This window comes from Mugil cephalus, chromosome 8 (assembly GCF_022458985.1).
Source record: "Mugil cephalus isolate CIBA_MC_2020 chromosome 8, CIBA_Mcephalus_1.1, whole genome shotgun sequence".
Classification (NCBI taxonomy): Eukaryota; Metazoa; Chordata; class Actinopteri; order Mugiliformes; family Mugilidae; genus Mugil; species Mugil cephalus.
Window position 1 is genome coordinate 15,680,435 of NC_061777.1, and position 285,005 is coordinate 15,965,439.

The following is a 285,005-nucleotide window of genomic DNA, read 5'->3' on the forward strand; positions in this document are numbered from 1 at the left end:
GCTTTAGCACAGTCACTAAACTATGAGAGAACATTATGTCCTAATCAGACCAGCACTAGCCAGACTACTAGCCAGTCCACATACGCTGCGGTTTGTAGGGATGGATGTCATTACTGTGTATTTCTTTGAATTTTTCAAAAAAAACAAAACATTTTTTTATTCTATTTTATTATTTCTATTTTTTTTTTCAATTAAAGTTATGTCCACCACACAGTAAAAACAAAAGTCACATAATATTCCATATTTGTTCCTTGTATCATGTTTGATGATCTCACTATCCACAGGTTAAGATTTGAATATATGCTGTTGATTAATACCAGGAAACAAAACATATCCAGCCACATCTAACCAATCACAATGGAATTAGACAATTTAAGGACTAGTTACTTATGTTGATTCCACATCGTCACACATTTAATTCATGAAATAGCAGTTCAGACAGTTCAAACTTAAATGTCTGGTCTGAGAAATCATTTTCTCCAGTGATTTTACTGCCACTTAATCAAACGGTCTAGTAAAACTATTAGTTTCCATTGCTGCTGATTTCAGTCTAAAAATGTTTTGTCTTCACGCATGTGCGTGTAATTATGGCAGTCACTCATCAGCGAGGGTGTGGCCGTGTTCCTCTGCTGTGGCGCACAACACTGTGGGCCATGCCAGTGGAGAAACACAAAGTGTTCTGTCAGCTGAAAGGTGACAAGCACTCAACAGGAAACGTGGCGTGGCGCCTCTTCTGAAAAACCGCTCTCACTCCATTTTATTTTCACTCCTTTTTTTTTTTTCTCCCCCAGTTGCTTTATCATTAAATCATCAACAGAAAATTAAAATAATTATTGTAATGAACTCACTGACAGGTTTATGTAACTCTGGGTGGATTTATGAGTGCTTGTTTAACAACTCTACAGTAGTCTGGGGCAAGTCGACGTTCTGGCTCGGAGCTGATGACTGTGAGAATATATGTGTGTGTTGGTCGTCTAAATTACTTTTTAGCTAATAAAAACGCAGAATACAACATGCTAAAACCAACACTGGTGTTTATTAGTGTGTGTGTGTGTGTTTCCCCCATAGTGTAAATTATTCAGATTTAGCATTAAGACCTTTTCTTTCTTTTAAAGTTGAGTTCAAGGTAAAGATTAGGTAAGTAGTAGTTACGGTTAGGCCACTGTAAGTCTCCAGAGAGTGAATAAAAGTGGAAACAATGTCCTCTGAAGTTATGGAAACACAATTGTGTGTGTGTGTGTGTGTGTGCGTGCGTGTGTTCCAGAAGAACCATTATGTCTTTTGCCAGCAGTGCACTGCACGGAGTGATCTGTGTGTCTGCCCACCCCTCTGCTCCACACAAGGTCGCTCTGTGTGTGTTCGGCTTCAGAGAATGAGGGGAGGCCACGGCACACAATCACCACTAAGCACATACCTTTCTGCCCCACAGCACCACCAGTCCAGACACAAACCTATGGGCTGTATGTTTATCAAGCGTCTCAGAGTGAGTCTGCTGATTTAGGACCGCTGCTCAGGTGCCTTTTAACCATAGTTTTCATCGCAAATCACTCTCAGTGGAAAAACAGATCCGAGGTGCTGACTTTAAATCGGTCCTTCAAATCTGGTGTTTTTGATCAGTATCAGCCGAGGCCCTAACCCAACCAGGACCCTCGCAGCTTAGCAAGGGTCGACCAAACCGGTCCTCTGGACCTCTGTCCCGATGAGCTGTGTTGGTTTTATAAGAGGTCCCCCTTATGACGGGATCTGATAAAGCGCAGCAGGAGGAGGGTCTGAGAGAGGGCTGGAGAGTACAAGAGAGAACGCCGGCGAGAGACAAGGACATAGAGAGATTGAGAGAGTGCTAGAGTGAGAGAGCGAGAGTGCACACCTCAATCCAAAAACAATATTGTGACTGAAACCTTAGCCTTTCCATCTGGCTCTTTTGAAGGGTGGATTATGACTAGTGCCATGGCTAACTCTTTATCCCACACTGTTCCTTCTGTAAGTCCAGTTTGACATTTTTCCAAAAGCCTAGTTGTACAGGAAATAAATGTGAGTCCTGTTACTACTGTAGGGAATTCAAACTATATATCACACACACACTATGTATGATCTCCAATGTATCGGCTGGAATAAAGACGGCTGAAGTATAAGATTCACGGCAGAAGGTAGCAAAAAAACCCTACAGGAGACATTAAAATATTCTTATGCATAATCCGTGCCGTCTTGAATGAAATTACCTAATGTTCAAATCTGTTAAAAATACATATATTTTCTGTCTGCTTCTGTTCATCCTCTCTTGTGCAGGAGAAAAAGAAGACAGCATTTCCAGGTGACCATGGTAACAAAGCAAAGCAATTTCCCTTTCATTTACTGCTCTGTGTTTGCTGTAACTTCCATATTAATCTCGCCCAGTTTTATAAGTGTAGCGAATATACAGTATATATATATATTTTTTAAATAGATATTTAGTCTGCTTAGTCAGTTAAACAAGCATGTTCAGTGTGGTGCTCTCAGAGCTCGTAAGATGATGGCAAGTGGCAGCAGAAGATCTCCTCTCCTCCTTCCTTCCCGTACTGTGGTGTGGAATAAGCCTAGGGCACCATCTTTAAAGTGACAAGCAGTCCCATTGAATCGTCAGCCCTGTATCTTCAATTTAGGGGAATCGTCTAAGGCATTAGCAAACGAGTTAGAAGGGGCAAAAATAGGATGGCTTCTTGATTAGCCTCATCTCGTAAGCTTTTGCAAAGTAAATTGGACCGAACTCGCAGTATCATAAATGAGCACTTGATTAATATTCATGCTTAAAATTTTAATTATTGACATTGGCAACAGTGCAGCCACATCATTAAATTAAATCTGAATGCTTTAACTCTCATTTTCCCCTCATATTGCACTTTGAGTGTTTTCACCCCTGAGTGAATCTCTGTGGGAGATGTTTTGACTTGAAAACCAATAGGAAGTGAGACGGTGATGAACTTGTGACGCCAGATGAACCTGTGTTAACTACATACCGCACTGCATTAAATAATACCATATTTACTCACTATATGATCTAGACTTGCTTTGATAACACGCCAAGCAAGAAATTGCCTATTAGCGTATTTTTCAAAGTTAGGCTATATTTAGCATCAGTGCACAAAGAGTCGATCCTTAGCTTGTTGAATCAGACCTGCTATAGCACGATGTTTGATATGTTTACTATTTGTGTGTATATTTCCCATCCTTACATTACACAACCTCTTGGTTTCCTCAAAATGTGCATGCTTTATGATTAGCATGCATTCCATAAGGTGAATAAACATATTTGCTAGGTAATACAGGTAGCACACAAAAAAACCTGAAATATACGAAACATCTCATTCTCTCACTTCTCTCGTGTGTTTATATTTAAGTAGGATGGGGTGTCACATGCAATTAGACATTTTTTTTCACATTTACCAACAAAGACAAAGCACAATATTTCACATCTTTATGTACCTGACAAAACTATCAAGTCTTTCCCCTGTATGTCAACACTTCATCACCCCTCCTCAATGGAGAATCAGAATTATTATTATTTTATTATTTAGTTTCTTTCCTTGTTTTTCTTTTACCCAGAAAGCTTTGGGGAGTTTTAGCATTTGTGGAAATGGATAATAGAATTTTGTTTTGTGGATAAGTTGAAAGAAAAACATAATTTACCAAATCAGCATGCGCTTGCAGCTCATTTTCTTTCATGGGAAATTATTTGTTCTATTCACTTCGCCTTATTACACAACTTTCAAGAAATTAACACGCTTTCAAGTTACCCGACCTGTTATTTCCTGTTCCTGTGATGCATCCCTTTGATAGTTCGTTTTTCAGTTTGAGTTCAGTTATCGCCATCAACAGCCAAAGTCTGCCTGTTTATTCGTGTGCACGGTACTCGCTGCTTTCATTTGCAAATGTCACATCTCAGACTGTTCCTGAAGCATAAATGTTATGTATGGGTGAGGACGTTTCAGTTGACCATAGTTCAATTTGAGCTAATGGAAACCCAGAATAACGTGTTACCAGTCTGCACCTCAGTCTGACAAAGAATTTCAAAGATTTTGTTGACTTTTTAAACGTGTCAGTTTGGGTCTCATTTGTACAGCGTGCCTCAATGGGGTCTACAAACGGGACGAAGGCATTTAAAGTTTCATCTTCATCATGTTTAATGGGATTTGAGTGGCACATTTGATGGTTATATGACCTCCCAAGTAGCTGACTTTGGTATTTGAGTGTCAATAAATCAAAATGAGATGTGGTAACATTTCTGTTTTTGTCTTCCTGCACTGATATTGTGCATGCCACGTCTATGCGTCTATGCAAAGCTCTTCATGTGTCATTTTTACAGCAATGAGAAGGTTGGGGTAAGGGCTAAGGTCAGCAGTAGGTGTTTCTTCTTTGACGTGACAATACATAGAACATGCATAGTGATAACGCACGCTGGTGTGGTACTAATACACCAACTCATGACACCAGGCTGGACTCAAAACCTCCTTACACACATTACAGGAAGCTTTGTCAGTACTTGTAGTTAGCTGAGGTAGGTATAGGTCTATACATTGCCTCGCCCTTTGAGGTTATGTCAAATGTATGGCACGAGAGAGTTAAACAGCCACAGTCTGCAGCTCACAGACCAAAGCCTGAGGGAGTTCAGTGCTTTGGTGCCCAGGGAAAACAAAGTCTCAGGCCAGAGGTTTAGGGTGTTGCCTGGCTCTTCTGTCAACGCCATTTAACATGACAGAACACAACTCTGACTCAGACCACATAGATAGAAAATGTCTGACTATGTCAGGGGAAAAAGTGATATGTCAGTTGTTTCATTGTGGCATATATTGTATGACTGCCACGCACGCAGCGGAGTGGAAGTCGTAACTTGAGGCTGCGGAAATACAGAGAAGAATTGTTTTAATTGTTGATTGTTGAAGTTTCCTGCACGAGATGCGCACTTACAACAATGGCAACAAAGGATCTAGATGATGCAAGATTCTATATTTTCTCCTCATACTGTATGGGATCTGCTCGAGAGAAAAAAAAAAGAACTGTACAAAACTGTATTGACTGACTGAAAATGACAATTTTCTAATGCACAGTCGGCAAAGCTACCAGGTGATTACTGTAAATAGACTAAAGGACTGTTCACAAACCTAAAGATAAATTCCATGAACAAAGTGCTGGTGTCTACGCTACCACAAGTCTATTGCACTTGTTTGGCAATATGTAAAGTACATTAGACTTGCTATACTAATTAAAAAAAAATAATTGTTCAACATTATTAGACACAATCTGACCCTAAATAAAGTGGAACACCCCCGCATCAGGCCATGCTTTCCACCCACCGTCGCGTCCTTGTCTGATTTATATTTCAGAGAGTAGTGTGATATTTCTTAAATTAGCGTCTTCATTAAACGGCGTGTTGCTTCTTCCGTTAGATGCTGTCATTGCAGCAATGCTGTAACCCGTCTGATGTAAATCCTCTCTGCTTTTTCGGTGGCTCTGAGTAAGAAACTCCGCAGGGCTTATATGCACGCCTGCCAGCCATATCACACGGAAGTTCAGATGTCCCGATGAGGAAAAACCTGCATAGACATTTATAAAACACACACAAAATAAGCACACGAGCACAAGCGTGCATATATATATATATATGGTCCATGTATATGTACACACTGGTACTCCTTACATAGGTTCAGAGAAGGAGAGGGGGACTTGTCATCCACCTGTCAGGAGCAGTAATAATTTCAAAGTGTTTCTGTCTGTGGCCTCTGCCACACGCCCTCATGTTGAACACTCAAGAATAATCATTTAAATGTCTCCCAATCAGCCCTTTTGCCATCTTCAATTACACCTTTCCAACCTTACATTTGTATAATTTTCTAATCTAGCTGAGGCGTGGGGCTGTCAAATGTGCCAGAGAAAGCAGCAAAGCACCAGCAAAGACTGACAGATGGATCCACCAAGACAGAGAGAGGCATGTCTCCGGATCCTCCATATGCCCTGGCACTGCTGGTGGATTATGGTCACATCCGGCTGGATTTCTGCTATCATTACGGGAGGCGCTTGCGGTTGTTTTTTGTGTGTTAACTACCAAGGGTTTTATAATGAAAAGCATACATTTACGGTACAACCGGGCTAGTAAAATAGTGAAATGGAATACTGCCAATCTGCACCATAAATGGCTTACTGCTAATTTGTTTCTGGGTTTAATATCATTTTACAGCAGTTGACTAGTTATTCTGATCTACTTTATTATTTGTGTTTTGCTGCAGGAGCACTGACTCTACTCAGTATTGATTTTCTGTCATTTCACAAGTCCAGAACTTACTACCTTTGTGCAAAACCACCAGGGGTAAAAGCATTTTGAAAGGGCAGCTCTTGGTTGGGCTTCGTTTCTGGTAGTGCTGTTCTGAGTAGATGGATGTGGAGTGCAAGTGTAACCCTGATAACCCATTACAGTGTTTTAGGTTAAAGTGCCCAACTGCCCACCACTCTCCTAACAGAAAAAAAAACACCTAAAAGGACAGTGAATGGTGGAGGGCAGCCCTTGCCTTCTTTCGTTTTCTTCTCTTATTTCTAGAGCTGAAATTATGGAATTATGGAACATGTAAAAAATATAGACTGCATGAAGAGGTGGTTCATGTCCAGGTTTTCATATAATGGTATCTAATTTTGCAGATACGGTATGTCCTGCATAGTAGTTCACATATTCCATATTAAAACTACTACTATATTTCTTGTGATTATATATATTACCTATTTACTACCTATTATTTACTACCTATTACCTATTAAAGGCATTTCCAGGAGAAAAGAAAACATAATCAATCTAATATTCTGGTAAAATGTAAATAACATTTTTTTTTTAATGCTTCTGCAAGGACTGAAATAAGATATCACTGGCAATCACTGTCAGTAATTTTCAAATTGGTAAAACCCACACACACGCTCTGATTAGTCAATACAGCTTTTTTTTTTTTTTATGAACAAATTAGATGCTTCTTCCTCTGTTGGCAAATCAAACAGTGTTGGCCTGTGGTCTCGGACTCATTAAAAAAAAATATCTGAGAACTGCTAAAGTGGAACGCGTGTCCTCGGTTTCGAGTCAAATACCTGAACTGGTCTGTCGGCTCACGGCGAGTCAGAGCCCGAGCGTGGACAGCATGACACGCTTATCAGCTCTAAAGGTGCGGATAGGGGAAAATATACCTGAGGTTTGTTTTCAGTGTGGGGAACAAAAAGAATGCTTTCTATCAAACACGTATCTGCATGTGACACACATATTACCATATTGCATCGCAATGTATGTGCAACAAGGAGCTCTAAGGACCTTTAATACGGCTATTTAAAACCTTAAGGCATTGAAAGTATGATTGCAGTTGCAAATCTGTGTTGTAGCTCAAGATTATTTGCCAAGACTTCAAGATTCTCTCTAGAATGTGCAATTACATGTGTCTGCAGAATCACTGATATGAGTGAAGGAGGAGGGCAGAGGGCTTTTTATAACGCGCCCAGTCCAGGATTGAGATGCCTGTAACTGCTGCTCAGTGCTGCCAATATCATTTCCATTGGGAATTGGAATTTCTTACATTACTACTTAAATTACATGCAGTGTCAAGGAAAAAAAAAAGAAGAAGAAGAAGAAGAAGAAGAGCAAGCAGACATACGGTGATGTGTTAAAAAAAATATATATAGCAAATCTAAAAGTCAACAAATTACTCATACTTTCGTACCTTGATGATGAGCCTTCAGCGAAACTGAGCGAACGCCTTACGTGTAAACATTTACAACTGTGATTTAAATCACAGTCACATCAAATGGAAATAATAAAAAGCAAATGAACAAATTGTTATACTTTATTTTATTTTATTGTACACACACACACACACACACACACACACACACACACACACACACACACACACACATATAGTAATATCAGAAAGCCACAGTGCAAGTGACTTCCTACACTATAATGACTGTTTCTATTATTTTTCATCCTTGTATTTAGTGTGGTTTGTGCATCTCTCTGAGACATCCACTCATATTGTTACATCTTTGCTTTTTCCCCCTTTCAACTCCATTTCCTCGTGAGTCTGATTAAATTCCAAGGGGCAGGGTTGGCGGCAGCCTTACAGCATGTCATGTTTACTGTCATTTTTTTCTAATTTCTCACAGATATTGGTGAGTGACGAGTAATTTCTTTCAACGCCTGGGCTTTTGGTGAAAAGCAAACAACCAACTCGGGGCGTCTTGATGTTTTTCTTTTTTAGAAATAAAACACAATATATGAAAGATTAATAAGTAGAATGTGTTATTAGCAGATTACCAGCAGCTGCGCAGTTTAAAATGCGTCCAGCAGAGACAGCGAGAAGGAGAAACGCGGCCCGTGCGGCGATTTTGCACGAGTGCAACAACTCAGATTATCCCATGATCATCAAGACATTTCTCTCACATTACTCCTGTTCTCAGATCATCGTATGCATGAAAGCGTGCGTTATCTGATAAATAATGTTTCCTGTCATGAGCCCCGCGTGCTGAAAAGCTTTCTGTTTGAGGACAAGCGGAGCTGTTCAGACTTTCCCAACTGGACATCTGACAGACACTTACACAAACAGAAATGCAACACCCCTGCATCAGATTCCTCACCGAAGCTGAAGGAAGGAGTGCGAGAGAAACTGAGCGAGAGAGTGAAAACAGACACAGTGTGCGTGCACACACACACACATATACGTATATGTAAATGTAAAAAAAAATATAACACAGCCCACGTGGGGGTGTCTTTTTATCGAGGCCTGGGAGTCTGGGGGTTCAGTATTTTAGCATAAGAGTTGTTACCTCTCTTGTCACTGATGAACATTTTGTCCTCAACCTGTTTAAAACAAGACACCCTCAACCGGCTCTGAATAAGAGTCATCTGTCAACACTATTTTCAGAATCTCTCTTTCCTTTGAGTATCCAAACTAAACTGGGCTTCCCTCTTAGAAACCAGGAAAGAAACTCGTCACAAATCACACAATATAATCTTTATGTCTGCAGACAGCTGTACTAAATCCTTAATTGAAAATGTACCATGAATGATCTGCTTTACAAGTTTAAGGGAGCACACAGAAATGTGAAGTAATCCACTGGAGCTGTTTTATGTTTTGGAGGCACAGCGAGGCACTTTTATGCTTTTCCAATAATGTAAAATGACACTAAAACAGCAAAACCAATGTAGAACACTGACATGTGGAGGCTGAATATTGTTCTTTACATGAATTTTACATTGCAGGGTAGTCATAGTGACTCATCAAGCAACTCGGCCTCCCGCTGTTGAGCACAAAACCCGTCAAATGGAGAGTTGTTTTTAATCCATGGATATTTAAGCAGTCTGCAGAGAAATGATGCTCTAGTTCCCAATTAAAACAGAACTTTTGAATTTCGCACAGCCTCAGTCAACTCTCGACACGGCGCCCCAACTGCGATAACTCTTTCGCTTAGTTAGGGCCCCCGGTTTTCTTCTAGCTAACACGTCATTGTATGTTAACAACCAAATAAGTTGCACAAAAAAAGTTGCTATTTTCGTAGCATGTTTTGACTTACTAAAGAATTACATTACAGGTAGAATGTAAGAGAGGGGAGGTGACGCATCTTCTGTTAGCGCTTCGCTAGTCCTTGCTTATAAGAAAAGAGAAGGCGCGAGATAAGAATTAGTACAAATTACTCTGTGAGATGGGTTCGGAGACTGGCATCAGTGGTGCTGACTGAAAAGTAACAGTCTAATGCAACACTGCCGCAGAGTATATTAAATTATTCCAGGATTTATATGCAGCATTATTTGGAATAAAAAAGGTCACTCTATATAGGGCGGTCACTAGTCATGAATCAACCACTGTATTTTGGTAAGTTCTGGATCATAATTTTCAGTGAATATATGATATTTGTGCAAAAATTTACAAAACATTTACACGAAACATTAAAAAAAAAGGGGACTAAATGCAAAGCATCCTCACATATACAGACGTGCTTTGATATTGCTTTCACCAAAGATGAAACATGCTGCAAAAAGAAGCATGCAAACAAATGAATATACTGCGAGTTCAAAAAGCTACAAGAGCGAAGGATTTAGTAATTGTCTCAGAAAACTTCCTTCTTGAGCTGAGAAGCAAGGGTTTGGACCTCCACTGCTGCTGATAAGGCTTTGTGTGGAGTTAGTTATTTATTTTTTTTTATTTTTGTGGGGGGGTGGGGGTACAACCCGACTAAGAGACTTTATTGATTCAAATTAATTAATCCACTTATAGAGGGAAGGGGATTCTGTAGCTCGGGAGCGACTTAAATAGTCCACACAAATTAAACTGTAAATTTGTTGCCTTTAATGATATTCCCAAGTAATTGAATTGCGGGAATATTTTCAAAATATGTGGCATTAGCATGCAAAAAACATGTGTTTTAGCAATGGATAACCCAAATAAATTTGATATTAATTAATTTTTGATACGGTTCAAGCCTATTTAGTGTGATTGTAATTACCATCTCCGCAGTGAAGTAAAAGCATGTGGATTTTTAGTGAGCAACCGAAGATAAAGCTAATACATATTTATGCTTCAGATGTTAGTAAATAACATACAGAAAATGTATGTAAAAAAAAAAAAAAGGCTACTGGTGTATTTATCTTAGTGGCACATAATGTTAATTTATATAATAAGAATTATCAATGCAATGCTCTAAGATGTATTTTTGTTTGATATTTTATGCTGCACTACAATGAAGCTGCAAACCTGTATTTAAGGTGGTGTTATGTGTCTATTTACTTTTTTTTTTATATCTCCAGAATTTGGCCCAGCAGGAAAGTTGTAGGTGTCCCATATTGCTCCTATTCCGCTTTTTTCCTCCCTAATACTTTGTGACAGCCATACCACAGCATCCCTGGCTAATCCCAACAGGAAAAGCATAGATTAGGCATTTTGTACCTGCACAGATGATTTCACATGCACTCCATGACAACTGCCACTACGCATGCCAAAACCAAAAAAAAATAAATAAAAAAAATAAAAAACGAGTGAAAAAGATAGACACGGTAGAAAAATAAGTACGACATAATTATCCCTTTCTAATTTACTGAGCGAAGTTGGTGGGATAATTGATGCAGCGTTGTTCCTCGCACATCTGTTTTCCGTGACACGTGCCACCCCGTGTCTATGCATCTGCGTGCATGCGTTCGTGTGAGCGAGTGTTGCGCAGCTTTGGCATGCTTCCAGCTTGAGACAGGTGAGAGTGCCTTCGCACCTTTGTTGTGATTGTTTTTGTCACTCAAAAAGCACACACTAACAAACGCACGCACAGAGCACGAGCATGCGAAGGATTTCGTATATTTTTATATATTGACAAGTGCCCGATGTCGCTCAACTCTGCCCTCGGAAAATGAGTATGGATATGTAACGTGTTTGCAGTTCTCTCTGTGACATCATCTTGTTAACAGACTTCAAAATGTTTTCACGGTTGCAGAAAGCAGCTGCCGGAAAAAAAAAAAGAAAAAAAAGAAAAGGGGAGAGGGATCGCGTTCAGATGCCGACACAGCGCCTCAAGCCAAATACTGTACCTGCGTTAAACGTTTTTCTCAAAAGGGCATCATTAGTGTGCCGTAGAACTGTTTGTGTTCTTATTTTAAATAGAAGTTTGACCAAATAGAGGTATTACATCCTAGCGCACATTCCTCATAGAGGTATAGAGTTCCAAAATCCAGTCGTAATATGCATTCGGTTTGGCAGCCAATAATTTCTACGCTGGCAAAGAAGTTGACACTTAACGAAACTGACATCTTTTCGAACAGATTTTTAATGTTTACTCAGTCATGACTTTTAAGATTCAAGCGTGCACGTGTGAAATAAAAAGCACGCTTTATAGCCGTCTCCGTAACGTATTGGTGAAATGTTCTTTGAGGTGTCGTAGCTGACGTATTTCTCAGCGACAATGCTGCACCACAATCGCATTACAGCCGACGCAACAGGATGACCTCCCCCAGTCAAAGCTTAACCACCACACCCCCGCAACCACCCCGTCTCCTTTCTCCTTTAAAGGACCCTATGGTGAGGGCTAATGAAATACAACTCCTTTCCAGCTCCCCAGTGAGTGAAAGAGGATTTTTCTGATTGAAAACTTCCTGGAGATGTCTTGCTTGGTTTGTGAAACGTTGTAATTACTGCTGGGGGTCTCCTCCCGCTCTGTTTGCAGGGGGGCTGAGCAGCGTTTGCTTGCGCTCCAGGGTTCTCCCTCAGTTCAGCACACTTAGGCCCCTCTAATTAGAGTCTCTGCCACATCTCCTTACTGCTGTCTCTACGCACAGCTGGGGACAACCCCCAAATCAAGCTGAGGCGCACAAGCGCTCACCGACCGATGTTCCGCGAGCAGCAGCGTGCATCCCTCTCAGCGCGATGTGAACATTAGCTCCTTCCCTCTCTTTCCCATCCATCCCCTCCCTTCTTCACCTCACCAACGCCATTTCGGTTTCTCTCTTCTCCATCCTCCTTTTTTCCCTCGCTTTGTTCTCCCCGTTCTCCTCACCAAGCTCAAGCACGGCAGCTACAAAGAGCCCCACATAGGAAGATGAGAAGGAGCAGAGTGTGAGGAGGGTTCAGATGTTGCGCAGGGCTTGTGTGTTCCTGCGTGTGTTTGTGTTTCCGTGTTTTGCGAAACTCCGAGAGTGTGAGGCGGCAGGAGATCGCCAGGGTAGTGAGAGTCGGTAGTACACCCAGAGGCGCTGAGAAAGAACAGAGAGAACACTTGCCCCCCCATCAAGAGCAGTTGTTCAACCCCCCGAGGCAAGGTGATGCAGGGATGGGGGGGTGGGGGTGGGGGTGCAACGAAGGGCGGAAAGGTGGCAGGCAAAGCTGCACTCCTCTGCTTTTCTCTTTCACCTGTTCACCTTTACAGTCTCTTCAAACTCTCCCCCACCCGTTCTTTATACCCAGTGGGTTCACGGAGGCTGCTGGTGCAGATTCTTTTCCGCACTCCCTCTCAGATAAAGTTGAGAAAACACCAGCTGTCTGTATACTTGCAAATCTATAGCACACGCAGATGCGCTGTTATCCCGTGCAGGTGAAACTCCCATGGATGCACAATTCCGTCCGCGTGCCTTTGTGTGCGTGTTCGCATGAACTGGCAGTTCAGCTTGCGCATACGTCTCCGCTGCGACGTCCACCCTTGTTGTGCGTTGACTTAAACGTGGTCTTTGATAATAAGTGGAGAGTGAGCTTTGTAGCTACTTTTGTCAAACCTCACCTTCTGAACCCAGGGAGGGGAGGATGCTGTCCTCCGCTAAGGCTCTGTGTTCATTACGCGTGTTTCTATGCATGTATGCATGTGTGTGTGTATGTGTGTGTGTGGATGTGTGTGTGTGTGTGTGTGGATGTGTTTGTATCTAATGAGGCTGTGTTTGTTTCAATCAAGAGGGAGGAAACTGTAGTCTTTGAGTCATATACAATGAGGGATGAAACAGTGTGTAACACAGAGCATGATGTCCCCTTTGGGACTTATTCTACATACTACACACACACACGAATGCAGAAAGATAGAAAAAATGAAAAAGAAAAAACAGCACATATGGGCTGTGCATCCAAGCATCCTAATCAATATGGGAAAATAAACACAAAGAACAGAAATCTTTTGAAGAGGCCCTTGTTCTGATCAGTTTGAACAATGCACGCAGTATATTAACGTATTTATCTCTTATATGCTTATACGTATACTTACTGTATATAAAGGAAAAAAATGAAAGACGACTGGGAGCCTCAATGTCTCTCAAAAATATGATCCTGCACCTGGAGAGTTGAGGGAAGTAACCAAGACTACCGAAAACGTTCTCAGTTCTGCTCTGGTTTTCCTTCCATTCCTCTCGCCCTCTGTCTCTCGTGTTGACAACGCACACCTGCAGTCAGCCTCTAACCACGCGCCATGCTTCAGTAATCCGCTGACTCCCTCTGATTTACAGCTTTATGTCTGGTGAGTAGCCAAAGAACTCTGACGGCCTGTAACTTTACACTGAACACTATTTATTAGACCCGTTCGCCTACACTGTATGGCGTACCGAGAGGATGGCAACAAACAGCTTGTGTCATGACTGGCCCTTCTGACTGAAACGCTATCTTTATGTGTGCAGCGTATGAATGTGTGATTTAGTGACAGAAAAGTAAACACACCTCACAAACAGACGCAGTATTTAGACTCTTAATTCAGTTCTTAGAAGGCTTATTCTTGGTTAAGTGCATACAGGCTGTGCAAGGGCAGGTTATGCCCTTTTCTCCTGGCAGATCCTGTCGCGATTGGATAGGAGGGGTCTGTGAACTGTTATCTTCAAGTCCCACCACAGATGTTCTGTGGAGTTTGAGCCTGGGTTTTGGCTGGGCCACTCAAGGACAGTCAGTGACCTGTCCTGAAGCCACTCCAGCATTGTTTTGGCTGTACGCCTTGGGTCAATGTCTTGCTAAAAGGTAACCTGTTCCCTCAGTCTCTGACTATCAGACCTGGTGGTACCTCCAGTCCTGAAACATACCATTGCATGTACTGACAACCATCTCTGAAACAGAAATAGTTTTTATTTCTATGTGCACCTATGCATTTTTGAGTTTTGTCTTTGATCACAGCTATAGACGGTTTGCTAACGATCAAGACATCCATGTAAACTCAGGACTGGCCATGCTTTAAATGGAGAGGGAAACAATCAGGTCTGATTTCTCTCAAAGAAAGTCTAAGTAAGTGAGTGGGTTCATTTAAATAGAGAGCTATTCCACTAAATTTCTTCTGTGTGTAACTGTTTTTGTAATTTGTGTCACCCCCAGTGCTACTGCTCTTTATTCTTTATATTTGATTCACCTGAAATGAAACGTGATGCGCTGCGAACCAGATGGCTGTGAGGAGTCAGTTTATTTGTCATTAGGTGCTGCAACCAATAGCTCCAAGCTGTGTGAAAATGTCCAAATATCCTGCTGTTAATTTACCCACTGTATTGTTACAGCATACATACCTTATGTTCCCTTCATCTCACGCAGTGTTGCACCCTCGCCCAACGTACAGGCGGCAAATGTATAAACGTACCTTTTTTTTTCTTCCAAAATTATATTATCCCTTGCCAAATTAAAAAAAATAGTCACGTTGGGAAGAAAAATATGTAAAGTACCTGGAAATTAGAACAGATGCAGGAGATATAAAATACAAGTAAGGCATTTTATCAAAAACACATGTAATTAAAATTCAATTTAAAAGAGTAGAATTAATTTTTTTATATATGTTTCCATTAAAAATGGATGAATTCGTTTCTCCTTCTTATGAGTTAGTTTTTATTCCCAATTTGGATTTTGTTAGTGTGAACAAGAGCATCTAACAGGAAATGTAGATTTTTTTTGTATATTTTTTTTGTTTTGTTTTGTTTTTTTTTTGCTGCTGCTGCTGTTGTTGTTGTTGTCTCGTCTTTGACCCAATCACGGCTCCTCCTCTGCTAACATAGCATAACTGAGAACATAACTGTCAAGAGAGCAGCTCTTAAAAACTAAGCATGTCTTTCTTTTTCCCACCACGGTGTAGGCTCTGCGGATGGAGTTGTCATCATTTTAGTCCTCGCCCTTGTTTTAACACATCCCCTGGGGATCACTGCTTCTTGAGCAGACATTTACATTTACTCTTTTACACCGATTTTTTTTTCTCCCCCCTCCCTCTTTAAACTTGTTTCTTGGCAGGTTGACCTGTCGAGAGGAAGCCCAAGGTGCCTCACAGCCAGTTGAGCTGTGTTCAAAAGCTGTTAGAACTGTGCTCAAAAATGGTTTCTCTGGTTTCAACCTCTGGGGAGCACAGAATACTCGAGAGAGAGAGCGGCTTTTCTGTCTGTGCCAAACAGGAGAACACAAAATATAACAATAAAAACATATTTTTTTTTGTGGAGAAAGTTTGGAAAAAGCCCAGAATGCCCTTGAGAATGTGCGCAAGTAAATATTATCAATAAAATCATGATGAGGCTATTTACAACTGAAACATGTTCTTTCTTTGAAGGATGTACGGGAGTGGGCAAATGTAAATAATGTATGTATGAGGTGGAGACAGACAGAAAACAAGTTTGTGAATTCAAGGCAGAAAAAAATTGGTCATGGTTTAGTGGGAGCACCCCGACTGCTACATCCTCAAAAGCAAAGACATATTCATGAAGATGATCACGTGACTGCTGTTTAAAAGATGTATGTGCAGTATGTATAACGCCATATATCATATACCCACAAGTATAAATGTGCAAATGCACGTAGCAAAGTAATGAAATATTTGTTATGTATTTGGCGCGCGTGTGACTAAAAGTGAGAGTGAGAGAAACACGCGGACAAAGACCGAGCTGCATGGCCTCCCATCTCAAGGAGGGAGAGTGATATAACTGCGAAAGCAAGAGGACGTGGGAGGCGAGCGGGTGGGTGAGGGGTGAAAGCGAGCCCGTCTAAACTAATTTCGAAAATCAGAACTTCTTTTCTAAAGTCAGCATTTCAAATCAGAGCGTGTCCCCTCTCATTTAATGCATCATTTTGCAAAGTGATAAATTTGTGAATTAGACATACATCCTTTTTGCTTTTAAGATACTGGGCCTCATAAGGGAGGGAGTAGTGTGGAGGATTTAAGAGCGTTTCGCCGTGTCAAACATTAAAACCCACAGGGAGAGCATCAGCACAATTAGACTAGGGTGAAGGAAGGAGAGGAAAAAAAAAATTCACAGACAAAATCAGGATCTTAAGAGCAGCGGCGTTATTCGTCTGTACAGTAACGTGGTTATCTGTCGCGGGTGATCCTTTTAAACGCTTCGTTTGCAGGGATAAAAGCAGAGCAGAGGAAATAAACTTAGTTCTGCCTCCAATCTGCAAATCCTTGGTGGTCATGGAAGATGATCCCAATTTGCTTCCGAGCAGCACTGTCAGATCTCACAATAATAAATAATTTAAGACTTTAAGCAGCAATTATGCTTGATAAATGTGGAAAGCCTGTAGACCACTGCTTGCCACAGCCAGACGATACAGAGGTTCCCGCAAAAATACACCAGCCACTACTTATGTCATAGCCAATAAGCCATGCAGAAAGGTTAATGAGAACATTTGGTTCAATATCAAGTGCGATCCCATAACGTCCTGTACGTTTGTAAGTTTATATACAAAGTCTAGAGATTAATTGATGCTTGTAGGCTCTGGTAATTCAAGACCTATTCAAACAAATATAATGAGTCTTATCCTCGCCAGTTCCCCGTCAACTTTCTTTAATTCTCCAAATGAAGAAACTTGACATTGTTTTACAAGCTTTAATGATTTTTCCATAAGCGGTCAAACGGAGACCGCACCAGTTCACCAAAAACACTGTGTTAAACAAGTGGCATGACATTATATGCACACATTATATGCACACATCATATCACATGCCCATACATACAACATGAAAACATATACAATACGTTTACGTATACAACATAAGATGTTTTTTACGTGGTGTAATACCAATGTTGATGTAATACCAACAATGATAATTTTTCAAATCTTCTTCATCTTCGTCAGATATTGAAGGCCAACAGCAATGATTAACTAATGAACTCGTTTTCATATATATATATATATATTAACCATTTTAATAAACTCAGCAAAGTGGATAAATTATTCAAAGGAAAATATTTTTTACCAGCAGGATACAGTAGGATAATATTTTTTAGTAGTAGTTGTACAATAGTATTTTATCTTTATTTTATTATACTTGAATCACTATTAAATAAGTCAAGTCTGACACTGCTGATATTCTTACTAGTGGCGTCGTTCAAGTCTCAGCTGATGAATCCAGCTGGTTTGCATTGTAATTAAAGGTGTTTGCCCCCCTGAGGACTCATGAGTGTGCCTGCTAGAAATGAATTAATAATGCAAAATAAATGTACACAGACGCTGCATTAAAACAAACTTTCAAGCACTGACAGAGTAAACTGTAACATGTTATCACAGATCACAGAGTCTGCTTGGTTGCTGGTGAACCAATCAGTCAAGCCACAAGTGAACAACAAATACGCGTTCTGAGATGGGAGATAGGGCTGAGTGATTTGAGAAAGTTGAGCTTTTGGTTTGATTTCTCTCTGTGGTGTGGTTTGTTCTCCCATGAACTGCTCGCCGTCTCTGTAGACTCATGTTTGCCTTTTGTTTCTACCAGGAGTACGCCAAGTCTCCTCCAGCTTCCACCACTGCTGAGGAGAGGCACTAAATGTAGAACAATAATTACAGAATTTAACAATAAAGGATGAGGAATGACTCTCTGTTGGTTAAAGCGTTTCTCTTTTTTTTGCAACCTAATGTCATTTGATCATTTTAGAAATGTAGATAATTAGTAAACCTCCCCCCAAATCTCCATTAGTTCTTTTTCTAGAAAGGAAAAAGCGCCGATGCAGCATTTGTATTTATTACTGACTGGGAGCATTTCATTTCAAAACGTGAGTTGCGAGGTCTGTTAAACAGCATGCTCATTTTCATTTGAAGGATTATTAAGGCTGCAAAGGGGAACAAAGACAGACAGAAGTAAAAATAGAGAGAAATAAGAGGCCATAGGGTGTGTAATTTGGGTCCGGGCTCTATTTGTCTAGAAGAGTCAGTGTGTCCGTTTGGGTTAGATGTTTTGGTGGCCACTGGAATCCAGTTTGTGAATACCTGCATTGAGCCTGAGGCATGGCTGTGAGGCCACGGACAGGCAGGAGCCACTGGTCACCACAGTTTGAAAATTGTGCCCTCGTGCTGTTTGCTCCTCTGCCGCCGCCTCTTCTGTACGACCACGGGTGTGTTTTCACTTGCCTGACTGTGAAACAGCAGTAAATATGATGTGATGTGTGGACTGAATGCAATCTTGTTGTTTTTCCAGTCCTGTGTGACAAATCCAATTTTAAAGAATAAAGTATACATTATTTAAAGGTTTTTGGGTAACAAGACAATGTACGGTAGTTGACTTTTAATTTGATTAATTTCCATGTCATGTCAGTGGTGTCATGAATAACCTTCGATCGTCTTACGTCTTACAACAGATACAACAGAAAATCATCAAATCAAACTACAGAACAGAAAAACGGGATAACTTTAAATACAGCGACCGAAGCCAGATAACACTGACTGCGTCGCCCACCGAAATTCCACCATTACCTAGCAATACAGGCGGATAGGAACAGTCATTGAGCCTGGCTATTCCTGGATGAGGATGGATGATGGATAAAAAGAAATGAGGTGACAAAGAGAGAAGTGTAGGGGTTGAAAAGACTTGGAATCATCCAAGAAAGCTAAAATGACATTATATGATATACGGCATACTGACACCTTGCACTGTTGACAGGATCAAGTCAAGGCCATTTAATTCATCCACTAAAATATCAGCCCCCTTCCCATAAGCTTGGGGTTAGTCATGGTAAACTGGAAGGACTGTTTGCTGTGGCGTGCTCTGTTGGGGGCTGAAATAAGCTCATTATCAAAAATGACTCTGAAACTGCTTCATTTCTTGGATGCATGAAATGCCCCATCTCTTCTGTGAGGGTGGCTGGTAATGCTGAGTGGCAGGTACTCCAGAACAGTGCCAGGGTCCGGTCTGTCGCCAAGGTGGTGACGTTATGGCAACCATAGCTGTCAAGAGGCTGGATATAACCGCCGTCGTAGACAAAGACGCTCGCCAGAGCCAGATGCTGCTAGCATTTCCACCAATTAAGAGTCAGGAGCTGGGTGCCTGTCGGAGGAGGCCAACAGAGAACGGTGGAACAACACCATCACTGTCAGACATAGGCCTATGGCCACTGAGAAACAGCAGAGCAGCAGCAAAGGGAAAAAAAAAGAGAAGAAAGAAAATACCAGTAAAAGTGAAAGAGAAAATGAATTTCAGCAAATTTAATTAATTAGGGAACTTCATCAGCTTGTTCCATGAAACAAAGGGGAAATACAGAAATATCTGCATGCTGGCGTTTGATGAGGCATGCAGAACTTGAACTATCAAGATAGATAGATAGATAGATAGATAGATAGATAGATAGATAGATAGATAGATAGATAGATAGATAGATAGATAGATAGATAGATAGATAGATGTGGTGCTGGAGAACGCTGAAGTAATAACAGAGCACAACAGGAAGAAGAGACTTGTAGTCTGGCCTTTGCACAGCATCGTTACAGCAGGATAAATGTCCCCTGAACATGAAGAGCACTGTTGTCTAGTCAAGTACATTCTGAATGGAGAGTTATTTCGTGTCCTTGTGTAAAAGTATACCCTATTGTTTGAGAATTAAGCACAGCGTATGGGCCTGTAATTATACCTCCACAATAGTGGGTTTTCAGAAAAGGGCTGGAAATAGCATTGGAGGGTTCCGGTCTGAGCTTCAAACTACAGAGCTACCAACAGGCTGACAGACTGTAAAATGGCAGAGAGCAGAGAATAGAATCAGAGACTGCTATCGTTTTACTGCCTGTGGATTGGAGGGGGGCCACCGCCATTGTCCAGTGACTTCCTGATTTGCAGTGTGGTGCACGGTTTATAAATGTGGGTACAGTACTATGAAAGCTATTGTTAAAGGCAAGACTATTGTAAAGAGCGTTTAGAGGCGAGAAGCGAAAGAGAGAAAAGTAAACAAGATAAAAGAGGACTGAAAGGGAGACAATTAAAAGAGGAACAGAAACAAAATGCAGGGAGTCCAAATAAGACACCCAGTCCCACTCCATGGCTCTGTGTTTTGTATCCTGAAATAACATCGCGCTTGTACCCCAATTTCATAAGCGAGCCGCTTGGCGTGGTGCCTAACTATCCAGCAAATAGAGGGAATAATATCATTATATCATATATAATACAGGGAAATCCCAGTGGTGAGCCGACTGCATGAGCAGCTGTCTGGTGGAGACAGTAGGCGTGTGCGTGTCTGTGTGTCTGTGTGTGTGTCTGTGTGTGTGTGCGTATGTGCGTGTGCTGTAAAACATCATAGGGAGAGGTGTACAGTAGTGGTGCGTGTGCTTGAGAGCACCGTCATTGACTTTGGCTTTATAGCAAGCTCCCGGGCAGTGCTTTACCTAGGACCTAATCAGTCAGTGAGCCTCACTACCTCCTGGGACCTCCCAGCTGGAGGGCTGTGAGAGTGTGTGTCTGTGTGTGTGTGTGTGTAAGAGAGAATCAGAGAGAGAGAGAGAGGAAAAGATGGAAAGAGAGACAGAGGGAGAGTCTAAAGGGGAGCTGCAGACGGTTGTGCTGAACAGGACGGCCTTCTGGGAGCCAGTTCAACCCCGCCTTCTCACTTTCAGTGCCCACGGCTCTCTCTGACTGGCCACAGTCAAGGTGATCTTCTGTTCTACAGCGCACACCTCCACAGGTACATACACATGCACAGACAATGTCGCTGCGCAGACATATTACAACATCGCACGGAAAGATTGAAATGTCACTGTTGTACCGATGAATAGGAGGTAAATGAAGCCGTCGTGCACGTTCACACCCAAACACAGACAGGCCGTAACTGCTGAATGGTCCCAAATAAGGTAATTTAATTTCTTTCCAAATTTTCAGGGAAATAGCTTGCACAACTTAATCAGCCACCACTGTAAATCCTAACTGCTTCTGACAGTATTTACAGGACATGGCCGTCTTTGTCTGGAGCTGGGAGCGTTAAGTGTAGCCAGGCGGCAGTCCTTCTCGATGAGGAGACGCTGGACGTCAGCCATGCTGAGCTTCAAGAGCCCCCTGGGCTTTAGTCCCCAGGGGTGAGCATGGGTTTAAGGGAGAAACCGCGCACCAGTCAATGCCAGTCCACAAGTCTGCGAATGGCTGACCTCCACCTGGAGAATCACTTTGCGCAGCGAAAAAGAGGTGACGAGGTGGAGAAAAGGCGACCGAGGAGAAGAAGGATGGTGAGGACGAGAGGAAACATAGGAGGTTGCCATGACGAGGAAGCGAGGGAATAAAACACAAACAGTGGCGGGTGGCACCGGAGTTGTCAGCAGCGAGAGCAGCGACAGCTTCCCTGGCACGCCTGGCAGAAGTCTGGTGGACATAGAAACTCGGTCTCGTCTCTTCTCTTCTCTTCTACAATAGAGCCTCACATCACACCACCGCTCTCTCTTGTTTTCACTGAAACTTAAGCCTCTCAGTCTCCCGTCTAATATAAAGTGACTCTTGTGGTACTGTACATCCTGAACTAATCCTCCACAGTCATGGTCCACTGGTTGTGACAGGAAGACCACCTGTGGCCAGGCAGACTGTGACCTAAATGAAGCTTATGGCAGGTCAGTGTGTGTGCGTGTGTGTTCTTTGTATTAATTATGTTGTGAGGACATACAGCAAATCTGTCTTTGCAGTCCCATCGTGGGTCCTTACCTTGGTTTTTGGGAGCAGAAAGTAGCCCCCTATAATGTAAACCCTAACTATTAGCTTGAAGTCTATGTTTGTGTAATGTTGGGTTTGGGTTAAGGTTCAGGTAAGGTTGACCTTAGATGAGCAGCAGTTACACAGGTTTCGAGGAACTGAAGTCCTCTGAAATGATGGAAACACAACCTTGTATACGGATTCCGTGCGAGGTGTCCAACGTGTGTGTGTGTCTGCGCAGCCTTATATTGTTTCAAAGCATTCCTGTAGGTTTGCATGCGTAATGTGCGTATGTAAATTTGATTTCCTTTGTAGATCACATGCTTCCATCGAATCTGCTCGCCCAGCTCACAGATGGGCTGCCGGATAATGCTGGAAAGACAATAACTGCTCAGGATGAGCAGACATACTGTGGAGGACCTGGCAAAGGAGAGCTGGTTATTTGTAATGGGGGGGAAAACAAAGATGATATAAGATTTATTGAACCAACACGGCAGAGCAAATGAACAACAAATGAACAGAGCTCAGTGAAGGATAAAATAACACAGTGGAGAGGAGGCGTCCACAAACAGCAGTAAAAGCAGTCCTGTATCGATCTGGAGCAGTGAGCCTGCCAGCTACTGCTACCTTCCTCTTTCCAGGAAGACTGTGCACATACAGGATGGACCTTAAGGCATCTCACTGTACCTTGCCTGTGAGTGCGTGCGTGCAGCTTAAGGAATGCACATACAGACATATGTACAGTACATACAGACATATATGTCTAACAGCCACGTTCTACATAAGTTAAAGTCTGCACCATGAGTGATATGAATGTAATAGGAGGCACTTGGAAGCATTTATTGTCCACAATGAATGTCCATCACTGGGCGGGCCTGCGCATGCATTGGCTGACACATAGTATAATCCTGATTGCATATGAATTAAGTGGAAGTGGGTTGAAATGTCACAGTGCACACAGTGACTCAGTTAAGCACCTGGAATATATGACACCACGTCTCCTCTGGTGAAGACAGGACATCCCTTGCATGGGGGAACTGGGTCAAGGCTGAAATATTCATGGTGTAGGCTCTATCACACGTACACACACAGAGACACACACAATCACACATAATCACAGTGGGGCAGAACTGGGAGCTGCTAGCCTGTTGCTTGGGTTGGGCTGCACAGCAGCTAAGCGTCCTGGTTTCCTGGTGTGTCTGTGCACGAGCGCGTGTGTGTGGGTGCGTGCGTGAGTGTGTAATTTAATTTGTTGTCAGGACATAAGGTGACAGCAACTGGCAATACAGCCATGCCCATTTTGAGTCTGCTTGCTAATGCATGCTCACAAACTCAGCCTAAACCCACAGACCCCGGGGTTATTTATATGTCCATGCCAGATCAGGTCCATTTTCATGTGTATAGCCAGGGTCTGGGTCAGCTTTATGGCTTAAACATAAATATTTTTACGAAACATGAAATATTACCATTAAAGTAACTACTGTGGTTTTACTATTTTTGAAATATTAAAGGAGAAGTTAATACTGTACATGTCAAAATATTAATAACATTGTGGATGGCATAGGATGTTTCTTTTTCTGTTAAGTGGAACATTACCTTCACTAGATTTCCTCTTGTTAATAAGTTCCATATCATTCATTCGTCATTATTTCTCTCTTGAAGTAGTCGGCTTTTTCGGCACGTGCTCCCATGTCCCGGCCTGTGAGAGTGACGCCATGAGACAGAAATACTTCCCGTCGTCACTGAGAGGTATTTTCACTGAGAGAGGCTGTACGCTGGGTACTTTAAAAACACTTCCCATCATGGAGGAATAGGGGACAATTTTAAAAAATATATTTTAATACAGATAAATTTAATTGTGATCTAAAGTATCTAAAGTGAAAGGCATGTTCAAGAGACATACTCTTGGAAATATGTAAGAATACATATTCTCTGTAACACATTTTTAATGAGGCTGCCATTGATTCTCCCACACATTTTACAGCCTGCTGCTGTACCCCTTACAGTATGCCAATCAGTAGTAATTAAAATGCATTTATGTTCAAGATACCTATTGTCTTAATACAATATGGGGGACACTGTAACCATCACTTATTGCTAGTAGCTGAGATGTTCCATTCTGACCCACTATTTTAAAAAATAAATAAAAATAGGATGAATAAATAACAAAATAAAAACTAAAAAAGAGAGTTTTTTTTTTTTTTTTTTTTTTTTTTTACAAATAATATTGTTTGTTTTTGTTTTTAATTATAACCATGCCACCCCTCAGTGTTCATATCATCACAACGGCAATGCCTATAAAAAGAACGTGGGTTTACAACTAAGTTTGAATCAACACCATCTACTGTACCATCACATGCTTACATTATGCAGTACGATTTTTTAACATCTTGTTGTTTCACCTCGCCCGGCGCTCAGTATGTTCAACACTGTAAACAGATGTTATTGTTATACGGGAATAAAGTTTCTACTTCCCAAACGCCACAGTGGAACAGAAAGAATCAGACTCAGCACTGTTCCTAGGCCCGCTCATACCCACCACGCACACATGCCACACACACGTACGCACACAAGCTCACACACACACACACACACACACACACACACACACACACACACACGGTGAACCGAGAACACAGCCTCGACACAGCGGCACAAACAAACACACTAAAAATACAAACTACGCATATCCAAACACTCTCACTCCTTAATGAGCTAGCACTTTTAAGAAAAGACTCCGCCACAACTCTATACCACACAGCGATACCTTGAGGAGAACTTGCGATCGGAAGAGACGCGCAGAAGAAAAGAGGCACTCTGGGATATGAAAGAGGGAGAGAAAAAGAGGAGGTGAGAGGAGAAATCAAAAAGCGCCTGGAGAGAGGGAGGAGAGCAGGAAGAGGAAAGTGTTGCACCTCGCTCCTCATATCTCTAAGGAAGATGATAGAGGGGATAGGAAGAAGTGGGGGGAGGGTGGGGTGGGGGAGCTGGAGCTCAGGGTGTCTGGGTTGGCGGTGTTGGTGGAGGAGGGGTGGTACGCTGTCGCTCTCGGCAAACAAACGGGTGAGTAAATAGACTCATGGGCTTAAAGAGTGGTGAAGGTAGGTGAGGCAAGGGGTGGGGTACGGGGTTTTGGCGGAGGGGGGGTGCACAGACGCTGTTGTGCTGGGGGAAACTCAGCTGTTAGGGCTCCATCTAGAGACCCTGTATGTTGATGAGACTGCCGTGTCTGTATTGTCTCATACCCCTTGCACCGCTCCCCCCCACCCCACCGCTGCCTTCAAACATCCATAACAACCGTCTTCTCCATCCACCATCCACCTACCCTCTCTCACCCACTCCTGTCCTCCCCAGCCCTGCAGGCCCTTAACCTAGCTAGCATCTCTCCATTCCTTAAACCATCCCCCTCCTCCACTGCCTCATCCACCCTCCCATCCCTCTCTCTCTCTCTCTCTCTGTGTCTCTCCCTCTTTTCACTCCCATCCGCCGATCATATCCCTTGGGTATGTGCACTGCTGCTCGGCTGATGAGGGGGAGGATATCGCTGCCAGTGCTTTGATCCTATGAAAGCTGATATCCAGAACAGAGCTACAGATCCCGCCACTGGGCACCCTGGCATTTGAATGACATGGCTCTGCGCAAAGCCTCAGCGAGAAGGCCATTCCCCTATAGCCTGCCAGCTGGAAACTTTAAGTCTAGACAGGTGCAGCTGACTGGTACAGAGCTCATCGTGCGCCAAAGGTTGCGTGGGGAACACAGCACAGTAACCTGGGCAACATGCAGTTGGCTGACACCAGATGAGGTGGTTACACTTCATCGATATCAGCGGTGACACTGTTCACAAATAAAATAGTAAAATCTCACAGAACGCACATTAAGCTTCACCACGCTCTTGACATCAACGATAAAATAAAAGACGCATCATATATTTAGTAAGAATAGCTTCAAGGGAGACTTTGCGAACAGACAACTGGGTTATATCTAATTACTCTCAAGTTGTCCAGTAGGTATTTACTGTGATTCAAAAAAAGCATCGCCGGGATAGATTCTACTACTCCCCTAGCTACGCTATAGCCCAACTCCAGGGCATCATATGGACGCAAAAGATTGGCATGGCGTGCATAAACATCCTCTTTTTTTCCGTTTTACGTTATCTAACCTAATCTAATTTACCTAATCTAATTATAGGCTCCAATTCTTTCTCTTTTTTTAGTAGTAGTTTAATCAGGTTTTATGACTGTTTGATTTCTTCTGCAGCTTGGGCGTCTACTCCCACCCTAAAGAATGCTGATCAGGCAGCCCGGGGCGCGACGTTAACCGAGGAATGTTCAGCCTCCTTAATTACAGAAACCCCAGCAAAGAACATAGCACCTTCTGCCCAGCTCACTCAAAAAGCAGCTTCGGTTATTTCACTCGGTGCCAGACAAGTGATTTCCCCATTTTGTTTTACAAGCGCAGTCAAAGGAGGTATTTGGTGCGGATAAAATATAACGCTGCCCAGCGGTGCTAGTGAAAAGAAAACTAGAAATCCTTGTCAAGGGAAATAACAATCTCCAAACCGTGGTGGCACATTTTGGAGCAGGACACAGACAATATCTTTTTAATTTGCTCAAATTCACATGTGGGAAACACTGAACTAAAATAAACTTTAGTGGAATGACACACAATAATTATATATTAAAAGAGTGTAATGGAAAATATTCAGCTTTCAACAGACTTCTATAAGTGTCTAGCTGGTTACATCAAAGCAATTGTGAAGAAAATAAACAATTAGCCATGGACTGGGAATATGTTCATAAATAATGGATTACTTTTTTCTCTTAGAAAATAAGTTCTGCAACGAGTAACCTTATATAGATCTAAAAGTTCCATGCTGTGAATTGACACACAAGATATTAGCCTTTCCCCCACAGGCCACCGCGAGGGGAGAATAAAGGAATGCCAATGACATTGCGTATAACCAAACAGCCACTGAAAACTTGTGCTTCAAGTTGTGAGAAGTTGTGATATAATTGCGAAGGAAAGAAAAACTGCAATTACAAAGTAAAAAGAAAGGAATAAAAGGAAAAGTCTAATCCTCATTTCTTATTAAAGGTTCTTTGTGTTATGTATGGTCGTTTTTTTTTTTTTTTTTTTGTTATAGCTCATTTGAGTTTCATGGAGACTGGTTTGTTCGTTCCAGTCATAAAAGCAAATGCACACAGCGCACACACACACACGCGCACGCACACACCTCTGAGCTACATTTACAGCAGGTTGTCATAGTGTTCAATGGGGGATGGGGAAGGGAGGGCAAAAGGAAAAAAAAGTTTCCCGGCTGTCCATCACTGAGCTATCAGAGTGTTATCTGTGCCAGACGCCCACCATCCTCAGCAGCGATACCGAGACAGCATCCAGGACCTCAGGACGCCGCGGGAAACACAGCAGGACACCAAGAGAGGTGTGACAACGTCACTGGATACAACAGGCATAGAACACTGAACACACATGTGTGCGTACACACAGACACACAACTACTTTCAGTACGCACATGGCCACACAATGGATGCATGCGCACATATCCATGCGCACAAAGAGACACACTCCGAAGGCAGACACAAAGACGAGCACTGACACCATCTGATATTGTAAAACTGTCACGCCCACGCAAAACAGACAGAAAAACACTGTAAGACACATATCTGTGATCCCATATCATATATGGGCATTAATTAAAGTAAGTTGGAAAAACAATGCTTCCAATTGCCTTTTTTCTACATTTTCTGACAGCAAGTAATCCCCAGCAGTGTAGTTTCTGCGCAAATACATTTAACACCAGTAAAAACAAACTGAAAAAAGTAAAAAAAAAAAAAACGAGTGAATAACGTGAAAAGAAAGTTACTTTTATTAACAGTTTGTTGTACAGCGACACGAAGCTGGAAGGAGGGAGGACAGACAGTAATAAATAACAAGAAGAGACTCATTCAAGCTGCGCGTAGCCAATGTTGCACCACAAGAAGAAGAAAGCTGAGACAGCGAGTCCAAAAAACACTTGGAAAAAAACAGATATTTCATGTTGTTCAATATTTGGAAGACTTGCTGACTGTCTGCTCAAATATTGCCCCATGGCTGTTGGGCTTGAGACAGGAACAGAGTGGCAGTGAGACTGACAGTGAGATCTCTGTCCGAAGCCAACACTCTGTTTATCCGTCTGTCTGTCTGTCTGTTTATCTGACTGTCAAATTATCCCTCTCAGCAAACAGCTCACCATGAGCTGAATGTAAATAACATCGTCAGCGTGGGTCACGTGAGGCGGCTGGTTGGCCTCCCCTCTGGTCAGCTGGGCCAGGCCACTTTCAAAGGAAACACGCTTGGTTAGAGTTGAAGTGGTGAGCGGATTTTCTGAGCAATGTTTGGGATATCTCTTTTTTAAATGTTGTTGATAATGCGTTTCTTGCATCTTTATTGGGTTGCGGGGGCCTTGCTTGGAGTGTACTGTATATATGCTTTCAAATTTTTAAATACATTTATCTCAGTGTTTGGGATACAGGTTGGGGCTCTAAGGTTTATGTCAGCGTGCGTCCTCACAAAGATAGAAGAGCAGGTGCGCATGTTTGTTTGCGCGTACGTCCGCGCACATATGCAAATACGTTTCCTTTCCTCTCGATGGTCTCACCTGAACATTATGGGCTTGTTCGCCTGCCATTTTCCCTCAAGACACAGTGTATGCAGTGAATTACACAGGTTAGCACTGTGAGTGACAGAAGCTTTCATTAAAATCAGATCATCCCGGATGGAAATATCCCGTGTTGAAAATCTGATTCCATGCGGATTATACAGCAAATATACAGCAAGCCGACATAAACAGAGACATATCAGTGCACTGAATACTCTCATCATTGTCAAAAGGATCTCTCTTCACATAAAAAAAAACAAAAAAAAACAGCACCAATGTCTCTCTCGTCAGCCTTCGACATGAATGTTTTCAATTCGCAGCAGTGTGAATGCCTTTACAAGTGACAGACGTGGATTAAAATTTATTTGTACTTGAAAAAAATCCGTGGTTTCCTGCGAGATGTTTTTTGTGTATATGTACTAGAACATGAAATGCACATTCATTTAGCGTCAGGAATAGTTGCTGAGGAGCTTGTGCTCTAAATTGACCACATGTCTTGTTAGATCATCTCTGTTTGTCTGTCTCACTGTCCCCAAAGTGTTCAGCAGGAAAGGGTTTTGACGTGTGTAAATAAATGCGCTTTCCAGTCACTTTAAAAACCAAGAGGAGTTTCCATCTATGGCCGTTGCGAACACCTTGGTTTAACTAGTTGTAACAGCCAAACCTCTCAAGGTTTGACTTACACCACGCGGCAAGAAGAAAACACTGTGCACATGTCATTCTCTGACATCGATTACATTAATAAAGCTGCTCTTTAAACGTTAAATACATGGAAAAGTGTTTCACGAATTTAGATTTAGACGGATTTGAGTGTTTCAAGACAATACGGTTTTTCACCAGTCAGTCGAGTGCCAGCATCCAACCGAGATGATAACTGAGATATCACTTGTGGAAAACTCTTGGTAATATCACAGAACAATAACTTTTGGAACTGTGATTTGAACAGTACAAAGCGCGCCTTTGTGTATGCAAAATATGGTGCTATAACACGCTTGTCACAATGACAAAAGACAAAAGTCAGCACTGTAACAGAAGGGAAAAGGCATTTCTCTGTAGATTTCCATGCAAACCGCAGAAGATGACACATTCGCTTCCTTTTTGGCATTATTGCCTCTCGCAGGATCCTCTGAAAAAGAAAAAAACATTATGCAGTCTGCACGACTCCGCTCCGAGATTCCAAGCGGCAGACAGAGAGATGGTCAGAGAGGGGGGGAAAGGAGAGAGCGAAAGGACCAGCACGAGCCAAGGAGACAGCACTTTGACTGAGGCCTGAGACCTGATGCCACCCAGAATGTGTGCCAGGAGGCTGAAAAAGGGGCAGAGAGAGAGGGACCGGCATCCGACCACTTCATAGGAACGAGCAGGATGTTTGGACACAGCTCTGTACTTAACAAACACCACTGGAGCCGAAATCCTTCACTGCCACCATGTCAAGGCTGACCTGCAGTATTGGCCCAGACAAAATATATGGATGTCTGTGTGCTGGACCCTCTGTATGTACATCAACAGACTCTATTTACCAGTGAGACTAATGGCAGGACTTGTCTGTCAGTGTCTGCACATGATTATGTTTGATTATGCGTCTCGAAGTATATATATATATATATTAATAAAATATAGATTTTGATTTGGAATGTGTCGGTATGTCCACGTATGGGTTTCAGTATACGTTTATTTATGTGTATGTGTGTAAATGACTGAGGAGGAGAAAGGTGGCGTGTGGAAAACTAGTCTTGCTCAGAGCTTCTGCAGCCCGAACCTGTGCGGCTGCCAAAGAAAACTGTGGTCGGAAGAGTCTGCTAATAGAGCATGAGGCATGTCACCTGAAACTAGAATCATCTGAAACCCAGAAACCACAGCAGGCAGGCATCTCTGCGGTCCTCTATTAAAGGGCCGCCAGAGGCCCTGGGTGTGTGCCACCCTCCCACCGTGGTCCTCCCATTAGCTAGGCCTCTTCCGTTCGCGTGCCCAGCTGCACCATGGGACATCTAGTCGTGTTAGATGCGTTATTAACGCCTGTTCCAATGTCTGAGCTCACCTTACCGCAGTTTCCCCGGGAACAGTCGCCATGTGGAGAGGAAGACCTGGTAAGATCCTCTCTAAGTTACACATCATCGCGCTCATGCTACAGATTTACAGAGCTGCAGCACATCTCTTCTAACACAATTTTAATGACGTGGCGCGTTTAACTCGCGCTTAACACGTGCTTGCTCAACCAGCCACTGTCATATCATTGCTTAACGTATCTACGTATCTATGTTACGATACACTCACCTTCCACTTCATTAGCTGCACAAGTGAAAGCGAATGCATTGTCATATAACGGGGCTGCACTGAATCTCCTTTCATGACAGGAAAGTGGTAATTCTACTGTTCTATCATTTTGAAGGATTTGGTTTGTGGTCCTGTTTAACTGGATTGTCCAGTATTAAACATAAGTGATTCTGTTATTAAGCCTTAGCCCGCAGGCAAAAATGGGGTTGTCAGAATTTTAGAAAGTAGTACAACAAAATGCAATTCAATAGAACGACAAGCACATCCTTCAAAACAAACAAACCTTCATGGAGGTTCAGGGCACGGCTGATGTAGCACAATGAATTCATTTTAACTAATGTACCTAATGAAGTGGTAGAGTAGTCTGTCTCTGCTTGGGCGTGGAGTGAGATCTGTGTTAAGTGAGATCTCAGTCTTTGTGAAATAAAAGGCCAGATAACGTATCAATAGGCTCACAGACCATCTTCGCATCACGGTCGGTCAGATTTATTTCAACAATCATAGACAAAAAACTTTACGTTTCACTTCAAGGGCTCTTTCTTAGTCGTTAAATAATATTTCAGATAAAAAGGACAAGCACGTTCAGTGTCAGTGGGCTGTAAAATCAAAAGCCGTCACTTTGAAGTGTCACCCCCCCCCCATAGTAGCTGTTTATTGAATCAAGTATCTCTACCAGGCTCTATCTCGCAGAGCGAATGGAACTTCAAATACATTTTTCCATGTCACACATTGAGTCGATCGGTTGAGGAATGCCTCCGTTTTGACAACGGAAATTACCGCTTTCTTTACCTTCTATCAACGCGCAGAAATCACACGTTTCCGGGCAAGAAAAAAAAAGAAAAAAAAAACATCTTAGAGGCAAGAATGCACACATCTCATCTTTGCACAGGTGCAATAAAATGTATCCCCGCTGCAACAGTAGCAATTTGGTGACAGCCTGTGGGTGGCGGGGAAGACGAATCATGTCAATGGCAACCATTAAAAAGGACCACACACTCTCCAGTCACTGGCGAGACATGATGGATGATTATCTCAAGGTGTGACAGGTGCTGCGATGGTGGGGGAGCTCTCGCTATCCTTCCCATTCTTGCCCCCCGCCCCCCCCTCCCGCTTGTCTTTCTGTGCCTATCTCAGCGTATCTTGGTCAATGCTTTAACACCCCACTAACATGACTCTATTGACACACTCCAGATAGCGCCTGGTGGCTAATGAGTGTCTGAGTGCCCCTCTCTCTTTCCCTCTCTGTTTCTTTCTCTCTCTCTGCTCCTCATCTCCCTGTTATCCTCTTTTCACTGTCAGAGCAGTAGAGTCAAACCTATCTCACACACACACCCATTAGAGTTAGTTGGTCTCTCTCTCTCTCTCTCTCTCTCTCTCTCTCTCTCACACACACAGACAAACACAGAAAAAAAAAACATGAAAAAAACGTACACACAGATGTTTCGAAACAAAGCTCATGAATAAATATCATCACCATATACTGTAATTTAAGGATTGTAATAGTATGCATAATTAATTCTTTTACTTCTCAGGAGTGTCTTTTCATTCAAGACTGTGGAGGCAACAAGTTTGTCAGCTGTTTTTTTTTTTTTTTTTTTTTTTCTGCATCACTCAGAAACCAGGAAGTTTGTGCAGTCTTTAACATCTGACCCCAGACAAGAATAAATCACTATGTACTATATCTTCCCCAGTCACAGAGAGTCACGGGAGTTTCCCCGAATGGAAAATTTAAATTTTTTTAGGAAGTACAAGGGCAACAACTTCCAGTTAAAAAAAAAGAAAAAAAAAGAAAAAAAAAGAAGTCTGATGGCGATTTCTTTCTTGTTTTTTTATGACACTTCCGATTGCATGATAATATTTGTACAGTGATAACTCTATCGGGAGGCTAAGTAACAAGAGACAGCTGTGGCTTATCATGTGCCGTGTAGGATGGAAGAGATTTAGGTTGACAAAACCAGTCCTCCACTTTCAGTCGTTGCGGTCGGAAAAGTAGAGTAAAGGGCATTTGCTCGGATTAGAGGCCTTGTCGGAGGAAACAAAACTTTCAACGCAGCTTTCATCCGAGTGTCTTCTTCAGAAGAGTTTCCTGTAATCTGCAATGACCACTTGCTTCTGTTTTTGCAATGTTTTTACATGTACCATGAGCTGGATGATTGTATCTGCAATTGCCTGTATTCCTGAGTGTTCTGTAATGAGTCCATCCAACACTTTGAAATGTCCACTATATAATATAACAAAATATGACCCAGTGAAATTTCAGCTGGTGTCTATGAGGGCAAGAGATCAATGTCAAAAGAAAATGGTGTTTTGCAGCGCATCTCTGAATCACAGAGCAAAGGACCATTTGAAAAAGATTCACTAAATTGTTGAATATTCATCTTATGCCATGCCTTTAAATCTGATGCAATTATCATTAAAGAGCTGCTTTTCAAATTCAGATTCACATTTCTTAACTCAAATTGCTTAAAGAATTCCGAGCCACTCAGCCCTCAGTGTCGACTGGAAGGTAGCCATCCCCCTCAAGGCTGCCAACAGTGGGCTCACAGTCTTCGGCCATGTGGCGCCATGCCTTGCTCATTTTCTCTGCCAATGATCAAGACACATTCTCCTCGCTTGGTGAAAGATTTGCAAATCATGTCATTTGTGTAAAACTACCAAACATCCAATTTAACACATTCAGCTCGAACAGCAGAGGTCCGGAGAAATTTAAACTGGTCAAATTTTGCCAGGGCACTGTTGGCATCTTGGCTTTTTTTTTTTTTTTTTTCAAACACTGCTCTTAACTCTTAGTCATTTTCAATTTGATCTTAAAACTTTCATGTTGATAATGTGCAAAGTTGTAGCAAGTTTTACTTCTTTAAAGAAAATGAAAGAACTTTCAGGGACTTAGAGGTTTCTTGTTGTCTGTCACTTAAAATGTCAAATGGAGATATTACAATTGTCCCCAATGTTTGTTGCTGTTTTATTTTCCCCTTTTACTACTCTATCAGTATTACCCTTGAGTTAACAGGTGACACAGTTATTCAATATGTAATTTCTGGTGTGGTGGAAACTTGCTGTATGTGAAAGTAAAGGTTTTTCCCTCTCTGCATTATGTGTATTTTTAAATTTTTTAAAATTATTTTCCAAGGGGAAACCTTGCATTATGTAGAGTCCATTAAGTTTAGGTCTAAAAAATATCTTTTAATATTACATTCCTTTTTTTTCTTCTTAATATTGCCATTTGCTGCCTGTTTGAGATCCATGTTACGTTTCTCTTTTTATATTTTTACGTCTGAAAATGTCATGTCAATAAACCGCCAATGTCTTTTTGAGTCAGTTGTTGTCAGTCTCAAGTTTGAAGTTGCATTGAAATTAACAAATAATTCAAACCTCTAATTATACAGCAAAAAAATGTGAGGTAATTGCTATGCCCTATTTTGAAAAAAAGAAATAAAAAAAAAACAAAAAGCAGAAATATGAAAACAGCCAATTAACATGAAGAAAAGACCAAAAATAACACAAATAAATACAATACGTTCATTAGTCAATGTTGAATAATGGCTTTTAAGAAAAAGAAAGTGTTAATCCCCAGACAATAAGATCCTTCTGATACCTTCATTAAAGACTTCTTCCCGGCACTGTATGCTAATGAGATGTCTTAGTCATGTTATTATTTGGAAAGAGAATATTTTAATTTCTATCTCCTGAGTATCACAAGGAAAAACTGGAGGTATCTCAGACTAGGGCCTGTCAACCACAGGCCGCCACTTAAGTGTGATATACGGCTGGAGTATATGTGACCCACGATGCGCTCAGATGACCCCCCCTCTTTATGTGTAAGATGATCATGCACGTCAGAGAAGATGTGTTTTATTTTAATGTCACATGCAACACCTGCGCAGTGATAAAAAGAATCATTCACTGTGCTGTGATTTATCGCTGTAAAAATGTACAGTATGTTAAAAAAAAAAAAATGATAGTAACGATTCCTCCATGACTACTGGTTGGATTTAAGCCATGAGGACAGACTGTGAAATAAGCAGGGCCCCCCGCTCCCCACCCGACCCTTCCCCCTGGGCTGATGGTATCTTCCGCACTATATCAATTTCACTGTTACTGCCCAAATTTCCAGGCTCTGTGAAATGGTCCAAATAGCGTTACAAATGGCGAGAGATAAAAGGGTTAAACTAATTGCAGTTAGATAGTAATAAAAGTGATTCGTTTTATTCTATGTCTACTATGCAAGACTGTCTGTGCTATATTCTCAATAATACCCAGGCTGATTAAACTTTTTCCCTTGTCTGTTTCATTATTAAATAAAACATAGCCCTATAAGACACAGCGTTGCTTCCTATCTCAGTAGACGGGGAATTCGACATGCTAATTTTGAATTATCACACTTACAGTAGTGCCATATACTCAAAAGATACATGCCTATAACTATCTTTCTCATTCTCTAGTTAACAAATCCTATTGTGTTCTTGGGTTTTTAAATCAGTTCCACTAACAAGACGTGACCAATCTCGAGCCACATATGTACATATATCCGTTTGAGCCACGCGATATGCTGACACGGCATTGATTTTTCTTGGATGAAGACGTTTCATTGCGTTTTATCTTAGGTCTTTGTTCAAAGGAGTCTGTTTAATGTCTAAGACGATATTGGAAATGATAGCTGTCATCAGACTCAAACTAAAAAGAAAAGGAAACAGAGGAGCTGGCTGTGTGGCTCACACAGCTCATGCATTACCTTGTAACAACTCATTTTCTGCACATATGCTTTTAATACATGCTATAGCAACAAATGGCAGTAAATGGAATTTACAGCGCTGATTTTTTTAAACATTTATTTTATTTATTTTTTTAAGTCATTTCGTCCACATGCGTAATTGCCAAAAACCCGTTCACCTCCCTGTCAGGCAAATATTTTGTTTGTAATAAATGTTTGAAGGAGAAAAAAAAAACAAAACACAAGACTGTATCTAGATTATTTAGAATCATTTGTGAGTGACAGGAGGGCCTGTAGGTCTTTGGGCAAACAAAGCCTTAGCAACCTGTGCCGCACACTGTGCCAGTGCTGTCAGTGTTTATGTAAGCTGGGCAAAAATCCATTATGTCAAAACTCATTTCCTGCACAAGAAAACTAAACAGGACCCGTATAAAGAGGGAAGAGAAAATGGTGAATATTGCACTTTGAAAAATTGATTCAGCTTCCCAGACCACTGCTGAGTAATGAGCCTGAGAGACACGACTGGGTGCTGTTTAGATAACATCCAGGTAGTACACTGTGTCTGTGCAGCACTCATTAGTGCTGGTGAGGACAAAATGTGGGGAAAACAACACATTACATATGATCACTAAGTTATTAACGGTATTGCAACAGGAGGGAAAAAACGAGAACTTCTCCCTCCTTTTATCGGGTTTAGTATGACCGCTCTAGATTGAACTTTTTTTCTAATTACTATATTTTAGCTAAGCCTTGTTCTTACAATTAATGAAGTTAAAGTTTGCCTCTAATCCCCGGCCCCACAACAAAGGAGCTGTCACATCGCAAGCATTTCAAGAACTTACCCACCTCAAATAAACTTTTCGATAGTTCCCCAAACAGAACTAATGACCTTGAAAGGAGAGCAAATTAGCAAACATACAGAGCCATCTGTGTGCCCCGCAGGCAGGCGAATTATTCCGTCTTTGCCAAGGTAGTGTAATGAAGCTCGTACATTTTACATGCAAATCTCTGCCTAATCTTACTCTTCTCCCTGCCAATGTCTCCACCAAATAAATATATAAAACCCAATTATGATTTAATTAATAGAAATCTACCGTTCCGTGGAATTGCTACTTTGGCTGGGTCGACTCCGCGAATTGGGCATATTAGTTGCACCGTTAAACCACTATGTGGCTTCACAGTGAAGCCTCATCAGCTCTTGCTCTTCAAACAGGCCCCCCGGGCAGCATAGAAGGCATCCTGAGGTCTGAGCACCATAAACTCACCGACCCTTACAGTGAAAGCAAGAAAAACTGCCGGGGTACTGCTGTCATTCATGCGCGAGTCCCCCTCTCCTGCTCTTGCTCTCCATTGTTGATGTGCAAAAAGTTACTCACACTATGGTGACCTCCAGAGAGCTCCGAATCTGCGTCGCTATGTGTGTGTTTGTGCGCTTATGTGTCCGCCCTCTCATTCTCTGTCAAGATGAAGAAAGCGGACATGCTTCATTAGCCTCCCAATGGCAAGGTGTTATTAGAGCAGCCAAAATCCCAGACGCTGTTTTGTTGTCTCCTGTCCTACCACACGGAGGACATCAGACTCACAGCCGCACACAAAACCAATATGCACACGCAGCAATTTAAAACTTTGTTTTTACGTCCAGACTCAGTGAGCTCGGGTGAAGTCCGCTCGAGCTGAGACTGCCTATTTCAATCTGCATGACTCATTCACTCAATCAGATGCCAGATAGGCAGCTCCTCCAGACCTCTTTGGTTTCGACCTTAAATGAGTCAATCAGTCATTTGTTCCTGTTCCAACTTCTTGACGACATAAATGTGAGTCAAATATCCCCCCTCCTTAACACACACACACACACACAGGTGCAGTTGACGTACTGACAGCACACACACGCACATGCTGAAGACGCACAGCACATTGGCATACACTGCGCATGCACAGCTCTGACACCTGCAAAGGCACACGTATGAGTTTTTGCACTCCGCGCTATCACACACACGCGCAAAGTTTTTCCTCTGGAAGTCATCCACTAGGTACTTTAGATTTGGCTGCTCCTGCGTCCCCACTGATAGGGGGTCATACACCAGCTCAGCACCACTAAACTGACTTCTGTCATGCTAGTCAAGTGTCTGCCCATTAAAGGACATGCCTTTGTACCCTGTTCCCCTGTCCCGTCCTCCGTCCTTTTCTGATCTGACCTCCAGACCCCCTGCCCTGCGGCCTAAATGACTGGATTTCCCCACAGGCAGAGACGGGTAGGAGATAATGGCCAATGTGGCAGGAGCCTAAAAAGGACTACGCTGCAAGAAAGGACGCTGTTGCCTGCATCGGAAATCTTTAGCGTCACTGCGAGATGCATAAAACCGTGATATTTTTTGTTGGAGGGCAGAACTCATCGCCGTCTGACGGTATGAGCTTTGACTTCCGAAAGGCTCGTGTGCCGTTCCTGATATCTGCTACTGTCTCTCCTGGTAAACAGCATGTAGACAGTAAGACAAAGACACATGCATCCCTTCTCTCTGAATTGTTCTCCCTCTTCGACAGTCTCCGTCATTCCCTCTCAGCTTTCTCTTCATCGCCATTTCCCTCTTTAACTCTCACCAGGTGTGTAACTTGCCTTTCATTCTCCTTTTTTTTTTTTTTCCTCTGCCTCCTTCCCTCACTTCCCTCTGTCTCAAGAAAAGGATCCAATGACTGATACGGAGCGATTTTCCTGGGACTGTGAGGATTGCGGAGCAGCTATCTGGGCCTTTCAATCTCTTCACTGTGGAGGACGATAGCAGGATCCTAATGGGCCTGTTCTATCAGCGAACGGCTGGTTCCTGCTCTGGAAGGAGACAAGGAGAAAGAGAGGGAGACATATACAGAGAGAGGGAGCGTGTGTGTGTGAGTGTGTGTGTGTGTGAGACTGATCGTTCTGACGCCTCCATCTGATAGCACTCGAGAGGTCCCTTGTCAAATGATACAGCACAGGCTCCCGTCGTTCTCGTTCCTCTGTTTCTCTTTCCTCTTTTTATTCTCTTCTTTCTTCTCTTGTCTCCTTTGAGTTCGTATGCTTGCCATCCTGAAATGTGTGTTTTCTTTCGTGTGGGCACAGTGATTGTTGTTCCTCTTTCTTTCTTTCCACGTATCTCTTAAAAAAAAAAAAAGAAATCCCATCAATTAAGGATTATTTTACAGGACCTACATATCTTTTTCACATTAAATCCTTTTAATTAACGGTTGCAATGTTTTTCCGAGGGTGTGAACACTCAACAGCAACAAATTAATAAATAAATCGGTACCCATCATACTGTTAAATTCACCATTACACCTTTCCCATTTTAAGTGTAATGCTGTAAATTTTAAATATCCTATCTGTATCCCCACTGCAGCACAGAGACAGCTACTTATCCCCCATAAACACCTTCCACCCACTCTTTCTGTTCTCACTTTGCAGCAATTATTAGGAGCTAATAGATTTGCAGTGTTGCCATTCGGTGATCCAATTACTAGGATCTCCATTAGCAATTAACTTCTAGCTAAAAATAACAATAATGCCAATTACATGCACACTTAATCACATAATCAGCATATTCTGTCACTACACAGTTATTGTGATTACCTCTATGTTTCATGAATTGCCTTGCCAGAGGGACGAGAGCACACATCAATGACAATTTTGATTACATGAGAATTACAAATGCAACATCGTATGCCGGGATAATGAGTGGGCCAGAGAGGCCATTCTCTGGTTCCTAAATTGATTTCTGGGGATGACAAAAGGAGATGGGGCTTGGTTTTTGTAAGTGGATGGACTGTAAATTAATTGTGAGCACTAAGCTGACAAATGTTCATAGATAATCAAGCAGTATTTTCATATTTCTCTGATTTTGTTTAGCTACTCACATTGCCAGTCTGTTCATAAAATGTGCTTTCATTCTTGCCAGAATTTGGGACACAAGATGGCTGGAAGAACAGCATCCAAAATATACAAGGAAAGTTAAGAAGCTCCTCTTCTTATAGAGGCGGGCGTCTATTATCTTACTGTGTGTATGATAGAAATACGAATGCCAGATCCAGACATTTTCCAGCAGAACATTGTCTTGTGAGAAGATGGTCAATGTCTTTTACTGAACTTCTCCTGTCAGTGGTTTTAATGTTATGCCTGATTGGTGTATGTCTTCACCAAATAAATACAAATAAAATAAAAATATATAAACCCCAAATACGATTTAGATCTGTTAATCTGTTGATTCAACCACAAACGATGATGTAAACAGCTGAATCTAAAATGCTAGGTAGTGCAGTTGCATAATTCTGAAAGTAAACTTGCACTTTTGTGAAATAGACACATGTAATTTTGCTTTCTTCATAGATCCGTAGTCGTATCCATCTGTGATAAACAGGAAGTATTTTGTAAGCTACCTCACACAATCTGCACAATGTGCAGACTTACAACATTTTCCCGTATCTGGGCCTATGACGTATTTGCAGTTCTTGCTGATTTACGTCTACGTTATTGCAGTTAAAATTAAAGGCTGTCGCTGATTTGCTACCGGATTGAAATTCTCTGGTGTGATGTCCTGTCCTATATTGCATATTGTTTTTCAACGATTAATAAACGCACATATTTACTTTCATTTAAAAGTAGTCTAACTTGTGTTTTCGTTCCGTTTAATTTCAACGCAGGATTAAATAAAGTTTTAAAACCCATACATGCTTTTGGTATCCGTACAGTATTGCACAGAGGGTTACTTTTTTCCATTTTCTAACCCTCTTCGCTGGATACCCCTCAGAGACTGTTTTGATGCTAATCTGGTCCACCATGGGACATTCCCTGTCCACTTCCCAACAGTTTTCATTCTGACCACGTGGTGCGCTGCATTGACCTGGTGCTGTAGCTAAGAAAGGCATGAGAAGATTAGGAATGTTGGTGGTCTATACAGAAAAACACCAGGGAAAGCTCTCAATAACCAGTTGTCGCGGGGGTCTCGTGCACTGATGGTGTTCTTGTTCTTTCTGATTTTTCTTGAAACTTTCTGGTGACCTTCAGACCTTTTTTTTGGGCCATTTATTAAACATGTAGATGCTAGTGCTAAGTGCATGTAGAGAATATAATGTCAGTTTCCTGCTCTTCATTAAAAGGCTTGCGTCACACACACACACACACACACACACACACACACACACACACACACACACACGGGACAACAATTTACGATGCCTTTTATGGGTATAGACAGAAAGACTAGGGACTAAATAGCTCCAGGATTCACAAACACAAAGTGCCCATCTTTCTGTTGTTCTGTTGTGTAGATATGGGTGATAATGTATGAGTGAAGCTGTGTGTACATATGTCCAGAAAGAGTCTCTCTCCAAAAGCCACTGCGTGTGTCAGCTGCAGCCATGTGGGGATTCTTGGAGTGAGCCTGGTGTGTCTACGCAGTGTCTGGTGTCTCTGCAGTAATGACCAACAGGTGTGTTCTATTGTTAGTGCCTGCAGTGCAATGTACTGATGGTAGAACTGTGCCCAACCATATTCGGATGCGAGCATTTGTGCAAAGAGGCGCGTGGGTGCATTAGCCGCCATCGCAACCTCCAACACTTTTCTTGCCTTCTTCTTGTGGTCTCATCAAAGGCGCGCGATCGTGGCACGCAAAGCAGATGCCATGTCGGCAATGGTTTTGACCTCTTGGTCATCCTTACCCTGGGATCAAAACACACTTAACCAGCACCAAATACTTTTTCTCCCTAAAAGCATGGCTTGCTGTTTAAGGTTTAGCTTTGAACACCGTGTGAGAGGTGGTTACAAGCCAGATACAAGCCGGGAAGAAGCCACCAGGGAATGTGTATCATCTGCTTTTGGAATGTGGAGATACTGGGAAAAGCATTCCTGGTGGCAGGGTTTGAATTCCTCCACCCAGACTTGTGTACAGCCAGACCAGTCAACGGTTCCATCTGTCCTAGAGGTCAAACTGTTTGTAGGACATGCTAGAATGCAAACCTGCGTTCACATAATCACAGAGGACCAAACCACGCTCAGTGATTTAATGTAATGTTGTTTATTTAAAGAATATATCTTCAGATGAACACATTCTTTAAACAAACAAGCATCGCCCGTGTATTTTGTAAAATCTGCACATAAAACTGTCACATTCAATTTATGTTTTTCTTTTTTGTGTGCTATTACCCTGTTATACCACATTATTATGCAAATATACCATATATTTGTATTTTATGAGCATTTCCTTCTCCCTTCTTTTTAATGCGTCATATGCCATCAGATCCAAGGTGGGTCCACTGTGGTTAGGGCCAGTGAAGCAGGACAGGGAAGTGGGTTCTCAGACCATTGAGGAAGCCGACAGTGAGTAAACAAGGGGGGCATCGAGGGGGAAGTCGCTGTGAGAGGAACAACGGAGGCAGAGTCTGCAGCAGGGCACGGTGGCTTCAAGACGGTGTGGTGATTTGGCACCAGAAAGAGAGAGAGAAAGACACTCTCAGAACACAGAACAAGCAGACTGGACCCTGTAAATAGTAAAAGGCTGTGGTAGACTGCCTCTCTGGTACAGTCAACTTTCCTCTCTGTCTGTGTCTCTCTCCTGCCGCTGACATGTGTTGTCTGCTCAGGACACACTCTGTCATTCAAACCGGAGTTTATTAATAGGGCCTGAGCAAACACAGTCAAGTCTAAAAGTTTCCAAAGGGCTGTGCCGTGGGCTCGAATTTCATAATGGGATAATTACATATATGCATTATTACACATCCTCTTTATTTATCTGTGTTAATATTAGGCTCAGCTAAGAGATGCCACTCATTATGATTGGCAGTCTGTAAAAATGTTTTAGTGTGTCAGTTTGAAAATATTTGATTTGTTTAAAAATGAGAAGCCGAGGCCTAAACTCTGCGATTGTGGTGATTCAGTGTTGTTGCCCCTCCAAAGGGAGAAGAATGAAGGTATTTGGTAATGACTCTAATACGGTTGCGGCAATTCATGTGGTTATTAAATCTCAGCCGCCTTATCCATCTACTCCGAAATCACCACTTGTATTTAGTTGATGCAGTTTATTTAAGGAAGGGGAAACCTTCAAAAGCATCCACAAGAATCAAAAGAATTTCCCATTTTTAAGAAAGCAGTAGGTTTTTTTTTTGTACCTCATATAGCACAGGGTTTTGGCCTGAAAATCATTTACCAGCTCCTGTTTCAAATGATGAAAAACCTTCTCATGCACGCATTTCATGCTGGGCGCATGGCCGTATTAAGTAATAGCGGTTATTTGGTCCGCATCATTTAAAAGTCTAGGTATTCAGAGTATGCATTATTATAAGATATGAACAAAGTAACTTAATAAGATGCCTGCTACTAAAATGTCTGCAACACCCGGGGGAGAGTTCCAGCTGAACTCCATGGTCTTGTTAACTGAAATTATATGGTGTGATGTCTAAGATTGTGAATGAGAGGGAGAAGGACATTGAAAAGAAAAGAAAAATAAAGGTATGGCACAGTAGTTTCCACATGCTGCTGACAATGAGACGCTCCGTCCCCTCAAACCCACAGTCAAAAACGCAGCAAACATCAAAGCCTCTCTGTTTGCATTTGAAGAAAGGGAGCTGTATTGTTACATCCCTTCCTTTGACCCGGAATACGATCGTTGCCGCAAAATGAAGGTTGCAGACCATTGTGTTGCCAGCCACCACAGGACTGACCACTGCCCCCACCCAGACAAACTAGACAATTCCATAAAAGCCGGCTGGATGACTGAGCGAAAGAATGAAGCCAAAGTTCCCTGGTGATCCTGGACTGACCCCCAGTGACCGACATGATTGTGGATCCTGTCTAGACTAGAAGAGCTCTTTGTGAAGACTGAAGTCCAAACACTCGGATACACGATGCTTCAACTGTTACCACAACGACTGGTACCTTGGACCTGGATTAAAGCCACTTATTACAGATGGAGACGGATTCTGCAATACTCTCACCATTTCACTACATTGAAATGCTGTACAGACAATCCAATTTCAATATAAAAGCCATGGCTATAGAAACACAGGCTCCATTGTGCACTTGGCTTTATATTTCCTGAAGACTTGCGTGTAATAACCTGCAATTATTGCTTTCACATGATCTTGAAAGGTATTAGCAAAATGATACAATACCAACAACTTAAAGGTTAGTTTTGGCACAGTTGTGCTGTAGTCTGTGGTCTACAGTCAGGTTGCAGACAGGGTTGGTTATTAATATAAATAGAGACGCAATTCAACCCATATTGATGTTCATTCAGAGAGAAAAAAAAAGTACTTTGGTCTTTTTTATTCTGTTGTCCATGTGTCCATATCAAAACTCTGTCTTTCATGGATGACTTTGTGCGAGGCTAAAGAAAATATGTTAAACTAGTCAGGCAATCAGAAGGCAAGCTGAATTTTCTTTCAGTTGAGAGTATATTGTTGACTGCAGGCCAGCAAACATGAGTGAGGTTTCACTTTTTTTTTTTTTTTTTTCTGAAACAGGGGCAAGAAGCTCTGTCGTTGTCTGACCACAGGAATCTGGCCATCCAGGCCGGTCTCTCTCATGTGGCCCGCCACCACAACCTCATGCATTCCAGAGCGCACAAACATGTTGACCAAACGGGACTCATCAATCCAGATTATTCCAGCACCCAGCTCTTAAACATCCACTCTGTTTTTCACTTGTTTCAGCAAACCACCTGCCCATCGGGCCAATATGGTTCTCATTAAGCTGACATCATTCTCAATTTCCTTTAAGCCACGGTTCATTATTTTCCAGTAAATGTTCCCTCTGATAGGTCTGCGATTTTGGACCTAAACAAAAATAAAAAACAAACTCCAATTGCGAAAAGCAACAGTGATTTGTTTTTCCCTTAATTATGCCAGATTTTATTAATAATAGCGTGCACTGCAGATCACCGTGTACTTTTCTTTTCTTGACTGTGCACTGATGTAGCTGAGCAGTGAAATTCTCCACAAAGAAACCAGCAGCGATCTCAGGCATTGTCAGAACAATTATATCGTGAGTGCAGATGATAGTTTGCACTACAACTAATATAAATATGTCATATATGATGCTGATTAAGGTTGCTGGTTAGGGTCAGCCTTCTTCTATCAGTGAGCATCAAGACCCTGTGATGACTCTCACATCAGGGTGTCTGAGTTCCACCATTCCCATTCTTCTTTCATTTTGATAGCTAATCAATGAGAGGCCTGGAGGAGGACCAGCTGAGTTCAGACGAAAGGATCCTAATTGAATCTGACAATAATTTTCACATATTTCTCTTGCCCTGTCTCAGATGCCATTAGCGACATCACTGTGATAATAGTTGCCATGACAGCATGAGCAATGCTCATTAATGACCCGGCTGGTGGTAATGTTCTGGGCCATATTTCCCTTTCCTCCTTCTCTTTCTTTCTTTTAAACCTCCTATTAAACCTTTCACCACAAAACACTATGGTTGAAATTATCTGTAATATCTTTCCATTATTTTCCTAAAAAGGAGGAGGCGAGAGAGATCTTTCATTTGATTTATTCCTCTGCTGAGACATTTTCTGAAACGTGAAATAATTAAAATCAATAAAGTTTAATGAAAATTTCTTAAAAGAAGTGGTTTTGGGGGTAATGCTTGCTGTTGACGTAATTCGCACAGCACATCCTCCGCGGCAAAGTGTCGCATGTGGACAACAGTCTTCATAAGGATTCTATTCTTGTGCTCCGAGCGCAACAGAGCAAAGTCAACGCAAAACAAACATCTGCTGTGGACAGGCCTGGGTTTTCAGTGTGGTCTGGAGCCACTTAACGAGAACTGTGGACAATTTCCCAAGAGGCTCGGAAGGACAAACACCTCCTCTTCTGCTAAGGACAAACGTTTCTGGAGGGGGCTGTGTCGTCTGCACTTGCTGTAAACATGAGGGTGTCAGGAACCAATGTCACATGCGACTGGTGGGGGACTTCCGGCATTTAGGGCCAAGTAGGCAACCACAGAAACACTCTGTGGAAAGAAGCAAACAGCTGTACTCAAGACACACACGTACACGTGCACACTTGCACGTATAGTACATGCTCGCAGACACATGTGAGGACAAGCACACTGAGACACATGCAATCTGCTGTAAGTCAAATCAACAACACTGTATTAAATGGAAACGCATGAAACTTAATGTTGTCTTTGTGGTGGATGTGTGGACTTAAAGTAATCTTGCGCAAAGCAGTTACATTATTAGTGTGCATAATGGTGGGCTGCCAGTAAAAACCAATTACATGTGCAGAATTGGGGAAGTGAGAATGTCTGTTTGTCGGTCTGTCTGTGCATCACGACAAGATAGTATTAGGAAACAAATACCTTAGAACAAGACGAGCAACAAATGCACAAATTATACACTGAACAGGCATAACATTATAACCATTTTGTATTATGTAATATTGTGTAGGTTTCCCTTGTGTTTCTAAAAGAAAATTAGAGAATGGACACAGGCCTCCTTAAGGTGTATGTGTGTACATATATGTAAATGTAGAGTATGCATGTAAATATATCAATATGATGAAAACAAATAATAATAAGAATCATTCATGATGCTGAAAGATGTGAGAAAGGGTTGGCATTTAATAAGCAAAAGCTTCAGCCATTCCCCTTTGGTTGCTCCTGTGGGACCCATATTATTATCATAACTGGAAATGTCTGCGAAGTAACTGTACCCACTTTGAGAATCACCAAATAAAAACCATTCATTCATTCAAGGTGTCCTGTGGTGACTGGCAACAGATTGTTGTTAGTAGGTCCTATTTTGTGAGGGGAGAGGCCTCCGTGGATCAGGCTTGTTCCAGTGCATCCCACAGATCAGTTTGGGATCTGGCGAACTTGGAGGCCAGGTCAACACCTTGTGCAGTTTTTCATGTTGTTTTGAGTTGTTTCTAAACTGTTTTTGTGTGTGTGTCTGTGTCCAGCTGCATCCTGCTGGGGATGGCTGCTGCCATCAAGGAGTGTCATCACTATTGGCTGCTGGTCCGGTCTAGGTGGGTGGCACATGTGTAAGTAACATCCACACGGATGCTTCAAAAATGTCATTGCATGTAACATGTGACAAAGAAAAGTTTAGACAAAGCTCATGTCTTACACTACACACTCAGCAAGATGGTGAGTGGACAATCTTGTGAGCATGCTGGATATAAGCGTGGCTTAATGTCATTAATGCAAAAGGATTTCTCAAGTAACCATAATAATCTGGTTTATAAAGTTTTGATGTTTTTGGAACAGTTTGGCAAACATTTGAAAAATGCCTTTAACCACATTTGAAACTAGAATATCAACACTTCAATGAAAGCTTGATAAAGAAGACATGCAAACAACAGAGGAGAGGAGATTTCTTCCTGCTTGAGTGGATGCACGTCTCAACTCTGCTTTGTTACAGCAGAGGAAGAAAAAAAAAAAAAAAAAAAACATTTTGAAGTTGGCTGACAGATTCCAGTGGTCCTGAGGCTGTTTGACATGCCGCATCCTGGCAAATTAAGGTTAAGGCAAGGTAGATGAAATCTATCAGAGCTTGACTCTGCCTCATCAGATGGAACAAGCAGCCCCAGGGCATCCCTTGTCTCGGTCTTGTCGTTACACACGCGCATGCTTGTATGTGTGGAGCCACAAAGTCATCCACGTATGCACGCGCGTGGCACGTGCACGCTCCACGACTTGTATGCATAGATTTTGTTTGCATTTGCTCTCGTCCTTGCTCCGCAGACACATACCTACAGTGTAATTCACATTACTCATGGTAGTGCCATGCCAACAGAATTTAAAAAAAAAACAAAAAACACCAATTCTATATGTCGAGAGTGAGAAAAATACGACACTAATTAATATCACTACACCCAACAGCACAGTTCACTAAAAATATTGCAACCACAACCTACATTTATTTTAAGATGTAATCTCAGATCCCTATTCTATGACAAGTATGTTTGTAGAAGTGTTTCATCTCTCCGGTGCACTATATCCTCATTTGCAGCTGCCGCACGCTCCGTACACATAATGGAAATATAATGATAAAAGATACAATGAGACGGTCCCTGTTTAAGAAGTGATACAGGAAATGCACGTGTAAGTGAAGTTACTGCAGACGTACCCAGCATGCTCGCCTTTCCTGTGTAGTAAATATGAGTCACGAAATGCTGTATGACTAAGAAAATAATAAAGGGTAAAACATAATTATATGAAGAAAACAAAATAACAATAATGATGTGTGTGAACACATCATTATTGTTATTACTTGTATTATCTCACACACACACACACACACACACACACCAAATTCATACTTGAACGCTCAGTATGCACAAGTTCACTGAACGCACACAACACAAGAACCAAAGTGCATATCCCTGATGTCTGCAGCATCTCAGGAAGTATTTCGACACTTCTGCCTCGCTGCAGAGCAGCTGGACAGGCTGCCGGGCAGAGAGGGGGATTCCAACACGATCGAACCATTTGAAACACGTTGTGGGTCGAAAACGAGACAGACATAGAGGAGAAAAAAGAAGCCAATCACACTCTAAACCTAGCACACCACAACCTCCAGTATGACAAATAGCACACTTCCCCTTACTGTAAGGTTCTTGTGCCATTAATACCTAATACACCACCAACAACCCTCACAGATAAGCCACTAATACCACCCCCTGAAAAAAAAAGGGAACAAATATTCTTTTGTTTAATGGTACATTTTATTTTAAGATTAATCAGCTTCCCAAAAGGTTCTTCTTCGTCTTTTTTTTCTTTTTTTTTTTCTTGAGTTGCACGCTAGTCTGATGTAAAGTAATTGTTTAAGCTTAGCTCAAGGGTCTTTTGTCTTGACTGGTTACAGTGAATAAACCACTCCTACAACTGTGCGGGATGACAGAATGAGGACGAGAGTGGAGTAAAGGTTTGCTCTGGTGCAATTACATAATTTTGTGTTTGTGAATGAGGATCTGCCCATTCGCGCACTGCAAGCATAACATGGTAGAAGCCTAAATTTGTTGGTGTTAAAAGTAAACAAACATTTGTAGGTGCACTAACAGCGGCGCTCAGGGAGAAATAGCAGAAGCCCTGTTAAAGAGGCCGTGTTAGTTGGATTACTTAATCTTTGCCTCCCGCTGTCCTCCTTGGTTTTGCAATATATGACTGTACCACAAACAAAAATAATCCTTTTTAAATATTTGAATTTTTCAATATTTTAATGCCAATTTCAAGGACAAGGATTAGGTATACTGCACTCTATATATTTTTAATGCATATCCTCTTTGAACACATCTCAATGCTTCACAGGGCTCCATCAGAAAAACCTCGCAATTCATCACTTCAGTCTCACGACATGTGCTGCGTAAACCATTTACATATTATTCAGCCTGACTTTTAAACTTATTAAGCCCGCGATGTGACATCAACATTATTCTGTCTTTACAACTTTGAGCCTTATTGAAAGAGAAAATGTTTTTTTTTTGTTGTTGTTGTTGTTGTTGTTGTTTAAATCTCGTCGTAAAATTCTGTGTTACTATTATGCTGCCAACACAATCAGTGCCATCCCTCCGGTGTCTCATTGGTAGCATTTATATGCGCGGCCACATGGATTTCAAATTTGTAACCACCATTTGTAAACTTCATTAAATCCGACATAGTCGGGGATGAAGAAAAGTCTAACAAAAGGCATTCACAGAGAATACAGTGCGCGCATCCCATTTGACTGTCTTTTGTTTAAGTGAGCAAATTAAATATCGGGGCTAAGACAGGAGCAGCACAGTCAGTTAATTATGTCTAATAAATCTTGGTCCAAATTGCCCTCCAGGGGTGGAAACGGTTGCCGGGGGATGGAGGAACCGAAGTGGCACTTTGGTATTTGTTATTCTACCTTTAACAGATTACGCACGCTGACTTGTCATCCCTCATCCGGTTGAGCAAGTGAAGTGAAGGGAGAACATCAACACGCCGTCGGTCACTGCTTCTGTTTGGCTGTAGCCTGGGGGTAGCGCGCACTAATCAGCATCCAGCAAAATGCTCTGTAATTGGCCGTGTTTACTCTGTTTTAGCATGATTGCATGCCTGATTGGATTGTCGTATCCCATTTGAGGAATAAGGGTCTCCCGCTTATTGTGTACGAGTTTGTGTGCATGAGGGCCTGCGTGCATTTTTATGAGTGTGCGCGTGTGTAAGCGTGGATTGAGGTCCCCACGGTACAGGATTTCAGCTGAGGTAGTGAAAAAAAGCTCATGTGGTTATTGTTTTTTTTGTTTTTTTACGTTTTTTTTTGTTTTGTTTTTTTAACGTGGTGATTTTGACCACCGAGTCTCAGCAGACGACACAGAAAATCTGCTTCCTCTTTTCGCCTTCCTTAAAATCCCTACCTCAGTTACGCTCAATGCAAAATATGTCACACTGACCACAGAAATGTATCTAAAATATAAGGAAGAAATAACCCCACATAAATATGGAGGGGTTTTAGGCGCACATATGCAGATCGTGTGGGCTCGGAGGCCTGTCCCCTACAGTAGGCTCCCAGAACACTCAGCTCTTTGTGCAGCAGTATGTAAAATGAAACTTGATAAATGTTCACCACATACAGTGGCTCATTGGTGTTCAGGTTTGGGGTTAAAATTCTGTTGAGAGATAGGTATGCGCCGTATCCAACTATGTTTTTGTTGAAGTAAAAATGCCAAGCTGTGCTTTATTTCAGATTATTATTATTTTTTTTTTAAAGAGTTCGGTGGACCTAACAGTAAGTAGTCATTGTGACAGCTCCACGGAGTTGCAACAAAAAATAGTAAATGAATTCAAAAAACTTTCTGTTTCAGCTTTTGTCCGTAAAAGCTGGCCTTGGCATTCGGAACAGTGTGTTGACCATAAACTTTCTGCTGCCATAAATTTCTAAATAAGCTAATTGCTGGTCTCAGAAAACAAATAGAAGGCAGAAGCAAAGCGTCTCTGGAGAGATCCAAACATATTGGTTCACAAGGGGCTCTGAATGTTTTACTCATAACACCCTGTTTTTAGCCAAAACTGATATGTGTCTTCAGGGTATTTTTTTATACCGTCTGTTAACGCTGCATTTGAGAGACTTCTCAGTGAAAACAACTTGAACTGCACCTTTCCAGAGGCTGTCGATGTTTGAATTGGGGGCTATGAAGGGGGATAGGTTGGGGTATAACTCAGATGGGATTTTGCCATGAGGTAAATTGGCAACAAACCAATGATGGAGAGGTGTCGTAGCTATGATTTAGAGGTTGGTTTTAGGGGTGCAGTGAGTAACCTAGAAAAATTCTAAGAGATCCTGAGAGGGACATAACTGCAGTGGTCTGAACCAAGAGAGCTCAGAATCAGATCAATGAGTAACTTGAGGCCTACAATATAGACGGAAATAGACTGTTGGTATCATCTCTGTTGTAAAAGTTGCAGTTACTTTTGGTGATGGTTGCACTGTTTCCATTTAATCTACACATCTATAAAAACATAATTAACTCATGTGTGAATCACTTCTTTCACTGAAGTATGACTTCAGTCAAAAATGTAGAACGGCTAATTAAGAACCATCATCTTACGTGCCGTAAAATTAAGGTGTTTAAGCCAATGAAAATGACTGCACAATAAATCCATAAATGTACAGTGGAGAAACTTAAGTAATCACTTAAACAGAAACATGTGGAGTGGGCAATGAAGAGGATTGTTACTGAGTAGGCCAGGGAGAGTATTTACACTCATTATTCAAATTAACCTCATCCAAATATCTCTCTGGGTCTGCTGCATGGCTGTGCTGCAGTCGGATTGTGTAAAACTAAAATTATTTCCGCTGCTTCCTTTCTGTTGTTTTTTATTGTCTCCCACGGCAGCAAAGGTGCTTGCAGGGGTGATTTGCAAAATTACCCAATTTCCCCGGTCACTAACTCTACCTGAGCTGGTGGCTAGCTCTGCTTTCCTATAATTTTAAAGGCCGCGATCAGAGAGCACTTCCTAATTATAACAATTAAATTTGTTTCATAGCACAGGAGTAATATCCGAGGTCTGGTGCTGACCCGAGCCCTGTCCCAGTTATGCTGGCGTGGGTTGGGGAAAACCAGTAAGCCACAATGACCAGACTTCTCCAAACATGTCATTCTGAATCCCCTTCATGAGCTGTACTGAGCCCTACCCAGGGCCCTGTTAACACTCCAAACATTCAGAGTCATAGACCCGTGTCCCCAGCCATGCTTTTTAAACACTTGTTAAAACTTACAGTTTTGCAATGTCAACAGCCTGAGAACGACCCTTCTGGGACTGCTACTGCACTGTATGCACAGTGGAACCTCAATGGAGAGAAGGGGAGAATGAGAGGCAGAGAAAGACAGTGTGTGTGTGTGAGAGAGAGAGAGGAAAGTGATGGAGGGAGGAATAACTTCATACAGTTAGCGTAGCACCTCTGCTCTCCTCCTCCTGTCGGCTTCATGAAGGATCTGATTGAGAGACAGACCAACCCAACTCAGAGCCATTCAACCAAACCGCTCCTACGCCCCTGACCTGCTGTCTAAACCCCCTAAATTAGACTACTGAGACCCCAGGAGCAAGGCTTAAATTACCAGTACCTGTGAAACCTTGGCAGGCCCCGTCACCCTGAATGGAAATGCTGCGCAAATAAAAGCAGGCTGGCCTGTCTACACTCTCTCTCTGCCCACAGATGGATGGTGAAAGGCAACATGAGACTCCATAGCGGAGACTGGAGGAATAGTTAGCGGGTTTCCCTTCTGGCCCCTATAGGTTCCAGCGTCTAGTTTAGTGCACCCCATGGAAAGTCTAGTCCGTCTGAGGAGTTTCCATTGTTTGCTGTTGCAGGCTCAGTCAGAAAGAACAAAGAGGGCCGAGAAAGGAAGAAGGTACAGTAAGGGAAGAGCAAGAATGAGGATGTGAAAGAAATCAAAATTAGGCAAGAGGAGAAACAGGGGCCACCAACTTTCCATTTTCCATTGCATTAAAAAATAACAGATGAGTCCCAGGGCTGCTATTTGATCCGTGGGTCAGGTCCTGCTTAGTGGAATTATCCATGTCATCCCACACCTGGGTGACATCAGGATAGTTTGTCACAACGCTGGCGAGACCTAGACATGCTCTAAGCCAAATCATTTTACGCTTAAAGCCATGTGATGCTACTCCATTGCGTCATAGCAACTGAAACAAATCCTAAATGTGCACAGAAGCACGTGCATGCCTACACACACACACACACACACACACACACACACACACACACACACACACACACACACACACACACACACACACACACATGCTCAAACTGGTTATTGTCTTTTGTGCATAACAAGGTTGGAGGGAGCTCGTAGAGAGTCAGATCCTGAGCAGGTGAGATCCTTAGACAGTGTGTGTGCCTGTGTATGTTTTTAGGCACTGCCCATGTATATGGAACCTGAGAGGAAGAGCACTGGCAGGGGGTAGATTAGCACATACCCCACAGTGTGATCAACAAGAAAAAAATCATTTATTGGGGACTTAATAGAGCAGACTCAAAATTGCCCCTATACTGGGCAGCGAGAAATGGCCACCACTTACATGAAATCTAGTACTTTCTGTAACTTTTCTTTCTTATTAATATTTTTTTTTTCCATCTTGAATGTGATGAAGGAGAAATGTAATTCATCTGTGGATGTGTGAAGACGAGCTTCCTCTCCCTTCCCAACATAAGGTGTCGGAAATAAGAGAAATGATTATGGAAGGAGAGGGGAGAGGAAACTTAATGGGAGGAAATCATTTAGACTTTTCAGTCATTTTAATGTCCTCATGTCTGTTTCAAATCATCTCGAAGGGGGCACGCGCACCAGTCTGTGTCAGGAAAGGCTTTGATTTAATTGCAAATCTGATCAATACATGATGCCTGGTGCTGTGTTTAACACAATATTTTCTGATTAAAAATGTGAGGAGCCGAATTAAAAAAAAGGTGACGCATGAGTCTGAGTGTGGAAACTGAAGCTATGGTTTGATGCACAGGTGTGCAGATCCGATGCCACTGGAAGAACACTTGGTGCTACACTGTCTCACATATAAAAACGACATTATGCTTTGTTTTAGAAAACAATGTACTGTAAAAAAAAAAAAAATACACACATTTCTTTACAATACTTTTCACAGATGCCCTCAAACCTTCCTTTTAGACATTAAGTAAGACACCCTGGAGCCGAAGTCTGAACTGCTGCCTGTGCCGGTTCACCCTGCCTGAGGCCCTGTGTCTTCTAAAGACCTGTTTGTTCACAAGTAGAGCACAGCAGGTGTTTGAGCGAAGTGCAAAGTGGAATTGTGGCTTTCATTGCTGCTGCGAGACTCATTTATTGAAATGCTCTCGGTTTCTTTACAAAACAGACAAAGCTTGCAGACTGGGATGTGCAACTTGTCATCAAGGCTGAGTAAAACATGCCACCGGTGGAGAGAAACGGGACTATGGCTGTGCATAGAAAATGTTTTTTCAAGCTTATTAAGATTATTCAGCTGCAGACATGTTTTTTTACTGGTCAATACCATTTTCATTGCGTGGCATTGTGCATTTACAGTGCATCTGCTCCTTGGCCCCGTCGCTACCAGATCTGCAGATCTGTGCTCTGTATCAACACAGCCTCAAACAGAGTGGAAACCGATCAAATTAAACAGACCAGTAGATCTTTACATAGTAATTGGGGATCTGTGTAATCGTTAACCTTGGCTCAGCGAGGAAGTTAATGAATCAAATCAATACCTCTCTCTACTGATCCATAATTATTTGAAAAGAGATGAAAAATTAAACAGGCCGAGCCTATGAGGTTATCATGCCATGCAATTAGTCCGCCGGAGGGAGATTATGTTACCTAGATACCATTGGGGAAGTGTAATTTCTCTTGCAGATGGAGTTTTTTTTAATGAAGAGTGCAATTACCTAAATAGGTCAGCCAAAGACACACTGCTGCTGTTGCTGCTGTTGTTGCTGCAGCATGCCACTTCTCGGGTGTACCTGTGAGAAAGCTCCTGCAGAAGAAGAGACGGGGAGAAGCAGAGAGAGAGAGAGAGCACTCTCTGCAACTGTTGCTATCACCACCACCCCCCTCATCTCTTTTTCTCCTTCTGACGTTCCCTGGATGGTACAGGCTCTGTTTTTCCTAATTAAAGAGTGCATACATTTAAGTCTTTGTTGTGCGGGGGTAACACTTTCCTCCAAATGTTTCCTCCACATCAGGCTTAGGTGATTTGTTTTGGTTGAGACATGCGAAAATGTGCTGTTTTCTGGAAATCAGAAAGAGACTGATTTATTTATTTATTTCACTTGTTCTATGCCGTACACACATGCATTGCATGCAAATGTTGATGGCAGTCATTATGTTTGATTATGATTTGACATTTCTTACCTTTAACGTAACATTAGTGGCTGCATATTAATGCTCGTTTTACAATTTAAGATATTTCTTTCTCTTTTTTTTTTATTGCTACTGAATCCCAGATCATTAAATAGTGCCTTTATAAGAAAGGGGAAGATTCATATGTTCTTGAAATTTAGAATTTTTCTCAAGGACTGAAGAAAAGGAGAAATGAATGACATGTGAAGAGGTTCTCCCGAGGCCAATTCTTTGTGTGATTTCTTGCAATTTACTTAAAAGGTGGTCGAGCTATAAATAATAACATTAGAATAAGTCACTTATTGGAAAATGTGCTGTTGTGATAGTGTGAAATTGCCGTAACTGCTTCCATTTTCTGTTTATGTTTTGCTATGCACCTGCAATTAGGGAAAACATATAATATACACTGAACTCAGCAGGCCACTAATGCTGAAAAGTAGGTAACAGAGAGTGGGTACTTAATGAAACACGGCTCAGAGTACGAGGCGGTGAACTCCTAACGAGAACGGTGTGGTGTATAAAGGAAGGGAATTAAAGAGCAGCCCCGAAAGGGTGCCACCAATAAAGTTTTTTTTTTTTTTTTTTGTTACATCTGATCCAAATCCAGGCCTGTAAAAGTAGGTGGTATTCTCCGCGAGCGCAGTATGATTGAAAGGCAAATTTGGCACATGCCATCTCTCCTCAACACAGAACGAGTGAACTTGTGAACCACCAAATGGTGACTGTTTCAGGTTCTGAATGTGGCAGGTGCCTTGATCACGATTCAACCAATTTGTCAACAAGCGCTGTTTTCCTGAAACTTGGCAGAGACTCCACAACAGATTCCAAGTTGAAACTTGGACGATCACATTCCAAAGCTGGAGGAGTTTTTTTATTTATTTATTTTTTATTTTTTACTTTTATCTTGAATATACCCCTTTATTGTTGCGCTGACCTGCACTTTACCAATGCTGGGGAGGGGGGCGCTGGGGGAGGCGTCAGATGATACTTCAGGTATCTCAACAGACAGTAATTTGATCCAAAGTGATAAGAGCTGCAAATGATAGAGTCCGTATATTCATCCTGCATGTTTTGATGGACAGGTTCTGCCCAACCCTCCTACACACTGACACATAGGAAATATGTTTCAGGGAATGACACTAGCATACCCTCTTACACTTAATCATTGTCAATCACTCTGCGCACTTGGCTCGTTGGGTAATAGGAACAGATCCAACATCACATCCCCTCCAATCTGTTTGGCTCTCACACGGGAGGTGCATGCTGTTTTCATGCCTGTGTGGGATGGCTTCAAGCTGTTTTCTTATCAAAAGGCCCATTCAGACATTCTCTTTGAGAGGCATCGCAAACCTCAGATCTCACAGCCTCCGTTCAACCACATGTCTTGATTTAAGAGGCCAGAATCAGATTTGCTGCCACGAAGAGCTGTCACTGTTAAAGAATAGGATGTGATTTATCATCCTAAACCACACACAGGACCGATAACCAGAGAGGTAGCGTCTGTACGCGTTTCCGCACACACACCAGCTTCCCACCCCTTCACCCTTAAACCTCACATAAATGCCCAAAAAACAGAACAATGCATGTTCTCAAGCTCACTCATCCCTTGGCTCAATCACTCCTATGCGCTTTCACGCGAAAACCACAATTTCGCACAGAGGCTGTCTTGCCCCTCACTCTGCTGCAGTGTGGAGTTGGATCACATGCTTTTTACAAACTGCAACTACATCACCTTCCACCCAGGGATGCTCTCTAAACGTTTTCTTTTAAACCTCCACTAACAGTCTCATCATTGATTTTATGTCTGTGTGTGTTTTTTTTTCCCCTCCTCGGGTTGTAAGCAAGCAAACACAGCTGAACCCTAACACCCTGTGTCCCACTGTGTCTCCCTCAGGGTGTTCTCATCACAAAACAGCTCCACAACATCTCAGAGTGAAACACCCTCAGCAACACGGGCCATAGAAAGGCAAAGGTGACAAGAGCAAGTTTTTCTTTCACCGTTTCAAACATACAGAGCCATCAAATAAACTTCTCTCTCAGTGTCTCTCAACATTTGGAGGTTGAGCATAGTTACTTCTCCAAAGAAGTATCTCCTGTTAAGTCTCTCTATCCATCACTCACTTCTTACCCTCCGATTTTTTCTTTCTCTCGCAATTTCTCTCCCGCTCACTCCAGTTGCTGCTTATTATTTCTTTGTGGAAGAGTATGTGATTGCCAGGATTGCTTGGTGGCTGTCTCCTCTGAAGTTGCTAGTTTCAGTGGAAAGGCAGAGAGACTCACATTCTCCACTTCAGATCTCACTGCCTCTTTCTTCTCCCTGCCCTTTGGTGCTCTGTCTGGCTCTTTTTTTTTTTTTTTTTTTGTCAACTGTTGCAGCGCATAGTGGTGTCACTGGGGTAAATATTCCTGATAAGGTGCGCCGCGAGGACGGCGAGGTGACTTAACTTGCCGAGGGCTGCTGGTGGAAGCCTCGCCTGCTCTCCTGTCCTTGTTAGCTCAGCCATTTTTGAGCGGTCAGGCTGTCTTGCCACAATCACACGCTGGCGCCACAATTGCCTAGCCCCAACTGCAACCCTTTCACTGTGTAATGAATACATCCAGAAATAAACTTTAACCGCTCATGCCCCGCTGCTTGCCCCCTGTGCGTATATGTACAGAAACAAGACTGGAGAGATGTTTGTGTTGTGCCCTGGATGGTGGCACGCTCACCTGGGCCCAGGACGCCGTGTGGTAATGGTGTGGTTATGGTTCAACACAGGACAGTCAGTGAGTGAGAGGTGACCACTGCCCGCTGTCACCCTCTGGTGGGACCATACAAACCCCTTGTCCAGGGAATGTTGGGAAGAGAAGTAGAGTGGTGTTTTTGTCCACTTTAAAATTGTGCTGAACTCCCTGTTTTCTTGCGTTCACATTTGAATGTCATGTGTGTGCTCACGGGTGCGCGCAAAAGATGAACGCACACTGAACATATTTATGTTTACAAAACACATGTGCATGAAAATGCTTTTGCGGTGTTCAATTCTGTCTACATGTCTACAAATGTAAAGTTTGTTACCACAAGAGATAAATATACCTGCACCGAACCCACAGACTTGAGTCTTGATTGTGCAAGGGGTGGTCGGATCAGAGCAGTAATTTTCCACATCTACACTCAGCCCTCTTGAGCCCCTTTCCGCGAGCACAAGTGCTGTATGGTTCCATGTGTGTGTGTGTGTGTGTGTGTGTGTGTTGTGTGCGTTCCCCGTATGTAAACGTGCGCTTGCCTGCGTGCATCCGTGTGTTTTTTGTGTTGCTGCTGCTTTGTTTGTGTCCGCGAGCGCTTGCGCACCAGCGGCAGCTTCCCTTCATCCAAACTGCAGTCGCAATTTCTGATTCATTTATTTCCGTCCCGCATCTCTCCGAGCAAACAAGGAGACACCTATGAAAATCAGATACCACAACATTTATTTTGCGTTTCCATCTGTAATAAATGAAACCAATTAAGCCCTACTTTTAAATTAGGGAGGAGGCAATCCTAATTTTCTCCTTAAGTGCGGTTTCCACGGCAATCAGAGGCCTCTGCAGGGGGTCGGGAATGGAGGCGTTGGGTGGGAGCGCACACAGCAGGGACAAACTGAGTGCAGGAGCCTACTGCACTTGCGGCTGAATCTTCTGCTGGCTTACACTTTCTCTTCCACGTACACACACATATGTTACAGCGAATACACACACAAATTCACAGAGCGACACTCAATGTCAAACATTTGCACATATTCTCTCCATTAATTCGTCTACAGGCTTTTATGTCAGGCTAAACATAATAAAAGCATCCATGTTACTATTCATCTTGTTGTTGTCAATTTGATGAAGTGATGATCCGTCAGTGATTCATTCAGTGTCTCGCTAATATGTCGTACTGTATGTCTGACACTGAGAGACATCATCTTACGTGTGCGGGCCTATTCTTCTTTTTTTTTTTTTTTTTCCTAAGAATGAATTTGTCCCCGGGCAAATGTGGATCTGACAGCTTCCTCAATCTGTTAACAGGGGAAGTATTTACGGTTCCAGTCAGAATATTAGGGAACTTGGCCCTGTGTCATCGTTTCTTGTCATGTCTGACTGGATTCTCCCTTTTCCTCTAATGAGTGTGGACTGTGATTTGAAGGAGAACGATCCTGTTCACAATAAACCTACAGCAGATTAAATAAACCCTCATTTGTACGTGTGTCAGATTTTTAGAGAAAGTCTGCTTCACCTTAGACTAAAGCAGGGATAAAAAAATAAAAATGAAACTGCACTTAGAAAATAGAAAATTTGTCTGTGTGTGTTGAATGACATGCGACACCAGACCGTTTCATTTCACACAACCGCTGCAAAATTAATAAACAAACTAAATGAATAAACGGGAGCTGTACTGAAATGTTGACCAAGTAAACAGGCGTACAAGCAGACTGGGTTGTTGTGTGTATTTATAGCTTCAGTTTGGCAGCGCTTTCAGGAAGCTCTGAGCTTTTAATTGAACATTTTCTATAGTGTGGAACAACACTGCTCCGAGATGCACTTTTTGTCATTTTCTGTTTAGCATCACTTTATAACTCCAACTTACATTTCCAGGCTTTTTTTTATTTTATGTATAAAACTGATGTTTACACAAATTAGCACGAGTGGTCGAAAAGTGACTGCATGCATTGCATTTATTAGAGTAAACTTATTTTGGATGTGTGAAAAAATGCAACATTTTGTTAAAAAGGCACAACTGGCGTCGATAAACAGCCTTTTTAGTGATTTTTTTTTATTATAAAAAGATCATGGATTAAACAAAATGCGCCAATACCACTGCAATATATTAATGGTAAATATGGAAAATGCAAATAATTGTGAAGTCTTAATCTTTTTTTTGAATAGAGTTGTTAGACCATTTTAGGAGTAAGGAGCATCAATTATAATGTAAATACTCATGATAATGATATTTTTTGTTCCACACATACAAAGATTTTTTAATGGAAGCCTATGATTCCAACTTCACTTTTTGCAACTCACTCGAACTTTTCCTGTAAACAATTAAAACTTTCCTCTTGTACATTGCTGTGATACCTACAATTCTTCTCGTCTAGCAGGTAGTTTTCTCTTTTGTTTAAAAGAAAAAAGGACAGAAGTACAGGAAAGTGTGGAATTCAATCCCTCGCACTGGATCTAACGTAGCCGCCTCATAGTTTGAAAGAGCAGAGAAAAAGACGCTGGAGCTCAGACACAACAGTTGTTAGTCAAACACAGAAGAATTCCAGAGGCACAGGGATGGAGAGGCGGAGGAAAGGAACGAGAGAGAGAGGGAGAAAGGCAGAGAGAAAGAGAGGGATGAAAAGAAAAAGACCGCGCACAGGCCTTCCTCACGACGGTATTCATAGAGTCTGGCTGTTTCAGGTTCATCTCTCATTACTCCTGGGTGCTCTCTCAAGCTTAGCAGAAATGGATTATGCTACACAAAGAAAGGAATAATCACCCTATTCTCCTCCTCCTTCTCTGATAAACACACACGGCGCACGCACGCACACACTCACGGACACATCCACACACACACATGCAGACGCATGCACGCACAAACAACCACACACTCCTCCAGTTTGTTGTTTTGCCGTACACACTGACGCGCGCGCACCGAGGGAGCCAAGGTTTATGCGGCTCTGAGTCTCCGAGTGTGGTGCTCGTTCACTCACTGCATGCCAGGGGACTCGTCAATTATCTCCCCAAACGCACCCAGTCCTCGGGGGGAAAAGGCGGTGAGGGAGACGTCCCTGTTTTTGAGGGAACCTGGAGTTTGCAACATTCAGTTGAGTGACAATACATTCACGCTCTAATTCTAGGCTAGCAGATGTAATGTTTTTCTTTCCTCCCTCTTTCTCTCTCCGTCTCTCTCCCTCTTTCTGTCTCTTCTTCTTTTTTCCTTTGTCTCACTCTCTTCTGCTCTCCTTGTTCTTCTTATCATTCCAACTTTGAGAAGTTGGAGCTCCTAAAGGCTTTAGTCAATGTGTGCGTTTTGGCTGGTTTTGAGCGGCTTCTCAGTGTGTGTTTATTCTCGCTTGCCTGTGTGTGTGTGCGTGTGTGTTCGTGTGAATGTGTGTGTTTTGCATTAAAGGGTGTATGCTTACAGTTTGATCTTTTTTATCTAATGCAGGCAAGGTGGTACTCCCTAAAGGTTTAGTTTTTTTTTCCCAAAGCAAATTTAAGAAATGTCTGCAAAGAAAAAAAAACACACTAACAAACAAAAGAAAAACAACAATCTTATCATATTCATGTAATTAATGCTGCAATGATTAGCATTTTTTTCTTTTCTAGCATGAAACACTTCGCATCACTATAAACAATCACATGAAGCCTTTCATGAATTCAAAGTTAGAACCAACAATAATCTCGTAAAAAATGTTCTGATGGCTTTGTGCCATCTTTAGACAACATTTTTAACAGATGGAGCTCATACATGTATCATTACATTTGAAGTCTTGAAACTTGAGTAAAACATATAATTGCTATGTGTTCCTGACAGCCAGCAAGCAGCCTGGCTCACTGAGAATGGCTTCAAAAAAAAAAAAAAAAAAAAATCCTTGTCCATGTTTGTCTTGCTGGGGTGAGTCACTATATCTGTGAGTGCTGGGCTGCGCGGCTACTTCTACCTGGTTAAATTAAAGGGAATATGAATAATAGATGGAGAGAATGACACTTCCGTCGCCAGGGGTAATGAAAGACCGACTCCCAGCTCTCTCTTGTCATTCCTCTGACTCACCGAGAGCGCTAATAAAGATGACACTTGACAGCTAACGAGACCCATCACGGGTGGGGACATGCACACATACACGGAGAAAGACAGAGAGAAAGAGAATGGGGGAGAGAGTAAAATAGAGAGAAAACAGAAAATAAGAGGAGGGCAAGTGTCATCAGGACATCTAACCTTGGACTGACCAAACACCTCGGTGTACTGTCAGGAAGCAGCTAAAGCTTTAGCCTGTTTCTTCTAAACCTGGTTTATAGGAGTCAACAACTGACCATCACTCAGGGATTTGAACAATAACGGGGGGGAGATGCTGAAGGTAGAAAATGGAAAGAAAAATGTGTATATTGTGAAGAAGCAAGAGAAAGACGAATTAAATTTTGACTCCGTCCATGAAGGCCCAGTGGTGTGCTGGAACAGGAAAGGTTGGGAACCTCAACTCCAGCCTCTGCCACAGCGCCCAAATAGTGGGTGTGCCATTGTTTACTGTCCGCTATGTGGGTAAACAATAAACAATGAAAAGACTGAGAGGTTGCCAGCTACTCACCCTAATGTTGCCAATTTGGGAACTCAAACACACCCCCATGCTCCCAACACCCCCGTCCTCACCACCCACTCCCTCTATCCCCCTCGCCGCCTCCCCCACTCAGATCCATCCACAACTCCAGAAACCCCAGAGGGGCGGCCGCCCAGCCAGCCCACGCTGCCCTCCAAGAAACCACGAGAGGGTGTGGTTCCGCCTGGAACAGGGAAGCCATTTATTTTGGGCGCATCTCTGCTGACTGACTCATGTGTTGACTGGAAAGTTGGCTGCATGCTCCACGGGCCGAGGCTCCACCAGCCCTGTGGGCTATCAGTCCCTGACCTGCCGTCCCTCCTTTTGGGCCCCCTGCACCTCAGCCCACCACAAGTTCAAATGCACCAATGGCCTCCCACTCCCATCCTACCGCCCACTCTAACCAAACCTCATCACTGCTCTATTTTTGTCTTTATGGCGGCCCTGCCACCTAGTCCTCTTCTCTTGGTCTCGAATGGAAGGACTGCCATTGTTTTAGGGAGACTTTCAGCCGGAGTTGTGTCGGAGATGATCTTTTTTTTTTTTTTTTTTTATGATGCACACGTGCCACATACTTTGTTTGGATATAAAAATATCCAAAGAGACAGACAGAGGCAGGCAGAGAGACAGCAGAACTGTACAGAGGCTGAATCTGACTTATGCGTATCCATACAGAAAAAAATAAAAAGCATTCAGCCTTGGGGTTACTTAAGTTGACTTGAACTCAGAATCCATCTTCACAGAGGAACACATGCAGGTGTTATGGCTACAAACACACACTCCCTAAATACATCCCAGTAACCCAAAAATATATTTAATATCTTAAATGAATATTTGATTCAGTCAGTTTCCGAATGAAAAAAAACATTATCCCATAATCCCATAAAGTACCCATTAAATGTCAGGAATACAGCACCATTGAGAGCTTATAAAACTCCAGGTTTATCAACCCTTCGACACAATAAACACCATGTTTGTTGTTCTCAGGGGAGAAATGGGTGACCTGCACAGAAATTGCATTTATTTGGTTTAATTTATGAGTGTACTTGCTATACACTGTATGTGCCTCTGTGTGTTGAGATGGACTGAGTAGTCGAGAAAAGAGAGGATAAGGGCCCATTAGAAAACGTAGAAAATGCCTTAGATGTCAATGAATGTAGAGTATTTTATATGATCTGGACTCTTCTTCCAATGTACATAATATTACTTTAAGAAGACTTAGCTTAATACCACAATATTCTCCTTAATGTAAAGGCTTGCACTCTTCTTCGCTGTGGTAGTGAGGGGATTTTAACGACGCTAGTCTTATTGATGAAAATCAGTAGGCCATTTGAATATAATACTGAACCACTGCACATCACCTTATTTCTTTACCTACATTTTTATTATACAGTGGTCAAAGGAAGCTGCGATGTAAGGTGCTCTTTATCTTCTCTGTTCCTCCCCAGGGTTCCCATATTGCTCTTGAGATGTCTGTGGGTTCCTTGCTATGGCGTGGCGCGCTGACATTCCCTCCACACCCACACTGGCAGCCAATGTGCCAATTAGTGGCCTTCTCCGCAGGGGTGTATGGGAGGTGGAGAACACATAAGAACGAGAGGCAGAGGAGAAAGAGCAAGGGAGAGTGTGTGTATATGAGAGTTTCTGGACGTGTGTGTTTGTGTGCAACAAGGCCTCAGACCTCAGACATTCCTTTCGCTATGACCTAGGGTACAATTAAAGGGATGTCCCTCCCCTGCCTCCCCTCTTCGGTGGACCACATCAACGGAAGTCCTGGCCCAGCTGGAGGCTCTAATGACGGGAGGGAGGCCAGGTCGCGACCCTGGTGTGCCACTTCAGCGCCACACCCTTCCTGTTTAGGTCCAGACAGGGTCTAAGCCAGGAAAAGAGGAGAGGAAAGGGGACAGGGGAGACGGAGTCAGAGAGCGTTTCGTGTTTGCGAAGATCTGGATAGCTAGTTAAAACACAGATGTAGTCGCTACGTTAAAAGAGACTTATTTTACATCAGCAGTGTGGCTGTCCAACTTAATCATGAACATGCAGAGGTGACTTCATAACTATCCTTGTGGAAAATAACTTGTTGTCACTTTCTTTTCCTGTTTCTTTGACAAAAATATCCCAACTTTGCGTTCGATGATGAATTAGACACATTATAACTAGAATAAAGGCTGAGTTGAAAGGCCCAGATGGGCTCCACAGAATGTGTGGGTATCTGTATGTATGCAGAGAGTTGTGTTAGAATATCATGGGGCTGTGGTCCTCATCTCTGCTATCATCAGACAACCCACCCTGATGGAGAGGCTTGGATAATGATATGTCTGTCTGTCTGTCATGCCTCTGGATTTGCTTGCTCCGTTCCTGTGAGTGAGGAACAGCATGGGACATGTGGGGGTGGTAAAGTGTGTGTGTGTGCAAGTGTGTGCTCTATCTAGCTTTGTATGTGGATGGAGTACAAGCAGAATGGCTGTGTGTGTGTATGTGTGTGTGTGTGTGTGTGTGTGTGTGTGTGTGTGTGTGTGTGTGTGTGTGTGTGTGACAGGGGTCCCCGCAGATTATAGCTGTTGATGAGCGTCTCCTCTCAGCTTGGAAACCCTGTAATTGTCACCTTGCTCAAGTAGGGGAGATGGGCGAGATGCACATTGAATAACCTCACTGAAAACCAGCAATCAAAAAAAAAGGAAAAGGTAGAGAGATAGAAACAAGATGAAGAATGGGAAACAAAAAATAAATAAATAAATAAATAAAACAAAAGAAGCACGGACCTCATCAGTTACGCGATGGACATTTCAGTGACCACCTGAAACAAATGCCATTCTGCTTTGATTTATTCAGTGTGGTACTACGATATGTGCAGCAGCATGTGTGAGCTCATGTGTGGTGTGCATTCAACCAAGTCTGCCTGTGTATGTGTGCATCTGTGTGTGTGTGTGTATGTGTGGGAGAAGCCATAACAACCTGAGTGAGTGACAATCAATGCTTGTCCAGTGATCACAGTCATTACATTATTAGTGCCTGAGTGACCAATAACACAGATAGTGTTTCCACTTTGTCACTGAGCAAACCAGACCAACATGTTTAGGGTGAGTTACGATACACTTCATTAAGCCATGGATGTAACTAAATGCTGTACTTGAGCTGTATGTGTAAAAGCCTTTACAATAAATAGGTGTACACATACAGAATATATGAGTACCGCAGCAGATTACAGTTTGACTTGTGACATTATGATTGTTTTGTTCATTAGTTGATTCCATGCTTTAACCACTGACTGTGTGTAAAGATGACGGATGGCACCTTCATGACGACATCTCCATCTATGCCTGATGGCTCCTAATCCTGGGATAGTTAAAAAAAATGGGCAAAGACGTGGGGCTGAGTGGAGCTGAGGTGTGCAAGTAATCAAGTAATGCTGAGACGGCTACCACCCGTCACTTAAAGTCCCAAATTATACAAAACTTTGGGCCTTGATATAGTTTAAATGTGTGAATTATACATGATTTCACCATCATATAGACCAAAACCGTATTTTGTACCAGACTGCAAACCTCATAATGCTCAACATTTTAACATGGGGGATTCACAAATTTTTGTCGACAGCCTCAAGTGTGCCCTTTCAAGGAAGTACACTGTTTTTAGCACTTCCGTGTTGGTGATGATTCAGTCACAGAGGTTGCCACTTGGGTTTAACACCATCTGTCCATTTTTTTTTTCATCACAGTGTACTTCTTCATCTTGTTCAGGGGTACACTGTGATGTGAAATCCCCCAACATGCACCCAGTGTTCATGCTGAAGCATGCATGAAAAAACACATTTCCTACAGGTAATTTATGGTTCACTTTGCCAACAACATGTCTTTGGAATGAGGGCTTTTATTGGTAAAAAGAAAATAAAAAAAGTGTTTGCATCCATCCTTTTTTTTCTTATTTTTTTGCATGTTTGTGCTAAATATCTATCTACACCCATTCCTGATTACTGCCACAGATGTTCTCAATCAAGAAATCACTTAAAAAGGACCTGCCTGAAGTGAAGTAGGCCAAAAGATCCTCAAAAGCTTGACATCATGTCGAGATCCAAAGAAATTCAGGAACAAATGTCTGTCCGGAAAAGTCGGTAAGCCTTGGTACTCCAGTGAACCACAGGGAAAGCCATCATCCACAAATAGTAAAAACATGGAACAGTGATGAACCTTACCAGGAGTGGCAGGCTGACCAAAATTACCCCAAGAACGCAGCGACGACTCATCCAAGAGATGATAAAAAAAACCCACAACAACTTCCTAAGAACTGCAGGCCTCATCTACCTCTGTTAAGGTCAGTGTTCATGACTCCATCATAAGAAAATGGGCAGCATGGCGGAGTTCCAAGACAACAAAAACACAGCTAAGCAAAAAGAACATACAGACTCATCTCAGTTCTGCTGGAAAACATCTTGATGATCCCCAAGACTTTTGGGAAAATACTCTGAGGACTGACAAGTAAAGTAAATCTGGTAAAATCTGGTGGTGGTAGTGTGGTGGTCTAAGCCTGTTTTGCTGCTTCAGGACCTGGAAGACTTGCTGTGATAAATGGAACCAACAATTCTACCATCTACCAAAAAATCCTAAAGGAGAATGTTTGGCTACGTGACCTCAAAATGAAGAGAACTTGGGTTCTGCAGCAGGACAATGATCCAAAACACACCAGCAAGTACTTTTGAGCAGCCTAATCAAAGTCCTGACCTGATTCCTACTGAGATGCTAGGCATGAGCTTAAAAAGGCAGTTCATGCTCGAAAACCCTGAGGCTGAATTACAACAATTCTGCAAAGATGAGTGGGCCAAAATTCCTCCACAGTGCTGTAAAAAAAAACTCATTGCAAGTTATCGCAAACGCTTGAGTGCAGTTGTTGCTGCTAATGGTGGCCCAACCAGTTATTAGGCTTAGGGAGCAATCGATTTCTCACACAGGGCCATGTAGGCTTGGATTTGGTTTTCCCTTAATCAAAAAATCCTTCATTTAAAAACTGCATTTTGCGTTTACTTGTGTCGTATTATTTAATTTTGTCTGATCTGAAACATTTAAGTGTGACACACATGCAAAAATAAGAAATCGAGAAGGGTACAAAACTCTTTCACACCACTGTAGAAATATAGGAACATATGCGGATTAACAGTTAAACTGGTCAAACAGTGCCATACTGAGTTCTTTCAATGTCTTACACCACTGAAGCTGTAAACATAAAGACAAACACTAATTTCTCTGGATTCACCATCGTGCCGCTCTGTCTCTCATTAACTACTATTAATCCGTTTACCCTTCACAATGCCCTGACACCTTCCCCAGAACCGCAGCCTTTGCCAAAGCTAAAGTGACACTGGCTCCGCTGGCGAAGTTGGGAGGCCATGAGGTCATACCGACGATGGCACTAGCTGTCGACCGGTGAGATGTGGGGCCCGTAGGCGGTGGGGTGCTAGGTGCCTGCAGGGGGCGAGTGAAGGGAGTGTGCCGGGGGAAGTGAGACATTCATTAGGAGAGCCAAGCTGACGCTGTCACCCTTGCCTGCTTCTAAGGAGCCTACTCAGACACACGGCAGCCTCAGCTGCTACCAGACCATGGTTGTGCTCTGCGCCTGCATGCCTTTGACATTCAAGTCACAGTTTGTGTGTGCATAACTATATGTGTGCAATTGAATGTTAAACTGGTGTTTTATGCTGTGAAACCCTGTCACACCAGCACTATTTCATTCATGGAGGCTGATGATAGAGTGAGAAAATAAAGATACAGAGAGAGAGATAGACACTGTCTGTGAGTCTATTACAAAATGCTAGTTCAAGTTCATGGTTGATCTGGCGAGGGCCCCGTACGTATTGCAGGCGGTTCTGATGACAAATGAGACAAGCATGTTACCTCCGTCATCCTGCGCGCCTGTGATTGCAGAGCCCATTTTATTTGGTCTCTAATGTGATGAGAGAGGCCACGAGTCAATTACTGTGTATTTATTCTCCCTCTGCCTGAACAGAGACTTGTTAACGCTTTCTAATAATGAGCTACAAGAGGGTAACACCAGATGCTTTTGACTCATAAAAAAGGAAAACATTTTCCATTCTTGCTGTGCCTTTGTGTCCAACCCTATCACTGAGGCCTGATGATAAATGAATAGAGAGGTGAGTGACACAAGGAATGTGTACCTTAAAAGTGTAGTGATGTTTTATCCTGTTGTTGTTAATACGGTGGCAGAAGTGGCAAGGCTTCACAAAAGGGTGAGTTAAATACCACCATTATTCTTTTATAATATATTCTTTTATGATAATTATTCTTTTATAATATGTACGTACAAAAGCAGTACACTGACACGAGCAAGATTAAAGGTTTATTCACAGGGCTCTCAAGTTTTGAATTTAGCTTAGAGTAAGATTTTTTTTACTGTGGTGGGGCTGTTGAATAATAACCTACCATGATTCATAAGCAAATATCCTACGTAGTTCCTAGACTGTAATAAGCAACTATTGTAAAAATAAAAATAATTAAAAGGATGATGATAATAATAATAATAATAATAATAATAATTAATTGATGAAATTAATCACAGACCTCCATTTTTAGTACACATTTTCCCGCATTTGTGGAAGGTGTAGTTAAGGCACTCCACCAGGCAAAGACAAATACTATTTTCTGATTTCGCCTTAGTCTATTCACAGATTACAAATCTCTTTTAAAGTCTATGTGCAGTGAGTTTTATCATTTTTCGGCGTGAGAAATGTCATGTGTGGAGTGAGAACGCATGAAATTATTGCGCGTGTCTCTTGAGATCCTGTTTATTCACATTATGTTTACGAGGTAATATATAAGAATGTTTGTGAACTGAATCAAGTATACACAGAATGCCCCGTGAAAAAAGACTTGAATTGACATTTTAAAATTAACCAGATTTCTCACACCAGCTAGCTGATGCTAAAAAGGAGTCATTGTGAACTCCCTATCCGCATCATTATGCAGCTACACTACCTGAGTAAACTCACCTACAGTTCCTTCGCTAAGAATACATTTGTGGTTTATCCTATTTTTTGCACATGCCATTGTTAGCTAATTTACAGGTGTGGTGCGTGTTGGTGTCGGCTAGTTACTCTTCTCTTCTGTAGAGTCTGTTAGCTTTTGTGTGTAGAGGAGATGAAATGGGGGTTTGGGTGTCTGGAGCAGGTAGAGACTTGAGGATGAGGTAAGATTCATTTAAAGTCAGGTGAGAAAGTGTTTCTTTACAATCAACAACTAACACATCTCTATATATCCACTGATGGAACCCCACTGTGTGCTTCGTTGCTTTATAGAAAGTTTCCATATTATCTAGTTTCACAGGAATAGTTGTGTTTAATGGCTGTAGTATGGTTCAGGTGTGTCAAATGTGCCTATGTGAATGTCTGTCGCAAGCCGCAGTTTTCTTCACAAAATTCAGATGTGCGTCCATCCACCACCTGATCCGATTCTATCGTCCCATGTTTAATGTAATTCACAGGGCTAATAGTGCTTATTATAGTGCAGGAGTGGAATTTGTGTAAATTATGACACCACTACTTCTCCAATCAACCCACCACTATTACCATAGCCAAAATACATATAGTCTGTATGGCTTAAGTGACAGCTGTAGTTAACCGCTATTAACGAGACAAGAAGAAGCTTCCACAAACCAAAAGCAGAAGCTTTTTCTTTCACATTCTCCACCACTTTTTGCGGTCTTAAGACAACTAAATTACTCTTGATATAATGACATTCTCTCCAGTTGTGGCAAATTAGAACCGCAACAAATTAAAGTTGCAACTCCTTCCTAAAACGAGGTATTTCGCTAGCAGTCATAAATGCTTAGGAGAATGCCGTCTTCACACATTTTGTTTGGAGAATTACACAGTTCGTAAATTATTTGGAGTATTCAGACAATCGCTGCTTAACGGTGTGACTTTCTTTTTATGAAAGAAGCAATTCCACATGCTTTTGTCTATAGTCTAACGTGACTTTGAGAATACACAGTGGAAATGAGATAATGAATTCCACAGCATTACGTTTTAATTCACTCCAAATGAGGTTGATCTTTGCCAAATCAGGTTATGAGAACCTCTGGCTTTGTTCATTTGTTTTAATTAACCAGAAGAGGAGAGGTGAGAGAAAGAAACATTCGTTCGTTGTTACTGTAATTAAAGATTCATTCCAGAATCATATGTGTGTGATAATGTCTGTAACATTGGCCACATTTAACACGAAATACACTGTCGTTAAAGTGTGAAAAGTACCACGTATACTTCTGTTCATTTAAGCATTAAGCATTTAAGCAACCCTTTCTGCGTTGAGTTACTGTAGAAGTGTAGACAGTGTTGACACAACGGCACCCAAAAGTAAACATCAGAAGATCTGAATAGGTACCACTATATATATATATATATATATATATATATATATATATATATATATATATATATAATATATATATATATATACTATATAAACATATACTATATAAATTATATATATTATAATATATATATATATATAATATATATATATTATATATATAATATGATATAATATATAATATGATATGATATAATAATTATACATAAAGGCTGCTCCACCATGGATCTCAAAACATCTGACTTTTTAAATTTATGGATGTGTTGACTCAATCTCAATGCAACACATTGTCAGCAAGCTTAGCAGAGGTCAGCCTATTGTACAGTGTGTTCTCATTTCAAGCCTCTGACTCATTTAATGTAGCCGGCATGAGCGTATTGCATTTATGTAACACATGTTACAAAGGTAACAAAGGTAAAAGGTACATTTGTTTCATGGTAAATATGTGTTCATCTGTCCAATAGGAAGTTTAAGATGTAACGATGTATCTTAATAAAGTACAGGTATAATATAGTTTCTGTTGGTGGTGGTTTGTTTTTGCAGATAAAGTTGGCTAACTAAACTAAAGATTTCTTCTAGTAGATGAAATTATGAGAAATTTTAACAATCCAACAGCAATATTGTCATTTGTGCGATTGAAAAATGCAATTAGGTGCCTCAAACATCCTCAGGCATGTTCAGTGAAGTTTTAATTCATTCCACCTGAATGCTTAATTACCTAATTGAACTCATTATGTATTTCGCTGAACTAATTCAACTCTTCATCCAAGGTCAAGTCTGACAGAGATTTAAAGTGACCACTCTACAGGCCTGGGAGACGAGGAACAGGGCCGAGTGCCAAGGAAAAGAAATGTGGAATATGAGACAGAGACGGGAGACAGACACGGCAGTAAAATACTTAAGTTCACAGGCATGTTGGCTCATTTGATTGAGCGGACGACACCATGAACTGAGGCTACAGTCCTTAAAATCCAACCTGCGCCATTTGCGGCATGTAAAACCAACTTTCTCACTCCATGATATACTTGAGTGCTATCAAAATAAAGGCCGGAAAAAAAAAAAAAATTAATTAAAGAAAAAATTCTTCCTGCAGCGTTATCTCGTTGCCTGTAGGATGCATAAATCCACTCAATCATTGTGCCACAATACGTTGAAGGTGATGAAGTTAACCAGAGATGGGAAGAGCTGATGTTGCTGAAAACTTTTTTTGTGGGTTGCCAATCTGTCATCCACCATCATGGCAGCACATCACAATAACACACCAGTGGCTGCCAAGATCTGGTGCACTAAAAAACATCACCATCATCAAAATGTTGTACATCACTAAAATAAAGGACAGGTAAACTACGAGTTTATTCTAGTCCGTGTCTTGCTTTTATTACATTATTTAAAAAAGAAAAAAGAAAAAAAGATGTTTTGCACTCGTTTTAGGATTCATTAAAAAATATGTCTGCTAGCAATGCATTGTCTTATTATGTCTTAATGGGTGCCACCTCCTGCAGAATGTGAAGCAGGACAAATGCAGTGTGAGTCTTCAAACAAGCATCTTGGGACTGAACCGTGTCACGGCATTGTTTTGTTTGTTTTTCTCTGCTCTTCCTCCCTTTTTGGCCTGAATTCTGCTTTATAGGCAACAACACTGTTGGGTTTTGTCCGTGGCTGCATTACAAAAGAGTTGTAAATCATAAATGAGAGTTATTTTGCATTTTGTCATGTCGCTTTGGGCAGGATGAGTGTGATGGATAAGCCTACAGTGTAGGGGGCAAACGAGTGAAACAACATGGAGAGAGTGAAAGGTCCCACTAACTGTTACACCTGAACATCAATAGTGGATTTGAACTCAGGAGTAGTTGCTGTCTAATAGTAAAGTCTTCACTTTTATATATCTGCTATTGTTTGCTAATTAAATGAATGTTCATGTTTTGCAAGCAACTTGGGCCCTCTGCTCTCCTCCTCTTTTATCTGGCTCTGCTCGACTCCTGTTCCCGGGGACCATGGGGAAGGACAAGTCCTGGCTGTCCTGGCTCTTGACAGAGGAGATAAATCACTCAGCACACCGGAGGATAGCCTTCCAGTCGGCAAGCTGGGAACTTCATTATCCCGCCCCTGCCACACATTACCATGCAGATCGTCACTGATTGGGCTGGCGCTGTGGCGTGCGCAGCCTACTTCTGTCACCGCCAGAGGAGTCTCAGATGTGTCTCAGCGTTGAGGAGAGGAGATTTTTACAAAGGAAGCATGCGGATATAAAGAGAGGCGGAAGCGAGAGGTCTTAAGTTAAAAACAGAAAATTTAAGAGGAAGTGGGAAAATGTCATTAATATCACCTCAGCACAGATATTTAGCGTAAAAACACTGCCGCGCAAGTTAGTTTCTGTTGACGTCTGCAGTACTCTGCATTCAGTATTTTCTGTGTAAATTCCACTATGATGTCGTTTCCTCAAGTAAAGGGAGGCCCAGGAAAACCACAGTTTCTACTTTCTTTGCTCGCACTATTCTGCCTCACTTTGACTTGCTCTAACACCTTGTATGTTTTGAAAGAGTAAGTCATTTCCCTCACCACGAACCACCCATCTTGAGAGCTCATGAGGACACTGAGATTTATTTATAGGCATCGAACTTGCACGTTTACGAAACACAAAAAAAATATTGAGTTACGACTGCTTTCTTAGTGTTTCTATATCACACAATGACATTAAATATCTGTATAACTCGACTCTGTTAATAATCTTTGTGTGTGTGCGTGTGTGCGTGTGTGTGGTCCTGAGGCGCAGAGTAATATGATCCATGCTTGTCTTTGGAGTCAGCATGTGGGGGATTGGTACTCTCTTGCAAAGTGAGCACACACGCGCACACACACTCGAACACACAACGCATCCACAGTACCAGGGTGGCAGAGTTTCCTGGCAGAGATCAGCAATAGATCGACAAAATGTTTGAATGTCAGCTTCAATTCATTTGAATGAATGCCTGCATGTGTGTGTCTGCCTCTGCAGGCAGACACACACACACACACACACAGACCGGTGTGCGTGTGTGTGATTTTGCCTTGTTGTGACTTGCTACGCGGGCGTCAGTGTGGTGAATGGGAAAGTGAGTGTGACAGAAGGAAAAAAAAGGCATATGAAACTGTAGACTTCCATCCTCAAAAGTGGAACCAGAGAGCACTAGTGTCTTATTCTTCTGTACCCCACAACCATGAAAGCAACAATGATGGTCATAGGATTAAGAAACTAGCAAAAAGACTACTTGTTCCTGCTTAAACAAAAAAAAAAAAAAAAAAAAGCTGTTTTGAACTCGGGCAACTTGTTGTTGCCTACATACATACCACTGGTGTGCATTATGATTCATGGAAACATGAACTGTGATATAACTTGTGCGTTCTGCTTGTGAGTTCATTGGGTGCAGCCCGACCATGTAATAGGTCTACATTTCTCTCCCTTTCTCTCCCTGGATCTTTTCCATCCTCTGGGCATCGAGCTGGATCAATGCATTGGTGAGCGGTAACTTGATCACATTGATTGTCTTCTTTCATTCATTGGCTGCCCACCAGTGAAAAACAACACAGAGAGAACACGATGTCAAGTAAACAGGTTGACCGTAGAAAACACACAAAACTAAATCCGTCATTCGGAAACATCCACGTTAGATATGGGGGTCTCAAAGCGTTCCAAGTCACCGCACGTGTTCCGGCATGAGTTTATTGCCAAGACACCTCGGTTAAAGGGATGTACTGTCAAGGCTGCGGTTGTTAGGGACAACACTGAGGAATTGTGTTATCGCCGGGAGTGGGAGGTGGGCAGGGGTTCCAGGTGTTTGTAACGAGAGCAAAAGTGACATCTGAAATTATCAAACATTTCATTCCACACTTCTGAAGCGTGGCGTGAGTGCAAATGAAACAGAGGAGAGCGTGACTCCTCCACCTCTCAGCCTCCAGTTCTCACCACTGTCAGTAGATGTCAGTTAACTTCCGCCTGTACCGCTGCCTCTCTCTTTCCCTCCCTCTCTCTCTCTCTGTCTGACGTGGATTCATAACAATATTTTAATCAGACACTGGCAGAAGTGGAATAACGACAAGATCCCATTCTCTCGACCTCCGTCTACGTTTTATTTTTTCCCCCCACCTCTTCCTCAACTTTTATATGCCCTCCTCTCCCTCTCTCTTTCTCTCTCTAACCCTCCCCTTCCCACCTCCAGTCCAGGTCTTATGTGTCAGAGGATCCCCAGGGTGTGTGTGGGCTAATTAGGGTGAGGCAGATCGGAGGGAAACACAGGTGTTAGCCAGACCGTACTCGCTGTACAGAGTAATGACTGTACAGAAGCCCCCCCACCCCACCACCCTCCCCCCAGGGTAATTTGTCGCTACTCTGTATAACGATGCATCTCTCTGCTCCACTTCTGTTTGCTTTTCATTAATTCTTTTTATGTGGTTATTTGTTAGCATTATTTATGGCCCACACAAATATTAGCACCATTAGCTGGAGATGCAACAATGACTTTGCCACTGCGGCCCTTTCTTGCGCCGCCAGGGCCAGAACTATTGATGTGTCTTTATCAGGTCAAGGTGGTCCGTTAATGCGTGTGCACACGTTTGTCTCTGTGCCTGCTGCCATGTTAGCAGAAGCTTTGTGCTGCGCAAGCGGGACTCACTTCATTACTCAGTTGCCTCGTTGTTTATTGGTTCTGACAGATGCTTATGTATCGCATTTCAAATGTGAAATAAGACAAATATCCCTTTAGACTTGCTCAAATGCCTCCCTTAATCTGACAGGGCACGTCCGTGTAAATCTCAAGAAAAATAAATAAATAAGTAAAAATGAGCGGGAGGACCTTCTTCTGCTGCTTGCTTCTGATTATTAAATTATGACCAGGGAGCTGAGTAAAGAATTTATGAGCACAAATCGACAAAGAGTCGGAGTAACAGACGGTAAAAAGAGAAAGCAGAAAGGGTGAGTGATGGAAGGAGTGTGAGATGCCAAAGGAAATTGTTAGGATAACTGCAAGTATGACGGAGAGAGAGGGAGAAAAAGGGGGGAAAGGAAGAGCACGCTACAGTTAAGTGCATAAGTGGCACTATGCATCCAGTGAGGTGGAACTGGACCTGGTGAGAGAATACTGTCCCAGATCAAGCCGAGTCAGAATCACTTGGATGACTGTTGCTCACTAGAGCAGAATCCAGCTGAGGTGGAGAAAGCAGGTACAAACCCGAGTCTAGTGCCATTTTATTACCTGCTTTGTGAAACCAACCAAACAATCATGGTATTGAGTGATTCACTTCAATTTTACACTCTTCTTCTTCTCTTCATTGGATGCATCAGAGGGACACACACACACTAGAATGTATTGTACAACATCTAATAATACAAACATGTTCTGACATTTGTGTTGCAATACCAATGGTTTTCCCATCTTGATTCCATCGACGAAATGGGGGTCAGAGGTCAAGAGACAGGCCGGAGACTGTGATAGTTGAAAGTGATCAATCACTAACAGGAGAGACCTCAGTCACTGTCTCTGCTTCCAAAGTCTCAAAGTCAATTTGAGTATTGAGCAGTTGCGGGCGCTCAAGTAGGATGATATCCACGTCTAGTGTTCTAGTGCTCAGGTATCGCCCGCATCAGGTTTTAATGCGCGTGGGTTTTGAGACTAGAACTCTTCTGTCCTGGTTGATTTGGACACCTATAGCTACCAGTGTTAACACGAAATGCAGTGTAATGTGACAGGTCACTCAATTCAACAAACTATCATTGTTTTAACAAAGAAATATGTATGCAGCCTGCAGCAGATCCTCATCCAGTAACTTACCGAGGGTACTCCCTTTTTTTCTCATTTCTGCCAGCAATATTTCAAACACTGTGTCACATGTCAAAAAAAATGAAAAGGGACTGTCTTGTTTTGTAAAACATATACAAAGCTCAGTGACAAACACACCGGAGTTGCTACTTCATAATAAACATAAAATAATATATATTTTTTCTAGTTTAATGCTTCTAATGTGAAGCATAAATGTTCCATTTGCAGCGTCAGCAATTAAACACCACGTTGGCTATTGTCAGATGACAATTTTGCATTCTGTATTTATAGCCAAATGTCACTTATATTTACTTAAGTGTTTTTTTTTGTTTTTTTGTCATCCAGTCAATTCTGTGGTTTACTAATGTTTTATTTAAATGAAACTTATACATGTATATCTATCTATCTAGAAAGAGTTATTTTTCACTCGAACCACTGAACTGTTGTTGCCATCAGTATGTTTCCTTTTATCAATGCAGTAGTCTGTAATGATTGAATGCCATAAAATGCATCAGGTCTGTTGATTGATTGAGCAGATGTTGCTGTCTATTTGAAACTATTTGAAACCCATGTGAAAATCCACTCACATCGACACGTGTACTAGAATGAAGAAAACTGAAATGAATCACTCTGAAGGTTTGATAAAAAAATAAAAAAATAAATAAATTGTTTCCATGTGAATGTTGTACATCAGATTAGGCACGTGCACAGACTAGGTCATACAGTGCAACTGACAAGCCAGGTCATATAATAACTAACTAATCTGGTAAAGGCCAACAAATAACCAACTTATAAGAATTTGGTCATTATTTAAAAGGTAGTTGGTGTCTAATTTTGATCACTGAGCTGATTCTGTACGTTCTGGCAATCCAAGCTGATTTTAAGGGGATTTTTGGTAGAGGACTGTCATCAGAATGTTTTTAAGTTTTCAGTTAAAGTCAGTCCTTTCTTCTTCTTCTTCTTCTTCTTCTTCTTCTTCTTCTTCTTCTTCTTCTTCTTCTTCTTCTGTGCATAGATGTGATGCTGCTTGGCACATTTTTTTATTCAGTATTTTATTTGCCTTGATCACAAACACTGGTGCATGTCTTTTCATGCACTTTAACGTTATTATGTTGGGGGCAAGAGGCATCGTTTATCTGTGACACTTTTTGCACACAAAATAAGTTTTTCCTATGAGTTGTGGTTTGAAATATATATAAAAAAAGAGAAAATGTCAAAATTGCATTTAAAAGGAAACTCTCGCGCTCCCTCACCTTGCTCACTATAATTGGCTTAACTGATATGTTTTATTAAGTGTCAAAAGCACCTGCGGGGATTACATTGTACAACCTGTCACATAGGGTGCCTTGGCATAAAATGGATAATGGAGGAACAGAACACTCGCTGCCTGACATTTTGAAAAAGCCTTTGCTGCTGACACAGGTGAGTGCCAACAAGGGAAGTTACATTACACAGATGATTGGATAGTGAGCTAACTGATCACTCGTTCATTTGCACTCTTTCACCCTGGGGTCGGAAGTGTGACACGAGGCGTTTGTTCATTTTTCCACTGCTGATGTAGGTTGTTTTTTTAATCAGCACCGCCGGTCTGTAAGTAGTGCAGGTGTGGCTCAGAGGAATGGTAATGCTGAGGATGTGTGAAATTGCACTCATTATGGGGTTAAGATGAGCAGCACCAGAGAAGCATTGTTAAACTTTGGGTTGTCAACTGACTGTGAGGTTTTCTGTTTCCATGTTCTTTTTTTTTAACATTTAGAACATTAATTAATACCAATTAATTGAAGGTAGAAGGTCCAGCTTGTTCTTCTATTTCATGTTCAATTTATGTTTTAAGTCAGTCAATTTTCTAAAATCTGGAAACTAAAAACTTAAATGAATTTTATGTTATCTTTGCTATCTTGAAGGAACCCTAGAGGCTAAACCTACCACAGTCTAATTTGTTCTGAGAGTTGCATTTGATGTTGGGATTTATGAAAAGAATAAAATAGAACAGAGTCAAGAATCTATTTTTTATAACCATTTTTGCTTTTATTAGATAGCAAAGAGGTAGAGAAGAACTAGAGGGCATTAGGCAACTATCCTAAGGTGTCCATTTGTACCGAGAACAAAGTTCAACTCTGTACGTTACTGCATCAATGTCTAGTTTACGGCTCAGTTAAAATTTCAAAGAAACATTAATAAATAGAATCTATGTATTTTAACAGTGTTAAAATTTGATGTTGAGGGTGATCAACACCATCCGCACAGGTTTCTTAGAACCACTGATTAAAATTAGGTGGTATTGCCAACGCCAAACGAGGCTGAGGCTTGAGATAAAAGGTGAGAGTTTGGTGCCTTTCGTGCTCTCTCCCAGTGGTCTGACTGAAGGTGAGAAATGAAGGTGACATTCCTGTGTATCGTATGTCACGAACAATCACATATACATATGGCATTGTCTTAGCAGTGTTGTTCTTGATAAGTGAAAATGATATGGTGACTGACAGAGTTTTCACATGTCTTGTGGAGATACCAGAAGCTGGAAATGGTTGGATTGGCAAGCATTTGGTACCGAGTGCACTTTTATCTGCATCTAACTTTTCTTTACTATTCACTACACAATGCTGACACCACATCTATGAAATAAAATACAATTATGTAGTGAGAAGAATTATTATAGATTCCTCTGCTTGCCTTTTTACCATCTTTGCAGTCCATGTACAATTTCATATTGTGTCATCTGCCGTGGTGTTACCCTTTAAATGTGTAGGCTACAGTAGTAGTCCGTATTGTGGCAAGATTCACTCAAGTAATGAGAGACAACAGACCATCATCAACCCGGAGACACAAAGATCAGGAAGACTGGAAATTACCTGCAAAGGATCAATCCATTAGCCTTTCCATCCTCACCCATTCTTAATTAATGGCATCTTAGATCAGTAATGGACAAATGGACTATTCCATTGCATGTCCTCACGTCACTTACCCTGAACCCAATGGAGATGGTTTGTGTTGATAGTGAGCCAACCATTGCTCAGCGTATGTGATAAGTCCTTTGGAAACTTTTGGCAAAGTCTTCCAGGTTACAACTTCATAAATCTGGTTAAGAGGATACAAAAAAGTTCCACATTGTAGAAATGAGCTACAGCATATTCTAGAAAATCGTAGCCATGTTGAAATTTTTTGACTGGTGTTGTGTATATACAGAACACTGACCAATGACTATGTCCAAATATGGAATTTTAGTGAATGACACTTGTATCACTAATGACACATAATCATATCTGCTCTGCTAGTCCATTACAGTGGTGGTCAGTATGAAGTAGCTTTTCTACACAGGCCCTTAGGCCACTCAACCACCAAGAGACCTTGCTTTATTCCCCCAGAGAGCCCCTGTTATCCCATTAGCAGCATGTATGCACTGACACTCTTTCTTTTACGAGTTTGATGACGGCAAAAGCTTTGGACATTTGGATGCCCCACTGCTTTAACAGTGGGTCGTCGCACTTTGAAAAATTTTTTTTTGAGAGAGATGACAGTTTAACCTTTAGATGCAATTGTACAAATGTAATATTGTTACTTTGGGCTTTCTTCACTGGTGAGTTGCAGAAATAGGGAAGAATTCATTTTAGGTTTTTCCATTTCATAATCCACAGTTCAACGTAAAGAGGCCTCATTTCAAAGCCTTTTTAGGGGCCTCATTCATTTTTATGAGTGTTTTGCTTGTCAAGTCCAATTCTTGTCTCTGCAGCTCCTCTGAAACTATCAAAAAGTCTTTATTTTCCTTTTTAAATTAGAATCAAAGAACCTTTAGGTGAGGCCTCAAAGACACCCATACAAAATATTCCTTTGGCGGGTTATGCCTAATGTTTACTTGGCACGAGCCTGTGCCCGGAGGCAGCTGCTCTTATTCCCTCTCTGACACCAGTGTTGTCTTGTGCTACAAGAGGAACCCTCTATGCCCACAATTAATTTCCGCCAGAGCCATAATATTGCTCTAGCGTCTGCATGAGACTGGCAGTGACACTGAGGGCCATGGTCTCTGAGCCTGATCTTCAATAGAGAACTATTCTAGACTCTCCTCCTGCCCACCTAACAATTTACATGTGAAGAGATCGTTCCCTCCCGCCTTTAAAGAGTTTTTGGACCTTTCCTCACATACGCAGAGAGATAGTTTCTTCCACTTAATGTCAGAAATCAGTCACTAATGATTATAATTTTAGTCTGATTCTTAATCCTTTCAGTGTCATTTAAACCTATTATTTTCCTCAAATAGTAGGCGGAGCACAATGTGCCTTTTTTTGTGGCAATTCAACTTTAAAATCACTAGATGAAAGCTTCTGGGGCCTCTCTCTAAAATAAACTGATGTGTAAATTAGTTTAAATTGGACGTTGACCAGTTAAATAATAGCTTCTCGTATTAAAATCTGTCACAGAATCCCCCCTTTTTTTTAATCAAGACTGAGTGCAGATGTGTGCAGAAGTGTAAGACTCCTTTACCTTTGATTCCTTAATGACCTTTATGTGCAAGCTATGGAATATGTGAATGTTAACCATTGCTCATTTGAGTCTCTTGTGTGCTTTGGACAGCAGACAATGTGTCATGGATTTCGAAATCTCTCCCAAGTGGGGTGGCTGGGTGCGAATTCAGAAATACCAAGAAATAACACAGCGAGTGAGAGGCTGCCATTCATATTTTCTAGCATGGTGAGATCAGTCTTGACTTGTATCATGGATCATGACTTGCTACAGTTTCTTCTGGTGCTGACAAGGCTTCAGCTGTCCAGACACGGGAAATGCATTTTAAGGTTTGTAGCATGCGCAAGTCAGTCACTGCTCGGCGCTGCAATCACAGCCTTCTGATCAACCATTTACCATATATTTAAAACACTGGTATATTTTTTCAGGCTGGTGGGGAAATTAGACTTTTTTGTGGTTATGGCAACTCTATGCATAAAAAAAATCACTAATAATTATAATTGGATTCCGGTTTTAAAAGTTTAATAGTTGTGGTTAAGCGGAGAAGCAGGAAAATTCCGTATATGTGATGTTTTCTTAAGCCCATACAGGACAGATTCCTTGACAGCGCTTGGTAAGGTAAAGTACAGTGTTTGTTTAGGCGTACAGACAACTTGTCTGTAGCTTCACACACATCCAACAGGCCAATATGGGAGACAGTCTGGCTGCCCCAAACTCAACAAACATTGTCACAGCAAACAAATCTGTTCCCAATTTTAATGTGATCAAATAAATTACAGAGGCATTTTTTTACGGGCTATACTCTTTAACTGAGACATCCAGCAGGCTGGTGCCAGGAAGAGAAACATACAGCCAAGATATTTCTCCTTCAGGAAAAGCTCTGTGAAGTCATCCTTTCTATCTCTGTGACAGTGAGGGACTGAGAAGTTTAGCTGTCTCTTGAAGCTCCCCAAACAAATTTCGATACAGTTAGGGCAAAGGCAACATGATTATTTGTGCTGTTTCCTTCACAGTAAATGTGCTCTGCTTCAGGGAATGGGTGTAAAACCATGACATGCTTGTAAAATCCATGACGTGCTTGGGATTCTTTGGCCTTATCACCATGTGGGCCCTTTTTTTTTTTTTTTTTTATTTTAATTCAGGTCCTGTTTCTGAGGCGTAATGCCCACCCACTTTTGCCTTAATCGTGCACTCTGCTTGTGCGAGCCTGGACCTCACAACTAGCTAAACCTGGTGAAGTGGATAGTGTAGCGGAGAAGAAGAAGAAGAAGAAGAAGAAGAAGAAGCTTGGGCTGATGCCAGGGATCAATCATAGGAAATAAAAAGATCAGAACAGTTATGATTTTATTGCATGTTTGATTGTTGCGCGACATAATCAGTGTCATCTGTTGTTTACATGTGTAAAATACTTACTCAAGTTCGGGCTGGTAGTTTGACTGTGTACGGTTGTATCATTTGTGATTTTACACTCCCCTGTCCTCACTGTTGCCTCCCACTGTGCCCTTTAAAGAGCAAGGGTTCATGGGAATGACCAATGGGAAGCATTGCTCAGCTACTTCCCACAGCCAAGAGACAGCTGTAATCCTTTAACCCTTTCCCCCCGTATGAGTTTTAAAACACACACAAACTTTCTTAAACACAATGGAATTTGTAGGTACACACATTTGCGCACATATACAAAGGCACATTCCACGGTACAGTTCGTCCCAGTCCTGCTGTGATGCAGCCGTTGAATTGATGGTGCTTCTGCTGCAGTGTCCTAGATTGCCTGTGAACATTCATCACTGGACCCTCCATAGCAAGCTGTGGCCACTGGCCTTCACTCAAACCTCATCCCATAGCGCCAGTGGGGCACTGATAAAACAAACAACACACTGCTGCCTACACAGTGACCCTCTGAGTCTGCATATTAAGGCTCACTCTCTACCCCCCCCCCCCCCCGAAATTACTTTTTTCCCATTCACTCCACTCTCCCTATCGCCCCTCCAACCCCGCGAGAACCCCACCCACCCCCACCTCCACCTCTTCACATTTTCGCTCACCTCCTTCAGTGTCACGGCTAGCCCCCTCCTCTTTCCACTCTTCTTTATCTGTTTCTGTTTCTTTGTGCCGTGTGATGAAAGGGATTTGGGTAGCTACAGTAGCTGAGGGGGCTGGAAAAGGAAGAGAAGGAAGAGGAGGAAAGGGAATGAGTAGGAAAAAAGAAAGGCAGGAAGGTGGATGTGAAGGGGTGGGAGGGATGGGGGCTCTGACTGTACAGCCTTCAGAGGAGCTAAGTGTAAGCCAAGAGTGTTCTTCTCAGGAAGCGAATTCAAGATGGATCTGTTCTATTCCAGCACAGTCATCACTCTGCTTTTCCTCTCACTCATGTACAGTGTGTATATATGCAAACAAACTGGTTTACTGCAATGTATAGCAATGAAGGCAATATCATATAATAACACTGGTTTCCAGTGATTGATTGATTTAGAGTGAAAAAAAAAAATGAAAAAAAAACAGATCCTGCTCTGCTTGTATATCTCACTTTGGCTTTGTAGTTTACTTTTTATTTTATGTTTGCACTTATTCCTTGTCATTGCTAGACTAAAAATGAGCCCAGTCATTAAAAGAGAATACGCAGAAGACGGAAGAGTAGTCAAGGGCAATGAACAAAGGTGAAGTGTTCTCACATTGAAGTGACCCATTCTCTGTGCTCTAGAATAATTACATCGCTGTGGTCTTTACAGATGATGTGGATGCAGATGAATAGCTTATGCACAGCGACACCACAATAAGTTTGCAATAGGATGAAATAAGTCTACTGACATTTAAAATGACGACGACAGTAATAATTATTACACATTTGTCCACAAGCATCCTTGAAAGATACCGTCATCTTTTCTGACTTTCCAGAAACTACTGAGGTTAAGTTTTCAGACTATAGATGCACATTCTGCATGTAATGGAGGCTTAATGTTTAAGAAGAATTATCATTTAAACAACAAAGATACATGTGCTTATGCGTATATGGGTATTTTTATATTAAAACTTCACAACAGTTTTGACTAACATGATTATTACATGAGGCCCGATCCTTCGATTTTAATTGACCTGTTCCTCCAAAAAACTTATCAGGAAGAGTAAACTTTCTTTTTCTCTTATACAAACAGCCCGAGTCTCCGTTGAGGACGAGAGAAAGAGAGCATGAGAGAGTTGTTCTATAGCAAGCCTGTTACTGCGTCTGCCTGGTTGAGCATGGAGGCGTTAATGTCTCACTAATCACATTAACGCACCACACTCACCCAGTCATGGGGATGGAACAACATGCATTCTCTCCATGGCTTAGGCATCTACCGGCTTTTTGCTCAGACAGAAGCATTACAGCGCAAGCAGTTAACAACAAAGATTCCATGATGGGATCAGGCGGAGCTATTGAGAAGTACTCGTCTCACAGTTAGCTGAAAAGATCTGCTCATCTGTTTAGTGCTGGAGGAAATTATAGGAAATGAACAGACAATACAAGGAGATAGAATACGAAAAGAGCAAGCGACTGCTTTTGCTGACAGCCAAGGCCTGACTTAAAGTGAGATAGGATCAATTTTGAGAATTGAGGAGCTCAGTGTGTAGAGAAGCTTAGTGGTGGATAGCTCTTCAGAGCTGTGGCTGTTATAGCCAAAGGAGAAAGGAGTTGATGTATTCAAAAATGATGATTTTTTTCCCCTTTTTTTTTCTTTTTTTGAGGGAACGAGCAGGCAGAAAGGGGGTGGAAGGGGACTGTACTAGTGTTTACATTCAGTTTTCTGTCATAAGCCCTTGAAATATAGCAAAGGAGGGAAGTACTTGATCACAAAAACTTGGAGGGGGAAAAAAGATAAAGCAAAAAATACCCTGTATTAATTTTAATCACCTCTTCCCTGTGATATCCACAATGAGAAGAAGATGAATTAATTGTCATTCAAGTAAAAAAAAAAAAAAAAAAACATTCCTAAGTCACAGTCTTGACTTGGAACATTGCTGACATACGGTAAATCTCTAAAATATGCAGAAGAGACGGCATCTCAATAGAATTAGTGTCCGCCGAGGGAAGCGTAACTGTCACTCCTGTCATTTCTGTACAATCCTCTTCCCTGTGTTTAACGGGTTTCTCCCATTCTTTGCCGGCATCTGTGCCATCTAAGAAGCAGGACCTGACGCTTCTGCCTGCCCACCTCCTAATGTTATTTGGCAGAACAAAAGCTTCAGGGCTCATGCCAACAATCCCGCCAAAGGAAGTTCTGGGGAATATGAGTGGAGTTGTGCTGGAGGTAATATTGTCGCTCTCAACAGTGGCTGCCTGTGTGTCAGGCTGTGGACGTAGAGAAGAGGATGTTTGTCATGTTTCTTTTGTTTGCTGTGCATTCTCCTCTCTATATGCTCGCTCCTCTGGTGTCTGGCCTGTCTGTCCTGCTCCTTCTTGGCTTTTTTATTTCACTTTCTGTCTATGGATCCTCACCTCCCCCTCATATTCTCATATTCTTTGTTTGACACCTCGTTTTGAGTGGTTGTTTCTCTCCCTCTCTCTCTCTCCCTCTCCCTCTTCTCTCTCTCACTCTCCGTCTCTCTATTTCTTCTTGTGTGTCTTTGATGCCCTCATGGTTGGTTGAATGACTGAAGCCATAAGGCTGTTCCACCCACACAAGTACACTGAGCAGAGCTGTCCTGTGCTGCGCTGTTGATTTTCCTGCTCAGCCCATCTGAAAGAGAAAGCAGAGTGTGACTCAGATGCTAAGGTGGGTGGTATGGGCCCAGGTGGGTGGTTAAATAGGCTAACTGTAGCTTCTCCACTCACTTTTACACGGGAGATATTCTGATAAGTAGCTGAAACAGGGAAAATTGGAGAAGCGAACAGCTTTCAAATGTGATTTACAGTTCAAAGATTGTCGCTGTTATATCTCTAGGTTGTTTTGGAGACAAACCAAAGCTCTTGATTTGATTTGCCGGGATGACTGTTACTTGCTACGATAGCTCCCTGAGCCTCAGAGTCAAAATGACATTAGCAGATCAGCATTATCATAATCATCCAAACCATGCAGCTTTTTGAGTTATTTTCATATTTGCCGCATCACAAGAAAGTGTTTTGAAACGGATAAGTATAAATTAAATATTTGATTTTATTAGATGTTGTGAATCAGTGTGGAGGCTTTAAAGCGACTTCACAAGATTGAGACTGTTTAAAATTAAATCAAACCAATTGGATGGAGAGACTTATTTTTTTGTTGTTGTATCTAGGTTGCAATGAGATTTAAATCTAAACTTTTTTTTTTTTTTTTTTTTTTTTAAAGATAAGGGTTAAAGATCATCTTGAAATATATGAAATACACATCATACATATGATAACCTTTAGCCTTTAGCTGTAGGCCTACAAATCAAACGCCCTTTCCTCCAAGTGGTGAGGTTTTAAATGTTGAGTTATAGATTTAGACCTTTACTTCTACCATGGGTAATTCTCCCTGACAGGCTAAAGTGACGAAGTAACATTGTGTAACTGGGGAAACTTATCTTTATATTATTTTGACTGTCTGTAAAGCAGAATGAGTCACTATCTGAGGGCCGTGTTTTCTTCTTTTTTTCTGGGCCACACAACACACAAAGCATTGGACGGGCGTTTTCACATTGGGCTGAAGATGTGCTACGCACTTTTCCATAAAACGGTACCAAACGTTTCACTTGTGCCGTGCTGGATCAGTCGATCAGTTTTAATGACTCACCGGTTACTTTTGCCCGGTTTACTGTAATACTTACTTACACAAAAAAGCTGTGTGTGCTTTGGAAAAAGCATCCCCTCCCACTGCGTCATTAATTTCATTAGAGTTAGATTTTGTTTGCCTCTCAAGCTGAAATCGGTATTATTTTATCATTTTTTCGTCGTTTCACAAGACCTCCCTTGTCTTCTCTTCTTGTCTGCTTTTATATCAGTCTAGAAGTTCATGGCATCATAAAATTAATATTATGAGATATTCAATTCTTTCTGATTTAATGCCACATTTTCACGTCCCTGTTGGATACAGAGCAGTCTTATTAAATTCAATAAAGAGAAGTTTGTCGAGATTAAATTGAATAAAAGTGAAGATTTTGATCTTCTTTTCATGAGAAAACCTTTAAATCAAATTAGATCATTCTTGCTTATTTCAGTACATGCATTCACATTGAATATTTGTTTTTGACAGAGAGCATGCATTACTTTGCATTACAATATCCCATGCAATTATTTCAATTTGATTTATTTTATAATGATTCTGAAAGTTTCAAATGATTTGGGGATTTTGGACCATTCAGCTGAATCTATTTGTGATTTCTTGTCCACAGAAATACTATTTCTTTGATCACAAGCGCTATAATACCTTATATAACGCCTTGCAAATCGACAGTAAAACTGGTGGTGAAACACGAATTTTAATTTACTGAGATAAATAAATAAGTAAAACCTAGAAAAAGACTTAATATGAAAATAAACACATCTGATGAATGTGGAGGTGGTTATTCATAAAGGTCAAGCATATGATACTGCACAGATGATTGATTTAAAAGACCGCTGCGTTACAAGTGATACATTTCAGCTGTTCAAATCACTCACAGCGTTTCTATCAACTTGTTTTGGTGTCAATATGTTCCTCTTTTTTTTTTTTACAAAACAGCACCTAGTCTGATGAAGGCATCACCAGTCCTGTCTATCTGACACCCGCAACCATCTGTTGGGAGCCTGTGGTGGAGCCTTGATGGCTGTGCATTTGAGTGGTAATTGAGCTTGAAATATGCTTAATAACGATTGTCCTGCCTAATATGCCACATCAGGAGCTCAGAGCACCGTGACAACCCCGAGCAGCCTGAGACAGGCGGGCAAGCAGATAGGAGAGATGGGTAGAAACCACATTTCTCCTCCTCATTAGCCTCCAATAACTGGGAGCAGCGCACATAAATGCATCACTGGGAATGAGCTAAGGAAAAGACAGTGGAGTAAGATTTCCTATTAAGGACTATGATATATATCAGTCTTGTTATGTTGCAGGAATTTTTGGATTTTGTTCAAATGTTAATGTTACAGAAGCGTTCATGAACACAATGGATTCAATTCTTTCTCAGTATGTCAGTATGAGTGTGGACAATAACTAGGAGACCTGAAACTAAAGGTCGGATTCATTTCTCCCGCCCAGATGTCTCAAGTCCAAGCAAATGACCACGCTTATAATGCAGCCAAAACAACAGAGATGTGCCCCACTTTTCTAATTGGTCACATAATGAACTTCCATTTGAATTTATTTGTCATGTTCAAATTGATCTTGGCTGTGAACACATCCTCTGGGATCGAGTTCCCCTCGTGTTATTAATGGGTATAAAATGAGTTGTAGGTATTAATACAGTGTAGCCTGTGATGGCGGCTCTGTTCACCATGACAGCTGCCCCCAGGAGACCACGTGGCAGTAAGAGGTACTTGTCAACAGCAGGTTAGAGACAAAAGGCAGACGTCTTCCCGGTCGGCAGGGGACAGTGTTTGGGATCAGAGGGCGTGCTATCCTGTCCAATGCCCCTGCTGAGGATCCAGAAAACCCCAACTCCCTGCACCTGTCAGGCACCGCAGGGAGGTGGTTTGACGGTGTCACACTTGTACCACAAAAAAACGCCTCTCTCCTGAGGTGTACATGTACAGTAATCATCATGGTTTCCGTTTCAGATCTATAATCAGTCGTTCAGCCTGACAGAAGCACTGTGTTTTTGGCTGTATGCTGTGTTGTGTTAAAGCTGAAGAGATTGGGTGCTTGGGGTTTGAAAGTGTAATTGCCTCACAAAGTGAACTGAGTCATGAGGAAATGAGCATCCTCAGAGAAAAATCTGTCTTACAAAGTAACTCATACACACAACAACCAGATTCTGCTGGTGAGGCATTACTTATTCCCTCTCAACTTCCTCTGCTATTCATTTTCCAGTCTGTTCAACTTAGAGTGTGTGGGTGCCGCTAACTCACCCAGCCTGCATGTGTAACCTGCTCAGCAGTAGCTAAATGTTACTCTGGGGATATAGCTTTACAAGAGCAATACCATGCATCACAGAGACCACATTTAAATACCAAATATTGCCCATTCATTTCTCCCTCTCCAATCGTGAAAGAGTGCACAGCACTGAGTTTAGCACAGGCCAGGGGGATTTGAGCAGGCAAACAGATGGGACCTGTGAAAAGGTATGGATAAGGTACAAATGCAGGAATGGGAATCCCCCTGAGAACATCCTCCCCATTCTGGCACCCACTTTCATGGTGTGTTTAGTGCCCTACTCCATATGAATTATGAACAGATCCAGGGACTGATTGTGTAAAGCTCTGAATACAGAGTGTGTTACGTTCTATGTGTTAATACTGAGACAGGGTTAACATTTTTGTGCACATCAGCGTATTTTAGTGTACGTTGCAAAAGAAAGTTGGACTGCAACGCCGTTCCTTTGAACTGACTGTAACTCAAACGGTACCTGAAGTTATACAGCTGTCCTTTATTTTAAAAACGCAATTTGATCCCGAAACATTAAAGAAACTGTTCTACATGCACATCTCTTGAGAAATATACACTACGGCGGCGTATAGCTGCGCGGCAATCACGGCAATCAGCACTCTTATTTCAGGATTTCTTCAGACTGCGCGGCACTGACAAAACACACGTAGGAGCAGAGCCGACAAATCTGGATAAAAGATGGGCACTCTGACCTTCCCCTGGCACGCCGCCCACAGCCTGCAAACCCACTCAACATGACGGGTATCTGTGCGTCTCTGCTGAAATCGTGGCAGGCATAATTGCGCCTCCTGTCCAAGTGCGAGGAAGATATTCTTAAGGACCTTTTCTCTGTGCATCTCTGTAAGACACGACAGAACAAGAGTACTCGTCCTCATCTATGGATCAGACCCCAAAGGTCCCTTGCTTTAGTTGAAAATGTAATGAGACATTGTTAACTCAATTTTCACAATTTTCAGAGGAAATGAGAAAGGCTTTTTCTGCGCGACTGCAGAACATCACTAGCCTTTAATTCTCTTGTGTGGAGTCAGATGTGGGTGAATAAATATGACTTTGACACTTAGAATGTCAAATTCATAATAAGATGTGGTAGTGTTCTTGCAGCTTGGTAGCATCTTTGTTTTAAAAACACAAAACACACTGTAGCTAAAATGTGTGATTAGGTTCCTACGAATGCATGCATGTTTTGCGTGTGCGTCTAAGTCCGTAAGTCACATAAGTCACCCTACTCGTCTGATTTCTATGCCTTCTAGGTGTTAAATGGGCGATTACTACAATCACAGGCACTCCACAGATCTGACATTTAACGATCTTTCTGTGAATGCAAACACCGTCGCACACATACACTCACAAAATGTTAATCTGTGTCACAATGCCCTCTGAAAAGATTGGGCACCCTTCAAAAACAACCATGCTACAAAGGACAGTTTGCAGTACCAGCACAAGTTGTCAAGACTGAGGTCACAGTGAACTGTGTCACTGTAAGCCCGGGAAACAAATGAGGTGGGCCTATTATGCCAAATCCCGGTTACATGGACACATTTATTGACATGTCTGTTTGACATGATTCAATGCACCCTGGTTGGCTGGGGCAGAGAATGGGAGAGAGACTAAAGGTGCTGGGCTTGTCCTCCTTTTACTCCACTTCTAGCTGAACACACGTCCATAAACCACCACAAGATCCCCATTTAGTTGTAAAATGAGTATTTCACTCACAAGTGCACACAAGCAGTAAGAGTGACCCTTGCAACAGACATCAAAACCCACTAGCTAGAATCTCGCCCACTACACCCTGACTCTTTTACACACGAGAGACTGACCAATGAGGAATTTGAAACTGATGAAGAGATGAGGGGAAATTTGTTGGATATAAACAGTTTCTTTACGTGTGTTTGTTAGATTTTTTTTCTTTTCTTTTTTTTTTTTCTTGGTTTTTGTTTTTCCACTTGGTGTATGCATGTGAACTCTTAAGAATGCATCAGCCACCTGCTGTCAATCTCTTTGGCACATGATGTCTGGACTGTGATGTTAAGCTGCAGGCTTGGGGCCATAAGAGAAACACACCATTGTTCGTATCTGTTATTACTTTCACTTCTGCTGCTGCTGTGTTTAAAATCTGAAGACTTTTGCATCTGTATGTTGCTCCTTTGTTTACAGAGTGCATCGGCCCACGCAGACCAAGTGCGCACGCCCGGTGGGACCTATGAAGGCATGGGATGCAAGGGAATGTAATTTTCTTCTTAGAGACAGGCATACTGCCACCATTTAGGGAAGGGATTTAAAAGTCTCAGTCTCCTTGGTAACAACATGCTTACACCAAAGGCCGATTTCATCTGTTTAATGGCTTTAATCAGTAACATTATCAACACAATTACATCATCACAGGAAACATGTGAATAAGCAGTTTTATTCCTGCCAGAATGGAAAGTTGTGTGTTTGTAGAAAATTAACATTGATGAAAGACAGAGAGTCATACATGGTTGTGGCATATTAATCAAATTGTTAGCAGTTGCAGATTTCAGTAATAGCTTGAGTCCTCACTGTTAACTTCTTCTTCTCACTTTTTGGAAAGTTAAATAAAAGAACTAAAATAAATAAATAAATAAAAAAACTTGGACACAGTAAAGAACTCCTTTCTCAGTTTTCATTGCACAATAATTATAATTGTAATTTGTTTAGTTTAATTCCATTGTGTGTCTCTATAAAAACTATATTCTACATCCATATCAATTGTACATCAAAATATATATATTTATATTTACTTCTGAATTTAAAAAGTCACCATTAAAATAAAGAAAATGAAACACTTGGCAGGTGGACAGACAACCCAATCTCTAAAGTGTATTTCTAAGTTGAGCTATAACACATCATTACAATCATCTATCCACCCCCTATGCTTCCTCATGACTAAATAACTAAATTGATACCACCAGAAAGCATGTACTTCACCACTGACACTGTGAGGGGGATTTGGTCCTGTGGGGATATAAATACCTTCCAAATCATGAAATGCCTACCACTGAGAGATGGAGGAGAGGCCAATCAGGTGTATAATGGCCACAGTTTTTACACTGTAGTTGCAAGTACTGGTTGCCATCAGGAGTAATGTCCACCTTGAAAAGCCCTAAGTGTGCTGTTTGATCAATGCTGCCTGATGGGAAGAGAAAATCAAGCCCATAAATGGGCCCTTGGATGCTAAAAGGGGAGTGAGACCTGAGGGACTGAGCATTGAAATGTATGGTGAAAGGTATATTGGTGGCTGAGTTCCGAGAAATACAAGTGTGCCTAACACTTTCCCCTATTGTTAAATGCATGTGCGGTACACCTGTGCATGTATGTTTTTGCGCTGGCAAAAATATGAACACAAATGTGGCACTTTATACATATTATTAAGATATCCAGCGGTAGCGTGGTGCTGAGGGACAGTCGTGACCTTCGCGCATGTCTCCGAGATCATGTTTCCGTGGTTGAAAAGTTCATCTCCTCAAATGTAGGAAAAGACTCTTAGAGAAGGCACCAAGATGAGAAGAAAGGCGAAGATTGGGAAAACAATAAAAGGGGAAAGAAAGAAGATGCAGAAAAGTTTCTGTTCACAGCAAAGAAGAAGGCATGTTTCTCTGTCACTGTTTTCCCTTTTCATGGCAAAGGGAGGAGAGCCAAGGTCGAGCGTGTCAGTGTGAGTCAAGCCTGAAAGTGTGAAGACTCCAATTAGACATAGCCTCGGGTCTGACTCCAAAAGACAAGGATAACACACACCCCTCCGTGAAAATGTGCCAAACAACGCATAGTGCAAACACATACACAAACACACGCACACACGCGAACACACACTCGAAAAACACACTCAAACACACACACCACATGTCTTCATGTCCCTGTTTTACATGAAATGCATGTTGATACCACAGCTGTTTGCACCCCATCCATCATCTCTAGCAGGCAACAGGCAGAATTATTAACAAGCAAAATCTGTCATGCCCTATTAGCGCAATAAGGAACCTGCTAAGGCAAGTAAACAATTTATTATATATGTATGGCTGATGTACCTAATTATCGTGCGTTTGAGAAAGACCAAATATTTATGATTTCACAGCCTATTTGCACTTAATCGAACATACTGCCGGTAAAATGTCACAGCATTGATTATTTAATTTAATTTATAAAGTTTACAGCAGTTCCGTTTCTGAACTTCTTTGTAATGACATGACATCATTATTGATTTATTTTTGGTGGTGAGAAAGAAAGAAACTGTGACAGTTTTACACAGTGTACTGAGTCAACACTGCAGGTATTGCAATCTATTTATCACACAGGGTTTTGTAGGCCTTGATCAAATTTAGTATGGGCCTGAAATGTACTGTGTACCGTAGTGAATAAGATGCCAGTAAGTGCAGTGTATGTATAAGTATCTTAATACTTATAAACAAAAATTACATTGATGCCTTTAGGTTTATGTTCCATTTAGTTATAGCTCTCGTCTTTTTGTTGTTTTGTTGTGACATGTTTTTGTTGCATTTTATGAATGGTTTCGTCACCCTAATGCAAACTTTGGTCACCAGGAAACCGCATGAAATGAGATTATTGGATGTTCATCTTTATCTTTATTGATTTTTTCAAGCATTCCCACTGAATGTCTGCATGGTCAACAGGCAAAAACATTTAGTTCGCACAGGTAACTCTTACAAGGGCCACATCTGCAAATATCAACAGAGAATCTTCTCCAAATCATTCTTGTTTAAAACATGAGTCATTAAAACCCATGCACATATAGGTTTAATTATCCTACCTCCTTATTTGGTCAATAACATTTTATCTTCTTTTTTTTTTTGCAGTGACACCCGACTGATGCAATTCAAGAATGAAAATGCAATAAGAATAATATTTTTTTATGTTTGTGTTTGCTGGAGAGAAAAAGACAATAGATAAAAAACAGTATGCTCTATACAATACAATGCATCAGTATGAAAATTCCTAACAGAGATAGCATGCTCACACAAATGCAGAGCAGATGCTCAGAGTACAGTGTGGACTTAATGAGCCATGAATGATATGAGAGGCAAGTGGAGATGCCTGTCCCTATCTGTACAGTGATAGGCTGTGGTTGGGACACATCTGGCACCTGCCCCCCTTCCTACTGCACCTGTGTTTTAGATACTCAGGGACAGTTGTGAGGCAAACTGCAGTAATGACCTCAGCCTTGGCATTTGTACAAGCCTGACATCCATCTATTGCACTATTGAAGACACAACTGTATCTACTGTAAATCGGTATAAACATACTCTTTTGTTAATAAAATTCTTAGAGTGCTACATTGGCATACATTCATTACTCCTCCCTCCATACTAGTCTTCATGCCAGGCTAATAGCTTCTTGGCTCTTGCTCTCATACATCTGTAAACATGAGAATGGTACTGATCCTTTTATCTAAGTCTCAGCGAGAGAAAATTAGTGTATTTCCAAAAACTAATGTTTTAACGCATGCCCGTTAGCCATTTAGTGTATATTTATTTTCCAAATATTGTACTTTTCATACACTGTTAACTACAGTATTTCAGCCAGAGACTCATCTCAAGGTATCGGAGCCGGGTTCTGCTGAGAGAACTAATTTCTCATTTTAAGCACATGAACATCAATCTTGGGGTGTCTTGGCAGAGCCGTGGCAGAGCAGTAGTGTTGGCATTTGTGTAATCAGCAGTCTAACAGTGTTAGGTGACAGCTTATTGTGTCTACACAATACATTTGTATTGGACATTGCTAACCACAGCTGTGAATACGCCAGCAAAGCATATTGCTAACAGCTGTTGCCAATCAGCCACTAGTGTAGAAGATGACCGCACAAAGACCTCAGTGCTGTCTCTGAGCTAACACTATGATGCCTTTCTACGGTAATTTTCCGGCCATCCATCCATCCATCTATCCATCCATCCTTCTTTTTTTTTTTTTTTTTACCAAATATCCAGAGTAAGGTCACAGGAAGCTGGATAAACAAGGTAGTCCCAACACCCCTATCCTCAGCAACATCTTTCAACTGGCCCTAGGATTTCCTGAGTATCCATTCCAGGCTATCTTAGCAGTTAAACATGCCCAGAAAACCTCCAATGGAAGGCAAAGCGAGATACAATGATGAAATGCTCCAGCCACCCCAACAGTTTTTTACAACAGTGGCTGGATTGCACACTCCCCACAGATGTCTAAGCTCTTCACACCATCTCTAAGGGCAAGCCAGACGACCCTACCGAGGAATTTCACTTGGGCCACTTGTATTCACTCTAGCTTTTGGTCACTACCCAAAGTTTTGGGCTGGAGCTTAAATCAAAGCCTACCACTGAGCCCATTCTTCTATACGTTGACATGGTACTAACCAAACACTTCTCACTCACGAACAAAAAGCTGAGAAATATAAGGTCTTTCACTTGGAGCAACAGCTCACTCAAACCTCAAGGGAGCAATCAACTGTTTTCCCACATAAAACTATGACCTCATACTTGGTGGTGCTGACTCTCATCCCGGCCACTTCACACTTGACTGAAAACCATGCCAGTGCATGAAGAAGGTCATGGTCTGATCAAGCCAACAGAACCACATCGTCTGCAAAGAACACAGATGCACTCTCAACTTACCCAGCTGAGCTTTAAAAGCTTATTTATGAAAATCACCAACACAATTGGTGACAAAGAACAATTCCAACAGGAACATGTTTAACTTCCTGTCATGAAAGTTTGGTTTTATTCGGCATCACTCTACCAGTCTCCCTTAGAAATACTGTAAAACCTCTCCAATTCCAGATGGACTGCCAAACTCCTATTACCCTTATAACCCTACAGCTCCCTACAACCTTGAAAGGATATGTCAGCGAAGAGAGCTCAAAAATTTCCAGAACAGTAATCAACTGTCCATACCTTGCCTCAGAGGAGGAGACTGAACGAATGGGGCTTTGCCAAAATCAGACACTGCACAGAGGACAGGTTGCCCAGGTTTAAGAGATCATAAAAAAATGCTCATTCCACTGCAGGGATGCTAATCAAGTTGATAAGTGAGAGCATTATGTCTGTGTTGCAAACCTGTATGACTACAATGATGCATTCCTGGCCTCAGCTCTGAGTTAGCTAGTAATTGTAAAGCACACAGCAAACAGCTGAAACCAATCAGCCAATTTAATGACGACTTCAGTGCTCTGCCAGAACACTGCTTCTTTTCTGCTCCTGCATCTATTTGTAAGACCAGTATTTCGAATGAAACTTAACTTGGGGTAAAAATAAAAAGTTAACTGAACAATGGATTACATCAACCGTTGAAAGCTGTCGCGAGGCAGATGTTGAATTTATTAACAAAACATGACCACTAGTCTGAGGGCTTTCTGAAAGAAGGCAAAGCTTTTGCATCAACATTTGTGGGCAGTCAGTACCAAACAGAGATTTTTTGCCACATCTTCAGGCTTAGTACATTTCATTTCACAAGACAAACCATGGCTACGCAAATGACTCGTTCAGACGAGTTTGTGCATATGAATGTCTGCATATGAATCCTAAAAAAATGTTCTTAATGTTTTAAAAAAGAAATGACAGGCCACGTATGTGAACCTATGCAAGATGTTATATACTGCACACTCAAAGTGGTTGGCTGGCTACTTCATTACTTCAGTTGTCCTATTGATGTTACACATGCAAAAAATAGCCCTTTAAGGTATGTAGTTCTTGGGGGAGGTCCCCAGTGGCTTACCTTCAGGGAGTCCCAGAACAGTTTTGTCCAAAAGTGCCTAATAGCTACCATGGGAAATGCCCCAAGTGAGGCTTGGAATCATCAGAGAATCAGAGAATTTAACTTCTCTAGCTATATGCTCTTTTGCACTATGCTGTTGTGGGCACCCACTCTTTAAGATTATGAAAACCTGAGCATCTCCTATGAGGAGCTGAGAGTGTACATGAGACGAACATTTAGAATCACCCACCATGACTAGAATCTTGACATATGCCTGAAATGGATAAAATTTATGCTTTTTTTTTTTTAAATTTATCCAATTCATTGTTCCAACAAGGGACAAAGGAGGTTTAATGGCTTTACTGGATAGTGATTAAAATATGGAGCGAGGATCATAATAGGGCAGAAATGAGAAAAGGAAGTGAGCGACACCATGAATGGATGAACACTGATGATGATGCACTGGAGCGCAGCTCTATAAAAGAGAGCCGGAGAGGCAAATCTCAGGAAGCATGGAAAAGGATGATGGTCAGTTGTTTCCCCACTGATTTTCAACTAGCTCTGTCAGGGGCAAAGATGACCCAAAACCAGAAACTCTCCCTGTCGTCTACCTCCCAAGACCTCCACAGCACTGACCTAATTTCCACTGACTGATCTTCTTCCAAGCCTCAAAACCTAACCTCTCGGCCACTTTTCTCTACTAAATAACTGTAATTTTTAACTGGAAACTTTATTTTTGGGGTTGTTGATGATTTTAATTGATCTCTAATGCCTATTATAAATGAACACAAATGTAAGTTGCATAGATGGTTAAATGTACATCCATCCAACAAGGAAGTCTATCTGACTGCTGTCTCTTTGTTGTATTATTGCTCTTTCATGGTGCTTTTTTATGACCGTGAAAAAGCAGCTTAATAGCGAAAGAGTAGGAAGATTCAACTGCGTATGCTTTGTAAGATAAGGCAGTGTTACTGTTTAACAAGGTTAAATGTTCTGAAAAGAGGCACTCCATCTCACAACCTGCTGTTATAGCTTTCTTCTGAAAGGAAAATATTGTATTTACTTCCTGAATGATTTGGGCCACAGAATGTGTAGGAGTCAATGGCATGCATTAAAAGTGAGACTGATGATGATTGTTTTCTCTCTCTTGCACAAACTCTAGTTTAAATAAATGAATAAAATAAAATAATACTGTATTACTGTATTGATCCCACATGGGAAATTCAATCCTGCTATTTGATCCATAAATTCTTTCACACAGTGTTGTGTGTGGCTGGGGTAGCGGACTGCACTCTCTTCGGTCCAAAGCTGCATCTCTAAGCACTACTCCACAGCTCCAGCTATTAATATATGATAGAATGTGGTGTATTATTTATTACAGAGTATTATACTTATACTATTCTTTAGTTTGTATTATTCATTAATAAATAGTTAAATAATCATGTCACAGTTTAATATCATACATTTCTTAATTTTCTACTTTTTCTGCTTCCTCCATGTGATAGCCTGGTTACTCAACAAAGATTATTTTTCAAATCATTTAACACATAACATATAGTCTGTACAACATGTAGCACTGAATTTGCCCCATTCCTAATCAATGACAACGATAGTAAAAGCTGGAGTGTGATATCCAGTTGAATCAAAGACACAGCTCTTCAGTGAGCAAGACTTATTTAGTAGCCACCTAAAGTAATATGTGGCGCACAAATACATTTCTCCATTCTTCCGCAGTAATATCCTCAAACCAGGTGTTGTGCATCTTCCGCTCTTCCATTCAGTCTTGTATCCAGTCCTATGGATGGGTCACTCACACTGCCCCTCAACTTAGGCTATTGGCAGCAAAAGAGTTTCTTCTTTGACATTGTGAGCTCATATTACCTTTGGGAGAATGTGTTAGCTTACATAATTAGCAGCATGATGAGTGATAATGCAGCACAGTTGGCGCCACGTTTCCAACCTATTGGCAAAATGTGATAAGTAGCATTTATGTTCACATGAAATAAACTTTCATGTGCATATACTACATATAGAAGAAAATTATACACATATTTGAGACCCTCTAAAATTTTGTTGTGAGATTTTTATGGTGTTTCATCTGTCCGAGACTACGACCAAGTTCAGGACGTTATTTTTAGCTTTATTTGACTGTCATTAATATGATCATCATTGCCATCATTGCAGCAGCAACCTCAGCATCACCCGCATTGCTTATGACTTCATCATTGTCACTGTCAGAAAGTAAAGAACTGTGATTGCTTGGCCCCACCCACCATATATTCTGTGACTAGATCAGAAACATTAACAGAATGAACTTGCGCCGTCCATCCATCCATTTGTCCATCTTGAAAGGAAAAGGCAAAGAAGAATTTACACACCAGAGGAAATAATCTGAGGCCTCAGACCAACCTTTGTAGCCTCACACTACCCTCTTCTGCCCAGGCAGCATCTCAGTGAGTTAGACTGAGTGGCCTTGCTCCAGCATGTTGAATAATGAATTAGAGGCTGATATCCTGTGACGGAGACTAGGAGAGAGCACTTCCTCTCTGGGCCAGAGTGGGGCTTGAATACCCGTGAATAATACATGGCCAAAAGTGGGTCTGTTGAAATGACTCAATACTGGGAGTCAAGTGCGAGATTATCTTTCCATGGTTATGAAAATATTGCAGCCTTCGAACAACAGGAGAGGTGAGACGATGATCGTATGAAACAAGCCCGCTGTTACCATTCTGTGTGAAGAATTTGATAGTAAATGGTTCTGACTACTTGAGTTACTCTCAAATACTCGTCCAAAAGCTTGTAGGGTTTGATCATTGTGCTGTAGAGAGATCCAACCTAAAACCTGGGTCTGGTGTAATGCTACATGAAAGAGAAAAAAAATTATTTATATTTCTTTTTTGCCAAAAGTAGAATTAAAAGAGAGCCTATGTTCTGCAGGGCATAGTGAATCAGTTTCAAACCAAGGACTCTGGTTACACGAATGTGGAAATGTAATCATCACAGCACCTGTCATTTTAAAGAATAAAAAGAAAAATCCTCACAGACGGAATTATGATATATTTACTTATCTTTATGCAGTTGTTAATTTACACATTTAGACAGGGATTTTGGCCTCCCACAAGACTAACCAGGGCCCCCTGTTTCTCACTACGCCAAGTCTGACCCTCCAAGAAAGCTAGAAACCGCAGGCTCTCAAACAGCCCTAGCTCTCCCAGCTAACCACTAATCCATGTGTTTGATATATTAGACGCTCTGCTTGGCTTTGTTCTGCAGGGATGTGCTGTCCCTTCCTCTGCCAAGTCTCCCTCTTTCCCTCAACTATCTCTTTTGCTTGTGCTCCCTCTTGCTCCTGCTGCAGTCCAGAGGATTAGGCCAGAGTCCATGGGATTAATCTAATTGTGTTTAATTAGGGCTGGGTCAGACCCGAGTCAGAAAGCTCAGTCTGTTGGATTCGAGGAAGCTGATACTGTGGAGTAAAGCCTCCACATCTGAGGCCGGCAGGTGGGCTACAGTGAGGTGAGCAAAAAAGTCAAACGAGAAAGGAAGGAGTGTATAAATAAACAGATTGAGAGTGATGAGAAAGAGAGAAAGATAGAGGGCAGTGAGAGGTGGAAAAGAGGAATCAGTGAGGTGGCGACAGTGTCTGTGTTGGATTCCCCTAAGGAGAAATCGATTGCCACGCGCCTCGCTGTTCCCCAGACCTCTGCTTCCCCATGCTCTGTGACACTATGCGGTGACACTATGCGGTGGGGAGCCGTAACTCACTGTGCCCTTGGTCGGAGCTTAAGCGGATTGTGGGTCAGGAAGTCTTCCCTTTGGCATGATGCACTGCATCCCTGCTAAAATAAATTCTCCACTGAAGAGCATTAACAGCAAGTGGCCTCTTGCTCTTGTCTGCTGAGGACTACCAAGGGCTTAGAAGAAGACAAAAGCACAGAGGGGGTGCAAAAGGAAAGCGCAGGTTTCTTTGATTTTCCTCGACTGAGGTCCGCCAAGTCTACTGAGAGCATTTAACACTCACTATATCTGGGTTAGTTGGATTCTGTGTTGTCACATTTGACCCATCGTAAGTCACCTACCACGCAGACATACACTCACTGGCCACTTTATTAGGTACACCTGTTCAACTGCTTGTTAACACAAATGGCTAATCAGCCAATAATGTGGTTGCAATTCAATGCATTTAGACATGTAGAGGTGATCAAGACAATTTGCTGAAGTTCTTACTGAGCACCAGAATGGGAAGAAAGGTAATTTAAGTGACTTTGAACATGACACAGTTGTTGGTGCCAGACGGGCTGGTCTGAGTATTACAGAAACTGCTGATCTACTGGGATTTACATGTACAACCATCTCTACGGTTCAGAGAGAATGGTCCGAGAAAAAGAGAAACTATCCCTGATGATGAAAATGCCTTGTCGATGTGAGAGGTCAGAGGAGAAGCTTGAAGAAGACGGGCTACAACAACAGAAGACCACACCGGGTGCCACTCCTGTCAGCTAAGAACAGGAAACAGGGACTACAGCAAGGTGTACCTAATAAAGTGACCGGCGAGTGTATATCAGCTATAGAAGGTATATGTCAGCATTTACGTGGTCGAGTACATCACACAGTGTAAGACGAGTCTAAGGTGTAACCATAGGAACTGAACCAAGTGCCTAATGACTCTCATCTTTCATCAAAGGTGAAGCATATACTGCACATGCATTATTTTCCATCAAGTAATTCAGTGAAAAGCTATTGAGTAGAGAACATACCGCTTACATGAATTCAGCAATGCATCAAAGAAAAATGTGTATCCTTGTGAAGGAGCTGTCACATTAAATCTCTCATGCATTTTCTCCTGTTACAGACCAAGTGAATCTGGTTGCCTCATAATGAGCCCTTAATATGGCATTGTGTTTATGTTAGGTGAAACAAATTGTTATTCCTGTGGGGAGAACTGGAAAAATGCATATGTAATTTGTGTACGACAACATTGTCATCAGGAGTTACTGTAAAAGCTGGCAGCCTGTGAAATGCGAGCTGTTGACACATACCCATGCTCAAAAGTATGAAATGGTAAAGCCACAAAAAGGGAGTTCTGGGGCTCGTAAAGTCGGGTTGATGGAGCAGCAGTTGTAAATGAAATGTAATGAAATGCTGCTGCTTGCTGTTGTCTTGATTTACTTCATCACATTAGGATCTGAGACGCACTGCGCTGACACATCTACATAGTGTGTTTTTGACTACCAGAGATGTTTGTGCAAGAGGGGGACTGAGTCTGAGTGCGTGAGTTAATACTAACCCTGGTTTTTAAGTTTAGAGTTTTGAAATCTATCTGGTGTGCAAGACATGATGTCAACAGGTTAAGTTGCTCAGTCTAAAAATGTGCCACAGACTTACCGTGCCATATAACTCTCATGTCCATCATAAGTGTTGGTTCAGCGAGAGAGGCAGATGGCCAGTGACAGCCAATGCTATCAACCCCAATTGACTCCAAAAGCTCCCTCAATTACTCACTACCTCTTAATCACAATGACCCATAACAGTATCCAAGGCACTCCACTAGGCTCAGAAATGGTTCACTGTACAATTATTCAAATCACTGCTGAACAAGAGCAATGGACGGAAGTGCTGGAATTGAGTAATTATAGGGGCAGCTAGCTGTGGCTCCAAATGCCACAAGCTGAGTGATTAAGTAATAGCCTTGTATCCACGGTAACCTTTCTAAAGGAAAGTAATATCTGTATAATATGGCCACATTTGATCAGAAAGAGAGAGAGCAGAGAAAATTCCAGCATCTCTGTGACCAGGACAATATCAAGAGATATATATATATATATATATATATATTTTTTTTTTTTTTTTGGACCAAGGCTACTACTACTGTTTGTTTTCAACACAATTGGTTAATAAATGTGTGAATTTGTCTTAAATGATTATAATCCAGAGCAACGTTTCCAAGTTGCTGGGATATCCTCCAGCATGGTTTCTGACTATCTGAGAGAACCCTTAAATCTGCTTCATGTGCTCTGCTCTGATATTCAATGCTAGTTCTATGCATCTTCCATTAGTGTTGTTGATACCCAGGAAACAGCCATCACTGCTTCGAACAGCCCCCTCTAACTCAACTTTCTTGACACCTGCATGTATACTACCATCACAGAGAGCGGGGAAAGGCCCAAGATTTCATCACGTGGAACCAGAGATGGAAAAAATGAATAAAACTTTATTATTCATCAGAAGGTTGGCAGGGCAAACTACTGAACACAATATATCCATTTGCATCACTCTGACAACTAAGTCCTCTGTCATCTCCAGCATTAACAATTGAGCTCTGTGTATCAGCTTTGGTCAGCACCTTTCACATCTTTGCTTTTCACTGGATTTGTATGAAATAAAGAGGGTTACATTTGTATGGGGAACTGTTATATATTTAACTTTATTCTTTTTAAAAAGTAAGAATATATTTATTTTTCATAATTAACGGTGCAATGCTGGATTTATTCATATATTACTCCTATTCAGGTGTCAGTTATTTGGGGGAGAAAAAAAAACAGAAAAAACAGATTGGATTAGAAACATAGAAAAAACATAGAAAATAGTCAGTTGGATAAAGTGCACATTTGAAAACCATTGCACTACACTGAAAGTATTAAAGCTACTACATATAAATGACTGTCAGATTCAAGATCACTCTGTATTTGGAAGTATTTGTTGTGTTTTGTGGCAACACTAGAGCTGAACAGAGAAACCACCACAGTAACAGAGAGAAACTGTACACATGGTAGAGCCTATTGGGAGACATGACAGTTAATAATGCCTCATCAATTCAACATCTCTTCAACATCGCAGACAAGAAGAGGGAAATAGTACCTGGGAGAAGTCCAAGAAAAGTTTCTGAAGGTCCAGATTAAAAAAAGAAACTAAGCATTCAAGAGGGAGGATTGCAGTCTTAAAAAAGAAAGTGGTCAGCTGAGTGGCCAAACAGTGGCTTTTCCCTCGTTGAAAATCACTGGAAGAGGAGAAGGAACTGGAACTGTTGACTGCCCGAATATATCACGTAAATATATCAGCACTGTTTGTGTAATTAGTCTAACTGTCATGTACTGAAATTTGAAGTTTCATGTTTTTGTAGTTTGGACTTTTTCTATGAGAGTTTTGGACTTTTTATTCAGCTGGGTTTTCTTAAAGTTTTTTTTTTCTTATTTTGTGAATTGATTACTTGTTGCCCGTTGTCCGTGGAATTATCAGTGTTTGTGTTATTCCTCTTGGATTATTTACTTTCTGCTCTGTGGACTTTTTATTTTGAACTGTCTTTTGTTGGAATTCCTCTGGGCCCTACTTGAATTTCCCCTGCCTATAGTGACTGTACCCTTTGTTCCTGTTGTTTTATTAAACAGACTTTATTATTTCATCCTGCCTCATCCCCATGTGTGTCCTGCATTTTGGTCCTTCCCCTTTTCTTGTGAGAAATCTTACAACACTTACGGAAGGGGGAGACAAATGTCCTGCACTGTAGCTCGGAGGCGAACTGAGGACATAATTAGTGACGGACGTGGATAAGACACGGACGTGGACTTAATTAAATTTCCACAAACATGGGCATGGGGTGACTTTACTGAATGCTGAAACTAATGCTATTTATTTAAAATATGTTCTTCATCTGCCTTTTGTTTGATCATTACAAAATGCAAAACCCAGATATCATGGTTAATAGGGAAAAGAGAAATTGAACTGGTTTCATATATCAGTGAAGCGGATAAAAAAAAAGGGAGTGAAACTGGATGTTTTCTTAGCACATGTTACCTTACCCTACTGAATGAAGTATAGCTGTGTTATCCTGACTGCATGAGGCAAAAGTGGGACACAGCCAGACTTAAATTAGAGAGAGGCACAGCAGTTGCATGCATGCACATAACACTGAGGCTGGTTGCCTAGTCACAGAACACAGTGCTGCATCCTGGTCCCAGAGAGTGAATTGGAGATGCTGACTCAGCCAAATCCCTCAGCTGCAGGCTGAAATTGGCCCCCAGGAGCACAATGTCTGACCCATATAACTCAACACTAGGTACTATATGGTACCAGCGTACAATACATTAAGTTTCATAGAAGTTTACTTGTGGTCGAATGAGCACTTCTGGCGACATTAAGCCTTAACACATGTCTGAAACAAAAAACGTTTCGAATTGTCTAAGGAGGGAGTAATTGAAGGACATGCTTGAATAAGCTGCCCTCACATGACCCATGAACCTGATAGGACGTTAAAGGCAGGAATAATCACATTGTAGTGACTGCAGTATTATTCGTCTCTTTGTCCTCAAATCTCACACTGGTCATGTAACAGACAATTACACATACTAAGTCAGACACACAAAGGGCAGTCAAATGCGTGGAAGCCTGAGGCTAACTTGCCTGTGGCAACAAACAGCATGACCATCACTTCCCATTAACCTTCTCCAAACAGGGAGGAGAAAAGTGCAAACAGACGAGACCCGAGGACTTTATATTTAGAGGTGTGCAGCTGAGGCTCTGCTACCTATCTGTTCTGTCTTTGTTCCACCTTGAGAGGCAACGCTTCCAGGCTGGCAGTAACCTGGCAACAGGTTAGGTATTCTTCACTTATTGTGTGCTTTTATGAAAAAATAAAAAATAAAAAAAAAGAGGAATATTTGCCTGTGTAACACAGTTGAGAAAGTCAGATAAGCTCGCTCACTCCTCTGGCAGAACTACTGTTAAAATACAATTTGATCGGTTTAAAAAGTTGGAGGCGGGTTACTGGAGGTTAAACATCTGGATCAGCATCAAAGCAGAGGAAAGTAAAGGCAATAGGAAAGTGGAAACTTTGTGGGAAGCAATGTGGCCTTTAATTTTGGAAACACGGTCGTTCTGTGCGCCGTTCTACTGGTCCTCACCATTATTCAAGCTCAACGTTTGTTTAACAACAGTTCTTTTGTCTGGGATTGAAAAGTTACAGTGTCTTTTATCATGCAGGTAAAAACTACAAGCATGACCTCTTTTTTCTCCAGTTGGAGGTTTGAGACTGGTATTTTTCTTTTTTTTCAGTTTTTCAGTTTATTTTTCACTAACTATATCTACTTATTAATATAATATTCATCAATGTAAAAAAAAAAAGTGACTAATTTCATCTTTCATTTGTGTGAATTGACGTGTTTAATATCTTACTTTCACAGAGAGGCTACATAAATAATATCGTTGTGCATTTGCCCATACAGTCTCTTAAGTGTTATTTGGCTAATATTGTTCTGAAGGACTCCTGCCATTCTTCCAATCAATAATTCAAGGTGTTGTTTGTGCAGTGAGTAAACAGGACAGGATCCTATCTATTCAGATAACATGACCTCCATTACATTATCATGAAGACATAAAGGTCATTGATTGGTAGAGAATCATTAGCCTCTGTCAAACTGATTCATCTGTGTCAAGGTAGTAAATGGAGAGGTAAGAAGATCAACTAACCCCTACAGTTTCTAATCAATATGTGCCGCTGCAACAAAAGCTCGGGAGAACATGAAATTGCTAATCACTGATTTTGCTAACAATTGCTACTTTTCACAACTAACTAAGACATTAAAAGAAAGTGTACTGGCACTTAACAGGTATTGTAGAAAACGTCTATGGTTATGCGACTAACGCTGTTTAATTTCTTCGAAGCATGAAAGCTTGGGTGCAGTTTTCCACGCCACCTTTGATCAGAGTCTTTGAGAAAATGGTCATCTGGACTGTGTAAAGGAAACTTTGTCCTAATTGTTAAAACTAACACTGTGCAACCTGCACTGTGTTCTTCTGTGGGTTTCGGTGGGTCCAGCGGCGGCTGGCTCTATTTTGTTGTCAAATACAGGAAGGCAGGGAGGAGAAAAACACCATGAACTTGTATCAGTAGAGAGAGGGAGAGGACACTTGGTATTATTAATAGTAACGGACCCATGACAGTGAACAGAGAAGAGCCTGTGTGAGCTGCCTTTTATTTCAGCCACCCATCTGTATACCCCGCAACCTCCAACTTCTCTCCACCCAAGCATCTTATGAAATATGTACAAGGCAAACAGAGGTGGGGTTGATGCGCAGACCTTCCTCCTCTATGACTAACCGCTACACGTCCAGTACCATTACTTATTTATAAGGCATGCCGTGTAAGTGCCAGAGTGGCCTCGCTCGCTTCCCCCCACGCCATAAGGGCACTTTCATAACACCCTGTTTACATTTCAACCACCAAGAGAGGAGTGATAACAAAAAAGGATCTCCAATTAGTTACAGTGTCCAGAGCATGGCGAGACACAGGCGTCTGCGACCCTCCTGATAAATATTTGTAATATGTCATAAAGACCATTGGCTTTTGCTGGGCATCATCCAAAGTTATTGGAGGAGATGAGCTGAATACCTTGCTATAGAATCTCATCTGGATTTCAAATTACAGTGGGGGGAAAGTGTAAAAAAAACAACAAAGATTTGTTCTCCTGTACTTTTGAAATCATCTTTAGGCCTTCTTTGCTGGCTAACGCAGGAATAGATCATACACACCAATTTAAAAGTGAATGCTGCAAGACAGAATTATCAGGAGAATTCAATATAATGCATGTATGGCTTAAAATCATTTTGTAACGCCATCCATTTCAGTCCATTTAATGATTTCAAAAAGATGTGCCACACATTGAAAGGAATTCAATAGCTGGATTAGATTCTCTTGATACACGTGGCCTGAATTATAATTAAAAATCAATTCCGACAACATTATTATGGGGAAATCTGTGAATACAGTGATTTTCACAGGAACCTCTACAGTGTGGGAGCTTTGAAATTTGGCTTCTTGGGGGAAAAAACAGAAAGAAAGAAAAAGGAAACCCTCATTGCCACATTGCATAGAAATAAGTGGGAGGATTTATTGTCAGCAAGTAAACAAAGCAGTGTGACAAGCCAGTACCCCTCCCCACTGTTTCTCTTTTAACACAATAAAGCATCAGATCAAATCTGGATTAAGAAAAAAATGCCTACAGCATTGTACATGCAGCCTAAAACTGTACAGTTTGTAGACTTTGCCAATGTACCTACCGGGGGACACCATTCAGTATAAATGTATATGCTAGATGGTGTTATTTAATCAATATGAACCATATATGAGTTAGTTTTTCCCTTCAGACAGTTGTTATAACAATCAGGTTATAAAATATATATATTTTTAACCAGTGTTAGAAGCATGGTGAAAATGTCATACTGATAATATAATTTATGGGAAAATATAAGCAAGTCGGGAGTTTATATGGAGAAAAATATACTTCTTTACTATACTATATATAGTAAGGAAAAAATATACCACTACTTCTTGATGAATATTCAGATTTTGCCCATGTATATTGTGAAAGCTAAGCACCCTCCTCCCCTTATGCCAATGTAGGTCATAATTTCCTCCAGCTATGCCTCTTGAGTGTCTCAGCATGAGGCTAGCCCTGCCCTGCCCCATCTCTGGATGCCACCAAACACATAGCTGGCACCACCTCATGGGACACACACATATACAAGCAAACACAAATACACACACGCTGACAGATGCAATGCCAGGCAGACCTCAGAAATGTTACCATACTGCACCACTGTCTGGGACTTCCATTGCCACTGTATCCCCAAACCACTATCCAGCGCCATGCCTCACACATCCAGCCTCAGGCCAGGCCAGAGCAGCCCTGCCCAGCTGTGTGTGATCCAGCCCAGACCTGGCTGACACCAGCCCATTCTCCAACCACTTCATCCTTCTCCACATCACCCACACCCTAATCTCATCACTTGTCTCTGGATGGATGGGGGCTTGGGATTGACGGCAGGCTAGCCGCCTCCGTCCTTGCCACTGCCATCTGCTTGGTGCGCCCAAAGAAAGTGAGAGGAAAGCGTGCGTGCGTCTGCCAGCTAGCCTTGCCGAGGGCCTTTGTGTCCAAAAACGCTGTGCCGTGCCACAAAACCTTAACTCACTGTCACAGGGCCGTCCAATGTGATTGATCTGGTCCATTTAGCCGGAGCAGCCAAGTCTGGAGGAGGCCTGGTGCTCCTGTAGCCCCTCCAGCCCCCTTCATCCCACTCTAGCCTTGACATCCCAACTAGCACAACACAAACAGTAGAGCCCTGCCAGCTGGCCCACAGGCTTGACATGCTCTGCCTGCTTATCAGTTAACACACCACAGGCCTAAAACCAGGCTTACATGGCCGTTCACATCTCAATCCTTTTGGCTGTAATATTGTGGGGTAATTGAACAGATTGAATTATCGGAAATGCTCCTCCTGTGATATGCTTTCAATCTGTGATAATGCCATTTTGCTAGAAATGGAATCTTTCAGAGTATCAGGGGGTTAAATGAAGTTTCATTTAGACGTAGCAGTGCACTGCACTACCAAATTAATCCTCAGAGAGAAGCTTTTTATCAGCTCCATAAAATTGCACTGATTCACAAGGCAGAGACATGTGCACTAGTATATTTTATATTTTAACAAACGTGTCTCCCCGAACATCCTTAGTACATTTATTACTGACAGATGAAATGGAGTTCAGAGGAAATTAAAGAGGTCATCAGTACAGATTCTGAGTTTCATTTAACATCCCTCATATTATTTCCTGTTCGGCATATTTGCGTATCCTTATCCCGTTTATTGGATGGCTGGTGCTCTGGCTTTATTCACTCCAGGGAAGACATTTCAGTGGTGTTTAGTTACTATGAAAATGCGTTCCCTAGACACATAGGTCATGGCCACAGCCCTTCATCCAGTTGCTATTTGTGCTCTGTGTGTATTACATCATTTTGAAAATCAGGCTAGTCCAAAGGCCCGAGTTCTCAATGCTCCCTTTTAACAGGCTGATTGTTAGTTTTTGGGATTTACCCACAGTTACAGTTTTCACTAGAATTCCAGCCACATCATAGGGAGCTATTTTTCTTCTAAGACGCCGGGCTGCTGTGGCGGAATCAATTCTTGAACTGCTCAAGTTCACTACATAAACAGAGAGGAATGGAAGATTTGTTGATACAGATGAGAGATGTAGCTGAAATCGACAGTGCTTTAAAGCTTTAATTGTGATCAGTGAAGTGAGGCAACGATCGAGAGCTTTTAGTTTCAGAGGATTCACGGGAGGAATGGATTCTGTGTTTCTGCAAGTGCACTGCACTGAGTGAGTTTAAGAAAGTCAGGGAAGTTGTTAGGAATATTGCATGTCCTCTCACTTTAATATTTTACAAGAGGAGAGCTTTTTTCTCTGAAACTTTTCAGTATCCTTTGCTTGCTGTATATTTTTCTCATCTGGCCGAGGCCCCCTCCCTCTGTGTCTGCAATCTGCTATTTCTGTATTAAGTTTGCTGCAGAAGCAATTCTCTTCGGGTAAAAAGGGCAAAAGTGAACGGTTTGTCTATTTGAAAACCCTGGACCAACATGCAGACCCACTTGATTTAATTTAAAAGCCAAGTATTCCTTACTCACCATGAGCTAAAGTCATATTTACAATATGGGTTAACACATGGGAAAACATCTTTTGTGTAGTTGTTTGTATACAGTGGCTCAGTAATCTCCACGATCTTCTAACCGAATCTGAAGTCACACTATGGTGTGACAACCTAAGCAAACTCCCTATCTGACTGAGGCATTTGGCGCAGGAGTCTGTGAGCTGTCCAAGGACCACCATGGGAACTTTACTAGAGGGGTTGGCTGGAAAGATTGTGGGAGTGTAGTGACAGTTGGGGGACTTTTCTCATGTGAACAGAACCCAGCCATCCCATAGAAAAACACACCACTACAAACAAAGAGCATCCATGACCTGATAATGAGGCAATCTGAGTTAGATCTTTTTAAAAAATATCACCATCCCGCCACCCCTCCTTTTTAGCCCGCATCTATATTTGTAATTGTAGCCAGGTTAATTAAAGAATTCTTTCCTTAATTCCCCAGAATATGATCATGACAGTTTTACAAGCAGCAAGGTAATATGATCCCGTATTTTTGTTTAGGGCTGCTAACCGTGTTGCAAAGTACTTTTAACCGTGTCTCCAATGGTGACATCTCATCATGGCGCAGTATGAAATGGTCCTGAAGTTGAATGAGACTCAAACAAAAGCGTGAGGGAATTAGTATTTGCGAGGCACATTTCCAGAAAGTGTTTATGTTCTTCTTAAAGCCTTTCTCTGGCAGAAGCGATTACATGAACGTCTCCTACTTATTTGTTTTCATCTGAACATTTGGCTGAGGGGTTTATCCATCTTGACAAGCACATAATATGGCTTTTGGTGCTGTGAGGGAGAAAATGGGAGAGATCGGAGGAGAGAGAGGGGGGGGAATGTGAAAGTTAAAACACGGGCTCTGTGGTGGGGTTTTATCACTTTTCTTGCTCTTCCCTTCCTCTCTTTAACAACATGCTTAACTCCCCAAAGATGTGTTGAAAGATCACAATAATCCCCTCGAAATGACATTAGTCCTCACTCTCCTCTTTGAGTAGGTGGAATGTATCTGAGCCAAATTACTGAAGACACTCTAGGGTGTTGGGAACGATGTGATAAACATATAAAGTTCCCAATGTAATTTGATTAAGTCTAAAAAGTATAAATATGGTATCTGCTCAGCATTCTATGCTAAGCCTATTAGAAGCTCTACAGTAAATGAATTTTGGTCCGCATGATAGCTTGACTTGACTTCCTTTGCAGTCTAAAGGTATTTATCAAATAGTGAAGATTTGCTAAACTTTCCGTCATCTGCGCCATACTTTCCCTTGAAAAGACCAGCACTGAAAAAGGCTGCAGTTATTATGATATTCCTATGATGGTAGATGACCAATCTGGATCAACCAAAAAAAAGAAAAAAAAAGGAAATGCCTTTTGATAATGCCTGGTTGGATTGCCCTTTACCCCTCCATTTAAACCACTCGGCCACTACTTGTAGCAAACTTCAAAATGGAGCATTACAGAATGTGGACCTCTTCCTCCAACAATGCTGCATTTTGAACATTGCAGAAAGAGCACCAAAGTGCTTATTTCTGCTACATCAAATTGGGAACCTGGGTGGCTGGATTGGAGTGCTCAACTCCAAAAATTGCTGCCAAGATATGCCACTGACTTTTCAAGCAGCTTTCAGTTATAACAGTATATAGTAATACAGGAGTGGAGAGGAGGAACCTCTGTCCTTTCTCTGTTTGTGGGGGCATTTACGGCTAAAATATTTCTGCTTCAAAGTGCATTTTTTCGCATCCATTTAGTTTCTTCATCTTTGACTAATATCGTGAGTTTTACTGTTATTCCGAATTACTAATCCATACGTCTATCTGGCCATCAGGTATAGCCGCGTGCGGCTATGACTGGTGCATGCATACGTCTGGCAGTGTTTTTGCAGCCCATGGAGTTCTGTATGTGTGTGGCTGTCTGTTTGCCGATCTGCTTCCCTGTGTGAAGTGTTGGATAATTAGCTGCCTTATCAGCCTGGGACATGGACAGTCTCCTCTCCACTGACAGGTCATGGAGCCCAGGACCAGCAGGAGGTTGGAGAAAAGGAGGAGGTGGGATGATAAGGCCACAGGAGGAGAGACAAGGAGGAGAGCGAGAGGGGGAGCAATAGAGAGAAGAAGCTGAAGGGAGAAAGAATAGGAGAGAATGGGAGGAGGGAGAGAAGCAGACAAAACCTGAGAGAGAGAGAGAGAGAGAGAGAGAATGAGAGAGAGAGAGAGAGAGAGAGAGAATGAGGAGCCAGACAGAGGAGTAGACACAGAGATGGAGCAGTTAAAAAGGGGGAGACAGTTAGGCCCCGCAAGGACGGAGCAGCTGCTCCGGCCTATCAGCTCTTCCACAAGACCTCGGCACTCATTAGCATAAATTCAAATGACAAATGTGGCCCGCTTTGGCAAAGACTAATTAATTCACGGAGGGGGGAAACTCACCAGAGTAAGAATTCAAATCATTCAACGCCACAGGCCTGTAAAAGTGTTAAGAGGGTGCGTGTTGGGCTCCTTTGTGTTTTGGAATTACTACAGTGCCTTACATGTCCTAAAAAGGTTACAGTTTTCATTCCTGCGTTTGACTTGTGCTTGATTTTTGATTTTATTCAGGTAGGGCACTCAAGTTTTGGGAAAGTCAGAGTTTGTTAATGCCGCCTTTTGTAAATATTCCATATTTATATGGCTTGTGTGGGTGTGAGTGATTAGGTTGATTAGACTGACTGGTCTTGTTCAGTATATTTTCACACATACATAGACACACAAACACTCAGGACTTCCTGATTTATAGCAGGGAACAATGGACTGGAAAAGATTGCTTGCGCTGTAGTAACGGCAGCCCCTGAAAACGCAGGGAAAGGATAAGTGCTCCCCCTTGTGTTCAGCACACATACTTCTGCCTCTGATCTTTTCTCACTCTGTAGGACAGTGCAACTTTTAGTCACATTAGTATAATTATATCATAACTCTGGCACTCTGTCACTATGGATACCTCCACAAAGTTTGGCAAAATGCATTCAGCCTCTTCTTTTCTTGTTAACGCAGTGAGTATTACCTCATTTTATCGTCCATTTGCTCGTCTGAAAAAGAGCCTGCCAATGGAATATCTGTCTTCTACACTGTTGTTAACAAGCGGCTCATTCTCAGGGGATCTGTCTAAATTGAATCAGTCCAACATGTTGGCAAGTGACACAGAGTGGCGTGGGGGGTCTAAATGAACCGTCTGAAAACGCTTACAGATAAAGTGTCTGTTTCATGCCCCAGCTTGTGTTAGCCTTTCGTTCCTCTTTGTTTTCCACTTTGCAGAATGCTTAACTGGCCAGAACATCTGGCTCTCATCAACTCCAGGTGTTCTTGCAACAGTGCAAGTGTTTGCGTGTGCGCGTTGCCTTCTCTGCCTCTCAGCCTCTCTTATTCAATGTCTATTTCGCGTTCTCTACCTTCTTACATCTCTGTCTTTTCTCTCTGTCTCCTCCATTCTCCTTGACACACCGAGCTCAGCCAGGTGCAACCGTTTTCTGTACAAAATCCCTTGTTAAAGACCCCACAGTCGCTGCCCAAGAGTGCTGCATGCTAAACCAGGCTCTTCCTGCACCATAATTACATCAAAACAGAACATGTTGTGCAGTGTGAGGCCTATTTATACATCTACATTGAGAGCCAGTTTTCGCTTGTTCTGCTTCCAAGGAACATCTTTCTGTGACTACTGTGTGTTACCGTGTGCAACTGTGTGAGACCATGTGTGGGTGCTGGGGGAGTAAATGGGTGGTGGTTGGCAGGGTGAGCGTGATTCTCCAGGTGGCACATAGGGGCCCCAGTTGCTGCTGCCCATTACCAATTACTCCAAGTCTCTTACACCTGTAAAAAACATTAAGTCTTGACCAGTACACTAAAGTAGGTAGTGCTGTTTTTGTCTGACAGTGGCAGGCAGCTAAAACGATTTCAAGGCAATGCTATAACCAACTGTTCATTCAAAAGGGATCATTCAGGCAAAGCCACAACTATTATAGGCCTACTATTCATATCTTTGTACGAGGCCATCACAGTTTCCATACTAGATTCATACAGGATGTAATATGATTGCTCTCTGGTTTAAACTACAGAATGGTCTTTGTTGGAGAGATCTCATAACCGTGCAATGTCCCAGCCTCTAATGGGCAATTACATTAAAGGCCCCACCATTTATTTATTTAATACCATCGCTACCATGGCAATGACGTTCGTCTCGTTCATAATAGTCCCCTGTCATTAAGCTTTTGAGTTTATTTCCTAAATCTCCACGTTCGTGGAGAAAAAAAAATGTCTTCACTTTTTGTCACCTTGAGGAAAGATGTCATAATGTCAACATTTGAAGTCTAGCCACAAAGCAGAGGGGAAAATCTGTTTGTGAGAAACAGAGAGAGAATATGTTTTGATAGATGACAATGGTGAAGTTTTAATCACATGACATGTAAGTAGGTGGAGTAAGGAGCTGGCTCCAAAGTTGAGCAACAGCAGGAAAACAATCATCAGCAACCACTAGCTGTGGTTACTCAAAATGAAATTGAAAGGCATAATTAGCAAATATAGACTTGGAACATCTTCCTTATGACGGAGTAAAAACACTTAAAAGACTGAAAAAACAACATATTTTACACAGTAAAACCTACTGATGGGCTGGGGCCGTTCACGAAGCAAAGGAAACAAACTGGAAGCTGAGATCTTTATAATGCTCCACGTGCCCCCATATTCACCCTATCAAGAGTGTCGTGACTGCTTGCTCTGATCCACAGTAAGGGTTCTCACATCCTCGATCCAGGGTCACGGACAGAGCCAGAGGGCCCCAGCGAAACTCTGAACCAGTAAAATTAATTGCCATCAAAACAAAACTTCTCATCCCTGATTAATTCTGGGGACAAATGTGTCACAGTCATTATTGACTGGCAAGATATTCAAATTTGGTTATGCAACGCGGCATTTGACGCGGGTCACTAAACATTTATGCTGTGGAAGTGGCAAAAAAAACAGGATACAGACAATTTGTCTCTTTGACATCACACAAACATCGCTTGTCTGTTCCCCAGAGTGAGTAACAACAACACTACAACAACAAGCTCACTAGCTTACAGCAGCAAAAGCCCCAAAAACGTACCACTATCACATACTGGCCTAACACATATAGGTCTGCAGCAAACTACCGTTCCTATGGTGCTGTTACAATGTATATATTTAAAAAATAATTACTATGTACTCATCATGTATACATGCATTTGAACTTGGACAGAGATGTGACTGCTGCTACACTTTGCAATAACCTGCGGACGCACATAGGAAAGCAGAGGAGGAATGATGGGAGGAAATGGTTTCATGGCAGAGCTGACTGTTTGTATTAGTGTATCTGAAATGGGCATCGTCTGCTAGCACTCTGACATGGTGTTGCTCTCGCCTTTGGCATGCATCCATCCCGTCACACTGACACACGCGCACGCACACCCGCCGCCGCCGCACACACTCTCGCGCAGACACAGTGGCGCGCGGAAAACGCGCGTCGTGCATTTAGCTTGCCTTCCTCCGACCTCCCCGCTGTGTCTGACACAGCACCCATGATCCTTTGCCTCGCGGGCTGTGAGCTGTCAGAGTGACAGGGCATGAGGAGGTTGACATGTGACGCTGCGAGACAGGATCAAATGTGTCATCATCTCCTCAAACAAAGAAACAAAGAGATGAGAAACTCTTTTCTGCTACATAAGCTAATTCTTGTCAGTGGTATCAGAGCCAGGTCTGTTATTATTTTTTGTTTTGTTTTTTTATCTAATTTAATTTCGCTGGTTTCCATTTCGTTTACTCTACGGGGACAATAAGGCAAGGGATTGCTTTCCTACAAATACATTCAGTCTAATAAGCAATGTAAATGTCATGACTTATTTGTTTTGGACAATATAGTGAACATATATCACTATTTGAAAGTGCAGTTTTAAAAATAACTTAATGTAATGAACACACTTTCACAGTCAAATGAGAAAATTAGCCCAATAGGAATTGGACCCGAGCAGACAGAGGTGTTAAAATTAGACTGGGGCAAAAAGTATAGATGATTACTGCAGTAACCCTCCTCTCTGCTCTTGTGTTTCTGACAAGCTGTCATCAGGGAGAATATTCAATATGCGCGCACACACACACACACACGCACACACACACACACACACACATCTCTTTAGGTCTCACTAGCTTCGTCCAATCTGTCCTGAGCTGTCCAGGTCTCTGCTGTCTTAGCAGACCACACATCCACATCAGCTCTTTATTGTTCCTTCCACTGTGGTAATGGAAACAGAGTCAATGCAGCACGGAAGTCTAAGGAGAGGCGTCCAATGGCTGTGGGCCCTGGGCCCTGCATGGCCCCTTCATGGTTGGCATCTCCTCATACTCACACACATTTACGCGCACATATTGCTGCACGCATTACCCACACCACATTTCTCTCCCTCTCAGAATTTGACTTGCACACACAATAACACACACGCGCGCGAGGGTGAGGGAGATAGGCATGCCACACTATAGTAAAAACACACACCGCCCCTGCATCCCTTCAAATGGTAGGAAATCCTGGACATGTCGAGCACATTTAGAAAAATACTTGCGGCTTTCGGAGAAATTGGAATCACTTCATCCCAGAGTAACGTGATGCTGGTCATATTAAAAAAAATGAAGGGGTGTCCATATGGAAGCCATTGCAGACCTCATGCATGCACATACAAATCAAAAGAACTCCATCCTAGCTGCTAATGAAGGTGACCGTGGCGTTTTTATGTTGTTATCCTTCTGTGTGGCTTAGGTAATGGCTGTAGGATGGGTGGTTTCATCCACACCAGTGCAGGGGGGGTTCTAAGTGGTATTGTTACAGCCTAAACACATTTTTATGGTCTTCTTAACCGAAGAAATATGGTATCATAGTTCGGCACATGGCAGGTAGTGTTTAATGGTTGGTCGGCTGGATTTATTTACTTTAAATGTCTCACATGAATAAAAGCTGACACAGGAGTAGCTGCTTTGATTACGGTGGAATAGAATAGAATAGAATAGAATAGAATAGAATAGAATAGAAGATAGGGTTTCATTTCCATGTTGCAGAGGCCTTGTAAAATCAAAATAGAGCTGCAATATAATTACTGTTTTTCATTCTTCCTGTGCACCAGAGTGGCTTTCACAATTTCTAATTGATCTTTGTGTGACTAAAGAGATGTTAGATGTTGTGCTAACGCTTGTCAGAATGCCGCCCCTGATTTTTGTTAGAAATATGCGTGTGCGTGACAGAACGGGCGTCTGTATGTTTGCGCATCTGCCTATGTACCTGCATGCTCCGGCGCTATCAGTCTTGGTCAGGTCCCTGCCTGGGTGTGTGAAGGTTTGTCTCCCTGTGTTGTTGCAGCCTGTGTAATCATTGTATTAATTATTAGCTGTTTGCTCTCCATCATCTACCTCCCCGGGGCGGGCACCGTGCCGGGGCTGCCAAGGGCTGGCACTGGGGGTCTCATCCACTATAAATCTGCACGGTTAACGTCACAGTCGCTGGAACAGCAGCGTGGAGCACTGGGTGTCTTATTAATAAAAAAATAAAAAATAAAAATAAAAAAAACTGAATCAGCGTGATTTATGAAGCTTTTTACATCAAATTAATCAAACATGATGTTTTTTTGCCTGTCTTTGTCATTGTTGTGATTTTTTTTTCTTTTACAGCTACATAAAGTGAACCTGAATCGTGTAGTTTAGCCAAGAAATAAACACTGTGTCCCTATGGGCTTAGCCTAAATGGTGTGAGGAAAGATGTCTCACATTATCCTGGTTGGTGTCCTCAGGCTAGGCTGTGAATTAGTCTCAACTCTATCTGATCTCATATGTGTCTTTTTCTCACACTGCCACCGGCATATCTCCATCACTCGCTAACACACACGCGCTTATGTACATTTGTCTCCCTCAAATGCTACCGTCGGCGTCGCTCCTTCAGAGATACTTGTGAAATGAATTGTCTAAAGGAAAGTCACAGCATCTGGCAGTGATTATGATGCCACAGGCGGTGTGTCTGCAACACAGGGAGGGGATGGGTGTGTTACTAACATGGGGACAGGGTCTTTCACCCCTGTTAGTCTTTAGGGTAAGAGACAGCTCACCCTATAATTGACCTCTGGGACCTTATCCGCATTTACACGTTGACTTCTGACTTCTGAAAACGATTTAGACTTCAGTTTAAATCAAGATTTTCACTCACACTATTTCTCTATTCTTCAAACAATTTTTACTACTGCTGTGCATTTATGAACAACGGAAAAAGTGTACGATCGAGCTATCCAAAACGCTAAAAGTCATACAATGGATTGAAAGCAATTTGGAAATTCCTAACATCAAACCCTATTATCCATCATTTATCTTGGACAATTTAGATTTGGTTGCCTTTAGGCTGTTACCACAGCCTTTGACATGTTTCCCGTTTCTTTCAATTTCAATGAGAGTTATAAAGAGCAGAAAAGATCATTTTAGCAAAACACATTTTATGTCAGTTCACTGAATGGAAACATAAATGATCAGTAGGAGGAAAAAAAACAATAAAATAAAACCATAAAGCGAGAGATTTTTGTCTGGAACCAGAAGAATTAATAAAAAAAAAATAAATAAATTACTTAAGAGAAACAACAGCTTTTCATTGTCCAAGGCGAACGGCTCGAAAATGAGGTAAGAAATTTAGACGTGCCTGTTGCTAGATTCAATTCAAAACCTTTTTTTTTTTCATCTCTAGAATCAGGAAAATAAAGCAGTTGCAGATTCTGTTGCACTAATTAACAACTACCAATGTTCCCCAGTGGTTTTCCAGCACTTTGAAGATTCCTTCACAATAGACTGAAAGACTTAACCATTTACAAACTGAATGGGGGGGAGAAAAAATCTGTGATTGGATCACAATGCCACATGTTGGCTGATGGCAAGCGCAGGACTTGTATCGTAAAAATAAGCAAAAGAAGAAGAAGAAGAAAAATACGCCTCTTGAGAATCATGTCAGGAACAATCCTGAGGTGGATATGCTGCCAACTAGTTTTTGCCGATGACTGGTAAAAGGAGATTTTTTTTTTTTTTTTTGTTAAATCCATTTTTACATCTTGTGCTTCGAGACAGAGAGATGTTCTAATCCTCTGTTCATTGTTAGGGCTGTGTGGGACTGGCCGAGGAAAATAGCTTTTTGATGGCAATGGAGGGAGTAGGGAGCTTTGCCAAAGAGGGCTTCAGAAGTTAATGGGCCGGTTTCTATGCTGACAGTAAAATCTTGGCTGGAGCTGTCATTAGCTTCCGAGGCGTTATCTACTTCAGCGGTTTTGAAGATTATCTTTAAAGGGAAAACAGGAAATGACAATGTCAAGAACAAGAGACGCATTCAAAAGCAAAGGTTTAATCAAGACTCACACCACATGGAATTATCACCAAGCCAAAGCTGATTTATGTTGGATAACAGTTTAGAGAAATCCTTCCTAGATAACTGCTGTAGCCTTGAAATTGTCTCAAAAGCAAACTGCACGGATTCCACTTTTTGATGCACCACCATGCTAGAAATGGAGTTTTTACTGCCAGTGAGTAATGTTTGATCCACTGGATGTAATGTTGCCTTTGGTGACAATTTGCCCTGCAGAACAAAAAGAGCAAACAAGAAAATGAAACACATTTTCTCAGGGAAAGGCTCTTACACACAGGTGCTTACAAACGCTGGTCTATTTTTCAGTAAGAGATGAAAAAAAAAAAAGAATCGCCTTACATGTTTTAAGAAAAACACGGCATGCTTGAGCTCTGTGAAACCCTTACCTAAGCGGAGCACTGTGGGCATTGTTTTTCGCTTGGAGTGGGGAAGATCCAAAGAGGGAGTTTTCTTGCCCAAAGACTGGCAAAGTAATCTGAAACCTTAAAGAGAGACGAGGTAACCCCGTCCCTCGTGTTTCCTTCTGCAGAACACTGAGCCAATAAGCCCTCTCGCTTGCACCCAGGTGCTAGCAGCTGTAGTAAAGAAGGAAGGCTGAACCCTGAGTTTTGAGACTGCTGTAGTAAGATTTTTATCTCCCGTATACTGACACCTCTCCCAAACACATAATTAATCACCAAAAGTTGCAGTAAACTATTAATTTAACAATGACATACAGGAGTTGAGGAGTTGCTTCAGAAAATAAGGCTAAGAATAGACGGCCTCTGCGGGTTGTGTGTGCACGTATGCGTGTTCCACGCGTGTATCCATGTCTATGCGCATACATTCGCGTGTGCCTGAGCTTATCCTCTCCACCAAGTGTCTCGGGGGTTGCCAGAATCTACTTCAGAGCAGAAACCGAGCCAATAAGCCACAAGCCATCAGCAGCCAGGTCAGATTAGGTTTCTGTCGTTGGCATTGTGCTGATAACACTATAGTGAGTGGCACTTCCCTACCGCCATTTCACCTCGGCCATCCCACACTTGTCAGTCGTCCACTGGTCAGATAGGGCCTGTCAGTTAAAGAAGAGATAAAGGCAAAGTCAGGGGGGAGTCTCCTCTGTTAGTTTAGCACCATAGTCAAAGGGGTTTTGTTTCTGATGAGAGTCACAGAAGAAAGGGACAGCCTTAAGACAAAGGGGAAGGAGAATTGACTGGCACATTAGCTGGTGTCCCCCTATCACTCTGTTTAATCTGAAGAGACAAGGGATCTCTTGGAGTTTGTGGGGATGACCATGGGAACAGGGACCTGGCAAATCGAGAGAAAGGGGGACACAACTGTCGAGACTGATTTGCCTTCACGTTCTGCGTGCACAGATGCCATCTCGCCCTCACTTCATCTCCCCCTCTCTGCCCTGTTTATCTTTCCCACGCACGCAAATGTAAAGTTATATACCCCGCCGCGACGCTCCGTGATAATTTTACTGCTTTATTGCCTCTTTAAAACTTTAATGAACAATCTTTTCTTATCTTTCCATCTTGCTCACTTGAGGTTTTCACGGTCTTCTTCCTTGCAAACCAATTAGTATTTCATAAGAGGCTCATCACCTTTTCACACTTATCACTAATGATTAGCCTTCTGGGATAACTTTGACAGAATAGTCTCCTGGATAGATTTAGTCAGTCTGTCAACAGGCATCAGTTCAAGCAGGATGAGACCCATGTCAGACATTACCTCTCTATTTCAGAACACAGACACATCTGCCAAACACTGTTATTGAACTGGCACCACAAGAGCGTAACCTAGTCGCCCCATAAATATTAAAGGTGTATGGTTTAGAAATATTAATGTCATATTCAATCAATCATTACTACCCGAGGGGAAAATCCTGTTTAAGGTGTAAAAGCATTAGGAATTTTTAGCTTTGGAAATGTCAGGATATCCTGCTTCTAAAACGTGCACAACAATGAGCCTCCTCTCTGCCTGTCAAAATATTTTGCCTTTTGTCCTGAGGAATCTGTTCATTTAAGCGAGAAAGCTCTCAAGTGATCTCACCTTCTGCCAAACTTGGGAAAGCCAATGTCGCCACCTATTGGCGCAAACACGCCACTGCAAGAGTTGTTTTCTTTCTGTCTTTAAGAATCCGTGTTTAAGTTCAGCGCAGTAAGAACAGCATGTTATTGAAACCGTGTATACTCATGGGAAACGTTTAATATTAGAAACCTGAATGTCATTAGAAACCAGGGAACATTAACTCCATTAATAAAAGCAGAACTTTTGCTGTAAATGTCATGATGTTGTGCAAGCTATTTAGAAATCAGACATTCTGAACCGTTGTTTTCATTGTCATGTTTCTGGTGTAAGTTCTACCAGGGGCCCATCATCAGGACAAGTAAACCAATCTCCTGTTTGGTTTACTATCAGATGGCCACCTTTTGCCAAAGTGCAAGACATTGGGATGCAACGACAGCCCAGAGGGTATTGACCTTATGATGGTTTGTACTAGTTTGGACTGGGGAGAAGAGATACAAGACACCCTACAGTTTCCACTGAGTACTACTTGATAGCAAGTGTGCATTGTATATTTTATTATCTCTATGTGTAAAAGTACCCTGCTTACTTAAAAGTAAGAAAACAGCATTATTTTTTCCAAAGATTTAAGGCAAACACATGACTGCACCCACACCAGCCTGATTAAATCCTATAAAATCCTGTTATAAATATCAAACATTAGTGACATTTAACAGTAACGCTAATATCCATTACAGATTTGTGATTGGTTGACGGAAGAAACAGGAGACAAACGTTTTAAAGCCATTTAAGTTTGTAGAAGCTATATATTTGTAAGTTTGGAGTAAATACAAAAGAACATACCAGATACGGTGAAACAAGCATACAACACAAACATACAAACCAAGACTAGAAAAAGAGACAATCTTTGATTCTTTTTTTTTATACATTCTTATATACAGTGTAGAGTTGTTTGATATTACAGGGGAAGATTTTTTTTTTACTTGTCTTGACATAAATGGTGCGTTAATTTGTTAAAATCCAGACGAAAAACAACACAGTGACAAGATGAACTGATAGACATCGCAATATGAACAAAATACAGCCCATCCAAAAAACAGAGTTGCACAGGTGTCAAGCACAACACCACTTTTTACTCTGCTTTTTCATCATTTGTTATGCTTCTGTTCTGGTTTGGGTAATTAAACTGTGCTGTGAGACTGACAGTAACAAATACAGTGCTAGGAAATAACTCAGGAAATACAGGAAGATGATTATAAGACGATGTCTCGTACATGGATACAAATGGTGAGCAGAGTGGAATGCTTGTTATGTGTGTGGATCAAAAAGAAAACTATACACTATAAAAAGCTGTTTGTGCTTCTTAGAAGTAAAGCTAGTTTGTGATCTTTTGCCATTGTGATCTGATCCCTCCCACCAACATCTCCACTGTATCTCAAAAAGAAATAAGTTATTTTGGTCCAGGAAAAAGGTCTTCGCTATTATATCCAAGAAAATGAGGCTGGGTAATTTCTGCACACTTGTGAAAATAATTTGTTTTTCTCCAAAAACATCAAAATAGTGAGTCGCACTTCTTCTTTATGCTTTTCTACAAAAAAAAAAAAAAAACAGAGAGTGACGTTGCCTTTATTCTTCCAACAAATATAGAGAGTACAAAGTTTCAGTGGGAGGATTAAGGTAAAAACATGCATAAACGTGAGGGGAGATGTCGTCCCTGAGTGTGTGTGTGTGTGTGTGTGTGTGTATGTGTGTGTGTGTGTGTGTGCGCGTGTGTGTGTATGAGCGTGTGTATGCGTGTGTGTCCCCATCTGCCTACATGGTCTCCACATAATTGGCGGGGAATAAGCCTTGACGGCCATCTTTGCTCCTCCCCCTCCACCAGGCTTTGTCCACCGTCTCCACGTCCCTGATGATGTCACCTGGTTCGAAGGAGATCTCGGATTCGTCCCCTGCGGGAATCACAAGACAACACGGTGAAGACCTGATAATCGCGGCGTAATTAGCGTAAGTGGAGGCACTTTCTGTGCACACGTGTGGCGATTATCCTCTAAATGGCAGCTTACCTGCCTGGTAGTCATACAAGGCCCGGACGCACATTTGTTGCTCGGCTAAATCCTGAAGTGGGGAAGAAAAACTGAGTCAGAGAAAAGGCTGTAATCATGGAATACCGCTCTTGGTTAACTAATTCACAAGCTAGACTGAAGAAAAAATATTAAAGGCTTTCATGAAACTTTCTCATAAGAACTTTAACTTAAATATATGTATGTATATGTGTGTGTGTGTTGTTGTCATTGTAACCCATGAAAAGGCCCAAACCATCAGTGATTTCAACTTCTTTCTGATGAGTATTAACTATGCTTTGTGTTATAGAGCTCAACTATTAACAATGCATCACTGAGCAACAGCTTTCAAGTTCTTTCATTGTTCTTCGTAGTTTAGTTTAAATGTCTCAAAGACAGAAGATCAAGCGGTAAAATCAAATGCATAATATGAAGTAGGAGGACATTCAGAAGGAATTTAGGATGAATGCCTAAACATCATTCTAACATCTTATTGGATTTGTTGACTATAACGAAAATGTCAAACTGCTGATGTTTAAAATAGCCCTCACCAATAAGGAGAGCGTTTAATTGTTTAATGGCCTTTGAAACTAACCAATGTTTTGTACAAGTTTGCACAAGTTCAATATCTAGACAGAGCACCTCTTCATCTTCTCCGTTTTCTGAGACCTCCTGTTCCTCGTCCTCAACGATGTCATCCTCCTCTCCAGTACCGTGAAGATCGTAGCACATGGTCAGCTCCGACGAGCTGCATTCTGTGTCGGATGGACTCAGCGACCGCCCTGCGGAGGACCAGAGGGAAAGGTTTTTCCTTACACTAGTCTGACCAGCACAAATCAACAAATGCTCTCATCTTATATCACTGTACAGTCTTTGATAGTTGTTGTCGAACCTATGCCATTCAGCTTCTCTGCGTCCCCATTTGTGATCCCATTGGTGGATGGGATTACAGTCTCGTGTTTGATTTCTTGACAAATTGGTTTGGTATCTGAAATAATAATTTGCAAGTTGACACGTTATCAAATATCATCTTTTTTTGTCATACCGATACAAAAAGGTCCAAGTAGCAGGATGCAAGATGACGTAGTTACCTGTGATTTCTTGCTCCTCTAAGAACTCTTCAGAGACAGCAGGTGGCTGACTTTCTTCTGACTGGTTATTCTCCTCATCGTCTTCCTTTGCCTCCTCTTCAACGTGAGTCATCTCCACCTGCTCCTCCAAAAATGCGGGCTCTGTTTCCTGTTTCAGTCCTTCCACCTCCTCTTCCGCCACCTCCTCCTCATGTTCCTCCTCCTCCTCCTTAACCTCACCCTCATTGTCCCATTTCTCATGCTCCACCATCCCCTCGTCCCTCTTCTCCTCCTTCTCATCGTCCTCCTCCTTCACCTCCTCTTCCTCCTCATCTTTGTTCTCAAACCATCCATCCTTCACCTCCTCCTCTTTGTTCTCAATAAATCCATCCTTAACCTTCTCCTCCTCTTTGTTCTCAACCCATCCATCCTTCACTTCCTCCTTGTTGTCGTCCTTCTCATAAATCTCCTCCTCCTCCTCCTCTTTCCACCACCTCCTCCTTCACCTCCTCGTGTTCCTCTTCTTCCTCATCTTGTTCCTCCTCCTCTTCTTTCTCAGCCTCGGCTAGTTCTGCAAGAGGAGCGTGAGGCTCCGGTAGTGTTTCAGGCTCATCTTTTGCGTGCTCCTCCACGTCCTCTTCCTCATCTTCTTCCACCAGTACAGCCTGTACTTTGTAGCCAGTGTCTGAGACCAGCTCAGTGTGCACATGACTGGCTGCGGTGAGGTCTGCGGATTAAACAACAAGAACAACAATATATTTGATAAGTTTTTGTGTTATCCGAAGGCCCACGCTCAACAAACACTGCAGCTTCTCATGGTGCACATTAAAGTATGGAATCACTAAGAATATCTGAAATATGTGCTGTGATAATAATTGTCTGCATTTTGTTTCACCCTACCTGTGTTTGAATGTGGATTCTGGGGAAGAGGAGCTCTTGGAGCCTGTAGAGGGAAACCAGGCTCAAAGAAAAAATCTGTATGCCTGGGTTGGGTTTTACTTGTGAGTGAGACAGGCGGGACGTCTGAATGCGTCTGAGAGGGGTCGTCTTTTGCTAAACTCGAGGACAAAGACGCGAACAAAGTAGGGGAGGCCGGAGGCGCGGAAGGCTCTGTGGGCGATGTTGCTTTGGGCTCGAAAACAGACTGATCGTGGTTGTGGAGTTGTGGAACGCTGGGCAGAGGCAAAACCGGGGGGGCAGGGCGGAGAGGCGAGGTGGGCGGCGACATGGGGGCCCTGGGCCTTTGCGGAGAGCTAACGGGGTAGAAACCGGGGCTCGTGGGTGGAGACGTGGCGCGGTAAACCGGGGAGGGAGAAGCCCGGGAGAAAGGGGAGACGAGGGGAGAAGTGCGAGGGGAGGACGCCGTGCTCTCTTCCGCCTTGGAAAAGATGAAGGCTGTATCTGTCAGGCTGCGCTGGTACCGTCTGAGGGGTTTGCCTGGAGGGAAAGAAGTGGTTTTAAAAGCAAATATGCATTATATGTCCCAAAACCTTGTTACGCTGCTACCCAGAGATGACCCTTGTGTTGCAATAAGTCTACTTCGAGTGTCGCTCTCTCGTCAACTTCATACCAGTGCGAGAGGATCCAGGGCTAGTAGGACTTTGTGACGATGATGACGACAGCTGCCTGAAAAACTCTCTGGGGTTCATGGAGCGTTGGGACACTAATGCCGCTGCCTCCTATAATGAACAACGAGCAAGAAAATGGAATTTTGGTTGAACGTTTGGTGCATGTTTTACAAGTAACCTGCATTCAGATGACAAATACTGTAAAAATCTGACCCGCCCAAAAATGACTTACTGCTGCTTTCTCTATGGACTCACTCCTTCTGAGACGAGCCCTCATGTCTTCCTCGTGCTCCCTCTGCTGCACCTCCTGTCAGTGCATAAAAATCATTAGTATTTTCAGTCTTGTCATTTACAAAGTAAAAGACCCAACCCTCGAAGCTTAAGACAATGAGGAACTTGTGGACGCTGGCCTCTACATAATGATTAGCAGCACAACTGCCAACACAAAGCAATACCTAGTACAGCTCAGCCTTTCTACTTGGCATCCCCCTGATGCGCACACACACAATCAATTACCCTAACCTCTCATAAATCTCAACGCACTGTACGTAGCCTGCACTCACACATCATTAAGTAAAGGCCAAAGTTAATTTTGTAACCCAAGTGAGGGATACCTCCCCCAAACCATTTCTCCATGCAGCCCTCCTCTGAACCAGAGACTTTTCTCTTCTTCTCATTCCCAGAAAGCATGTGGCATAATTGAAAACGCACAATATTTCGATAATTGTTTACCATTTTACATTGGAGAAAAAAATGTATAAAATTCTGGCAAGGCCTTTTCTCTCACCCATTTTAATTTCTCCTTCCTGCGAAGCTCCTCTTCCTTCTCCGCCTGTTTTCTCCTGTAAGACAGAAAAATGCATAAAAACCACCATATTATTGCTGTCCTGAAATTATTACCCGGAATTTAATTACTGAGTAGTGATAACATTTAACCAGTAAAAAAATTAAAAAACGAATGTCCAACCTCTGCTCCTCAATCATCTTTAGTTTCTCGTTCATTTTTCGGTCCCTCTCCTCTGCATCCCGTCGTTCCTTCAGAACTCTTTCTCTTTCAAGGCGCCTCCTCTCCTCTGACGCTCTTCTCCTCTCCTCTTCTTTCCTCTGTTCTTCTTCGCGCTGACAAATACACAGTGTCACAATATGAGACTGGTTTAAAAATCTTTAATGACTCTCTTTATGTGACAAAAAATAAGGAAAAAAAAATAACACATCAAGCTGAGCTATATTTAACCAGGCAATCAGAGTGAAGTGTGTTTTCCCATACCTCTGCACGTGCCCAGAAGGAGTCTCTGTTTATTAGTCTCATCTCCATAGCAGCATTTGTTTTTCTATAATTTGTACCCTACGAGAAAACAAACAAGGGTAGGAGAATACAATTCTATAATTCAATGTTAAATTAACCGGTTATTCACATAAAAGCATTCAGTATTGTTGTGTATTTTTCACTAATTATACATAAAATCTCATTTCCAGCTGTCAAAGTCAATTATTAATTCGTAAATAACGACTTAATAAATGCACTGGAAGCAAAAGTGAAACTTAAAACCCAAAAGTCACAGAAGAGGTAGCCCAAACTGAGTTTTAAATTTAAAAATGTGTCACAGCATGTATAGGAAAGCCTCTGTCGCCATCTGATGGATTGATGAGGGATTGCAGGAGACTCACCACTAGTTCCTCCTTGTCTGCGGACCTGGAGCTTCTTCTCACCCATTGCGTAGGAGTTTGGGCCTGGGCCTTGCTGATCTCAGCTCTTATCTTATCCTCTGACACATCTTCAACTTTTTCTGCTTTAATGAAGGCATGCGCTTCCTGAAACATGGAGGGGCAGAAACAGAGAAGGCAAGTAGAGTAAGACAGATGTGAATTTAATCCACATTGGCTGTATGTTAGCCCCCATCTCTCTCTCTCTCTCTGTCTCTCTCTCTCTCACACACACACACACACACTGTAATCTATACATAAGTACACACAGCTCCTCTGTTTTCTCTGGGTCTGACTCGCAGTTATGCAAACTTGAAGCCAAACAGTTGTGCAACTGCTTCAGTAATAAGGATTGTGAGAGAACAAAAACACCAAAGGCTTCAGTGTGAGGAAAAGACTGCAGCGGTTTGGACGGTTACGGATAGGAGAGGGGGAGGTGGGGGAAAAAGAGAGGTAAAAAAAACACACACACAAATCACCTCAATTTAACACTCACCCAGTGCAGGTTCTGTTGCTGTATTATGAACGTGCTATTTCTTAAATCAATACTTTTTGAAAACTGTTGCTGGAAAGTAACTAACCTTATGATTCAAAGCGTGACTTGCAATTGAAAATGCCACAGTAACGATGTTTTTTTTTAAAAAAAGTGTACACAAAAATGACCTTGCTCCCTTTAATGTCAGGTATATGCGCACATATTTGTTGAATCACTACACACTACTTTACCATTAGTGTCCAACAAAATGCCCCCAAAGCTTTTGAAAAATTAAAATTAAAACACATTTTACACACTTCACATTTTGTTTGACTTTGTTTTCGCTTTTCTACCCTGTTTCAGTCCCATGTTAAGAGGTTAACAGGCAGCAATACCTTGAACTCAGTGGATATTCAGAGATGCTTACGGAGATGCGTACATCGACAAACCAAAGACCAAAGCACGCGGTCCGCCGGTGGGGAACTCCGGTCTTTGTATGTGCTGTATACAGCATTTGCATGTGGCCAGGGCCTCGGAATAATTTTCCATGGAGAGCAATTCCAGGCTTGTTGATGGAGTTCCAGGTCTGTCAGCCTCCAAAAGGAAACCACAGCTTTATCTGAGTGACAACACTGACACTGACACTGAACAGAGCATTCAGTGTGCCCTATAATACATGTCAGTATAGTGTATAATCCATATCAATCTGGCTGTCACTGCCAACTGCACACGGAGTTGGCCCAGCAAGCAGACAAGCCGTCCACGGTGCTGCCTGTGACAGTGAGAAAATCCTGGAAACAAAGCGCGGCCTACAGTAAAAGCTTTTTAGTAGCAGAGTGCACTGTCTGAAACATGCAAGTGAAACAAATCCCTATGTTTGTCCCTTGCTGACAGTAATTGATAAAGTGCAGGATATGACTCCTACTCATTTCAAACCACTGTATTCAGGTGACAAACTCACATAAAACAGATAACAGAACGGGTTCCTCTCAGGAAAACATCTGTGTATATCACATCCACTTGAAGGTGATCTGGCTTGGAGTCCTTGTATAACTGTCAAATGTCGGGACGTTCACATTTTTCATTTTTTTTTTTTTTTTTTTTTTTACATGTAAGTCCTTCTCCTAGTCAACGATTTACTCATTTATTTTCACTATTTACCCTGTTTCAATCCCATGGCTCTAAATAGAATAGAGTCAAGTGGCAATCACAAGGCTTTAGAATTTTACTTAAAATAATGGCAACCTGCTCAATCCCACAAAATTTACCACACAAGCTGATATTGCTTTCAGATTGCTTCGATAGTAAACTGCGCTATTTAGAAGAATGTGTCATATTTTCATGTGAGAAATCTCAATATTGGGGCCAAGTGGGATGTTGCTTGTGAAACAGTCTTTTCGGGAATATGTGGCATTGATGACCTTGGCTGTGGAAACTCACTAGAAAATAACCTGTCTGGGAGGGAGAGGAGCCCTAGGTGAAGTGACAGGTTGAGAGGGTTTTTTAGCTATAATTGGGCTCAACTCTGCACAAACTGTCTCTCCCGCTCTGGAACCAAACTGCTTCGTAGTCTCTCTGCTGCTCAGGAGTTGTTCGGAGTAACAGGCAGTAGGTGAATGCGGGGATACTCGAGTTTACCCAGTTAAAGTTTGTCCCAGTTGACTGATGGGTTACTTAGGATGCATTATTGACAAGTAGAACTCCAAAGTTTGGACTCTGTTGCCCTTTGTTATTGTAGATTACACCAATCAGTCACAACATTAAAACCACAGAGAGAAGAGGTGAATGACATTGACCATTCTGTGACGATGCAATGTTCTGCTGGGAAACCTGGCATTCGTGTGGATGGTACTTAGACATGCACCACCCACCTAGCCACCCACCTAGACCAGACCAGGCACCCCCCACCCCACAGCAATGACACCCCTTGATGGCTGCAGCCTGACACAGGCACACAAACAAAAACAACTCAGGAACAACTCAAAACATGAAAAGCAGTACAAGGTGTTGACCTGGCCTCCAGCTTCTGGAACAAGCTTGGTCCACAGAGGCCCCTTCCCTCAAACCATAGGACCCAAAGACCCCCATAACAACTTTGTGTTACCAGACACCACAGGACACCCTCAGAACGTCCGTGTCCCTTCTCTGATGAGTCACAACTGTTTTGGAGGCACAAGAGAGACGATATTTGAAAGGCGGTCATAATGTTAAGCCTGATTTACAGCCTGAGTGTATATTCATTTTACACTGACATTGCACTGTGCTCATAAAAGTTATTGCGCCTACAGTTGTAATGAGATCTCATCAGTTTACATACGACAGAAGGATGACATATTTCTGTTTTCAGGTGTGCGTCAGAGCAACATGACAGATGTATAATCTAAAATGGTTCAGGGTTTGGGCGTTGACCCAAACGTGTTGCTTTATTCCTTATTCACAGGCAGACTGTTCTTTTTTATGAATTCCAAATCTGCTTTCCCGTAAAAAGCAACTGGACCTCGGGCCTGTTCATCAGGCAGCCAAATAAAAGTCTGCCTGTCAGGCCAGGCCTGACAGACCTGCCTCCAGGTCCTTTCCTTTCCTTTTAACTCTCATCTCCTCTAATATCAGTCTCTAATACACACAAGCAACGTGCCCAAATCAGCTGCCACAGACTCGCCTTGACAAAACCCCCCCCAATGCCAGCTGAGACACGCAGCACCGCGAGACAGAAAAGCTGCAACAAAGTGAAGAAGAAGAAAAAAAACAGGGAAAGAAAGAAGGAAAGAAAGATATCATAACAACAAACACACAGAATGCCAAGGGAAATTCTGCTTTCAAGGCGAAGCTGTCAAGAAAACAAGCAATTGAGACCTCATCGTTATCATCAGTCAGTCTATGCATGTTGGTTACTGCTGCAAGCAGGAATTTAGTCAGCGCTGTTTAAGGCTACGACATCTCTTTATACTCAGCTAAATGAGGACATTTACCAGACAAGATTGTGAGTGGCAGATGGAGGGAATCCATCACAACCCCATACAATAACAAAAGTCAGTTGAAGTGAGTTGCATCTTTTTTTCCCCCTTATGTTTTAGTTATTATTTGTCAGCACCTGTTAAGCTTTATTTGTTAATTAGCAACGTACTTGAGAAAAGCGGGAAAGGTGAAAAACCAAATGGGGAAAATGTCACATCTGTCCAGGAAGTTGGAATGAATAAAAATGGCATTGCTCAGTCGTACATCATCACAGCAGTTTTTATGTCAGTGTGTTGCTGCGAACTGAAACCACATGCGTGACTTTGATGCCCATGTTGATGCTCTCTTTAAATCTGAATCAGCTTTGAGGAATAAATTGAAGTTTGAGCTGAGAAATGGAAAATGTTCACGTTCTTTTTTCTCCTCAGTCACAGGAGGACCGTAGGAACCACAGCCAGGTCTCAAGTTAAAATAAATTCTTTCCGTTCCCCTTTCCATTGTGTTCACAGAGACACAGGTTAGCAGTTGCATGTGTGTTACAGTGGTGTCGCGACGCGGGGCCAGACGTTGATGTATAATGTCTGTTTGTGTTTGCGACGGTCACATGTCACATGTCTCCCACAATCCCCTAGCCTCCACATCCAATCAAGTCCCACATGTGTGCGGACCCCGAGAGTGAGTGCATTCACACGTCCACGGAGGGGGTTACGCGAGTTTTTATGCAGTTGCTCGCCAAAAAATGCCAGATTCAACTTTCACTCAGAGAAACAAAAAAACAACAAACATTCCACGGATGCTTTCGCAGTCGACTGGATGATGCCTTTATATGGAAACTAGTAAACCCAGGGGTCAGATAAACTGCTCCTACATGCTGAAACGCTAAATAAACACAGTCAGAAAGGCGCAGATGGAGGGGAGAAGTTGCAACATGATGCTCTGCACACAATACACCCGAATTATAAAAAACACACACGCACCTGGATCATAAAAATACACACTGCTCTATTTTCTGTTACATCCACATCATGTTTTTCCAATCGCTGCTTGAGTTTGTCACGTGACTCTGGGTTGCATTACAAAAATTTTTGCTTTTAACCCCAAAGTTAGCACTTCCCCGGTAGCAGAGTGGCAGATAGGCCGGGCCTACGCATGAGGAATAGGACAGGAAGGGGGCTGAGGACAGGAAGTTCTCAAAACAATACTATGTAAACTCCTGTGTGTAAATATAGAGTTTTAAAGTACAAAGTCGAGAGTCCAGGAGGTAAAGACAACAGAACAGAATGTAACTTATTTCTATAATAGGAGCTGAAGATAAAATGTATGTAAAAATTAATATGTACAGTGCTGCTTCTGCTCCACAACGCTACTAATTTCACCACAGGAATGTCATCTCCAGTAAACTGTGGAGCAGTCGACCAAATAAAAAAGCTGGTGACATGTTATTGTATTAATCTCAGCTTGATGTACTGCACCTTAAAGAAGTTCTTGATGGCTGGAATGTGGCTGGCACATTCTGTCCTGCGGTAGTCATCCACATTTGGGCCGACCTGCGGACAAACACAGGATGTAGACATCTCATACCTCTGTCTGGAAACACTAAAAAAAGATGTGCAGGAAACAGGCTAAAGAACAATAGGATTCAAAATGATGAAAGTTTTTGCAAAAAAAAAAAATCTAAAGGGCTCTCTGAAAGTTGTGGATGACCACGAGTCTGGCAATGGCCTTAATAAAAGCTTTAGATATATCCTTCCACTGTCAGAAAATCGGTTTTAGGCTACTGCCAGTGTGCCCAGGACGGCAAACCGTAAACTGTTAGATGCAAAAAAAAAAAAATCTCTGAGAACCTCAACATTTCACCACAGGATCTGCAGGTATCTCTTTCAAATGTCAAAGTGTGAAGAGAAAAACATAATCTTCCTGGAAGACGTGGAAGGAAATGGAATTTTTGCTGCTTCTGCTGCCCAAAAATAACCACAGTTTGTCAGTCAACATAAGGGCAGAGAATATTGTGTTCTCAACATATTAATGAACTATGAGGGTGATTTTTTAGGACATCACAGCACCTGTGAAACTTAGCGGTCAAAATGTTATGGTTTTGCTGAACCAGGAGTGTGTCTTTAAAAGAGACAATGGATGTAAACACAGGTAGCAGGTTCACTATATATGTCTACAAAAGACCAGAATTTAAAGGGTTATACAGTCTGACTGGCCTAATCGAGACACAGATCAGAGCCAAAGTGAAATATTGAGAGAGGATTTGAAGTGGGTAGTACATGTAAGCTTTTAAAAAAGCAACTGGACTTGGTGTGGACAGTCTTCACCAGCTTTGGCAGAAAAAAAAACAAACACTGCATTTATTAATGTTTTTGTTGAATGAATGGCTAATTGTTCTTGTGATGCATTTGAGTATTTCACCTTGTACTCAGGAAAAGCACACGGAGGTGCTATGCGTAATTTTTACACATGACTGCAGCGTGTGACATAAATCAGCGCGAGCACTTAGGCGCCTCTTCTTGCCGTGTGATTCATAATTTTCCATAATACAATGGCACGCGCACAGAGCAGTTCGCCAGCATTTCAAATGCAGAGTAAGCCCGTGTCAAAACATGATCATAGGATGTGAATGAGCCGAGTAGCTTAGGTTTCTCTTTTAGTATTTTACAGGTTAATTAGTCTGTAGACTTTTCTGCGACCTCGCAAGACGTTAAACTCATTATCTCGGGACCTGCAAACTACAGCTGTCTCTAAATGAATGCGCGTCTGTGAGTGTTTGTGTGTGCGCTTGCCGCTTTCACATGTATGAGCAACACATGTGTGTTTCTATAATTTGTGCTGGTATGTGCGTCGTGAGGCTCATGCTTCCAGTGTGCTAAGCCGCTTGAGCTGGTTTGCCACTCACCCAGCTGATCATGGCAATCCGAGGGGCTCCTGTCTCAACACTTCCCACTTTGCACAGTCCATACTGAGGCTTGGAGATATGGAACTTCCCCGCCAGCTCCGCCACACCCCCCGCTGTTTGAAAAATGACAGAAATAAGTAGAGGTCAGAGGGAACAAAGGAAGGGGGATATTAAAAAATGTCTTTTATGGCAAACTGTTAGAATTCTCGGAACACAAGGGGACATGTGATATGCTTTGAAGCCAAAGTGAAGAAGTTTTATTAGTTTATTGGCTTAGGCATTTGAAAATTGAAAAACGGACAGTCCACTTTACCTCCCGAGTCAGCCAGTTTGAGCTTGTTGGTCACTCCATCATATGCAAATAGTGCCCTGAGAACACACAGACGCACACACGCGTGTCAGCCACAGAGAAACATATAACAAAGACGTGACAGGACAAATTTGTAATGTTCACTGTTGATTTCTCAGGAACTCTCATGATTCTTTTCTACGCGCGAGCGAAAGCGCCTCTGAAACTTTTAGCGTGCAGACAGCTGGGTGTTTCTCGTGTTCAGAATTTCATTGCGCACAGGGGACACACATAGCCAGATGTTTCAGTGCACACACCACTCCCTGCAGCGCAAGCATCGTTACAACACCACCAGGAAAAATGGGTTATTACATGTATAAAGCAGAGAAGCACACTGCAACATAATAACCTGCTCTCGGGGTGTTTGCCTTGCAGGTGTACGACTCCTGGATGAGAAATAAATGCAACCAGCGCTAAGTTTGTTTGACATTTCTTGCAGGTGAAAACGTGTCGTACCACACCCTGCAGTCAGTCGACTATTGTTGCAGCAACATAACAAATCACCACTTCCATGAAATCACCGAGGTGCCACTCCAATTTGAGAGAGAAACATATCAGTAATTATATTTTATTATAGCTCCATGACGGAAATGTGTGACCTCCTAATCAACTTAAAAGAGACAAACCAAAACAAAAATACTGTAGGATTCTTGATTTACTACTACTATGGTTACACAACACATATTGGAGGTTGTTCACCGCTGGTGCAGAATCTCAAACCCATGTTATTTGAAGAGTCCTATTTTTGATATAATCTTGATTAATGCGTGTGTTTTCAGCCCAACTGCGGTTGTGACTTCACAAGGCGGCATGCAGAGAGATGAACTGTTAAATGTCTGCGTACATTTTTCTCAGTGGGACTCCTCGAGGTGTGTCAATAACATCTGGAGCTGGGTTGCGAGAGGCCATGAGCAGCTATTACAACGGGCCAGAGGTGAATGGTCGGTCTGTGTGTGTGTTTGTGTGTGTGTGTGTGTGTGTGTGTAAGGAGCACAATGTGTCACTTTAAAATGTTTGGTCCACTACATTGCGTTGTACAACACAAGCATTGGGTCGGCTAACTCAGTTTGCGTCTCTGACTCACGCTGTTATTTTTTCCTAATACAACAAGTCTGTCTTTATTCTTTCTCTCCCCTGAGAACAAACGAAGCCAAAAGTCAGTCAGTCAGTATGCAAGTGTGCTGAGGACACAATAACCATATTGTGCAGCCTATTGAGCAAGCTGCATGCCGGTTTAGTGTGTGTGTGTGTGTGTGGAGGCAGGCTGACACTGCTCTTTCATTTTTTTTTTTTTTTATAGTCCTGATATTGCTTACAAGTACAAACTCTACATGTATCGCGTCACCAATATTTTGAAATCCGATTGCATCAGAATACATTGCAACTTGTGGGAACATTCTCCACGGCTTTCCCGTATTACATGAGTGTTGTGTGACCTGGATCATTCACATACCTCCTCAAGGATTAGTCTAGCCACAATAACAACACACTCTACTCCCTCATTAGTCTTACCAGCATCCAGAGCTTAGGCAACCGGCCGCACGCACCGATCTTCGGTCCTCTAACATTCCTAAAGGTTACTACTCGCCAGCAGTCAAGGTCAAAGGTCACGGTGCCTCTGAAGGAGTCTTAATTGCATGTGCAAATTCTCCACCCACAGGGAACAGGCTTGCACATGAGGATACACGGGGCTGTGGGGCTCTCTTTGTTCTACCAGAGCTTTCGCTGAGATGGACTTTGCAAAGACGTTTTGTTTCTCCGAGACTTCAATCTCCGATGCTAACGTGGTCTGTGGGTTCAAAATGTAACAATTTTACAAAAAAGGTTTATCAGTCTGTGTATTAAATCAGTTTTTGAAACGTTAGCGCTCTCTCTTTGAGTCTTATCTGAGCAAGGAAATGCAGTGGTACAATAAAAATTGTACTTACTTTACTACAAGGGTCAAATTACCTATTACTATCCCAATGTATTTTATATTACATAGCTTTATTGTAGCCAAGAATTAAGTCATGAAATGTGTCACGGACGACTACATTATACATGTTTATCATGCATTCTTTATTCTCAAGTAAGACAATGAGGCCAAAGCTGTTTTCGGGGGGCTTCTCTTTTGTAGCTGACCAATGGTGAGCAACGAACCATGACATCCAGCGGGATGTTTCTTCACAAGCTTGATTAGTTACTGTAATGCTACGGTGGCATACGCAGTTTCAGAGGTAGTAAGGTTTTTCCTAACTAGAGCATATAGACCCCCACACAGACAGTGTCTGATGAGAAAAACAGACTCGCTTGTGTCTGTACTCCAGCCCACCTTTCAAACTCAGCCAGCTATGACCTCAGAGGGGAAGAGAATAGAAGAGAAGAGAAAAGAAGAGAAGAGAAGAGAAGAGAAGAGAAGAGAAGAGAAGAGAAGAGAAGAGAAGAGAAGAGAAGAGAAGAGAAGAGAAGAGAAGAGAAGAGAAGAGAAGAGAAGAGAAGAGAAGAGAAGTGTCCATCATTAAGCAAATGAGTGGTATAGAAAGGGGAGAGGGTGAGGAGAAGAATAGAACAAGCAATGATGCCATATTCTGAAGCAACCTTTAGAAACAATTATCATCACCAAAGCCACTCCAAATCAAAGTCAGCACACTCAGAGATGCCTGCACAGTTTACAAACCCAGACATGGAGCTCAAGGCACATGTGCACACAATGTACTATGTGTCTGAGCCACTAACAATAGGAATGGTTTGTTTTGGACAACCAGAGACCCTGTAATATCTCCAAACTTGCTACACTCTACCATTTCAAGATTAACATAACAGAAGCAGATGGTGAGCTGTGCTGGAGACGGCCCTGTCATCGCTTATCTGGGTGTATTCCACGATACCAGGCTAAACTCTGAGCCGTTTGAGCGCAGTAATACACAGGAAATACTTGGACACAATGTACACATATCTCTCTCGTGGTGTAATTTCGTAAGAGATTTGGGGGCAGATTTGCTTTCCTTGTGTTCACATCCAGTTTTTGTTACGATGTTATCTGGAGGGTGCATTTCATTGTGCTTTGTTATGCAATAAGAAAAAGAAAAATTAACCTATGAGGACAAATTTTGCACCCAATAACTGCATCTCTTATCCGCTGTTAACTTGTCACCATCATTCCTATTCTAAATTCATTATTCTGACTCCTACCTCCAACAATAGTATATATCTTTCCCTCATATACTGAACCCTTTAGCATACATACCCCGTCTCACATACCTCTAAAGCCATATCTCATCCTCATCTCTTCTCCCCCCGTCTCCCCACTTCCTACCCCTCTGTGTTTCTCTGACAAGAAGCTCTTGTGAGCTCGTAGGTCATTTATTCAGTCCATCTTTGCCAGCAGGGGAGATATGAGAGATTTTTGGCCATGCGCACTGTTGCAGTATGATAAACTGTGCATGCAGAAAATGATATGAGAAAATGAATGAGAGGCCAGGAGCTTCCACCAGGATTCACTGCCCAGATCAAACTCTCTGTCAGTTCATTACTTTTGCTCCCTTTGCTCTTGCTTCCCCCCGCACACATGCCGCACACACATCCCAGCAGTCCCACCAACTCTCATGTAAAGCCTCTGTCGATTTGTCTTTTTTTTTTTTACAACAGTCTTTTGAATACTTCATTTGTGCTATAGCCTCTTAAAGATATGTATTTTCCATCTACTGTATACCCTATATATTCTATGCTGCACTCCTCTGAAAGATTCTTTCTCCCCACTTACTGTAGTTTTACATCATATGTTTTTTTTCTCCCCCCCTCTTCCCCTTCAGCTCCCCAAATCCTTACTCTTGGCTCAAAGCTGACCTGAGCTCCTGGTTTCTATTTTTAGCCTGTCTCACAGTCTACCTCTCGGGCTGTGCTGGAGAAGGGAGCTCAGAGACGTCCCCACAGCACACAGCACTCATTTCCTCTCTCCAAACAAGGGCAAAATAAGTCTAGTCAGACTTGACTGTTGAAAAAGTCGTTTATCCTTCCCCCGTCCTGCATGTTACTCATATAGTGTCCATGCGGCGACCCCAGTGGTACACGCATTCCTCCAAGTGTCTGGACTGCAGAGACACGTGGACGTTTATGGGTAGGGGTTGAGAAATTTGAGTAAGGCAGAGGAAGTGAAGGGAATGGCAGACACCGAGATAGAGCATTCAAGCCAAAGAAAAAGAGAAAGAGAGAATGGAACCACATTAGGGCTTCAGTGTGATCACAGTATCTGGCATGCAAAACCAGAGGCACATTCCGATTGTAATAAGGTGAAACATGTTGCTGAGAGCTGACAGTATTTCAACAAACAAAAGCCTGACTGGGCTTCAAAAGAATAACACCAAAAATGTGTCCTTAAACGTCTCCAATCTTCAGTACTTCAAAGTGACCCGCATCAGTGTGTTTTGCCTCTTGGCCCCTCATGAATTAAGTGCTGAAACACGGATGTCAAAATAATGCAGACTGCTGCTGAGAGATGGTGTTAATTTGAACACACCACCCCACACACAGAGTTGACCCTGTTCCACTCAGAGAAAGAGGAGGAATCACAGAGAGAGGAGGGGAGATAAATGTTGCAGCAGTGTCAGGTAAGCAGCGAGTCTCAAAGGAGAAGACCCTCATTCTCATGACCTGCTGCAGACGTTTCAGTCAGCTGCCCTGTAGAGAGCGGACTATAATCTTTGTAATCCTCACAAACTAAGCAGCAGGGTCCTTTAATGAGAGCTGCCGCTGAGTAGTAAGGCCTTGTGACACGGCACCAACATCTCCGTGATGACAGATTCAAATTATACGTACCGAAAACAGAAATATAGTTTATATTAGAACAGATCACTCATTGCGTAATAATGATTGATGTGCGCAGAGCAAGGCATAGAGCTGACAGAACCCGAATGAGAACAGAATAAGAAATGTTTGTGGATTCCTGCAGTGATGCAGGGTGAAGTCTTACTTAAAGAAGCCAAAATACCCTCTGGCAGTACTGCGGTTTATGAAGGGAGGTGTAATATCCTGCTGCTGTCATTTCAACCAAATACAATATTTAACAAGTACATCTCCTGCTGAGATCAGATTAAACGAATGCCAAATGAGATGCACAGTGTATAACTTGTGCAAGGAAAATAAGCAAATGCCTACTTTCATTATAATACGCCAGTCCAGCATATCAGATCTGCTCTTTTCCAGAAGTAAAGCAGGGCCCGGAATGGCCTCTGGCAGAGGCTCCATATCCTGTTACGTTGATACACCAGGAAAATCACATCCAAGTGCCAATCAGCTGCTCACGCAACGGTCAAGCAGACTGGCCAGATATCATACTGAAAACGATCAACAGCCTTAAGAAACAATGCCTCTGTGACATCACTAATGTTCACCCACGAGTTGTGTAATCTTCAGTTTGTGATTAATCCAGTCGTCTGCATTTTAGATCCAACATAAATCTGTGGGACATTTATCATGAATCTACATTGCTCATTATTTATAATAAGCTTTGTAATCTAATACTTGGCATTTGGCAATCCTTATCCTAAAGTCTTTTATTTTTTTTATTTTTTTTTTACATTTTAAACCATTTTAAAAGGTTTCACTGTACATCAAGTGAACTTGCAAGGCTCCAGTGACTCTTGGACACAGTATTTCTTGCTCTACACGCTTCAAATACTTTTGAAAAGACGCGTCAGTCTGACAGCAGAAAGACGAAACATGCTGGCATGGCAGTGTGGCCACATGTTAGCTCAGTGCCACAAGCAATGCGTGGCTGTTGGTGAAAGAATAAATTAAATATCATATTGAGAATGTTAATTGTCGATACTGTGTATTGCAAGTCAAAGCTTGTCAAGTCATGTCAGTGCTTTGTCACCATTAAAATATCTATTAGTTGCTTCATTTAGCACTGACGGTGGGGTAATCGTTGTGTCACAGTGAGGATAAATCATGTTTAAAGTCACGTTTAACTACAGCCGGCCTTACTGGAAATATGAGTGTGTTGCCTATTTGACCCACAAGAGTACTTGCTCAGATCCACCCTCTGAGTAACACTGACTGATCTTATAATATTTGACAGGGTGGAGGACAAATCAGACTCCTCTGGAGACTATTACAGACCACGGAAGCTATTTGCCCTGGAGAAACTGGTAAATTAGCAGGAGAAATGAGAGAGGTGATGGAGAAGAAAATTATAAGAAGGGACAAAAAAGTGTGGCTAATATAAAGGTAGGAGTACAAGGGTAAAAAAGTTAAACAACAGATTGTTTCCAGGATCGCAGTGTGTGTGTGTGTGTGTGTTTGGGGGTGGGGAGGACTGGATAGAATGTTGAAAGGAGGAGGGGAAGGCAGAAAATTTCTGTTCTCAGCAAAAGCACGGAGCCAGCGAAGTTTAGAATATGACAAACTAAACAAATAAGTAATTAAATCACTGCCAAGGACCAGTGAGAGAAAACAGCCCTCCCTGTGCTGAGGCAGATGGAAAAGAGCGGGGGATGGACAAAGAGGGCGGGAGAGACACAAAGCACGCTGCTGTGTGGTGGATGTAAATTCAAAACGCCCCCAAAACAACGCACATCCATAGCGAAAATGGACTGGGGACGGACGCATGTGAGCGGCGGCGAGCTGGGTGTCAGGTGATGAACTGTGAGAGAGCGCTGGTGAACAGTTGGTCTCGTGTTACGGCCTTAAGTTAATCCGCAGATAACGTTAACCAGTCTCTGTGCAGGCAGGGCTGCTAACGTTCTAATTACTTAGCCATAATGTTCCCCCCCGTGTAACATAATCCTTTATCTAGCCTTTAACTTTAAACAAAGTCAAATGTACAGTATGTCACTCCTGTGTAGGTGCATGTGTTAGTTGCACTAAACACCTTGGATGAAAGAAAAAACAGACGCAGGTTTTAAAGAGAGTCACAGCACACATGTATGAGTCCGGCAGTAGGAAAGAGTCTAGTCCACCAAACACACACAGACACACACACACACACAAGAACTAATAATCTCCATCTCATTATAGCATGAAATAGAAATCACTACTAATAGATCAAGTTTGTTTAAGCTTAAATTAGTTTTCAATAAAGGTTGTCCTGTCCATTAGCATGTACATTTTTACTCTATTACAAAATTTGCTCTTCTTTGAATAATAAAAACACAAGTAGAACTTGAGATTTGAATTTATTTACTCAAACATGCAGCAAAGTGAACAGATTTCCATGCTCCTCCCTGTCTTCGCTAAGAAAACACTTGCCTGTGCCCGGGATGACCATCTGATTTTAGTTTGGGGGACATAAAACCCAATTTGATCTCAAGTAGTGCAGGCAAGTAACACAACAATAGCATGTCAATCTATAAATAATGGCAACTCCAGTTTTTAAGTGTGTTTTACTGCATAAAAGCACAAGCACATCATTGAAATGTTTACTGAACCTAATGACCTGAACCTTTTTCACAAAACATTTCATAAACCAAATTTTTTAAAGTAAAATAATTGCCCTTTTGATGCATTGCAGCCATGTGCTGTTTAGTTCTGGCCCTCAGAACTAAACAGCACATGTTATTGTTGCTGTTCTGTTGCAACTCTGACTAAAACAGTCAGTACATTTACATGCATGTGAAAAAAAATGAATTTTTGCCTTAGTCCAACTGTAACTGGACAACTTAAATGCATGTAAACACATTACTCCGACTAAAATCAGAGTTCTCCTCATCCGATTAAGACACCCAGATAATGCGATTGGAGATTGGAATTTGATTGATTTATTTAATTTTTGTATACGCTCAATCGGACTTTTAACTGGACAACATGTGTGTGCATGCTCCGCAACCGCAGCGCTGGCGTGTGACCAACAAACATCCAAGAAAGTCGGCTGCAGAGGAAGGTAAACAGAGCCAGTAGAAGAATCACCTGAGGGATGGCGTGCATCTTATCTGCACCATAAGTAGCTCACACATTACATAAAAGATTAAAACACTGTATTATTATTTGCTTGTTTATTATATGATCTAATAGGTCAACTGGAAAGGGGGCTGTATTAGCATAGTATTAACCCACTGAAAGACACATATCGCCACCCAGTGTGGAGGAGGATGATATGTTCCCATGAGTTCCCATCATTCCCATCATTTCTCCGCTGCATGTAAATTGGGACAGGGACCTCATTCAGAAAGTTGAATTTCGGGCATAGCTTGATTAAGCTATGCATGTAAACGCACGGAGTGTGACCCCAAGAGGGCAAATTAGCAATAGCAGTTCTGATACTTACTGTCTTCTATGTATCTATTTATTTATTTTTTATGTTTTGTCACAATGGGGGGTGGGACAGTTCCGCGAGCCACATGTTTGATATCCCTGGTTTAGGTTCAACGTCGTGAAGGTGTTAAGTGCAATGGGGCATATGGGGGTGGTATGTATATAAGCTGAAGAAAAGCCACTCACAGATAGGACTCACACTGGGGAAAACGATGAAAAGCACCAGGGGATGTATGTAGGTATAAACAGGGAGGCTAAGAGGGGCACATTTAACAGAGGCACACAATAGAAAGCAGACAGAGTGTACTGGAGGTTTCCAAGGGGCCAGTAGAGTATGTGGTTAATGGGGGCAAGAGGTTTGATTAAAGTAATACAAGGGAGTTGTGGTGAGTCTGTATGGGGTAAATTGTTATGACTTGGGGAGGCACACTGTTTGTTAGCAATGAGGAATGGATGGGAACACAATTTATGTTCCTGCACCTGACATAAGAGGGGACCGAAGAGGGGGGAGGGGGGTTACGATAAGTCTTCTGAAATCATGGTCTGATGGGATCACACTGGCATTTCCTGTTCATGATGTCTCACACACACACACACAAACACACACACAAAAAGCCTTCTCCATGTCCGAGTTATTATGAGACCACTAAAGACATGATAGTATCTTATCTTCAACCATTTCCCTCAGTTAAACAAGGCAAACTCTCAAGTATCACATCACCACTTAAGCCTTATTTGGCCCAGTCTTCTCTGATGCAGCTTCTCTTGATGCTTTGATCTTTCTCTAAGTCTTTTTCATTCACCTGTCCCCTCATCTCTATCAGTGCCCCGAGTTCTATCGTTTGTAGGTTCTGCTTTTCAACGCCCTCTTGTCCAGACCAACCACTGTGATGTACTTTGTCTTGACTCTGCCCCATATTTCTTACCAAGTGTCCTTACCCATTCATTTAAAGCCCCTTCCAAGGCTCCTCAGTCACTCTCCACTCATCTCCCTCAATTCATTCAGTCTCTTTAGCAAACAGCCTAGCTTTCCCACCAGGGTCGTCAGGACAACAGAAGCGCCCTCCAACTCTCCACAAGGGCCCGCAACTCAATCACGCCACCAGCTAGTGAACAAACATGATGAGAAAGGCGAGTGAAGTTCCCAGCCGAAGCTCGTTTAAGGGTTACTTTGCTCCGAGATGCTACAGTTGGGCATCGCACTTGGATACGTGTGAAATGGGTCGGTGCTTGTCTCTGATGATCTCATACTTGCGCAATTAAAAGCAAAATAAAAATAACAATAAATGTTATCACTGGTGAAACATGTTGCGGCCGCCACACACCGCTTTTGTTGCGCTTGGCCAGTTCACAAGAAAATGAGCAATGCCAACGAAGAACGTGGAAAAATGTTCCAGCATGCAGTGGTTACTTTCACATTTACTCAGGATCGTTACTGTCAAGGCTCTGGATGTAAAGATGTAATCAAAGTGTATCAAAAGGAAGACTGGAGAGGCTTTTGATAAAAAGATTGATAAGGTTCCAAACACTAAACACTAAAGTTCATGAAAGAAAGGCCCAAAATTTTAAACTGTCCGTCCGCCTTCTACCACTTATCTGGGTCCAGGTCACACTTTTAAACAGATTTTAACAAAATGTTTGTAAATCAAACTGTTTTAAAATTAAAAAATATTTTAAAGTGCTTGTTCTACTGTTTTTTATATTTGCACTACAAATTTTCATTGTGTGCACACATAATGACAATAAGTGATTCTTGAATCTTGATCTTGAAAGAGAGAGCGCGCACAACTTCACAACCCTGTAACTGTACATTTCCATCGTTTTCCAAAATAGTAAATTAACATTTTGCAATGTAGTTGAGTAGAGGCTTCTTCATAGTGTTATAATATGTATGAGTAAAATATTGTCTCATCTCTTTGTAACAAATACATTTCCTACAATGAATTATCTGGTTGTAATCTTAGCATCAGTGGGCTCTGTGACTTCTAGATGCCAACAGTTGCCGAGCAACCGTCCTTTCACGACTTGAGGTTGACGTTACCATCCCACATCATAACCTCAACTTTACAAGTTCCATTTGAAGGCAGCATAAATATACATGGAAAATAAGTGTAACAAAACACATGCAAAAAGACAAAATAAAACAAGAACTAAGACCAAAATCAACAGCACTTTCTAGATCCCATTATCCCATGACCACACAAACAGCATAACACATTTAATCCAACAACATTTTTCTCTTCTTTATTTGTTGTGATGCAAGGAAAGTACGTTTTTTAATTAACGTGACTGCCGTGTGGTTTCTGGTATCTGCATTACTACAATGTGAGTTCCAGTGTATTTTAATGCTGAAGTGTTGGTTTAACAGATTTTATCTTTGGCAAACTCTACAGCCCAGACACACATAAACATCAGTACAGTCATTTATTTCCCAGACACCATATTTGTTGCCCTGACATCTCCTAGAAGCGCTTTAGCCGGAATTGGGAAACACATTCACACACCCTACAAACTGTATTCATTCTCTTGCCAGTGTCTGAAGAAACACCAAAATACAGATGTTTTCAGACAGCTATCTGACACACCCTTGGAAAAACTGCACCTCTCCGCCTGCTACTCTCAATCCTCATTACAGACATTATATCAGCAGGTCACATTAATAGAGTTTGTATATTTTTGGGCCTTTGCATGAAGAAATTGTGTAGTGCCACTTCAAGATTCTAAGTTTTCCAACAGCGTGTGTGAGCCTTCATCTTGAACTCCGAAGGGAGACAATAACATGTTTGTTGTGTCCACTACTGTAGGCTTGAAAAGGCCGGATTTCCAATGGAAACAATGTGCAAAGGGCATCTGAACTGAGATCAATGCAGCTCTTGAATGAACAAAAGGAGCGATTGATAGAAAGGTCAGGTGTGAGGAGGACTGATAAAATACTTTGAAGGTTATTGTTCACAGTGATCTTTATATAAAACATTGACCCCGATATTAAAAAGAAAAAAGATTGGTCACATCTTCTGGATACATCTTTTTAAAGTCAGGAGCTCTTCATTTTGTTTCCAACAGACAACTGACACCGCAACGGTGCCACGAAGCCATGAAACATTAATTACTGGCATTTTCTATCATTTGAGGGGCAGTTACAAGTCACACGTGAGCACAGTATCAATTTGTGGCCTTCCACCCAACAGTTTTACACACCGAGGAGCCGAAACATACAAAGACATGCACTTGTAATACACACATACAGGATAACCTACTCCAGTCATGTCTCATCACGCCTAAAACCCACCATTACCCCAGATGAATCTAAACTATACTTAAGGGGATGGTAAGCAGTTGTTTAGCCAATGCTCAAATCACTCAATGTAAGTTCGTCGAAACACATATTATATCTATCATTGTCATCATCTTCCAGTGTGCCACCCACAGACTTGCTGACACAGGCAACTAGGCAAGCTAAGGGCAAAGCTTTGCAGAAGACACAACCTACACGGTTCAGTTGGAATTGTTTTTTTTCCCCCCTTTAAACAGGAACTCCTTCTGTTGCAATAGCATTTAACAAATTAATTTAACCATGAAATGCATGCCCCCTAAAAGAATGCGTTATCTGCTTAATGCTTAATGTTTGTACTTATGTAAATGGTTGGACCAGGAACGGCTCCAATCAGTCCAAACTGGTTTTTAAGTCCTCGGCCAAATAACCCCTACAGTCGGATGACATTCTAGCTAAAAATAATGTATGTGACAGACTGTGTTTTTCTTCGGAAATTAGATCACCTACATATATATATCACCCTATCTATCACACAAGACAGCAGCGGCAAAGAAGAAAGAAGAGATAGAGACAGCATGAATGAGACAGAGCAAGGTCGATTGGGCATCAGTCCACAGCAACTGCCATTTGACTTCTGCTTTTCAGTATACTGCTATTTATATCAAGGATCAATCAAACGTGTGCTGATATCATTCAGCACTTCGTGCTTTGTGCAACAACACTTTGTGCAGCCTTTGAAGCCTCGGCCTGAACTGCGGGGGGAAACCAACTAGACCAAGAAAACCACTTACTTGGTATGCTTTTGTGTTTTTCCAAGCTACATTTAGTTTACACAACAGCCTGTGCAAGAATTATTGTGCTTCTTTTGACAGGTTTGTCGTCCGTGGATAATTCAGGAACTGAAAAAAATGCAGAACCTGTGCAAGAAAGTTCAGGCAGTGAGTAGCTTGTGGTATCTTAGCTTCTCTAACTGACTTGCTGCACTTTCATATGCAGCCCACGTCGGTAGTCAGGAGCGACTATAAACCTACTGTATACACAGGCAGAATCACTCAAGCATGTTCATCTACACACAATGACAGCTCTGCTCTGCATTTTACCCTTCATCCTCTCGCTACACCCACAGGTGCACTCCATCTAGTGTGTAACTTTAGACCCAGGGACTCTTTAGGTATCAGTTAATCATGCATGAGCCTGTGGAAATTCTGGCAAGTAGGAGCAACACAAACACCCCGGGCCTACGCTGAAATAAAGGCTCCTCCATTTATCACAAACACAGTCCCGTCATGGGAGATCAGAGGCCTGGAGAGAAGGGATAATGTGTTGCTTCTTAAATGAAAATGGGTTTGAGTGATTACTTATGTTTCGTGCAGGCTCTAAAACCTAAGAAAAAATAAATGAAGGCAATAATAATGTTTCAACCTAAAGATAATTAATCTATGCAGCAGGAATAATGTGTTGCATACTCCATATTATCCATATTGTGCAAATCCAGCTCAGTACCATTTATTTGGTGTTACTGAAAATGAGTTGCTAGAGGTTAATTTCTTTTTTCAAACAAATAAAATCATAAAATGGAAATATAAGTCTGTATTCCCTACCATCTGATGACAGATTACATGGACATTACAGCAAAAGACAGACCACAAGTGATTTCGAGTCAGCGAGGAACCAATTTACCCTGCTTGCCACGTTAAAAACATATGCTTCATACATGAATTAAAGTCAAATATCTGACCTAAGACTAGAGCTGAACACTGCACTGTGCAACACGAGGATGAATGAAGACAGCCTGATCCCGTATGACTCCTCTGTGTGAAGTGAATCACTCTGTTAATACAGTGAAGTCAGATATTTACTTTATGTGTCATTGCCTAACTGTAATAATCCCTACAAGAGAACACTTATCACAGGCACAACACACAGAATCAGAAGTGTGTCCACAGAGAAGAAGAGGAAGTTGTGATCCAGCTTCACCGAGGTCCACAGATGTCTAGATATAACCCACACCCATTCTGATGAATTACTCCATGATTCAATAGGAATTCCTATCTGATTTGCTTTGCAAGGCTGACACAATACTGTAAACATTCCTACTAAAACACCCTTTTCATTGGACAAGCTGGCACTGTGGTCTATTTCACACTTGGGAAGACACCCCTGGTGAAGCATGCTTCTTGATTCATATTGACGTTGTCTTAGAGGTGCTACAACTGCTGCTCGTGTTCTTTGTTTCACATGGCAAGCAAAGTCTGATGACGCAAATCATGAATTACACTGATAAGAAATGTAGGTGTTGTACGATATCAGTGGGAACACACATTTTTTTCTGCTGATCTGTCAAACCTTGACAAATATGAGCCAGCCACACACACTGCAAGTTTCCAGCCATTGAGTAACACACTTTGTAGTCGTGCGTGGTCTGGGAGTCTGAGCAGAGACCTCCAAGGCTGTATGTTGAGCAGTGAGGTCTGAATGGAGGATGCATTGAAACTGCTCCTCTTTTCTTCAGAGTCTCACCCACAAAGGGTCTGTTTCCCATTCAGGACACAAGGTCATTAGATAATACACACCAGGACCTCAAGGCCACGCAGTGGGGGCGGGATCATTCAACAAAACAAGACTCCTACCCTTCTCCATGAAAACTTCTCAACGTCCTCAACTCACTATAATAGCCTCTGCAGGGACGGAGATACCCGTCCAGAAATGAGTACATTGAAGTGCAAACTCACACGCACGCACACTAAATCCCTCTAACACACACGGAGTGAGTGAGGCTCCTGGCTCTGTAGTTTGACAGTGGGAATAATGGCATCATCATGTTCCCCTCCCACCTCTCTATCCAGTCACAGCAGAGTTATTTAGCTAGCTAAAGTGTGCACAATGAATGCCGGGGGATTTCTCTTTCTATTTTCCCTCTTCTGAAAGCACAAGCTAACATGAGTGTGTTCAGGGAAATACACATCTGCACATGTTTGTGTGATTGTTTAATAGGTGCTGGCACAACACAGACTTGTGGTTCAGTAAAACTTCCTCAAATGAGGAATTTCTGGATCAGTGTAGAGTCAATACGGAGCTGTTGCCATGGGACAATAACTTCATAGTGATACTGAACATGGAAATTTTAAAAGATTTTCCAAATGCAGGAGAGAATGGAAACTGAGCAAGTTCTGCTTGGATTGGGGAATGTCTCCCCGGCCCATTCATCAATATGTCAGATTTCAACTTGTCAAGGTTCCCTTACAATGCTCTGAATCTCATTTCCGAAATGGCATTGTTAGCTCCAAATTAAACCCAGGAAGGACGTAGAAGGAAAGTTGGCAGGACAACCTTGTGGAAGAGAGAGATGTGAGGCAGAGGCAGATGAAACAGAGATGGACACAATCAGTCCTCCAAATTCCCCACATGGGAAATTTTAAAGTGCTGGCATATTTTCTTTCTCCACTATAGCTTCATCAAACTGAGCAGCTATGTGGCAGAGGATGGGGTCATGGTGCATTTATTTTTCCTGGTACTAGTTGAGTATGGCAAGTAACAACATGTTTGTGGCTGGAGATTGCAATACCACATACAGGCAGCAGAGAAGATTAAAAAAAAAAAGAAAGAAAAATGGGAAAGACAATTTAACAGACAGCCTGGTATTGTTTGGAAGGGATGTGTGTATCTCCGTGGTGACAGACCAGTCAAACCTTGTGACAAAGGGAACAAATGAGCCATGTGTCAAGTGCTCAAGTTACAGCATGACATGGTCTCATATGCCAGTACAGGATCAATGGAATAAATAAACTGAACTCCCCATGAGTTCAATAATTAAATTATGCTGACATTTAAAACTTGCTCTCCTTACACTGGGTTGAATATTCTTACACTTTCTAGTTTATAGACTGTTTTGAAAGACTGTCTGCCTTCAAAAACCACCTGATCTTTAGTATTTGCTCCTGGACAACTATCAGTCATTGGAAACAATAGTTAACTAATTCCATTTTAATTAGTGGTTAGTCATTTGGGCTTTACTCATACACGGAACTCTGTCTGTGAAATTACAGAGCCTCTCTCTGAAAGACAACTCCTGTCAGAGATCGGCGCATCAGCAGAAACGCGATCTGATGATGCCTCCAAACTCCTGAGGGAGAATAGCAAAGTCATGGAGCGCAGAGCCTGGCAAAGGGGACGCTGGCCAGGTGCTGAGCTCTGAGACACACCAGACGCCTGGCGCGAGCATCGGACGGCTGTTAAAGTCTGCGCATCCGCCTGCCACTAAACAAGTACGCACACATTTGTCACTGTAAATGTACTCCAGATTGCCTGCTGTCTCCATTTTTTGGCTGGTCACGTCCCTAACTGGGTTAATTGAAATCGAGCCTCCGTTTACGCAACCTCTACTCTGTCTGTGCGTAAACGACTGATTCGATAAAGCAAGCGTTAAAGTTTTCAGAAAGTTCCTGTTTTTTTTCTTGCAGTCGTAATAGTCTGTCTGTAATGACTTAACGTTGTAAAGTTTGACATTAAATCGTCTGTGTTATGATAAAGACAAATCACTCTCTGCTATGGCATGTAGATGCAAAATAGTTCAAGAGCACTATGCGTTACCAGTTGGTGGAAGAACGGGGGTTGAGGATGTCCTCTTTGGCCGTGAGCAGCGACAGGCTGTAGGTATCAAGGTTGACCGATTGCGTGCACATGATGGCAAAAGTTTCCTGACCACTCCCGCAGCTTCTCTGTTCACAGGTCCCGATGGTTTTCGGGGTTCGGAGTACGTGCTGGAAAACAGCCACAACGGGAATAACGAGAGTCGCCCAAGAAAAGTGCCGTAAAGGTATGCAAGTTCATGCAAGGAGGGCTTTAGTTCCAAGCTGGAGCGATCTGCGGAGGCGCCGCGCACTCACAGCGTGGAGGAGACTGAGACTGCACACTGGTCTTTGTGCAGCTGGGTAGAAAAAAAGTTTTCACAAAAAAGCCCCACCTCCCGTTGAGAGAGTGGAAAGCATAATGACTTCACTAGCTGGGTCACTCATGAAGTGTTCAGAGCGCAGCACATCCACTCATGGGATCATAAAAAACAGTATCACAGGTTTTCCATAATCTAATAATCATCCCATAACCTTTGTTGATTATAGTGCAACATGCCTGCCCTCCACTCACATCACACTACGGAGGAACTTTAACTGTGTTAAAGTAAAGCACATGATTGCATCTCATCACTACACCTAGCAAAGGAGTGACACCAGAGGGGTGACAAGCATGAGTCAATCCAAGTGTTTTTGTCTTTGTAATATTAGCGAGATTTATTTGAACGGAGGAAAACATCAGAATAAGAATTGCTGATGTTGTTTAGAGGGACTACAGGGGCAGTGTGGCAGCTTTGGATCTGTCAGCCTCTCTTTGTCTCTTCTTGCCTTTGAATCGGCCCCCACTGGCCCTTGGCAGACTCCAGAGAAGCCATCTACAGTTCAGGCGATCTCTCAACAATCCTAAGAGGAACAAATTTCATGGGAACTGAGTCTGAAGCAGGCCGCACACACAAAAAAAGGAAGGGGAGGCTGGTTCAGTGTTTAAGAACGGCTGGGGGTCTGTTCAATTGCTGCCCAACGGTGACGCACACACACACACACAAACTGACCACAATCTAGGCGCTGTAGACACCCCAGACAGCATTTACGTGCGCACATACACACTCATGAACTGGTGCTTGTCTGTGGGTCAGTGGCACAGGGGTTTAAGATCTTGGATTATGGGAATGTTCCTGAGCTCTTTAATTTACTTACCAGCCATTCTTAGATAATCCAGGACAGATGCAGAGGATAAAAGTCACAGGTTTTTATATTCTGGTATTTCAGGCTCAGGCTGGATTTGTCTGCGTGAAATCTAACTTCAGATAACTTCCCAGAGCAATTAATTGAGGAATGCCATGCTCAGGCTTTAACTGGAAACTCTTCGCAATGGTTGAGTAATCCTCCGGTGGATATTGGATTGACACAGTCACCCAATGCAATCGTTCATAAAAAAAACAAAACAAAACAAAACAAAAAAAACCCCACTTCCTTGTTGGGTAAGAAGTTTCCATTTCCTGTAGTAAAGTTTTAGATTGTTATCCAGAAAAGTAATCAGTTGGCTGCAATGCGACAAAACAATAATGCAACACTTTCCGTATATAGGTTAGATGAGAACAAGCCACTGTGGCATAAAGAATATTGTGGTGTGTCGCTGCCGGTAAGGAATCACTGTGTCACTTTATGTTAAAAATATGTTTTGCATTAGGCCTTCATCTGATGAACCCCTGCTGTAAACCATGTGAATGTAGAAGTGAGTGTGCAGCACAGTCACTCTGTTTGGCCCAGAGCTTGCATGCCACAGGGACAAGGGGCATGACATCTCCATACCACTATTATTCTTACAACTTCCTGCTATTAGAGGCTCTCCTGCCCTTCCAGTCTTTCAGCCCTTCACTGTGGATGTGAACTGCAGTGCTGTTATGCTCCACTTCAGAGGACTTTGGCATTTCCTCTAGTGGGGTGCGGTGGCAGCTGTTGTTGGAGATGGGGTCTAAATGTGGAAATGATTGTGTGTCCAGTGGGGATTTGGATGTATGTGTATCCGTGGGCTAATGGGGATTTTCTCCTCATTTGCCGAAACTTCTTCTCCAGTTGGAGACGGGCTTTTTGTCCGGTTTCCTGTCTTTCTTCCTGGCCGGCCTAAGCTAATGCAGTGTGTGGGTGACAGCGCTGAGTGGCCCAGTCTCAAGCAACGTCCTCTCGGAGTCAAGTACATTAACAAGTCTGTGTCCATGTGTGTTTCATCAGCGCGTGACACCGAGCGAAATGTTCCTCTGAACTGACAAAATATACTCCTGCCAAAACAAACTATGATATCGTGATGATGTCTCCCAAACTGATGGGTGGTACTACAGAAGACATGTTGACATTTGAATTTTAGGGGTGAGGGGTCACATTTCCCTCCCCTCCTGCACTTTACTGATAATGTGTTTGTCACTGGTCCTCTCTGCTTGTGTGAGAGCGTGCCGTCACATTACATGTGAATGAATAACTGCAGTAATTGTAATCTTCTGTTCTCGCTTTCATGGATATATCCTTCCATGACACTTCCTTATTATGTTGTAAATTCGCTGTTTTACAGCATAAGCAGCTGGAATGTGCCATTTGCACTGGCGGCACACACTCGCACAAAACATCGCTTTTCTGAACGTGGTCCTGTTTTCTCACACCATCATCGGGAATGATCACTGACGTGGGGGCAACAAGGAACGGTGTCTACAGAGCGGTTATGATGACATAATTTACACAGATGACACTTGAATGTAAAATGTCATAACCCTGGAATTTACTGTAGTTTAGAATAGTTTTTACTCCACAACTTAGGTATTCAACAGGGGGTCCGCGACCCCTAGGGGGTTCTCGGAAGAACTGCAGGGGGGTTACAAAATCTGTGGTCGATTAGATTATTACATTTTTTTGTATATTTTTTTAATTTCCCCTACAAATTTAAACTTTGTTAAATACACACTAATATGAAATCAGCATATTTTAGTGAAGGGATAAGAGATAGCTTAATATTGAATGCAAAATGTTAATAATAATGTATATTTATAAATAGTAGGTCGATTTTAATATAGAACACATATAGGTAGGTAGTTTGGGGGTCCTTGACCTGAAAAACCTGAAGACCCCTGCTGTACATTATGTCATGATTAAAAAGCTTCACGGAAACTTTCCTTTAATCCACTCACTGGTCAGATACTTTTAACTAAACTGATTCTTTTTTTTTTGACTTCTGGAGATTGGGTTTCATTTCCAGTGTATTTCTGGTCTTGTCTGACAAATGTTTAACAACTGCAGACGGTGGTGGACACTAGCAGGTGCAAGAAATATAGTTTAACTACAGCTTCAAATGACAATTTAACACATTGCAATGCTATTACATGACTTGTTTATTCCAACAGAATAATTATTTAGTTATTATAGTGCAGGTGAGACGTACTGTTGCTGTCTGGGAGGAGCATGTAGATGAATAAGATACATGTGAGAGAAGCTCACTAGTGGTGTTGATGAGTGGGTCGCAGGTGACATGCCAGCAATGAACACACATTTATCTGACAGCTGAACTCACAAATGTATCAGCAGCTGGGGGTAAATGACACCATGATTTGCACTTTATTAGGCCGCTGAAGGCAATTCAGGTGCCACACAGAAATGATAGGGAAAGTACATAAAAAGTAGCAAACAAAAGATACTTCCTGGAGAGACGAGGACAAAAAAAAACAGACAGTGTATACAAAACAGCCAAACACACCCTTTACCTGTTTGAGAGACAGAGAGAAGAAGAGGGGAGAGATGAGCGACCTACACGTGCTCTGCAAATCTGCGTGTCTCCTCCTCAAGCTTCCAGGTGAAGTCACTCCTCAGCTATGTGCCTCCACAACAACCCGGAGAAATCTTTCCCTTGGGCCTCAGAGTGTGTGAATGTAAGTCCTGGTACGGACATGCATGTCTGATGATGTGCAGTTTTTTAAGACGCATTTGCACCTCTTTAAACACGCAAATCTCCACTTAGGCAGCTCCCCTTTTTCCTACAATTTTTTTTTTCTGTCTCGTTAGGACTCCATAAACATGAGCCTTTGACTTACTGATTACACAGAAACAAAAAGAACTCCATGTACAATGAAAAAACAAGGTTCTGCACTGAGACACCTTGTTTCAGAGATGTTTGTTGGGGGTTTGGGGAGATATCTAGACGAGCATCGTGTGGATGAAACATACTATATTTGTCCATTTCTTTCTAAAATCTCAATGTCAAGCGTCTGTCAACATCAGAACGTTATCTCTCAAGGTGCAATCAACCAGACCAGGCTCATACATCAGATTACTGGATTATTTGAGCTGGAACTGTGCTGTTCTCCACTGTCTTCTGCTCTCACTTCAACTCATCTTATCGGCTCCCAGGAGAACCCAAGGAAATGAGATCCAGATGTGGTGATGTCAGCGCACGCCTGAGACTCTGAAGTTGTGTTGTACGAGGCTGCGGTGCGAAAGCGGGGCGAGGGGGGTGGGGTGGGGGGGCAAGGTTGGTGGGAAATTCGAACACAGCCCACGGTTCAAACAGCTGATGCAGCATAAAGGTCTGTAATCAGTGTTCAGACTGAAGCTCGTGACGACAGACGTTGAGGTCAGGGCTACAAAAAAAAACTAGTAAATTCCTCCATTTACAAGAAAAAGAAAGGAAAACTGATGCACGTCACTGACTGTTAAGAGTTTGTCGGTAAGCGGCTTGACTGGAAGAGCCTGGTTAGCACACACACACACACACACACACACACACACGCTTCCCCCCACGTTTCTGTGATCTCTCGCCAGACTTTATTAAAAGTCTCAGTTCGGAGCATGGTGATTTCGAAGTTACGTGTGTTCGAGGAGCCACTCGGTGGGAGTTGCTGACTCATTCTCTCGTTCATCCAAAGTTTTGAATTTAGGGACCTAGGAAAAATATCACAATGTATAGGGTTAAGAGTTTAGGGTGAAGTTTCTGTGTCAACTGCCAACAAACTCACAACAGTACTAAGAAAAATAGCTCTAATATAGAAACGCCATTGTCCATGGATCTGGTACAACATTATGACCCATTGTCATAATATTGTGTAGGTCTCCCTTGTGCCCACAAGACAGTTGTGACTCATCAGAGAATGGGCAGGGGCCTTCTGAGGGTGTCTTGTGGTGTCTGGCAACAGGATGTTGTTAGTGGGGGTCTTTAGGTCCTATGTGTTGAGGGGAGGGGCCTCTATGGATCAGGCTTGTTCCAGGATCTAGAGAATATAGAGGCCAGGTAAACACCTTGTTCTGTTTTTCATGTTTTCTGAGTTGTTCCTAAAGCACTTTTGTTCTGCATCTGTGTCAGGCTGAATCCTGCTGGGGATGGCTGCTGCCACAAAGTCGTGTCATTGCTATGGGGTGGGGGTGTCCAGTCTGGTCTAGGTGGGTGGTACATGTCTAAGTAACATCCGCACAGATGAATGCCAGGTCCTAAAGTTTCCCAGCAGAACATTGTATTCTCACAAGGTGGTCAGTGTTTTTGGCTTCTCCTGTCAGTGGTCATAATGTTGTGGCTGATCGGTGTAAAAGCACTGTTTTTGTTGCAAGCTGTGTTTAGGAAGTCCTGGTTGACTGAACAGGCACATTCAAATTGACATATTCAACAGGAGACCTCCTGACAGGCGCCCGGTCTTAATGTTATCACAAAAACAAGAGATTGTGTATCTCTCTCTCTCTCTCCCTCTCTCTCTCTCTCTCTCTCTCTCTCTCTCTCTCTCTCTCTCTACAACTGTGTTATTTTTGATCTCGTGGTTTTTCTCTGTACAAAATAAGTCCATAACATTTGCTGTTCAAATAGACAATATTTTTCTGCATTTCACCCTTCGCAGTTGCAGTAACAGTGTTTTTCCACTAGGTGACACAGTTGCATCAAACAGTGCGTGACTTTGCATTTGGCGACGGCAAAAGTTTGAGAAAATCAGATAGAAAAAGACTGAAGTGATCAGAGCAACAATTTATTTAATTATTTATTCTTTGAGAATGGTAATAAATACCAGCTTTACATTACCATGTTTTCTATTTTTTTTGTAATGGCCATTTATTTATGTATCCATTTTTTTGGAAATAAAAAAGTCTACACATGTGAAATTGTATTTCATTCCTCTTTTCTCTGCTATGTGTAATTCCTTTGTGATGCTTTTAGTACTTGTAAGCCAAAGTGGCCTTAAATACTTTACTACTGTATGTATGTATGTATTTCACAGTATGTAATTTAAAAAAAGAGTCTTTACACTGGCACCGCAACACAATCTTTCTCAAAACTGGTGTTTGTGTAAGTTAATAGATATTATAGTGTGCATCAATAAATTTTCAAGCCCTCTGTTTTTGTATTGGCATGTGTAACCATTAAAGCATCACTTTATGGTGCTAAAGTGATATGTGCTGTGTGATCCTCGACACTATTCTACTGTATAATCAGGCTCGCACACTCATTACCACGTTTTCTGACACTACCGATGCTGCTGCAGTATCCTCCTTTCTGTTTGGAAAATTCACCATTGTATTGTGAAGACAGAAAACCACGCACACGCAAAAATGTGACACGGGTTCAAAAGATTAACGGTTTTAATAAAATTCATGTCAAACATCCAAATACTGAAATGGCAAAAAAAGAAAAAAAAACATTTTTTTTCTGTATTTCTTTTTTTCAATTTTTGTACAAATCACAGTGGTTGCAAAATATTACAAAATTTTAGTTTCAAAACATTTTTTGCAACAGCAGCAAAACATTCTGATTGTTGTATATTTTCTAGAAAGCCCTTAATAGATTGTGAGTGTGGTGTGCTCTTTCGTTCGCCTTTTATTGTAAGGAACACAATAACATGAGCAAATAAATGTTAATAAAACTCAAACGAGTCAATGGAAACATTGTGCATAACAATACTATACAATACACACGATCCACTTAAAAGATACATTATAGACCAGGGGTTAATAACACCATGTTTGTCTATATAAAGAACTCTCTGCGCATACAATCCTATGTATACACCAACTTAGTAGATAGATGCGGTGTGGTGAGCAGTAGGTGAGAGTTTATTTCTAGCTGGGTCTTATATTAAATTTACAACACTGTACTGTACTTTGGATAATAACTATCTTCATTAAAGCATAATATATTTAGTTGTCACAGATAATATCTGCTGTTACTTCAACCAGTAGTTCACAGATGCTGTTCCCCAACAGAAAGGACACTGTATTTGTGTATGTGTGTTAAATAATGGAAGCAATAAGAGTACACTGCTGAATTTGGCTTAGAGAGAAAGACTTAGTGGAAAACGCATATGATATTTTCATTTCGATTGAGAAAATTGGTAAATACAAAGACAGCATAAAAAAGTATTATTAGGCTACATAGTAGAAAGTGCAGGCACCTGAACGAGTGCGGAAACATTATTCTAAAATTGCTGGTTTGCTTGGTTTCTTGGTCGTTTTATAATTTAAGTCATCTATTGCGTAGCTTTAGCATAGATGATGGTGCATGCCGAACCTGTGAAGCTCTGTGTGTTATGGAAGTTAATATGACCCCAAAAGCCCGGAATCGCTTTACGCCTGCAATTATTTTAGGAAGCATAAGCAAATCCACGTGACAAGCTCTAAGATAGTGTATATTAATGAAAGCTACCTACTCTTATATCTGTGCTCATGTGAGTGTTTCTTGGCTTTACTGACTGTCAGCCTGTACGGAGCTAAGAGAGTGAGGTTCCACTAAAGGCACAGGAGAGGACACGTCGAAGACTTAAAAACAAGGTGAACTCTCAGTCACTAGGCGTCACATCAAAGTATGGAGATCAGCCCGGCGGAGAAGGAAGAAGTGCGTCATGAAAAATAACAGAGGAAAATGTGACAATAAAAAAAAAAAAAAAGATTGGACATGACAGAACAAGACAATCCAAATGAATTTCACAACACTGTCCTACATCAGAATGGAGAGATTCTCAGAGAGCTTTGGCCTGAGGGGGTCAGTCTGGTGCAAATACTGAGGTTTAGAAGTACGAGGCTTAGGATTCTGAATCTCCGTCTTGCCCTTTCTGTAAATCGGGGCTTCTTTCCCACCTTTGTAACTAGTATTTGATTTAATTTGTGTTCGGTTTTAGAAACAACCCCAAAGGGTGTAACAACACCAGAGGTTAAGGAGCCGTGTTGCGTATACCAGTAGCCAATATTTAACCCCAGATAACATGCGTCGTGCTTTACATATTTCCTCTGTCGTTACATGCAAACTAAACCCAAACATTACATTGGCTTTTCAGCCGTTTAGGACGTTCTTAAAATGATGCATCGTAAAGTATTATAATACTTGATTTCAATCAACATTTTGTTGTTTATGCTTATACAATTTTATGCCCAAACCCAATATCTTACAACCCTTAAGAGAGCACGTTGGATCGTATCATAGTAACAGCAAACCAGGAACAACTGTAACACTGCACAGCAGCAACAGATCGTTTGTATTAGTTGTTCAAGCGAGTATTCGCCGCAGCATATTATTTAATAACTAGTGTTGCTACCTTAGGCTATGCTGAGCTAATTCACTAAAACACACTTGTGCATGAAGCCCCGCAGCAAAAAAGAAGAGCTACTGAGTGGTTCAGTGCCAACAAGACCTTAAAGAAGCCTGATAAGTTACGTTATCCAGCTCCTCACTAAAAATATGCGGGGAAACAAGAATAAAAAATGTACAAAGTGGAAATGCGGTGCTACAATCATAAGGTTTAGAGACAATCTTATATAAGGATCAATTCATGCTAAGGACAGAAAGGTACAGTATAGTTATAGACAAAAAGAAAGAAAGTGCAATCCAACACAAATGTCATCATAATGACAAAGTTAGGCCACCATGCAAATTAACCACATTCCAAAAGTGGTTGCACCTACACAGCACACAGGCCAGCCAGTGCTTATTAAAAAGCTTCGCTTTCTCAAAGTCAGTGGTTTAAAAGTTACACTGCAGGAATCAACCTGCCAGTTCTATTTCATCACTACATCAGGTCAGTGGAGAATCCCATCCATGACGTGAGCCTCAATCTAGAGAAAACGTTCTAATCTAAGGCCATATGACTGGACCAACCTACTGCACTACACTCTATAAATGGTTTAAAAGGCCATTTGTCTGCATAAAACACGTAGTAGGCCTAAAGATTCTGCACATGCATGGCTCAGGTTGGCTTTAAAAAAAGATCCCTCAAGAAAGATAATGTCTGAGAGTGCACAAAGGAACACCTTTTTTTTTCCTTTTCTTTTTTTTGTTTTTTACAAATGCAACACTATCCATTATCCGCTATCCATCAAATCATTTACCACAAAACCCGTCCGTCTGCATGAACTTAGATGTTGCTAAAATTCCACACGAGTTTTGTCCAGCTATAAGGCACACGGACCAAGATTAAACAAAGAGGCCAAGGTGGTCCACCCACAACTATCCCTAATTTTCTAAATTCCCAAAGCGCTAGGATACCTTTAAAAATCTGTGCCAGCATATGTAGGAAGGATCTAATCTTTACTGAGATTTGTTCACTTTTACTCCACTTTTCACTCTTTTTCAGAGACGAAGCAGCTCAATTCTCACTTGGGTCTCGTGAGATCCTATCTGACTTCTATTTCGGTAGCTGACAATGGAAAACGGCACAAAACACCACATGTCTCACACAATCTATCTATCTCCAACAGTTGCCTGGGTAAAGCTGAAGGGCGCAAACCCACAAATAGGACAAAGTGCTAATAGAAACTCATCACCATAACAGATTTTTTCACATTCGGTACGAAAGCCCAACGAAATTAGCACCCTTCACAAGAAAATCCGATTTGCTCTCATGTGCAACTCTCTGTCGTTTGAAACAACACTCATGATTGCAAATTCAGTCTAACGAAATATTAATTTCAACAACAACAAAGCAAAACAAGTTGATTATTAAAGCAGCAAAAAGACACCGCACTGGTTGTAACTAATGCATGTAAAGTCTAGACATTTAAAAGTCAGTGACCTATTATGACTCTCTCTCTTACAGACTAAAAAAAACAGAGAATGAGATTTAAGGTTTAAAACTGTTCACGTCAAATCTGAACACCATCAGGTAAACACTGAATAACTACACAGATGCTTGGAACACAAAATGGAACACACGTGTGTCTGTGTGGTCGTGTGGACACGGTCTCATTTTATCTTAAGCACCATTTTCAATCCCAGCCACAGGAGTGGAAGGCAATGTCCAGCAGGGACACTTTTCTCCCGGCACCACAGATTGAAAACACCACTGCGAAGAGGGATTCGAATATTAATTCACACTGCCTTTCTCCTCCCACAAGTCACTTCCTCTTCTCTCCTTCAACCCCTCTTTCTAGTAACAAAAAAAGCAGAGAAGCAGAAATGAAGAAAGAGAGGAAGAAGAATCACAGCTTTGGTATTCAAAATCGGGTGAATATCAGCTAGGTACAGCTTTTAAATGCACTAATAACACTGTGCATGTGCTTTAGCTTTTCTTAACACTTTGCAAGGACTGAAGTTATACTGGTTATCTTAATAACTGAGACTAGAGTGAAAAAAAAAAGCACAGGCATTCAAACTGTGAAGTTTAGTGCCAGGGCCCTGAGCAGTGCTGCCCCCAGTGGTGCAGGGGTGTAAAGGCAGGCTGGTTGAAGTGTTTCAACTTAACCCAGTGGTCATGGACGTTACAAGCACATTTGTTTAACACTGAATTCGTTATTTATCCTAGGCAGAGGTATCAAATAAGGCTAACCCTCTTCACCCTCATCATTGCTATAGAGTGGTTGTTTGAGAGTCTCTGTATACAGTTTGGTGAGATCAACTCCTCAAGGAGAGCCGCTTGCGTTTTGCTTCTTCTTTTTTTTCTCTTTTTTTTGCAAGAGATACGTGCACAAGGAGGGAGTGGGAGGAGCAGGGCTGGATGATGGTCATCACATCAGGGTTATACCGGAGGCTAATATCTATGATCAAACTTTGGCTCTAGGGCACTTGGGCTCTAGATTGCGGTCGCAATGGCAATCATCAGTGTCCCAGGAGTGGTGCACCATTTCCCCTGATAACAGTATCCTAGAAGGTGCAACAATATATATAAAGTAATATTTTAAGATTAATCATTATATGTCCATTCCTGGGAATCGAGTGCTGGTGTCAGAGTAGTGGTCCGTGTGTGTCTGTCTGTGTGTGTGTCTGTGTGTGTGCAAGCTAACAGTCTGTGTAGGAGTGAAGGCAGAAATAAGCTACCCCCCAAGGGTGGCTGCAGTGGTCAATGTGAAATAGCCATTAAGGTCAACGTGAAAGATGGAGACTTGAGAGGCTGAGAGAGATAGAGAGCCCTTGCTCCCAGTCCCATCACTCAAGGGCTGAGACACTATGAGTGCCGGTGAGGGGACAGAGCTCTTGTGGAGGGGACAAGGAGCTGCACTGCAACGTCACAGGCCCTCGTACATGGGGGCGTCTGGGAAGCACTCTGGGAAGCATCACTCAGTCATAGTGCCACACACATATACACTCAAACACCCATGCACATACCCCTCAGTTGAGTCCACACTCGTCACACAGCATACTAAAATACACTCATGTGGTCAAGCACACTTATAAAGAGGCACACACATTCCCCCAACCAAGCTAACATTCAGGCCTATAAGCACTGATGACTACTTCTCCACTGGCGGAGGGTTCAGAGCCATCTGTTACATTTGTTAAGGGGGGAGGGTAGCTTTCCCAGGTGGCATCACCCAGGTTTTCGGACGAAGACCTCAGCGGACGAAACCCTTTAGGAGACGTGCGGAGAGGATGATGGGTGCCTCCAGAAACACCAGCCGCGTTTGGTGTGTTGCTTGCGCAAGATCTCCTCCTCGCGCTCACGCTCCTTCTGGGAGCGCAGGTAGCGGTCCTCCTCCTTAAGGAACCAGACAGGAGGCCAGCGCTGCTTCTCAAAGTGCCTCTGGTTATCTACAGAGAAAAGAGAAAAAAAAAGTTTGTACAGAAACATATATATATATTTGTCAAAAAAAATTGTTTCATTAAAGAAGAACTTTTCTTTGTGTGATTTCAGAGTTTTAAAAAAGACATCAGCAAATACATTTTGTTTTAAAAAAAATGCCACAAAAAAACTCAGAAAATCCATGTCATTTTGAATCTATATATTCCCCAGGGATAAATAAAGTATCTATTTATCTAAATATGTATCTTTCTATTTTAAAATAACGTACCAATACCTTCATGAAGGATGAATGTTACAGTTAAAATTATCTGTTCTGAGACTTTTCGTTACGCTTTTTTCATGGTTGCTGAGGATTTTTGTATTAGCTTTATTTTTAGCTTCCTCGCAGACACACAACAAAATCAATCCTCCCACGCCAACCAAATGTTTCCTTTGGACAAATCACACCGTGCTGCAGTTTCTAAGTAGTGTGCTTAAACCCGAAACGTCCCATTTTGTTCAAATTCTGCAAAGTCTCACTGCAAAGCAAAATTCTTGGGAGTTTCACTGACGGAAAAGCTACGCGAAGGAAAAGAATGTCAGAGAGCCGAGGCATCTGTACCTGGAGACATGGCCTTCATGTCTTTGGGAAATTTGCGGCAGATGCTATTATAATTAGTGCAGATGTGATGGAGACACCAAGCAGACAGTTGCTTGGCATTGTGGAACTGCAAAAGAAAAAAAAAAGGAGTCAGATTGAGATAACCAGTTATCAGGGGGAATAACAATACATAAGTATTAATAAACATATATTCTAACTTTTATTCTAGCGGAATGAAAGGGCAACTTAGAAATAATTACGAAGGAGAAGAGGACGTACCTGTGCGAGCTCAAGGTACGCCAACACCTGTCCGTCAATGTCCACTCCTTTCACTGCCAACTGGAGAAGCTCATCTACAGCATGCTGTTCTGAAGATGCACAAAATACACGTAATCATGTCAATTTGCAGGTTTGCATTTTCATCTCCCAGTCATAAATTCTTAGTCTGCATGAAACATAACTACCTGCTTTTACTCAATGATAAAATTATGTTTGTGCATCGATCAAAACCATAAACTGACATTTCTAATACTGAAGAGAGAGGTTTTTTTTTTACCAGTGAGGGCGACAAGGCGCGGCAAACAGAGACGGTTGGCCAGAACAATTAGTTCCATGGGCTCCAAACCAGGGCAGGGGGTCAGGAGACCGCAATACAGGAACTCCAGCACCCCACGCATACAGGCCGCACTAGTGTTGGGAATGGATACCTGAAAAATGAACAGATCCGGAGGAAAACGAGGAAAAATATGAGTTAGATAGATCATCTCTCACACACAGATGAACAGCTGTACAGGCCGATGGCTTGAGGAAGGAAATATCTCATGCAGCGTTCCTTATAAAGACAACAGTGCCTCGACCTTAAAAATGTATTTATATTACTAAATGTTAATAAATGTTTATTTTATCCTGCACTTTAACCATCTGAGTAAACATGCAGATTCCTGTGTATTAAGTGCAGTGGCTAGGTAGGAACCAGTAGGTCCCTGTTGCGACAATGATATCAATGAAAGCAGTGATGAGGATGTTTGGAGGTAAAGGGCAGAGGACATACTGTTCTGGTCACACTCTTTTTGATCTCGGCTCAGACGAGAGCACCTTCTGGGGGGGTAGTGACGTCAGCAATAAGGCTGACGCAAAAGGCCCCACGCTAACACACAGTCAACACAGGCAACTCAAGCTTTCATGTGGCTTAAAGCTACATGTAGATTCACAAACTGAAACATGTTGTCTAAATAGGTATAAATTGTAGTACTGCACAAACACCCAAGTGCTGGACCTAGAGACTTCCATATGTTTCAATTGAAGACATTTTTCTACATGAGCTCAATTGCAGTGTGTCAGACCAACAGGTACAACGCAGGTAGTGCGGTCCAACCCCGGAAGGATGGTAGGAAGGTAAATGATCATGGCAGTGATGACCTGACCCCTCCAGGAGTCTACCCACTGGGGCACTCTTCAACCTCCACTCCCATAACCAATTAGGAGAATGTCAGCTTGGTGTGACCTCTCGTTATGAAAGAAAACACACAACACCAAGACACGGGTGGCTTCTAGAGCGTTAAGTGCCCAGCTGGGTTCAGGCAGCTTTAATGAGTGGACACATTCAACGCGACATTCAGTCCATCAGCTGTGCCATGCTGACAGGTGTTTGTTTGGTCTCGCACGTTGTCGTGGTCACTTATGAGTTTAGTGCATGTTTAATTAATTTGCAAACCAACAAAGTTCGAGTGAAAAACAATCGCACAACCTGTTAAAAAAAAAGAGACAAGGGAAAACAGCTCACTAAAAGGTGCAAATGAAACATCAGTCCCCAAAGGTAAAGTACTTGATCAAAGCTCAGCTCTCGTTTGACTGGAAAGAAGAGAAAGAGGTATGTCCTCTTTTTAGAAAGAAAAAAGCTTATCAGTTGTTTACATTTGATAAGCTATGGTTCACATTACCCCACCAGGATGCGCAATCACGTGAAGAAAAAAAAAAAAAAAAAAGGATATCCGCCCACAAACAAAGCAAACCCAGAGAGCTGTGGTCCATGACCAGTGGTCCACGGACTGAGAAAACATTCAGTGTATGAAATGTCCACAGTGTCGCTAAAAAATAATAATACCAAAAATAACCATTCACAGTTTGAAAACACACCTTAATGCTGCTATGCACAAAATTAGAATAGCCCTGTTATCGCACCACAGCATGACCACAAAAATGTGTGAGCATTAAAAATACCTACAAGGAAGTGTGGCATGCGCATGAAAACAGGATGCTGCTGTCTGGTCACATGGTACTCCCTCACTTATAGTTTTCTAAAATGTGTTGTAAAATGCTCTTTCAAAACCTAGAAGTCAAAACCCAACCAGTGCTGACTCTCATTTAGAGAAACTGAATAAAATTAGACCATCTGCTGCGTCAAGGTTGAGCAATTATCTTTTTGTGTCATGCTATTGAAAGACCAATGTTTTAGAGCCGCTGCAGGCGGAGCTAGAGCTGTTCACGAGAGACTCCTTCAAAACCTGCACACAATCCGGCGGCCGTCACTCGCTGCTGACAAACGCAATCTGATTCGCTCGTTAGCTGTACAGAAAATTATGTTGCCTTTCTGCGACATAAAAATTCACATACAGCGAATTTACATGCAAATAGAAAAGGCACCGCTGCTCTTACACATAAATGCTGACAGCTTCATTGTGCACTCAGTCTCTGAGTCTTTGTCAACGGAGCACCTGCCTTCTGTGGCCTGCCAGCTTCATTCCATAAACAATGCCACAATAGTCACAAACATGAACTGTTTAGAGTAACCATAGACACCGGCAGCCCACCAGCAGCAAGCGCTGTGCCCCCTCAGTGATGCTGATCGCCTCAGTAGCTGCAATGTTTTTTTTTTTCACCCATTTATCTGGTGTGTTCCAGAATAAAATCTAGGCTATCCACATGGAAACACACAAAAACCAATGTCTTTACCAGTTGTACTCTAATTTTCTTCTGACATTACACCTCTGTCTCTCCAGTCCATTTGGAGGTCTGAATCTAAGCAACTTAAACCTGCTGAACTTGAAAGTAACTGTACCCTGAGGGATCTAGTTCTGTCACACAGTCTGAGGAGAGCCTACTTAGAAACAGACTCGTACTTCCTTTCTGATCGGGTCAGGTTGGGAGCCTTGCACATCGCCGCCAGACGCTTTATCGATGGTGAGAGTAAAACTGAAGTAACTAGACCACAAAAGAGGTTATCTTCTGAGATGAGGTAAACGTACATAAACCAGTAAATGCACTATCCTGACTCCTCACGCATATGCTACCGTGTTTCTAACTAGAGTGTGTCATTAATAAATCAGTATTTGAATACTTTAACACTAGAAGGAGCTACCAGATAGGAGTGTAAGCCACCCATCAGAAATGAGACCCAGTTTCTCATTCGACTCAAAAACAGCCCGTGGTTTGTGTCATGACCTGTGACGGAAAACCACAAGACCTCACATAACAGGAAGTTTAAATCCAGAAATGTGTGTGTGTGCATGCTTGTTTTGAAGTCCAAATGAGTTTAAAGTGGCTCATTGTGCGGACCAATTTTGCGTGCAAAAGGCAAAACCACGTACTGTATTGCATATGCCTGAAATGTCGAGTCATAAAATTACTTGATACAAGGTTAAGCTCGAGGTCATGATTAATGTATGTCTGTGCACAAGGCTCCCTGAGGTCTGGTAACCGACTGTCAAGTCTGTCTGTATGTGAGACAAAGGTTTGTAGGTCATTCTGATATCAGTCATAACCTTCACATTTTACACACACAGCAACCACACGGAGTACAATTCTCTGCTTGTGTCATTAATATTTAGCTTTAACTCGTCTTTTATAACATGTTACAACTACTCTCTCGTCCAGATGTGTCAGTTTTTTTATTTTGACTTTCCCAGAACTTGAATCCCTTCTTCTAAAGGTAACAGCATCCTGAAGCTCTTCCCAGAACTCACCTCCTCAATGTAACTCTCCATGAAGGATCCCCGGAACATGGCGGCCATCCAGTCGCAGCTGGAGATGAGCAGAGGCTTGTGGGCCGGGATGCAGCCATCGTCCAGTCGGAACACCACATCTAAAACCGGGGTGGGAAAAGAGCGTTCATCTCGTGGAATGCCACAGAAGCCCAAGCTACAGAGGGGGAAAGACAGACAAGGCAGACGTCCAGACGCACACACAGGCAGACGGAAGGCCAGACAGACACAGAGAGACGTGGACACAGGTAGACAGACAGAGAGATAAATTGACAGAACAGCTTTTGACACAGAGTAAGGGAGGGAGAGCAGATGCAGAGCAGTATGTCGTGGCGCTAATTCTGTGTACCCTGTTTCTTTTGTAAAGAAAGTGTTGTAACTGTGTCAGTGCAATGATGCTGTTTGGTTTAAACAACTTTATCTACCATTAATTCATCCTCAGGTAATAAATGCACATATGTTTGCACAATTTTCCAGGTATCTTCATTTAGCAATTCATCAACTTTTAAGGGCATATAAAATATTTGGTCATTACAATCATGAAGAGGGAGAATGTATAGAAAGAAAGAAAGAAATGAAGTTATTATGAGACAGGCTTTGTTCAGCAAACACCTGGCATTGGCTACAAACGATGTGACAATGCGCATCCACAATAGATTTAGAGGACAGACAACACCACACGAAGACAGGACAAAATAAGCACAACCAATACAAAAACAGCCAGGCAAGCGTCAGTCATCAAGTCACTTGATGACTTCGAAAGAACTTCAGAAAACAGAACTGCAACATACATAGTGCATATTGTACAGTGATCATTCAATGGAAAGTACTGTACAGTATATGGCAATGTCATGTACGCTGAGTGTACATTTTCAGAGTCTGACGAGAATGCTGGAAATGAGCAAAATCTTTTCTGTAACACTACATCACCCACTAACCGTTCGTAATCTTCACTTTCTCCCATTCATGCATACAGACCAATGCAAACATGGAAAGAAACTTCAATGATACTATTGGTATCAATGATACTAATGTCAGTGAATTACTGAATTGTTGGCGCAGTGGTTTACCAGCAAAGGTCCCTTTATTGAGACACTCCTTGATGCGGTTGGCTCTGCGGACATGGAAGGCCTTGGTGATCTCCTGGTTCATGAAGCTTTCTCTGTTCAGAACATTTGCCACCATCATCCGCAGGTCGAAGACCTCAAGTAACTCTGCAATGGTGGCCACTTGCATCAGATCGCCTCGGCCCTCGTCCAGACTGCCTGTGTATAGGTACTGAAGCACCGCCTAACACCAGAGGAAAATTGAGACAGAACATGTTTAATGTCCACAGCTTACTTTTGCTTTCAGTCCAGAAATATATGCTTTTAGTCATTTTGTTTGATCACCTTAAATGGTTCCTCTTGTATAAGGGCATCCATGGCTACCACAGTCATGAGTCGTGGTCGTCCGGTCATGGGATCGTCAACATGCTCCAGACACACACTCAGGAACCCCCTTCCCCATCCTGAGAGTGCTCGACCAGTCCCTAGCACTCCCAGGGAGTACTGGGCTCGAGATGGGAGTGCATTATCACTCTGGGAAGTCCTCAAAGAGCCCTGGTTAAGTAGCTGAGGTCGACTCAGGCCCCGCACGCCTCCGTCGACCCCATCTTTATCTATGTCCAGGCTCTTTGTACGTCCAGCTTGCTCCTTGGCCCCTCTCCTGCTCTGCTCATCTTCCTCCCCGCTTTCCAAGTTTTCCTTGCCTTCCTCTTCCTCTCCCCATGGCCCCACACATGATGCACCAAGATCAAGGGTGAAGAGGTCGTAGAACTTGGAGCAGGATGTGGCCAGATAGACTTTGTGTGCAAAGACACGAGTGATGCCACCCTGCAGAAGGAAAACAACATCTGCACACAGAGGTTGACAGAACAGAGAGTCAGGGCCCTCGCCATCTGTGAGAGGTGGGTCTGGGATGCCCACTATGGGACGTGGTGGGCGAGGGGGCAGGAATGGTGCCTGGAGAAGGGGCCTCTGGACCTTTTTCAGGTGTGACTTCCAGAACTGCAGGTGCCGACGGGAGATGAGGGCAGCACGGATGGCATTGTCAAAAACATCTTTGACTCCAAACTGTGCAACAATGCTGGTCTCATAGTAGGGAATACCAAGTTCTTTTGCCACCTCGTGACCTCTCTCTGGAGGAAGGATGTCTGTAGGTTTGATGGGTCTGAGTGGGAGAAAGAGATAAGGAAGGATGACAACAGTGTGTTAACAGTAACAGTGTTCAGATAAAGAAGTGTCATTGTTCCTCAACTAAAAAAAGAAGTACGGTACATCTATTAAAAATCAAACGTGCACATTTGGGCCTGTAAATATAGACCAGTGTGAATAGATATGGTGATGAAATATATATATATACTGTAATCTACTAATCTACTCTATATTTCCATAAATCAACCAAGTATGTTTTAAAGATTTCAAACTGATCTATGGTGGTGTTTCATTCACTGATTCCGATTCACTTGGCTTTACCATCATCATTAAATCCTGTCCAACTGTTGCTGGCGGTGCTGCAAATGTTTCACAAGAGAAGCCCTATAAGAAACTATGGGTTTATGTCCACTGGGTTTGTGTCCACTGAAAAAGCTAGAGGACTTTTAACTTAAAACATTCTGCAATACAACTGAACTTGTTTTACAAGAATGTTGAAATGCAGTGACATTAACAGGGCAAATAAGAGTGCATCAAAACGAGACGTATTTATGAAACAAAATAAATAAAGGCTCCACTCAATATTTGAGGAACTGCTGCAAGTTAAAGAAAACAGGAAGTGGTTCTTGTCACCTATGCTAAGTATAAATGCAAAGACAAAGTTGCATTCACCACGGTGTTCATTTTAACATTTATCTACCAGATATTTTATCCTGCAAAGGTTGATTTTTAGACTTTAGACTTTAGACTTCCAAAAAAAAAAAAAAAGGCTCATAACAATGGTGTAATGCCGTGAAATAGTCAAAGTCTCGGCTACTCAGTGCTTTTACTGATTAATGAGAGTCATGGTGCAATGACATGCCATCTCCTCAGAAGCCACATTGTTGCAGCTTCAACGCTATCTACAATTGTCTGTTAATGTCTGATGAAGAAGACTCTCACTTGGCAAGTGGCCGCCGTGCGCGGTTAACTGCATCCAGGTCAGCGTAGCGCAGATCCAGCTGGCAGCCAACCAGGATGATGGGTGTTCGTGGACAGAAGTGCTTGATCTCCGGGAACCACATGGTGCGGACGTGGCGCAGGGAATTCGGATTAGCCAGAGAGAAGCAAAGCACCACTACGTCAGACCTACAGAGAAAGAAGGGAGAGAATGATTTTTTTATTTCATGCACTCACGGGAAAGACACAAAAAAGAAGAGGTAGAGGAAATACCGTGCTCGAAAAAAGACAGAGTCAAGGGGACAGAAAAGAAAGAAAGTCCTAGTGCTGACTCACTGAATAACCTGTCACTTTATGTTAAAACATGTGCGATGCATGAATGTAAGGACTTTAATTGGACACAGCAAGCCATTGTGCGAGTATGGACCGTGCCAATGAGAAAGTTATGAGGTGTGGTCACAAAGACATATGTGTACATGTTGGTGGGTGGGTCTGTTTATCTCTGTGTGTATGAGTCTGGGCCTCTGGGAGGGTGATTTGTGTGGTCTGTCTGTCTGTCTCTCTCTCTCTCTGGTTTTCTCTCTCTCTCTTACGTAAATCTCCCTAAGCCCTTCAAGGCTACATGGACCACAAAGAGAAGGCTAAGAATAGATCAGAACACACACACAAATTCATTTCCCCAACTGATGTGTTTGAGCAAGCGGACCGCAGCACTCGCAGCTGTTCTCCGGTGCTGATATCACTGTGTCATGTTGGTGTCTGCTTCTAGGTAATGTTTGATAAAAACCTTTGTAGGTGGATCATAAAGTAGAAGAGCAACGCTGACATGGCAAAAATTATTTACAACTCCTAAATGATCTGCTTCCAGCAACAATGCAATGACGTGGAGCTTTTGACCTTGTCTGCACCAGACAAGACTTATGTAACTTGTGTGCAACATTAATCATAGCCAGAGGACTATGAAATATACAGTATAGTCTAGTTTTTAACATTTGTGAGGCATACAGTATTCATCAGAAGCGGCCGTGTGTGTGTAGATTTGCAGATTTGCAGTAGTACATATATGAGTAGTCAGTAGTACCAAGCAAAATTCAACCGTAGTGTGTTATAGAAGGGCATTAGAAGACTTTTTTACCTTTGTAACAATTTTCAAAAACCTTGCATTTCTGTTACTCATTGCAAGATCAATGCAGTTACCATTTATGTTTCCTTGCCTTTAAAGGGCAAACAAACACAAGCATGCATTTGGACCATTCGAATACAAGTGCTGATTTGGACACTTGTCAACATACAAATTTCTCTTTCACTTCCAGGACTTCTTGCTCTTCTTCATGCTGATGATAGGCTGTATGTTTGGGGTATATATCCTGCTGCAGAATAAATTCGGGGCAAATCATACACCTCCATTATGGTATTGCAAGTATTTGCCTGTATTTATCAGCATTGAGGACACCATTAACCCTGACCAAATCCCCAACTCCATTTTTGAAATGCAGCCCCAAACTAGCAAGGAACCTCCACCATGCTTTCCTGTTACCTGCAGAAACTCATTATTGTACTGCTCTCCAGCCCTACCTTCTGCTACAGCCAAATATTTTTAAATTTTGACTCATCAGTCAAGAGCGCCACCATTTTTCTGCACTCCATTTCTGATGTTATCATGCATAGCTGAGTCTCCTGGCCTTGTTTCAATGTAAGAGGTATGGATTTTTTTGTCTGCAACTCTTCCATGAAGAACACTTCGGGACAGTGGATGAGTGTGCCTGGGTTCCAGTGGTTTTTGCCAGTTCTGAGCTGCTGGCTGCTGGACATCAATTTAGAAGGGAAATAAGCTTGATGTGTTTTTCATCTGCTGCACTAAGTTTCTGCACTATATTTCTGAAAGCATTCTTAGTTTACAGCATTTTTTTCCACAGCTGCCCAAAACTTTTGCATGGTACTGTATATCTGTCGAAGACCACCCTGATTTGACCTGAGAATGTTGGCTTGATTTTTACTGATTGACTCAATTATAACATGTGCTGAAGTTACCAAATATGATTCCTCACCCTATAAAGGGTTAATACGTGGCGGCAGCCGACTTGATGTTTTTATTGAGTGGAAAGTTGAATCATCATACAACAAGAGACACAACATTAACATGTTTGCAGTGTAGACAGAGGTCATATATTACTTTCACTTGTGTAATCTCTGAAAAGCTCCTATTCACATAACATACAATGTCAGAGCATTACATCACAGCTCTCTTCCCTCTCTCTCCCTCACACACACACACACGCGTTATATGGCTATCTCTGTGAGGACATTCATTGACAAAATGCATACTCTAGCCTTTTACCTAACCCTAATCATCTCAACTAAGTGCCTAGCCCTACCCCTTGCCCAATCCATAACCTATTTGTAACCTTTACACTAAAACCGAGTCTTAACTCTCTCATAGCCTCGTAAAGAAGTGAGGACCAGTCAAAATGTCCAGACTTTGCACAAATGTCCTAACTCCAGTGGTATAAAACTAAACGCTTGTCCTTAGAAAGACGGCTGTAAAAGAGGACACACACACGTACACACAAAAGAATTTCCATTAGCACTTTGTCAAAGGATCATTACCATGGCATAGTTTGCTTGAAGTCATGTTATGTGTACGTGTTTTTGTTCGTTTGGTTACAAAGACATACAGCGTTACCCCTACCCTATTTCACTCAATGGACTAAAGTCCACTCTTTATTAATTTACAGTATTACAGTATTACTTCCAGTAGACACATTTTCATAACTTGCAAAGTGTTGTGTCTCCATTAATGCTCTTTATTGCATGGCCTTTCAGGACTGTCGGGGGATGTTTGTAAGAGTGGAAACATTATGTAGATTACTTAAAGCTGGAGTGTGGGATACTTTCATAAGAAAGACAATTTATTACATTCCTTGCAAAACACGAGGTCCATACTGTATTGATTAAGTGACGCATTTTATGTTAGGGATGAAGGGCGGGGGAGCCCCATTAGCGACAGACAGGAAGTAACCAAAGGCAATGGTTTCTGATGTTCTGAATAAAAAAGAAACTCTCAGATTACATCGATTACGATCAATGGCAGGAACAAAGACGGGTTACTGCTCCACTGGTGTGGGGTTTCTTCCATGGGGAGATATATGTCATAAAAATGCCTCAAATACTCTGACTGCCAGAAGGGAGAGACAAATGATATGCACTGTAGCTTTGCACAACATTTGCAATTGTAAAACATCTGCTGTTTGACATTTGTTTTGTTGCATAATACAATAGAAAATGAAGAAGGGAATGGCTCAGATTAAGTCTAGCTTGGCCTTTCCAAAACAAATTGGTTCCTACTCTTACAAAGCATGTCAGAGTCTGGAGACTGTCCGACAATGTGATGTTTTGGGTTTTTGATATCAACAAAAGGTGTACAGAGTGGACAAAGGTGTAAAGATTGTGAAAGACACAAAGGGAGAGAGGAGGTGAGGTGAAGTGAGGAGAGGAGTCTGAGGGCAGGCGGGAGGTGGCATGGTCCAGATGAATGAGAGCATAAAGAGTATTGGAAGAGGAGAGGGAGGGTGGGGGTTTATGCCTGGAGCTGGTGACGCCAGGGAGGCAGGCAGGGAGAAAACAGCTGAGCTGGCACTGTGTCTTTATCAGCTGACTGCAGGCTGACAAAGCATACAGGACAGGCACGTACAACCCCACCAAAATGCACTAAACTGAGACAGATCACTGCACACATGTGCAGACACTGACATAGTGGAATAATACAAGAGAAGGGGGGGAGGGATTTCAGCCACAAACATACAACCTGCAAATGCACAAATGCATGATCAGTCGTGCAGAAACACAAAAAGGAGACAGAGTGACGTGTCAACAGTCCACCCACCCTCGAGAGGATTCACAGTAGTATCTGATGTACACATGCATGCGTGTGTAGATGTTGATGTGTAGATGAAGACTTAGCGGCGAGTTGTGGCTTTTAACTATGTAAGAGGTAGATTAATGGATTACAGATATATGGATTAAAGCACGCTAAAATGAACAGATGGATGGAGAGAAAATGTATAAGATCAAAACTGGCAAATTTGGAGAAAAACCACACAGAGGGGCAACAAATTTGAGTAACACTGAAGAAAAGTATTCAGATGAGAATGTGGATTAATACTGATGAATGAAATGTATCCTCCCTTTTCTGGGTTCATTGATCACTTTGATGTCATGCGATCACGTCTGGTCAGTGTCTGTTGAATAGGTATTCAGTGATTTTGCTATGGCAAGAAGTACTTTCGCATTTCATGCCAATAAAGCAGCTTTGACAGAGCGATGGGGAGTAAGAGGATAGAGTGATGATCCAATCATGTCTGGTGGAGAAAGGATGCAACAGCTTAAGGGCAGAGTTTACGTAAAAAGCATGGCAGCTGGATTACTCAAAGGACAACTTTTGGCTAAGCAAAAGTTATGTGGGCATATTTATGTGGCGGTGGCAGATTAGTTAGATTCTCATTGGAAGTTAAATTCTTCTGAACCAGGAAACAATGAATGTGGTGATATAGTATTAGCCCAGGGAAACTGTGTCAACGCTTACCAGTTATACAGCCAAGAAAAAGCAATCTCTTGGCTGCACCAATTCTGAAAATGGAACGTGTTACAAGGTAGTTAAACATGTGGTCAGGCGATTGAGTTATCGGGTCGGTCACTATCCGTGCCGGCTGCTAGACCGCTTGAGACTGGGTGTGTGCCTTTATATGCTCACCTGCCATAGGCAAATCGTCTGTCTTTGTGATGATCCCCGAATGTGTCCCATAGCCTCAGGGACACACTGACCTCGTCCACTACATCACGAGATCTCTCTAACACCTGCAAAACAGACACATATTCCTTTAATCGGGTCGAAAGGTCGGTACTTCATTATGAGGTCTGTGTTTTAGTGGAATTGAAGGATTATTTAATCACAGGGCTAAAGGAAGTAACATTGCATAATTTTAAACTGCGTGCCTTTTTAACACTAATACAGCAATCAGTAGCTTTCATGAATTTCCTTCGGTTTTAATGCACAATAAACTTAGCCCAGTAATATAAGCACGTCCAGAAAGCCAAGTTTGTCTATATATGTCTCTTTCCACTGTGTGTGTGTGTGTGTGTGAATGTGTGCCCACCTCCTGGCATACACGGTACTGGTCGATGGCCCAGACGGTTGGCACGTGGGTGGCAAGCAGCTGATACTGTGTGAGGGTGGCGTTGCAGGCCCGGGCACAGATTAGCCTGGTCTTGCCTACTGCATTATCCCCTACCACCACACATTTAATGGTTTCCACATTGGGCCGCTCATAGTCTGTGTCTATATCCATGGAGAGGGCCCTGGAGAATGTAGAGAGGACAGAGAGGGGGAAACCGGTTAGTTTAACATTCAGGAGAGATTAAAATCACATTTGATAAAACATCCCAGGAATAATGACACTGCATTTTTGACAATGAAAGCAACTGGCATCAGTAGCTTCAAACTCTCGCCCAGTCCGGCCAAGGGAAGCTTTGTTAAGGCTCTAAGCCCCCGTAGCTGTACTGCCCAGTGTACACAGGCTTCTGCCAAACCCCCAAACAGAACACATGGCTCACAGGCTGAGGAATAGAACGACGGCAGAGCTATTTCTGTAACAGCACGGAGAGAGGGAGCGAGAGAGACAGAGAGAGAAAGATGGAGAAACAATAGAGAGCTGAATTGACTGTCCTTTCCTGCCCTTGTACATCTTCCTCCCTGTCTGCTCCACTTTTAGTGCACTGGAAGCATCCTCGTTACGGAGAAAACACAAGGAAAGATGAGGAAACAGCTATACTGGCAGCACAAAAAGACTTCTTCTTTTAACACCAAATATGACTGTGGAAAGCTTACCAAAATCCCCTTTCCATAAACTGCTTACAGACATGTCTGACGTGTCAAAACACATGTCAATGCCCATTACAAAAAACTCCTGGAGGAATCTGCTCTGTTGCAAAGGCACCACCACTACCCCGCATGCAGAGATGGACCGGTACGCCGCTAATCAGTCCGTTCATCACTTCAGCTTGGTCAAAGGCCCCATAAATAGAGCATTTGAAACATTCATAAAGGGCTTTGCGTGTCATTCCATTGACGCTGCTGGCATCGATGGCAGACACCGGCAGCTAAAAATGGCATCTATTCATCGGACACATGAGACGGCAATTCGGCCGTGAGATGGTCTCTATGTGTTCGTGTACTTCCGCTCTGTATGTAATGTCATTGCTGCTTTTTCCCTAAAGACCTAAGGCATTAGTTTTCCTTCTTTGTGGATCCTGATTTCAAAAGGAACCCCACACATTAGCCAGAAAGTACACAGACAGCACAGACAGCCTACCTTTGTCTATCTGAGCTGGAGAAAGGTGTCTGTCAAAGACGCTGTTCCCTGAATGGTCCATATGGAAGAGAACTATGAGTGAGAGAGTTATAAATATCTCTTCCCTTACCACCTCTCTAGCTGTGACACCCTTGGAGACACGTACCACAGGTAGAGGACACAGATAGAAGAGGCAATAAAAAGGCAGCACCACACTGCTGTTACCTAACTGCCTTCTTTCTGCCTAATGGTCACAGCAGACGTCCTCTCTGTGCTGCATTAAGAAAAGCAAGGAGCGCTTGCGCCCTTTGCCAAGTACCATCCCGTCTCCTTTTACCCATTACTTCCTGTGTCTCCTCACAGCTATCAATAAAGGTTTAAGGCCAGACAATAACACCTGGCACACCACAGGTGCTTCTGTAACGTCCTTGCAATGTGTCAATGGACATATGAGCGAGAATTACATCGACTGCACTGGCAGAGAGAAAGGGAGAGGGAAAGAGGATGTAGATTACTGTTAATTCCTAGTGTATCCAATGCAACAGTAGATTAGCAACAGGAATTGTACAAGAGACAAGGCAGGGAAGGGATTATTAGTCTTAGCGAGAAAAAGAGGGACTGTGAGCCCAACATTAGAGTCAGTCAGTCACGGCATGGGGATCGAAAGGGCAAGACCAGCAATAACCGAGGCTGCTCAACGGAACAAATCACAGATTTTCCTGCTGTTTTCCTACGTCCAAGTGTGTGCGTGTGCATTCAAGCGTGTGCATGTGGTAATGAGCACTGGGCCAGTCCACGATGCAAAGAGTGGCGTGACCAGAAGGCGGCGTCGGCTGCAGTGTGGACAGCTTCTCGGGGGGATCGAGAATGCCCAGCTCGTCCTGCATCTGAGGTTCTTCACCAGAGCGAGTCCAGTCATGCATCAGTCAGTGCACCTAACACAATTTGCCTCCTCATGCATCACTGCACAGGACAAATATGCACCTGCTCACGGGTTTATATTTAAACGTCATGAGCTTACACAGACTTCACCAATTATTTTTAATTGCATGGCAGGAGGATAAGCAGGCGACGGATACTGCGAGAGCCAAGCGGTGCAGCTCAGAGGAGTGGAAAAAGAAGCTGTAAAGATCAGGTTTCATTTTTAGCCAACGACCTATAGTGAACTGTACACAGACGTCTAGACTTCATCTCTTGGCCAGTGTCATCTTCCCAGAAAGGCAGTAAAAGAGTCTGGGAGGACAAAGAGGTGGTGGAATGTGACAATAAAATGTGCATGAAAGACGTTTTGTTGCGTGTGTGCACGCAGCTCTGACTATTTCATCGGCTTATTGATGGGTGTAAGCAAGGCAGTGATAGGAATGCTGTGACAAAAGCGCCCACTTCACACACAGCACGACCCTTCAGGTTCTCAAGTAAGTCTAAGAGCATTTTGTGTACAAGGGCGAGAGGCAAAGAAACTCATCCTTAATCCACTCAATCCAACCACACCTTCTGACCTGACTCTGCTTATCATCTTTCAGTAATCGCTTTCTACTATCCTTCTTCCCATCTTCCTTGTCTCAAGAGATTATTCTCTCACATTTTATGTCAGGGCCTCCGCTCGCCCTTTTAATTAGCAGCTATCTGTCTGACCTATCTACACTTCTCTGGAAGGCCACCAAGGAGTGGCATTAAACAAACAGCTTTCCCACGTCCGTTTTGCTGCCCCATCATATTCCCTCTGTTATGTAACACATTTAGCAATCCACTGGCAGGAATAGCTCATCCCAGAACCTTCAACAGTCTCTATTCGCCTTTGACCACTTCCTCTCGGGTATACTCCGCCCCGATGCCATGATCAAAAACAACAAGTAAAGACTTTAGATCCATAAATAGGCCAACACTTGAGCACTAATGCAGCGGTGTGGGGTTGTCTACATAGTGAAATTGTCCATGTGTAACTGATGGCAGATACGATTGGTATTTGTGTAATCATGATAACGTCTTGATTTCATCCCTGAGCCTCAACGTTTTGACAAAAGTCTGCTATCATGAAAGGAAATGCCTACTCACATGTGTTTGGGCATACTTTTCAGGTGTGTATATGTGTGTGTGTTATGTGTGTGTTTGAGACACTGACTGCCACAGGCACAGCTGACACAGACTGGTTACATAACCTGGTCTGTAGCCTCTGCTTGGCTCCCTGGCTGGCTGACAGTAGACCTCAGACTCAGTCGCACTAGCACAGAAATGCATACACACAAGCATGCCTGCACGCACTTGCCTCACCCACTGCAGATAGCTGTGGGATTTACATGGCCCGTGGCAGACGTTGTTGTTGTTGTTGCTTGCGTCTATCCTACTGAACGAAAGGGTCTTTGGAAACTGCATGTCAGCCTAGTAGAGAAACCCTTCTTCAAAGCAACAATGCTTTGCAAACACAGATAGACTCCTCTTGATGCCCTCATTTCCTTTATCCCTCCCCATCTTCCTACCCCTCCTCCTCCTCCCATCCATATTTTCCACTGATTCCCTCCATTTATTTCTCGTGCTTTGGCTTGTTTCTCTCTGTCTCATTTCTATTTTGTATGCCTTTTAGTATCCACTCCATTATTTTCATATGCAAATCTTGCTTTTCTCCCTCCTACTCTGCTTTCTCACCCATTCTCACAATTCCCTCTTCAAGGCTATTCAGATAAAACTAACAGATGAGCTGGCAAATCTTTTGACTTTGCTTTTGAGGGAGCAGATCTTTATTCATAGGGCGACGCTTTCTTGCTAAATATTTTGCAATTGCATACAAAATTATGTTTCTGCATGCGGCTCTTTTGCAAATACAGCTTCATATACAAGTATCCAGCACAGATTCATTCAGTAATGACAGAATACTGTAGTTTGTAGCTGAGTGTCTGAACATGTCATGAATTTGGACAATTGGGTGCGCAGAATTTTGCGTTACCCCTCTTACACCCAGTCAAGGCATTTACTGTAACCTTAAAACCAAGGACTCAGTCAATGACCCACATACTGCTACTTTACTGATCAGGAAGTGGCTTAAGTCTGTCTGGAAGAAGATATCCCATGCCATTTTAAGCCTAGTATAAAGTGCTTAACCTGAATGCTAACTATCAAATTACACTATAGAGTTGAAAAATCCATGAGCAGCAGCTCAAATAATATTTTTTTCACATAATTGTTCTCACGCTTTACAAAACTTTCCACAGTGTCTAGACAAAAGTGAGAACACATGAAGCATAAAATATTACAAGCTCTATTAACTCTACGTATCTTCCACTACAAACTGTCACAGGGGTCAGCACATTCAAGCCAGCCATATAATGCTGGCTCACTATGTGGGTTCGTCGGTGGTGCACAACGCTATCTCAAAGCTGTTGACTCAGTCAAAGCTCCGGGCACGGTGCCTAATCAGGAGTACAGTAGCTCTGCCCCAAACGCATCAGACAGTGCACAATGACAGCACCACCTTCGATTCATTTAGCGGTAGTGGCGGCCAGTGAGACAAAGCCTCTTTTCAAACTCCTATTCATGCCAACTGGTGTTACAGTGACGCGTCAGCATTGGCAGGATCTTGAACCATTTTGACAGGTATGTTTAAAGTTTCAAAGAACCGAAAGTGAAGTTGGCATCTCCACAAAAAGATGAACCGCCGTCACACAGTGGCCATTAATAGACATCCTCTCAGGAGAGAAAAAAAAAATATGCTGGCTAAAATACAAGGATTGCACAATATTGCGAGCTTGCCAAGTGTTTTATGCAATCCTGTAGACGTGATTAATAGCCTGTGACTAGAAATTAAATGATGGCCAGATAAGAGCTTCTCATGTGAGAAATTATTTATTTATTTCCAGGCAGGAGTGAGAGTATTCTTCATCAGCCACGCAGCCACCTGCGTAACACAATCCCTCTGATGTCGTCACAGCCACGGATCAGCATTACAGCGTGCGTGTGTGTACGTGTGTGTGTGCGCGCGCACGCGGATCGTCTGTAATCTAACAAGTTTTTTTGTCATCTCCAGTCAAATTTTTTTGATCCGCATGCTCCTCCAGTAAATACCGTGGTGTAGGATCACTCCACTCATCAATGAAAAGAACCTTGTCTGCTCCCTCTCCCCGCAGCCATTCATAACCACCTGGTCCATTCATATATTTTTTTCCTTTTTTTTTTTTGGAAACCGATTCAACAAACCAATGAATCAATTCTTTTGTCATCCATATCGGGACAGTTGAAATGCATAACACACACCTTGTGGCAGGGCAGTACTAGGGTATATTTCACTTAAGGATGTTATAAAAGACAGGTGCCTACTAGCCTACATCCTAAATGATGCGCTGATTAGTCTTGCGTAACGTGCCAAGCCCATCCGCTGCACTGGCCACAGCAATGAATCAAAATGTTATACAGTGTGATCAGTCTGTGCTGCACGTGTGGGATTTCACAAATAACAGTCATCCCCCATTGTGACACCTCATTGTATAAAATAATCTAATTTAATACGGTTTAGATGTAAGAGGCTCTGGAACTATTACCTGGCTATTATAGAGATATACGAGGAGATTAAACCCCTAAGTACAATAATGTCACTAGACTTGAGCAGCATACAGCTGGTAAAGATTTGGAGTGAATAGTATTTCAAGCGGCATGTGGATTGCTTTGTGCACAACAAGGAGAGCAAGAACAGTTACCCAGTATTCCTGCAGGAGGGGTCCCTACCTTCCGACGGTTCCTGAATTGACCCACATGCCACTCTGCTGGTGGTTCAGCCGGTCTCCCACACCGGACAAAGAAATGCGGAGAATGAAGAGACGTTCGCGGTGGCCCCGTTCTTTAACAAAGAGCGCAACTGCAGACAGGACCTGTGCCCTGTCACATCCTCCACCTCTCACTTTCCCTCGCTGCCTCTTTAATCCAGCGCCTCACAGAACTCAACAAGTATCGACTCGCTTCCGCAGATCTGATATTGTGCAGTTTCGTTTTTCAAACTGACACCGTTTCGACTGTGACCTAAACATAACTGGCCGAAAGATGTTTCTGGTCCGAGCCACCTCCTTTTCTGTTGTTGTTTCCCCAGCTGATTTCATCACGGACACGCCCCCACGACTGCGCGTCACGACACACGGCGGCCAACTCTTTTCGTGTTGCGTTCAGGCTCTGCTTGAAAGGGGCAATTTACACATTCACAAGAGCGGCGCCCTTACCCTATACCCACTCCGACCGACACCTCAGATGCTTGACAATTACAGATCTGGGAGACGACTTCTGAAAAAGGAAAACTTACACTATATAGCATTTGTAAAGTGCATTCATTCAATTATTATAATAGCTGCCGTTCGCTACAGATGTCCAGCTTTACTGTGTTATGTATCTTCTGCAAATTACAAACAGTGGTCAAATAGCTTTCTTTGATATAAATAACACCAAGAAAAGGCGATTTAACAGTCCAAGTGAGCTATATATAAGACTTTATGTGTCGGATGTTGGAGCTAAAGAGGATCACTTTAAGGTCTCGTAAGACGTTAGAACAGGAGAGCCAATCATATCCTGCAATGCGGTAATGGCCCCGCCCCCGAAACTGTGCTCTTTCTATCCTGTTAACTCAAAACACTCTGCAAAGCATGCTGTCTTTAATTGGTCTTTGTGCAGGCTCTGTATGCTTTTACAGAGATATAATTATTAAGACACACGGAAAGGGGCATATTAAAAAAATAAATAAATAAAAACCTAAAGGTATCAAGAGAGATCAAATGAAAATCAATTATGAAATGTCCACATGTATAAATATCCATCTGACTGAGCTCTATTTATCCTTTAATCCTTGCTTATACAAGTAAGTCATCCTCTCTCTAAACTAAAATCCAGATAAATTATGCAATAGTGTTGTTATTACTCATGGCAATAGAGAGAATTTTTCTTCTGTGGTTATTCTGGGTGATCGGGCATAGCAACTGCCACATAGCAACTGTAGTGCTTCTAAAGCCAATACAGGAAAATACCAACAGTACATTGTCGACTGGATCATGGAAAATACAGGCCTTTTGCCCTGATATTTTTCCTTGATCACAATGTCTGGGAATTCATATCTGGAATGTTAATCTGTACCAGGAGACGGGAAAAATGCTACCATGTCACCAAGACTGCAAAAATACCACACTCTTCTGTAAGAAAACTATGTTTAATTTAAATTTTAAAAGCTTTACCCATACATCTTTTCAAAACAGGAACTTTCTCCTGACTTTTAACATCTCCCACTCATTACACACACACACACACACACACACACACACACACACACACACACACACACACACACACACACACATGCACACACACACACACACACACACACATATACAACTCCAGATGAGAATATGGAATTCTATTTGACCACGTTTCATCTAAAATCAGGATCCTGAACATGTGTCTATCAACTTTCTTTCATGACTGTGCAAAACTGAAGACGGACATCTACTGGTCAAATCCGGTACTGATCTCCCTGAAACAAAGGAGACCTCAACTCTAACTGATTAAGTCTGTGTTGTCACCAGGGCACCACGACACAACAGTATCATACGTGTTTTTGATGGATTCAGGTGTAGATCAGTCATTTAGGTCAACTTAAATCCATGACCTGACCTCTGACCTGCTATCCCTGCATCCAAATATATGTGTTTACACCAGGTCTTACACAACATGCAAACAGCACCAATGCCAAAATGAATTCAACAGTTGAATACACAAGAAGTGGGGGTGTTTTATAGGCACATATCCAATGTTGCATTGAAGGCCTGAGAAAATACTGCCCCCTGACCTGGCTGGCAAGGCCAGAATGAAACAGCATGAAAGATGGGCTGGAATGCTGTTAGAGAAAGCAGGGGTTCAACACCACTGGCACTGAGAGGGCTTAGAAAAGTTGAGAGGGAGCCCCTTTGTCGGAGATGCGTACTTGTGAGAGAACTCTCAAGCAGCACAGTCTGAGGTGATGTCTGGCCTTTTCAGCTACAGTAGTACGAAGAGGACTGTGCTTTGTTCACAAGCTTTATCGCTCTTTTATTAACTGTGTGGGAAGTCTACTCCCATAGCGTTTACACTTTGGTGAGATTAAAGTTGGGAGAATGAGCTGAGATCATTCTTTGGCATGTGTGGCATGAGCGTTGCCTGGATAAATACTCTGTTTGTCTGCAGTATATTCAGTGCAGTCCAGTTTCTCAGGTTTTACTGAAAGACTCATGCATTCAACATAATCTATTTAGTCAAAATCGGCAAGTTCATCAATGTTCAAATGGAATATTTAAGACTAAATGGGAATTTTCTTCTTCAAATACTTGATAAGGATATCAGTAGATAGATCAATAGATAGATTTGCACTCATGTACATGCTAAAAGTTAACTGATACCACTTAAGATGAAAGTGTGGTACTTTCATCTTAGAATACATTTGTAATTGTTCCAGTAAATTTCCCCTCTGCTTAAGTAAATGTATGCTTAGATTGATTAAGTTTAGAGCTAGAATGACTGCAGCCCTTCATCTAACAGCTCACTCTGGCTGCCCCCCCCCCCCCCCCCCCCCCTTCTTGTTCCATTGCTTTTTGAAATATTTTAAATTGATCTACAATCAAAAAAATGTTGTTGTCCCCTTTTGTAGACTTGTTTTTAACGTTAAGCTACAACAGTAATAAATGTTCAGACATACAATTGATAATAACGCAAATATACATGATTGTACAACTACTGGAATATTTTCAACAGTAGTCCCCACAGTTAGACTATTCAGCCACAGACAGTTGTATTTAAATGAAACCATCTTTGCGAGTACCACTTGAAGCATTTGATTTCACATATCATTTGTATGGCCAGTTAGAACTGTGGAATAAAATCTGATCCCTTCCTGTCCACTCCTCCACTGACCCCATTCTCATCCCAGCTCACCCAAATATCCAACAGGCCCGCTCACCCCCTGCCCCGGCATTGTACTGGAACAGTTCTAAAGCTGTCAAAACACCCAGCTTCTCACACTCCCCGCGTCCACACAGAGTTCGCCTTAAACACACACGGTCCCGAGCTCTAACAAGCGCACACACATGCAACGCACTCAACAAAAACAGTCTAGATGCAGCTCATTCACTGACACAAGTAGGTCAGAGCTGCAGTGAGTCTTCCAAACAGTCCTCCGACACCATGGGACTGATAACAACATCATAGATTAAATTCTACCTTCAGCCCTAACGCACGCACACAGGCAAACATCCCATGTACATCACTGATGAGATCATTATCGTGTGGGGATTTTGGCACTGGTTTTTGTCGTGCAGAGTGACAAGAAAAATCCAGCGCATGAATTTGTTCACTTGGGAAGAAAACTCAGAGGTCAAGAGTGAGACTGGAAATACTGAAGGCTCGAGTGGAATGAGCTTGTGGGAAACTGGCATGGCTAAATAAAGATACAATGGAGAAACAGTGAAAACTGACAAATGCCCAGAAATTGCAATAAATCAATGTCAAATCACTTTTTCATTCCCACTGTTAACTTCCCTCTCACACACATACGCAGTGCACATCCTGACATGGAGAAGTGGCCGAGTGTTGCCAGAGCCAGCATCATGGCATGAAATACAGTGTGTTTTGTAACAGAGGGTCTATTTGTCTATTTGGCAATGGGTGATTGTGTGAGTTTAAGTGGAAAACTTAGACAAAGCCTGAGAGAACGGGCATAAAGAGACGGACGGAGAAGAGCGCAAGAGAGAGAGAGAGAGAGAGAGAGCCAGAGGATATTGTTTACTCGCTAAGTTATCAGAAGATTGCCTTATCTACTGGAGTCAGTTGGAAAACTCCAAGTGTGAGCAGCTGCTGTTGTCTCATTATATCCTAATGAAGACATGTCACCCCGTTGCTCGTGTTTTCTGAGGCGTTTTAGAGAAAGACAGACCTTTATATTTCATTTTGGAATTTGACAGACAGACAGACAGACAGACAGACATAGATGTATAGATAGATTTGAGACTTGTAAATTGTGGATAAAATTAGAAAGATCCTGAACAAGAATGAAGTATGACTCATTAAACATGAGTCCAGGTTCTGCAGCATTCCAAAAAGAGATAAAAAAAAAACTCACTTCCTGTTAACATACTTGTCATGAGCGACTGGAGTTTGGAACGATAGTTATTTTGTGAGTCTGATTCCCAGAGTGCATCTAAGTGTTCCTTGATAGTAATGCTAAAGCACGATCACGTAGAGTCGATGCTGGTGATGACGGGTTGTGATGGCGGAATATGTCAGGAATGTAAAGTGGCTTGATTAAATGATGGAAGGTGGGGTGAATGAGGAGGGAGGTAGCATTGCAGAGGCTGTATAGTGTAGAGTGGAAGCTCTCTTTGTCTCACTGGCTGAGAATTAACCGACATCTGATTATGATCTCAAGGCCGAATCAAATGCTTCTCAGTGGTATTTACGGCTTTAGTGGTTCTTGGTGTGAACAGGAACACTGCATGCTCCTCACTGTCCTTGACCGGTAGTCCCACAGCAACTTTGAGTTATGGGGTATTTAGCACAAACAACCACCGTTAATATAGGCCATGTCACCCAGTATCAGCTCATGTTCACGTCACATAACCCTGGCATTGTCTTGTATGACCTTAAGTTTCCTAGTTCTAAGTTGGAAACACTTAAATGAGAAATTCCTGTTTACTTGTTTTGTTTCAAAGTCCTTGCTTTGAATGTTGAACATGTTTTACCCAAAATCTCAGGTTGAGACATGAGAGGGGCCACAATTTTGAGAATTTGAAATGTTGCGTGGATGCTCTAAATTCTTGAGTGGCGCAAATCTTCTGTGATGAAGACAAGCCGCTTGCCTGTCCTGGAAGCAAAATACGCCGCCTGCATTTTGAAGCAAGGGGATTCAGGTTGCACGGACGTGTCTGGGCGCTGATATAAGTACACAGGCAAAGATATGCATGGATACGCAAACATGAAGGAAATTATGCAGGGACAAATAAGCAGACTCTCCAAATTTCCACAGTTTTAAGACCACAAACAAATACACATGCACACTCTCTGCTGGGTGGAGACACACAGGTCAGTGGAGGTGCCTCTTAAGCTCTGGCTGTCAAGTGGCAGGGCTAATCTTATTAAGACTCTCTTCAGCTGTTGGTCCAAACTCTTAAAGTGACAGTTCACTTTGCTGGATAATTAGTACGATATGAACCTAAACATACTGAAATCAACTGAAGACTTTCACTTTTGGTCGGATAAGAGGGTTCCTGAGTTACACACAGTTAACACAAAAAACAATGACAATGTAGAGGACTGAGTGTGTGGGTTTCCCATCACAGGAACTGTAAGGAAATCACCCCAAGTTGGGGTGTGACAACCTGTTTTGAGGAAAGAGACAGATATGGAAATACAGACGGAGACCAGGAGGGAATTGATTACAAGACCAAAGGTCATAAGCTCAGGAAAGACTCTAGGTCAGAAGGGAAGTAGCGTCAACAGGTCATGGACTGCAGTAGCAGCATGCGTGCATACAGTCGCCACAAGTCAAAATGGAATCTGGGGCTGCACTAACTGATGCATAAATGCTGAACTACTGTATATACCACACACACAGAACACATTCAATAGGAAAATAGCACCAACACAGACCAAGACTGACCCACATTTTTAACTGTCCCGCCTCAAGTGGTGCTGACTTCCATACTAGTCTCTATGTAAACATTCAATGAGAACATGAATGAGGCTAATGAATACACTTAAGACTACACAGCTATGATAGGTACATGGGGATGAAAGTCTGAAAGTCACCATCATTTCTGCTATAAGACACCTGTTTTAATAAGTATAATCCGCTGAGCACCGTCTTTGCCTCCTCTTAATAGATTTATTACACTTACACCTCAGATGCATTATGCTTGAAATTCATTTAATCCTACCGACATATTCATTTAATATGTCATTTAGTGAATACATCAGCAGGGATCAGGAACAAGCTTATCAGGAACTACCAGCAAAGTGTCTGAAGGTACAGGATATTTTGCTGGTGGAGCTTCTTAATCTGGTGCTAGTGAGAAAAGAGTTAATATTTGGGTCGTAAGAACAAGGTCTTTTGAGCCTATATAAGAGAAACAAATCCACATGTGAAAGTGGTGTTGCAGCGAAGCAGTGTGAAATTACACATCCAAAAATGACAACAGAGCATGCTTACAGATGACTGATGAATAAACCTAACAAAATGAACTAAGACATAAAAGCATTGCTGTTTGTAAGTGGTGGAATATAAAAGTGTTGGGAAAATAATTCCTGGCATCAGCCTCAGAAGATTCAGCGGATACCTTAATTCAGTTTCAGTACAGAAAGCTTCCCATCATGCTGAGCATGAGTCTAAGAGCTTTATTGACCAGCACTTAAACTGCAGAACCATTGTCCTCTGCAATACGTCAAACTATGTGTGTAGTTTGATACTGTTGTGTGCAGTTTGATACTGTTCTCTGACACCTCACCGCTACCTGTGGTGGTGTTGGGAATCTTGATAACCTCTCTGAACCTGAGACAGGTCTGAACTTACGCTACAGTGAGGATTCCTGAGAGCAAACTTTGGACTCGGACTGAGGTCAGTCAGGGAAAAGGTGAAGGAGGGCAAATATCACAGAGATTTTTTTTTTTCATGTAGTCTCTTGCAATAAAAACAGAACAGACACGTTGCAAGAAATAAAAATACAGGCTGGAACGAAATGGTGCGAAGTTCCGACGCTATCTTCGAGGACGAGCGGCTGGGGCAAGGCAAATGCTAAAGTTGTGAGCGGAGAGATGTGTTTGGCCTCAGCGCAGGTCACTCGGTATTCTCATAACAGCCTGATCAAACAGACAACGAAGCCAAGACAAACACCTCTGGACTTCAGTCTGGCAGAGAAAAGCAGAGCTGTGGCCCTGCCGAGATCACGCAGCAAACAGCCGGTTCATCCACCCAGCACACTCTGCAAAGTACTGAGTATCTGGGCATTTCAGTCTATTTGGCTTGGTACCACTTAAAATGACGTAGACACTGTAATGTGTCCATTGGTTACAGCAGATCCATGAAATTAAAGTGTTTTCATTGTTTTCTTGGAAAAACTCAAAGAATTGAGTAGTTTGTAAGAAATAAACACTTGAAAAAATTACCAAAATTCATTTTTTCCCTGTTAAGCCTGTTAATCATAGGTACTGCCACTTGTGTCCAGATTATTTTTATTTTTCATTTAATTACTTAATTTAACTGCAAAATGTTTTACGTCAAACTATTTAAAACGCATCTACTACATCACATCTGCTGTGTATTTTTTGCATAACATGGCTAGCAGGCTAATCCAAAATCCATCTGTCTCCATATAAATCACACCGTTGCCTCGCAGATACAGAAACAGAGAGGAGAAAAACACATGGGAGGAGACGAAAAGGAGTGCAAAAAATACAAAACACAGAGACACTGAGACACAGACAGAGAAATAAACCACATTAGAGGGAGCCGAGGCATAACAGGAAGGTCCTCTGTTGTGTTTACTTCAAATAGACTGCGTGTTCTTTATCCACTTGCGCAGCTCCTTGGTAGAGTTCCTCATATTGTATTGCCCTCGCACAAAGAAAAACAAACCTGTTGTTAGGTGAAAACGTTGCGTCTCACAGAGAGAGCACAGCATTTATCTCAATAGCCATTTCATCTAATGGGGCACTGAGTGGGTATTCGAATCCTGAGTGGTCAGAGCAGTTTTTCAGGCAGAGGAGGACACATGTAATCCATATGCTAGCCTGAAATCACAAAAATCCAAAAATATGATCTTATTACTATTAACATGCACCACGTGAATCTTTCAAAATGGATGTCATTGTGCATCTCCGATTGCGAGAATTACAATAAACTAGACAATACGTGCGTGCGCGTACACACGCAGCTGATACACTATGCGCAGTAGGTATCCTAAAATAGTGTGATGGAAAAATCTATACGGGCGTTCAGTTATTTCCGCACTGCTGTGCCGTGGCCTGGTGATACAACCGGATAATCACTGCACAGTGTGAGCACATGTCATTTGCCTGCCAAGCTGCGGCTCGGGCCACACAGGTTTGTTTCATTTAAATAAGGGCAAGGGGCGAGGAAGTGGAAGCTGTTTTAAATGCCTGCTTTGCTGTTGATCCCAGCTAATCCTAAACAGAGGTCAAATGTTTGGATGATACATACTGAGATACAATTCATGCTCAGTCAAATGGCCCTGTGCATTTGCATATAATGTTTAACCATTGGGTTTAGATTATGCCCCGTTTTACATCTGGTGTTTGCATTGAGGGGGACGTAAAAGGCAACCGAACAGAAAACATACTGGAGCTTAACAACAGGAAGTCAATATTTCTACATAACATGACCTCTGTTGAGAAATGCACCGGTATTAAGTAGCACATGATATTAAATAGGAATGGTAATGGTGATATTGATTAAATATTTATGCCAAAATGAGAGTCAATTATTCCAGTGGGGGAGACACTGGGAGAGAAACAAAGAGAAAGAATATTTCATTTCCAAGCAGCATAACACAAGGCCATAGTAGATTTACATTTTGTTGTATATATTGTTTTATACAGTAAAATAAAACGGTATGCAATTTCTATGCTTTAGAACATTTTCCCTTCAGTTAGTTTAAATTAAGGGCAAGGTCCCTGAAGTGTACTAAAAATGGATCCAAGCTAAAAGTGTGCAACCAAACCACATAATATGTGGCGGGTCAGTTTCACATTTCAATGTGGGAACTAAACCACAGAGAGTGGAGTCAGACAAACATTGACCGGGATGATGACAGAGCTCTCAACAGCGGCAAACTTGCTAGCATCAGTTGCAATGTCTGATTCATCCTCTGTGGTCCGTGCGTGAGCTCGCGTGTGCATGAGGAGGAGAGACGGGGGGGTGTCAGTCAGATTGCATCAGCGCCCCGAAACTGTAAAAACTGGGCAGTCCTCGATTAAATGCCACGTAGGTGACTGCAAGCGCAAAGGCGGCGCGTATTAAAGGAGACGTGAAGGGGAACACCTTGCAAATCCTTACAGCCACACACAATTACAGATTAAAACCCTGTGGTTTCATGAGTGGCTTGGCCAAGACTAAAACTGGTCTGGCCCTGATTAGCAGGAATGGCACCCTTGGGCGTTTCTCTGACTGAATATTAGTTTTAAGCCTCTAGCGCTTACTAGCTGAGAAGGCAGAGAGTGTATGTGTCAATGTGTTTATGTCTATACAGCGTGAAGAGGTTGGCAAATGTGGGTATTGGATTTCAAATGCACCGCATGAGTCACTGTGTGTATATTTGCCTGTCTGCTCCCTGTTTGGGAGATTTTTTTTTAGATGTATCCCCGTGATGCATTTTGGGTGTGGAGAAGACGCGGCAGAGATCGCTGTAATTCACATAATCGTTGTTCTCTGCAATGTTTTTAAGTGTGTTTTTAAGTAACGTCAGCAATCAGCTGCAGACATTGCTAAAATGAAACAAGGGCAAACGTCTATGTGACATGAAGCATGCAGTGGCACCATGGCACAGCCAGCACTGCTGCTGTGGGTGCTAAACGGGGTTTCTTAATTCTCAGTTAATAAAGCCACACTGCTGTCATTACAGCGAGGCAAGGCAAGTAACCGAGACAGACAGGCAAGACGAGAACACAAACTGGACGATGAGGAGACAGACAGCCATGGCTTGCAGGCGTTGGAAAGGGGGGACGCTGGAGAATAGCACCATGGCAACACAAAGACATATGGGGCTCTTTGGGCCCAGACAGACAGACATATGGGACTGTTAGCGTGGGTCAGTCCCCTAAATCCTGCAAGGGACGCGAGGAGATAACCACACCCACCCAATCACACCCATCCCAACCACACACTCACACCAGCACAAAACGCTCAGACAATGTCCTTTGGTGTGAAATCTGCGACTGCATGGTGGTCGGTTTTCTGCTACAAAGAGGAATGCACATGATTGCATAATGACATGAAGATGCACAGCAGGGTAGGTCTCTTGAAGTGATATATCTGCACAATCAGGATGCATGGGAGCAGAAAAAATGGACAAAAATAGAGAGGAACCAAGGCCAAGCAGCCAAATGACTCCACACAAACATGCAGGTATCCAGAGAACTGAACAGTTACAGTTACATAAAATAACACTGATTTGGTGAAACAGACAGGGATATTCAGATCTGCTGTATCAATATAAATGTCTTATATCATTTGTGTGGATTAAGGAGTGAAAAGGCTGAGGGAAATCTTTACACGCTGTTAATGATTAAGTGTGGTTCACTACATTAAGTTTCTTGCTTAAAACTTCACGGGCACTGGCAGTCCCAGGCCTTTTTTTTTTTTTTTTTTATCCGTCCACTGGCCATTTCCTTTAAAAGTTCCTCTTCAGCTGTTATTCCAGCCGACCCTGACCTATCTCAGACCTCTGCTTATCTGTCATTTTCAAGCCACGCAATGCAGAACGTGTGCCAAGACAGAGTTTACTGAAGGTGATGGTGTAAGAGTAAATGTCACTCAATCTGAGGGGCATAAACAAACGCACGGAATCGAGGCCACAAAAAAAAAAAAAACTGTGTGACATTGATAATTAGCTCCAATGTAAAAGTGCTGAACATGCAAAAATTACAATTCTTGCTGCATAAAGTCTTTTGGCCCACAAAGAGTCTTTCATCATTGTGTCAACAGTGATGTTGTGTAATACGTGCGCATATCAGTGCAGCCATCCTGGATCCCTGGCCTCGGTCCACCCCAGAGCTATCTGAGCATCCACAACCGGGCAAAGACACCCTCTCTGAAGCAAACTGGCGCTCTTATCTCCCCTCGCCCGTTTGGTCTGGCCGTGCCCTGCCCTGTCCTCGCTGATGATACAACACCTTCTTATCCAAGTCTCTCACCACACAAACAGCTCGTTCCCTCACACATGGGCTGTCTGGCCATGTAAAGGGTTGTTTTCCTTGCTATATGACGTGAAAGAATGGCACGTAGCAGTAGAAAGAAACATGCACACATGAAGCCCGTGTTTTATTTTTGATAGTTTTTTCTTGTTTACTGAATTAAGACAATACCAGCGTGCTCTCAGGTGAGCTGCAGGGGCCTATAAATTTCAAAAAGAGTTTCACTGAGATGCTTCTTCTTCTAGTGGGAGATGTCAACAAAGAATTTACGTCACCCCTGAGCAGATTGTCTGAAATACAGGCGTTAAAATAACCTTCTATTTTCATTTCTGCTTTATTTGTTTGCCATCTTTTTTGGGGAGAGGAGTGTGTTTCTCATTTTTACATGTTCACAACACATTCAACCGAGCGCTGTTTCTCGCAATGTCTCTTTCCGTTTCTCACTCGCTCAGCCAGCGTTATTTTGAGTTCCTCCCGGCCAAAGCCCCTTCGCGTCCCTCCTTCTCCAGATCAGCACTCATTTTGTTCTACTCCGCACGACCAAACAACAACCGGCTCAGTTTCTCCCTATTCTTCTCTTACTCGTTTTCAGACAGTCAGACCACTTATTTTCTTCTCTCTTCTCTTCCCGTGCACTAGGCCCGAGGTTCTCTCCCCAAGCTGTCTCGCTCTGCTCTCAGCCCCTGCGTACATACTCTTTGCTCGCTGACACCCTGTTTAAACAACAACCAAAGTAGCAGCCAGTAAGAAACAAACTGTACAGTTGCCATCAGCAGAAGAATCACTTCTTCTTTGCTCCCTCTCTTTCTCTCCCCCCGCCCCCCCACCATGCTTTCTCTCTCCAAAACTTACAAAAGAGGACAAACATCATGTGGTGCTGGTAAGAGAAGAAGACACTGTTGTCCGCTGACTGTGAGTCCCTGTTATATGTTTTTCCTGCGCGTGAATGCCTGTGACTACATCCAAGGGAGTGCGTGTTTCTCTTTTCAAGGGTCAATTTAGTGCTTTAATAAAAACTATCCGTCCTTATAGGCAAATGCACGCACACTTCCTATACACACATCTCACAGCCCCCCCAGCCATTCTGAGCGCAGCTGAGGGGAGGTGTGGGCTCTCGGTATGTGTGTATTTCTGTGTGTCAGCATGCGTGTGCATGTGTGTGGGATATGGCTCAGCTCACACAAAGACACTGCTTCTTATACGACTCCCAGCTGCGTGGACTTGGCCCACTAGTCGGCCATCCGGCAGCCAAGAATGTTTGGTGTGCAACCCTACTGGAAAGCCCCGGTTACCCACCCACACACACTCGCACACAAACACACACACACACGCATCCAGCCTCTTCGGAGGCAACCTACTCCTCAGAGCAGGGCTGACAGAGGGACAGGCCTCACCCCAATGGAAGAATGGTTCAAATTCCACAGCTGATAGAAAAACACAGGGGAATGGGGTACAGCGGAGGAACTGATGTCAACGCTATCAGACCATCACCACGCCCACCATCTACTCTATGCTGACCAGAAAAGGGAAAAAAAACATTAGGAAACAAGAGCCTCGTGTGGGTATCGTTGGTGCGGTTGATAACAGGTTGTTGTCTGAGATACCAAGTTTCCTTCCATGCTTTTGTAAGTAACTGCAGGGACCACTCCACAGACGCAGAATGACTACATTCCCCAGATATGCATTCAAGCTTAACCCACTCACCCAGGCTCCAGGTGGTCGAGATATCGCATACTCGTATTTAGCCAAACTGAGGGAAGTGAAGCCAACTAGACGGAGCTCATACGCAGTTTTTTTTTTCATATTCCCACGGACAAACTTGAAAGAGGTTGATGGTGAAATGAGGTTAGAGTTGCAATTTAAGTACGTTGGCATCACTGCCCCTAAAACATCCACGATAACAGCGGCAGCATGTTGTAACTGATGCACATTTAAACCATTTCAACTTAATATATTTATATATAATGCAGAAGCCACATGCATTTGTATGCTTTTTCTCATGCAGAGTTTCTCTTGGGCTGACTTAAAGTGACGTCCAAGTTGTTTGTGTAAGCTTTCATTTTAATGTGGTATCAAAATTTAAATAATCTAAAATAATAAAAATAAAAAATAAAAAATTATTAAGTACTTTTTTTTCTTTTTTTTCTTTTTTTCTTTTTCTTTTTTAACTTCAACAAATATTGCATTCATTGTCCAGTACTCCTCTTAGATACTTCATGGCATCATCTCCAAACGAAAGCTTCATTTAAATTTGGGAGCAGAAGTTTAAAAAGCATGCTATATGCAAGTTCAACCGAGAGGTTTGTGTGCAAAACAGTACACAGCCCAAGCTAAATGAAACTGATTAAATTAAAACGCTGTGCACATAGTATACGCAGCAGCGCCGGTTCTTACCTTTTAAAGACCTTCGCTTCTGTACTCGGTGAAAATCTTTTTCCTCTCACTTTCAGTTCACACCTCTCCGCAGCTCTTTTTCCATTCACTTTACTCTGGCCAGCGCTCGTCTCTCGCTTCTCCCCATTAAACTGCAAGGCACAAAACAAATGCGATCACTTCACAGCATTCCTCTGGATGACAACATCTAATCACAACTCACACGTTTCAAACGCTCGCCCCCGTTTCTCGAAAGTCCTCAAATTATCGGCTTCGTATCGTATTTCGTGAAAATCTGCCAGAGCTGACAGGAGAAAAATACTCCCGACTGTTGTAGCCGAGAGACGCCAAGAGGAATGTAATTACGCGAAGACTGCTGCATATTTCAAAACCTGTGGACATGCTGTGGTCTGCAGACCCCCGGCTATTGTGCTCTGGGATCTGTCTGGAGTAGTTGTCCTCCTGTGGTCCTGATGCGAGTTTTTTCCACGTCTCTTTGTTGTTTCTGTCACACCTACAAGGAGGGGAGCACATGGAGGAGGGGAGCCTTGCCTCGACTTTCTTTTGTCTGGCTGCTTTTACGCAGGGCTACTCCTCATAGTGGCTTGATGAGTTTCTTTTCTCTTAAATATCGATACAGATTTTCCACCGCAGATGCAGAAGTGCTCATTTATATAATCATCCTCATCACATCTTATCTGATATAATCTTGAATCGTTTATATGTGTTCGGGTTAAGTTTCCTGTAAAAACAAAATGCATATTCTACAACAACAGTCACTGTGGCTTTTTTTCCCCCCACTCCTTTGCTTTTACCCAAGTCTCCCCTCTGTCCCTCGTTGTCTGTCTCCCAAGCGGTGGCAGGACCCAGTGTATGTTTCACCATCCTTCGCGGACTGCACGCCAGCGCCTATCAACGAGCGCAGTGACGCCAGTCACAGTGCCACACCCATCCATTCATAAAGCTGAGCGAGTGCCAGCCTCCCTGGGTTGCGCAGGGTAAGAAGGTAGGGAGGCATTCACTGCCATCATTTAGGCACTGATGGCGTGGATATTCTTTCTGGAGCCTCATACTGATTGCCACATATGTGCATCATCATCTGGTGAACTCATTTGCACGTACACCAATCAGCCACAACATTAAAACCACTGACATGAGAAGTGAAGATCATTGAACATCTTGTGACCATACAATGTTCAACTGGGAAACTTCTGGACCAGGTATTCATGTGGATGCAACCTGGACATGTACCACCCACCTAAACCAGCCATCCCCAGCAGGATGCAGCCTGACAAAGGCACACACAGAAAAACGGTTTAGGAACAATTAAAAAAAAAAAACATGGAAAAACAGCACAAGGTGTTGACCTGGCCTCCAAATTCACTGGATCCCAAACTAAAAAAGTATCTTTGGGATGCACTGGAATAATCCTGATCCACAGAAGGACCTCCCTCTCCTTTTCCAATTCTGTTGCCAGACAGGGCACACTCAGAGGGCCAATGTCCATTCTGTGATGAGTCACAACTGTTTTGGAGGCACAAGTGAGACCTAGACAATATTCGGTCACAGTGTTATGCTTGATTGGTGTATATCTGCATAGGGTCAACATCGGAAACAACCAAGAAACCAGCTCCTCCTTTCTCAGTTGGACACACTAATTACATTCCCAAATAAAAGGTTGCGTGACATTGTACATCTTACAGTGCGCATATAGTTGAAAGCATTGTTAAATAGTTGTTTTTATCCTTGCCACTACCCGCCCTGTTCATCTTGAAACTATTTGGGTGAATGTTTAAGTCTAGGGAGGATGCAGGCTACAGCCATTGTTATGTACAGAAACTACTGCGACGTGACTGCATTCCAACATAACAGTTGAAACAACATAAGAAGGGTGGTTATTCAACTGTACCAACTGTATAATTTTTGAGGCTGTAGTTTGTGGTGCTGTTAACCTGGATTGAATTAAATGACAGATGTGTTTCTGTTATTTAGCTTAGCCCGCTGACTGAAGTGGGACTGTCAAAATAATAGAAACATGAGTCAATACAAGACAATATACTTTAATAGTACTACAGCCTCCAAAGTGAAGACACAGTTGAATCAACAGCCAATTTAAATAATGTTATATTTGAATTTATTTATTTTTAGTGGTCAGATGGTGCTTAGGCTTTTCGAGAGATTTAATAAACTTTTGATGATAAATTGCTTTGAACAATCCACATAATTGAAGTTAATGTCTTCTATTGCAGCTACTTTAAACAACCCCTGGATATGATAAACAACACGTTCTTTGTGGCTTTTGTATGGAAGAATTTCTTCAGTTTTTGCATACTGACTGACTCCAAAGAATTCAATTTGCTCTTAGACAGCCTAGAAGTTTTCCAAACCAGACCAGAATCCGTCCCCAAAAAAACCTCAGTTTAATTCGGTCTTCAGTGAAGCATGCTATTCTCTGTGTATAGATGTTGGACTTGACAAAAGTAGAAATGTCAGACAACTGAGGGGTTGTGAGAGCCCCACCGTCTTTCACAGATTCCCCAAAACTCCTGCTCGGCCATGCATTCGATGAACTCATTGTCCTAAGAAGAGAACGGAGCGACCTGCCCAGACTTGCTCCTACCTCAGCATGCAAGCAAGTCCTAGGCAACCATCCTCCAGTCTGCAGCCAGGAGGCATGGGACACATCACACATACCCAGATGCACACGCACATGCAAGTCCAAACTGGTGGAACACTATGTCGCAGCCATAGGATTGACACTGCTACTGTGAATTCTAAAAAATACCTCTCGTATCCTAAAAAGCAATGTTCTGCTGACACACAGCATGATACAGGGGATATAACATGATGGTGTGGTGTCCCATGACTGCTTTTGTGAGGCTTGTTTGCTCCTCTTTTCCTCATGGCTTGCCCAGGTGTGCTAAACCTTTATCTCAAAGTGTCGTGTGCAGCTCTTTTCCTTTGCCAGTGGCCTCTGCTGTCGCACTATTGATGCAGCCACATGGGCACAATGGGGGCATAATAGGGGGTCTATGTCCTGAGGGGGCAAACTGCTGACCCCAGACATGAGAATAGTGTGCATCAGCTTGATTTCCACAAACAAACACGGTAGACCAACGCTTGCACACAAAGAAAAAGATGATCTTTGTCCCCCTCAAATCAATTTCACTCAGCAGCTCTGTACCTCTTACTACAGCAAGCCAGGAGGTACAACAGTCATCAGATAGCCACACTGACATCTAAGTTTTTTGTGCAGACTGACCACAATGAATCTCTCTTTGCCCTAGAGCCTCTGCTTTTCTTCTGCCATTTCCCTCGGACAAAGCGGTGTTATAGAGCTACCAATTGAGCTTGAACAATTGCTAACAATAGCAGCACAGACATGGTGACTTCAGCCCTCTTGCCAACTGTACCGCATTGTGGACGGTGTGGTGTGACCGTAGTTTGGCATCATTCGCATCTATGGACAGAGAGCATGTCACAACTTGACTTAGTGCACCAGTTATTAATCTGTAGTCCTGAAAAAAAAAAGTGAATCCAAACTGTTCTGTTCTGATTTTAGGAGTGTTGAACCTGTCAGATATGCTGCATATTTTGTGTTTTATATGTGCTCAAAAACAAACAAAAAAATATCTGTTGTTGTAAATGATTGTGGGAGACACACATATTGTATGCAATATAAAGTGCATGATTCTAGTAGGGCACTAGAGAGCCGTGTATGACTCATCTGAAAGTCCCTAGTCTGATTTTGGCTATCTATCTATCTATCTATCTATCTATCTATCTATCTATCTATCTATCTATCTATCTATCTATCTATCTATCTATCTATCTATCTATCTATCTATCTATCTATCTATCTATCTATCTATCTATCTATCTATCTATCTATCTATCTATCTATGGTACAGCACGCTTTTAGGGATGTTTTATTAAACCATTTGTTTTCTGTTGATCTTAAATCTTCATGATCTCAAATGACAGGTGTTTGCAGTATACTGTGCTTTTTATATAACATTTCATGCATCTGGTCAGGCTGATGGAGCCAGCCGAAGCAGAACCATTAACCATGTGTCTCAGACTAATTCTGTTTGACCCCTGCTGTCCTACTTGTCCATGTGTCGTCCATATGCGTTGTGCTTTGTTCATGTGAATACGATTAGAGGCCTCAAAAAGGCAGGGATTTGTATCATTCTTCATGATGACTGAGGAGCCAGGTGTCGCTTTGTCATTCTGGACAAAGATCAGAGAGACAATGACAGAACCCCTACCATTATTTAATCCCTCACTCTCTCCACTCATTCGTCCACCTCCATGAGAGGGTGCCATCCAATCCCGGGCTAGTACACATCCAGTTTTGGGCACCTGGCCTCCTTAGCCTGCACTTCGGTCTGAACTGTGTCCCTCCAGCACGTCATTTAGCTGCTATGAATAGACACGGGCGTATGCTCAGTGCTGTCAGCTGGGCATTGGCACGTGTGGCTCATGTCAGCACGGCTGCAGCGCAATGCTCCTCGGTGGCGTCACTGCACTGACAGCACATTTGGGTCGCCATGGAAACAGGGACGAGCACAACTACCTCTGCCCTGACATCCATTGGCTGTGTTTTCAGGACAAATTATCATCTCCTTTCCTCTCTCTATCTCTTCCTGACTTGATTTCCCCATCTGTTTCTCCATTTCTTTCTTTCCGTATCCTGCATGTCTCGCCGTGGCCTTTGTTTACTCGACTAACATCACTCGAGGGAGCAGGAGGTTTGCCATCCTGTCAAGAGGGTCTTTCATTAATGAGTTTTGTAAGTCTTTGGAATTGCTGCTCTCTTAAATTGAGAAGTTCAGGAACTGATCATATATGCATTTATGCAATGTCTGGGCCTTTAACTTTACTTTGGATATTGTGGGAATGTGTATACGTGTGTATAATCGTTTCCCCACCTGCGAATGGTGTGACGGGAGCTTCTCGCTCATTTCCTCTCAATCCAGCCGCACAGGCATGTGGTGAGGCAATGATTGACCCTAAAGTAGGGGTGTGCGGGTCAATGCACTGCGTGCTAAAAGTTTCCTCAGGACAAATGAGCAGATCGCAGTGTTTGTACTTTCGCTCCATTTACCAACTTGAGTTTAATCACATATCATTTACTGTGTCCCTGTTGTCAGGCAGGACAACAGATCGGTGGCAGGGACAGGTGCTAAGTTAATAATCAATATTAAAGACACGAGTCACTCAGCAGCTGCATTCACTTCCTGTTTGTGTTTTTTGGTATTTAATGTCCTGACATTGGTTCCTGTTTTGAGAGTTAAGTTGTTGCTGCTGCCGTCACGTTATGTTGAAACTCTAGGTTGTTTACTGCAATAAACTGATGCAGAGTGCAAATGTTCAAAATATAAATAAGAAAGAGTATCTCATAGCAAATGCGTGCGTACTGATAACATGATACCCTGGCACTCACGCATAAGTGGAGCAATTTACGGTATATCATAGCCTGGATGGGTGAATGGATGGATAGCTCGGGTTTATGTCCGACACTAATACTAATAAGGCAGTTCAAATTCAAGCCACTGAGACGCAGCGTATATGGGTCATCATCTGTATAAGGTTATGAGCATGTGGTTGCAAAATGTGGGCACATATTTAATGTGTGTGTATTTGTGGGTCAGACTCATGCTATTACAATACTGAGTGATAGAACAGCTGGGGAATGTGTTGTGTAAGAGGGTCAGTAGTAGCTGAACACTCAGTATATGGATTCAGTATATGAACTAGCTGCTGAATCTTTGTTGTATTACGGCATGTCTTTATGTTCACAAAGTTACTTGCTAATGCTTGCAATTTAGTTTTGAGCTAAGGAATTTTAGAAGCTGCAACATGAATTGAAAAAAAAATCTTATTTTAATAGAAATTCCACAGCATCCAATAGTATGCCCCAGTGAAATATCAAACCATTCTTGGAAAGTCTTGACATTTTAAGCACAAATGTCCTGTTTTATTAGGCTACGCTTGGAAGGAAGGAAAAAAGCCTTGATTAATGTGAAACCTATGCATGTGACAAAGGTGTCTGCATTTAGCAGGTGTGTGCATGAGCTTAACTGAAAAGCTGAAATACAGCAGATAGTACCATATGAATGTGTCTCTGTGTTACATAGTATACTATGCTAGTTACATACTACCACTGAAACTGATTTGAAATAAACATAAAAAAGCAGACATTTCAGCCTCTTGGGAATGATGTGATTTAAATAACTGTTTGTCTTTGTGTCTAATGTACAACATAACTATAGTCTAGTAGTCTGGTCTAATATACTACATAAGTGCTGCAAGTAAACAAGTTGCCATTACTGCAGAGGTGTCTGTCCTCAGTATCCTTTCCTAAGGACTATACAATTATATACATTTACCACATTTACTTTTTTATGTATCATCACTTTTCTGCCTTCAAATGGCGTAGTGTTTACCAACTTCACAAGGAGAGTCCTTCTGATCGGCCCTTCCATGTGGTATTCAAAACCTCCTAACTGGAAATTTGATGAGGTCCAAGGTCAGAGCTGTGACATGTTTGCTGATGTTTTCAGCCACATGTTTTTATTCTGACTTTACATTTCCTACATTGGGTCATCTGGTTGTTAGCTTGCTAAATGTTAGCTTCGATGGCTTCTAGGTATCAACAGTTGCCTAGCAGTGGTCCTCTCCTGACTTATGATCGGTGTTACCATTTGAATGCCAAGCATTTTGTGTTCATGACTTATGTGTTGAATGGAATGGAATGGGATGGAAATCCATGCAGTTCTCAGCTGCTCCAACAGTGGTGGCAAAACCTAAACTTTGTAAAAAAATAAATAAATAATATTAATAATTCAAAATACATACAATACAATACAATGCAATACAATACAATACAATACAATACAATACAATACAATACAATACATTTCAATACATGAAAAACATTTGTTTATTTTATAAAGGGTGGCGCTGTCTGAGAAAATTCATGTTCATTGGACCATGATGTCTACCAAAAGTGGGTCAATAATATGAAAAGAAACGGCGCAGTAGGTTATTGCTAGTAATCCATTTATGTTGCATCACATCTAGCATGACTAGCATAAAATGAGGAAACAGCCAGGTAACAGCTCTGTTAATTGCAGCCCTTAATTCATTATGCTAGCAGCTAGCCAGTTAGTACAGTAACATCAGTATAGTACGTAATAACCTGAAACGGTTTTCTATTTTTCTCTGTTTTCTATAAACACTTAAGTTGTAACAGTTGTCAAATATGTTAAATTTAAACAACATTAAAATTGATGCCAATTAGTTCAATCATCATCAGTAGCAGGACCACTGACTGACCTGGTTGCCAGATTCGTCTATAGGGTCTTTGCACTGTTAGTTGGGTTTTCTCCATAGTTGCCAATGACAACTAGGGTGTGTGCAATGAGATGGATATAATTTACTCAAAAAGCCTTTTTTAATTTGACCAACAGTCTCATAAAGTTATGTTTTGTTCTCCTCAGAGGATGCATTACATTCATATTCTGAAGAGATAAACCGAAGGCCCTTGCCCTAACCGTGATGCAAACCTACCTTACACTAGACTTACATCAGATTTTCAAACTCAGATGTAGGGGTTTACATAATGGGAAAATGTTGTTTGTTCTGAAGGAGAGGCAGATCCCCACAAAGTGATTGTGTGACAGATTTCCAATGTGAGTAATACAAGTACACACGCATTAGTACGCCTATGCGTTCACCCAGATAAAACCAAAACAAACCTGGTGTTTGGAAATGTTTGCATGTTTTGAATTCGGGCTGTGCCATGAAGACGCCCATTAATTTCTTTCGTATTAACCCTATTAGCGGTCTCACTGACAGAGCACAATGACAAGGGTTGCCAGGATATTGCTGTTATTATTGCTCTGACTCTATTTTGAGACTCAATAACTCTCACCCACACAGCGGAGGTAATGAGAGGGGTTCTTATATGTGAGAAAAGGAGTGGTTAAAAGCAAGCAAAAAAAAAAAAGATCAGTTTTATTTGATAAATGTTTAAAATTCAACAGGTTTGAGAGCGAGATTTGTAAGCGTTACCAGTATAGCCCAGTGAAAACGCACGCGCCCATTAAAATAATGCACATATACAAGATTCAAATCTGTATCAGGACTGACTTTATTAGGAAGACTGTCTGAGAAATGAGCCGATCATAGTTTGAGTGCACATATGGGCACATGCACACATAGACATAAACACACACTCCAGCATCAGCACACTAACGTCAGACAAGCTAAACAATGCGTAGTGCTAGGCAACCGTACCATCCAAGTGCAGATGGCAGGGTCTGATCATGTTTATTTTACTCTAATCTAATGCATTTAAGTCCCATTGGTTATCCATGCCCTCTAAATGACGTTACTGAGGATATACAAGATGTGTGTGTGTGTTTGAGAGAAAGAGAGAGCATGTGGGGAGGTTAGGAAAGGCCTACTAATGGTGCCTGTGTAATGGACTATACCTAACTGGCCAGTGTCTACTTAACAGTGTTAACTTTCCATTATTCAAGAACTTAACAGGACCTTATATGGTGAATGTAGAGAGGCATCAAAGTTACAGGCAAAGAAATAAATTATATTAAAGAACAAAAATGAGGCCTGGTGAGCTTCTACAGCTAAAGGGTGGTGTCAGCGGAGGCCTCTCCAGAAATGCCTTTGGGATGTTAGCAGTAAAACAGCAGATAAATCAATAAATTTGCCATCTCCAACAATGCCACGCTTCCACGTCTGGCTCTGAGCTTTTGTACTTACAAATAGATAGTAAAGGCCTCTCCTGGCTGCCCTCTCCTTAGTGTTTCCACTTGGCTGAAACAATTGACCACATCACTTGAGATTTAAGTAGTTTAATACATGCTTTATCTTGCCTTGCAGTTCATCGATTAGAATGGGAGTAGCATGAGTGTCTCTAATGCATGGACAGAGATGAATGGACTGTGTCTTTTTAAAAAATAATATATCTAGGTTTCTGCACATGTACTTTAAGGAAATCCACTCCACTCGCCCACCATGTAAGATCAATTAGACACAATTACAAGTAATGGCATGGCAGGGTTTAGGAGTGATGTCATGTATTGCACCGCTGTAATTTAGAGTCAATTATAAGGTTTGATGTGTTTGATGTGTAACCCACTGTGCCAAATGACAATGTTGGTTTCAAGTTAACTGGATGCACGGGAGAATCATTTAAACGTACCAAAGCTAATTTTAAATTGGTATTTAAAAATTAATAACATGTCTGTTTATGGCTCTTTTTATCTCTGGAGCCTCAGCCTCTCATCATTTCACGGAAAAAAAAAAAAAAAACAACATTTGAGATACAGTGAGTCAATCATTACTGGATGTGCAGACGTTTTCCTCAAATCAGAGGACCACGTAGACAGGAAGGGTGGATTGTCCTTGACTGTCTTGCTCTAAGTTTATCCAGCCGCACTACTCAGTTTTTTGTCATTATTTGCATACTTTATCACCCAAGTCGTCGGGACACTCCAGAAACTCCACATTCCATTTACCTTTTTTTTTTTACCACTTTGATAGGCCCAGATTTACACACCCTCTCTTTCTTCTACCTAACCTGTTTCACTTGTCTTAACACATCAGTCACGGTAAAATACTGCTTGTTTGAAGTATTGTTTATTCTATGGCTATGGCTACTATTACAGGAGGGTTGCAATAAATCCATTTGTACTATATTTCAGCATCTGTAGTTGACAACATTTGCAATTTCTTTATATAGGATGGACATCATTAGTAGTACCAGTAGATGAGGATGAAATGCCTCATAGAGTGTTGTTTAAAGTGGATTTATTCATTTGTGCGACCCTTCACGGTTTCACTTTCACCATCTCGGCACGGGCACAGAAACACAACTCCAAGGGAACGTCGCTCGTAATTCCTGAGTGCGTAACAAGCAGCTGTTTACTAACAAGCTTACGACATCAGTCTAAAAGGTGATGAGACGGCAATTATGTTTTCACAACTTGTTGAGGCTGCTTGGTGGAGGTTTAAGTAATAAGGTGCCTCACACAGAATAAGCAAACAACAATATGAATCCCTCCAAGCGTTCGTCGCCAGCTTTTGGTGTTCGTACAGCGCAGTGCCAGCAATTCAGTGCTACAAAGATATTTCAGTCTGTGCTCAAAATAAACTGAAATTCAAAACCCAGGCCTACGCCAGTATGTAACATAAACTATGTAGTTATTAGTGTTACAGATAAAATCAACCTTATTTGATATAGCCTTAGTTCCAGGCACAGTATTTAGCAGGTTTATCAGACAATAAATGTTTAACCAATTCTTCTAGGTACGCTTTGAGGTTCAAGGTTCATTTATCGTCACGCAGAACAAGATGGCACATGAAGAGAATTAATTTTGCGTTCAAGGTGCTTGGCAGGTGGGTCATCGTGAGCATCTTTTCAGTGGATTTAGACTGACCTGGGAGCTCCTATCCCCTCATCTAATCCCACACTTACTGGGTAATGTTGAGATCAAGGCTCCATGGGGGCCATACCATCTGGTGCTTGACTCCTTGTTCTTCTACTCAATGAAGACAGTTCTTTGTGAATAATGGGGGATGTTATCGATAGGCTGAACAAATTCGATCAGGGTTTTTCACGACTACACTGTGTGATAGAACAAATCCAAACATAAAAACTTGGTATAGTCATAACACACAAAAAGAAACTGATAAATGATATTTATCGAACATTGGTTATGGTTTGTGTCTGCCTTTGTCTGTCATTACGCCATATTTTCGGCACATCTGTCAGTCATCAGTAGCAGTTCTTCTGGTCTGTCAGTTTGCAGTGCACCCCTCCTTCCACTTTCAATGTGTTTAAAATGGAAGATCTATTTATACAGCATGCCTGCGGTAGCTGGTTTTCTGATTGCTTCCCTCATCAGAGAGCTGGTCTGTCTGTGGCAGAAAGCTAGAGGGGCTTTAGGTCCCTCATCCTCCCCCGGTGAGGCTCTATCCCAGGAGGCTTAGTGACACAGGCCAAGGCAGCTGCACCGAGCCCGAATGGGCAAGGGATAAATTTGCCGTTTCTCCACCAGAATAATGAAGGAACACGCGAACAAACAGATTCAAAAATATTCAGGCCGTGGTGCTCACAGAAGTATGTACCACACCTGCTTACTCATACGGCCGTGACTGGCCTTGATGGATAAACCTGTGTTGTGGCAGTTTGACAGTTTGGGCAGTGCACTGACCAAACCCGTCTTAGTTATTTATTAAAAAGAACGTGACACTCAGCACATACAGTGAGTGTTTTCTCTGTCATTACTGAGGTGACACATTGAGCCCTTTCACTGAAGGTCATGCTGAGCTATTATTCTTTGTCTTGTCACTCTCATTAATAAAAGATTTCAACCTGGGGAATATGAGCAGGAAAGTTAACCAAATACCAATAGTACTTACACACATGTATATATTCCACATAGATTCACATCCCCGTCTGAGAGCAGTTCATGTTGAGGTCTCATCTACCCCAACACTGTGTGCTCAGCTGTGTGCGACACTGAGCACACAGCGCAAACTATTGACAAGTAGTGTGGCAGTACACAGCATGAGTGGCCCTGGGGCTGTGTATGGGACGAGAGTGACACAGAACTATCGACTGGGTTGACAAGGAAATAACTGCTATTGTTTGTCTCCGTGTTTTTCAGAAAGATGTCTTATCTAACCTTGGCCCCTTGTTTAAAAGGCACTCTTCTCCACTTCTCTGGACCTTGTGCACTCTCTCAATTCACTGTTTGTAATCATGTAACGCTTTTGACCAACCTTTCCTTCCCCGATGCACTGTTCCACTGAGTTATGTAATCTCAGTGTCTATGTCATTTGAGTTCTCATATTGATAGTTCAGTCCTTCACTGTCCCTCCCCAGCCAGTGCAGTTACCCACCCCACACCAGGGCGCTGGGAAGTATGACACATTACATACTGAAAATGATTGATCCCATTAAAGACTGTGTGTTTGAGTCACTCCAGCACATGTTTACACTTTCCAATCGACGCGGCCAAATCGTTAACGTGGCTGTCAGTAGCTACCTAACAAATTTAACTTACATAACCTGTTGTGTGTGTGTGTGTGTGTGTGTGTGTGTGTGTGTGTGTGGGTTCAAAACAGTGTTGTCAGCTGATGTTATGTGACCAGTGTTGACTGCAAACCAGAAGAGATGAGAACTAAGGGATTTAATACACGCTTAGCCAGGGAATGACAAACAGCACGCACAATTCCTCACTGACCTGATTCCTCTTATCTTGTCACGATAAGGTGGGATTATGATACCTGGTCCAACGTGAACTAAAAATAAACATGTGACCTGTGACACACAAGATCATTACAATATCAATACAGCAGAGTTGGCAAGATTTATTTTCAGCAAAAGCCTAGAAAACAATATCTCCTTGACCTTTGTGGGGTTTCATCTTGCATTGGTGTTCACAGTGGATAAGTGTGACATGTGGGTTAAAAAGGTAAGTAGTTTGAGTTTTTTCCTCATCACTAATGGTCATTCTGTTTCTTCATGTTATTTTCAAGACAAGGAATACCTTTATAGTTATACTACATTATATTAAAAAAATAAAAAATAAAAAATATGGAAATCTGTTAAATATGAATGTGGACATGTATAATGAAACATGAACCAATCAGGTATAACATTATGACCATCTTCATAATATTGTGCCTCCAAAATGGTTGTGACTCATAAGAGAATGGACATGGGCCTTCTGAGGGGCCTCTGTGGATGAGGCTTGTTCCAGTGCATCTCACAGATACTTGATTAATTTGGGATCTAGGATATTTTGAAGCCAGATCAAAACCTTATGCTACTTTTTGTGTTTTTTTTTTGTTGTTGTTCCTAAACCGTTCTAAATTGTTCATTGGCTGACATAACTAGCGGCCTGGGATCTACACACAGTCACAATATGAACTCTGGTGGTTCTCCGCTGTCATTGCTCTGCTAAGAATATTTAGCCCACAGCCCCATCTACTGTTGCATTTGGTGAATTAAAATCCCAAGACAACAGCTTTCTTTACAAAATGTTTATTGGTGTACGTGTTTGAAACAAGAAATATAAAGTGAAAATTACCTTACTTTTTTTTTTTTTAAAGTTACATCCACATTAATTTGTACTTAATATAATATGTACAGAAACTTTACACGCTTTACATATGTTAATCTCGCTCTAGCCTTTGTAGATAGACAGAAACACTGTGAAATGTTTACATTCAATATATCAAATATACTCAGATCAGTATAACAAATACAAATATACACGCTAACCCTCAGTGAAACTCTACGACTGTACGTAGCGGATGATCTCACTCAGATCGTAGCCTGTCACTGCAAAAGCGTAACCATCGCCATCGCAGAACTTGGCGCCACATATCTGAGTGTCTGTCACACACTCATTATGCAAGTGGGCAACCTAAACAGGGAGGAAAAACAAACAGTCAGGGTCTGATTGAGAGTAAAAGATAAATTAACTTGTTAAACTGCGCCACAAACTACGTCTTAATTCTGTTCTCTGTGTTCTGTTACCTCCACACTGTTAGTCTCTGGAGTCATAGTCAGGTGCCACACCCTGACTAGAGAGTCTTCACCGGCAGACAGAAGCTAAAGCACACAAAGAGATCCTCAAACATCAAAAAGTATGAATGAAATATGCCAAATAGAGATGCAAGTGATAAAACATGCCTTTCTTGTACTGGTTTATGGAACTCACCATTCCTGAAAAAGGAGCGATGTCTAGTGAGTATATCCAGCGAGCATGAGCATTGACCTCAGCATGCAGGATTCCTGTCACTGCCTCATAGAGTCGGATTTGGCCCGTGCCATAGCCGGCCACCACGGTTCCTTTCCACAGCTTTACAGAGGAGCAGGTCATACTGTGAGTAGAGAGGAACAAAGAGGAATAATTATAGATTAGATTAGATTAAGGAAGGATGGGAGATGAATAAATTACAGTAGATGAGTACAACAAAGCATTAAGGAGAAGAGACATACAGGGAGGTGAGTGCAACACGAGTTAGTGATGACAAAGCTTCAGTATTAGTTAGCTTCACTTTAGTTCAGTTAAATATTATACACACAAAAAAAACTACATTGCAGTCTAACTACACAACCTACTCAAAACCGTGGATCTTGTTGAGGAGCTGAAATTCCTCCCCAGACTTCCACACACACAGGTTTCCCCCATCATCTGCAGTGACCAGATTAGCTATGCACTCCTGAAGGGACGGAGACAGACACAGAGTGAAATGGATTATATAATTCATACAATTGTTGCAGTTCCTACAAGTACAGCATAAAGTATTCCTGTAGTCTGGAAGGATTTGAGCATTCCTTTGTCAACAAAGGTTTGGACACAAAGACGGCAGGCAATGCACAAACTGAACAAAAGCACACACACGTCACACCTGGCTGCCAGAACACTCCGAGGCCATATCAGTGACAGACTCCTTGTGCTCCTCCAGGACCTCAGACAGGGTAATGTTGCTTCCTTTGCTGGGAACGTCAAATACTAGAATTGCACCTGATGAAACACCTAAAGAAGGAAAAATGGACAAGTAGAGATGAAGAGTTTTATGCTTTGGGATATTGGATATAGTATATTTACTCAGTACTTACCCACACATATGTAATTCTCCCAAACTGCCGATATCCCTCGAGCAAACACTGCCTGTTCTGGGACAGAAACAAGTTCTGTGAGCGCAATAGATTTCATATAAAAAAAGTATAGACCAATAGTCATCCCTCTCATTTAAATTCAGAATATGCAATTCATGATCATGTGTTTTCATGTGCAGGCTGACAAAGATGTCAGTATTTATGAGTATGATGGGTCCACTGCCATTTTAATCACATTGACTTAATGATGGAAATGTAGGTGCCCTGTTTATTTGATTGTACTAATGAGTACCTCCAACTGGAGTTATTAATTATGCTTGTGTTATGAGGATATATTATCAACCGCACATTTCCCAGGACTCTTATCTGATTCCACTGCCATACAATAACTACATCACATTGTATGGCAGATTATTATTCTACATCATACAGTAGATTTAATCATTTCAATGATTTCAAACTAACAAATGAGACAGGCCCATCTCTGGGTGGGTGCCTACATATGAAACAAATCCACAGTTTATGTACATGTTTACCTGCAGGTGTTTCTGGAGTATCCAGAGCATGCCAGTACACCATGATGGAGCCATCGGATTCGTACATCTAAAACAATGAATTTACATGAAAGTAAAAAGGCGGTGAAAACACCTATACAGGATTAATAGTTTTTTTTATGCAATGGTACAGATTCAGTGCAGACCCCTGCACATTCTTTTTTTTCTCGCACATTCATAATATTCACCTGAGTTGCTATACAGTACTTGCTCCAAATGTGAGTACAACTAGCAGCAGAGAAAGGCAAGACTCACCTGGATGCCTTTCTGGGAAGTCACCACCAGAAGATCACGGGAGGGGAGACCACAGAATGCAGCCTGTTACGAGGAAATGAATGGTTATTTTTCTGATCCAGGCAAATGTATGTACAGAAGACCAGAGCAAAAGCCAAAATATGTTGTTTCTGAAGTATTCTCCTGATCACTGGATTGGTAATGTAACAGTGGCTACAACTGTGCAATTACTCATATTAAAAGTGTTTGACAACATTAATCTCTATATAAGAGTGCAGGATCAGCAGCATCAGTGGAGTCAACCTAGGCATGCAGAGGAGACATGCAATGATTATGAGCAGGGATGCCCTAACAAAAGCATCACTTTGGAAGATGTTTACACATAATCAAACACCACCTGCATGATGAGCGATGTGCTTGTGGCGACATTCGGCTCCTTGGACTGCAGCTGACGGTGTGAGTAGTTCACCCCGTCCCAGGACGCGCTGACCATGTTGACCACGTTGGCATGGACCACCGTGAAGTAGGTGAGGCGCCTCGGGGCGATCCGCAGCACGCTGAGGTTGTTATACAGCGCCGATGCGCTGTTTTTTATCTGGATGCTCGTTTCCTTGTGATACATCCTGCAGCCTTCTGTTGACGGTGTGCTGAACGGGTGTGTGATCTGATGTCAGTCTAAAAGGAGAAATAACACGTAGCCGCAATTAGATTAGCAATTTATTCAAAGCCACTGCCTGCCCACGAGCCGATCGGTTTTTCTCAGCAAAGGACAACGCTAGATACTTTAAATTAGCAACAAGCTAGGTGTGTTAGCGAGAAGCCCGACTAGAAATTTCACTGGAAAGCGTTACTTGGTGTGACATATTTCACATACCTTTCTTTGGGTTACATAAAAACTACCTCCGTATCCATTGCTGCTGTTGCGATCGATTATTATATAGGACGTTAACGTGAACTAAGCACTTTTTCTGGCTACTATTAGCAACAGGATTACCAACGAGTGCCCCCACAGCCACACAGCCTATCTCTACGTAACACGGCGTCTTTGCGTGCTCGGTTGCTTAGCAACCACCGACTTAAAGGAGGAGAGGATACAACGACAACTGAAGAGAAGTATAATACTTAGCGGCACTACAGTGAGTAATAAAAGTTATTTTATAGACGGTAGAATCTATGCGGTAGAGTGGTGGCATAGTTTTCCATCTTAACTTTGTATAGTGAGCTATACCTAAAGTGGATATACGTAGAACACAGTAAGCCTTCCCCATGGTCGTACATGCAGGCACGGTTAGAAATATATTTACACAGATTCTTACTTCCGGGACTAATAACTCACAGACAAAACGATGTTAGCACACAAGCGATGCCTCTTTCCGGCCGTAGTACGAAAAAAAATCTACAACACAATGTTCATCCAATCGAGTCGAGCCTCTATTGGGCTTGGTAAACAACACGGATCTCTATGCATAGTTGTAGTGTCATTATAGTCACTACTCATGAAGCCACTGTTACTTATCCTGCTCAGCCTGGCTAAAATATATAAATATTTGATCAGTTTTGCATAATTTTAACAAGAATAATGCAACTTCACTGGGAAAATCATCATTCATAATCATGGTATAGTTACCAAAATCTCCCCACACCCTCACCATCCTGCTGGTCATACATACATATGCTTGGGATAAACAACATTTTCGTATTTTCAAAAATTGTTTGGGAACATCACTCAACAGCTTATTTATTCTAGTGTTGCCAAACTTGCCTCAAAAACAGAGAAGTTCCTGTTGGGCATCCTACAATAATTATTGCTCTATTACTTCACTCATACACAAGAGTCTAATTGCTGAGTTGTATTCCCTCTGTAATTCCTGAAAAGTAGGAGTAAGCACTATTTATTAAACTGTTTGATTTTGGTGACATTACAGTGAATATTCATCAAGTCAAAGAAAATTTCTGCAGTATATGTTTTTGGCTTTACACTTCCTAAATGGTCCTTGCACACAATTTTTTCACAAGCACAGAAGATAGACAGATAACTCAAACACACTGATGAAGTGCAAGACAACAAAATGGTCTTAGTATCTAACCAGAAGTGCAGTACTAGTAAGTATAGAATCTGTACATATGTACAGATAGAGACTGACCCGGGCCATTTATTTGCCTGGCCCCTTAAAATGGTTAGTTAAGGTTAGTTACGGTTAAAAGAGTTAAGTGGGTCTGTCCAACAAAGGAGATGTTTTTGCACTCTATCAATACAGACTGATTTTCTTTTTTTTTTTGTAACAGGGAATATCTTCATTGCCACAATGGTCTTAGATTGCATTGTTGTTCTCGTTCTTTTTTTCTCACTATTTGTGTTTTATATCTCACACCAGCCTTTGAGCCAAGATGCCTCGCACTGCAGCCAAGTCAAAAACTGTCCATAAGACTCCCCCTCCAGTACAGGAGGAGGAAGTGGAATACATTAGCCCTGACTTAACTGAAGATCAGTGGCCAGATATATTGGAGACACATGAGGTTGTGGGGGAAATCATGGAAGATCTAATGGGCAACGTCATGAAAGGCTGTTTAAAGGTGGACATTGACAGACAGGTAAAAACTGAAAAGCCACGCCAGCTTTTTATTGTGATTTCAATTCATAGTGAACATTCTTCTTGTTGCTATCCATACATATGTACCATTTAACATATATGATGTTTCCTATTTTTGTCTTTAAGCTAATACGTTACACAACATCCTGGGTCAAGAGCTTCATCATACAGACTTTAGAGCGCCAAATCTTTTATCCAGATGAAGGGCCAGAGGACTTATCTAAAACAGAAGACTCAGAGCCTACGCCAGCAGCACCAGATGCCTGGGCTCAAGGATGTGTGCCTGTTGTAAAAGCTTCCCCTAGACCTCATAGCACCTCACAAAAGGTACTTTCCATACACCTATAACACAAGTCATCTTTCTGTATTTTATACGTTTTAATTTATCTGTAATGATCCACATTGTAGCTATAATATCTTTATTTCCACTTCCAACAGCTGTCTGAGGCTGACATGGTCCCAGTACAAACAGAACTAAGCGTCAATGACCTGTGTAATGGTGAGACCCAAACTAAGAGCTCTCCAGAACAACCTAAAAAAGAAACGAGTCCCACGAATCCAGCCAGTGGCAAACACTATAAAGTGCTCAGTCCTTGCCCCCCACCACCAAAAACTGATGTCAAGAGAAAGCAGCAGGTTAATTTACTCCCCAAACCCATTGCAGGTAAAGTCCTGCCACCCTTGCCTTACCCGACAGACACAAAAGACGTGGGAGTAGACAGAAAAATGATCAGGCAGAAGAATTGCCATCTCATACCAAAGCTTGATCCTCTCTGCTTGCCTCAACACTGCACTTTTCCTCAGTATGAGATTGTGGATAGCAACTGTCCCAAACCAAACTCCAAGAAGAAACTAAGTGTACTACCCCGACTACAACCAAGAAATAACAGCCAGCACACTGACTGTACAGTTACCTCACCTAAGCCACTAACCAGCTCGAAGGAACATCTCAGAAGGTTTCGGGGCTCTTATGTTGATGATGATTGTGTGAAGAAAGTGTATCATTCTAGACAAACAAGAAGGTTGTCCAGCCCTGATACAATGCGCTTCTCCAAGGATGTTTTCTTGGATGTCCAGACAGTCGAAATGAACCCTCTCATATTAGGCAATCCTTCCCAGTCTGCCAAACTGACGCCTATACGCAGTAATCCAGCTGTGCCACTATATTCTGTTAATCAGGTAACTACTGGTCCACCACCTAAGGTCACCCCACTGTTTCTGTCCAAAAGCCATGACCTCTGATTGAAAGACTTAGTGATGATGTATGTCTGTAGTTGAGTGAACCAAGCAGTATTGAGGGACACTGTATCATATGAGTATAGTACCTGATCAAATAGTAATTTATATTAGTTATCATTTTGTGTATTTACTGCTGACCATAAGCCAAACTATCCCCCACAGTGGCATTAGAGCACGTCACTTATTATATGTAAAAAGAAAGCCGCTCACAAAATGAAAAGTTTATATTTCCAGGTTTGTTTCCAGTTTTGTAACCATCCTTTTGAATGTATTTTTTTCCTCCTTTTTTTATTGCTACACCGTAGGCCTTTGAGGAAGGTGTCAGAAGTGACAATAAAGTTGACTTGACTTGACTGCTTGACTAGGTGCCAGTTTATAAGGTATACAGTACTGTCAGTTTTCCATGTCAGAACAATGAAAAAATAAATAAATAAAATAAAAAAAATGTGTGATGATTTGTGAGCTGAATCTGTGAAACAGTTTGCTGAAGGGATGCCCAAGCATAAATAAATTTAAAAAATTGTACAAAAGTAGTGTTTTCATGAAGTACAGGTACTGTATGTACGTGTAATAATAATATTACAATAATTATTACAAGAATATACTGTATTTACTAAGGAAGCTGTATAAACAATAAAGTTCCTTATCTATATGAGCTTCTTCTTCTTCTTCTTCTTCTTCTTCTTCTTCTTCTTCTTCTTCTTCTTCTTCAGCGTCTGCAGTAAGGGAACACACCGCCACCTACCGTGAACAGGAGCCATGCCCATGCAACCTATCTTGTTGAAGCCAACGGGGCGGACCTACGAAAAATAAGCCAATCAGAATTCACCCTCACACGCTCTAAACCAATCAGATGAATAGTGTTCTATTTTCCTTGGTAGCATGTTTAGCTAACCCTTGGCACATGTGAGATCGCAATGAAGGGAAAGCGGTGTTGATCAAAACTTTGAAAATATCGCATTTATCACCACGTCGCACACAGTTCAGACATGAAAAAGAAGCAGAGGGTTGCCGAGGAGTCGGCAGAGGTGAGACCGACGACGTTTATGTGGATTTTATCTAACTGCGACCTAACATGACAGTTTAAATCACTTACTCGGGGCTGTTGATCGCATGCTCTGCGTGGAGTTGTGCATTTACGTTTATTTATTTGCTCATTTATAGTTCTAAATCTACGAGAGATCCAAATAAACTGTTTTAACGATAATTAACAGAATTAACCTTCAGCTACCTAACGCTTATTTATACCACCATTCGTTCATAATAAATATGCTCGTGATCAGACAAGTGGATTCAAGCTTCTGTTTTCTTTTTTGCAGATGGTTCCTTCAGACTCTTCTCATGAGGAGGAGGAGGAAGAGAATGAAGGTCCAGTTAAAGCCAAAAGGAGCAAAACCGATGGTGCTGTGGAGGAAGAGAAGGTCGTCTACCACCCAGTGAAGCTCTCTCGAAATGATCTGTACAGGCCTCCCACAGCAGAGGAGCTAAACCAGTTGAAAGAGGCTGAAAGCCTGTTTCACTGCAGCCTGCTCAAGATGCAGGTGAGATGACAGGCTGTTGGAGATTGAAATTTCATTTGGTCCAAAACCTTTCACGTTAATGATAAATTTACAAACTCATGTCACTCAATATCCACGTCCTCTCACGGACAACAGATGGAGGAGCTGCTGAAGGAGGTGGCCCTGAGTGAGCGCAGGAAACAGCAAATCGATTCCTTCGTTCAGACGGTCACCACGCTACTCCAGGCGGTGCCATCTTTCCCAGAGGTTGAGGTAAGCAAAACTTCGCTAAGCTCAGCCCTGTGCGGTGAACATAACATGTGACCGTAGCTGTTTGTCTTTCTCTCTGTATGTTCAGGTAAGCGATGTCTCCTGGCTGTCAGGTGCAGTCAAGGTCCCTTTTCTCCTGGTGCCCAAAACGACAAAGGGCAAATTCCACATGGCACCCCCAGCATCTGTCGATCTGATCGGGAGCTATCCCCTGGGCACCTGTACCAAACCAAACATCATGGTGGACCTGGCTGTCACAATCCCAGCTGTAAGTCGCGTGCCTCGTTTTAATTTGTTCATTTCTTTTTATTTTCTTCAAACGAAGAGACGCTTACATCTTCTATTCGCTCACCTCGCTGTTTTTAGGCTGTCCTTCACCCAAAAGACGTCCTGAACCAGAGGTATCCGCGAAAGAGGGCCCTCTACCTGGCAGGGCTGGCCCAGTATCTCACATCCTCTCCCGACATTGGGGCGATGCGTTACTCCTGTCTCCATGGAAATCGACTCCGACCTGTTCTGCTGCTGACCCCTCCAAGTACATAAGTTTTGATTTTGCTGCAATTAACAACACATCTTCAGTTTTCATTGTATGGATTTTTTCTGGTTATGATTCTGACGCAAGAACTGTTGTGGTCCTTCAGATAAAAACTCTTCCAGCTTCACTGTCCGTGTTCACGCGTGTCCTCCTCCTGGCTTCTTCACTCCTAACCGTTTCCACCCCCAGAGGAACAACATCCGGACAGAGTGGTACACTGGACTGCAGACATCGCACTCTGGTACGGCTGTTTGTTAATAATGGATTTATTACAAGCATGGAACTTGTCATTCAGCAGTTACAGTCATGTCAAAAATGATTTGGACAGTCTTAAACTTGGCCCTATACACACCATACTATAGGCTGAAACATTGCAGTTTTAAGTGAAGTACGGACTGTCGGCTTTAAGTCGAGGAGTTCAACAAAAATATTTGAAATTCTGCAACCATTTTTATACACTTCCTATATTTGGGGTCTCGACAAATGAACCTAATTATTTGATTTTTAATACTTTGTTGCAGGGTTTATATTAATATAGGAACCTAATTGTAACCAGCACAACTTGACAAATTATTCATTATATTTTGTTACAGAGACCAGCGAACCTCCCACTCCACATTACAACAGTTCTGTTCTGGGGGACTTACTACCCAGGGCCCACCTCCAGTTTCTTTCTGCTGTCAACTCCCAGTGCCCAGCTTTTGCAGATGGGGTGGCCTTGCTAAAAGTCTGGCTTCGTCAAAGAGAGCTCGACCGGGTAGGGATCTTGAAGCTGCTCCACCACTTACACAGAACTAAAATCATTCTTTTCACAAAGAGTTTTCTTCTCCGTTTATCTCACATCTTTGCTGGTCTCTTATTGTCTTGCAGGGCACTGGTTGTTTTAACGGCTTCCTGGCTTCGATGCTGTTGGCTTATTTGCTGATGACTCACAGGATCAGTAACACCATGACGGCTTATCAGCTGCTCCGAAACAGCTTGAACTTCCTGGGTAAGAAAAGTCCACCCAGCCGCTTTATTTGACGGTCATTTTTTGTAAGCAATTTAATTTTCATTCACTTTGTAAAATCTTGCAACTTACCAACGTTTCATCTAAACCTCAGCATCTACAGATCTGACGGTGAATGGAATCAGCCTAGCCAGAGATCCTGACTCCACAGCTGTGAGTGGTCTAATTCAAATTGCAAACCTGTGCTCGTAGTTTATTCACCCTTCCACTGACCTCCGTGCCTTTTTCTTTTGGCTGCAGCCTTGTGTTGCAGAATTTCACAATGCTTTCCAGGTTGTGTTTGTCGACCCATCAGGACATCTCAACATGTGCGCTGACATGACCGCTTGCACCTACAAACAGGTATTTAAAAACAGGGCTATGTCAATGATTATTTTGAGATGAAGCAGCTGGTTTGTTGACTGTTTTCAATTTGGTTTCCAGCTGCAGCATGAGGCATCTGTGTCGATGCAGTTCTGGGACAACCCAACGGTGGATGCTTTCCACAGCCTCCTCATGACCCCCAAACCCATGATAAGGACAAGCGACCATGTGTTCCAGTACGTGTGCTTCTGTCTGCTAATGCACCACAGATTAATCACATCATGCCCATCATGTGCACAAAATATCATACTTTACTACTGTCAGTATTAACTTCTTTTATTATTATTACTTCTCAGTTATAGATTGTGGGTAAATACTGTTTACATTAAAGACATTCTCTTTTCATACTCATAGTAACTGTGAGGTAGTAATGAAGCTAACTGGAAAAAAACAACAACCTCCCACTTACTGAAATGATGCATTTGTTTTCCTTCTGGTGCAGGACTCTTTCCCATTCTCATCCTTAAAACTCTTCTGCATCTGTGTGTCTCTCCTCTTCATCTCCCACTCAGGTTATGCGAGCTAGTGAAGCTTCAGTCCAGCTGCAAGAAACTGAATCTCCTCAGTGAGCTCATGGACCACAGTGGAAACTACGTCCACACAGCGCTCCCTTTCATTCTGTCACTACTCCAGCGAGGGCTGGGCCAGAGGATTCACCTCCTCACCCACTCACTCTCTCCTGACCCCGAGGTGATTTATTCAAAAGGCAAAACACGTACACTGACGCTACTGTTAACAAAGTCTGGATAGAATCAACGCAGTTACAACATATTTTTGATTCGAATCTATCTCAGTACGTTTTGTAAAATCACCATCTACTCAACTTGTGTTTTCTTTTGTTTCGTCACAGTGGTCTGTGGAGAGCGAAGCCCCAAAATTCAAAGCGCAGCCTCCCCTCTCCTTTGGTTTGCTCTTAAGACCGGAGCTGGCAGCTTCTGTCCTAGAGAGAGGCCCACCAGCAGACAGCCCCAAGGTAACCCTACAGCTTCATTTATATTTCTTGGAGTGTTTCCGCCACCAGAACGGAGCACGTTCATTTCAGAATAAACAAAATCTGTAAATAAATAGAAATGCAAGAATAAGAGCATGATGAGCTGACAAATGTCAGCTGCCTGTAGGCCTCTCTTGGATGTTGCCTTCAGGTGGAACCTGTGTAGCGTGTGGCTACAACACAGGAAGTGTTTGTACATTCTTCAAGTGGGAGCATCATACAACTTAATATAGAAAATGATGCTTTTCTAGTAGCAGACAGAATAGGTAACCCTGTATTATAATAATGTAGACTTTTAGGATGTTTTGTTTTACCATGCTCGCATGATGAGGAGTCATTATCAACAACTCTGCCGTCTCCTGCTAGGCGGCTGAATTCCGCGAGCTGTGGGGCCCTCGCTCCGAGCTGCGTCGCTTCCAGGATGGCGCCATCACCGAAGCTGTGCTGTGGGAGGGAGAGAGCATGTGCCAAAAGCGGCTGGTCCCCAGACAGATCATTACACACCTGCTACAACTGTACGTACTTTATTTTGGCTCGGCTTACTCAGAACACAACACAAATGACATCGGTACTGGTAGTTATACGGTGGTTAGTGTGGTAGGTAAGTTTCAAGCTGTATTGCTAGTACATATATCCAGTATGCTACATATTCCACTTTTTTTCCATTAGTTATTGTTCTGACCTGCAGACTAACACTAACTTCTATTGAAAACATACAGTACAAAAACAAAATGCCAGTGTTGAGGTAAATGAAACACTGACACTTGACATGGTTAGCTTCCTCCTCCAGACATCCAATGTCTCAAGATTTTGTAGTCACTACATGTCAACTACAATATAGCAGACGTAATTTTACATCTGACTCACCGTTTTAGCGTCAGCCATTAAGTTCAGTGAGCTGGGTTTTTGTTTGGTATTACCAACATTAGCTTAGAGTAACTGTTATGTAAATTAAATAAATGTTAGTTTATAGCACTGTTCACACCAGCGAGTACAATACATCGGCATCTATTCATTTCCATCATGTAGGGATTATGGTGCAAAATGTGCATTTCTGTTCACAAAGATCATCATGTCAACACACTCCGGGCTCAGTCTTGTACGCATTGTTGCAAATGTTTGTCCAGGTTCCGATAATAAAGACGGCAGCGACACCCCAGGTACGCACAAATAATGTCTGGCTAGAGTGGCAAGTTTGGGGAACCTTGGTCCATTTAACCTCCACCACTCAAGGGGGTTGATGTCTAGTGAAGGAGCAATGTCCCTCAAGTAGTAATCCACCTGAGCCTCAGAGTCAGTGGCGTAGGAGGAGCTGTAGTTGTCTCCTAGCAACAAGACCATGGTGTTTTTGGTATCACATCTCGCTTGTGAAGGCATAGCCACCTGGCTGATATCAGGTGTGACCAGGGTCTCCTGTTGTTCGTCCTTCATGGCCACAGCAGTCGTTATCACGTCTAATTTTGAAACTAGTTCATGTAGTTTAACCTTAGCAGCCAGCCTCCCCGCTGGCGTCAGGAAGCTGAGATGTTTGTGACGAGGGTCCAGCATTGAGGCAATCAGAGCCGTTTTTGAAGCCAGGTCATTGGAGTCAACCTGCAAACAGTAAACGAAAAGGAAACAACATTGAAAATAGGTAAAGGACACACTGATTCTTTATCTCTTTATCTGCAGTGGCGTAGTCAAGGCAGAAATGGAAATACAGATTTAGTTTACACCTACCTCCATTTGATTTCTGAGTGACTTCTGAACTTTGAGCTTGAACTCTGAGACTTGTTCGATGTCGTTCTCTTTGGGCACAAGGTGAGTCTGAATTAAGCTGAACGTGATTGGGTAGATGTTTGAAATGGACACTTCTGTTTCAGCAGATATGACTGTTGTTGCCCATTTCAGTGTTGCCAGCACAGGTGTGAAGTTCTCAATTATTTGCCAGTAATCATCTTCAATCTCGAGATTGTGGGCTTCCTGTCTGTTGGTGACTGCGCGATCGGATAGCACAGCTTTGATTGCCCACCGTTGCTCAAGTAAGCGCTCAAACATGTCGCAGATAGTGTCCCACCTCGCCTTGGTTGACTGAATAAGCTTGTGCCTCGGCAGGCACATCTGAACTTGCTTGTGTTCCAATGCCTCACTGGCCAGCTTGTTGTGATTGAAATGCCTGACTAGTTTCCCTGCAGCTACGACGATGCGGACCAGTTCTTCACTCAGCCCATCGCTAACCGCTACCTGCAGCGTAGTGGCAAAGCAAGTGGCGTAGTTCCAGGTGATACGGGCACACCCTTGGGCTGAGAAAATGTCCTCCGTGTGATTATGAACACATGCAGTAACTTTACCACAAATACCCCACATCTGCACAGTGCTGAGAAGCTTCTCTTTGACACTGTCTGTAGTAATGCGGTTGTCTGATGGAAGCTTGTGTGTCTGCAGCACAGCCGACTTCCCCTGCCAGTCATCTGTAATGAACGAACAGGAGACTGTGATGTACCCCTGAAATGGGAGGGCTGTCCAGAAATCAGCTGTGAGAGCCACCTTCTCGGCTTTGTTCAGCTGCAAGGCAAGCTCCTCCATCTTCTCCTGTAAATGGCCTTCAATAATGCGTGTGATATCGGCAGCAGATGGCATTTTATAATTCTGCACTGTGTATGCCAGAAGCTCACGGAAACCATCACCATTAACCACAGTGATGGGCAGCATGTCCTTTTCTATCATTCTGGAGATCAGTTCAGTCACCTCTGCGTGTGTTGCCAGAGACACACCGTCATTGGGTATGGCGTCCGGATGCTTGTTTTTAATGTGGTACATCATGGTGGTGGTGCTGCTCCTGTATTTCAGTTTCGTGTCGCACATTGTGCAGTGGACCTCGTCGTCCACTTTGATAAAAATGTCCCAAACAGAGCTTCGCCTCAGGCGTTTCCTCTCTACATAGTCCCGATCATGACTGGCTGGGGCCGTGCTAGGTGTGAGGGGAGAAACCTGCATGATGTCCGAATTAGAAACACACTCCTCCTCGATACACTGAACTGTACATATGACCGGTTTCTCGTCCTCATCTAACGGCGACGTGTTGGGATGATGCCTGCTCACGTGGCCCATCATGGTGGTGGTGGCTCCGCCGCAATACTTAAATGTAGTGTCACATTTCATGCAGTGGACGTAGTTTCCGACTTGTTTGAAGCAGTCCCACACGGAGCTGCGTCTCCTTCCTGCGCGCTTCATACCTGCGCTGATCCAAAGGTGTTCTACGTTAGCAAGCTAACAAATGCTAACCCCGATTGCCATTAAAATAAATTGGTGTTTGGTCTGTTTCATGTAAGCATGTCTCTTATCCGAATGATAACGAGGCGTTTTAAAGACGAAAGCACGTTTAAAAATAGGAAAAATATCTCTCTTATCCACCAGACATGCAGACATCCCTGAGTCCTGCGTCAGATATGTCGGGGCGCTCCTTGATGATGTCATCAAAACAGGAAGTGAGGTAAATCGATGCGACTGAATTGTGATTTATTTAAATTGATCATAAGCATGAAATAAAAACATTGGGAAACCGTACAGAATATAGCTGTAATTTAGCTGATTAATAGTCTTGTATCCATTCTCAAACCATTCACTTTGTTACATGGTGGTGGTTACATTTCTTTATATCCCTTTTGGAAAAGATGTGTTAAGTAAATGATTTTGCATCTTAAGTTATGCTTTTATTGTTTGAATTGTCTTAATGAATCTTTGTGTGTGTGTGTGTGTGTGTGTGTGTGTATAGATATAGATATATAGATGTGTGTGTTAGTGTTTAAAATCACCACAAGAGGGTGTCAGTGTTGCTCTTGTGCTGTTCTCAGACAGCTAATAATTATGTGTTTGTTCAATTATTCTTCTCCAGGTGCCTAGTACTGGAGAGGAGGAGAGTTTAATGGTGGTTCAGTCTTATGATGACCTGAGCAGAAAACTGTGGAGGCTGGAAGGCCTACCTCTCTCGATCACAGCAGTGCAAGGAGCCCACCCTGCACTCAGATACACACAGGTGATACGTCTAATAAGTAATACTAGTGATAAAGTCTTTTTGCACAACTTTAGAATGCAGCTATAATCCTACTGCAATTCAGTGAGCATTTTTCGACTTCAGGGCAATTCTAACACTTCCACTGTGCCTTGCAGGTATTTCCCCCCACACCACTGAAGCTGGACTACTCCTTCTTTGACAGAGAAAAGACTTCTAGATCATTGGTGCCAAAAGAAGGGAAGCCCTGTCCTGCTTATGTCACCCCTATCACAGGTGAGTGCTTCATCCTTAAGCAGCTGTTTAATGAGCTGGTGCCTGTTCTTTAATCTATTGAAACCTACATCTAGACATGGCTGCCACTGATGTGTAATTCATTGTTACTCTTACTGAAATATAACTTGATATCTCTTTTGATTATGTACATACATTAATGTTCCATGCTTTGTTTGTTTTAAACTTTAAACTGTGATGCTGACAAAGTTAAATATTAACTGAGGTTACATTTACAGCTACTTAACTACAGACATCTAGCTAAGCAAACACATATACCACTTTATTGTTAACTATGTTCTTCCAGTAATCTGTCACATGGAGGGGAGCGGAAAGTGGCCTCACGACCGCCTCGCAATCCGCCATATCCGAGCTGCTTTCCACATCCGACTGGGAGAGCTGCTTGATAAGCACCATAAATATACGTGCAGACCATGTCCCACTCACCTTGATGTCTGGAAGGTATATTTTTGAGTTTGTATACCTGAGATGTCTTCAAGCTTCAAGCTAAAATGTGCTTAATAGTTAGTATCTAATCTTGTGCCCTTAGTTAAGTTCAGTTTGATTTATATGTCGAATGACAGCATGTCACCTCATGGCACTTGAGAAAAAAAAACGAATAATTTCCCACCGCAAGAAAGCACTTGGCAACATTTGCTAGGTAAACTGATCGGACTCGAATGACAGGAGAGTACAGAGTGGGAAGGTGTTGGATGGGTAAAGAAGAGACATACCAGGAACAGCTGGTTCTACTTAATTGTATTGGTGCTCTGTCCAACTGGTTGTTCTAGTGATAGCAATAATATTGAACACTGAGCAGGTCCATGAAGGCAGTAAATCCCAAACATGCAGGGATAGCTGCAGAAAGGTACTCGGTCATTTATACGTATATCTCTTTGCTTCCAGGGCGGCCTGTTGTTTCGCATCCAGGTGGCATACCATCGTGAGCCTCAGGTGCTGAGGGAGAGTGTGAATGCAGAGGGGCTGCTGGTTGTAAGGGACAATGAGGAGGCTCAGGCTGTGGAGATGGCCACCATTCACAAGCCGCTACTCACCAGCACATTACATGGGTAAAACGAAAAAAAAAACAAAAACAGATTTTGTTACAACCCTTATTTTTTACAAATCGGTACATCTTGCCCTGTATTCTTTTCTGTTATCTTATGTTTGTTTCTTTACACTTAACTGTGTTGTTAACAGGCTCCAGCAGCAGCACCCATGTTTTGGTGCAGTGTGCCGCCTGGCCAAGCGCTGGCTGGGGTCTCAGCTCTTCAGCGACGACATCACAGAGGACACAGCAGATCTGCTCGTGGTGTCGCTTTTCCTGAAGCCTGCACCGTTTACTGTTCCAAGGTAAACTACTACAACCCCCGCTCCTTAATCTGTCCACCTCCACCGCTACACTGTTTTGTTCAGTAGGTCATGTGCATGAATTTCTCCATCTTCCGCAGCTCTCCGCAGGTGGGCTTCCTCCGTTTCCTTCATCTGCTGTCCTCCTTTGACTGGAGGAACAACCCGCTGGTGGTTGACCTCAACAACCAACTCACAGGCATGCACACACACACATACACACACCTTTTTCCCTCCCTGTGACACAAATGCCTCCTGACCTTCTTTTATTTACCCACCGGACAAGTTTAAACATCCTCTCTATATGTGTCGTTGTTCCAGCGCCAAGTGTAACTGTTGTTTGCCTCTCTGTCACGTGTAGCTGCCGACTACACTGAGATAAAGAATGGCTTCATGGCGTCCAGGGAGTCTCTGCCCGTCATGTTTATAGCCACGCCTAAAGACAAAAAGCTATCCATGTGGACCAAACGATCGCCGAGTATACAGGTCAGTAACACGTGAATACAAAGGCACGTACAACAACACATTTAATAGTTAGGCACTCAATTCATTTGGTCAGTAAACATGAAAAAACAAGAATTATTCCAAGAGATAAGATACATTTTTTTTGTTTTTTTTTTAAACACTCAAAAAGAGACAGAATCATAAACAGCGGTGTAGAAAAGAGTTGCACGTTCTCGGCGCAGTGCAGTCGCAGAGCAGTCCGATCCTGGAGCCTTTTCTTAGTGCACACTGGTCTCCTGGGTGACACTGAAAACATAGAACACCCATCTCACGTAACATATTAACAAACGATTCAGATTTGTCCCTTTTAACAGATTTGTTAGATCATTAAACATGGACTCAGCTGCTGCATTACATACCAGAGGCAGGTAGCCGTGCCTTTTTCTTAAAGTTGGAAATTGATAGTTCTGAAGTCTTTCCAAAACCTCATGTAAATTATTGATCTGGAAAAGCAGAACGCAATAGTTTAATATCAAAAAGACCAATATCTCAAATAATATACAGTATTTAAAAGATTTTTTTTTTAAATCTCAGATGAATGTTTATGTCAATAATCTCATATTTGGGACATAAAAACCTCAGATGTAGCTCACCAGTTGCTTTTCATTGCCGTCCTCCGTCGTAGTGAAATAAGTTAGATATTTTCCTTTGTATTCCTCCGTTTGGATGTGACCGTGGCTGAAGAGTCCTATGGTACACAGTAGCGTAAAGAAAATATACACACACATGTTTCCCATGGTGCGTAGCTGACCCAGATAAGTTTCCTGTGCTCACTGCCCCTATGAGACCAACTTTAACAGCCAGCCTCTCCCAGCATCCCCCTTTATAACGGCGGCGGAAAGCAGCAGCTTCGCGCTCTGTGACGTCCTGACTGGAGACGTCAGCGTGGATTAAATTCACTGCATTTAATCATGATGTTCAGGATGCTGTCATTTTACACAACGCATTTTGTTGAGCTCCAATAACTTGTCCTTAGACTCGACACTAAAAATAAGTTTCATAACAAATACGCAATTGACTGATGATGGCTCAGTGTGTTGTTTGTTTCAGTTCCACTGAATGGCCACTAGGGAGCAGATTATGATGGAGTTATTGCATCAACGGCATTAAAATTAAAGTTCCTTTACGAGTACAAATAAAAAATAAGACACTGTAAATAGATTCCAGGTTTGTTTTATGTGTTTCTGCATTTAACTGAAGCACACGTATCATTTAATTGTAGTATAAGTTAGCAAAAGACTAAAATTAGCATTAGAACAGCTAGGCTGATGACGTAAAGTACTACGGCAAGTCTTAAATTTTCCAATTAGCAAAAGAAACTATTTAGAAAGTAGTGTTTCTACTATAATGCTGCTGTCACGTTTGTTTCTCCAGTACCATAGGAAATGAGATCCGAAATGAGACTGTGTGTATGGTGTCCAGTATTTACGCTTCTAGACTTCATCCTACGTGCGTTTTTATTCAGTTGTCGGGTGTGTGGGTGTGCTTTCATCAGAAGCAGTAGGCGGTTGCTTGTAATACTTGAAATACAACAATTGCTGGATATTACTTTTTACAGCGTTATTCTTGTTGTAATTGTTTTTTGTGTGTGTGTGTGCGTCTGCAGTTGGTTCTATTATATGTTTTCTGAGAAATGGGTTGTTTTTAGGCAAAGTTTTTCAACCACATCTCTCTATATACGTTACATCAGAGGAAATGTGCCACTGTGTTCAATGACTCTCTTGCATTTGCGTTCAGATGCTGCAACGTGTGATGACGGTGGCCGCAGAGAGTCTTAAAGTGCTGGAAAGTCAGCTGATGGACGGCAGCCAGATACAAGATGTCAGGGTGGGTGTCCGGAAACTGTCATTTACTCACCAGAACATTGTATTGATCAGACGACAAACTAACCCTAAGTCATCATCTCTCTTTTTGTAGGTGGTCATGCGCCCCCCTTTGGATGTCTACGACGTTGTGATTCACCTGAACCCAAAGCAGGTTCCCCTGCTCGGCCAGGCAATCGACCCACCCGCTGTCACCTTCAGCAGGGGTGTCATGACCGGCAACGCCTCTCAAACCGGAGGGGCCCTGCCAGTTGTCGACTACAACCCTGTGTCTTTCTACCTCGCAGAGCTAAGGGTGAGTCTTGTCTGTCAAGGATGCATTTCATGTTAAAAGGAAGCTTTGACCGGGGAGGTAAGGAAAGATATGTAGCAGGATTTACACAAGGGAGTTGCAACTGGGCTGTGTGACTTCCAGCAGCTTCCTGACAATTAAAATGAATTACATGGAGGAGAAATACCCAGTGAAACTAGGCTGTACTTACATTGTTTAGAAGGCCATGACATCCAAGCTTAGTCTACGTTAATGTGAAGTTCTTAGAAACCTTGTGGACGTTTCTCTGAACTGCTCTACTTCAGAAATTATATTGTCCACGTTGGGCTGTTTCTTCATCCACTGTTTTGAATGTGGCTCATGTTTAAGGATCTTTCTCGGCCAAGGTTTTGACTTCTACAAAGGCGGACAAATTTAAACTCTTTTTTTCCCCCCATTTCCTTCCTTCTAATCACGGTTCTGGGCGATCTCAGCGGGCAACTACCCACCGGGGATCTCGTCTAAGTAGATGTAGCGCCAACACAAACACTGTAGTGACGTGATAGCTTTAAATTGCACGACACACACGAATGTTCCAAGTAGGCTTGACGGAACCTGGACTTGATTGTTGATCTATTTCTGCTTTTTTTTTTCTTTCAGGGCTTTCATTAAGAGCTGCTCGTATAATACCAATGTTTATATTTATTTGTAAATGGTGGTCGTCTCAGCTGCATCTACACAGTATGTTGGACCAATCATTGTACACTTGCGTCATTCAAGGCTCCTCTCGTCTTAGTAGGGGACTTACCCTTTAGTTAGACTAAAACATTTACAGTAGCTCCCCGTTCCTGTCGCACAAATAAGAGGGTACATTCTCCAACGCCTCCACTAGTTTTTCACAAAATAAAAGCGATATTTCTGAAATTTTCTATAAAGTGCAGTTGCGCTTTGTACGTGTTTCCATTGAAAGGTGTTTTGCGAATGAGCTGTGACTCTCGTAAAGTCACGACATCCCATAATTCTCTTCAGTTCTTGCCACGCAAGACTTCACTTTGAGGAACATGGACTTCAAATGAACTGGTCACATGACCCCCTGTGTTATCTCCAGTGACGCCGGTGATGGCGAAATGTGAAAAAAGTGTTTCCATTGCACTTTGGCGATACACTTTTATTTATTTATTTATTTACTTTTTGTATATCGGTAAGTCAGGAAAAACCAGCTCAGGAGAGCGTTGAAACGTTTTGGCGATATTAGATCGTTTCTTTTTCCAGGTATGGAAGCGCAGCAAGTTACAGGAACAAGTGAAACAGTTCCTCTGTTACAAAAGCCTCATCTAACTTGTTCTCGTTTAGTTTTCTTTGTGTCTCCTACATGTCTATTTTTTGCCATGTGTTGGCAAATCAACACCTACCTATTAATGACTTGTTAAAACAGTGAGTTCAAGGGGATTACTAAACTATCAGACTGGATATGACAAACCCACTGACTTGTCATTTTATGTAACAGGCTTTTGTGTTTGACTTCAGTACTACCAGCTTACCTGAACTTCTTTGTTTCCAGGAGGCATATGGAGACCTGGCCCTCTTCTTCTATGATCCATACGGTGGAACAGTGATTGCGGTTTTGTGGAAGCCAAAGGCCTTCCTCCCTGTGCCCTTCAAGGTAAGGTCTCATGTTTTATCTTGAAGAAGTATTAAGAAAAGGGCTTGTTTGGACTGCTAGGAGCTTGTTTCATCAGACGTCTTATATCGTGCTTCCATCTTCATGTGTCAACACTCACTGCTCTTACCTAATGTTTTTTTTTAAATTATTGCCTTTCATCACACAACAGACATCACAGGTGTCTGCCCGGAGCGTGGAAGTGACTGGCGACCAAGCAAATACCATTCCCAATGCAGAAGCCATACTCGAGGACTTCCGGATTCTGGGGAAGGACTTAGTCAAATCAGTGGAAGCCAAGACTGAAAAATGGTCAATTTAACACAGAGAAACCACTTTAAACTGATGGATGCCTTTTGTTTTGAACAGAACAAAAGAAATGTAAATGAATGAACTGTGGCTATCCTGTTAACAATATAATGTGTTAGTAGTGTTGCTGTTAAAGATGTTTAAACACCAGACATTTGTCTTTTTTGGTGAAACTGTCTCATGTCTAATAAATGCATATCTCCGCTTTTGCATTTCAGTTTGTTTCTTATTGTCGTATATATCTCTTGACGAAGCCATTTAAGGAATATGTGTATATTTTTAGATTGCTTGTTAACATTAATCATCATTAATCACCTGATGAATCCTGATTGATGAGAGCTGCCTGGTTGCATGATTAATGTCTTCAGATTGTTGATAGCTGGTTTGATGTAACATGTTTCTCATACTTAGTCGAACAAATCGTAGATCAAGACCAATAATAAAACTGATAAATTGTAGCAGGAAGCCAATGATGTAGAGATGCAGTGCAGTCTTTGTGGTGTTATGCACTTCTACAACAGGAACTGCAGGGATGTCAAGCAGGGACATGCCTGCTGTCTCGGTGTAACCTCATCAGACACTGGTGCTTTTCTTGTCAAAACGAAATTCAGGGAAAGGGGTATGTCACACAGCATTGCTTTTCTGAGAAACGTATCAACAGGTATTATAGCCACAGCCTTAAAGCTGTTGGTACGTGGAAAGTAATGACTTCTAATCACGAAATCTCCATATCGGGAGTGATACTTCACTTCAATAACACCATCTGTAACGTTAATGCACGAACAACACAAGTCATTCAATAAAGAAGCCACCTGAGTCATGCAAGCTTCACGTTCAAACTTGCTTGAAAAAGTTATCCCTCGCCACTGGCAGTTATTACAAACTATGTTGTGGTATACAGAAACAAATCTGAATGAAAATAAAACATAATTCAATTCTGTGCTAATGCTTGCTGCACACAACAACTCATATTAACAGAACAGAGCCTGTATTTTCTTCCTATCTGCAAGCAGTAATGACCATGAATAATGTTGTAATGTCACAGTAAGGTGGAAACTGTCCATCTCACAGTTACGATGTGCTGTAAACACCTTTTGAAATGCATGTTACTGGTTCCTCATGTACATGGTACTCCAGACAGCTCTAAGAATATCCTCCCTCAGTTTACCAGGAACTCGAATATCCTATTTGGGAGGCTGGATTTTTGAGTTTGCGTTTCCAGTCTGTACTTGTCGATTCCGTTTGTTAACACAGGTGGATTTGAACCCTGGTAAGTTCAGTCTGCTGGTGATACGGCAGACTGGCTTCTCCTTGTGCGTAGACATGAAAGAATACGTGTTTAACGATCTAATTTTTCATTCATTGATAATGGCCAGTATACTTTTAATAGTCTGTTTGTTATAATCTGTTTTCTTATAGCTAGTTAAAGGTGTGTGTCGTCTGAGGTCGCTTGCTGCGTGACAGCCTCTGGTTCGCTCTCTGTAAGATGTGGCTAAGATTTCAGACTGCTTTCACTGAAGGGAAATTAAAATCTGTGATGCAGCCAAGGGTTGTTATTAGAGGTGGTATAAAATGTTGCTGGGGAGTAATGGAATATTTGTGCCCATACTATAGTTCACAAGTTTAAAATCCTGCCCTTATTGTTTGCAAAAACGTTGTTTAAGTACTGAAGTGGTACTGGTTCTACATAACGTACACTCACTTATTAGGTACACCTGTTGAATTGATTGTTGACACAAATACCTAATCAGCCAATCACATGGCTGCAGTTCAATGCATTTAGGCATGTAGAGGTGATCAAGACAACTTGCTGAAGTTCAAAGCGATTTCAAAGGGGATTTGAGTGACTTTGAACGTGGTATGGTTGTTGGTGCCAGATGGACTAGTCTGAGTATTTCAGAAACTGCTGATTTTCACGCACAAACCATCTCTGCGTTTACAGAGAATTGTCCAAAAAAGAGAAAATATCCAGTGAGCGGCAGTTGTGTGGACGAAAATGTCTTGTTGATGTGAGAGGTCAGAGGAGAATGGGCAGACTGGTTGGTTGACGATAGAAAGGACACAGTAACTCAAATAACCGCTCGTTACAACCAAGGAATGCAGAATAACATCTCTGAACGCACAACACGTCCAACCTTGAAGAAGATGGGCTACAGCAGTAGAAGACCACACTGAGAGCCACTCCTGTCAGCTAAGAACAGGAAACTGAGACAAAAGTTCACACAGGCTCACCAAAATTGAACAATAGAAGATTGTAAAAACATTGCCTGGTCTGATGAGTCTCAATTTTAGCAGTGACATTCTGATGGCAAGGTTTAGAATTTGGTGTAAACGACATGAAAGCTCCATCCTGCCTTGTATCAACGGTTCAGGCTGCTGGTGGTGGTGTAATGGTGTGGGGGATATTTTCTTGGCACACTTTGGGCCCCTTAGTACAAACTGAGCATGGTTTAAACGCCACAGTCTACCTGAGTATTGTTGCTGACCATGCCTGTCCCTTTATGACCACAGTGTACCCATCTTCTGACGGCTACTTCCAGCAGGATAACGCACCAAGTCACAAAGCTCATGTCATCTCAAACTGGTTTCTTGAACATGACAATGAGTTCACTGTACTCAAACGGCCTCCACAGTAACCAGATCTCAATCCAATAGAGCATCTTTGGTATGTGGTGGAAAAGGAGATTTGCATCATAGATGTGCAGTCGACAAATCTACAGCAACTGTATGATGCTATCATGTCAATATGGATTGAAATCTCTGAGGAATGTTTCCAACCCCTTGTTGACAGTGTATTATTATGCATAGATGAGCCACAACATCAGTCTTCTACAGTTGAGTGTGGCCCCCTATGCCACAAAACTCTTCAAGATCATACCAATGTCAGGACATGGTGTAGATGCCGTATGTGGTTACTGGTGGAACTGTTTGCTCCTTGTTTGGAACAAACAAGTGGAAGTAGCGTGCAGTACATGTCCGAGGGGTTAGAACACACAAATCTGTTTTCAGTTTTACTCTAATTTTGGTGAGATAGTGGATCGTTTTAGCTTTAATTGAAATTAAGTGATGTAAGTACAAAGGGAAACATCACTGTTTGGTGGAGCGGACTTAACCATTCACCGATACAGTATCTGTAACGCCACGCTACTTTTTGTAAGACGCCAGAAGACAAAAAGGTGTTCTAATTTAAAAGCTCGTTAGGATATTCACCATTCAAAGTCACAAGTAGCTCTGTGGCGTACAAAGTATAAAGCAATGGAGATATTTAAGTAAAATAACTCAAAACTATACTTGTGTAACGGTACTCAGTTATTTTCCACCACTGCTCTGCAGTTTATTTGTCACATTGTCACTGCTGGATACAGAATAACGAAGCGTGCATATAAAAATCTTAATTGCCACTCTGACACATCCAACTATGTCGTAGGAAACCTATCCGCCTCCACAGCTGTTTACAGAGAAAGCAGGGCATGATTATAAACTACAAAAGAATGTGAGAAAAGCTGTACATTTTTCAGTCTTGACAAACGGATTAACAATAACCTGCCGGTAGCAGATGTTTCGCAATTTTTTTTTGTTAAAACTAAAACATGTGTGTGTTTGAATACCCCAAGATTACACATAACATTTAACTGGAAATCTGAATTAGAAAGATAATAAATTACCTGTGGGTGCACGACGCCGCAATCTGGTGATATTAGTCAGCGGTATCATGACCTGACATGACTGAAATTTCTGTGTTATGTGTGTATCACATGTGTTCTATTGTTCTATTGCAAACAGCCATTTAGCAGGCTTAGAGGGAACTGGTGTGTCTGTGTCAAAGGGCTAAAACCAAGGTAATGGAAACACCGCTGGCCGTTCAGGTCAAACAGTGGGAGATCTGAAACAATGTACTATGAAGTACAATGAGAGGGAGATAGCCAACGTGTGTTGCATGTCTGAGGCGTCAGTCTTTCTTCACCTGCCTGCACCTGTCTTATCTTCCAGCCCCTAATGGAAAACAACTGGCACTCCTGCTGGGGATAAACACATCTGGTACACACATTTTGCATATGGTCGTCATTCACCAAAGTGAAAAACAGTTATCCGTGTCACTCGCTAAACACCCTGTGGTCCAACATGAAATGCACCAGCATGTATGCAACTGCAAAAGCTTAATTGTTAGGATCTATTCCAGCAATTTGACAGAAATTTTTGCGGGTACCACCATATTTTTTTTTTTTTTTCACTTCACCATTCACTGTCAAGCTGTTCCCAGAAAAAAAGTCTTTTTAAAACCATGTGGCTCAAAAATGCATCTCGCCTGGCCCACTAGATCGGATTCCTTCTGGAAGCCTGGAAAGATAAATCGAAACAAAGACAAAAATAAATTAAAAACGAAAGGTATGCGGAGGATAAAAACAAACTCACATGAACCTTTTAAGAGCCCAGCATACCCAGTTACGAAGGCAGTGTTAAGCAGAAGGAAACTGAGACCTCGGGGATAAGGGGATAGATAACTGTAGAGAAAGAAATGTTTTTCAAAAATAGTAATAATAATAATAAAGCATGTTGTCTGTATGTGCTGTATATGTATAGCTGTCCCTCGAACCCGTTCAGGCCTGCACTTGGCAGAAAGTAAATTGAGGAAACAAATTTGAAGGGACGGGCACTCATAATCATACTTGGGAAAAGCTTGTGAAATTATATGGATGTAAATTATATCAGTGTGGGAGGAATCTTAGTGTGCGCCAGAGATTGAACCCCTAATTTCCACCAAATTGAATCTCCCCCACCCCCCACCCCTGTCCTCGTCCTCCTCCTCCTCCTTCTCCATTTGTGCACTCCCATCCAATTCTTTGGGAAAATGCATCCCAGAACAAGCACAGAAGCTGGCATGTTCATTTTCCAACTAACCCGTCATCTTCACCTGTACCTCCCCTGTCTGTGGCCGTAAAACACCCCTCTCAGCAAAAAGGTTATGCAACATTCATGACACATTCACTGATGACGTGTGTGACTGGCATGACTCAGATGCCTTGGAGCCGTTCGCTCAAGAAACATGTCACGTATGTATGATTTGACATGAATTGGGCCGTGCTCCCATTAAGATATGGCCTGTCTGCTATCGGAGTGGAAAATTTTCACACTTTTATTTGGAGACGTGCGTTATAAGTTGCAGTCTGTAAGTGCACAAAATGTTGTTTAGCAATCTCATGTTCAGTTGATCCAAGTTGATAATGTCCTCGACAAAAAAAAAAGAAAAGAAAAAAAAAAGGCATAATCCCAAAAAGTGAAAAAACTCCAAGCAGAATAAAGCAATGGTACACTGACTCCCACTGATACAGGCATGGCTGAGGGCTTTTAAAAGTGGAAATGTTCTCACAGCTCTGGTATTGATACCAGACAAAGAAGGTATAATGTGCGGTGATGAAGTTTCACACGTGGGACAAAAGAGTGGGTCAGAGAAAATGAGGTGAGGGACAGAAAGGAAAAAAAAGAATGAATGCTACCGTAGTGCAAGACGGTATACATTACAGTTATGTGTGCCAAAATGTGGAACATCAGCTTCGGGGACATTTTACTTACATCCGTACGTAAAGGATAGCAGGAGTCCATGTATTCTACAGTTAAAAGGCAAAGCTAATTTTAATTACTCAGAATCAGAATTGAAAGGTGACCTGGGTGTTTCTAAATTCACTTTTAAGAGACAGAAAAGAAGCATCACCACACAAAGTTCATTACATTTCTGAACTTCTACAGAATGTAAGAACCCAACAGCATATTCTGGCTATGGTTACACACAAGTGAAGGAGGATGTGGGAGCTTCACACACAGAAAAGTAAAGAGCGTGTGTGTAGATTATGTGCCGCATGTGAAGCAGAGAGAGGAAAAGGACAGAGAAGCTCAGAAAACCGGACTGTGAATCACCGTGACAAGCACGGAGGCGTGGTGCAGAGGGTGGGTCCAGCTCCAGCCCTGGCACCAGCCCAGTCAAAGTTGACTATAAAAGAAGGTCCCAGTCCTACCAGCCTCACAGCCACTCAGGAGAGCCTATCATCCTACTGTGTGTGTGTGTGTCTGTGTGTGTGTTTCCCAGCGTGTGCCTTCTCTCAGTCTTAGCCAAAAAACAAACAAACAAACAAAAAACATGGGTAGACACAAGATGTATTTGGATAAACTCTCCAGGTTCTTCCAGATCCGCCACAAGCTGCTTCGTCAGGCGCTGGCAGAGTGTCTTGGTACCCTCATCCTTGTGGTAAGTAAATTTAAGTTGTGTTTCTAGGTGTGCACAGATGCATGTGCGTGCAGGCAATAAATGAATCATCTCATGACACGGTTTCTTTACGTTTGCTGATAACAGGTGAGTTCTGCCCACTTTCTGTTTTCTTTCCTCTAAGCAACTTCCTTTTATTGACCTGCTCGAGTCCGCTCCATCCTCCTCTACACGACAGCATTTGTATAGCGCTATGTTTCAAGAATGATGAATGACTCTAAAAGAAACAGCATGCGGTGTCATGTATAATCCATATTCATATGGCCTTCAAAGGGAGCTAAGTAATAGCCTTTGTACCAGACGGATCCAGTGTTCTTGAAGTGTTTAAATGTCATGTTACTTTTGGCAGAGTTCAGAACAAACAGCAATATAACAGGTTGTTCAGGACTGCATGCACTGTGTACAGAACCCTGTTTACAACCACACCACAATATTTGCTAAGAGCTGGAACCTCGGATCTTTCTCGTGACATCCTTTTATCAGGCGACGAGGAGCCAAGTGAACATATGCATAAGGACAAATAAGGAAAGCGACAACAAGTGCTGTGCTTTGCTCCTTTAAACATCTGCAATTTCTTATTTCTTCCTCCTCATTCATAAAAGATGTTTCCTGCACCAGAAAAATGAATCCAGACTCCTGAGGCTCAGTTATTCAGATTCAGACGCAGATACTCTTTAGGAGCATTAAAAAAAAAAAAAAAAAAAAAAAAAAAACTTAGGACAGAAAGGTTTTACAGTTAACACCTTAAATAGAAGCACAAGGGTCAGCTTAACAAGGAAGCGAAAGGCTCCTCTGAGGATTTAGTGTTAATGATGCTGTGCAGCGTACAGGGGCTCGCTCTGTGGCGCAATAGACTTTGATTTCCCTTCGCGACTTGAGCGTCACGCCGCTCAGACTTGAAAAGTCAACTGCGTAAACACGGATCCGTGACGAAAGATGACACATAATAGAACGATCATTGCTGTTATGCAGGGGTGTGGCAGAGTCATTCAGCAGGTGACACATGTGTAGCACAGCGAACTCCAGGGAGGGTCAGTGGCAGAACAATAGCCATGGAGATATCGAACTTCATTTTAGTTCCCCTGTCAGAGATAGCAGAAGTGGTCACTGACGTTATCTCTATTTACTATCACTCCCTTCTCCAGATATCACCTTGTCAATACATTCGTTGCATGAGAGCCGAATCCTAAAGCTCGCCGAGGGTGTGTGCGGGTGTGTGCGTCTCTTTGTGTATGATGACAGTGGCATTCTTGGCATGTCACTTGCTCGTTGCTAGGATCATTAAACAGGATGTTGTTAGGTATTAACTGAAATGATAAGGCAGAATAATACAGGCTTTGAGGATCACCTAGAAAAAGGGTGCCGTCTTTGGTCACCCCACTGCCAAAGTTTCCTCAAATCCCTCTTAAGGTGGATGGCATTTTCCAATTTAAGGGAATGCAGCTGTTATATTCCTTCTGGGGGTCTTCATCCTGAATTTGAAAACATCACACAGGTAGTGATTTAGAGACTGGTTCCAGACCAGCAGATTTCTTTTGACTTCAGTTTTCAGACCACTGTGTGTGTTTTTCTTTTTTTTTCTTTTTTTTTTTAGTAGGCTGCTGTGGGCTTTTTTAAAAGCTTCCCGACTGTGTTAAAAGTCTGGAGTAGCTGCATGGATGCATGACCCGCTGCATCAGCCAAATTAAATTTGGTTGAGGCTGGGTGCAGTTAACTGCAACGTTGTGTGAGCAACAGAGAAAGCTGACGGGCTTTCCTCAACAGTGAGTACGGAGCCACTGTTGGATATGAGTACTTCGTAGTTAGGGGCAATGCTCGTGGCTCCCAAATCCAGACCAGATTTAAATAGGACCTTTGTGGTTGAATGTGATCCAAGTAAGGAAGTAAGAACTCGCAAGGTAATGGCCCATCGTCTGTAATCTAATGCCTCTGACATTAAACTGGAGTCTGTGAAGAGTCCAGAGTTTTTTATTACACATTTTTATTGTGGCATTACATGAAGTTCATCCAAATTCCAAAGATAAAACAGCTAAGCACAATTCTTACAAGAGGCTGATTTATCGCCTATTGTTCATGGAACGGCAGGTCTCATCACAAGTGGAAAAGAGTTTAGACTGAGCCCAGTAGTGATGAACAGTCCTCAGGCGCCAGGAACTCTTGAGTGTGGTTCCCTGAGGCTAACCTCAACATCTGAGCCGTGTGGTCGGGGGGCTCAGAGAGAGGCGGCGTCAGCACGGACCACACAAACGCCTTTCACCGAGCGCATACAAAGAGGACACACAAGGACGCACACGCACAGAAACACAGTTTGACACCTGCTTGTGACCTCACCTCCTTTTATTTGACAGAATCGGTCACTTTTCTCCTCTTCCTCTGTCATTCAAAAGTGGAAGCCGCTGGGCAGTAGCAGTGACAGTACCCCTTCCAATCCAGGTCAACGTAGTGACCTTTCTGTACATGCAGCATACTGTACTCCTGTGTGCCATTATGAACACAATAGAGCTCATTTAATTCTGAGAAGAGCTTATTCAGTGGGTTTTTGTTTCAGTTCTTTCACCGATAATGATCACCTTGCCTCATTTCACCATCTCAGCTTGACCTTGGTTGACTGGCCGAGCACTAAACCTGCAGCGCAAGAGAAAGAACACTTTGGCGGGCGTTACTTGGACCCGGCGTAAACTCATTTTTTAACTCTCTCTCTCTCTCTCTCTCTCTCTCTCTCTCTCTCTCTCTCTCTCTCCAGATGTTCGGCTGCGGTGCCGTGGCCCAGCTGGTGCTGAGCGGGGGTTCCCATGGCATGTTCCTCACCGTCAACTTTGCCTTCGGCTTCGCTGCCACCTTAGGCATCCTGGTCTGCGGCCAGGTGTCAGGTATGTAAACAAATGTATTGTAGTTCGCAGTTATCAGCGGGATTTATTCAGTTTTAATTACAGGTGTATGCCCTAGTTTTGCAGTATCGCGTTTAAACCAGCTTTGTAGGCAAACAGCCAAAACACTTACAGGACAGGGGAAAAACAATTGGTGCAGAACAACAAACAACATAGAAGGGCATGTGCAGTGTGTGTGTGAAAGGTTGTGCTCTGTTGTGTGGGTGAATACTAAGCCTAGAAGTAAGTATATGTATAGAAAGGAGGGACACACACACAAAAATAAAAATAAATAAACATATATAATACATTCGGACATTCTGTACATTTCTAGGTGGCCATCTCAACCCTGCTGTGACCTTTGCCCTGTGCCTTCTTGGGAGGGAGCGCTGGAGGAAGCTCCCCATGTACTTCCTTTTCCAGACAATTGGTGCCTTTTTTGGAGCTGCTATCATTTTTGGCATGTACTACGGTAAGGGATGACCCGGCACGATGAGCGAAAATGACAGTAACAACTAACCAGACCATTTCATGCTCCAATTCGCTATTTGTATCTCTTCAGATGCCCTGTGGGACTTTCCCGGGTGTTTCAATATGACTGGAGACTCTGCCACCGCTGGCATCTTTGCTACATACCCTGCCAAGCATCTCACCATCGTCAATGGCTTCTTTGATCAGGTATGTTTTTGAACCGCGGGCAGCTATCACACTAAAAGTCAAAATTTTACAAACACAGGAGAGTTTGCCTTACATGTAAATCTCTCCAACACAGATCATTGGAACAGCAGCACTGATAGTTAGTATCCTGGCTATTGTGGACCCCTACAACAACCCCATCCCCCAAGGACTGGAGGCCTTCACTGTGGGATTTGTGGTTCTGGTCATTGGATTGTCTATGGGATTTAATTCTGGCTATGCCGTCAATCCTGCCAGAGACCTCGGACCACGCATTTTCACCGCTGTGGCTGGGTGGGGACTCGAGGTTTTCACGTAAGTACACTTAATTTTAAGTGCTCATGAATTATTTCCTGGCAGGGTCCTCGTGTTATTGACCCTCATCCCTACTCTTCTTCTGTCACCCCTCAGGGTTAGAAATGGCTGGTTCCTTGTACCTGTTTTCGCACCATTCCTCGGCACCATCATCGGCGTCATGATCTACCAGTTGATGGTCGGTTTCCATGTGGAGGGAGAAGAACGTGACCGGAGAGAGGCCAGGGAGGAGAACGTCCGACTCACCAATGTCCACGCCAACGACAATTCCAAGGAAGCTACCAAAGAAATCCACTGAGACACGCAGCTAATCATGCTAAAACATGCACATGTGAAAACCACCAGTGCTGCATTTAACCACCTTGCCACAACTATTTGATTTTTCAAACCATCTTTACAGCTGATGGTAGGAACTCATTCAGTATAGCTGCGTGTTTGTGAAATCACTTTTTTTTTTTTTTTTTAATTTTTAATTGTTTTTTTACATTATCATTCAACTGTATTATACTGTAGAGGAATGATTGTGTGTAAGTAGAAACACAGAATTACATTAATTCTTTTAAGAGACAAACATTTGAATCTTAGTGTGTGTATAGGAGTCCATTTTAACAGTATTGTGTGCTTTATACCAATGTAGATTTCCGTAACATTTTATAGCATTATAAATACTTTGTATACAGTAGACATATTAAGAGAGGTGTAGGTCTTTCCCAATCGCTTTCTGTCTAAGTCCAGAGCCTGTCAGTGTTTATATTCAGGGAAATTAAAATCTCAAACATGAATCCTTTTTTTTTTTTTTTTTTTTTTAAAAACGTCTGTTTTACAAGAACATAGTACGCTACAGTGTAGAAGAGGCTCGACCCTAGACGACATCGACTCTGTTGTCTAGGGCTGACTGGTGGTGAGGCTTTCCCACAACATTCTTCTCTTTACCACTGCAGTCTTAAAGCAGCTACTTTAAAGCTGCTAGTTTTTTTTATACACTGCCCACAACGACCAAGAAAATTTTTAAACAGCAATTCCAAACTCATTATTTACCCTTTGTTTGAAAGAAATGTTAGAAGGCGCTGGTTGTACCAATCTTCTAGTTTCCTTGAAACGTCCGTCCCCATCTATGTGCTGAACCATATTCACGTTCTTTTATGCCTCTTGATGTTTTTCTGTCTTGTGTATTCGTGGTTGGGTGCAAGACCACACTGTGAGTGTTTGTGTTGTATTTGTAGGTTGAGGGGAAATGCTTTTGTACCAATACAATAAAGTTCTGTTTTTTTTTTTTTATTGTTGCATGAATGCGGCTCATGTTACTCTCTTGTCACAGTTTTTCCCCCCCGTTTGTCACAAAAACTTCTCATTTGTGAAGGTGACTGTATTCAGATTACATCCGATAAAATAACAAGTTGGCATACAAGTGAGTTAGATAGTCTTTTGCAGTTCTCTTTTTTGCGTATTCTGATTAAATTCAGCCTGCAAATGACAACCAATGACAATACTACAATACTACAAATAGAGACCAGTCAGTCCTATGTAGATATATCGTTGAAGATTGTTGTTCACAAGTCACATAAGTCACATACATTTGGACTCCTAACTCACACAGGCATGTAAACCCATGAGTATGGTTCTCTCAAATGGAGTCTATTTAAATATTGTAATTCAGCCTTAAACAGAAGAAGCCAGATTGCACATAGTGGTGGCTCCGTTCAACTCAAGTGTACTTTTAAATGAACAGTTTTGTGTTCCCAAATCATTTTGCAGCGAAGGCTACCCTTTATTTAAATTCATACCTCAGTAGCCACAGACCAGAACTGGACCACTGTCCATCAGAGCATATATCAAACCAAATAACCTCGCTTCTCCAGGCCAAGCATTCATTCTGATTCAGCTGCCTGCTGAATTCGCATTTTGTAAACATATTTTAGTCTTTGTCCAGCTTCACATGTTTAATTACCACATGCGAATTTCAGGAGAATTACACAAAGAGCAGATCTTTGTTCTGGCAGGATGTGTGAATCAGTGGTGAAGTATAATTATTCTCAACAGGTCATGGCAGGTCTCTTTGGTGAAAGTGATACAGAGACAAATATAGTAGGTGGCTAGAATTCTTGCGAAATGCACATCTGGAAAGTTAAAAGAAAAAAAAAAAGCCATGTATGCATTTTGAGAAACAGAGGCAACGTCTAGTAAATAAGATATTAATTCAGCCGTGGAATGTTTGCCTTTAAAAATGAATTAGCGTAATCGAAAAGTAAATGATCCACAGGCTCTTCTTGCAATGCATAGCCAGGTCTTAATCAGAGGTGATAACATTCTTTACTCAAGTGACATTATTATGACAAGCAAAATACTGATATGATACAACTCAGTCATTTCACGTTTCAGAGATTAATGATCTCTCAAAATTAAAAAACACTCCTAAATAAGGGACAATAGGCATATGTTTCTTCCAAATATGGCTAGAACTAAATATAAAATGTATTAAGACGTATAAATGCTTATATTATTCTTTTGTACTGTACAGAGTGTGGACAAATTTGGCAACAGTGTATGCCAATTATGCCATTACACATTTTTAGTTTAAGTGAATTCAATTCAAGTGACTTGAATTGAATTACCACTAATTCCCTTTATTTGAAGCCTTACTGCTCTACTCTAGGACGCTGGTTAAAACCTGAATCAGTTTAGGACACAGGGATAAACTAACACCTTTAAGTGTCGTAATCTATTAACATAATCGTAGGAAGTATGTGAAGGTGGTCGTTTGCAGAAAAATCGACAGATTACCATCTGTCCGAGTTTTCAGATAAGGCTGCCGTTTTCACTGGAAAAATTGCATGTGAATGCAATCTACATGCCCTGCTGTATTTAGGAGCATTTAGGAGCTAAAGAGCCCATTTTTTTTCCCTCAGCAGTAGGTGCAAACCAAAAAAAGATCAACATGCTGTTGGTAGGTGTATTTTAGAAACCCTCTAACCTCCATGCTATGCTAAGCTAATCAACACAAGTGGTGGTCTAAAATGCTTATGTAGTATATGGTTCTCTTCCTGTCCCTCTTTCTGTTTCTGGGTTTATTGAATATGTTCATTGCTTTAAGGTTAAAGGTTACTTACTAGCTGTCTATAACAACGTTACCACTGATAACTGATAATATCTCTCTATAATCAAATATCCTCCACTGCCATGGCTCCCAGGGGGTGCGAACCTGTTTGGTAAATGCATCCATTATAGAGGGCCGCAGTGACGTCAATGCATACCCTCTATTGCCAAGTCATGTTTCCTTCCTTCACATTTATTTAATTCTACATAGTTCATACCAGCTGTCGGCTGATAAATACCTAATGTAAGGGGTCATGGTCTCTTTCAGTTTAATCTGTTTATAATTGTGGAGTTCCTGGAGATGAGAAAACATATCTAAGGAGAGTGTTGGAGGTGAACGGGAGGGGATTCTCGCACTGGCACCAAAGGTTCCCTCGGATTCGGCAAGGGGTTTTTTGACATGGTTCTGTCAAGTGAAGACTTGTCGGCGGCAATCAAAACTTACTTTTCTTCAGCGCATCGGTACACAACACTTACTTTCCTGCAAGGTGACCGTAGTCGAAAAGCTGCAAGCCGAAAAGCAGAATGACTCAGTGGCTTAAAAACGAATTAAAGAAATTGCTTCAGATATCACAAGGAATGTATGGCAGCAAGGTAACATGTACCAGTCAGTTCGTCTCAGTAACTGACTAAATCATGCAAACCCGCCAGTATAGCCCTTTAAAGACAAGATTCAAGCAGAACTCAACCCCCCTTACAGTGGACATGTGTTTCCTATCATGAGCGGCCTTACTAGACACAGTTTGCTGCCTGAGGCTCCAGCGTAAGACTGCCATTGTATCTCATTTAATGTGTTATTGTTTCAGCATTTTTTATTGTTGTTTAAGTTCACAAACCTTAGTCGTGATTTCACTGCTTAAAATGGCGACGTGGCCGGTATAGATCGCGGGCAGCTTATTCACCGTGGTGCTGGATAAATCTTGGTTCGTGCGTTTTTTTTTTTTTTGTTTTTTTTGTACGTGGATGGAGAAAAGTGCAGGTCAACCATCAATAGACAAGAAATAACGTTGGGAAAAAATGCTGCTTGTTTCGGCAGGTCCTCCTTTTTACGAGAAAAACAAAGACATGAACGTCTACATTAATCACAGAGGTGCGGCTTAATACGTGTCTAACATTACTTCTTGTTGCAGGGGGCATGTCCAAAACCCACGAAGGATTTGTGTAGAAAAACAAAGGAGGACCCCCCTGCTTCCCAAAACGGAATGCTTTCATGGTAAAGCAATATAATACCTTCAATATAATGTCTCACATACCAAGAATATTCATTTTTGCAGGAGCTGGTACCGAGTATAGCTGTAAAATCTCCACTATATCCCCCTTAGGCCAGATTGTTCATGCCAGCGTTCCATCAGAGCTTTTGATTTCACTCATGCACCTGACTAGATTTCAGCATTGTATAACACAATTTCACATGAAAACAATAAGTTGATGGATGCGAGGGGGGAAAACACCAGCAATAGGCTGTGGCATATAAGAAAGAAAGAAAGAAAGAAAGAAAGAAAGAAAGAAAGAAAGAAAGAAAGAAAGAAAGGTAATTTGCCTCGCAGCTCACAACAACTTTCACCTCATGTTTTACAGAGCAGTAAAATGTGTCTCGATGGGACACCGTGCGGATAGGCTGCGACACTAACACCCTGTTTTGTTATGCATAGTATGAAACACTTGAGGGAAGAGTCGGAGCCATGTGCGGGCCATGTGTGGTAGCGCTGCATTTACTCCGGCGCGCCAGTGAAGCCAAATAAGAGGCAGCTGCTTCGACAAGCTCTCATCCATTTAGAAAATTTTGTGCACCAACACGCAGAAATCTGCGCGCAGTGTGTAGTACAGTAATCACACAATGGAGCATAGTGGCAAATACCTTCCGAAACACGCTGCTTAGCCGTTGAGCAATTTTAGCCACGCGGTCCACATTTTGGCTGCGAGTGTCAGTCAATGACAGGTTTAACAGAAACACACGCGCGCACACACGTCCATATACAAGATGTTTGCATGTTTCTGTCTCGGAATTTAAACTGGAGGGCGGACATCGCTGAAAATGAAATAGAGGATGCTCATAAATCTGGAGTCCTCAGAACACATCTGTTTGTCGTTGCTTCTATTCCTTCCTCTAGTCTTCCCCTCCCTTTCATCCAAGGCTCTCAAACACAAAAACATTGACATATGATATATGTATATTTCTATATACAGTTTACCGTTCCATGCTGCCTGGCTGATATTTATGCGGTCGGCTTTTCTGAAAGGTCATTCGGACGTCAAAGAGGTCTCACAAATTCTGCATCGTCACATGACTGCGGTTTTTCCAGCCCGACAAACAAACTACTGTTCTCCTGGCAAACAATACGCCGGTAACTGTGCACTTCTCTCTCGTATAGCAAACAAGACAGCCAGTAAATTTCGTGAAGGCCATCACCACCATGTTTCCAGTAAATTAAGCACTGCTGCTGTTTTCCCCTCAGGTTCACAGTCTGCACATGCCCTAAACAGTAGTTTACTGATTGATTGACAAGCAGACAAAAGACTCGTATGTGATTATGTGTCAAGGGGGCGACTGAAACCAAATATGCAATGTGCCAGGTATTGAAAGTGCTGACTCAGTTCTCTTCACACACACCCCTTATTCATACAGGTGACACTCCCACCCTCCTCTCCCATACCAGCAAAAAGACACGTCTGTGCACATTCAAATCCGACCTGTATTTGGAAACCGAGACATCTCCTATTGACAGCGCGGTTGAGTTTTTACTCCAAGGTGTTCACATGGTCCATAATGATTAACATTTCACTCCAGTGCAGCGCAGGACAATGGAAGGGTAATGATTTCTGTGCTTTTCATCCAGAGTGTGTGTAAACACCCTCAGAGCAGAGAGGCTGAAAGTCGGCTTCACGCTCGAGGTCTCATTTGAAAGTCGTGCTCTACTTAATCGCCAAGCTTCATTTGCCGGATTAAATGAATGAAATAAATAAAAAGAGAAACAAATAACCTGCATTCTTCTCGTCTGGCATGTGGATGTGGTTTGGGTGGGTGTGGGATGCCATGTCCCCTTTTCAGGTTGCTGTGTGCATAGTGCCCTCTCATTAGTATAAACACTACCAGCAGGAGAGGCAGGATGTGAGCAGTAGGATTGGTGTTACTTTCTCTGGGGGTAAAGTCAATTAAGAGAAAATAGAAGAGATGAACTGGGTTCAATGGCCTTTTGACAAGAAAGGAGTTTTACATGTCAACCCATGTTTATTCCCACCGGCGTTTTTTTTTTTGTCTAAACATGCATTTACTCATTACTGCTTTAAGGAGGATCAAATGAACCCGCCCAGCAACACCCAGGCCTCTCCCCAAAAAAACAGCAAAACAGTCCCTGGTTTTCTTCTGTAGACAGACTCCTCCTGCTGGGACGTTTCCGTGCCACAGGGAAGCGGCATGTTTACTGTTAACTCTCACCACCACAATCATCATCATAAACGTACCGTGTCTGTGATAGCAGCCTCCCCACAAACGTTCACTGACAGGAATCATGTCATTTCTGGCTCACTGAGAATAATATTCAGCCATGGTAAATGGACTGTTGCAGAAAACAAACACTGTCACTTTTTTTTCTATTAACAAAAAATAAAAAAATAAAAAAAACACAACTCAAGGTGTACACTGTATTTTATTGACTGATTGACAGTTACAAAAATATAGTTTTTAATCCAAAGTGTAACAAATATATCGTAATCATTAGTAGTCCATCGATGATTCCACATAAAAGTTAAACAAGTTAAACATTTTCTCTAAGGTCTATCTTGGATGAGAAGTCCTAAAGTCCTAAAGCTCCAGGGAAAGTGAATATAAGAACACTTTATTAGCAACTTAAATCAATAAAACTTTGTGTAAGTAGAAGAATCAAAATGAACAGGTTTTAACCCTTCCTAAAGATTTCAATTTTGTGGAAAGGGGGAAACATCATAACTACTCTACATACATTAAGTAAAAGCTAAAAAAACCTGAAATGTTACGACAATAACTTTCGTCAAACATCTACGAGCAGCTGCACCGCAACACAACAAAGCTGCATTGCCACTGCAACTACATTTTCCTGAAATAGACCTAAAATGTGTTAAAGTCTCAGGAAATGACACTGTGTCACAAATCGCAAACCTAAACATCGTTAGATTCGAGCTGAGCTGAGGAGCGAGGGCAGCAGTGTCCATCATCACCTGTGTCATCTGTAACAAGGCTTAAGCCTTGGCAAACAAAGATTAGCTCCTAAGTATTTATCCAACTAAAGACTTCTCATCGATTCTTTGTTAAGCCGTTAAACGGTACTTACAGAAAGTCTACAAACTACGTCTGAATGCGCATGCCTTCGTTTAACAGTCCTTTCATCCAAGAGGGATTCAGGTTCCATACCTTTGAAAACTTGAGTCCAGTTCATGCTTCACCCTTTTCTACTCTGACAGCTCCACATACTAGCTGACTTATAGCCATGAACTTTTCACTTCATTTCTATCAATGGCTTATCAAGTACACCATCTTCTCTGCCAACCACAGAAACCGATCAGAAAATGTGACATTACTTTACCCTCGTTTTTCTCTTCAATATTAACTCTCTTTCCATGACTTTCAGATTGCATGCATACCCCTGCTCAAGAAACCAGAATGTTCAAACTACCACAACAAGGTCTGCATAAATAGTACAACCTTCAGGCCTCGTACAGAGGAGTAACAGTACCATCCTTCCACTCAATCAGGATTTCTCCTCGCTGTAAAGTGGGGGTAGACTGGGGGAGGCGCATGGCGTGCTCTGTCAGTCGGGCTCTTTCGCTGGCGACCGGGGACCCGGGAACGCTCGCCTCTGGTCTCGGAGTGTACGACTTCAGAACGCACACCACCTTCTTCCGTCTGACGCAGCAGGGCAGAAAAAAAAGAGACAAAGTGGATGGAAATTTTCTCCCTCATTGAGATTTTCTGATATAAGCTAGTAGCTACAAGTTGGCAGGTCTTTGTGTTTGTTACAGGCTCTATTTTAACAAAAAATGTGCTCAAACGTCCGTCACAAGTTCGCAGAGACTGGTGATGTTTTCAAATTGCTCACTTCTGCTGACCAAAACTTTGGCTATTTTACTGGAGTACTGAAGTACAAAATCTACTGTGTGTACACATGTGTTGCGTGTGTATTTAGTCACTCACCTGTTAGAGTAGACATTGAGAATAAGAATCACAGTCCCCAGAACCAGAGCCAAAGAGCTGAGTACCAGCATGGTTATCTTCCAGCCCATCCCTACGAACATTGACATTAGACACTGATCGTTGCTTTTAGACAACCCACATTTCAGCTCACATTGATTCCTAAATATCTTTTCCAGATATTTAATTTCTGTCAACACTCAAGAGACTGTAAATAAAAGCCTCTTAACATTCAGAGGACATGAAGCGCAACCTTTGCTTTAACTCGCATGCATCTATCGCCACCTAGTGGTGTAAGAAAGGAGATGCATTCATGTTGAAAAGGGACAATGGTTCTAAATCAGTAAGTATTTTAGATTAGATATATTTATCCCGAGGGAAATTGATAAAATCATTGGGCAAACTTACCGTAGTCCATGGTGAAAAAAACCATAGTGGGATCTGCAGGGGATTTGGTGCTCGAGGACGAATAAGTCGCATCTCTTCCAGGATATGGTTCTGTGACGTCAGTGATCATCACACCTCCCACTGGAGTGGGGTAAAAAAGAAGCAGGTCAATGAGAAAACGTATTAGCAATTGTTTAGCAATTAGCAATGCCATGCCATTAGCAATTTCCACCTCTCAGTGATGCTGTTGGTATGATTTTCAGGATGTCCAGGTACGCTTGTTTGAGTTCTGGTTTTGACAGTTTACAAGACGTCCAAGTCTTGTAAATGCATTTTAACAATGCATGAACACTGAGGTCTGAATACTGCCCTTGCTTGCAAGTGAAAAAATAAGGATGATTCCTAGATGTGAAGGATATCTGCCTGTAACTATTCTCTGCAAGTAAAGACATATGCCCTCGCAAGATCATATCTCAATACAGCACAAAGTGAGGTCCTTACATGTTTCAGCTTGTCTGTTTATATCGGAGTCATCATTTAGTTTCAACAGGTCTCCCCGATATTGGCGGGGTTGGTTTTGGTTGTGTGCGCCGTCTCTCCCACTGCACAGCGTTTGGTTATCAAGTGTCCGCCACCTGCTGCCCTGCAAGAGAAACAAAGTCATCTACAGCATACGTACATTTCTGAAGGACTTTCTATTACCTCTCTAAAATGTTGTTACCTGCTTATGTTCCCTTGAGAGAAACACCGAAGCGGATTCTTGCGAGGCGCTAAGGTGCAGCCCTCTCCCTATCAAAGTGAGGTGGCCTTTCTTGGAGCAGGCCCACGCCTGGCTGCTTGCCTGGCTGCTTGCCTCTCTGCTCAGATCCTCTGCCGCCTCTCCACTGCTTCCAGCTCTGAAGACGCAGGGCTGCAGGTGGACCCCTTCGTACTGCTCTCCCGGGGCGGTCAAACACTCCCGGGTGTGCTGACTGCTGAGTGCCTGGCTCTCTGGGATCCAGAGCCATTCTTGAAAAGACGAATACGGGCTGCATTCCTCCAGTGATACTCTACCACCCAGTTTTCCCTCTTGCACCTGCAGGCATTTACCTAGCAGCTTGTTCCTGATCTTCAAGCCAGGCACTTCTGTAAAGGGAGCATAGACGAGTTGCAAGAGTTGGAAAAATAAATGAATAAAAACAAAAATTTGGGACCACGGGACTGTGCTTAATTCACAGTTTTATTTTTCATGGAAGAAAATACATTAGTTATTGAGCTAGCGTCGTTGAGTTCACTATAGTACTGCTTACCAACACATGATATGCTAATAATTTTGCATGACAGGACACGAAAGCCCCTAGGCAGCTTCGTCATTATGACGTCTTCTGACATATATCGCTATATACAGTACAACTTAAGCAAATAATAAGAATAACGACAAATGGTTACACTGGTTTTAGCTCGGTAACAGCTAACAGCTAACTAGCTAAAAGGCCGTGGTGTACTACGTAAAGTTAAACAGGGCAAGTTTCTCTTAGCGAAACTACCCAGCAGCACCTGTTAATTAACACTGTTAAACTTTCTCAAGCTATTTCGGCCGTACAACAGACGACAAAATGCAAACTACTCGAGCATCTAACATTTTCGGCATTTTGAAATTATTCACGCTATTTTATGTCTCAGAAATCCGTGTGCTCCCGTAGGGAACCTAAACGAAAACCAGAGAGGAATCGTCACCGGGCTGTTTGCTAGTGGATTAAGCGACTTTAGACAAAACTTTTACCTTTAAAAATGACGGAGACAAACAAACAGACGCACAGAAGTCGTCTTCCCATGGCGGTAGCAGCGGGCGCTGTTAGTTAAAGTTGGATGGATGTGCAGCAAAAGTGTTTACCAAAAGGATGCATGTGGGAGGGAACGAAACTTCATGCGGTCTCTATCTGAGCAGCATCCATCACTGGGACGGATGAACAGAGCAGTGAGGTGCGGATCGATGCTGAAATGTCGATACTTCCGATACCTTTATGGTCTTGGATTCTCAAATCAAAATAACGGTAATTTCGATTCTTCAGTCATTCGAGGTAATGTAGGAACACAGAGGAAAGTAACTGAACTATTGAGTTGCGGCAACACAACAAAGCTTGTGCAACACCTCAGGTTGAACCACGACACTGTCGACTATACAAGGCATTTATAATGAGATGGACAGAAGAGGAGAGCACAGTGTCATGAGTTAAGATGCAAGTTTTTATTTTATAGTAGTTCTTAATAGTTAAACAATTTATTTTGGTGTTCTTTTTTTGTTTGTTTTCTAGTGTTGAACACCATGTGAAACACCATATTCACATATTTTGTACAAGCAGTGAAGGGTTGTAATTTACTTGGCTATAGTAAATGAGGCCACTATCTCAATATACTAGACTTCAAAATAAATAAATAAATAACTCTGTCTTGTATTCTTTATGAAGCTATGATTTGAAATACACTACATTTTTAGGTTTACCAGACACATTGGGGTGTATTTATACAAAGTATTGGTATCAGATCGGTAATGCCGATACCAGCCAGGTATTTTACTTCGTAGCAGATGCTAGAACAGAGGCACCCCTAATCTTTCTAAAACTTCTTTAAGGGCAAGTGCAGCTTGTGCAAGTATCAGGATTTAACAGATCACACTGACACGCACCTTATAGCTCAGTCCAATCAACCCCTCCAAAACCCCATGAAGATCATTTTGACAGATGGTTAAAAATGTAACTCTTGCCATAGTTGGGATGGCCTAATAGCAGTTGGATTGGAACAGGAATCCAGAGACTCAGATGCAGTGAAGACCAACCAAGTCTTTATTTCATCAGTACAAATGTAATACAAAAATGACTTAAAAGACAAAAAGGGAAAAACATATTTGTTACACTTTGTTGGGCTGAGGTAGGAGTCACTGCCTGCCAGTCAATCATCATCATCATCATCATCATCATCATCATCATCATCATCAATCCCTCTATGTGCCCAGGCTCCCTTTTATAGGCTCCCACCAATTACATGTTAAGCCCTACCACTTCTTTATCATAGACCAACATTTGGTACCTGCTTTCCAACTATTCTAATGGCCTCTCCCGGGCCTTTTAAAAAGGCGTTCAGGCCTGCGGTGAACTCTTTTACACTCAACACCTGAGGAGACAGCAAAGGTAAGAAACATTATCACACAAGATTTCATAATATACACAATATACTGCAACATCACTGTCTCTTTTCCTAAGCTTATTAAGTTAAGCTAATCAGTGGCAGCTGAGAAAACAGAGAAACACATCCAAGCACACAATAAATTAGTTCCAATCTTCATCTGTCTATGAGTCAGTTATTTCATCGCATGTACTTGAATCGATAAAACTCAGGTGTCCATGTGATATACTGTCAGTTCAGTTTTTCAGTCTAAATGATGAAAAAGGGCCTTCATCACAGCCATTTTTATTCCTACTTTCCACCTGCTGCTATAGTAGATGGTTGGCATAGGCCTTGTAAACAAAGTCCAGTAGTTTTGTGCCATTTACATCTGATTTGTATGAGCTGCAACCGATTGTGTATAATACTGTTACAGAAAAACCCTGTGGATCACAGTTCAGACTGTGCTCACCCCTACCCAAGAAAACAGTTCGCGTTTACAACTTTGTCTGGCAAGAAAACTATTTACAACCACTGTGCTGCAACCCCATGGACTACTAATTAGTTTTAAAGAGCATAAATCTGTTATAAGGAGAAAATGGTTGAATAGGATTGCCCCACTTGTTAGTGAGGCATGGGACAGGTTTTTGAGGAGGAGGGGTGCAAGGGGCTTGAGTGATCACATGATGTTTTTCTCCATCCTGATGCACCATGAACAATGTGATCAAAATAAGCAAAAAACGATCCAGGTTAACCATTTTTCAAGTTGTCTGTGAAAAATCTGAGGCTTGTTGACCTTTCAAAAAATGGTAAACATCACGCTTACATGTAGAATAAGTTAAAAGCTTGTGCATATCCATACATATGGATAAGAATAAGTAACCAAGTGAAAATAAGTTTTTAATGAACAATGAACTTAATGACAGAACACTAGTACCGATACAAACTCCATGTTCATTCTTTAAAAGAGCAAATGTATGATAGACTGGATAATAAATAGTTAACTCATGCTTTCTGGGTTATGCTTGAGGCTCAGCTTGACCCACTGGCAGGAGTATCGTAAGGAGGAGGTGGGTACAGGGTCGTGTAGGGTGGAGGTTCTTCGCCCTGCTGAAACTGTGGTGGAACCGTGATGGCTGGAGGCTGCACTAAAGGTGGCACGGGAGCTGTAGCTAAAAAGTTGCATCTAGCAAGATTTTGTGGCCACTGGCTATTGGAGCCACTCCCTACGTTTGCAGGCTGAGGTGGACGTGGTGCTGGGTATTCGTTAGCAATAGGGCCTGCAGGTAGGGGATGAGATCCAGCAGGGAAGGTTGGAGGAGGGAAGTCACTGTAACTTTGCGCCCCAACGGCTTCGGGTGGGTTAGGCCTTGCAACCTCACTGAGGTGCATGGCAACAAGTTTAGGTGCAACGACGGCCAGTGGAAACACCACCTCTGGGTCAAAGTCAAAACTGATGTCCACATATGCCTGAAAGACAGAGAGAAATTCTAAACAAAGTTTGGGAAAGCATTCAAACATGACTTAAGTCAGTTTAGTTGGCACATAGATATATTTTTTATAAGCTTTATAAGTTTTCATAAATGACACCAATAATCTAGTTACGATGTAATGATCTTCTGGGACACCTGGGTCCTGGCATTTATGTGAATGTTACTTTGATATGCACCACCACCTGAACATTGACGCAGACCAAGCACAACCCCAGTCCTTCCATCCTGGTGCCATGTCTTCCTCAGGTAACGGACGTGCACACCCATTACAGACCAACTCTCTGAAATCCTTTGACTTTCCCATTTTTCCTGCTTCTAAGACTTCAAATCTGATGTTGCTGCCTTACTGCCTAATATATCCTGCCCACTGACAGGTGCAATGACAACAACATAATCAGCGCCCTTCACTGGTGATTATGATGATGTTGATCGATGTGTGTTTCTGGTTGACTAAAACAAAAGCAATTAATTCCTTTCTGAGTTTACATATTGATACCATGATGTTACATACCTTGAGGTTATATTCTACTGTGAGGATTTCACAGTTATGGATACTGTAAATGGCATCAGCAGGAATTTTCAGCCGGCAGGAGACTGTTTTCTCGGATCTTGGCTCGATAGCGTCACCAACCACTTTGGCTAGAATTTTTTCTTTTATCTTTCTGGAGCCGGATGCATGGTACACTGTCGTCTGCACCAATTTAAATTTGGGCTTCACATTTTTGGAAGAAGAGTTGGTGATTTTGGCAACAACAGACAACGTGTCACCTATCAAAAACAAATCACTTTTGAGTATGCACCAGTTTTTCTCAAGTAATATATTTTTACATTATTATCACATATTTACTACGTCTTCATGTACATATACAAGTATAACTGAACAGCCTCCTTCTGAGTTAGTAAAGAAATATATCAGATATCAGTATATGACCTTTTTGTATAATTTACCTGGAGAGCAGACCTTCTTGTTAGCAGTAGCAGACAATTGAACTTCTGCTTTGGAGAAGGTCCCTATGTCTTTAGTCACTGAACCAGACTGTGAACACTGTAAAAAACAAAAAACAAAAAAAAACAAAAAAAAAAACATATAAACACATTAGATTTTATTAGATTTTTATTGCTCAATTTTACTCAACCCATTCCATCTATCTATCTATCTATCTATCTATCTATCTATCTATCTATCTATCTATCTATCTATCTATCTATGTATCTATCTAACAATCTATCTATCTATCTATCTATCTATCTATCTATCTATCTATCTATCTATCTATCTATCTATCTATCTATCTATCTATCTATCTATCACATTTATAGCAAGTAACAAGTGACACACTTACCATTACTTGACCTTCATACGGAAAGGTCTTTGAAACAAAACTGATCTCTGTTTGTGTTTTTGAAGGCCTCCGCCAGCTCCTGGATATTTTTGCTTCAAGCATGTAGGTAATATGTCCATGATTCCCCCTGAAGGATGATGGCAAATCCCTGCAAGATAGAGGCAGCAAATTAATGTATTTGCAAGAGCAAACAACAACACAGAAGCTAATGCTAGTAGCAAAAAAATCCCGTCTTACCCCTGCGGGATTTGAAACCTGAAGTTAAACTGATGGATACCTTTGGGAAACACAGTGCCTGCAAAAGTATTAACAATGATTAAGCCATCCGTTACAGACCTTAGAAAAGTCAGAGCCTTCACCCAAGTAACTGATTAAAACTGTAAGCTTCACATGGTTCTCCAAATACAGTGAAAGTAATTCTTCAACATTTAATGTGTTTTTTCTTTACAAAAAAATAAAATAAAAAACAGAGTAAAAAAAATACCCATAATTTAGAATGTAGAGTGTTTCATTAAAATAAATATAACAATTCACAACAACCCACTAACAATTGTCAATATTTATGGTCTAAATTCTGATAACCCTTCCTTTTTCAATAACTTCTTCTCTTTCATTACCATCAACTTAAATGGTCCCATAATAATAGGAGGCGACTTTAACACAGTCATTAACCCATCAATAGACAGAATTAACACCACAGATAAATACGACTGGCACTCCACAGGCACAATAAAACAGTTCATGAGTGATATTGGTCTTGGCAATGGTTGGCGTATACAAAAAAACAATATTCACCCTTTTCACCAGTTCACCTGTCATTTTCACGCATTGACTATTTCCTCACTAGTAAATCTATAATCCCAAATATTCTAGGTTAAAAATTCATCCTATAACCATCAGTGACCATGCACCAGAAACATCCACATGGAAGTGACTCAGTCTACATAAATCTAGCCCTAGATGGCGCTTCAGCACATCTCTCCTCAGTAATCCGGACTTCGACAAGTTCATTAAAAAGGAGTGTGCATCCTTCCTAGAAATAAATGACTCCCCAAAATCTTCTCCATCAATACTATGGGAAATGGGTAAAGAAGTTAAGAGGTATCATAATTTCATTCTCCACTCACAGCAAAAAGAAAGAACAAGAGAATAAACTAAATTGGAACAAAAAAATCACACACCTTGAAAGTATTGTTATAAATAATCCATCAGAAGATATACAGAGCAAACTCGGGATACACAAATCTAAATTGAATGATATAATAAATAAGGAAAACAAATTCCTTATACGCAGACTCAGACAAGAACAATTTCACTATAACAACAGCGGATCAGCTGATTAAAAGCTAGGCCCTATAAACGCCGCTCGTGGTTCAGTGATGAGATGTGTGGAGCTGCAGCCAGGGGATCGAGTGTGTGCGTGTGATTGCCGGCATTGTTTTTGTCTGAGAAAGTCTTTTCCCTGTGTGAAGTCTGTTAGTGAATAAATTTATTGCAGTCAGCCGTTGGTTCAATCCATTGTTTTTTGTCTTTACATTAATTGTTACCTCTCTATGTTCTCCTAGACTATTTGTGCCCTGTTGGGGATGTAACAATAAAGAAAAAACATGCATCCCTGTCATGCCCCAAGGGGCAGGTGCACAAGGGGCACAAGTACCACTGGAAATCAATACAATCTTTAAAGACTTTTATACAAAACTATATTATCAGAAATAAACCCAACTTAAGACCAGATCAACTCCTTTTTTAACAATATCACGATAGCACAACTTTTTTATTTTATAACAAAATTTTACTGGAAAAACAAAACGCCAAGAATGAAACTCACAACCTCACAGAAACCAAAAACACATGGAGGACTTACAGCACCAAACTTTTATGATTATTACCTGGCAAACAAATTACAATACATCCTAAAATGGATCCACCTTCATCAATCAGACAGCACTTGGTTGGACACAGAACAGGCAATTTGCAATTACATCACTATCTCATATCTCCCATTCCTCAGTCAGACGATCAAGCAATATCAGTGTTTTAAAATGTTAATAATATCAGCAACTCTGACAGTCTGGTGGGAATTCCACAAAGTCACAAACTTACCATTGGGTCCTTCCAAATTCACACCACTCTGGAACAATCCTGACTTTCTCAGCAATAAAAGAACACTTCACCTTCCCACATGGTCACAAAAAGGCATAACACACAACACATAGTCCATAGCAACACACTGATCCCATTTACCCGCTTAGTCCAGGAGTACAGCATCAGGAGCAACCAGTTTCTGGAATACCTTCAACTTAAATCATCAGTTCAAGCAAAATACAATATCAAAACCATTAACTTAGATTTACCCCCACCAAGTTCAAACCTGATTAACATCCATCCAAAAAAGAAAGTCCTTTCAAAAATATACCAAATCTTTTTACAATCTGACACAGCACTATCAATACCTACATCGAAATGGAGAAAAAGAACTGGCAATTGCTACTGATGCCGATTTCTGGAACCACATCTGCAGAAACATTTACTCCATATCTAGAAATGCAAATTTACAACTTATACAATACAAAATACTCCATAGGAGTCACGACATGGGACAGAAATTGGCAAAAATGATTCACATCAAAAATCTGCACAAACTGCATGCAAAATAAACCGGACACCTATCTTCACACATTCGGGCACTGCACACCTGTCCAACAATTCTGGAGCAAGGTCACCAAATCACTCTCTGTCTCCTTGGGTTGCCATGTCACCCTGTTTCCCTCCCTCTGCTTACTCTGTGACACCTCTGCAACAAACCTGACAAACCCAAACAATAAACTTCTACTAGTCGCACCGACCATCGCCAAGAAAACTATCCTCATGAACTGGAAATCCAAACACAACATAAATATTACTCACTGGAAAAATCTTTTAACCATCTACATCTCAGTGGAAGACTTCAATCAAGAGCTTGCAAGAGAACCCCTCTCCATTTGGTCACCACTCATTTTCTCCTCACAAAACAGTCCTTCATGATGCCTGAGAGCCAATTCCACTAGAAGCATCAATGTCATTACATTGATATCACATCACAGTCTTCTTTAGTTATAACTTATTCACTTAGCTGTCCTCTACTGCCCCTTTCCTATAATTTCTTGCGGTTGTAATTGATAATGCTATTACCATTATTTTTATTGTTATTATTATTATTACTGTAATGAACTAACCATACAGATATCAAGGGAGGGAGAGGAGGGATGACAGATATAACTATGATGGTTATTAGCTTCTAATACTAAGGCCTCGGGTCCCTGTGCGACCACACCCAGTGGACCTTGACCTGGGGTCTCTATGCCCCTCCTGGCCTCTCACCCTTCCCTTTCTGCCCTGGACTGGTGGCACATTGCATATCACTGCTATTCATCTCGCATTTAACATCAAGGAAAGGAGAAAAAAATAAAAAAGTCGAACAAAAACAGCCCATGGCCACCCTGTTCTTGTTTTAATGCACTACACACATATTAATTTTAATGCACTACACACACCTTGATTTTAATGCACCACATATAGTCACCAAAAAAAAAAAAAAAATAGAAATTATGCTACACGCGGTTGGTGGCAGGGGATGGAGGGTGCGTGGAGCCTTAGGCCGGTCCCCAGTGGTTTGGCAGGGGCCTGAGACACCTCATGAAAATGAATAAAAATAAAATAAATAAATAGATCAGTCTCATAAAGATTTGTCTTCCTCATCCTTTATATATTCCTATTATATTCCTATATCCTATATTTCATGATAGTCATTATTATCACTATTATTATGAATTGTTTTGTACATGTCTGCTTGTCTTGTTATATCTTTCTTTCTTTATTATTTTCTTTTTAAATAATTATTAATGGAGGCATTATATTACATCATATATTCTTAATATATAATATAATATAATATAATATAATATAATATAATATAATATGTAATTATTATTATTTCTCTATTATTATATTCACAATTTGCTGGTAAACATGTAATTATCAAATGTAACACTATGCAAAGTCTCACACATGCATGCACACACACACATACACAAACATTGTTCACACTTTGTTTATTATCTGTATTGTATTGTCAAATAATAATGAAAAAAAGAACGTGGAGCGTGGATTTAGGGGTTTGCAGTTTTGTTTTTTGAAGGGGCATTTCACACTCCCACAACATTGTCATCAAAAGTCTACATTCAACATACACATTTGCTACAACATCCCACAAACACTTTGAATATTTACTATAGTTTGTGACTCACTCGGGGCCAGGAGGAAATAGGCCACAGAGGACAGAAGTGAAGGAGTTCTAGTCACCCACTGTGCAATATTTATAATTTGCAGTTTAATCTGTTAAGAGTTTATTGTTTATTGTACATTGTTTATTTTTTGTATTTCTTTTCTTTTTTTCTTTTTTTTTCTATATAGCTGCTGGAAATACATACTGATCACTCCTGTTATCAGTTAGTCTTTTTTACTTTGTTGCCCAAAATGTGACTAAAACGAGAAGTAAATGCCAAAGCAAACTGAATACGTAATAGTAAAGGGAGGAGCATTCAGGAATTGGTACAAGGTAAACTTTCCAGTAAATAGGGGAGTCACGTGTACAACCCACATCCTGTGCCTCTCGCTGAATGAGGTTAGTTTCGTCTTGTACGCGGGTCTACAAATTACACAAATTCCGTCCATAATTTTAGAATACAATAAACTTTCTCCAGCTTGCTAATTAAGACGAGGCGACATTTCTTGGTCTTACCTTGAGTGTTTTCTTCTACGAAGTATTCTTTCAGTTTGAAATATCTCCTGTGCGCACTGTAGGTTCTCCTCTCATTCCCTTTCCACTCGGTCCAGCGGACGTTCGCATCCCCTTTGACTTTTACCAGGACGCTTTTGACTTTGGTGTCTTCTGTCAAATTGAAAGTAACGGTCCCTGTAATGGTATCTCCCACGGAGAAAGTGATATCCTCGTTAATCGCTTCATAAGTCAGGCTGAAGTCCTTTATCGGAGACATGCTGTTTCCAGTTGCCAGTTGGTGACTCTGTTGACAATTCGCTGATTGACTTTGTAAAAGTAGGGCTGGGCGTATCGATCTAAATATCGATAATATTGATACCAAGGGCATCATCGGTATCGGATCGATACTTTTGTAACGGTTTCGTCTCTATACCACTGATTCTTAAACCTTTTTTGAGTGATGCATCCTCTGTGAATTTTTTTTTTCAGAGAAGTACCCGCTAATCGGAAAAAAACATTTTTGAAAAAAAAAGATGTAAAGCACAACCCTGTAGCAAGTGTCTTATTTAGATAGATAGATAGATAGATAGATAGATAGATAGATAGATAGATAGATAGATAGATTGATTGATTGATTGATTGATTACTTACTTTATTCAGCCCCGGAAATTAGGTTGTCATACCCACTACCCCCGAAAAGCATTTTTGTTTGAAAAAAGATGTAAAGCACAGCCCTGTAGCAACAGTGTCTTATTTATTGAAGACAACCGTAACTGTACAAAACATTGTTCATCTATAGAGGTTTCTTTTGAACTATTTGAAAATAAAAACACAAACAATACCCTAAAAAATGGTAACATAAAATAGTTAATTTCAATATGAATAAAAATGTTTGAACATAAAACAATTAGGCACAGTGGTGGCCTTGTGTTCTCCCTGAAACTGTGCAGGTTCTCCCTGGGTACTTCAGTTTCCTCTCATTATCCAAAGACATGCTGGTTAGATTGATTGGTGATTCTGGTTAGGATGATTGGTGAGGTTGATTGGTGATTCTAAAGCCCTGTTCACACCGGCTTGACCCGGGTTTTTAACTTGATGTGAAAGGGTTGACCTGGGTCAAACCGACCCGGCAATTGACTCAGAATTTTATCGGCTCAGCTTCATGTAAAATGAAATGCTGCGTCGACCCGGGTTTTTGCGCTCTGATGCTGATGTGAATTCTGATTTTGGCACTGACTTTTTTGTACTGTATGTCATTGTAGAAGCTTCAGCTCAAAAACAAATTTTGGTCTACTCCCATTAAGACTGATCTCTGAAGGGCCGAGATTTTTGTTCATTTTTTACTCATACATTTATGTTACAACAAAACACACCAACACACACTCCTCCCACTACACACACAACACAGGTAACTGTGCTAAATGTAGGTAAAGAGTGCTAATTGTTGTGATCTGACCCACTGCCAGGAGTACTGTGAGGAGATAGGTAAAGGGTCATGTAGGATGGAGGATCTTCGCCCTGCTGAAACTGTGGTGGAACCGTAATGTCTGGAGGCTGCACTAAAGGTGGCAGAAGAGCTCCAGCTGAAAAACTGTATGGAAAAAGATTTTATGGCCACTGGCTATTGTAGCCACTCCCTATGTTTGCAGGATGAGACGGACGTGGTGCTGGGTATTCGTTAGCAATAGGGCCTGTGGGTAGGGGATGAGATCCAGCAAGGAAGGTTGGAGGAGGGAAGTCGCTGTAACTTTGTGCCCCAACGGCTCCGGGTGGTAAGGCCTCGCAACCTCACTGAGGTGCATGGCAACAAGGTTAGGTGGAACGATGGCCAGTGGAAACACCACCTCTGGGTCAAATGCAAAACTGATGTCCACATATGCCTGAAAGACAGACAGAAATTCGAAATAAAGTTTTTGGAAAACATTCAAATATGTCTTAAATCGGGTTAGTTGGCAGACTAGGCTGGCACACTATTATACTATATACTATAAGCTGGTGAATGACACCGATAATCTAGTTACGATGTAATGATCTTCTGGGACACCTGGGTCCTGGCATTTATGTGAATGTTACTTTGATATGCACCACCACCTGAACATTGACACAGACCAAGCCCAACCCCAAGCTATGTATTCCTCAGGTAGGGGATGTGCACACCTATTTCAGACCAACTCTCTGAAATCCTTTGACTTTCCCATTTGTCCTGCTTCCAAGACTTCAAATCTGATGTTGCTGCCTTACTGCCTAATATATCCTGCCCACTGACAGGTGCAATGACAACAACATAACCAGCACCCTTCACTTCACTGGTGATTATGATGATGTTGATCGATGTGTGTTTCTGGTTGACTAAAACAAAAGCAATTAATTCCTTTCTGAGTTTACATATTGATACCATGATGTTACATACCTTGAGGTTATATTCTACCGTGAGGATTTCACAGTTATGGATACTGTAAACGGCATCAGGAGGAACTGTCAGCTGGTAGGAGACTGTTTCCTCAGATCTTGGCTTGATAGTGTCACCAACCACTTTGGCTAGAATTTTTTGTTTTGTCTTTCTGTAGAAACCTGCATGGTACACGGTCGTCTGCACCAATTTGAATTTGGGCTTCACATTTTTGGAAGACGAGTTGGCGATTTTGACAACAACAGACAACGTGTCACCTATCAAAAACAAATCACATTTGAGTATGCACCAGTTTTTCTCACATAATATATTTTTACATTATTATCACATATTTACTACATCTTCACGTACACATACAAGTCTAACTGAACAGCCTCCTTCTGAGAAAGAAATATATCAGATATCAGTCAGTATACAACCTTTTTGTATAATTTACCTGGAGAGCAGACCGTCTTGTTAACAGTAGCAGACAATTGAACTTCTGCTTTGGAGAAGGTCCCTATGTCTTTAGTCACTGAACCAGATTGTGAACACTGTAAAACATGAACACATCAGATTTTATTAGATTTTTATTGCTCAATTTTACTCAACCCATTCCTTCAATTAACCCAGTTTTCCAGTTTTCTTTTCATCATGCAACTTATTGTCTAAAATACCCCCCCCCCACCCCCCACCCCCACCCTCTCTCTCACACATTTATAGCAAGTAACAAGTGACACGCTTACCATTACTTGACCAACATACGGAAAGGTCTCTGAAACAAAACTGATCTCTTTTCGTGTTCTTGAAGGCCTCCGCCAGCTCCTGGATATTTTTGCTTCAAGCATGTAGGTAATATGTCCATGATTCCGTGAATGATGTCCATCCCTGAAGGATGATGGCAAATCCCTGCAAGACAATGGCAGAAAATGAATGTATTGGCAAGAGCAAACAATAACACAGAAGCTAATGCTAGTAGCAAAAACTCCTCACTTACCCCCAAGGGATTTGAATCCTGTAGTTAAACACATGGATACCTTTGGGAAGCACAGTGCCTGCAAAAGTATTAACAATGATTTAGCCATCCGTTACAGACTTTAGTCACCCAGTGACTGATTAAAACTGTGAGATTCACATGGTCCTGTAAATACAGTGAAAGTAATTCATCAACTTTTAATGTGTTTTATTATAAAAAAAAAAAAAAAAACAAAGTGAAAAAAATACTCATAATTTAGAATGTAGAGAGTTTAATCATAATAAATATAACAATCGACAACAACCCACTAACAATTGGCAATATTTATGGTCCAAATTCTGATAACCCTTCCTTTTTCAATAACTTCTTGTCTTTCATTACCATCAACTCAAATGGTCCCATAATAATAGGAAGCGACTTTAACACAGTCATTCACTTATAGAAGTAACACCACAAATAAACCCAACTGGCACAGACACAATAAAACAGTTCATGAGTGATATTGTTCTTGGCAATGGTTGGTGTATACAACAAAACAATATTCATTCTTTTCACCCGTTCACCTGTCATTTTCACGCATTGACTATTCCCTCACTAGTAACTCTGTAATCCCAAATATTTTAGATTAAAAAATTCATCCTATAACCATCAGTGACCATGCACCAGAAACATTCACATGGAAGTGACTCAGTCTACCTAAATCTAGCCCTAGATGGCGCTTCAGCACATCTCTCCTCAGTAATCCGGACTTTAACAAGTTCATTAAAAAGGAGTGGGCATCCTTCCTAGAAATGAATGATTCCCCAAGTCTTCTCCATCACTCCTATGGGAAATGGGTAAAGAGTTTTAAGAGGTATCATCATTTCATTCTCCACTAACAGTAAAAAGAAAGAACAAGAAGGAGAAACTAAATTGGAACAAAAAATCACACACCTTGAAAGTATTATTATAAATAATCCATCAGAAGATATACAGAGCAAACTCGGGAAACACAAATCTCAATTGAATGATATAATAAATAAGAAAACCAAATTTGTTTTACACAGACTCAGAAAAGAACAATTTGACTATAACAGCAACCTATAGCAAATCTAATCAAAGCAAACAAAGAAATAATGTCCATCCCTGTCATCAAGGACTCAGCAGGGAAGCCAACACAAGCACCAGTGGAAATCAATAGAATCTTTAAAGATTTCTATACAAAACTATATTCATCAGAAATGAACCCAATTCCAGACTGGATCAACTCCTTTCAAACTGCCACACTTGTAGAACCATTGACTAAAGAAGAATTATTGCATGCTCTCCAACTCATGCCTAACAACAAATCACCTGGACCTGATGGCTTCCCTGCTGAGTTCTATAAGCACTTGTGGCCCATCCTAGCCCCACTCCTTACAAGGCTTATTATTAAAATAAAACAAGCCGCAAAATTGCCATTTCTTTCTTTCTTTATTATTTTCTTTTTAAATAATTATTAATGGAAGCATTATATTACCTTATACATTCTTAATATATAATGTAATATGTAATAATTATCATTTAATTATTATTGATCATTATCTATTCTTATTTAATTGTTATGTAATAATAATGTAATAATTATTATTATTTCCCTATTATTATATTCACAATTTGCTGGTAAACGTGTAATTATCAAATGTAACACTATCAAAGGTCTCACACACATGCACACACACACACACACACACACACACACATTGTTCACACTTTGCTCATGTCTGTATTGTCTGTATTGTATTGTCAAATTAAAAAAAAAAAAAAAACGAATGTGGAGCGTGGATTTAGGGGTTTGCATTTTTTTGAAGGGGCACAACATCACACTCCCACAACATTGTCATCAAAAGTCTACATTCAACATACACATTTGCTACAACATCCCACAAACACTTTGAATATTTACTACAGTTTGTGACTCACTCGGGGCCAGGAGGAAATGGGCCACAGTTCTAGTCACGCACCCAATGCACCATCCCTGTGCAATACTTGTAATTTGGAGTTTAATCTGTTAAGAGTTTATCGTTTATTGTACATTGTTTATTTCTCGTATTTCTTTTTTGTATATAGCTGCTGGAAATATAGTTTCCCCGAGGGAGTCATCCCGGTGGGATCACTAAAGTTGGGTCTAAGTCTAATATTCAACAAGAACATGTATTTTAAAAGGGCTTTCTCATCTGATCATTTCTGTTATCAGTTAGTCTTTTTTACTTTGTTGCCCAAAATGTGACTAAAACGAGAAGTAAATGCTATAGCAAACTGGGGTATGGGTATGTGAAAATAAGATTCCCTTTTAAACGACTGATTAAAAATCTGAATTGTCTCATGTATATATATACATCTCATAAACATGCATCGTTAGTTCTTTAGTTTTAATTTTTTTGTAATGCCAATTTATATTAAGTTACTCCATAGCGTGCCATAGCGTGAGCTGTGATCTCACACGCAGTTACCAGAACCGATTTCATAGCTGTTCCGTTTGAAATTAACATAAACAGATACGTCCGGTACAAACAAAGCTTTCCAGTAAATGGGAGTCACCCATGTACTGTTCCTCTCGCTGAACTTAGTTTTGTACACGGGTCTACAGATTACACAAATTCCGTCCATAATTTTAGAATAGATCTACAACAATCAGACATTTCTTGGTCTTACCTCGAGTGTTTTCTGCCACTAAGTATTCTTTCAGTTTGAAATATCTAATGTGCGCAGTGAAGGTTGACTTGTAAATCCAATTATTTTCTTTCCAGCGGACGTTCGCATCCCCTTTGACTTTTACCAGGACGCTTTTGATTTTGGTGTCTTTTGTCAAATTGAAAGTAACGGTCCCTGTAATGGTATCTCCCACAGAGAAAGTGATATCCTCGTTAATCGCTTCATAAGTCAGGCTGAAGTCCTTTATCGGAGACATGCTGTTTCCAGTTGCCAGTTGGTGACTCTGTTGACAATTCGCTGGTTGACTTTGTAAAACTAGGGATGGGCGTATCGATACCAAGGGCATCATCGGTATCGGATCGATACTTTTGTAACGGTTTCGTCTCTATACCACTGATTCTTAAACCTTTTTTGAGTGATGCATCCTCTGTGAATTTTTTTTTTTCAGAGAAGTACCCGCTAATCGGAAAAAAACATTTTTGAAAAAAAAAGATGTAAAGCACAACCCTGTAGCAAGTGTCTTATTTAGATAGATAGATAGATAGATAGATAGATAGATAGATAGATAGATAGATAGATAGATAGATAGATAGATAGATAGATAGATAGATAGATAGATAGATTGATTGATTGATTACTTTATTCAGCCCCGGAAATTAGGTTGTCATACCCACTACCCCCGAAAAGCATTTTTGTTTGAAAAAAGATGTAAAGCACAGCCCTGTAGCAACAGTGTCTTATTTATTGAAGACAACCGTAACTGTACAAAACATTGTTCATCTATAGAGGTTTCTTTTGAACTATTTGAAAATAAAAACACAAACAATACCCTAAAACTTGGTAACATAAAATAGTTAATTTCAATATGAATAAAAATGTTTGAACATAAAATAATTAGGCACAGTGGTGGCCTTGTGTTCTCCCTGAAACTGTGCGGGTTCTCCCTGGGTACTTCAGTTTCCTCCCATTATCCAAAGACATGCTGGTTAGATTGATTGGTGATTCTGGTTAGGATGATTGGTGAGGTTGATTGGTGATTCTAAAGCCCCGTTCACACCGGCTTGACCCGGGTTTTTAACTTGATGTGAAAGGGTTGACCTGGGTCAAACCGACCCGGCAATTGACTCAGAATTTTATCGGCTCAGCTTCATGTAAAATGAAATGCTGCGTCGACCCGGGTTTTTGCGCTCTGATGCTGATGTGAATTCTGATTTTGGCACTGACTTTTTTGTACTGTATGTCATTGTAGAAGCTTCAGCTCAAAAACAAATTTTGGTCTACTCCCATTAAGACTGATCTCTGAAGGGCCGAGATTTTTGTTCATTTTTTACTCATACATTTATGTTACAACAACAAAACACACCAACACACACTCCTCCCACTACACACACAACACAGGTAACTGTGCTAAATGTAGGTAAAGAGTGCTAATTGTTGTGATCTGACCCACTGCCAGGAGTACTGTGAGGAGATAGGTAAAGGGTCGTGTAGGATGGAGGATCTTCGCCCTGCTGAAACTGTGGTGGAACCGTAATGTCTGGAGGCTGCACTAAAGGTGGCAGAAGAGCTCCAGCTGAAAAACTGTATGGAGAAAGATTTTGTGGCCACTGGCTATTGTAGCCACTCCCTATGTTTGCAGGATGAGACGGACGTGGTGCTGGGTATTCGTTAGCAATAGGGCCTGTGGGTAGGGGATGAGATCCAGCAAGGAAGGTTGGAGGAGGGAAGTCGCTGTAACTTTGTGCCCCAACGGCTCCGGGTGGGTAAGGCCTCGCAACCTCACTGAGGTGCATGGCAACAAGGTTAGGTGGAACGATGGCCAGTGGAAACACCACCTCTGGGTCAAATGCAAAACTGATGTCCACATATGCCTGAAAGACAGACAGAAATTCGAAATAAAGTTTTTGGAAAACATTCAAATATGTCTTAAATCGGGTTAGTTGGCAGACTAGGCTGGCACACTATTATACTATATACTATAAGCTGGTGAATGACACCGATAATCTAGTTAAGATGTAATGATCTTCTGGGACACCTGGGTCCTGGCATTTATGTGAATGTTACTTTGATATGCACCACCACCTGAACATTGACACAGACCAAGCCCAACCCCAAGCTATGTATTCCTCAGGTAGGGGATGTGCACACCTATTTCAGACCAACTCTCTGAAATCCTTTGACTTTCCCATTTGTCCTGCTTCCAAGACTTCAAATCTGATGTTGCTGCCTTACTGCCTAATATATCCTGCCCACTGACAGGTGCAATGACAACAACATAATCAGCGCCCTTCACTTCACTGGGGATTATGATGATGTTGATCGATGTGTGTTTCTGGTTGACTAAAACAAAAGCAATTAATTCCTTTCTGAGTTTACATATTGATACCATGATGTTACATACCTTGAGGTTATATTCTACCGTGAGGATTTTACAGTTATGGATACTGTAAACGGCATCAGGAGGAACTGTCAGCTGGTAGGAGACTGTTTCCTCAGATCTTGGCTTGATAGTGTCACCAACCACTTTGGCTAGAATTTTTTGTTTTCTCTTTCTGTAGCCACCTGCATGGTACACTGTCATCTGCACCAATTTGAATTTGGGCTTCACATTTTTGGAAGACGAGTTGGCGATTTTGACAACAACAGACAATGTGTCACCTATCAAAAACAAATCACATTTGAGTATGCACCAGTTTTTCTCACATAATATATTTTTACATTATTATCACATATTTACTACATCTTCACGTACATATACAAGTATAACTGAACAGCCTCCTTCTGAGAAAGAAATATATCAGATATCAGTATACGGCCTTTTTGTATAATTTACCTGGAGAGCAGACCGTCTTGTTAACAGTAGCAGACAATTTAACTTTTGCTTTGGAGAAGATCCCTATGTCTTTAATCACTGAACCAGACTGTGAACGCTGTAAAACATGAACACATCAGATTTTATTAGATTTTTATTGCTCAATTTTACTCAACCCATTCCTTCAATTAACCCAGTTTTCTTTTCATCATGCAACTTATTGTCTAAATCCCCCCCCCCCTCACGCATTTATAGCAAGTAACAAGTGACACGCTTACCATTACTTGACCAACATACGGAAAGGTCTTTGAAACAAAACTGATCTCTTTTCGTGTTCTTGAAGGCCTCCGCCAGCTCCTGGATATTTTTGCTTCAAGCATGTAGGTAATATGTCCATGATTCCATGAAGGATGTCCATCCCTGAAGGATGATGGCAAATCCCTGCAAGACAATGGCAGAAAATGAATGTATTGGCAAGAGCAAACAATAACACAGAAGCTAATGCTAGTAGCAAAAAATCCTCACTTACTCCCGTGGGATTTGAATCCTGTAGTTAAACACATGGATACCTTTGGGAAGCACAGTGCCTGCAAAAGTATTAACAATGATTTAGCCATCCGTTACAGACTTTAGTCACCCAGTGACTGATTAAAACTGTGAGATTCACATGGTCCTGTAAATACAGTGAAAGTAATTCATCAACTTTTAATGTGTTTTTATTAAAAAAAAAAAAAAAACAAAGTGAAAAAAATACTCATAATTTAGAATGTAGAGAGTTTAATCATAATAAATATAACAATCGACAACAACCCACTAACAATTGGCAATATTTATGGTCCAAATTCTGATAACCCTTCCTTTTTCAATAACTTCTTGTCTTTCATTACCATCAACTCAAATGGTCCCATAGTAATAGGAGGCGACTTTAACACAATCATTAACTTATAGAAGTAACACCACAAATAAACCCAACTGGCACAGACACAATAAAACAGTTCATGAGTGATATTGGTCTTGGCAATGGTTGGTGTATACAACAAAACAATATTCATTCTTTTCACCCGTTCACCTGTCATTTTCACGCATTGACTATTCCCTCACTAGTAATTCTGTAATCCCAAATATTTTAGATTAAAAAATTCATCCAATAACCATCAGTGACCATGCACCAGAAACATTCACATGGAAGTGACTCAGTCTACCTAAATCTAGCCCCAGATGGCGCTTCAGCACATCTCTCCTCAGTAATCCGGACTTTAACAAGTTCATTAAAAAGGAGTGGGCATCCTTCCTAGAAATGAATGATTCCCCAAGTCTTCTCCATCACTCCTATGGGAAATGGGTAAAGAAGTTAAGAGGTATCATCATTTCATTCTCAACTAACAGTAAAAAGAAAGAACAAGAAGGAGAAACTAAATTGGAACAAAAAATCACACACCTTGAAAGTATTATTATAAATAATCCATCAGAAGATATACAGAGCAAACTTGGGAAACACAAATCTCAATTGAATGATATAATAAATAAGAAAACCAAATTTGTTTTACACAGACTCAGAAAAGAACAATTTGACTATAACAGCAACCTATAGCAAATCTAATCAAAGCAAACAAAGAAATAATGTCCATCCCTGTCATCAAGGACTCAGCAGGGAAGCCAACACAAGCACCAGTGGAAATGAATAGAATCTTTAAAGATTTCTATACAAAACTATATTCATCAGAAATGAACCCAATTCCAGACTGGATCAACTCCTTTCAAACTGCCATACTTGTAGAACCATTGACTAAAGAAGAATTATTGCATGCTCTCCAACTCATGCCTAACAACAAATCACCTGGACCTGATGGCTTCCCTGCTGAGTTCTATAAGCACTTGTGGCCCATCTTAGCCCCACTCCTTACAAGGCTTATTATTAAAATAAAACAAGCCGCAAAATTGCCACCAACAATGAATACAGCCATAATTTCAGTAATTCTTAAACCTGGCAAAGACCAATCACTACCCTCAAGCTACTGTCCAATTTCTCTCATAAACGCTGACATCAAAATTATCACCAAAGCACTTGTCCACAGACTAGAAAAAGCAATGCCATCCGTAATCCATCTAGACTAGACAAGTTTCATTAAAGGCAGACACTCCTCCAATAACACACGCAGACTTTACATACAACATAATTGACTATTCTTCCAAGCACCATGTACAAACTATCATTACCACACTCAGAAAAGGTATTTGATAGGGTTAATTGGTAATTTCTCATATCCACTATGTATAAATTTGGCTTTGGAGAATCATTTATTAACTGGATAAAAATTCTATACACAGCACCTTCCGCCACTGTTATCACCAACTAACTTCCCAACCTTTCACAGTTGCTTAGTCTAAATTACACACCATTACTGAAATCAATATCAGACAATCTCCTCCGCTGGACGAACCTACCACTTTCTTTATTAGGCCGTATAGCACGATCAAAATGACAATACTTCCCAAAATTATCTACCTATTCACAATGATTCCATCTCAACCCAGAACATCATGGTTCAAATCCCTAGATTCGATTATAACAAAATTTAACTGGAAAAAACAAAACGTTTAGAATGAAACATACAACCTTACAGAAACCAAAAACACATGGAGGACTTACAGCACCAAACTTTTATGATTATTACCTGGCAAACAAATTACAATACATCCTAAAATGGATCCACCTTCATCAATCAGACAGCACTTGGTTGGACACAGAACAGGCAATTTGCAAAAACATCACTATCTCATATCTCCCATTCCTCAGTCAGACGATCAAGCAATATCAGTGTTTTAAAATGTTAATAATATCAGCAACTCTGACAGCCTGGTGGGAATTCCACATCGACACCTCTGCAACAACCCTGACAAACCCAAACAATAAACTTCTACTAGTGGCCCTAACCATCGCCAAGAACACTATGCTCATGAAGTCACACTAGCAACAGTGCATCCACTCTGTGAGTTAGCATATGATCGCCAGCGCCTGCTGGAGTTATGGTCATCAAGTGATTTAGGACTCATAACTACAACTACTCTGGAGCTTCAGGGTGCTACTGGGGGGTTAAGTCTCAGTGTGGAGTGTGGAGCCTTAGGCCGGTCCCCAGTGGTTTGGCAGGGGCCCGAGACACCTCAAAAAAGAATAAAAACAAAATACATAAATAAATCTGTCTCATAGAGATTTGTCTTCCTCATCCCTCCTCCTCCACTATCCTACATTATAGTAATTATTATCACTATTATTATTAATTGTTTTGTACATGTCTGCTTGTCTTGTTATTTCTTTCTTATTTTATTATTTTCTTTTTGAATAATTATTAATGGAAGCATTATATTACCTTATACATTCTTAATATATAATGTAATATGTAATAATTATCATTTAATTATTATTGATCATTATCTATTCTTATTTAATTGTTATGTAATAATAAAGTAATAATAATTATTATTTGCCTATTATTATATTCACAATTTGCTGGTAAACGTGTAATTATCAAATGTAACACTATCAAAGGTCTCACATACATACACGCGCACACACACATTGTTCACACTTTGCTCATGTCTGTATTGTCTGTATTGTATTGTCAAATTAAAAAAAAAAAAAAACGAATGTGGAGCGTGGATTTAGGGGTTTGCATTTTTTTGAAAGGGCACAACATCACACTCCCACAACATTGTCATCAAAAGTCTACATTCAACATACACATTTGCTACAACATCTCACAAACACTTTGAATATTTACTACAGTTTGTGACTCACTCGGGGCCAGGAGGAAATGGGCCACAGTTCTAGTCACGCACCCAATGCACCATCCCTGTGCAATACTTGTAATTTGGAGTTTAATCTGTTAAGAAAGTTTTATTGTTTATTGTACATTATATTTCTGTATTTCTCTTTTTGTTATTAGCTGCTGGAAATATAAGTTAAGTATCCCGGTGGATCACTAAATGGTTCTAAGTCTAATATTCATCAAGACATGTATTTAAAGTTCTCATTACATTCTCGTTATCTTAGTTATTTTCACTTTGTTGCCAAAATGTACTAAAAAGAAGTAAATGCTATAGCAACTGGGGTAGGATGTTGAAAATAAATTCCTTTTAGTGATTAAAAATCTGCAATTTCTCATAATGTAATTACTCTCATAAAAGCGTTAGTTCTAGTTTATCGTAAGCAATTTATATTAAGTTACTCCAACGCATAGCAGCTTATCTCAGCGTTACCGAACCGATTTCATAACTGTTCCGTTTGTAAATATAACATAAACAGATACGTCCGGTACAAACAAACTTTCCAGTAAATGGGAGTCACCCATGTACTGTTCCTCTCGCTGAACTTGTTTTGTACACGGGTCTACAGATTACACAAATTCCGTCCATAATTTTAGAATAGATCTACAACAATCAGACATTTCTTGGTCTTACCTCGAGTGTTTTCTGCCACTAAGTATTCTTTCAGTTTGAAATATCTAATGTGCGCAGTGAAGGTTGACTTGTGAGTCAAATTCAATTCTGTCCAGCGGACGTTCGCATCCCCTTTGACTTTTACCAGGACGCTTTTGATTTTGGTGTCTTTTGTCAAATTGAAAGTAACGGTCCCTGTAATGGTATCTCCCACAGAGAAAGTGATATCCTCGTTAATCGCTTCATAAGTCAGGCTGAAGTCCTTTATCGGAGACATGCTGTTTCCAGTTGCCAGTTGGTGACTCTATTGACAATTCGCTGGTTGACTTTGTAAAACTAGGGATGGGCGTATCGATCTAAATATGGATAGTATCGATACCAAGGGCATAATCGGTATCGGATCGATACTTTTGTTACAGTTTTTCGTCGCTGTACCACTGATACTTAAATCTTTTTTCTGTAATGTACCCTCTGTGAAATATTCTTTTTCAGCGAAGTACCCCCTAATAGGAGAAAATAATTTTTGTCTGATAAAAGCGCTGCAGCAACAGTGTCTTATTTAGATAGATAGATAGATAGATAGATAGATAGATAGATAGATAGATAGATAGATAGATAGATAGATAGATAGATAGATAGATAGATAGATAGATAGATAGATAGATAGATAACTTTATTCATCCCTGAAGGGAAATTAGGTTGTCATAGTAGTCTGGTATTTGAATACAATAAAATACAATAGAATAAAATACTAGAAAAGGACAAGATGGACAAGATGATGACAGTACTACTGATGATATGATGGCAATTTTATTGTAACTATAACAAAACAGTATATAATAGTAGTATAGTATATAATAATATATAAGAATAATAAGAATATATAATAATACCAGTATATAGCATTCTATAATAATAACAGTATGTAGTACTAATAATGGCAGCAGCAACAGTATCTAATAATAATAATATGCACATGTGTCATATGTATATACATACACACAGACAAGACATGATATAATATGATATATAGTATAACTTTAATATATGCATATAGGTACTTGACTGTACAACATATACTTGAAGTGCAAAGATGACAGTGAAAGGTGACACGTAGATTTAGTGCAGTTCTGTGATGGTGGCTCTGACACATTTACATGAATTGTAAAGTCTTATTGCAGTTGGGAGGAACTATTTTCTGTATCGTTCCTTAGAGCAGCAGGATTAAATGAATCCTGCACCCCAGGACACCACAGCAAAGAAGATGGTGCTCGCCACAACAGACTGATATAACATCTGCAGCATCTTGTTGCAGACATTGAAGGACCTGAGCCTCCCCAGGAAGTAAAGCCGGCCCAGGCCCTTCCTGTAGACGGCCTCTGTGTTAGTGGACCAGTCCAGTTTATTGTCCAGTGAGACCCCCAGGTACTTGTATGCAGGTACCATCTCCACATCCGTCCCACCGATGCAGACAGGAGAGGTCAAGGGCTTGTTCCACCTGAAGTCCACCACCATTGTCTTCGTCACGTTGAGCTGCAGGTGGTTCTCCCCACACCACTTCACAAAGTGGTCGACCAGGTCCCTGTACTTAATTGGTGATACTGGTTAGGTTGAATGGTGAGGTTCATTGGTGATTCTAAAGCCCCTTTCTGAAAATAAATTATATTCTATGAACTTACAATTGGATTATATGATAACTTTCAATTAGAATATTTATTAAATAACTATTTTAAAGTAGTTTTTGAATTGATATTATTTTTATTAATAATATTATTTTATATCTCACGTACCTTCTGCAGTGTCTTCAAGAACCCCCAGGGGTACGCGTACCTGTATTAGTTTACGGGTTATGTTTCATATCTAAATTCTTTACACATACAAACTATAGCCCACAAAACGCACATTTCATGAAAAAACAAACAAACAAAACGTTATTGCTATCTTGCGTTACTTGGTAGCTGTATATCCTACCTAGCCTAGCTTGCTGTCACTTACTCTGCAGCCGTGGAATCACAAGAAGAATGTCTGGGGTCGTGAATGACCCCTGTCACGGGGCAAGAGAACTGCCTGCAAGGGCTGGGCGTATCGATCTAAATATCGATAGTGTGGATATAAAGATCGATACCATCGTGCTGAGGTCGATACTTTTGTTACAGTTTTTCGTCTATATGTCCAGCAAATTACTTCTCACAGAATTCATGCGAGTGCAGACTCTCTCCAAGTGTGTGCGGCAGGGGCTCCTCCATCCTCACCTGTAGTAAAAGGTGGATATGGACAGAGTTTGAAACTCAAATCCTAGGATGACAGCAGTATTGCGCAGCTGGAACTGATGCTGTTATTGAAATGTGCCAGAATCAGAATCAGAAAAAACTTTATTTATCCCTGAAGGGCAATTAGGAGGGCGAAGAGCGGTGCATAAAATAAAACTCTAAAACAGCAGATAAGGTATGACAAAGAAAAAAAATAAAATAAATAAAGTGAGGCATGGTTAAAAAAATAAAATAAATAAATAAATAATAATGATGATAATAATGATAAATAATCAATAAAAATTTTGAAGTGACATTGTAGTTAAAGTGTCAAAGTAGTAAAGTAGTATTGCACAAGAGGTAGTATTGCACATGTGATATACGGGATACAGGCTCACTTCTGTGGTGGGAAATGGATAAGCTAACATTTCCCTCTCTGTGCAATCTTTGTATTTATTATTATACTGTTGCTTTCGTTTACTTATTTGCTCAACTGACTACTGCTACTGACCTAATTAGAGCCACGGGGCAATGCCTGAGTCACTGGAAACATTTTCCATTGAAATAAACGGAATGGGCGGGAAAAAAAAAAAAAAAACAGCGAAGAAGAGTTTTTCAAGTGTCTGCTGCTCAGGCCTACTTTCACCTAGAGACTTAATTTAAACTTCAAACAGTAGACACAAGCCTGGTGTTTACAAACTAGACACATGATTTTTCCCACAGTTGTAGACAAACTTGTTCTGTCTCTCACAATGTGTCTGTTTTCCATTGACTGTGATGCAAAGATTTCCTGAGAGAAGCAGAAGGGACCCCTGTCTCCAAAATATTTCCTCTAGAAAGACAAAAAACATATCAAAATGTTCAGAAAGGCCTTACGACGCCCACGGTCTGCATGTTTTACTGATAGGAGCTACAGTTTTGTTACAGTAAGCCCAGACATGAGACCAACGAAGGAGAAAATCGTCCTCTTCTCTGTGGCCCAGCGCGCTTATGTCGCCATTGATGACCACCTTGAGTTGCCATGGCAACCCCCGACTGCTGACCCCTGTCTCCCATACATTTATGTTACAACAACACACACCAATACACACTCCTCCCCCAACACACACAACACAGGTAACTTTGTGATTCCAGTTACATACACACATGCGCATGAGTAAGCGTGCCCTTGTCACCCACACACACACAAACACAGGTAACTTTATGTTATTACAGTAACAGATACACAGATACGCTAACCGTATGCTAACTGTGTTAAATGTGGCAAAAGTGTTCTAACTGTGCTACATTTTGGTTAAATGTGCTAAATGTGGGTTAACTGTGCTAAATGTGGGTTAACTGTGCTAACCGTAAGCTGACTGTGCTAAATGTAGGCTAAGTGTGCTAATTCCCATGTTGAAAGAGACGGTACCCCTGGCAGTAGCCCCCAGTGGCCCTTTCAAAATTTCCCAGAGGGAATTTTCTAGTTTTCCATTTTGTTATGTTGTTGACATTGTTATATTTATATTTTTGTTACATTGTTTCTTTTTCTTTTTCTTATTTTGCAGTAATGACTGCTTTTATAAAAAAAAAAAATCGTATGCAATTTTTACTTATCAGATCGCTGGGATCCGCTCAGTTCTGAAGGGCTGAAAAAGGTTAGAACAAGGCACTCATGAATACTTGTAAATTCAGGTAATTCAGACACACACAATATCAGCCTGTCCTCTATTTTGCCTTCCGTACTGGGCTGCACACACACTCTGTCAGCTTATGTTGTATATTGATGTGCTGAAGAAAGAAGTGATCACCACTGACAAGTCTTATCTTGCATTTAAAAAGGTTAATTACAAGAAAGAACAATGTCAAAAACTCTTTATCGAATCTGAGAGCTTCTGGCCAATCGTTGAATCCCCTCTCTCGTTCAGCTCCAACAGTCCCCTTTTATATGATGCTCATCTCCAAAAAAACCCATTAATAAACAAAGAGAACTTATCTCCTTAAGCCTAGTCTGTTTTACAAGCTGGCATCTGGTAAAGACCTCTTGACCTTTAAATTTTGTACACATTCCAAACACCCAAAAACAGAAAAATGGACAGAAGAGAAAAACAGAAGACCACATACTACACTAATGGCTAAAACAATTGCTAAAACAATTCAGTGATCATGACGTTACAAGAAAAGTAAAAGTATTGGTATCTGCGATACTAGCCCAATATTTACTTGGTATCGGATCAATACCTAACTTCCAAGTATCGCCCAGCCCTATTCCACATTGGTAAACATCATGCTTGCATGTAGAATAAGTTAACAGCTTGTGCATATTCATACATATGGATAAGAGTAAGGAACCAAGTGAAAATAAGTTTTGATAGACTGGATAATAAATAGTTAGCTCATGCTTTTTGGGTTATGTTTGAGGCTCAGCTTTTGTGATCTGACCCACTGCCAGGAGTATTGTAAGGAGGTGATGGGTAAAGGGTTTTTCGCCCTGCTGGAACTGTGGTGGAACTGTAATGGCTGGAGGCTGCACTAAAGGTGGTACAGGAGCTGCCCCTGAAAAGTTGCATGGAGCAAGATTTTGTGGCCACTGGCTATTGTAGCCACTCCCTATGTTTGCAGGCTGAGGCGGACGTGATGCTGGATATTCGTTAGCAATAGGGCCTGCGGGTAGGGGATGAGATCCAGCAGGGAAGGTTGGAGGAGGGAAGTCGCTGTAACTTTGTGCCCCAATGGCTCCGGGTGGGTAAGGCCTCGCAACCTCACTGAGGTGCATGGCAACAAGGTTAGATGGAATGACAGTCAGTGGAAACACCACCTCTGGGTCAAAGGCAAAACTGATGTCCACATATGCCTGAAAGATGGTAGATATTCTAAATATTTTTTTTGGAAAACATTCAAATATGACTTAAACTGGGTTAGTTGGCAGACTAGGCTGGCACACTATTATACTATATACTATAAGCTGGTGAATGACACCAATAATCTAGTTACGATGTAATGATCTTCTGGGACACCTGGGTCCTGGCATTTATGTGAATGTTTCTTTGATATGCACCACCACCTGAACATTGACACAGACCAAGCCCAACCCCAAGCCCAACCCCAGTCCTTCCATCCTGGTGCCATGTCTTAAGTCAGTTTAGTTGGCACATAGATATATTTTTATGAGCTTTATATGTTTTTATAAGCTGGTGGATAACACCTGAACATTGACACAGACCAAGCCCAACCCCAAGCCCAATCCCAGTCCTTACATCCTGGTGCCATGACTTCAGTCGGTTTAGTTGGCACATAGATATATTTTTTAAAAGCTTTATATGTTTTTATAAGCTGGCGGATAACACCAATAGTCTAGTTATGATGTAATGATCTTCTGGGAAACCTGGGTCATTTATGTGAATGTTACTTTGATATGCACCACCACCTGAACATTGACACAGACCAAGCCCAACCCCAAGCTATGTATTCCTCAGGTAGGGGATGTGCACACCTATTTCAGACCAACTCTCTGAAATCCTTTGACTTTCCCATTTGTCCTGCTTCTAAGACTTCAAATCTGATGTTGCTGCCTTACTGCCTAATATATCCTGCCCACTGACAGGTGCAATGACAACAACATAATCAGCGCCCTTCACTACACTGGGGATTATGATGATGTTGATCGATGTGTGTTTCTGGTTGACTAAAACACAAGTGTTTGCAAAGAAAAACAATTAATTCCTTTCAGAGTTTACATATTGATACCATGATGTTACATACCTTGAGGTTATATTCTACCGTGAGGATTTCACAGTTATGGATAATGTAAACGGCACTTAAACGGTACTTCGTTTAGACTTGTGTTTGAGTTCGTGATTTTGCATCGTTTCTGTACTTGAAGCTGTTTTCTCGAATTGAATTGAGACGTATTTGGTCTTTGCCGTCGGTTTGGCCCGTGTCGGCCACCGTACACAAACACTTTAGTTTGTGACTCACTCGGGGCCAGGAGGAAATAGGCTACAGAGGACAGAAGGGAAGGAGTTCTAGTCACCCACCCACTGTGCAATATTTGTAATTTGCAGTTCAGTCTGTTAAGAGTTTATTGTTTATTGTACATTGTTTATTTTTTTGAATTTCTTTTCTTCTTTTCTTTTTTTTTTTTTTTTGTATATAGCTGATGGAAATACAGTTTCCCTGAGGGAGTCATCCCTCCCATCAAAAGGATCAATAAAGTTGAGTCTAAGTCTAAGTTTAATATTCAACAAGAACATGTTTTGGGAAAAGGCTTTGCTGATCATTTCTGTTATCAGTTAGTCTCGTCTAAAACTGAATAGTAACACGTTTTCATATATATATATATTTCATCCTACATCTCGCATCTTTAGTTTTGAAGTAAGTAATGTCAATAAAGTTATTCCATAGCGTGCCATAGTGTGAGCTGTGATTGGCATTTCACACGCAGTTACCACAACCGGTTTCACAGCAGTTCCGTCTCAAATGAAATACATAAACAAATGTGGTCGCTTCATCCAGTACAAAGCAAACTTCCCATTACATAGGGGAATCATATATACTGCCCATATCCTGTTCCTCTCGCTGAATGAATTTAGTTTCGTTTTGTACGGTCTACAAATTACACAAATTCCGTCCATGATTTTAGAATACAACAAACTCTCTTCAGCTTGCTAATTACGACGAGGGCTTTTTAATTAAGAAGTCGCCAGCATCTAGCAACGTAATTCTATTTTTTTTTTTTTTTTTTTTTCCAATCAGTGCGTTTACATGCAGAGCTTAATTGAGCTATGCTCAAAATTCGACTTTCCGATTTTAATCAGAGTAACGTGTTTACATGCACTTAAATTGTCCTGTTATAGTCCGATTAAGGCAATAATTCGTTTTTTTCACGTGCATGTAAACGCACTGAATGAAACCGGGACACTTTTGAGTGTCCATCGGTGTGTCCAATAGGAAACCCGTGTGCCGTAACATGATGGGCTAAAAGCCAATACGAGAGCTTTGTGCGGTCACTTTATCAGCCAAAGATCGTCTATATACATGACGATGATTGTTCCATGACCGTGTATGATCACTACTATCGGCGGTATCAGCTATAAATCCCAATAAATAATGTGAACAGCCATTTATGCATTTAACACAAGCTGAGAGCAGTAAATGTGCTTGAGATGAAGGAGAACCCGTGTTTAGTGCAGGAAACATGACAAAAAATGTCACACTGTTTTCATGACACACCCACCAGGCTATTCTGCAAATAATGTAAATAATAAATTTGATATCATAGTTATAGCCTTGATTATTTCCCCCCTGATCCCTAAGAAATCTAGAAAGAAATTCATAATAATTTTCTGTGTTTCCATAATACTTGTAAAATACTTGATTGTACCTCACAGGGCTGAGGTTTAACAAGCATTCTTACACACGGAGACCAGGCAAGAAGAAAACAGAGGAATATGCCATAGTTAATAGGGTTGGTGGTCAATCCGAAGCTTTACCCTCCCCCAAAAGAGTTTGTTTTGTTTTATTTAAGATCAGCAGAGGTGAAAAAGTTCCCACTCAGGTTATACAGGTTTACTCATTCACAGGTGATCTGAGTTTAAAGTACATTTAAGTGTAGAGCGATTAGAGGAATGACATTATTCACAAAGATGCCAGCATGTTAATAAAAGACTAATAAAAGACTCACAGATGAACCTTGTTATTGATCTTTATTTAAGTCAGAGTCAGAGAAAACACTTGGCAGTTAGTGATTATTACAACAAATAAAGTGCAAAACACTGACATAAGTAGTCGCCTCAGGGTCCAGCTTAACCCTGTATGGGGCGAGGAACCAAGTATGGTAACTTCCACACACCTTTTAAATTGTGACCCCATGCCACATAGCGAGGTTGAGAAGCATGTGTTTTTTTTACCCAGCTAATCAAAGAAGATCAAGGAAACTGATCTTCCTTGATTATGTATTAATGAGCATCATGTATCATTAATACATGATGCTCAGTTCGTGAGGTTCACCTCTACATTGAGACTGAGTGGGATCGCTTTGAAGAAGTAGCTGTTATATAATGTGATAACATGTATGTTTATAAATGCTTGGATCAGCACTTGTAATTTGATATATATATATACATCATGAAAGTAAAAAAGTATTTTTATGCCCTACAATAACACTCTACGGTTGAAATTAAGAATTATTTCCCAATGAGTGTCCTATAAAAGGTTAATAGACTACAAGGTGTAAGAGATTATTTGACATCTTAGTACTGATACCGCTAACAACTATATAAAAATGTTGTTTTTTTTTTTTTGGTATGTAACTATGTTCCTGGTTCATTGTCACAGCCTTTGAACAGAAGAGTGAGGTGCATTAGTTGTTGAATATATAGTGTAAAAAAGGACACTTTGAACATTGAACAAGGCATTTAAACAGTGTATCCTGATGAGTAACTTTTCAGTAATTTCTTTAGCAGCTGCATAAAAAAAATGGCAACACATACGCTACACATGCACATACAGTATGTATACATGCTTTCCTAAACAGTTTAATACTCAGACATACAGTATAATTGATATAATGTCACATTTTGTTCTAATGTATCTATCAAGTATTTAATAGCACCCAACTTCTTAACAGTCTGACTGACCTTAAAGCCTTCTTTCAGTTATTTTGCATCAGAGGTGTCAGTAGTAGAAGACGGGAAAAGGAGTGAATATGATGGAGGGCCATCATCTGTCTGAGACAGAAAGTCTTGAGACAGGAAGTCTATACTCATCGTGGGTGCAGAAGGCAGTGGGTTGTATGCAGGACCTGTTGGGGGTTGATATGAAGGAGGTGATTGGATCTCTGGGGCAGATGGAGGTGACTGGATCTCTGGGGCAGATGGAGGAGGGTGAAACTGCGGGGCTACTGGTGGGGGGTGAAACTGGGGGGCAGATGGTGGAGGATGTAGCACCCTGGACGACGATGGGGATGAATATGGGGATGGGGATGGATATGGAGAAGGCACCTGTGGCACTGGGTTATTATAGGCTCCACTCATGTGTGTTGGCAAAGGAGGGTACACACTTTGTGGGTACATTGGAGGGTTTTGGACTCCTGGGTATCCATTACTGGGTGAACGTGGTGATACAGGATAAGGGCCTGTAAACACTACAGTAGGAGGGAAGTCACTGTTGGCTGCACCAGCTATGCTGCTTTGATAGTCAGGAGGTAAAATGACCACTGGAATCACAACCTCTGGATCAAAAGCAAAGCTGATGTCCAGGTACACCTAGATAGGTGATAAAATAGGAGATAAAACGCATCTGTTTCATTAATACATGATGCTTTACATGTAACATAGAAGAGAGAAACAAGAACATTTGTTAGTCACAACTACCTTGAAAAATGTATGGTATTAAGAATGTCATTATTATACTGTTACATACCTTTAAATGGTATTCCACTGAGATAATCTCACAATTCTGAATTGTCAGGATTGTGTCAGAAGGAATCTGCATCGGACACCTGACCTCCGTCTCTGTGTGGGCTTTAATGCAGTTGTCAACCACTTTAAGGCAAACTAAGGTCTCATGCTTGGTGTTGCCGTTGGCACGATACACAACATCCCGGATTAAACTAAATTTGGGTGTCATCTGACTGGATGAAGAATTGTTGACTTTTGCAACAACCATCGCTCTTTCACCTGCAAAACAACACAATATATTAAATTCAATTTCACAGACTTTAATTCAAGAACTATATAAGGCAGAATGTTAGAGGAAGTCTATGATAGTGTATAAAGGCTCAGAAGATAAAATCTTATTATGCCTGTTTTGCATAATGTTACAACATATGCTAAACCAAAATCCATTATTACCACATGATAAAGCATGAGGAAATGCTTTTTGACCAAAATGCAGAATGAACACTGAGGTTATTATGAAGTCTTTGCTGTGACCATCACACAGTTAATGATTTGCATCATCTGCCTCCAACAGAAGAGTTCCTTCCATAACATGTGAATAGGAATGTTACTACCTGCTGCATAAGCGCTCTTGTCAACAGTGACATCCATGTGTACGTGTCCTTTGGAGAAAAACCCCATGTCTTTGTTTGCTGAACCAATTTTTTGTGACTAAAACGCAACAAAAGAGAGAAAATAATTACTTTTCCTCAACTACACGATACAGTTCTGTTCTTTCACTTAAATCATATTGTTGTGATGGGTTTCAGAGGTGGACCACACAACACTTCAGCGGAATAGTAACAAAAGTCTGTATGCAGTGTGAACTAAAACCAAATAAGAATGTGGTCTGGGTCAATCTCTTTCTTCTACAAGCAACAAAAGATGTAGCCAAGAGTTGCAAGTGTAAAGTCACATTACACAACGTGTGTGTGTGTGTGTGTGTAGACAATTCACCCACCATTAGTGATCGGATATTTGCAACGGACTTGGAGACAAATTTGATCTCCTTTTGCTCTGTCCAATCCGACCTCCAGCTCCTGGACAGTTTCACTTCCAGCTGGTAGGCAATCTTTCCGTGACTTCCCTTGAAGGATGAAGGCATGCTTCTGCGGATGCAAACCAGTAATATGAATATTAATTAGCATATTATTACTTGCTAATGCTTGCGAGAATCAAATACATTGTGGAAGTGGAAACATACATGTCTCAGTGTACTTACACTCTTGGTAATGTAATCCTGAATTTATGGATGTGGTTGCCTGGGGGCAAAACTGTCTCTGAAAAGGAAAATTCTCACATCAATACTGACAGCAGGGACAGATTCACAGTGATTATGCAATGTAGAAAATCCACTTTAAGGTTCCTTACTTACTGTTCAATTGTAAGATTCGTGCACTATTGTATATACACCAATCAGCCAGAGCATTAAAACCACTAATCGACCATCTTGCGAGAATGCCGGGAAACTTTCGGACCTTTCGGCATGTTATTTCTGATCTGTGTATGTATTCCACGTACTCTGTTACACTTTCTTTCACGGGGCTTAAGGTGTTACTCTAATATACTCTCTAATACAAGTTTGGACATAGACACAAACACAACAGAAATCAGGGATGAGGGCGAAGGCCTGCACCACCAAGTGGGTTGAGTTGGATAAGGCATGACAAGACACTTTGAGGCACAACCTACCCTCTTGGATGAAAAACTGTTTCAGTTTAAAATATCTCCTATGCGACGAGTATGTATGGGTTTGCTCGCCCTGCTTTTTCGTCCAACGTACTTCGGCGTCTCCCTTGGCCTTTACGACCAGCTGTCCAATTTTGCATTCCTTTGACAAGACCAGGATTACGGCTCCTGTTATGGTGTCCCCCTCCGAAAACGTCCCGTACTCGTTCAGGGCGTCGTATGTGAACGTAAGGCTTTTAATGGAAGGCATGGCGGCGCAAGTAGGCTGCAGAATGCGAACTCGGTTTAGTAAATCTTGCAAGAGATCCGCCTCGATCGCCTATATGCGCTTTTGCTGTATGTCGTTTCCTATCAGCCGACCATGACGTATAGCTGTAGGCTGCAGTGTAGAGCACGCTCCGGGAAAGTCCACTCCCAAGACCTCTGCTGCCACCCACCGTGGGAAGGAGGTAACGGGGGGCTGTCCCGTGCTTTCATTCAAAAGCGAACAGAGCCCACTGTAGGATAATGCTATTGTGGAAAGGAACCCCTTTAAAATAAATGTCAAATAAAATGTCAAAAACGTAGCTTTCTTTTATTTAGATCCAAAATGTAATGATTTTGGCGTTATGACAATGTTCACTCACCCATCCAAATAACTGAATTCAGGTGCTCCAATCCCTTCCATGGCGACAGGTGTATAAAATCAAGCACTCATGCATGCAGACTTCTACAAACATTTGTTAAAGTATGGTTCGCTCTCAGGAGCCCAGTGAATTACTGTGTGATACTGTGATAGGATGACACCTGTGCAAGAAGTCCAGTCATGAAACGTCCTTGCTACTAAATATTCCACACTCAACTGTCAGTGGTATTATAACAAAGTGTAAGCGATTTGGAACAACAGCAACTCAGCCACTTAAAATGACAGAGCAGGGTTAAGGGATGTTCAGGTGCATAGTGCACAGAGGTCGACGGTGTGGGGTTGTTTTTCAGGTGCTGGCCTTGGCTACTTAGTGCCAATGAAAGGAACTCCGAATGCTTCAGCACACCAAGAGATTGGGCAATTCCATGCTCCCAACATTGTGGGTAAGAAAAAAAATAGAATGATAAAATTATTTAAATGGTTATACTTATCCAGTGATTTGTACTGTTATAAAGAATTTATTTTTCATTTAGCCTCACCAATTTTGATTTTTTTTTTTTTTTAAATTCAAAATCGCTGAATTTTCGCAATTTCCCATTCAGATGCTTTGAGCGAGCTGAGGGAGGGTGCACAATGCTCACCTTGGATTGCGCAACCCTCGCTAAGTGCGCCGGCCGCCATGCAGTAAGAGCGTCAATAAAATGGTTCAAACACATTTAATATATGAACTGATTTTCCATAGTTTAGGTGATGTATATAATGTACAGTGTTTATTTATTTTTTGTCACCAACTGTATGTGCGTAACGTGTTTCGTGTGCTGAGCGATCATAAACGGATGAGAAGAGGTTCTAGG

General features: G+C 41.7%; 12 protein-coding genes and 1 long non-coding RNA gene across 17 annotated transcripts; 3 read left to right on the forward strand and 10 right to left on the reverse strand.

Annotated features, from left to right (window-relative positions):
• Positions 1-119,784: 119,784 nt before the first annotated feature.
• Positions 119,785-120,761, reverse strand: LOC125012664. Its single transcript, XR_007113309.1, has 2 exons — positions 120,208-120,761; positions 119,785-120,031 (listed from the first exon to the last, which is right to left on the reverse strand). It is a non-coding gene; the product is annotated as an uncharacterized LOC125012664 (long non-coding RNA).
• Positions 120,762-122,617: 1,856 nt separating this feature from the next.
• On the reverse strand, positions 122,618-151,336 carry si:dkey-40c11.2 (drebrin). The gene is given in 17 exon segments (XM_047592414.1): positions 122,618-123,780; positions 123,895-123,946; positions 124,534-124,673; positions 124,784-124,879; positions 124,983-125,427; positions 125,429-125,688; positions 125,862-126,398; positions 126,532-126,640; positions 126,762-126,836; positions 127,317-127,371; positions 127,497-127,648; positions 127,797-127,874; positions 128,198-128,341; positions 133,136-133,210; positions 134,563-134,675; positions 134,876-134,931; positions 151,005-151,336. Coding segments are annotated over 17 exon segments (2,616 nt in total). The 5' UTR covers positions 151,097-151,336; the 3' UTR covers positions 122,618-123,643.
• A 6,225-nt stretch (positions 151,337-157,561) lies between these two features.
• Positions 157,562-196,177, reverse strand: rhobtb4 (Rho related BTB domain containing 4). Of its 5 annotated transcripts, none has more exons than XM_047591187.1 (12): positions 196,084-196,177; positions 195,290-195,420; positions 175,790-175,991; positions 175,387-175,490; positions 170,640-170,825; positions 168,894-169,713; positions 168,573-168,792; positions 167,485-167,603; positions 164,079-164,229; positions 163,802-163,890; positions 163,544-163,649; positions 157,562-162,950 (listed from the first exon to the last, which is right to left on the reverse strand). In XM_047591187.1, exons 3-12 carry the CDS (start codon positions 175,979-175,981, stop codon positions 162,772-162,774), a joined length of 2,166 nt encoding a protein of 721 aa, XP_047447143.1. In that variant the 5' UTR covers positions 175,982-175,991; positions 195,290-195,420; positions 196,084-196,177; the 3' UTR covers positions 157,562-162,771. The 5 variants fall into 5 exon arrangements, with proteins under 5 accessions (XP_047447143.1, XP_047447142.1, XP_047447141.1 ...); XM_047591186.1 differs by having other exon boundaries at positions 195,661-196,159; XM_047591185.1 differs by having other exon boundaries at positions 195,494-196,159.
• A 12,168-nt stretch (positions 196,178-208,345) lies between these two features.
• Positions 208,346-211,771, reverse strand: wdr54 (WD repeat domain 54). Its single transcript, XM_047592070.1, has 10 exons — positions 211,605-211,771; positions 211,128-211,405; positions 210,752-210,814; positions 210,479-210,545; positions 209,943-209,999; positions 209,732-209,859; positions 209,442-209,542; positions 209,038-209,200; positions 208,854-208,928; positions 208,346-208,740 (listed from the first exon to the last, which is right to left on the reverse strand). The coding sequence occupies exons 2-10, from the start codon at positions 211,350-211,352 to the stop codon at positions 208,609-208,611; spliced, it is 1,011 nt and encodes a 336-aa protein (XP_047448026.1). The 5' UTR covers positions 211,353-211,405; positions 211,605-211,771; the 3' UTR covers positions 208,346-208,608.
• Positions 211,772-211,780: 9 nt separating this feature from the next.
• On the forward strand, positions 211,781-215,318 carry LOC125012231 (uncharacterized protein C2orf81 homolog). Its single transcript, XM_047592069.1, has 4 exons — positions 211,781-211,866; positions 213,106-213,322; positions 213,448-213,648; positions 213,760-215,318. Exons 2-4 carry the CDS (start codon positions 213,119-213,121, stop codon positions 214,561-214,563), a joined length of 1,209 nt encoding a protein of 402 aa, XP_047448025.1. The 5' UTR covers positions 211,781-211,866; positions 213,106-213,118; the 3' UTR covers positions 214,564-215,318.
• Positions 215,319-215,437: 119 nt separating this feature from the next.
• Positions 215,438-229,604, forward strand: nol6 (nucleolar protein 6 (RNA-associated)). The gene is made up of 26 exons (XM_047592067.1): positions 215,438-215,588; positions 215,880-216,101; positions 216,216-216,332; positions 216,418-216,597; positions 216,696-216,864; positions 216,971-217,105; positions 217,458-217,621; positions 217,735-217,855; positions 217,968-218,026; positions 218,114-218,215; positions 218,297-218,412; positions 218,749-218,926; positions 219,087-219,209; positions 219,594-219,742; positions 222,624-222,699; positions 223,102-223,242; positions 223,377-223,494; positions 223,799-223,953; positions 224,398-224,561; positions 224,692-224,844; positions 224,943-225,040; positions 225,203-225,327; positions 227,083-227,172; positions 227,263-227,463; positions 228,980-229,081; positions 229,251-229,604. The coding sequence occupies exons 1-26, from the start codon at positions 215,550-215,552 to the stop codon at positions 229,398-229,400; spliced, it is 3,447 nt and encodes a 1,148-aa protein (XP_047448023.1). The 5' UTR covers positions 215,438-215,549; the 3' UTR covers positions 229,401-229,604.
• On the reverse strand, positions 219,736-222,617 carry LOC125012230 (E3 SUMO-protein ligase ZBED1-like). Its single transcript, XM_047592068.1, has 2 exons — positions 220,947-222,617; positions 219,736-220,820 (listed from the first exon to the last, which is right to left on the reverse strand). Exons 1-2 carry the CDS (start codon positions 222,438-222,440, stop codon positions 220,260-220,262), a joined length of 2,055 nt encoding a protein of 684 aa, XP_047448024.1. The 5' UTR covers positions 222,441-222,617; the 3' UTR covers positions 219,736-220,259.
• Positions 225,345-226,106, reverse strand: LOC125012233 (cocaine- and amphetamine-regulated transcript protein-like). The gene is made up of 3 exons (XM_047592071.1): positions 225,939-226,106; positions 225,705-225,788; positions 225,345-225,591 (listed from the first exon to the last, which is right to left on the reverse strand). Exons 1-3 carry the CDS (start codon positions 226,080-226,082, stop codon positions 225,484-225,486), a joined length of 336 nt encoding a protein of 111 aa, XP_047448027.1. The 5' UTR covers positions 226,083-226,106; the 3' UTR covers positions 225,345-225,483.
• A 5,790-nt stretch (positions 229,605-235,394) lies between the features above and the next one.
• Positions 235,395-240,793, forward strand: LOC125012866 (aquaporin-3-like). The gene is made up of 6 exons (XM_047593053.1): positions 235,395-235,628; positions 238,390-238,516; positions 238,848-238,985; positions 239,076-239,191; positions 239,286-239,503; positions 239,600-240,793. The coding sequence occupies exons 1-6, from the start codon at positions 235,521-235,523 to the stop codon at positions 239,799-239,801; spliced, it is 909 nt and encodes a 302-aa protein (XP_047449009.1). The 5' UTR covers positions 235,395-235,520; the 3' UTR covers positions 239,802-240,793.
• Positions 240,794-246,224: 5,431 nt separating this feature from the next.
• si:dkey-245n4.2 lies at positions 246,225-250,071 on the reverse strand. Its single transcript, XM_047591765.1, has 6 exons — positions 249,910-250,071; positions 248,869-249,272; positions 248,649-248,790; positions 248,169-248,288; positions 247,764-247,854; positions 246,225-247,475 (listed from the first exon to the last, which is right to left on the reverse strand). Exons 1-6 carry the CDS (start codon positions 249,959-249,961, stop codon positions 247,277-247,279), a joined length of 1,008 nt encoding a protein of 335 aa, XP_047447721.1. The 5' UTR covers positions 249,962-250,071; the 3' UTR covers positions 246,225-247,276.
• Positions 250,072-250,953: 882 nt separating this feature from the next.
• LOC125012355 (arrestin domain-containing protein 3-like) lies at positions 250,954-260,650 on the reverse strand. The gene is made up of 6 exons (XM_047592271.1): positions 258,905-260,650; positions 254,362-254,419; positions 254,125-254,272; positions 253,730-253,826; positions 253,293-253,549; positions 250,954-252,758 (listed from the first exon to the last, which is right to left on the reverse strand). Exons 1-6 carry the CDS (start codon positions 259,272-259,274, stop codon positions 252,321-252,323), a joined length of 1,368 nt encoding a protein of 455 aa, XP_047448227.1. The 5' UTR covers positions 259,275-260,650; the 3' UTR covers positions 250,954-252,320.
• On the reverse strand, positions 260,521-272,470 carry LOC125012043 (arrestin domain-containing protein 3-like). The gene is made up of 6 exons (XM_047591638.1): positions 272,192-272,470; positions 268,263-268,320; positions 268,012-268,174; positions 261,730-261,826; positions 261,294-261,550; positions 260,521-260,763 (listed from the first exon to the last, which is right to left on the reverse strand). The coding sequence occupies exons 1-6, from the start codon at positions 272,445-272,447 to the stop codon at positions 260,521-260,523; spliced, it is 1,074 nt and encodes a 357-aa protein (XP_047447594.1). The 5' UTR covers positions 272,448-272,470.
• A 7,616-nt stretch (positions 272,471-280,086) lies between these two features.
• Positions 280,087-283,929, reverse strand: LOC125012354 (arrestin domain-containing protein 3-like). Its single transcript, XM_047592270.1, has 6 exons — positions 283,530-283,929; positions 283,060-283,117; positions 282,799-282,946; positions 282,413-282,509; positions 281,821-282,077; positions 280,087-281,663 (listed from the first exon to the last, which is right to left on the reverse strand). The coding sequence occupies exons 1-6, from the start codon at positions 283,774-283,776 to the stop codon at positions 281,055-281,057; spliced, it is 1,416 nt and encodes a 471-aa protein (XP_047448226.1). The 5' UTR covers positions 283,777-283,929; the 3' UTR covers positions 280,087-281,054.
• Positions 283,930-285,005: the final 1,076 nt, after the last annotated feature.

Excerpts from the sequence above, each read along its gene's own strand:
- rhobtb4 (XM_047591184.1), bottom strand. The coding sequence starts at position 181,725 with ATGTGGGTCAATTCAGGAACCGTCGGAAG. Across the intron at positions 167,604-168,572 it reads CAATAAAGGGACCTTTGCTG|ATGTGGTGTTCCGACTGGAC; the intron begins GTAAACCACTGC and ends CCCCGGTTTTAG. Across the intron at positions 164,230-167,484 it reads TGGAGAGTTACATTGAGGAG|GTATCCATTCCCAACACTAG; the intron begins GTGAGTTCTGGG and ends TTCATTTTTCAG.
- wdr54 (XM_047592070.1), bottom strand. The coding sequence starts at position 211,352 with ATGTATCACAAGGAAACGAGCATCCAGATAAAAAACAGCGCATCGGCG. Across the intron at positions 210,546-210,751 it reads CTTCCCAGAAAGGCATCCAG|ATGTACGAATCCGATGGCTC; the intron begins GTGAGTCTTGCC and ends TCATTGTTTTAG. Across the intron at positions 208,741-208,853 it reads CAGAGACTAACAGTGTGGAG|GTTGCCCACTTGCATAATGA; the intron begins GTAACAGAACAC and ends CTCCCTGTTTAG.
- LOC125012231 (XM_047592069.1), top strand. The coding sequence starts at position 213,119 with ATGCCTCGCACTGCAGCCAAGTCAAAAACTGTCCATAAGACTCCCCCT. Across the intron at positions 213,323-213,447 it reads AGGTGGACATTGACAGACAG|CTAATACGTTACACAACATC; the intron begins GTAAAAACTGAA and ends TTTGTCTTTAAG. Across the intron at positions 213,649-213,759 it reads CTCATAGCACCTCACAAAAG|CTGTCTGAGGCTGACATGGT; the intron begins GTACTTTCCATA and ends CACTTCCAACAG.
- nol6 (XM_047592067.1), top strand. The coding sequence starts at position 215,550 with ATGAAAAAGAAGCAGAGGGTTGCCGAGGAGTCGGCAGAG. Across the intron at positions 217,856-217,967 it reads AAACAGCTTGAACTTCCTGG|CATCTACAGATCTGACGGTG; the intron begins GTAAGAAAAGTC and ends TCTAAACCTCAG. Across the intron at positions 219,210-219,593 it reads CACCAGCAGACAGCCCCAAG|GCGGCTGAATTCCGCGAGCT; the intron begins GTAACCCTACAG and ends GTCTCCTGCTAG.
- LOC125012230 (XM_047592068.1), bottom strand. The coding sequence starts at position 222,440 with ATGAAGCGCGCAGGAAGGAGACGCAGCTCCGTGTGGGACTGCTTCAAA. Across the intron at positions 220,821-220,946 it reads CACTCAGAAATCAAATGGAG|GTTGACTCCAATGACCTGGC; the intron begins GTAGGTGTAAAC and ends TACTGTTTGCAG.
- LOC125012233 (XM_047592071.1), bottom strand. The coding sequence starts at position 226,082 with ATGGGAAACATGTGTGTGTATATTTTCTTTACGCTACTGTGTACCATA. Across the intron at positions 225,789-225,938 it reads ACGGCAATGAAAAGCAACTG|ATCAATAATTTACATGAGGT; the intron begins GTGAGCTACATC and ends CTGCTTTTCCAG. Across the intron at positions 225,592-225,704 it reads GGCACGGCTACCTGCCTCTG|TGTCACCCAGGAGACCAGTG; the intron begins GTATGTAATGCA and ends CTATGTTTTCAG.
- LOC125012866 (XM_047593053.1), top strand. The coding sequence starts at position 235,521 with ATGGGTAGACACAAGATGTATTTGGATAAACTCTCCAGGTTCTTCCAG. Across the intron at positions 239,192-239,285 it reads TCAATGGCTTCTTTGATCAG|ATCATTGGAACAGCAGCACT; the intron begins GTATGTTTTTGA and ends TCTCCAACACAG. Across the intron at positions 239,504-239,599 it reads TGGGGACTCGAGGTTTTCAC|GGTTAGAAATGGCTGGTTCC; the intron begins GTAAGTACACTT and ends GTCACCCCTCAG.
- si:dkey-245n4.2 (XM_047591765.1), bottom strand. The coding sequence starts at position 249,961 with ATGGGAAGACGACTTCTGTGCGTCTGTTTGTTTGTCTCCGTCATTTTT. Across the intron at positions 248,791-248,868 it reads TCTCAAGGGAACATAAGCAG|GGCAGCAGGTGGCGGACACT; the intron begins GTAACAACATTT and ends TTTCTCTTGCAG. Across the intron at positions 247,855-248,168 it reads TTTTTTCACCATGGACTACG|GGATGGGCTGGAAGATAACC; the intron begins GTAAGTTTGCCC and ends CAATGTTCGTAG.
- LOC125012355 (XM_047592271.1), bottom strand. The coding sequence starts at position 259,274 with ATGATGCCCTTGGTATCAATATTATCGATATTTAGATCGATACGCCCA. Across the intron at positions 254,273-254,361 it reads AGGTTTCAAATCCCGCAGGG|GGATTTGCCATCATCCTTCA; the intron begins GTAAGACGGGAT and ends TCTATCTTGCAG. Across the intron at positions 253,827-254,124 it reads CGTATGAAGGTCAAGTAATG|TGTTCACAGTCTGGTTCAGT; the intron begins GTAAGTGTGTCA and ends TGTTTTTTACAG.
- LOC125012043 (XM_047591638.1), bottom strand. The coding sequence starts at position 272,447 with ATGTCTCCGATAAAGGACTTCAGCCTGACTTATGAAGCGATTAACGAG. Across the intron at positions 268,321-272,191 it reads AGTGGCAGAAAACACTCGAG|GCACTGTGCTTCCCAAAGGT; the intron begins GTAAGACCAAGA and ends ATACTTTTGCAG. Across the intron at positions 261,827-268,011 it reads CGTATGTTGGTCAAGTAATG|TGTTCACAATCTGGTTCAGT; the intron begins GTAAGCGTGTCA and ends CATGTTTTACAG.
- LOC125012354 (XM_047592270.1), bottom strand. The coding sequence starts at position 283,776 with ATGCCTTCCATTAAAAGCCTTACGTTCACATACGACGCCCTGAACGAG. Across the intron at positions 283,118-283,529 it reads ACAGTTTTTCATCCAAGAGG|AGACAGTTTTGCCCCCAGGC; the intron begins GTAGGTTGTGCC and ends TTTCCTTTTCAG. Across the intron at positions 281,664-281,820 it reads CAGTGGAATACCATTTAAAG|GTGTACCTGGACATCAGCTT; the intron begins GTATGTAACAGT and ends TCACCTATCTAG.